Here is a 228680-nt window from a genome sequence, read left to right on the forward strand (position 1 = left end):
CTGGTGACACTGAAAAGCCCGAGCCCAGGGTTTGCAGCAGTTTTACACACTTTTTGGGGAAGGCAGGGATCCCACATACATCATAGCATCTCTTAGCAAATCATCACATACCTCGGAAAAATCATAAAACAACTCTAAAACATGATTAGCACATTCACTAGCGGGAACAAGTTGGTTAAGGGTGATTGGTTAGTACAAGAGGGGGATTCGTTTGAACTGATTGGCTTAAGCCACAAGGGGTGTACATGCTAAACTACATGGTTTCCCAACATGTTATCAACCACCATAAACTACTGGGTAATCAGGTATCCCAGGCACTTTCCTTGTCTCATGCTGATTGGTAGTTGCTAGGAGGTTGCTATGGGTCCTCACCTAGCCTGACCGAGTCAGGGACACCTGGCGCCTCAGACCTCTCCTGTTATTTGTAGATAAACAACTCAGCAGGGTGAGTATGTGCCTAGGAGTGCTCTGTGGGTTTTTCCAAGGACAAGGGTCATGCCCCCTTCCTTGGACAGGCTTTGCTCTGAGGTAGAGGCTGGTTTCTCAGAAATGGAGTCACATGAGTTTCTCAATACATGGCTTCAAAAAATCTCTATGAGTGGGCATATAGTTATAAACTAAATTTTAATAACATCGTGAATATAAGTAGGCCTCTATTAGTGTGAAATTACATTAGTCATTTAAAATTAGCATATATCTTAGAGATTACTAAGAAGAAAGTTTGTTTTTCAAAATATTTTTACTTCTTGTCATTGTTCAATATGGTTTCTAGAGACTGTATTCTAATTTTGGCAACTCTCATGAGCTCGGAGTATCTACTTTAAAGTGCCCACTTTGAAATATGGTAATAAAGCATTTGCTTAAAAAAAAATCTCACAGGATACCATTAAGTTTAGTATTAGAATGTATTGAATCATTACTATTAGATGGTATTTATTACTCATTTTTAGGATCATCCTCCAAATACAATTTGTTCATTAAAAATAATACATTCTGAAGCTGGGCAACAGGGCACATGCCTGTGATCCCAGTGGCTGAGGCAGGACGATTGCCAATTCAAAGCCAGCCTCAGCAAAATCAAGGTGCTAAGCAACTTAGTGAGACCCTGTCGCTAAATAAAATACAAAATTGGGCTGGGAATGTGGCTCAGTGGTTGAGTGGCCCTGGATTAAGCCCCCGATTACCACCCCCCCCCCAAATAATAATACATTGTGAGCCAGGCAAAGTGGTGCACACCTGTAATACCAGCAATTCAGGAGGCTGAGGCAGGAGTGTCACAAGTTCAAGGCCAATCTGGGGAACTTGGTGAGGCCCTGTCTCAAAATTTTAAAAAAGGCTGGGGATGTAGCTCAGTGGTATTGCATACCTAGGTTCAATTCTCAATACAATAAAAAGTTTGAAAAAAGGAAAAAAAATGATACATTGTGGATTATTTAAAATATTTGTAAATTAAATTTACCTGACGCTCACAGCTCTGAATTTAAAAGGAAAAACAGTTAACTTAAATAAAGCATTCTTCTATACGAAGCAATCCCAACTTTTGATGTAAGAACTTGGATCAAAATATTGCTTGGTTTGACTTCAACCATGACATTGGCAACTTTCTTGGCTTTGCTTCCTTGAGTTGAAAAAGTCTGTTTTTGAAGGAATCTATTTGTTTTTCAAGTTTTAAAGAGACAAAACTAATGATTTTAGTGGTTGGAGCGCACAGAAGGGGACCACACAAATAACTATTTCATATGTAGATTTTATTTATTTTCCTGGATGGAGACAAAAACAATATAATATTTTCATGTTCACATGAAAAGTTACTTTTTTAAAACTTACATTAAGTAGTCTGAATTATAAAATGTTTATAAATGATTTAATGGATTGAATCAATGTCATCCATGATTATTTCTGAAAATGAATTGCAATTAAACTCCGAAATCTTGTACAATTTATTGTCTTAACTCTATTTTGATTTCGAAAATACGTAATTAAAATTTTCATGTTTCTCAAAAATCTTACAAATTCACTGCATTTGATACTGTAAAATAATTTCAAAGATAGTAAAAGTTACAATTATAACCAGACTGAAAATTGATGACTCATTTAATAAATAACCCATATTTTTAATAATGTCAAGATCTGAAAACTAGTTTTACCTGTTATTAAAAGAATTACAAATGATTGAAATTCCATATTCACTAACCTTCAACACAAATTTTACGAAAGTTCATCTTTAAAAGATACAAATTAGACAAAATGCCCACTAACTGGGAAATAGGTAGTGACATTCACACAACAGATTATTATTTAAAATCAAAAATCAATGAACCATGGCTTGATTCATCTTATCGAATGAAAATTTCTGAGTAAAAATAAAGGTTCCATAATCATGCATACAGTATGATTCCATTTAGATAAAATTCAGAGTCAAAACTAAAACAAAATAAAACTACTTTTTAAAAAATGAATGATTCAATTTAGATAGTGGTTAACTCTGGAGGAGGAAAGTGAATGTAATCAAAGAGAAACCACAGCAGGAACCAAATGTCTGAGTGATGTTCTATTCTTCATTGCTCAGGAGGTGGTGAGTACTTAGGTATTTATTATTCATCTTTAAACTGTTCACATTTTATGCACTGTGGAAGAAATAAGAAGAAAATGGAAACCCTGTATGTAGACAACTCTTTGAAGAGCTTAATTTTAGTTGAGGCATAAAGAAAAATAGAAGGAAGAAATGTGGGTGTTGAGAAGTTTTGCTCTTAATGCAGAGAGCATCTAAAAGCCACAGGAAGGTTCCACTTGATGGGAGAAGTTGAAGAGAAGATAACTGCTGAAGCAAATAATCTGAGTTGAAGGGAACAAGTTACAAGGCACATCTGAGAGACTGCTCTTTAAAAGGAGGAGGATTGCTACCAAATTCATTGAAGGGAAGGAGGAAAGGATGCTAATGAGTACAGCAGATTTATACACTTGATGTGGGGAGGCTAAGAGATGTTATGCACGATAACTTTTTCCTCTGAAATGAAGAAAGGTTATTGGCTGAAAGTGGAAGGACAGAGTTTCAAGAAAAAGTGGAGACATGAAATGACCATTTTGAAGAGTGAAAACGCAAACTAACCACAAATAAATGCTGGTGGGCTTTACCATTTTACCTTCCCTGCTAACATGGCCTTCGTCTAGAATGTTTCCCTCTTTCTTCACCTAGAAAATCTTCCCATTTCAAGCCTCATCTCAGAATGTCCTCCATGAAACCTTTTCTGATTATTCCTTAACAATCCTTTCCTTTAAATTTTTTTAACAATCGACAGTATTACTCAATTTTCACTTATTCAGATATCATCTTGCAGTAAGTCTAGTGTCGCACACGACTCCATGTTTGTGGTCTCTTGTTAACTACAGTTCTTCACAGCAAAAATCATGCTTTTCTTTTTTCACTGTTATTCCCACTTCCAGAAAAATAGAGCATTCCCACACACACAGTGAACATTCAAATTCATATTCTAAACATATCATCTACTGAAACAAATATCCTTAAATTATAAAGTAATGAATACACATAGGAGTGGTGGTGCAAATCCCAGCTACTGAGAAGTTTGAAGTAGAAGGATCACAAATGTAAGGTCGGTCTTGGCAACTTGGTGAGAGCTTGTCTAAAAAAGCTGGGGATAGAGCTCTGTGGTAGAGTGCTTACCTAGTGTGTGCCAGGTTCTGGGTTTCAATTCTCAGTACCACCAGAAAAACAACAACAAAAAAGGAGTGGTGGTGGGGGAAACACTAACATGAATATGTGCAGAACTTTGAAACTTCCATTATTTTGCTGGTTTTCTATTTTTAGCTTTATAACTTCCATTTTAGAAGTAAAGTCAGAGATCTGATGTTAACATAATTTAACACTTTCTAAAAACTGCTCCTGGTGAACTTCTTCATCATTACAACTTTTAAATATCATTTCTTCATGGAGGTGGTTCTCCCAGAAAATGAGGCAGAAATGTTATCGCAAAGACAAATTATGTTAGGCATGCCATCTTGTGGTTGAGAGTAGCCCATACACAAATGGATCCTTTCAGTGACAATATTTATTTCAGAAATAAAATATCCAGTAAATTTGCAAATATAAATCTTAGTTAAAATCTATTGTCACTACATAGTAATGCAAATTAAATGTGTGTTAGTGTTTTGTGTAGCTGCAACAAAACAAGAAAAACACAGAAAACAAAACACTTTATTGAAGGGTTAATAGATCAATTATATAGAAATGGATTCCAATAATATGGGAAAGCTGCTGTCTATAACAATACCTATACCTTTATTAACAATTTTGGAGAACTGACCTCTTGAAATAGGTAATTTTATTTCTATATCCACTTCTAAGTACTTCTGTTGACTGTTACATCCTGGATTTAAATACTATCTTGCTTTCAAATTTCATCCTCCTTCTGCCCTTCACTCCCCTTTGACTGTTTATAGTTAAACAGTCAAAGGGGAGTGAAGGGCAGAGCACTTATCTAATATAATTAGATAATTGTAGGAAACACACAATTAATTGTAGTTCAAAATTGAGTTTGAAAATGATTTAAAATACTGGCCTTAACCTTTATAGATGAATTTACTAATTCCTCCAAACAAGTTAGCTATTTTGAGCAATAAAAACTTTCTAGCCAAAAGAGAAATAGTAAATTGTTACAAGCAGTGTACTTAACAATTGTGCTTAAATATTTTTAATTGCAAAACTGAATATATTTTGGTCCATTTAAAAAGTGGAGATGAGGGAACAGAAACTGACATAGCCCTCAAGAGCACAAAGCAAAGCATACGATAGCAGAAGGTTCCATGTACTTTGCCACCATTTGTCACTTCTAGATTAAGGATTGAAGGAGGTATATGTAGGTATAATGATCTGTCCTAGAAATTAGGCTACTGAAGTTCCAAAAATTAACAGATAAATATATACACATATATACATATACATTTACATAGAAACAAATGCTGTTGTACTCCAAATCAACTTTTGAGATTTATTATTGCATACTTATCAGCAGGAAACAATATTCTATTCAGAAAACCTTCCTATGAGTTGATTTTGGATTAGTTTTTCCACATGACTCTTCAGGGCATTTATATCAGCTGAACAAACCTGATACTCCATCTTCTCTTGCTGTTTTGTTCTCTCTAGTAAAGCTTCATGTAGTGGAGGTAATGCATTGTATGAACCCAATAAATAAAGCTGACTTGATGAAGTTTGGTTGATTTCTTTTATCTTTAAAGCCTGCATAATAGCAGGTGCAAACTTTGAGTAATGAGCTGTAGATGAGACAATCACTGGGCAAGTTTTGTCTTGCATTCTGTCTGCAACCACTTTTGCAACAGCAGTGTGTGGATCCAAAATATATCCTGAAGCATTATAGGTAGAATTAATAGCTGCTAGGCACTCTCCTTCAGAGCACCAGTCAGCTACAAAATCCTGCTGAAGTTTCTCAACTAGAATCTTTTCAATTTGGAAGTGATGGTGATTTTCTAACTGATTAAATAATTTTGTCATTAACTGCCCATCTTTATTAGCCATCAAGTGTAAATGTCGCTCCAGGTTTGAGGATTTGAGAATATCTATTGATGGTGAAAAAGTTTGAGCTAATTTTCTTTCCCTTAGATCATAATGTCCTGTTTTTATAAAATCGGTCAAAACATGGTTCTGATTGGAGGCACAGATAAATTTTCGAATAGGGATTCCCATCATCTTGGCATACACTGCTGCTAATATGTTTCCAAAGTTTCCTGTGGGAATACAGACATCTACTGGGCTTCCAAAAGAAATAAATCCTTGGCTAACGAGATCAAGATAGGCAGAAGCATGGTAAACTACCTGAGGAAGCAGTCGGCCCCAGTTTATGGAATTAGCTGAACTTAATATTGTTCCATATTCCACAGTAAGAAAGCCAGTGAAATCAGAATCTTTAAAAATTCTTTTTATAGCTGTCTGGCAAAAATCAAAATCTGACTTGACACCCACTGCCCATGCATTTTCTCTCTGACTGCCAACTATTTGTGCTTTCTGAAAATCACTTACTCCATTCTCAGGAAAAAATGTGATCACAGCTATTCTTTGCTTCTCATTCTTACTAAGACGACTAAAACCATTTAAGACTGCACTCCCTGTGTCTCCTGAAGTAGCTACAAGTATCATATAATTGCAACTTGGTGGAATGCAGTGTGCAAAAATATGAGGCATAAGCTGTAAAGATAAATCCTTAAATGATCCTGTTGGCCCATGAAACAACTCCAGGATGAACTGGTTGCCTGAAAGGTGCCTGACAGGAGCAATTTTTGAGCAGGAAAAGTTTTCCCCATAAGCAGTTTCAATCATTTCTCCCAATCTGGCAGCAGGTATGTCTGCAGGATGTATACACCTTTCCAACAGTATCTGTGCTCTTTCTACATAAGTTGCTCCTACTAGGTTTTTCCACTCCCCACAGCTTAATTTTGGGAACTCCTTCTCAGGAACAAACAGTCCACCATCAGAAGCTAAGCCCTCAATCACAGCTTCGCTAAAGAATTTTGTTGAAAGCTTCTGTTCACAGTCTTTAGGATAAACATGCCTTGTTGAAATGAATGTTTCTGAGTCCACATCTTGGTACCTTTTAACTTCATTCAGCACTTTGTCAGCTATCACCTCTGGGGAAGCCCCACTTTCACAAAGAACTCGAGCATCATACCACTTCTTATAATACTGTTTCCTAAACTTAAGTAACTCTTTCATAGACGTTCCAGAATTCTGACCTACAATTCTATTTATCTTCATTAATTTTAGACGACTAATTATATCCATTAGGGGTACATCCAGGTATACAATTATGCCATTTTTCTTTAGATGCCACATGCTAGCATCATGCATGGGATTGGACCCAGTGAGGGAAATCACACTTCCAGATGCAGAGAAGTTTAACACAGCTTTTCCTTCCTCTTCTAAAAATTGCTCATTGCCAACATCCTGTAATTTTTCAGACACACTCATATTCCAAGTTTTTTCAAGAATATCATCATCCACATCTATGACACAACGACCTAGTTTCTGCCCTATAATTTTGCCTACTGTTGTTTTTCCAGCACCAGGAGGTCCCATTAGGATAATATTTTTGTCTCCCAAAAGAGAGTGGGTTGAACACCATGACTTCCTTAATTCTGTGAGTGCAAAGGTTCTTGAAAGAAATAGTGGTGTACATTTATCTGTTTTAACATATATACTAGAAACACATTTTTGTGTTATCTGTTTCAGATGCTGATATCGGTTAAAACGGAGCATTCTCTTCGATTTTCTGTCTGAGCCAATTTAATAATTGAGTTTAGCCCTTTTAAAGACATAAAAATAAAGAGACAATTGGTTACAAGATCAACAAACTATTAAAATACTGATAGGTTTGAATATAATCATGCCCACTATACATAAACTGTTTAAAAGTCTTCCAAGTGTATGGGACACTTAAAAAAATAGCCCATATATTACATATTACTCTTTTTAACAGTATCTTTTCCAATCTCAAAACGCTTGGGAAAAAAACTCAAAAAATAAGTATGATTCCCAGAACCACAAAAAGTAACTATAAACAGAAAACTCAGTCAGAAATGTCACATCAGATGTTTAAAAAATATATACTAAATAAAATCAGTGTGTACTTTTATGAAATACTGTAATAAAAACTGCTTTATGGTTTATTGATTTATATATTTTATAACAGATGCAAAGAGAATTTGGGGTTGGAGTAGTAATAACTTTTCATCACAAAGATGAACAATATTCTTTATATTCAATTTCTCTAGTTATATGAACAGGTTGATGGATTATCATGTTACTTATCAAGTTCTTATAGAATTCACAGCAGAAAACTAGAATAAAAGAACATATTTGCTTATAAAATGCTTAATTTTCTAAACTACAGACAAATGTATGACATTTTCTTTCCTGTGTGCTTTTTACATGCATATTAAGAATAATACCTACATATTATTCATATGAAGGCCTTAAAAAGCCAATGTGAAAGGTATAATATGCAAATAGCTAAGAAAAAGTAATAATCATCATAAAGTCAAAGGTTATGTCTATAACCTTATCTATATGGGCCCATTGTTTTTATTTCTATTCCTATAACATCATTAGTGGCAAGACTTAACTCAAATTCCAGACTCCAGAGAAGACAGCCAAGAAATTCAGGGAGGTTTCCAATGATGAAAGGAAAAAATTATTCTGGCCTCTAAAGATCCTCTACAATTCTCCATACTGATCAAGTTCCTGTCTTTGGAAATATACTCAGTGGTGAGTAGGCTAGATAAGTCAATTTTTTTTGTCATGCAAAATGCAATTTAATAATTATTGCAATAGTCACTCAAATTGAAGTAACTTTATAGTAAGGCTTTTCACATGTTCTCTAATTATAACTAATATGTGACTAAGTCATGCCAAATATTAAAGGGTAGGTTTAAATATGTTCTGAAAACTTTTAATCATGTACTACTGATTAAGCTAAATTAGTAATTTAATGTTTAAACAATTTAAGCTAATTTTGAATTTAACTTACAAGTAAAAACTGTCAAAAGAAAGAATTCATTCCCTTATTTGATTTTTCAGCTTGTGTGTTTAGGGCTTGACTCCACTGACTTATAAACATGGGATACACAGGAACCAATCTTAGACGACGAGTTTGTTGATTCTGGAGCAAAGGTGATTTCTGCAAAAAAATGAAATCTATAAGAGAAAAAATTTCAAGTTAAACATAACTGCATTCGGTATCATAAAATTCTACAACTATTTTGCTATGCGGAGTCTTATCCTTTCCCTTGAATAATCCAACGACCAGAGAGAACTGTACACTTTAGTACTACATGCTATAAGGGCACTGTGTTAAACAGCCTGATTAACCTCCCATTCAAGAAGTTTCTGCCTAAAACATTACAGAGTGTCTGCCTTTGTGTTTGCAATTCATAACTTTCTTTTTGATCTCTGTATCAGGAATTATTGTGCATTACCTGAGTAACTTGAATCTTTTATCTTTCACTTTATGCTGGTTGCTACAATGCTTAACATCAACTTCATTATGAGAAGATTATAAGGCAAACATTACATGTGTTAACTTTACCTTTTGCAATCTGCCTTTTTCTTACTTCCCCTACACCCTCTCATTTTTTATTTTATCTCATTTCCCTTTTTCAAAAGAGTCTGGGGGAGCAAAATGGATATGAATTAAAGAGAGAAAATGATTACAGTTCAATTTATAAATTCTGTATCAATATTCTTTTACTACAAATCTTCCTTAGATTAGCTGAAGGCAGTTAAGTGCTACAACATAGGACGAACATTACCATTTCTAAAGAAAAATAAAGATGAATTGTATTTTAAGTTATACACCAAATTTGATTTTGTAACATCTAGCCATAAATTAATTTTAGAACCTTTATACTCAAGTCTATTTTAAGCTAACCAAGACAAAAGAATATGGAATAATGCCCCCACATATAACATTCTGTAAACTGGATTTTTACTTAAGAGGTAATACTATTGATTCTCATTATCCATGGTAATTATGTCCAATAAAGTCTTTACTGTTGTTGACTACTGAACCATTATTCCCAGAGGAAATACAGGGTTAGGTTCCTGTGAGACTCTGGGTACAAGATTCTTGCTAACCCATTAACATGTAACCTTTATGTGTGTTTCCACTTAAAGACATTTATACTGTTCATCTCTTACTGTGAATTCAGTCAATAGCACGGTAACTCAAGCCTGAATGAAGCTAATCACACAAAACTGTTTTCTCTGTAAGGCACATCACAACAGCCTTCTTGCACCTAGGAACACTACACAGCACTTCAGCTTAGGGACCATTTAATCAGCAAAGTCACTCACTAACACACAAAAACGTGGAAATGTGGCACTAAATAGAATGTGAAAAAGATATTTGTTTATAACACAAGAACTAAAACAAGAAGGCAGCATCACCTTGTTTGACCTCAGCTAGGAACACGCATGTGACACTACTCAAAATTTTCACTGCTTTGCATTTGTCCAGGAATGTCTATAAAAGTGGTACTCAAGTGTCGATGTGGCAGTTACAAATATATTTCAGCTAGCAGATCAAAAATATAGAATTTGTGAATAGTGAGGATCAACAGTAGATCATTTTTCTTTTATTCAAAATGATTTTATTAAACCTTTTCACTTATTAATATTTTAATATGTTCTTCATTATAGTGATCATGAATAAGCAATTTTTCTTCAAAGGGAAAAACTACCTGAACTGAAATGGAGGGCAATCATATAAGAGTCAAAATCAAAAACTAGTGAAAAGCAAATATCTTAGCTATTCAGAAGACTGAAGCAGGAGTATCACAAACTCAAGGCCAGCCTGGGAACTAAGTAAGACCCTAAGTTTATTTTAATAAAATCAAAAGGACTGGGGATGTAGCTAAGTGGTAGTGTTTGGCTAGCATGTATTGAGACCATGGGTTCAAACCTCAGTATTGCAAAATACAAAACAAAACAAATACTTTGGACATCAATAATCGGGTTTCACTGTATTGCTAATTCTGAATATTTTTTGGTCAAGCAAGTGCTCCACAAAAATACTTTACATTCCTTATTCCACAGATTTCCACACAACTCCATTACATATTAGTTTTTTTTTTCTTTTCTTTTTTTAGTGCCAGGGATCCAACCCAGGGCCTCATAGATGGTAGGCAAGATATCTACCACTGAGCTACAAACCTAGCTCCTCAAGTTAGCAATTTTTAAATGAGTTTCTCTATTAACCACATTTATAGCGGAACTTTTTTGAACCACTAATTCCAGTGGATCCTTCATAAATATAAAAGACATTTTATATTCAAATAGGTAAACAAAAAGGGTGTGTCAGCATGATAGCTTTAAGAAATAAATCCAGGATGTCCACCTGTACATATGAATTCAAGTACTGTATGACCTCAGGCACAAGATATAACAATTTTACTGTCAAAAGCTGACCAAAATTAAAGATTTCAAAAGGAAAAATTATAGAAAACACTAAAATTTTTCCTATGAATGCTAATATGCTTACGTATTTAAACAAGTACATACTAGTTTTCAGCAACCTTTTAACAGTATCTTAACAGTATCTTTTAACAGTATCTTACCATTATATGTTAATCAACTAAAATTATATTCTAACGTATCAATTTGTACTTCCAAATCATAAAATTTTTTTAATTTACTATAGAATTATCTAGTTTTCAAATCTGTGGACTCTTAAAACCCTATTTAACCAAAACTATGTATTATTTGCTATAAATTTAAAAGATTTGCTTGCTATTATATGCCTTTCCAAAACACAAGACAGACCACTTCAAAAATTATTTCATGAGAACTGGCTGTAATCCAAGGATCTTCTAAAAGAAAGTCTATGCCATGAGTATGCTCATCATTCTAAATTAATATTAATACAATTTCTTTTTAAAATTTCTCAGAAAAGTGACTCTCTAGCTCATTATCTTATAAAGAAGAGTGTTCTGATGTTTTCAAAAATTCTTTAAATTTACTGCACTTTTATGGCAACTGTAAGATGGAAATGTTCTAGGGATATACCAGCCAAGGGGAAGAAAAGGTCTGCTGTTTCTGACTACAGACCCCAAAACCTAAGAGGCCTTCAGTTAGTCCCCTACCTCCCAGGAAACAGACAAGGAGAGCTGGTGGAAGGAGCACATAGTGTAAGGCCACAGTGTAATCACAAAGATCTTACAGCCATTTTACAAGTTCATCACTTATCTTTGTTTTTAAATTGCTATCAAATCCGAATAAGCTTTTCCTGTTGTTAGATTGTTAGTCCTGTTGTTAATGGTTCATACCAAATAGCCTCAAGTATTTGATTGAAAAGATTTTCAAGTATTCTTTCAACACTATAAAAATGTTACTTTTATGAAGGGCTTATTTTCCTTTCAAACTGTCTTATTTATATCACTATCGATAGCCATTTTTATTTAAATATATTAAAATAATCATTAGCAAAAAACGCCTAATTTGCTAATGTACAGTATAGTACAATTTACACTAGATATCTGCACAAACACTTAATCTAGCCCATCACTGTTTTTGTAAACTGCTTCACTGAAATACAACTTTGCTCGCTGGTCCAGGCGACGCTGCTCACGCACAGGTCTGCAGAAAGCAACAGGAGAGGGAAGGTCCCCCCCCCCCAGAGGGTAACGGGGACGGAGAGCTCACCAGGTAGCTCAGGAAAGAGCAGAGGGCCAAGGGGGAGGGTAAGGGCGCCACAGGTGGAAGGAGCAGGTAGGTGGACGCGGGAGGGCGGGCGTGCACTTGCACAGGTGGTGGGCAGGGTTCCGCAGGGAGGGAGGGGTCTGAGAAGCCTCAGACGGAAACGGCAGGTAGAATAGCGCAGAAATTACAATTGAGCAGCGGAAAGAAGGAACGATGGGAGAAACGCATGCGATGGAAACAGATTGGTCTCTACTTTTCCTTTCTTTCTCCTCCAGTAACTCACCAAGAAAATCACACTGAGAAGACGGGGAAAAGGAAAGGAAATAGAAAGAGTCCATAAACCGCCAGTACCGCCTCAGTAGACAGCCCCGTAACCCCGGCTCTCAGCAGGCCCGCCCCGCCCCGCGCTGCGGCCTCAGCGCCTGCGCCGACCTACGCGGCCACGCCCCACGCCCGAGCTCCGAGCACTGGGCACGTGACTCTCTCCCGCGCTCCGCCCTCCAAGCTCCAGGGCTCCTCCCCGCCCTCAGGTCCCGCTCGCCACGTGGGCCTGTGCGTCAGCTCGGCGGTAGAAGCTTTCCTAGCCCCAGCCAGGATTGGGGCCTGCGCACTAGAGCTTTAATGTTTGACGCTTGCGCACCGCTGGGTTTCGGCTGTAGTAGAATTTTTTTCTCCAAACGTAAAAAGTGAGAAAAAAACAAAATGTTCTAGAGGACACTGTTTTCATCCCTTTTTTCCCAAAGGCACAGGGGCTTCCATATGAATTTGTCAGACAGGAAAAAAGCCTTGCAGAAAGACAAGAGGAAACCTGGTTTGCAATGCGGCCTTCCATCTCCCCGTCGCCTAGTAACTGTTTCCACAGCAACCGCAAGGCCAACAACGCTAAGCATTCCTGGGAGGAATAGACAGGGTATTTTCTTTTCTTCTCCAGAGAGAACTGCTAAGAAGGGGTCAAAGGGGGGATTATGTGAAAGAGAAACCTGAGTTCCTTGAGAAAGCAAGGAAGCAAGAAAAAGAAAGGGGAAGCTGTGAAGAAAGAGACTGAGATACGGGTATAGTGAGAAAAAAGTTGAGAACACTAGTGAAGAAGTCATTTGGTGATGATGGATTCATCGTGCTTTACTGAGAGCATTTATAACCTCATACCCAGTGACTTGAAGGAGCCGCCTCAGCCTCCTAGGTATGTGGGTAAGCAAAGGTTGTAAACAAGAATAAGAAATAATGATTCCATGTCCAGATTAACTAAGTATACATAATACAGGACTTTCTTTTTTTTTAATACCAATATGATTTTATCGGAATATTTATGGACTCTTAAAAATAAAATATATTTTTGTCTCAATGAAGTAACCTTGGATGACGACTTCTTAGAGGTTGAAAAATCTAGGTGTTTAGCTTTTCACATTTCAGATGACAGCCCCATGCTATAAGATGGTAATTTTATTATGTTACACTTAGCCTCCTATTAATACATTGTGTCATTTTTGTAACTTATCTAATTATATGTGATGTGTTATACAAAATAGCATAATATGTCATGATGTTATTCAAAAGAAAAAAATCAGTTTTATTATTCTGTATAAGGACATTTGATGTTTGATTTCAGGAGCCAAGTGTTGTATTTCTAACTGCACTACTACTCCCTCTCTAAAGGCAGAATATTTTCCCCAAAGATTATTGTAAAATAAAAATTCCCATTTGTTTCTGAGCCTCGGTCTTTTGATTGGCTAAACAAAGTAGATAGAATATATTTTAAGGTCTTTTTTCAGGTTTAATGGAATAGTGGAGTGAATAATAGTTGGCTAGCGACCCAGAAATATGTAATTTAGTTAAAATTTTAACAAAATTGTTAGTACCCACTAATTTCACCCAAATCTCACAAAGGGAACCACAAATAAACAGTCCAGTTACTTGCCTGTGTAAGTACTTCTTAGAACTTAATTAAATCTGTGGGGAAAAAAGTTAACTGGGAGAGAAAATCTTTTTCCTCATAGGTTTTGAAATATATTCTTTCATTTATCTTTATCCTGTTCCTATATATGTCAATATTACCTTTAAAAGAGCACTGGGCTAAAAAAAATAGACTCTAAAACTAAATTTTTATTTGTTTTTCAATCTGGAAAACAAGTGGATTAGATAGTCTCAAAGGTCTCTTTTGAGTATGACATCAATAATTTTTACTTATCATTTACTTGGGGTGTGTAGCAAAACAAATGGGCAAGTCATTCAGTTTTAAACCTGAGCATCTGGTTTTAATTGGAGCAATACCTGTATTGTATTTCCATTAGTTTCTTAAAATCTAGTAGAAATTGAAAAGAGGAGTGTAAACTAAACTAGGATACAGTTTTCAGAGTTTATAAAAGAAAGTTCAAATCATGTATTGCTGACCCAACTTTTGGTCCAAAATTCCTGTATACTATACAAGATAAAGTTCCTCCTCTCTGTAACACCTTGGTAGGTTGTACTTTCTATAGAATACTAAATTTGAATGTTAAGATATTTTCTTAGATAGGTATTATGTTCATTAGTGAATTTAAAAGCTTTACTGTATCTAGACTTTTTTTTCCAAAAAAAAAATAATTTGATCACTTAAAAGAATAATCACTATTCATTTGGAATGCATTAATTGAGCTCCTATTAAGTGTATAACAGTGCTAGTATATCAGTTCTTGGAGATGTTGGAGTGGCAGCAAAAACTCCTTGCCTTGCTTTTATTCTGAAGAAATACATAGAAAAAGGACTAAGTGAGAGGAAATGAAAAGCATCCAAAAGTGGTGCCAAAAGAACATTCTGTTATGGTGAATTCAGTTTTCACCATCAGTAACAATCTGTACTATTATACCTATAAATTCTGAAGTCTTTCTAACATTTACTTTCTTAAAGTCTCATTGACTTTGCTGAACAATCTGTTTCTTGACTATTATGAATTCTTAGATGACATAGTCATTTTTTTAGAGAGAGAAGAGAGAATTTTTTAATATTTATTTTTCAGTTTTCGGTGGACCCAACATCTTTATTTTATTTTTACGTGGTGCTGAGGATCGAACCCAGCGCACATAGTCATTTTTATCCTGAGGATCTTTCCTATTTAGTTTGCTGAATTTAATTGCAAGAATTTAATTGAGGAAAGCAGCAAACTTTTTATGAACTTATATTCAAAGAAAGAAAATTCCAAAATCTTTTGTTTTCGGCATAATGAAATTTTATACTAAAATTACCATTGCTGCAATCTATGGTCTCAGTCTTATGATAATTTCAGAATCTACTATTCATATTTCTCCTCTAGCTAGGCAATCCCTGAAGATTTCCACAATAATAAAACACTATCTTATCTCTTATATTACTTTTATCCAAATGCTCTTTTCATGTTTATACAACACACACACACACACACACACACACACACACACACACACAGTTAGACCTTACTTTTTATCTAAAAGGTTCAAATCATCAGGAAAAACAGTTAAACAAATGAAGATATGGTACAATTAATAGAATCACTTAAGTAATGTAGAAGAATTTAAAAATCTGGGAAACTATGTAATGGAAGGGATAATTCAAAAAAGACTATTTTCCCCTTTAAACATACAAATGAGGGGAAGGACAAATCGGATTTTTGTTAGCAAGGGAAATCACAGCTACCATATGCAGTTATTGGCTTGCTATTTATTCATTTTGAGTTGTTACCTCTCACTTAGATTTCTACAGATAAAATAACACATAGTAAGAGGTCTTTATATATACCTTAAGATGTTGAGAGATAAAATATGCCAACACCATTCTTTAGAATTTGTTGCCAGGGAAATTTGTAGGTAAGTGAACTTTTTTAAAGAAGATTATTCAATTAAAAAGTAAGGATTAATATCTTAAGCAGTATATATAATATATTGTGGTATAAGAAGTTGTTTCTAGCCAGGTGCGGGGGTGTACACCTGTATTTCCAGTGGGGAGGCACAAGTTCAAAGCAAGCCGCAGCAACAGAGAGGCGCTAAGCAACTCAGTGAGACCCTGTCTCTAAATAAAATACAAAATAGGGCTGGGGATATGGCTCAGTGGTTGAGTGCCTCTGAGTTCAATCCCTGGTAACTACCCCACAAAAGAGGTTGTTTTTAGAAGAAAAGTGTGTTAGTCTGTGTGTATCTGTTTATTATCTTAACCAGACACCGTGACTCAAATTCTTAAGAATAAGAGTGTCCTCAAGGACACAGGTAAGATAAAGGGGTATGTAGTTTTAGTTTTTAAAAATTTAATCATGATGGATATCCAATAATAAAAAAAATAATGCTATTTCTATTAATGTGTTCGGTGTATTAGTACTATCATCATTTCCCATTTTCTTTGATATCTTTGCCCCAATACATTAGAACAAAGAAGTATTATAAATAACAAAACTATATACTACATAGTAAATCATTAGAAGACTAAAATATGCACACTATTGAAGCAAAAAGTGCTTATTAGTTTCGTTTCATTTATTCAGGCAGTGTGCAGACTGATTAAAGATCTGGGCCTTAATATCAAATTTGTGTCTCAGTCTCAGCTCCTGTTCTTCCTCTCCACGTCAACTTTACAGGCCTGTTTTTTCTTCCATAAAACTAAAATAATATTACTTATCTCTTAGGGTTGTTTTGAGAATTAAATTATTATTGTGAAAATCATAGAATAGTGACAAATATTAAGCAGCAATAAAGTAATAATTATACTCAATGGCATACAGTGTTGTAACCAATTAAGTGTAGAGCCTACCTTAGACAAACAACTAGGCTAGAGATAGAATTGGTGTCTGTTTTTGAAAAATTAATTACTAGATATAGTCATGAGACTGAATTAAAGACTCTCACTTCAATGCCGATAGGTGAACTTACGGAGTATTGATTTACCTGTAAAAATTCTCCACAAGAAATAATGTGAAGAACTTTCTAATAGAGTCTAATCTCCAGAGTTTGTTGTTCCACAAAGGAGTGTAACATTGCAATAATATTGGCCTAAAATTTAAAGATAGACACACACACACACATACACACACACACACAGTTGTTACTCAGTTGCCCATCTTCATTCATTAGGGGGGAAATATCCCTATTAAGTTTTTTCAAACTATCCCAACTTTTGAGCACTATCATTTTTTGTGTGCCTCATGCTAATGATCTGACTTATTATGTGGTGATGGTTGACAATATGATGTAGTTGTGTCACATTTATTGAAGATGACAATAATGAATTATTCTAGCCTGTCAAATAATAAGTAAAAAATAGAGCCAGTTATAACATTATAGATAAGTAGGCTCACAAAAAAAATTTGAATCACAAAATTGCAATTTAAAAAGAGGTAGGAGTAGATGTACATTGTTTCATTGTTATTGATTATGACACCATTTCTTCCAATCCCAACTTCCATGGGAATTTTAAGACAAGAATATTATTATTTTAAGACATGAATATTATTATTATTATTTTAATACCTGAATATTATTTCCTGAAGATGTCTAATGAACTCATTTAATTTAGACCATAATGGGTTCCCAACCACTGAGTTCAATATTGAGGAAAGACCCCAAAATCAAAAAATCAATCAATCAATCAGTGATTTTCCAAATAAATTATCTGCACAAGGGAGAAGAGACTACAAATTGTTCAAAGTAGTATAGATAACCTTCTTCCAATTAGGGATGGAATTCTCACCTTAAGCAACGGGAACAACCAAAAAAAGATATGAAATAATGAATTTCAAACACTAGACAACAGGCAGCACAAAGCATCTTCCCTAAAAGAAAGAAATGAATGAGGCAAATCCTATAATTGCCCTAATGTTCTCCATACAGAGAATTTCAACAGTGCCTAGGAATTTCCCAGAGTTAAGAAGACAGAATACAGAGTTTGGGAAGGCAAAAGTCACTGGAATTCAGTGTAGTGTACCAGAGAGGAGAGTAGGAGAGTGTGTGTGTGTGTGTGTGTGTGTGTGTGTGTAATGAAACTACCAAAACAAGAAAATCACTGCCAAAAAGCTGCAGTGCCAGGTAAAATTCACATCCTCACCAGTCAGTAGAGACACCTCTTACTACACAAGACATTGGAGCTCTCAGAGCATATTACCTCAGTTGAGGGTTCAAATCTAAAGTAGTCCTACTGTAAAACTTAAAAGCAAGCTTTAAAATGGTCACATTGTTTCCAACTATCATAACTGTATCCCAGCATAAAGCTTAAGAACAATTTTCAAAAATGCCAAAAGAAGGAAAGAGAAAAATTGAGCAATCAATATTGTAAAATTCAGTGTTTGGCATCCAATCAAAAATTACTAGGCATACAAAAAAATATGAAAATACAAAGCATAACATGTAAAATCAGTCAATGTGAAACAGACATACAAATGACATCAATGAGAGAATTAATAGACAAGGACATTAAAACAGTCATTTTACATATTCATGATGTGTTCAGAAAGATAGAGGAAAGCAGAGTCAAGGTACCGAGAGAAATGGAAGAGAAACCAACAATAACCCAAAGATCCAAATCTAACTTCTAGAAATAAAGAATACTATGTCCAAAATGAAAATAGTATACCAGAATGGATTAACAGCAGCTAAGACACTAAAGAAGAAAATATACGTGAATTTGAAGACAATGGAACAATACAAAATTAAACACAGAGAAAAAAGTCTGAAAAAGAGAACAGAGTATTGGTGAGCAAGGGACAATATCAAGCAGCTTAATATAGGTCTAAATGTAATCACAGAAAAGGAGGGAAAAGCTAGATAAATAGGAAATATTTGCATAAAAGTAAAAAAATTGTCAAGTTTGGTGAAATCTCTAAATCCATAGATTCAAGAATTACAATGAACACCAAGCAGAGAAAAAAAGAAGAAGAGGAGAAGGAGAAGAAGAAAACCAGACCAAGGGACATTATAATCAAATGTATTAAAACTCTTAATAAAGAGAAAAATCTTAAAATGCAGTCAGAGAAGAAAAAAGAAACATTGCATAGAGGGGAGAAAAAGGACAGCAAATTTCTTGTGCTGAAGGAATGGTAGCATTTGGCAACTTAGATTTACACAACAGAATGAAGACTACTGGAAATGATAAATATATGAGTAAATATGAACTTTTTTTCAAATCTCTTTAAGACATATTTGGCTATATTTAAAAAAAACTATCTCAATGAATTATGAGGTTTTTTGACAGAGAAGTAAAATATGTGACAATACTAGGACATAAGTAAGAGTGGAGTGAATGCAATATTGTTTTGTAAGTTTTTGTTGTTGTTTGGGTTGTTTTGTTTTGTTTTGGAAGTGCAGGGCCTCCTGCTTGCTAGAGCAACATCCCTGCCCCAAATCTTACAGCATATATGAAGTGGCATAATATTATTTGAAGGTAGGCTATGAAATATTAAACATGTGTACTGTAAAGCACCAAAATAAAACAAATCCAAGGCAGAATAGAGACAGAAGCAATAATCAATGGGATATGTTGCTGGAAAATCCAGCAACATGGAAGATTTAACAACAAACATACTTGTAAATTATATTAAACGTGAATGGTCTAAATATGCCAAATATAAGTGATTGTTGGTTGGATAAAAATATACTATATACTTTTTAACTTTTTTCTAGTTATACATGAGAGTAGAATGAACTTTAACATATTATACACAAATGGAACACAACTTCTCATTCCTATGGCTGTACATGGTGCAGTCACTCCAGTAGTGTAATCATACATGTATATAGGATAATAATGTCTATCTCATTCTACTGTCCTTCCCATCCCCACAGCCCCACCCCTCCCATCATTGCCCTCTACAAAAATCAAAGTTCCTTCATTCTTCCCTACTCCCCACCCCACTATGGATCAGCATCCCCTTATGGCTTTTGTTTTTTGGGGATTGGCTTATTTCGCTTATCATGATCTTCTCTAGTTCCATTTCCCTGCAAATGCCACAATTTCATTCTTCTTTAAGGCTGAGTAATATTCCATTGTGTATATGTACCACATTTTCTTTATCCATTCATTTGTTGAAGGGCATCTAGGTTGGTTACATAGTTTAGCTATTGTGAATTAAGCTGCTATAAACATTGATGTGGCTGCATAACTGTAATATGCTGATTTTAAGTCCTTTGGGTATGATCCCCCCACACACAGGAGTGGTACAGCTAGGTCAAATGGTGGAACAATTCCAAGTTTTCTAAGGCTTTGCTTTCCAGAATGGTTGCACCAATTTGTAGTCCCACCAGCAATGTATCAGTGTGCCTTTTCCCCTACATCCTCGCCGACACTTATTATTGCTTGTATTTTTGATAATTGCCATTCTGACTGGAATGAGATGAAATCTTAAAGTAGTTTTGGTTTTAATTTCTCTAATTGCTAGAGATGATGAACATTTTTTCATATGCTTGTTGATCAATTGTATTTCTTATTCTGTGAAGTGTCTGTTCAGTTCCTTAGCCCATTTATTGATTGGTTTATTTATTTATTTTAATTTTTTTGGTGTTAAGTCTTTTGAGTTCTTTATATATCCTGAAGATTAGTGCTCTGAGGTGTGTGTGGTAAAGATTTTTTCCCATTCTTCAGGCACTCTCATCATATTATTGATTATTTCCTTTGCTGAGAAGAAGCTTCTTAGTTTGAATCCATCCCATTTATTGGTTCTTGATTTTACTTCTTACACTTTAGGGGTCTTGTAAAGGAAGTCAGGTCCTAAGACAACACAATGAAGAATTGGGCCTACCTTTTTTCCTACTAGGCACTGGGTCTCTGTTCTAGTGCATAAGTCTTTCATTCACTTTGAGTTGATTTTTTGTACAGGATAAGAGAGATTTAATTTCATTTTGCTACATATGGGTTTCCAGTTTTCCAATACCATTTGTTGAATAGGCTACTTTTCTCCACCTTTATCTAGTATGAGGTAACCATATTTATGTGGGTTTGTGTCTGTGTCTTCTATTTTGTATCATTGGTCTACATGTTGACTTTGGTACTAATACCATGACATTTTGGTTACTATTGCTGTGAAGTATAGTTTAACATCTGGTATTGTGATGCCTCCTGCTTCACTCTTTTTGCTTTGGCTTGCTTTGGCTATTCTGGGTTTCTTATTTTTCCAAATGAATTTCATAATTGCTTTTTATAGTTCTATGAAGAATGTCTTTGGGATTTTAGTAAGAATTGCATTAAATCTGTAAAACAGTTTTGGTAGTATGGCCATTTTGACTATATTAATTTTGCCTATCCAAGAGCATGGGAGATATTTTCATCTTCTAAGATCTTCTTCAATTTATTTCTTTAGAGTTTTGTAGTTTTCATTGTAGAGGTTTTTCACCTCTTGTTAGATTTATTCCTGACTATTTTGGGTTTTTTGAGGCTATTATGAATGGGGTACTTTTCCTAATTTCTCTTGCAGTGGATTCATTGGTTATGTATAGAAATTCACTTAATTTATGGGTATTGATTTTATATCCTGCTACTTTGCTGAATTCATTTATTAGTTCTAGAAGTTTTCTGGTGGAATTTTTCAGATCTTCTAAATATAGAATCATGTCATCAGCAAATAGTGATAGCTTTGAGTTATTATTTTCCTGTGTGTATCTCTTTACTTTTTTTCATCCGTCTGATTGCTCTAGCTAGAGTTTCAAGGACTGTGTTGAATAGAAGTGGTGAAAGAGGGCATCTCTGTCTTTTTCCAGTTTTTAGAGGGAGCGCTTTTAATTTTTCTCCATTTAGAATGATGTTGAAAATTCTATATTTTTAGGAAATATCTCTTAAAAATTAAGACACTGACAAGTAAAAACTCTATTGATGGAAAAATATATACTATATCATAAAGGAATGCTGGAATGTCTATAATAGTATCAGACAGTAGATTTTAGAGTACAGAATTTTAAAGGAATGAAGAGTGTATTTTATAATGATGAAATGGTGGTCAGTTTTTAAAGATGATAAAGCAACACTAACAGTGCCTCAAAATATATGAAGCAAAAGCTGTTTGAGTTAAAAGAGTTAACCAACTCCATAATTATAGTCAGAGATGTCAGCATCTATCTTTCAGGAAATAGAAAAGGTACAAAATCAGTAAGTACAAGAAAACAGGAAGTTCACCTGAAAACATCCTCAACCAGTTTGATCTAATTGTCATTTAAAAAACACTTTATCCATGATTAGTATAATATGCTTTTTTTTTCAAGTATATACAGAACACTTGCCAGACTGGACCATATTTTGTGTCATCAAGTGAGTATCACAAATTTTGAAAGGATTGAAGTTATATAAAGTATATTCTCCAGATATCAAGGAAATAAATTAGAAATCATTTAGAGAGGTTCCCGGAAAGCCCAAATATATGAAACTGAACAAACATATCTAAACAAACTTCTCAAAGATATAAAAATGTAATTTTAAAGGTATTTTGGGTTACATGAAATTAGGCATAATGAATCAAAATGTATGGATGTTGCTAAAGAAGTGCTGAGGGAATTTTATAGCTTTAAAAACTTATATTAGATAAAGCATAAAGGTTTAAAATCTAATACTTAAACTTGTACCTTAAGAAACTACAGAAAAAAGAAAGAAAATTAAACCTAAAGAAAAGAAATAATAATGATCAGTGCAGTAATCATTAAAATGGAGAACATATCTCCATCAGTGAAAATCAATAAAATTCTGGTTCTTTGAGATCAATAAAATTAATAAATTCCTGCAAGATTAATAAGGATTGGGGAAAAAGAAAGGGAGGGAAGAAGGGAGGAGACACAAATTACTAATATTAGGAATAACAGAGGGGTCATCACAGCCTACCGTACTGATGTTCAGAAGACAATAAGAAAATGCAATACCTTTGTCCTGGCACCTATTTCTTAGGCCAGTGCTTCCATCTAGATTTCACAAGGCTCATTCTCAGGGCTCATATCAAGTTGCTTTATTGCTATTGTTCTCCATTTGAATATAGTTGTATGTAAATTAGAAATGTGTGCCTATTTTTAAACTTGAAATATTATTGCTAGAAAAACAAACACTATGACTTTATGACTTTGTAAATTCAATTTCAGGTACAAATCAATTTTTAAGACAACTATAAAAAATGACATGAAAAAAATTAAAACTGCAATGAAAACTATGGGACCAGCTAAAGTTGAAGTACCTACTCCAAAGGATTTCCTAAAGAAACATTCGAAGGAAAAAACTCTACCACCCAGTAGGTTTTATCACTCTTTCTTTTTAATATTGAAAATATTAGCTAATTTAGGGCTGGGGTCATAGCTCAGTGAGTAGAGTGCTTGCTTTGCATGGGTAAGGCAGTAGGTTTGATCCTCAGCACCACATAAAAATAAATTAAATAAAGGTATTGTGTCCATCTACAACTAAAAAAAATTAACAAAATATTAGCTAATTTAGCTAAAAATTATTTTATTGTCAATAAATATTGAATATGAATAGCAACTTTGCCTGATATTACACAGAACTTGGGTGACTAGAAGAAAGTAGAAGTAGAGAATATAGTAGAAAAAGAGTGGGAAGGGATAAGTTTCCCCCAAAATGGACTGCTGATGGGGCAAGCATCTTGAACTCCATCTTGGTTTGTCCAGTAAAGCCCCACTCCTAGCATTAAGTGCCTCCTCATTTCAATTCCTACTTATGTGGCTTCAATTAAAAACAACAATTATTTTCAGAAGCCCAAACCCCAGATAGTTTCTGATTAATGAGCAAGATCTCTCAAGCATTTAAACTTTGTTGAATTTATTTTTCTTGGTGCGGAAATCCAACCCAGGTCTTTGCATATACTAGGCAAGTGCTCTACCTCCAAGCTACACCCCAAGCTCTTTCTCTGATCTTTTTGCTAAGAGATGGAAATTGCAGTTACTACTAGTTGTTAAAGCAATACCAGGCTCATTTTTGAGTATAGGCTTTCACTTTCTCAGAATCTATGACCACAAAGCACACCCATGAAGTGTGGAAGAGGCTTCATGAATGAGTGCCAGCTTCATGAATGTGCTACCCATGCAGTTGCATAGCACCTGCATTTAGAAGGGTCCCACATTTGATTTAATGCTCTGCTCTAGCAATATTGAAACTCTTAATAGTTTTTGATTGTGTAGCCCTATGTTTTTGTTTTATAGTGGACCTCAAAAATTATGTAGTTGAGTCAATTCATAGAGTATATTGATATCAGGAAAGAAGGCTATTAGGAACATGAGAGTGTAGGGAAGTAGATGTGTGTCAAAGTCTCCATGAAATCACACTCTTCCTATCCTAGGTATGTCTTGCTTGTTGTCTTAGGGCAGGAAAGAAAAGAGCCAAATGAGTATTTCTCTTTAAAATGTTGTACTTTTTATGTCTGCTGGCATCAAGGAAATAGTGTAACAACTCAAGCCCAACTTGGGGTGTACATTTTGGCACAAGTGAAAGTACATCACATTGTGGCAGTGTTTTATGTCTTATAATCCTCTTAAATAAACCATACCCTATGACAAAGGGTAAGGTAATTATCAGGAAATATGGAAAAAGCAAGTTGAAAATAAAAAATTCATGCTTAATTCATGACTTCCAAAGTCTCTTTTCTATTTTCTTCTAGTGGAATCTTGGTATTTTGTGACCAACAATACCTTTTGAGAATACTGGAAAATCTTAAAATAGAACTCAATATTTTCAATGCCTTGAGACCAGCAATATCCCTTGGGTCCTCATGTATCTGCCCTAAGGCTAAGCATATTATATAATACAACTACCAAACTACATGAATCCTATGTATCAAATAAATGAAAAAATAAGTCTTCTTATAGATAAAATAAAGCTTCTTCCTGAAATCCATCTCTTCTCTCATAAATATTGTAAGGCAAAAGCAAATGCGAATTTTAACTAGCCTAAAGAATAACTAAGAAATTCAGGATTAAAGCTGAAGATGTAACTCAGTAATAGTGTCCATATTCAGCATGTGTGAGGCCCTGGGTTCATTCCCAAGTGCCACGCATACACACTCATAATCAGGGTGTTGCAGGAGCTTTAAAACTGTCCAAAACTGTCCAGTGAGAGACAGCAGTTCTGGAAGTAAGAAAAGTCCATCATTGGGATGTCAAACAGGATTGGTTTCTTCTAAGGCATTTCTCCTTGGCTTATAGATAGATGGTTTTCTTTTCTGTGTCTTCACATGGTCTTCCCTCTTTGTATGTCTGTCCAAATTTCTTTTTATGAGGACACCACTCAGATTAAGGACTACTGTAGTCCTTCATTTTAACTTAACTCTTTTAGGACCTTAATCCTAAAGACACACACTTTGAGGTGCTGGGGATTAAGAATTCAATTTGATGATTTTACAGTAATTTTCCTCTGAAGAAACAATTATTGGTAATATTGATAGTCCCCATAAGTTTTTAGTGTTCCTTATATAAGCATTTTAAACAGAGCTGACCATTTTTTATTGTAGTCTTTATAAAATATATCTCATAGTAGATAGTAAAAGTGTATTAGTGAGCTAGCATATAATTTAGGATGCTTATCCTTCTCCCTAAGATTTTTATACTCTTTTTCAACATATTATTGGATTATGTTGTACTTAATATTTTTGTATTTTGATTTCTTATATTCTTAGCTATTTTATTGAGGTATGGTTGACATATAAAAAGCCCTACATAATTAATGTACCCAACTCAATAAGTTTGGGGATAGTAAGAACTTTTTACTATAGGTATTTGAATTTATTATTAATAGAATCCCAATATCTGGATATTATAAATAGTATTGAGTAGCAATGTTGATACTTAATATTAACAAGGAAATGTTATATTTAACAGAAAAAAAATTTGATTGGAATCAGCCCAGGAAGCCTACTGTGCCACTGAGGACTGATCATCCAGTCATGGGAATACAGAGTGGAAAAAATTTTATAAATACAAATGCAGCTGATGTCATCATGGGAGTGGCTAAAAAGCCTAAGCCAGTTTATGTTGACAAAAGAACTGGAGACAAGCATGATCTTGAAACTTCAGGACTAATTCCAAAGTACATCAATAAAAAGGTAGCCTTGTCATGTTTAAAGTGAGAACTGAGATTTAAATAACTCAAATGTGGTATTCCTAACAACTGTCTATGTTATCATTAATAGTGCTTTATCTGAACAAATTATCTAGATTGCCAGTTCTCATTCCCTAGCAATTTGTGTTTGGTCCAAATCTAATGTGATGATAACAGAGAAATTGTAATGAACAATCCACAGAGTTCAGTAGGTGAAATTTACAATTACGTTCCTTAATTTCAGTTATTAATATATTTCATAATTAAAACAATTTTTTTCTGAAATATTTTAATTTGGGGTAAGGTGAAAATGTCACTAAAAGCACATTTACTATATATTTATCTATTTCTAGTTTGATGCAAAGCCTTGAAAGCACTGTCAAATAATCTAGTTCTTTCGGGTCCTTCATTTCTATCTGAAAACATGTTTATAAGCTAGGCATATAATTTCATTGGTGGATTTTAGAGAAGCTTGGGTTTACTGGTGTAGATATAGAAGATCTTTAAAATTAAAAAGCCTACAAAGAAAAGCATACAAATCCTGTTGTATTTTGTATACTTAATATACTTATAGAGGATAAGAGTGCTTGAAACACATGTTAAATGAGTACAAAACCCTAAAGAAAAATAATAGTAAGTTGTGGAAAGAAATGGGAGAAGAAAGGAAGGGACCAAAGAAGTGAAGGGAAGGGAAGAAAACAGGAGGGAAGGAGGAAGGAAGGAAAAAGGAAAATTTCCAGTGGCGATTGTAGTGCAGTGAGCTGCCCTGGTAAATCCAGTGCCTGTGGCAAATCAGAACAGAAACCTCAGGCTATTCTCAGAGAGCACAACTTATTTTCCGTGCAACTATTCTTACTCAATATTCCAAGATCACTTCTGGAAGAGTTGTAGCAGGAATCTAGAAGTCAGTTACACATGCTGACAAAGTTTCTTAAGGCTCTTTGTGATACTTCCTCCTTCTTGGCCTCAAGAAGGTGCTCATAGTCCTTGTCTCATGGTTAGGAAAAAGTGAAAATTTTCTCTCCTGGCTTATTTATTTATTTATATTGTTGTTGTTGTCAATGAACCTTTATTTCATTTATGTATGTGCTGAGAATCCAATCCAGGGCCTCACACATGCTAGGCAAGCGCTTGACCACTGAGCCACAAACCCAGCCCCTATCCAGGCTTCTTAAAGTCATTCTAATCCATAATTTCTGCCCTATCACATAGAAACTCTTCTTCTTTGATTGTTATGCCACCAACTGCCATACACTTTGCCCTTCATCTTGGATGCTCTCTGCCTCAGTTTCCCACTTCAAAGTATATTCTATATTGAACAAAAAATTTGGAGAATCCATCATGGAAACAGAAAACACCAGGTTAATCTATCTGTGTTTGTTTACCAAACCATGACAAGACTGGCACCTACTGTCCTCTTGGTGTCACTGATTAAACAATGATGAAAAATTTATTCCACTAAATTTCTGATGAAAGATTTATTCCACTTAATTTATCAGGGTTAAATTTTAAAAATATATTATTAATAAATTAGAAAATAAATGTTTTTAAAGACAAAGCATTTTTTTTAACTGAGTAATCCTCATGTTTTAGATTTCAGTAAATTAGGTGTCATTTGTATTTTGAGAAACAATTTGTGAAAACAAATTGAAGGTGGATGATTACATGAGGTCTATAGCAATAGTAGTGAGACATCATTTCAAATCCTAGCTCTGCCACTTTCTGCTCCTGTGATCTCTAATAAGTCATTGGGTTGTTCTGAGGATTAAATGTTATAAAGAACTTAACACAATGCTTAGGCACCTCTAAAAGTACAAGGAAGAATGAATATTATATGCAGTTTAATATTAATAGTATACACTTACCTTCAGTGATTCAGCACCTAGAAATATTTCAGATCCCTAAAGCTTTTGCCCATTTATGAGATTATTTTTTCCTAAAATGTATCTCGCTATTCCTTTTCTTCAACGGAGTCTGCTGACTATAATTTAGTCTTGTGTGTAAAGCTACAGAATTATCATCATTATGAATATCCAGTTGTGCTGAGTTATAATGAACTGTTGCCCTCTGTATTTCCTGAAGTGCATTAATCTGTTTATCACTGCACTAACTGACCAAAACACTGTGCCTTTAGAGTTTATCTGTATAGGGCAGTGTACTTTCCAGAACACACTTATATCTAAGATTTCTATCCCTTTTTTAGTCGGGATGGGTTAGGTTACACTGAAGTGACAACCCCAAAATTCCAGTAAATCAAAGCAACAAAGTTTTATTATTTGTTAATAAATAAAGTTTTATTATTTTGCTCACAGAGGATTATTAGAGGCTCTGCTTCTTGTCCTTTTTGGACCCAGAAAACTCAAAACATTGCTTGTCACTAGGCCCAACAGAAGAAGAATGAGATTATCCACTGATACCTCTACACACACTGGACAAGTCAGGTTACCTAGCTAAATTTTACTTCAAGGGGAGCAGGACAGTGTTGTTCTACCAAATACCTAGGAAGAGAAGACCCAGAACACTGTGAATAACTTCAGTGACTACCATACTTCTCAGTTGCTGCTCCCGAAGAGGGTCTCCCCTGACAACCTTATTTATCTATAGTAGCCTCTGTTATTTTCTTTACCCTTTTTAGCCTTTATTTTACTTTATTTTATTTCATACAGTCTTTTCTCTGGATATCCACCAGAGACCCCATGGATACCAAGATCTGCAGGTTCTCAAGCTGCTTACATAAACAGTGTAGTGTTTGCATACAAACTATGTACATCCTTCTGTGCTTTAAATCATCTCTCAATTACTTTTAAATCCAAAACAGATGTAAATGCTATTTAAATAGTTGTTTCACTGTATTGTTTGGGGAATGACATGAAAAGAGTCTGTACATGCTTTTTCAAAAATATTTTCCATCCATGGTTGAATCTATGGATGCAGAACCTTCAGATATGGAGGACTAACTGCAGTCAGCTTTTGGTGAATCTCTCTCACCACAGAGTGCAAATGCCATGAGAGCAGAAACTTTGCCTTTCTTATTCACTATTATACCTTTCACCAAGTACATTTCTCAAATACTTTTTGAAGAATGAATGTGGAATAGTTCTGTTTCTGTAGACAATGAAATCAATGCATGCATTAATCTGAAAGAATCACAGCTGATGTCTTCGCTATCAATCCTTCTAAATAGCCCAGGAGCCTAAAAATGTATTTTGCCTTTCTAAAAACAACTTGAGGGTTCCCAAGTCAATTTTCTCTTTGAGAGGCTTCATATGATGCAAGGACTTTGCTTTTCTAATGACTTGGGCACATTGATCTTCTTTTATTTAACAAGATCATGAAAAAGAGACCTCAAAGGTACTCAAGAGATTTCAAGGTAAAAGGTTTTTCAGTAGATTAGGTGTTATTTATATTTTGAGAAACCTATACAAATAGAAGCACATAACATATAGAAAAGAAAAGCCAGCTCTTAGGGGTAAAGGATGGAGTCATGAGAACAGGCACTGGGAACATTCAGAAGAGGGAAAACAAATAAAACTCAGTTTTAGAAGACTAGAATCAACTAGTTCTCTATGGGAAGTCACTGAATTTTGTCATGTGGAGCAAAGTCTTTAAGTCTGTAAAATTTCTTTTTTTTTTCTCTAGTCCTGGTTGCTTTATAAACATATGTAAGATTGCATTCAGAATTTTAGTAATTTTTTTTCTTGAAAAATCCTTACAGGATTATGGGATCACACCTGAATACATATGTAAACGAAATGAGGAAGTAAAGAAAGCCCAAGAAGAATATGACAATTATATCCAGGAAAACCTTAAGAAAGCAGCTATGAAAAGGCTCTCTGATGAAGAGAGGGAAGCCGTTCTCCAGGTCAGTGTTCTTTGATTTATACTGGTGTGTCACTCTTTGGGACATCTCTGAAAGGCCTTCCAGTCTGCCCTCTACTTGGTTATTGAAGCCAGCACTTTGACTTTCATGTCAGAACAATCTCTTTTGGTTATAGTGACAAACTCCATGCAGCAAAGCTGACTCTCTGGCAGAGCAAAAAGTTTTAATGTAGGAACCCATGGAATAATGTTTTGTTACCAACTTGGTGAGTTTGCATTGTAAGGAAGCCTACCTTCTAATACAATAAACATGTATAAATAAGGTAAAAAAGTATTTTTATTTTCATTCTTATGTCCCTGAATTTATATTTAAAAATGCCCATAAATCAGATATTTTTCACTAGATGGAGCTCTAGAATAATTGAAACTATACCTAAACCAATTATTTTATCTTTCCTATTAACTCATGGATGCAGAACCCTCATTATTGTGGGCTGACTGCATTTGGTGTCTTTGTCTCACCACAGATGACAAATTCCATGAGAGGTATAGGAGGTACCCAAGGGTAGCTTTATCATTCAGGGCTCCAGCAGGAAATAGAAAGCATGTTCAGCTGGAGTTCTAAGAGAATTTAAGAAGAAACTTCTTACAGAAGTGAAGAAGGATTAAAGAAGCCAACAAGGGACACTGAGGGTGCTCATGACTAAGAACAAAGGGCGTCTACCACCACCTGTGCTTGAAGGGCAGGGACAGGTAATAGGGTTATCAGGGCCTAGTGAAATCTGGAGCCTGAAGAGGGGCCGCCTGTCACAGACAGTCACAGTGCAGCTAGAACTAACATCCAGGCAGTGCTGAGGGAGAGGGGTAAGAATACCCAGCCTCTCTCCCTTTCCACCAGTGCTTGCTTTGGCTGAACTCAGTCAAAAGCCAAAGGGCACAAGAACCAGGAGACAACCCATAGGAATCAACTCCTGCCCTCCACCCCTAGTCAGTGAGCAGGCAAGAAGATGGAGAATATTTGAGGGTATGGTAGATACAAAAGGAATGTGAAACAGTAGGTACTCCTTATGATATGACCAATTGTCCTATTTTTTTTCAAAATTAACAATGTTATTTTAGCTTTAAAATAGAAAAGGGAAAAATTAAGAAGTAAAAATAATGGAAAAGGCTGGGACTGTGGCTCAGTGGTAGAGTGCTTGCTCAGCATGCAGTGGACCCTGGGTTTGATCCCCAAGGGGAGTAGAGGGGGCACTATTGTTGCAATGGATAAAAGACTTTTTTTTTAAGATAAAATAACAACAACAAAAAAAGTGGAGGCATCTTAAAATCAGCAAGGAGGCTACTGCAACATAATATGACATGTTAGTTCTATTTAGTTTTCATCTCTATATGTTGACTTTGATCCAAACACTGTTGTATACATTAGAAGATAAAAGCAAGCTGTCCTCTAAAAGAAAATCCAGAGAAAAAGTATAGCTGCTGTGACCACAAGTAATATGGAAATATCACCAACTGGCTATGAAAAACCTTTGATATTTGAAAGTGCATACATATATAGATTTCTCTCTGCAATAGGTACTCCTGTGGAGCACTGTGGGAACATATTTCACATTTCATAATGAAAGACCATGAAGACATAGAGTTCTTTTGAAGACTTCTTTTTGGAATATGTCTTATGCCCTATTGAGAACTATGACAACCTATTTCCCTCTTTTTAGAATTTAACCTAGGTATTTTCTTCTCTCTTTCCTTTGCCCAGGTCTATAATATAATCTTACTTAAGGGCAAAAGACTGGTATTGTGCTTTTCCCCAACAAATCTATTCCATACAGTGTACCCTATTGTGTTACCATTTTTACCTAAGCAGGGGACTATATCTCTGAACTTTTATCATCCCCAAAAACTTTCCATAAGTTTGAATTTGTACTATGAAGGCTTATTATGAAGCTTTATTATATGATACCTCTAATCCTCTTTTAAACCTAAGATATGGCCATTTTTTTCAAGGATCATGTTTTCCAGGCAATATTTTAAATAACATTGTCTGTTTTAGAGTTTTTCTCTCATGTCAATAAAACGATCTGTGCCCATAATGAATGATGAAGAGTTAATTCATTGAATTAAACTCAGAAGTTTAAGAGCATTTTGTCAGTGGAGCCCCCTAGTGCACTGTGATAAAAAATGATAACCAGGCAAAGATGGAAAAAATCTTTATCACTCCTAAGAGACCCCTAATTTTGAATCTGTTGATTTTTGAGACGATAAAACATTAACTACATTATTGAATTAGCATATGGGATACATTTAATGACATTCCAATCATTTCTAGAATACATTAATGGGAAGTATAGATCCCTTGGCTATGGGGAGGACAATTTGTTCTTTCTAATATATTGAAAGGATATATAAATTATCATCTTTTGCAAAATTGATTTTTGGCATTTTTACAATCCCATTTTGTCAAATATAAGAAAATATAGCTAGCTGTGCAAGTCAGACTCAAGACTTTGGGTATGATTTTTCTGTTGAAGAGAAATAAAAAGAGGATTAAAAAGGAAAAAATATGAAGAAAAAAGTAAAAATTTCATAAGAAATAATTTCCTGTTCAAAAATGTCCTTTACTTGGCAGTATCAATTCTCAGTTGTTGGTTTTTACCAAAACGTTTGCTGTTAGCTTGGTACCATAGTACTCATAACCCTGCATATGCATATTTGATGTTAAAAATGAGTACAGTAACATTAAAAACAGCACAAATAAATACTCCCAATGGGGATTGAGCAGACAATCAAGGACAGAATTCGGCCTCTGTACAGGATTTTTCATTACTGTGGCCAAGTCCCTGGTAAATATGTATCATTTTAAAAGTTATTTTCATCAGTATCTTTTACCTGTTTACAATTTTGTTATCAGTACAGTTTCTTTACCATTTACTTACTTTTGCAATTTGCTTCAGTCTTCAGTTCTGTGTATCATTTTCAGGGGCTGAAAAAGAACTGGGAAGAGGTGCACAAAGAGTTCCAGTCCCTCTCAGTCTTCATAGACTCCATACCGAAGAAGATTCGCAAACAGAAGCTGGAAAAAGAAATGAAACAGCTAGAACATGACATTGGTGTAATCGAAAAGCACAAAACTATTTATATTGCTAATAAGTAATAATGGATTTTTAAAGCATATAGAAAAAACATGGAAGATATAAAAATGAAACCATAAGTTTTTCAAAGAGGAAAATACTATGAAGGAAATAATAGTCAATTAAAATGCTTAAGCAATGTTTAAAGAACAATTGAATTACTCATTAAATAAAAGAAAATGTTGTTTTTATTAGTTTCACATTTTTCACATATCAACAAACCATTAAAGTTTGAGGTTATGTTCCAGTTCTATAATGTAGTTCATTATTATGATGTTCTTGTTTCACATAAACATTAATTTTCAGACCCTGAAAAATAGCCAACATTCATAACTTCAATATTTTTTCTGCACTGCACAATACAAAAAGCCTAACTTTGAAAATTATATTTTGAATTGAAAATATAAGCATATGCTTTTTTTCGTACATTAGTGTGTTTCTATATATTGTTTCTGAGCTCCACAATTTAAAAGATAGATTCTAAGGTAATCTTTGTCATTTGTATTTATTCCCAACTGCAAATATTTTCAGTATTCAGAACAGTATATATGATGAAAGACTTATATTTGGAGGAAGAAATTTAAGAATATGACTTACAAAATCAAGAAGATAACCTATAAAAGGCATCATGAGGGATGATTGAAGAGAATAGTCTTTTACACTTATTTGTGAAACATTGATATTCTGCTTTATTCCCTAATTCACTATGCATATTTCACTAAATTGTGTTATATTTTTCATTTGGGTCCTTTCTGTTAACTATTTTGTGAATTCTAAAATTACTTTTTATAAGATTATATAATCTGTTTAGCAATAAGTTTATGTAAATGGAACTGTCATCACTGAAAATAAGAATCTATACATACCTAAGAAGGAAACGATTTTATGAAATGTTAAATTAGGAAAAGTTAGTAAAACAGGAAACTATAACATATCAGTGAAATATGACAATTTCTATCACTTACACTGATTTTTATCCTATAGACAATCCTTCAAGCTTTTTTATAAACAGAATTTGAAAGCATTGGTGAAAACTTTGTTAATTAAATGTTTATATATAAATATTTTGAAAATTCATTTTAAATTTTTTTACATCCCTTGTGAGATTTAAAATACATCTTTTTCATTCCTTTGTTAATCCTAGGACAGACATAAAATAAAAGATAATGTTTAATAAATATAAAAGACAGTATATGATAGATTTTCACTAGCCAGATGCTTTTGAAGGTAGGCTAACAGTTTCACAGTGAACCCAAAATGTATTGTTACATAACTGTAACAGAAACTCAATTCTTGCTTATGTAATAGCACTATGCTGTAAACAAGTCAATAAGACCCCTTTTTCCACACTGTTGCATAGAAACCCAGACTTTCAGACTGGGTAGATTCTATCCTGTGCAGAGCTGGGGAGTGCCATGTTGAGGCCTGAGTAAGCAATCACAGTTGCTTTAGCAAAGTAACTCCAGCTCTTAGCAATCTTATAAGGTTAAATTTCCCATTTCCAGCACTGTCCATGTGAACTAGAGTGGGGTGTCCCGTGTTTCATGGTCACTCAGAGACTCAATCTCCTTGGTCTAGTGGCTCCCCTGATACAGTTGGCCTTCCCTGCCAGAGTTAAGAATAAGATTTCGAGTATTTTATTTGTAAAATTATTGCTATACATACTTTTTTTAAAAGTAATTCAAAATCATTAACAATGCAAAATTATTCTGATTATTTCAGCCTTATAAATGTTATGCTTTGGAGTCATGAGTGGGAGCTGCCTTAAATGTTAAAATAATAACTGTGACTTTAATAACAGATTTTTTTCTTGCTTTCTGTAAATGCTCACTAAGAAGTCCAGCTGTTTTTCCATGACCCACAGTGTTGTGCTAGATGGACTTCATCCCTTTTGTCTCTCACAGCCTTCCTAGGGAAACCTGCATGTCCATTGTTCCTGGGAGAACATTTGATACCATGGGACCCCAGCCTTGGAGAAATCCAGTGCAGTCTCTTTCCATTCTCTCTCTCTCTCTCTCTCTCTCTCTCTCTCTCTCTCTCTCTCTCTCTCTCTCTCTCTCTCTCTCTCTCTCTCTCTCTCTCTCTCTCTCTCTCTCTCTCTCTCTCTCTCTCTCTCTCTCTCTCTCTGCCTTGTTTTCCTGGGTCATCCTATCAATCAGAAGAGGCATAGGCACCTGACTCAGAGGGTCAGCCAGTCACTGATCAGATTCTCTTAAGATCATGAAAGACAGACTGCAGTCTTATGGTAGTAGACACCTGAGCCTAAAAGGTCAAATGTCATTACTGTAGCTAGTTTGACTTGGTTTCTGTTCCTGCTCCAAAGAACTCTTGAGTAGAATAAAGATTGGATGTAACCTGATCCTTTGCTATAATCTCTTCTGCTTGAGTTCTTGAAATGCAGCCTTTTTCCTACCCTTTGTAACCAATGTACTCAAAACACTGAGGTTCTAGAGGCTTCCCAGACCTACACACATGATTTCCTCTGCCCAGAAAACCAGCCTTTTCTACTTCTCTTCCTATGAGTCTACTTAGTAAATCCCTGGCCCTCAAGGGTCAGTTCATATCATATTTCTATAGCACCCCTCTTTGATTCCTTAGAACCCAGCTTTATGTTACAGCATTAATCATGTTGTATTATATGTGTCTGGATATTTTTCTGTTTCCCGTGAGATTGAAAGTTTCCTGAGGGAAAAGGTTATGTATCCTTTATCTGCATTCCTTAGATACTATAAAATAGCTGGTGGAGAGAATATAATAAAGAAATCTTTTATTGAATAAATTCATCAACAATATCCAAACATGAATTTTAATGACCCAGTAGTATTTTTTCTCATGACATAAATCAAAGGATAGGAATTTTTGTTTCCAAATAAACCAGTTGATATCATACCAAATAGTTGGTACCTGATCAAGTCAGGAAGAGGCAATTTCATGTAGTGGTGAAGCGTTGGGAGAAGGAGTGAAGCAGACTCAGGTTCATGTCACAGTTCAGACACTGACGGTGCTAAATCTTTCTCCACTATGCTTTCCTTTTCTGTAAGATAACTCGTAACTGTGCTTTGTAGCATTATGATGTGAATGACGGAAACAATATTTTTGTAACAGCACAGTCAGAAAGATGACATGTGGAAAGACTATAAGTTTTTTGCTAACACTTTGTAGTAAGAATTCTTTCAGTTCTGTAGTAGTTTTATCCAGTTGGTACTAGGCCCATTATCATACTGTCAATAGAATTTGCCAAACTAATAAAATCTGGTGCAGGAAAGGACCTGATTGAAAGGCTTACAAATCTAACCTAAGGTTAGCGTAGCCTGGTTAAACTCCTGAGTGGCACACACAGATGATAACAACTCTATATTCAGTAACTTCTATCATTAGTAACTGGCCAAATTTTGGCAATACTTTCTAAGTACCTCAGAACAGACATTCCAAAATGAAAGATAAACTTTAAGTAATTGTTCCAGAGTCACTGAGGGGAAATATCTGCAAGACTGTTTCCAATAAAGCCTCATGGGTAATATTTACTAGTGAATTAATGGAGCTCAGGACCTGATCTCAAGTCTGGGAGTACAGTTCATTATTCTCAGGACCTTAGAGAGAAACTGCATATGAAATAAAATGCACTTGAACTTGAGCAACATCTTAAAGAAACATCTCTCATCTACATGAAATAAGTCCAATCAGTGCATTCATCCCCAGTGATCAAGATATAAGGAAGTCAAGCCATAATCAAAAGGCTAGAATAGAGTAGAAAGAAAAAGAAATATAGATTATTCTATAATAATCTCTTCAGCTAACATAGCTCATTCATTGTCATTCAACAAATATTGGTTGTGTCTATTACATGCTAGAAACTTCTAGTAGCTGGGCACATAGGAGTGAACAAAATAGTTATGCTAGGAAGATATAAAGCATCACACAAATGTGTTTATAATTATAAATTTGGTGTTTTGGGAAAAATAGTATATTATACAAGAGACTATCAAGGGAGTCCTAAATCAGATTATGTAGGAGCTTACATCTAAAATTAGTCTAGGGAATTTTAGTAGAAATTTGGAGACGTGGGAAAGAGAAGAGCTGCAGAAGGGAAAGAATTCAAAGCAGAAAAACGTGCAAAGGATCTGAGGTACCCATAGGAGGGAGGCAGCCATTGGGAGGAAGGTACTAACTAAAGATGAAAAAGAAGCTGAGCCATTCATGTGTTTTAGGCAGAGAGGTGCCACCATGCAAACTACACTTATTATTTATTTATGGAAATACTGGGAATCCAACTCAGGATCTTGCACATGCTAGACAAGCTTTCCACCTCTGAGCAAAATGCCCAACCCTGTAATCTATTTTTAAGTAGTCCCTTACTACATGGATTGAAGATGGTATAGCCCAAGGTTACATAAGGAAGTTGAAGCTCAGTTATTGACCTCAAGACATATTTAGGCGGTAAAAATATTTAGGACAGAAAGAGGAAAGTTTCAAGGCAACCAGTTGAGCAACCAGGAAGTTGGGGTGCCACTTTCTGAGTTGAGGAAATCTAGGGGAGAATATAAAGAAGAAATCAAGAATACAATTTTAGATATGCTTACAACAATTTTGTGACATTCAGTTGGAAATTTAGATTGAGCAAGAGAGACTGAGACGGGGAGAGATTCGAATCAGAAAATGGATCTGGGGTAGGATGATAAATCTGGGAACTCATCAGAGTGAATAAGATTGTCACCTGGGACAAAGCAATGTCTAATGAATATGCACTCTACCATTTGGAAACCTGATGGGAGACTTGGAATAAGTAGATAAAACATCAGAGAAGTCAGAATAGGTTCTTAACACCTTTCCAAGACTTCTTCTTCCCTACCCATATCTACACTGTTGTTCCTGCCTCTGTTTTGTTTTTGTTGTCCAAAGTCTCCCATCAAAATCCTTTTCTCTCTCTAGATAGGGTAATGTCACTGGCCAATGCTATAGCATGTGCATATGACTCCATGGGCCTATTAATACAGATTGTAACTTCAATATCTCAAGAATGCTTTAAAGCAGTGAAGGAGGCTACTCCTTGCTAATATCCCAACTCTCGTGAGGACCATCTAATTCTCCCATTTCCAAGTTTTTAGCAAATCAGGCAAGGTGATTTGTTCATGTTTTAATCATTTTTTTTTCTGCTGCTGTGCCCAAAAGACCTGACAAGAACAATTTTACAGGAGGAAAAGTTTATTCTGAGGCTCACAGTTTCAGAGGTCTCAGTCCATAGATGGCTACCTCCACTGCTCTGGGCCCTAAGTGAGGCAGAACATCATGACAGAAGAGTGTGGTGGAGGAAAAGTGGCTCAGGACATGAAACCAGGAAGCAGAGAGAGACACTCCAAATGACCCACCTCCTCCAGTCACACCCTACCTGCCTGTAGTTACCACCCAGTTAATCTATATTAGAGGATTAATGCAACAACTAGGTTAATGCTCTCATAACCCAATCTTTTCACATCTAAGCTTTCTTGCATTGTCTCACACAATGAGCTTTTGGGGTACACCTCATAACTAAACCATAACAGTTTATAAACACCGATTAAGAAACAAACATGGATAAGGGACAAAAAGAGCAAGATGATTTTTTGGAGGGTTACTTTCTTATGAGAGATGTCATATATATATTTAAATCAACAAGTTTTATTCTAATAGAAAGTTGTATGGCTTGGAGAATCACTGTTTCCTCATTTGTAAAAGAAATTAAACTTGATTTTATCCAACCCTCCTTTGAGTTCTGTCTATAACTATAAAGCTAAACTATACAATACTATTTTCAACTTAGCTCCAACAAAAGTTTGTCTTCAAACTGATCAGAGTGCTAGAAAACACTCAGGGATCCAGAGCCCATGAGTTGCCTCAACACTTACCAACCCTAAACCATCAACTGCCACACTAGAAAGAATGTTAAGCAAAGTGAAAATGTCACTAATTTTTAGATCTTTAGAGGATGAAAACTCCTTTAATAATTCAAGATTGTCAACCACAGGGTGTTGCTCACTCTAAAGATTTTAAAATACAAAATCCAAGAAACTAATGCTAAAAGGAAGTATATAGGAACAACAAGAGAACAGAGGAGGGGAGAAGGATGGGAGGAGAAAAGTAAAATAAAGAAATGAGATATGCCCTTTTGTCTAGAAAGAGTGATCCCACTCTCGATGATCATGCCATATTCTCCATATTCTGAGGATGATATTAGCCTACCCAGGACAGGGTCTCATATCTTCATAGTAAAAAAAAAAAAGTGTTGAGTGAGGTCAGAGGTGGTAGCATGTTTCCCCCACACACACATTATATACCTGATGAAATGGAAGTAAAACTAGCACCTGAGTAAGTGAATGCCAATTATACCTGCAAACTGAAAAATATTGTTCCACCAGATTGGTGTAAAAGGGTCATGCACATATTATTTTTAAAAACTTCACATGGAGATATGGCCTTTAGATGCAAAATGCTTATTCTAAAGAGTGCTGCTTGTATAGATAATAAGACTGGATAGGTGATATATATGTACATTTGTTAAAAAGTGTCATAACTTAGGCACTTGAGTGTGATCTATGAAGCAAGAAAACATTTATTTAATTGAAATTGCTAATGAAGAAAATATGTGTGGAATTCTTTTGGAATAAAAAGTATTCATCCCACCCCTAAACCTCTGCCACCAGGTTCTCCTTCCCTGATACAACCAATGTTACAATTTTAATTACTTTTCAGAAATACTTTATAAAAGCAAGGGCACATACACACACAAATATACATATATAGTTATATGACAGGCATATCTAGATCGCTTTCACTTTTGTTTTAATTCAAAGGAAAGCATGCAATAATATTTGCCTTTTTCAGTGAGTAATATTGTAGAACTCTTTTGTCAATACAGAATGTTCTATATTTCTTCTAATGAGTGTATAGTCTTGAATTGCATAGATAAATATACTTCACCAGTGCCCTGTTGATAGGTATTTAAGTTGTTTCATTCTTTTAATATTTGCTTTTAAAAGAAATGAACCTGAAAATACATCATGTTGTATATTTTGGATATATTTGTAGGATATTATTCCCAGGAATTAAAAAACTGAGTTAAAAGTTACAAGGTGCACTTGTAATATTATAAGGAACTAATTTTATTTTGCTCCCCCCACCCCAAAGGTATGATTAGGTGGTATATACACATGTTCCAAAATTTTAACCTAATCAGAGATAAATAAGGAGAATAAGTAAGTTATACCTCATGTCCTTTTCCTACAGTCACTTTATTCTTCTCAGAAGCAACCATAAGGACCAATTTTTTGTGTATCTTTCCAAATAATAGTCCATAAATATGTATGTGCATAATATAAAAATACCCATGTATTTATATAGAGGAGAGTTACACCTATTTGACAGATACTTGGTTGTCTTTTTTTCAGTCTCTAGGGAATCAGAAGACTCCTGCCAAAAAAGACATCCTGTATCAATATGAGCATTCATGTTAGAAATAGATTTTTTGTTGTCTCATTCTTTATCAGCCACACAGTATCAATAGTGTGGATCTCATTAAGGAAGGAATGGTTTTATTGGCTTTCAAAGTGCCCATGTTTTCATTCTGGATAGAAGAGAGGCAATGGATATGAGATCCTGCCCTGCTCTGGGCCACACTGTGTTGAATTTGCCTGTCTAGATTTCGTGGAACCATCTGAGATCTGCTTTCAACCCCCTGGTGGTGAGGTCTTCATTGGGTCTACTTCTTCCAGTATTTATGTTTTTCTGTTTCTTGATTTCCCTTTTCAACACTGGGCAGCTATTCACTTATTTAGATTGCAAGCTACATACAGAGAAACCTCGGCTGGCACACAATAGAATCTCCTCTATTCACTTTCATCTCTCCATGCGAACAGCACACTTGGTTCTTCTCTTTCACACTATCTTGCTAAAGCAGTCAACTTGCCACAGTATTCGAACTTTTTCCCACTAGTTTCCTGGAAGAGGTAGATAGGCATGTGGCTTTTCTTCCATGACAGTCCAAGTGACAATTTACCAAATGGTTTGCCAAGGAATAACAAGGGTCAACAGCTTTCCTATCACCTACATACCACCTTATTCAATGACTATTATGAGGACTTGAACTTTTCTAAGATCCAGAAATCAAAGTCTTACCTTTTTTTTTTTTTTACTTTTTTAACTTTTTTTATTGTTGGTCGTTCAAAACATTACATAGTTCTTGATATATCATATATCACAGTTTGATTCAAGTGGGTTGTGAACTCCCATTTTCACCCCGTATACAGATTGCAGTATCACATCATTACACTTCCATTGATTTACATATTGCCATTCTAGTGTCTGATGTATTCTGCTGTCTATCCTATCCTCTACTATCCCCTTCCCCTCCCCTCCCCTCCCTTCTTCTCTCTCTACCCCCTCTACTGTAAATCATTTCTTCCACTTGTATTATTCTACCCTTACACCTCACTTCCTCTTGTATGTAATTTTGTATAACCCTGAGGATCACCTTCCATTTCCATGCAATTTCCCTTCTCTCTCCCTTTCCCTCCCACCTCTCATCCCTGTTTAATGTTAATCTTCTTCTCATGCTCTTCGTCCTTACTCTGTCCTTAGTTACTCCCCTTATATCAAAGAAGTCATTTGGCATTTGTTTTTTAAGGATTGGCTAGCTTCACTTAGCATAATCTGCTCTAATGCCATCCATTTCCCTCCAAATTCTATGATTTTGTCATTTTTTAATGCAGAGTAATACTCCATTGTGTATAAATGCCACATTTTTTTATCCATTCATCTATTGAAGGGCATCTAGGTTGGTTCCACAATCTTGCTATCGTGAATTGTGCTGTTATGAACATCGATGTAGCAGTGTCCCTGTAGCATGCTCTTTTTAGGTCTTTAGGGAATAGACCGAGAAGGGGAATAGCTGGGTCAAATGGTGGTTCCATTCCCAGGTTTCCAAGAAATCTCCATACTGCTTTCCAAATTGGCTGCACCAATTTGCAGTCCCACCAACAATGAACAAGTGTACCCTTTTCCCCACATCCTCGCCAGCACTTGTTGTTGTTTGACTTCATAATGGCTGCCAATCTTACTGGAGTGAGATGGTATCTTAGGGTGGTTTTGATTTGCATTTCTCTGACTGCTAGCGATGGTGAGCATTTTTTCATGTACTTGTTGATTGATTGTATGTCCTCCTCTGAGAAGTGTCTGTTCAGGTCCTTGGCCCATTTGTTGATTGGGTTAGTTGTTATCTTGTTGTCTAATTTTTTAAGTTCTTTGTATACTCTGGATATTAGGGCTCTATCTGAAGTGTGAGGAGTAAAGATTTGTTCCCAGGATGTAGGCTCCCTGTTTACCTCTCTTATTGTTTCTTTTGCTGAAAAAAAAACTTTTTAGTTTGAGTAAGTCCCATTTGTTGATTCTAGTTGTTAACTCTTGCGCTATGGGTGTCCTATTGAGGAATTTGGAGCCTGACCCCACAGTATGTAGATCATAGCCAACTTTTTCTTCTATCAGACGAAAGTCTTACTTTTTATAGGACTCTATTCCAATGATATGATAATGACTGTAGTATCACCTAAGGGGATATAACTGGTTCAGAGTTTGCTATTACATGCTCATAGCCCCTTAGTCACGAAAAGAGTTAAGGTGAAGTTAAGTGTCCAATTAAAGTTTCTTGTAAGCAAGGAAAACAAAAAACAAAGGGACTGAGCAGCTGTCGACATTTTTTTTTTTTTTTTAATTTCCTATTCCCTGGTTTTTCTGGGCCAACACAGAGGACAAATCTTAATCTTGTGCAATTCCCACCCATGAGCTGTGCTGTTTTGGACTAAAGCAAATTTCTTTTATCTTTATTGGCTTTGAGGAGACAGTCCATTTTTTTTTTTTTTTCCTGGATAAGCTTGGTGGTTGTACATAGCCAGCAGGCTTCGGCTTTAGGCCCAGAGCACCCTGGAGGCCACATGTGGTTTAATCTGGACAAACGCTTTGAAACAAATTCCCTGGCTTTCCTTGAGCACTATTGAGATGACAGGCAGCTGCCACCCACATGGTTAGATGATGTCCAGCACTGGCTAACATGAGTGTCCTATGTGAATAGATGGTATAAACAGTGAGATGGGTGAGTTGGGCCTGAAATTATAACAGAATTTGGACTATCACCTTACTGTACCATGAAATTGTTTTGCTCTTTTGTAAATGTGCCTAAAGCTTTTTGAAAAATTGCTTTGACACACCCTTTGGGGAATTAAAATATAGTAGTAAATCCTAAAGACTCTGTTTTCTCTAGGTACATTTTATAACATAATAATATAAAATGAAAAATGTGCCAAAATTCTAAGACCTCAAAGTTTCTACTTATTTTCAGTATTAGCCAAGCAAGTTAATGGTAATTGACCATTATACCTTTTTAAAAGTTAAGAAAGGAAAAGTTCTCCAAAGTAAAAATGTAAGCCAAATGCCTTAACTTAATCAGAATAATCCCCTTCACAAAAGATATATTTTTCTATTGTTATTCAGTTTTATGTTCCTATTATTATCTCATGAGATATAAATATACTTTAAGTATTATCTAGCATTGATTTATTATATGGTGTTTTTAATAACTAAATTACTTGTCATGTAAATAGAATTAAATTATAGTGAATCTTTAGATATTTTATTACTACAGTCCTCTTAATACACACATCAAGGCCGAATTTCTCAAAATAGATTATTAAACTATTATTAAATTATTAGATTCTTTTAAACTTTGCATTAGAACTCAAATACTCTAGATAGCTTATTCAATTTTTAATATAAAAGGAATTCCAAAAGTAATTTGCTAATATTTTATAGGGATCTTATGGAGTTTGATTTGTACCCCATCCCTATTCTACATATTAAACTTCTACTTTTCTATTATAAGAGATAATACTTTACTTATTCACCTTTTTGCATACCTGTATATTATTAAATCTAAAATTTCCTTATAATAAGATTTATCATTTTCTTATATGCCACTGAGGGAAAAAAGTCTCTAACAAACACATTTTCTTATCTCTTGAGATTTTTATTTTATACGAATTGAGACAGCTTTTTTTTAAATTAAGACAATTTTTCTTCATGTACTCTTTAAAAAAAATTAATAGAGTTTATTTGAGAGGGGGAAAAAAATTCACAACTTGGGCGATGTCTAGAATCAGAGCAGGTTCTGAGAATTCTACCCAACAGAGGATCAGATACCTTTTTAGAAAAATCAAAGTGAAGCATAGAAACCAGTGAAGTAGATTAAAGCCTAAATAGCTTATGGGCTACAGGGCCTCCCGTGATCAACCAGATTTCAGTTACTGTGATTAAACTCTACTGGTTTGGTCTGTTGATCCTAGTCTAGTATAAAAGCCCAGTCCAAATTAATGGCCTCTTACAGTTTTACTTAACAGTATACAACTTAGAAAAATGAGCTGGTAATGTGTTTTTTTCAAACATCATCTTCATGTTCTCTAATATAATATAAAAAGATGAAGGTTAAGGCAATCTTTAAAAATCTTCACATTACTCAGTTGTATCACTTTTTCACTCAAAAGTGTCCGGGTCCATATTTTGCTACATTTTCTGTGCCATGGGGGAGAGAGGTGATACAACTTGTCATATAAAAGGGCTCTACAGTTGTCTCTGGGATTTTATTCCAAACTGCTGACTCTTCTTCTGTTCTTTGATGACACTGGTCATTCCCCCCATGACAACCACTTCCTTCCATTAGTATCAAACTTTGTCACTCAGCTGTTTCCCCATCTAGCTGTATACACAAGAACTTTCCATTTCATGAATGAATAGTAGTGTAATATTTTGGGGGTTTTTTGGTTCTAATTAGTAATACAAGTAGTGTAATATTTTGTAAGATAGTTTAAATGTCAGTTATGTATATGGAGTCAATCATAGACGGAAGTGACAATTGTGACCAAGTTGGCTCATGTGTATCTAATGCCACTTACATCATAGCTGCCATCTGGTTGAGAGTGACTATGAGACACCATCAATTCTGAAATAGCATGAATTCAAAGATATACAAATATGAAAAGTATAGTGCATCTCAGGAGAAAAGGAGTATAACACTGGCTCTACTACCTAAACATGCCGCTCTTCCTAGAGACCACCCCATCTTTTAAGACCTAGCACAGAGCCAGCTTGTTCTAAAAGGCTTCCGTAATTATAACCCTGTTTGATACTCAGTTTTGCTCACAGAACCCTCAAATCCATTCATGAGGTCATATGTCAGATTTGCTCTCTTCTTCAGAACAAATCATTGGGATCCAGGATGAGAATTCTGTGACATTGCTTAGCAGTCCTCTCAGCTGAGACCTGGCAAGATGCCCTCCTGGGAAGTTGAGGCTGAGTGCAAAAGCAGTGGGCATCAAAGTGCTCGCTTTGATGGGTTGTTTAGTAAACTCATAGTTTGATTATTGGATATTGTCAATGTTGTGAAAGAAACAGTTTCTCTTACCTCTTCCTCATCTAACACCTTTCAAATATTCAATCCGTTGGCTTCAAATATGCAAAGAGTTGGGCTTGAATCCCAAATGGTGTTTAATTTGTGTAACTTAGACATTTGAGTGGAAATTTTCCACAGCAATTATCCTTCCATTTAATGGGGGGAAAGTTTTGTTCCTATGGTAACCATTAGAATAGTGCATACTTACTATACTTCTAAAATATGCAGTCCATCCTTATGGGAGTACACATCATCTTAAAAGGATTTTTCCCCTTTCAATAAACATTGATTTTTTTCCCTTCTTTTCACCTGATTTCAGAATAAAATAAAACTCTGTTTGGAAGAATTGCTAAGGAAGAGCTTCAGGAAATGAGAACCATGAATGGGCTGGGCCCCTTACAGCTGTCATGGGAGAGCAGCTCCACAGTCCTCAAGTGGTTTCTGGGAACACATGCCCAGTCCCTCCATAGCTGTATTTCTCCCAGACTCTTTGTATTTTCCATGCATCATCATGTTTGCTGTGTTTGGGATGTTGCTATGCAAAATGATATAAAAGAGTAAGGTTTTTTTGTTTTTTTTTTTTCCTAAGGCAATCAAGCTGAGCAGATGCAAGTTTAGGATGATGCAAAAGTTTCTTAGAACAGTTTTAGAATTCCTTGGGGAATGGTTAAGAATGTTCATGATAAGAAAGGATAAAGGCCTAAGACATAATTCTACTTGACAAACTTCATTGGTTCCAGGGGTTTTGTAACTATTGACAGCACTTAAGTAGCAGTTTTGAAAGTGTTTTTATTTGTACTTTTGCAAACAAGAGGCCCTCTCCAGCTTTTTTCTTCAAATTCACTGGTCTCTGTATTTTTCTTTTAAAAAGTATATGCTACAAAAAATATATGCTACAATATGAATTAAAGCAAAGAAAAAATATAGCAAAACCCCAATTTGTACTTGTGTTAGAAAAGTTAGCATGGTGGCCTCCTTTTCCATTTTCTTTATTTTTTGTATGAATTTTTTTTTACAAGTTCACTTATAGGAAGAGATTTGTGGATTCTGTAGTTCTGTGACAGACATGTGGAAGAGGAGTGATGAAACATGTTCCGCATGCCTTAAGTATGTAACCCTCATCCTCATCAACCATGACTTATTGAGTAATGAGTTCTGAGCCTTCTGAGCTAAAGGAGTAACCTGGAGCCAGATGTGGTGACACACGCCAGTAATCCCAGCTACTTGGGAGATGGAGGCAGGAGAATTGCAAGTTTGAGACCAGCCTGGACAACTTAATGAAACCCTGTCAATAAATGAATAAATAAATAGGCTGTGGATGTAGCTCAGTGGTACAGCTGCACTAGATTCAATCCCTGCACACACACACACACACACACACTCTCTCTCTCTCTCTCTCTCTCTCTCTCTTTCTCACATACACACACACACACACACACAAATAAAAAACATTTAAGAACTGAAACCATTTGTCTTGCTACTTACAAAAAAAGCCAAATACAAGGGTTGAGAAAGTAGACAGAGTGAGTCACCATATATGCTATAACTTCTGTGCCTCCAAAGATATACGAATATGGGATAAGTAGGTGACACGGGTTTTCAAACATCCTACCTGCCTTCATCACCTTGGTACAGTGTCTGAAATTTCACCACCAAGTCTTATCAAGGACTATTGAATTAGCTTCCAGCGGGTAGAGGGGCCCCAGCAGAAGGAGCCAGAGCCAAATAGAGCAGGTAGAAGACTGATAAGTTATATGTGCCTAAAAGTGGGCAAGGCAGGTCTAGGTATAACACTACCAGATTATACTAGACAATATATACCAGGTTATATTAGACAACTTAATATGGAAGATGCTGGCTACTTGATGAGCAGGGCTGTGGGCATGCATGAGAAGGAGATTGGCTGAGAGCATGGAAAGCTCTTCCTACTTTCTAAGTCTACTACGGCGTTGGCTCCATAAGACATCCCATTTGTGCCTTCTCAGACCTCACAGGCAGGAGCACCACAGAATGGTTAGGTTTATGATCTTCTTCCTTTGTACATCAGCCCTGGAAAAGGATTATTAATGTAAAAGACAAAGCAAAAGGGACACAGAGGAGGTCCTCCCTCTTGGGCTTGGGAAAACCTGTTCCTGATAACAAAATCAGGGAGAGCCCAAGAACTTATTTATAGATAGTTTTTTTTTTTTTTTGGTACTAGAGATTGAACTCAGGGGAACACAATCACTGAGCCACACTCCCAGCCCTATTTTGTATTATATTTAGAGACAGGATCTCACTGAGTTGCTTAGCGCCTCGTTTTTTGCTGAGGCTGGCTTTGAACTTTCCATCCTCCTGTCTCAGCCTCCCAAGCCACTGGGATAACATGTGAGCACCATCACACCCAGCATAGATAGGCTTTTAAAAGTCTAGCTGTTGACAATTTCCATAAATACTTTCTACTATTTGCAGTGTCCCAGTGATGATCAGCACTACCAGAAGTTTCATCTATGGGAATATGTTTAGATCCTTTTAGAAAAAGATACTGATTTATGATATTTCCTTATGTCTTTAGGCTATAGCTAATCTCTTTCCGTCTTGGATGTCAGGTCATAATTATTTGAACAATATATATCTTACACATACAGGGATTACTACTATCCAAATAAAAGCATAAAGGAGAGGAAGGATTGTGATGAGACTGCTGAAAAGTCTATTACAAAATTTGTTCAAGGCCCTGAATGTAGAATTAAAAAGCAATGAACAATATTAGAGCTTAATGAATGAAAGAAAAGAAATAAAATTCATGATCTTTCATGCTCTACCTTCACGGAGAGTATTCAGCTCATTTGAAGGGGTATTCTCATTTGTAAGAACCAAAGCCTTTCATCATTTCTGGGCATGGTGTCCATTAAAGGCAGACCGGGTGGTATCAGCTGCACATGATAAAAGAAATCACACAGCTTCATTATGTAGAGTAATGACAGAAGAATGGCCAGTCCAGACCAGCTGCATCCACCTCTGCCCCTCTCTCTCTCTCTCTCTCTCTCTCTCTCTCTCTCTCTCTCTCTCTCTCTCTCTCTCTCTCTCACACACACACACACACACACACACATACAAACACACATGCACACACACCAGGATAGAAGACTTAGAAGCTCTGATTTTGCAGAGAGGGAAATTGAACTTGGAACCCACGGAATCTGGAATCTTTCCGGACTATTATGATGAAAAAAGCAATGGATCTTGCTCATAATAGGGAGCAAATTTGTTTATTATGTTAGGTTAAAAATAACTCAGTTATTATAAATTTTCAAAGCCATGAATAGCCAATAAAATGAAAAAGAGACATGGTCACATTTTCATCCATAGTAATAATAGCAAACAGATGGCATTTATAAGGATCTGTGTTGTTTTAAATGATTAACCTAAATTAATATAGTCCTCATAATAATTCTATGATTTAAATAAGATGATCTTCATCCTATTTTACTGACAGGGAAACTGAAGCACGGGTTAGGGAATGATCTAAGATCTTATCACTAATCATTGGCTATAGAAATACTGATTGGGGAGAGTATGGAAGTTCACAAATAAAGGCATATATATACTCAGGCTCCTGAAGGGCACCTCAAGGGCACCTGAAGTACACCTTACTAGGGTTTTCCTTAGTCTCTAGTATCCTTCTTTTCCATATTCCATCCAGTTTGATCCCTGTATTCTATCTGAGCAAGATTGTACAAAGGAGTAGTGGAAAGGTTGTCAGGGAACTGGGCTGGTAGCAAAGGCTGCTCAGTTGATATTGGAAAGTGTCTCAGATGAAAGGTATTTCTGATGTCCAGAAGAAGGCCCACAGCACTGGGGGAAAGACTACAGAAGGCTGGAGGGTGTTGCAGTTCAAGAGAAAGTTGATAGTGCTTTGGAAGTTAATGAGAAAATTGCACATAGCACACAATGGGGTCTCTCCTTTGTTGGCCACTTTATTCTAAAGCACTTTGCACAGATTTCATTTTTATCAACTAAATATATATATATATATATATATATATATATATATATATATATATGTCAAAAGAACAAATTGCATAAGTTACAGGTTCAAGTTTCATTTTTCTGGATATATCCAGAAGTTTCCATTTATATTATCTTTGAGGTGTGCTTAACATTTATTCTTCTGAAAGAAGGTGATGAATCTGGCCATATTCTTCTCAGGGTATTCTTATAGGCATCCTCTATTAAGTGAGTGTGTTAGTCAGTTTTTTGTTGCTATGACAAAATGCCTGAGAAATAGCCATTCAAAGGAGGAAAGATTTTAGCTCATGATTTCAGAGGTTTTAGTCCATGGTCAGCTGACTCCATTGCTTGTAGGTCTATGGCAAGGCAGAAACATCATGGCTGAAGGACATGATAGAGGAAAGCTGTCATGGTAGTTAGGAAGCAGGATGTGCAGATGGGTCCAGGGACAAAATTTAACCTCCTGTGAATTACCTCTTCCAACTAGGCCCCACCTCCTAAAATGTTCACCACCTCCTAAGTGTACCATCAGTTGGGGACCAAGTCTTCAATACGTAAGCATTTCAGAGACATTTCAAATCCAAATTATACAGTGTCCAAATATTATTGGAAGCTGTGTTAGTTGACTTTTTATCACTGTGACAAAATACCTGAGATAAATAACCTTAAAAGATGAAAGTCTTATTTTGGTTTATGGTTTCAGAAGTTTCAGTCTATGGTACCTTGAACCTGTTGCTTTGGGCCTATGGCAAAGCAGTAAGCCATGGGAGGAGCATGTGGCAGAAGAGGCCCATCTATCCAAGGCATTGAGAAATGAAGAGAGAAAGGGCTGGGGTCCCAATATCCTCTTTAAGGGCATACTCCAATAATTCCTCCCACTGAGCCCCAACTATTAGATGTTCAACTACCCCCAAGTAGCACCACAGGCTGGTGACCCAAAGTTTATCCCATAGGCCTTATAGGGACATTTCAGATCTGGCACAGGCCAAAGCAAATATAATGTATTTTCTCAGCCAATGTTTTATTCCGAAGCTTTAATATTCATACTCATGATATTCTTTAATGGAAAGATTAGATCACTGGGAATCCTGTACCCTTCCAAGTTACACAACCCCCCCCCCCAATGGTAAAAAAAAATGAGAAAAGTTTTCAGGTGGTTAAGTAGCTATGGATTAGTTTCATTATTTTGTATTTGACCGCTCTGATACAAAATTCTTTTTGTTTTATTTTATAGTTTGAGAGTGCTAGGGATTGAACATAGGGTTTTATGCATGTTAGGGAAGCACTTTACTACTGAGCTACATAACCAACCCTGTGACATTTTTAGATGCAGTAACTCTATAGACTTGCTGAAGGCCCTATAGCTCTTTAAGGAACAAGGAAGAAGGTAAAACCAGTGCTTTTCCAAGAAAAAAAAAAAAGGTACAAGAAGGGCAGGATGAGAACCTGTAATTGAAACAGATCAAAAATGAAATAGAGTGCCCTGCAAAAGACCGAGTAGTCATCAGTAAAAGTAACCCTTGCTGAACAGGATGATCTCTAATATTCCTCCCACCCCTACTCCATCTCTGATCATTTTTGCAGAGAACTAAATTTTTCATATTGGTAGACAACTAAGCTCTTGGAAATTTAAAATCATTTTTGGATACTAAGAAATTGCCAATCATAGCTTTTAGCTAATTGCACCATGCTGTGAACTTAATTTCCAAAAAAACTCTCTCTAGTGCTGGATTCAGAATGAGAGTTGAACAAGCACATGAGGACTGTGATCCAGAGGCCCTGGGTGTATGCAAGGAACACACAAGTGGAGAAGGAGGAAGGCAAAGGAGGAAAAGTGGAATAAAATGGATGACAGTGACAATGGTACTAATGTAATCACCACAATGACTGCGTCAATTATAGCTGTTCTCATTTTCCACAGGGAGGAACTGAACCTCAGGATTGAGTCTCCAGGTGGCACAATAAATGGCAATGGCAGGTCACCATGTTGGCAGTCCTCATTCCAGGTTTCCCACCACAGCAGCCTGCTCACCTGGACAACGGCTTGCTCACCTTAACGTAAACACCTCTATATTAAAGGCAGGTCTCAGGAGAAAAGTTCATTTTGGAAGACTGCTTTAAGCCTTGTGAATTTAAAACAGCATTCTGTATGCAATTTTAACTGTGTTGCTCAGCTTCCTGAGACTCCCATTTCTTTATATGAAATGAAATAATATTAATGAACCTCAGAGGTCTATTAATATTATAAGCTCCAAATTCCTATTTTGAGGGATTAGAAGAAAACAGAAAATGACTGAGCCTTTATAAAAGAAGGGGTCATTGCTAAATTTTGGTTTTTCTTTTTGACTTGAACTTTTATTTGTGTTTATATTTGAAACAAAATCTATTTTTTTATGTTCAGGTTTCTGTATTCCAGGAAGCATTAAAGAATGAAAACTCTCCCACAAACTCATCTCCCAGAGAACTTTAAACCTGTTGTCTATGGGTCTATTAGCTATATGCCTAATGTTTTCCTTAACCTCCTAAAATTAGGTAAATAAAAAAACCAAGGCCAGCATAGAAGCTACTTATCTAGGAAGAGAGGTTCTTAACTAGAGATGTTTTTGCTCCCTCTGTCCCAGGAACATTTGGCTCTTCCTGAACACACTTTTGATTGTCACAACTGGCTTCCAATGGCCCAAAGCCAGTGTTGTCGTTAAATACATAGGAATATATTATAATTTATATATTTTAATTTGTATATGTATACATGAAAATATAATGAATAAGAAACCTTCATGACAAAGAATTACAGCACTTCAAATGTCCATATATAATATGGAGAAACTCTGGTATAAAACCAGGTAAAATGGCAGGGTACTGTGGCACATGCCTGTAATCCCAGCAGCTCAGGAGGCTTAGGCAGGAGGATCATGAGTTCAAAGCAAGTCTCAGGAAAAGCAAGGCACTAAGCAACTCAGTGAGACCCTGTCTCTGAATAAAATACAAAATAAGGCTGGGGATGTGGCTCAGTGGTCGAGTGGCCCTGAGTTCAATCCCCAGTTCTTCCTCCCCCTGCCACACACACACACAAAAAAAAAAACTGGTAAAATATATGGAAGTTTACATATCTGGGTACTCCCTTGACAAAAATCTTCTAAACTCCCAAAACTAGAGAACTGCTTCATGGCACAGCTGCTCTTCACAGGAGATTGGGAAGATTCCCTCATGCTCCATTCATCTTTACAGACATTCACAGAATGCCGTGTGTGGAATGGGGCAGTATTCTTTGATCATTATTTTCACCCTGTTCTTTATTTTCCTCTATAAAAAATCATGGGGGAGGGGGCTGGGGCTGGGGCTCAGAGGTAGCACAGTTGCCTGGCATGTGTGAAGCACTGGGTTTGATTCTCAGAACACACATATAAATAAATAAAATAAAAGCCTATCAATAACTAAAAAAATATTTTTAAAAAAGCATACTGGACTTTTAAGAATTTTGGGTTGCCCATCATTTTACATTTTTCATGATTTGCTTTTAACGTCAGAGTTTTCCTATTAATTTTTCTTTGACAAGAAGAAGATACAGAAAGACATTTGGAAAAATCTTCTCAAAATGGCTAATGTCTCTAAGAATAAGAAAAATCATTGGGAAGCTGTTTCAGCTTTTCCAACTAACACAAAAAAAGGTTTCTACCATTCACAATGTTTAACATTTTTAAGTCTCTTCAGTGCTAGGGAGTGAACCCAAGGGCCTCTTGCATGCTAAGCACATATTTTACTACTGAGCTATACCTGTAGCCCCTAAGTTTGCTATTTTGAAAAATTCAGTCAATTGTCTAATTAACTGGGTTGATCACAAGAAGTATACCTAAGGCAAGAACTCAGAAATACAAACTAGTTTTAAGGTTTAGGAAAAGAAAAAAAAGTTGGAAAAGAATGCAGAAAGTTCACAACACCACACACACACACACACACACACACACACACACGTACACAAAGTATAATAAAGGAGATAAGATGGAAGATGGAGGTGTAGCTCAGTGTTGGAGTGCTTGAGTGCTTGATTAGCATGGCAAAGCCCTGGGTTCAACCCCAACACCAGGCAGGGGGGAAAAGGTAATATGACTTAACTACCAAGGTGAAAAGGTAATGGGCACAAAGTTCAGGTATGACTTTTATAATTTTTAAGTCAGTCTGTCTATATCACTTAAGCTCTGGCAAAATCCCAAGACCCACAGAGAAGCCTGAGTCAGCCATCTCTCATTCCTTTATTTTCTGTAAAAGGTGACTTGGGTATCAGTTCTGTGGCTAATTGTGCTGAACCTGCTGAGAAATCTGAGAATTGAAAAGCCAATGACATCAATCTTGGATGTTGAAAGAAATTATTTCTTGGTTTAGCTATTGGCTTTACCATGCAAACTAGAGTCTTTGGGCGGGGTAGGGAGGGGAGAGGTACGGAGGATTGAACTCAGGGGTGCTTAACCATTGAGCCAAATCCCCAGCCCTTTAAATCCATTCATTCATTCATTCATTCATTTATTTAGAGACAGAGTCTTACTAAGTTGCTTAGGGCCTCACTAAATTGCTAAGGCTGGCCTTGAACTTGCAATCTTCATGTCTCAGCCTCCTGGGCTGCTGGGATTACAGGTGTGAACAATCAGGCATAGCAGAAAACTAGATTCTCCTGAGTCTCCTATTCCTTGGAATCAGCTTGATTTAAAGTGGGTTGGAGGGGCTGGTTCTGTGGCTCAGTGGTACAGCACATGCGAGACCTGGGTTCAATCCTCCGCGCTACATAAAAATAAATAGAAGTGAAATAAAGATATTAAATTTTTGTTTTTAAATAAAGTGGGTTGGAAGGTTCTTACATGTGTGACATTTAGGGGTGTTTGTTACTTGTAAGTTTGGTATGAATCAAAGAGAATCTGATTGATGGTTCTTCCTTAAGCTGAGAGACAGTCAGATAACGACCACATTGGCCTGAAGTTCAGGTTCAAAAGGATCATGATAGTTTTGCTTAGTTGAAAAACAGTGGGAAAAATATAAGGTAAGGTAAGCGCGCGGTGGTGGTGGGGGGAACCATGGACCACAACAACCAATAGCATCTGAAATGGCCTATGGAAGCTGAAAGCTGCTTCATTCCAAATGCCGAGTTCATGGCCCACTTCTGCCAACTGGGAGAATTTTTCCGTATGTATAACATCTTCCCGATTCTTAGAAATTTAGAAAAAAAATTTCCATTTGATTTTTTAATTTAGAATTTTTAATTTGAACCAGGTGTGGTGGTGCATGCTATAATCCTAATGGCTGAGGCAGGAGAAGCACAAGTTCAAAGCCAGCCTCAGCAATTTGACAAGACCTTGTCTCAAAAAACAACAACAAAACAAAACAAAACCCCCAAACCAAAACACAAAACAACAACAAAAAATGGGCTGGAAATGTGGTTCTGTGGTTAAGTGCCCCTGGGTTTAATCCCTGGTACCACCCCCTAAATTTTAATTTGATCTATTTACACTTGATTCTTAGGAATAAACTATAAATATTGAGATTAATGATGTATTTATATTTGAAATAGATCTTCTTTGAAGTATATAGTAATTGATTTTGAAGTTAGCTTTTATTATCCTTTATATTACAAACATTAAGAGCATTATATCAAGCTTTTTTAAAATTTCTAATATAAAATAAAAACTAATAAAGGGATGATTTTAAAAATAGACTGGAGCTGGGTACAGTGGTACATACCCATAATCCCAGCTATTCAGGAAATCACAAGTTTGAGATCAGACTGGGCAATTTAAGGAAACCTTATCTCAAAAATAAAAGGGTTAAGGATGTATTTAAGTGTAGAGTATCCGGTAATGTAATGCCAAATAAATAAATAGGCCTGAATTTAGAAAATACATCACTATTAATTCTAGCAGGCAAACAAGAGCTTTTCTTACTTTCTTTTTTTGTTGTTTGTTTGCAGTACTGGGGTTCAAACCCAGGGTCTCACACTTGTTGTTAGGCAAGCACTCTTCTGCAGAGCAACATCTCACCACAACAGAAGCTTTCCTTACTGAAGATTTTTGTTTCATGCTTACATGTGTGCGCTCACACACAGTCAAACACACTCAGAATCATATGTTATAATTTGTACAGAGCAGGTTGATATCACCACAAATAAAAGAACTTCAAGGGAAAATGTTAGCTCATATACATAAAGAAGATTTTATAGATTGTAATTTGTAAAAAACAGTTCAACTGGGCTAGGGTGGTGGCTCAGTAGTAAGTGCTTGCCTAGCATGTGTAAAGCACTGGTTTGATCATCAGCACTGTATATAAAAAATAAAGGTCCATCAATAACAACAACAAGAAAATTTAAAAAAAAAAAACCAATTCAACAGATCTGTTTATTAATGCAGAAATCCTAACTCACTAGGAATTCCATTTAAAATTATCTAGTTTTAATAGTGGATAAGTACCCTTTGCATACTTGGAACTCTGAATATATTACTTTATATAAGCCTCATGGTAATATTAAGAAACAAAAAAACTGACATTACCTTCATTGAACAGATGGGGAAAATAAAGCAAAGAAATAAAGAAATTTGTCCGAGGTCAGGTGGTAGGTAGTAGAGTCTGGTTTTGAAGCTGAGTCTGTCTGACTTTGAGCCCAAAGCCTGAAAAGGAACATGTAAACTTTTCATTAGTCTAAGTATTACTTTATGGACTACAATGTTAAAACCACATTGTTTAAAAGTAGTCTACACTGAAGAATTAATCACAAATTCAAACTGATTTTCTTTATTAGTTCCAATTACTAAGTTTCTAACATATGTTAGCTAATATTCTTTTCCTTCAAACCTCAAAGTATTTTAGCAATAAAATTTTATTCATTTTTAGTTAAAAAATCCCATAAGATTTACTGTAGTTTTTCATTGAAGAAATACATTAATATTGTAAGCTAAATTTAGCAATACATATTAAGAGCCTTGAAATATTTATACCCTCTCACTTAGAAATTCCATTTCTAGAGAATTTATCCTCCAGAAATAGAATGCATATAAATGTTTTATTATAAACACACATATTTATATGTATTTATAAAATCAAAATTTGTAAGTAATATAAATATATTGGGGAATGGTTAAATAAATGATGGCATTGCTATTTCAAATAATGTTCATTATACCATGGAAAAACACTTGTGTTAAATGTTTATTTTACTTGGAGTGCAAAGCAGAAAACAAGGATACAGAACTCAAGAGCAAGCTTTTGGTTACAACTATATAAGAGAAATTTTTCAGAAATTTAAAATATAAATGCATCATTTTTTTTATTTAGAAGACTCACAAAATTTAGAAGACTAACAAAACAGACTCACAAAAATTAGAAGATACCAACATCTTTATATTTTACTTCTATTTTTTCCCTATTGAACCAATTTTTATATACTGATTTAAAACAGAAAAAAAATGCCTTCTAATTTTCTTTTTCTAAAGTCATAAACAGAATGGCTAAAACTGAGCAAACGGGACCCTCTGCGAGCCAGGTTCAACTTGCTGTGAATTATACAGGTACTGCTGAAGGTGTGAGTGTAGTTAAGAGATCCCTCGTTAGAAAACACAAAGAACTCTATTTTCCACATGTAAACCACAGGATTATAAATGTGAGTGCTGCAATAGGCTCTCCTTGTTCTGGACGTGTACACCACGAGTCTAGCAGGCCCACACCCTTGTGTGAGCTGTGATAGCAGCCCAGCTTTGCTTCCTGGTTCACCAGGTTATTCTACACACTGGCCATGTATAAAAACAATTGCCTTTGCTAGCCACTGCATTTTCACTGAGAGAGGCAAAAAAGGGGATTGCCACAAGAAGATGGATTTCATCTCTCTTGCTACTCAGAAGACTGATTTTGTTCATACCTAAAGGGACAAAAGAAGGTAGTGGTGAGTGGGGAAGAATACAGGTGGAAATAAGTTCCTTTTTTTCTAGGACAAATACAAAGATTCACATCAACTTGAAGGATATCCCAAACTGCAAATAAAGCCAAAAAAGTCTTTCAGAGTTTGAAAAAGGCCTAAACCAAGTCGTTTTAGCTCCATGTCGTCATCATCATCATCATCATCATCATCATTTTTTGCAGTACTGAGGATTGAACACAGGGCTATACGCATGCTAGGCAAGCACACTGCCACTGAGCTTCATTCCCAGCACCCCCTTTTTAAATTTTTTTTTTATTTTGAGGCAAAGATTTGCTATATTGCCCAAGCTGGCCTTGAATTTGCAATCTTCTTGCCTTAGCCTTCTGTGTATTGGGATTATAGGCATGTGCCAAAATATCCAGCCCTATTGCACGTTTTTAAAAAGAAATAATAGCAATGCATAGGTTGAAAAAATTCTTAGATTTTAGTGTATCTATAAGACCCTATAAACCTCTTATTTAGTGATAACAATAAAGCCATAAATTTAAATATTTCATAATAATGCAATTTAAAAAATATATTTTTTAGTTGTAGGTGGACACAATAATACCTTTTTATCTTTTATTTTTATATGGCGCTGAGGATCAAACCCAGGGCCTCATGCATGCTAGGCAAGTGTTCTACCACTGAGCCACAACCCCAGACCAATAACGCAATTTTTATAGACTTTTCCCACCCTCTAAAAGGGTTTCCATTGTCAAAAGAAGTTTCAGAAACAATCCATTTAGCAAAAGTCTTGTTGAACATTGGCAGTGTATATTGGCAATATCAAAGGCTTCTGGAGATCCTACAACATAGAGGTCTGTTTTAACTTTGCTTATCTTATGGCTCCTCAGACCCAATGAATCACAGCATTGTCTTCCCCAAACATTAAAAAAAAAAAAAAAAGTGGGGGGTATCAAAACACACTTTGGGAAGTGTTATCAATGTTCAATCTCTTTTTCAGTTTCTTCTACCCTCAAGCCATGTCTCCCCAAAGGGCATCCCAAGCTTCTCCTCCTTTACTCTAAAATGCAACCCAGAACCTGGCAATGACTATAACCGGTGGGTATCATACATCAGCTCTGAAGACGCGGGCCTATAGCTAAAAGAATAAACTTCTCCTTTCAAGTTGGTCCTTGGTCTCCCCATCATGTCAGCCTAAGTTATTGTCGATTAAGGAGGCCCTTTGTTTTCTGTGCAGTTTTTGGTTTTCTTTCCAAACTCAGCACTGCCTGAAGCACCACCTAATTTTGCACGAGCTATCACAGCACCATTAGGTACTAATCTGTTCATTTGTAGCCACAGAGTGCTGTGCTAGGGTCATGTATATAACTTCTGCCTCCAGCCCTGTGGATTTATTTAGTGCTTAGTCCCTTGTTCCTGCAGCTGTGTCCTTTCAGTGACTGCTTTATAGTGGCCAAGAGAGTTGAGGTTGGCTGCCAGGACTGTGGGATCTGGAGGAACACATGGACACATTATTCTTTTTCTCTGAAGCTATCCAATTCCTGTTCCGGTCAGATGGGAAGATAGTGGGAGGATATCTCTGAAGCAGCCCAACACTTACTGCTGATGATATTGCTCATGTCATATTATTGCAAGAGAGCAGGTTTCAATCTACCCTGTGTGTTCTCAATTGGAAGGCTAATTATTAACGAAAGTATAATAATACAAAATGTAATTCTCCTGGCTTTATTTGTATGAAGTACTAGTGAGCCAATTTTTTTTTTTTTAAACACTCTAGGACTGTACACATTGGATCCAGTCTGCTTCAAACAAGAGGCTAGGAAAGAAGGGTTACTATGTTAATCGAATACTAATGAGCCTTTTGCTTAAGTTGGCTTTTGTTATAATTATTTGTAATTACCTTTCTTTTTGCTGTATTTATATAGATTGGAAAAATTACCTTGAAGTTAGCAAGATGCTTACTTAGCCTGAATTTACAGGAAAATATCCTGCCACTTTTTCTTTTGTGCTTCTAACATTTTCAGAGTGTTTTGTTCAGCACTATGGAAAAGCAAAATATCATCATCATTATTACTGGCCTTTGTCCACAGTGGATTTCGTCCAGATTCTAACCAGTAACTCTGTGACTAACAATCTGAGTCATTAAGTTTCAGATGTTTATGTATTTCAACACAATTCCCAGCCTAAAATTTTACTTATTTATTTTTGTTTTAGGACTTAGAATTAAATGCCCTTAGTGACACTGAATTTCCAATCTAGTATCACTAAGCAACTAGCTACGAATACCTAGGTGAATAGATTGAATTGTTCCTTCAAGAATAGATTCATATTGGCAGAAGCCAAAGAACTACCAAAATGTCAAAAGATTTGTATGTACTTACAGGACAAAAGTCTCCAATCTGGTGGAGAATTCAGTTAATTATTAATATTTGTGTTTTCACCATGATAGTGGCACAAGATAATTTCAGAATTTAAAATGCAAAGAAGAGGTAAAGAGAATGCCAGAAAAATGCAAACATACTTAGTAGTTACTAACTTTGCAAAGATGCATGTCTTTATCTTGCAGATCCTTCAAAGAATTATTAGAAAATGTACAGTCTGAGCTAAAACATAATTTTAAATGGAAAATTTCATTATTTTAATAATTTTCTCATTTTTCTGTATTCATCCTCATACCAGATTGTCCCTAGATTAATTTAATTAATTAATTAATTACTTTGATTAGTAACTTACATCAATTTCAAAAGTCAATTCCCTAATTTTTAAAAAAATATTTTTGTTGTTGATGGACCTTTATTTTATTTACTTATTTATATGCAGTGCTGAGAATAGAACCCAGTGCCTCACATGTTTGAGGAAAGCGCTCTGCTGCTGAGCTACAACTCCAGCCCCAATTCCCTAATATTTTCACATGAAATAATTTTATATTTGGGCATGAATTTTTGACAGCATCTCCAATTAATAATATTTTACAGCTTTATAGCATTTTTCAAATTCTCTCATATTTTATCTCACTTTAGTTTCATTATTATATATAGTAGAAAAGAAATGTATTGCTCCCTTTCAGGATGAAAAAATTGAAGTATACTATGTTGATATAACTGACTCAGTTTCATTGGCTGAAGCCATAGGAATTATTACTAGAAACACTGGAATCCTAGTTTAAAGCTATACCACTAAATATATAACAGAAATTTGAGATTTAAAAAGAATTTTTTGCCTCTAAATCCTCATAATGAAGGATTAAGAATAAATCCTGAACAAATGAGTTGTTATTTTTCAATACTGGTCTTTGCAAATACTATTTGATATCAAATATTATATTACATTAATGCTGTCCAATGTATAGAAGTATAATCAGATCATAGAAATATTATTATAACATTCAAAGATGATAAATAAAATGATTTAATTTTTGAAAACTACTTGTTGGGCTGGGGTTGTGGCTCAGCAGTGGAGCACTCGTCTGGCACATGCCAGACCCTAGGTTCAATCCTCAGCACCGCATAAAAGTGGATAAATAAAATGAAGGTATTGTGTCCAACTACAACTAAAAAATAAAAATATTTTTTTAAAAACTACTTGTTTACAATTCTGTGGTCTTTATGAAATGTCCTATAAATTTCTATTATGGGTGTTCTCAAACGTACATTCATAAAACTCCTGTTGTGTTTCAAAAAGTTACTTTTTTTCTCATCATGAACCTACTTATGTTTAAATTAATGGTTTTTGCAAGGAAAAAAAGATTTATCAACCATTTCCCTTACATCTTCTACAATGCCTGGGCTAGGCCACAGTGGTTGCTTTTTAATTTCCATGTTGCAACTACTCCTTTAAATTTTTTATTCTTTTCTTTTCTCTATCGTTCTTTCTTCCTTCTCTCCGTTTCTCCCTCCCTCCCTTCCCTTCATACTGGAGATTGAATCCAGAATCTTACACATGCAAAACACAAGTTCCACCACAGAGCTATATCCTACATCCCGTCCTGTGAAATATTTTAAAGTCTCTTGCCACCTAGTCTGGCCCATGCATTCACACTGAGCCTTGGATGGCTGTTTGATACTGAAGCACTAAGGTTTGTGAACCATCCACAGCACCCCTTTGGGTGTCTGACCAGTTCTGAACACAGGTCCCCCCACAGATCTTCTCCACCATAACCAGTGGGAAGAAGTGTGACCAGCAAAGCTGCATTAACCAGTCCAGTGAACTAAAAAATTTGATCATCATCAGGATAGCTTTGTTCAGTTCCTGAAAATTCCAGCGACATTGGTTATAAATATGATTTCTAGGCCTGGTCTTTGATTTTTGGGAAAAGAGGTACGAGGTGCCAGGCAGACTACAGACATGGTTAAATATAAGGGCCTTGGACAATGACTGAGAGAAAAATGTTCACTTGTGCACTGGGAAACATCTCCCATTTATGCAGCGAGTCATCACTTGTCTGGTGCTTAATCTTGGGGAACCCTTCCACTGCACATAACATCAAAGATACATCAAAGGCCAGAGGTGCTGAGCATGGTGGGACTGCCACATCTGAGTGACTATTTTGCCAATCCAGAGCGACATGAACTGATAACTGCTTTCCCTTCAAACCGGGCAAAATCAGTATTCCTCTCCCTGTCGTGTGCCAGAAACCCAAGACTTAACAAAAGTGTTTTGGAGAAGCTGAGTCAAGAGATCTGTCTTCAATTCAGGGCTTCAATCCGAAGCCAGAGTGTGTGGAACCTTTGAGGAGATGTCAGAGACCAAAGGCATGAATGCAGGGAAAGCAGGGCCCTGGAGGAAAAGACAAAGAACCAGGACATCGGGTTGGGAGGGAACTGATATTAGGGTTTGGATTTAACAACAGATTCATAAAACAAAGATTTCTAACGGGGGGAAGAGGGAGGCTTTTTCAGCTGCAACCTGCAACAACTAAAATCTGACTGTCTGGTGTTATGAGAGTGGTAAAGCAGATACAGTCATTTATAAAATAACAACCTCTTTTGCCCCCTGTCGGGAACCCAGTTTTAAGGAAAGGCCCAACACCCATCGCCAAGGATATGGTCCAAGGTAAAAGCAATCGCGTGGCTCTTTGCAACTCCTGGCCCGGAGGTTGGAGGATTTGAAACCGTCCAGGATACTTTTTGTCAACCACAGAACTCGAGAACCTGCAGAATCGCGGCTCTTTCACGCGTTTACAGGGGACAGACGAGCGCATGAAAATGTAGGGAGGAGTCAAGGAGATTGCTAGCCCGGGGGTTGAGGCGACGGATTTAGGATGGCAGGGGGACAGGGCAACGCTTTCTCTTTCCGTACCCTGCTAGCCGCCGGCTGCCTCCTCGTCGCGAGTCCCTGCGGGGCCCGAGCAGGCGGCGGGGCTCACGAGCTCGCAGACGGACACGCGGCAGGCGGCGGCCGCCAGGGACGCGCCCGGGGCCTGCGCTCAGGTGGAGCGGGCGCTGCTCCGCAGCTGCTCCCCGCGCTGCGCCCCGGGGACCCGCGGGGGTAGGGGGCGCGGCGGCCGAGGCGCTGGCGCCGCGCCAGGCTTGCTTTCCCGCCGGCTGGCCGAGGGCGGGGCGGCCCCGGTCCCATCCCCCAGCCCAGCCCGGGCCTCCCGGATCCTTCCCGCGCCGGTCTTTCCTTCCCGCTTTCCCCGGGAGAAACATGGCCGGGAGCACGGAGGAGGCGCCAGACTGCGGGCGAGGCGTCGTGGTAAATGCAAACTCCCGATTTCGGACCGAGTCGTGCGCTCCCGGCTTGCTCCCCTCCCCTCCTTTCTTGGCACCCTCCTTTTAGATGAAATGCCTGAAATGCCTCCGGGGGAGAGCGGGCCACTGCTTTGTTCTTCCCTTGCGGCGGGATCCTTTCCACCTCCAAACCCAATCCTCCCTTCCCCGCCCCCAAAACTCACGAAACACCTAATACCGACGTGCCTTTACCCTGATCAAAACCGCTACCTTGGCGATAAACCTGCGTCTTGCGGGTCCCCACTCCTATGAGCCTCCAGGAGTCACTTATGCGAGCGGGCGGATCTGGGAAGACCCTCACTTGCCATTCTGGCGACTGTCCTTTTTGTGTTGCACCCCGACTCCTCTACTGTGGGCTTCAAGTTTTGTTTTCAAAAAAGATACTGAGGATTCCTGAGAGCAGCTAGGAAATAAAGTGGCTCCCTTTATTAAAGTAGCTCTCCAGGACAGAATAGGAGCTTTGAAGTCTTTAAACCTGGGGAGGGGCTCTGCACAAGTTCTCATGCAAACTAGTGGCTCTGGAGTGTCCCTTGCCTCGTCTGGAAAGGAAGAAATAGCAAACCAGGCCTGTCCAGAGAATTGGAGATCATGTGTGTGAAATATCTGGTAGTTTGTCCGGATGGAGAGGTGGGGGAGGGACAGACCTCAGCCTCTTAACCTGGGACTTGAGGTGTGATCCAGATCCCATCTCTCAGGATCCTAGGATCAAATCATGGATGGTGGAAGTTTTGACACTGTCAGGTTTAGTGTGAAAAGGTGGTGAGGGAGGTGAGTGGGGCTCACATGCCATTAAGATTCTCTTTCAAGTTCATCTTGTAATCCACAGACCATCTGTGACAATGAATCGACTGAATTATGATGAGAGGGTGGAGAAAGAAACAACTTCACTCAAATAGAACTGTTCAGGGTGAAATGTGGTTTTTAAAAAATTTTGTTTTGTTTTGTTTTTGTGCTGGGAATCAAACTCAGGACCCTTCTCCACTGAGCAGCATCCCAGCCCTTTTTATTTTTGAGACAGGATCCTGTTAAACTGCTGAGATTCTCACTTAATGCTGAGGCTGGCCTGGATTGCCATCCTCCTGCCTCAGCCTCCTCTGACACTGTGATGCCTGAGCCACTGAGCTCCGCATGTTGCTCAGTTCATAACTTAACCGCAAGACCTTTCCTTCTTAGAGGTGGAGGTCGCTTATTCATGCCACACATTTGACTGGCCTGCTGGGTTCCAAGGGGTGTTTTGTTTTAGGCTCTGGCTATTGCATCAAGAGGGCAAGACAAAAAACCCCCGTCTTCCTGGGACTTGCATTTTAGAGGAAGGACACAGGCAATCAGTGTGAAAGTACATAAATAGAGGAGATAATTTCAGGGATGTGTGCAATTGAAAGAGGGTAACAGGTCAGAGAGAAATTGGAGGAGGGATGGGGATCAATGCTTATGCTCTTTTTGTGACATTTGAGCTGAGATCTGAAGGGTAGACAGGAGGTAGCCATGTGAGGATTTCAAGACACAGGGCCACATACCAAATGCAAAGGAATCATGACATCTGATTTGTTTTTACAAAAATCACTCCAGTTGCCATAGAGAGGATGGACAGGACTAGGGGTGAGGTGACTGGGAGAGGGATAAAAATAAGATAATGGAAATCATTAAGTTCCACTCAGTTGAATCTATAGGACTCACAGGTTGGGATGCTTTCTAGACTCTTTGAAATTCACAGTTGAATTCCTGAGAATAATAGGATAAATTTGGAAATCAACAACAAAAGAGTAATATTTAATGTTTAAGAGTGAATGATGACATCCTGTGAAAATCAAAAAAGTATAAACTATTAAGGACAGATGCCTGGAAATCCCCAAATATAAGAGGGGTGGGGAAATAAAGAGACCAAGTAGGAACAGCAGCATGGGAGAGAGTGGAAAGCCAGTAGGGCAGCAGGTAGGTGCCCAAAGAAAAGTTTTATGATAAGAGGTTGGGAAGGGTCATGAGGTCATCAATAGTGTCAGATGCTGCAGGAAGAGCAAGTAGGATAAAGGTGGGAAAGAGGCCTTTGGTTTTAACAATTACAGACCAGTTAGTGGTGAGAATCCTTTAAACAACCATCCCATGGTAGAATGTTACAATGTAGTACTACCACATCATACTAGACACTCTTAAGAAAGAACAAAGTAAATCTAAGTACACTATAATCATATAGGTAGATTACTAAAGCCTGAAAGCAAATGGGGTAACAGTGTAAATAGTCAAATTTATTGTTATCAATAGAAGCCCTCTTGGAAGCAAGATGCAGAGAAGTAGTGAGGGGTACAGGGAAAGGAGACACAGTTTGTACTGGCTCCTGTGGGGCTTAGATCTGATGAGTAATTGCTAAACTGCATGAGGGCCCATCAAAGTTGGAAATAATCAGTATAGGATGGAAGTGGCCCCTGCATATATGTCATTGTCTGCAGCAGAACTTGAATAATTATATTAACCTCAAGTTGGGAATAAGCAGGCAAGTCAAGTTCAGAGAAAATTCAAGATGCTGATGGAAGGAAAGTCATATAAGATAGGGAGGGGAAAGGAAAGCTGGAGAGAGTAAAATAGAGAGCCCTTAAAGGTAGGGTGCAAAAAAAAATCAAAAGGAAGTTTTGGTACCAGTAGAGGAAAAGGGGATTAGGTAACAATAGCAAGCATTTATTGAGCACTCCCTAGTGCTTTTTTAAAAATATTTTTTAGTTATACCTGGGCACAATATCTTTATTTTGTTTATTTTTTATTATGTGGTGCTGAGGGTTGAACCCAGTGCTTCACATGTGTATGAGAGGCAAACGGTCTGTCTCTGAGCCATAAACCTAGCCCTCCCTGTGCACTTTTACTGTTTGTTATTCATTGAATCTTCACAAATCTGTGAGGTAGGTCCATTTTATGGAAGAAGAAATTGAGGTACTGAGAGAACATGGAAATATCAAGGTCATATAAGTAGTAAGTGGCAGAAGCAGAATTTGAACCAGCTTCAAATGCTATGCTGCATAGGAACCTATGATTCCAGGGGGGGATTTTAGAGTTGGGGATGCTCCTCAGTTCTGTGGGGCTATGTGAATGTGTTGCTAACATGGAATTAAGATGAAGTATCTTGATGTAGGGCAAGTGAGGAGCCACAAGCTGAGATAGTTGGAAAAATCATCAAAGTAAGTACTGGAGTAAATCATTGAAAGAGGTGTCCAGAAATGAGGTGGAAAAGAAAATTCTGAGTTGACATTCTGAGTTGAAATTTGGCAATGAATAGAACCAGATGATTTAAGCATGACAGAGTAATGTGTGCAAGAGAAGAGCATATTAAAGATTTAAGATAGCTCTTACCTATAAGTGGCTTTTTGTTAAGTTGGGCAGGTAGGAAATTAGTAGATTATTGATAACAAATAATATTATATACTAATTATTGAATAAGAGATATGTGTAAACCCTGAGCTGAGAAATTTTACTGGTCATCACTTGATCTGGAGTTAGTGAGGTCACTGAACTCCTGGTTGGTACATCTTTGTTACTTCTCAGAGAGAGAAAAGATCTTTTCTGCCCCACATTGCTTTGGGGGGTCAGGTTCTTAGATATTTTTGTTTTGGTTTGGTTTGATTTTTTTTTACCAAAGCATTATCAAAAGAGCCAGAGTTAGTACCTACACAGGTGCGCATGGTAGGAATACAAGTCTAAAATTTCTGTTTCTCCTACGGTTGCCTTTTCTTCTTTCCTCTCCTTCTCCATGGGGACAGAGTGGCAAAACAAGGGGTAGGTACAGCTTTACTTGGTTGTGATAATTTACCTTTAAAGGCTGAACCCACTACAGAAGAGGAAGGCCTGTGGAATACAAGGTATTATATGATCTATCAAAACTCTCTCATTCCTCTTGTGGCAGAACATAGCGTCCTTCATTTAGCACTGCTCCTACCCTTTGTTCTAGAAGTGTGGTTTTCAGGTGGGCTGTCCCTCATACTACACTACCCTTCCTGGCACCGAGCCTGGCCAACTGATGTTCCTGTCTGGGATTCTTTGAATCAGGGCTAAGGGATGAGACTTCTTTCTTCTTTGCTGGTGAGCCTGAAAACCAGTGTCAGTGGCCTGCAGGGGAGAGTAGGGTCAAGTGTGTGAGCTCAGAAGTGAACAGAGGCAGAGACTAGCTGCTTAGAGATGTTTCCAAACTATTTTCTCCCTGGGGAAAAATTAAACCTGCAAGAAATAATCTCAGGAGGAAAAAAAAAAAACAACAACACACTTTTAATGACTGGAAGAAAAGGGTTTCAGTGTACTTTCAAATGAGAACAAGAGAATCAGAATTAGTTCTGGGATTTGAATGCTGTATAAAATGACTCATTTAATGTGTTTGTCACTTCCCCAGCTTGGTGATATTTTGCCTCTTTGAACAGAGAAAGCATTGTGCTGAATAAACTTAGAGCATGTTATCTCTGGTACTGAAACTATTCAAGATTTCTTCTTGTGATTTTTAAAAAAGCAAATGAATTACATAATTATTAAGGTGCAGAGCAGCCTCCATTCCTCCACAATTCAACTTATTTGCAACACAATTAGCATGCACCTTAAATGTAACAAAGCATATACCAGTAATTCCTTCATCTCTCTTTGTCTTTAATCTCAACAATGAAAGCACCATTTCAGATTAATTGGGAATAATGGCCAATTGGGATTCTAGAATAGTTTTAGAGAAATCAATTTCTTCTACTTTAAGTTTACAGCTTCACTAGGGTAATAAGACTTTGGCAAAGAGCTTTGAGTCACTTCATTATTTTTAATTATTTTTGGCACCTGACATATTGACTAATTTTTAAAATATTTACCAACTTTTAAAAGTGCTTTATTCATGCATCTTAATTATACATAATAATAGGATTCATTGTGACGTATTTCATACATGCACATGATTTGATCAATTTCATTTCCCAGGAATTTCCCCTTTCCCCTCTGCCTTCCTTCCTCTCCATCTCCTTCCTTTCCATACCCTTCCTGTATTCTACTAGTCTCCCTTCTATTCTCCTGAGACTCCTTTTTTTCTTTCTTTGTCTCAGCTTCCACAGATGGAACAAAACATTCAACTCTTGATTTTCTGAGTCACGCTTATTTTACTTAACATGACATTCTCTTGTCCCATCCATTTACCAGCAAATGACATAATGTATTTCTTCTCTATGGCTGAGTAAAACTCCATTTTCTTTATGCATTCATCTGTTGATGGACAGACACCTAAGCTGGCTCCATAACTTGGCTGTTGTGAATTGCACTGCTATAAACACTGGTGAGCATGTATCAGTATAGTATGATGATTTTAGTTCCTTTGGATAAATACCAAGGAGTGGGGTTGCTGAATTATACTGTGATTCCATTCCCAATGTTCATAGGAATTTCCATACTGATTTTCATAGTGGTTGTACTAATTTGCAGTCTCACCAGCAATGTATAAGCGTCCCCACCCTCCTTGCCAGCATTTATTATTATTTGTATTCTTGATGATTTGAGGTACTACTATCAATAAACTAAACCATATAATTTGTAACTAAATAATTGATGTTTCTGTACATCTAAATGGTTAACATTTATTGCATAAGTACTATAAACCAAATACTGATATGTCTTATAACCATTATCTCTCTCATTTAATCCTCACAGTAGTCATATGATCAAGCATTGACTTCATCTTATAAATGAATGCATTGAAACTTAGAGATGTTAATATGCCCAAGGTCTTATGGCTAACAATTTTGACCCAGATATGTAGATTTTAAGTCTATGTTCTTGCCCTTTGTATTGTCTCTATGTTGTGGATTGCCATTATACTTTTTATGCATGGGTTTTATTTTGTCATTTTTTTAATCATCTTTTCCCTTTTCTTGGCATTCTTATCTTTTCTGGCATCATTTGTTAAGCACTTGTCATATGTTAATTAATGTACTAGGTACTGTAAGTACTGTATTCTGTCTCTCTTCATTTTTGCCACCTCCCTGTCTACAGGTTTTATTGTGTCTTACTTAAAGGAGAGGGAATTTGGGTCTCAGATAGAGTAAGTAATTTCCCTAACATCACAGTAGTAAGAGACATGAAATGATAAACTCTTAAAATTTGAGCGCAAGTCTGCTAGGATAATGACATATGTTTTAAACAGAGCACTCCAGCTGCCACGTGGAGGGCCTGTAAGAGGAGCAGGAGTAGAGTTTTCCCTGAGATTCCTTCGGAGCAGAGGGCAGCAAAGGATTTGCACGGTAAAAATAATGAACTCAGAAGACCCCTTGTTAATATTCTCACTAATGGCAGGGCTAACGGAAGTGGAGTAGGTAATGTGTGTGTTCTAGAAGGGCAGCTAGAAATGTTTATATGTTCTCCAATGGGCATGGTGCTCCTCAGGGTCCTTGGATGGTCTTTACTGTGGCCTGACAGAGGCTCTTCTGGAGGCTGGAGGTCTCTCAAGTGCAGCTGTTAGGCCACACTCTGACTAGTGGTAAGGTGTCACAGGTTATAGAAGCCCAAGGAACCCTCAGGGTGAAAGCCAATTTGTTGGCAGAAGAAGAGCAAATGCGATGCTTTTCAAGTATGCAGAGGACACCCACACTTTGGCCATGGTTCTGCCAATGGATATGATAGATATGACTCTCCAGAGCCTTGAACAGTGGTGCTGTTCATTGCAAGGAGACAAACCGAGAGCTGGGGCTGAAGTTCAGATAGATGGGTAGCAGAGATGATCATTCATTCACTCATTGAGCATTTTTGAGCACTTACCATATTCCAGGTCAGTGTTCTGGGCACTAGGGATTGAGCAAAGAATAAGATGAAGGCTCTGCCAGAAGGAGCTCACATTCCAGTAAGAAGGGTCAAAGCAGAACACACACACACACACACACACACACGTCACATCCATTGGTAATAAATGCTATGAAGGAAAGTAAAACTGGATAAGAAGAACACAGAGATGGGTGGAGAGGGAGGGGTGTCATTTTATATACACGGTCAGGGAAGGCTTCTCTGTTGAGGTGGCACTGAATGAAGACTTGGAAGAAGTAAAGGGCAGCCATGTGGACAGTTAGTGGAAGTGTATTGTAGACAACAGAAATAGCAGATGCAAAGTTCTTGAGGCAGGAACGTGCTTGGCAGATTGAAAGATCAGCAAGGAGAACAATGGTTGAAGTAGGATGAAGGAGGAAGAAAGGGTAGGGGGACACATCAGAAAGAGAGACTCATATGGACCACGGCAAGGACTTTGGATTTTACTCCAAGTGAAATGATAAACTCTTAAAATTTGAGCACAAGTCTGTTAGGATAATGATGTATATTTTAAACAGCACTCCAGCTGCCACGTGGAGGGCCTGCAAGGGGAGCAGGAAGACTAGTTTAGCAGCTACTGCAGTCGTCTGGGAAGAAATGACAGTGGCATGGACCAGGATGGGTGTGGAGGGATTGCAGCAGAGGTGCTCAGGACTGGTCCTGCTTAAATTCTGAAGGAATTGAAGATAAACTCTGCTAATGGGTTACGCTAGGGGGATGGAAGAAAAGAATTGGGGACAATTTCAAGGTTTTGGTCTGAGCAAGAGGAAGAATGAGCTAGTCTTTACTGAAACAGGGGAGGGATAAGTAGCCAGAGTTTGGTTTGCCTGGCAATTCAGAAACCAGAACCGGAAGGGGAGTGTGTGGGGGCTGGACCTTGAGTCCCCTTCCAGAACCTCAGCAAAGGAGAACTGGATTTGAGTCCTGCATGAGAAGAAGGTAGAAATCAGGCAGTGTCCTAAAGAGGGAATGAATGGACTCTAAACCAACAGCAGATTGGATGGAGTGAGGGCCAGGATGGAAGGGGCAAGAATGTTCTCCATGGATCTTTGTTGGAGCTTTTGTTAGAGCAGAGGGCTGCAAGGGGTACCAGGAATTTGAGAAAGAAGATCAAAGGATGGGAACAGTCAGCAAGGCCGCCAGGAAGAAGTGGGAGCTGACCTGAAGTTCTCAGGAAGGAGATGAGTTTGCAATATAGAGGTAGAAAGGATACAGAGTGCAGGACTGACTGAGCTGGGAAGAATCACGACTGAACACCTGTCTGAGGATGGAATGGGTGCAGGGAGTTGGGTGGAAAGCTGGGTTGCGTCTGCATTATGAAGGGCTTTGAAAGCCGATAGCTGGACAGAGGAATCTGGTGAAAGCATACAGGAGAAAGAACAAGAAGCCAGATACAGCGTATTTGAGTATTTAATGGTTTGAGTATATAATGCATTCATTATTGCATCCTTTCTAAATGATCTGAAGGTTAAAGTAACTCTACTTGTACCTTCATTTTCTCCTCCATCTCTATCATTCTGACCATGAAACTTGCACATTGAGTCCTAAGCAAGGTAAAGACTTGTTATCAGTCTTTCTACAGATAGGCCAGTTCCCATCACATTCCCAGTAGGGACTGACTTAGGTTCCGTTCCTACCCTAGTACATCTTTTTAAATCTTTACTATATTGACTGGACCAGTCAAAATTTGGATCCACTCTTAATGTCAGGAGAAATATACTATTTATAGGTGACCTTTCGCACCTTTCCTTATAAAAATATAAGGCATTGACAATGAGTAGAAATGCAGTGAGATATATCTTTATATAAGAATGTATCATAATAATACTGTGTGTGTATATGTACACACACACACACATACACACACGTATATAGCAAGTTGGAGACTAAAACAGGAGGATCAGAGGTTTTAGGCCAGCCCTAACAACTTAGTAAGGCCCTGTCTCAAAAATTAAAAATGGTTGGGGATATAGTTCAGTGGAAAAGTATATCTGTTTTCAATCCCCAATATTAAAAATTGTTATATTTTTATAAGTTGAGTGTGTGTGTGTGTGTGTGTGTATATATATATGTTTCATTCTTTTTTTTTTTTTTTTTACAGTGCTAGGGATCAAACCCAGAGCCTCATACATGCTAGGCAAGCACTATATCACTGAGCTACACTCATAGTACTTACACATACCTACTTTTTTCTGAATAATGCTATCAGGCTAGCTATAAGACATCAAGTTTATGTTTTTATTGTATGATGCGAATATTTGGGAATGGAGCACTCTTTTCATTTTAGCAGTAAACAAATGACCCTTCCCCACTCACTTTTTCAGAATTTGAAAGAACATAATTTCATGCAACATTGAGATCTGTAGATCTATCTTTTGTGTTCAGTACGATTTTGATGTTAAATGAAAAATTTATTGCTCTTGCTATTTATTTATGTTTTTTAATCTAATGAAAAATACCATAACCAAAATAATTTAATTACAGATTACAGACAGCTGGCCAGGGTACGACTTAGATTTGTTCACATACCCACAGCACTATTACGGAGATTTGGAATATGTACTCATACCCCATGGCATCATTGTGGACAGGTGAGTGGTATATTTTTGTGTCAACCTTGGTCTTGTGCTTGGCTGGCTCGGTCTTATGTGAATCCTACAATGTACACAGTGCCCTAGTCCAAGCCCCTTTTTAGAGTAGTAGAGACAATTTTATAGGACAGCAAATTTGGAATGCAATGAATTGGTGCTTTAACTGAATGCTATCCTTGGACATTTGTCCAGAGGGGATGCTAGGAAGGCTACACATATAGAAGCTGTTGTAAGTACCAGCCTTACATGGACAATGTCCTGTACAAAGAGATGGAAATGGATACTGGGAAAGCACTGATTTCATCCCCAAACCTTTGTCTCATGCCTTTCTCAGATCCTTGAGTTAACCAGAAAGAGTAAAGAAGTGACATTGCCTTCACAGGACACGCCCTTAAAGCCCTTACTTTCATTTCTCTTGGAACAAGTAAAGTATCACAGGTCAGCCAGTCTTTGTACTAAAAAATTGTGTTTTCTGGCCAGTGGTAACGTTTATTTAAAACTATCTGCAGAAAACTATTTCTAGTATACAATTTCTAGTTCTTTCCTACATTGACATCCTTTGGGTTTTTGGAGCTTGTTGGCTTTTCCAAAAGCATTTCTCCTAAAGCCCTGTAAGCCATGCCCACTTACTCTTGGTTTTAAGGGTCTACATCTAATTCAGCCCAACACAAGCATTAGGATTTATAGGTCATACCCTTTAACAAAACTGTCTTGATATCAAGATTGTTCTTGTACCTCTATGTTTTTGGACAGAGGTTGAAATACTTAAGCCCTCACATTTATATGGAAAGTGAGAGTCCTGGTGTTTGTAAAGCACTCTCTGGAATCCTAGAGATTATTTAGAGGCCCAGATTTCAAATGGGAAGGCAGTGGGGGAGTAGGAGCAAATTGAGACTTTGGGATCCCACACGTACCCTTTCCTCAAGTCGTATAGTGTCGTTCCTCTGCCTCTAGTTCTTTAATCTGTTATGAGTTAAAATTTAACTTTATGAACTAAGTACTCAGAACAAAACAAAGTTTGAAAAACACCAAATGGTCACCTTACCAGGATATTATCTTTCCACCAATCCTGTCAGTAAGCAAACAAAAGTCTCATTCCTTAGTCCAAATTCTAAGATTGTGTGTTACATAAGATTTGTATTTTGCTTCTTCTCCCAACTTATAATATATTATTAAAATAAGTTCTAGTTTCGGGTTTCTCATGGCCTCAGATGACTTTTTCATAGACTATAAGCCTGATTCTCCTAGGGGAGAAAAGTTCCATGATCATATAAGCTTGGGAAATTTTGCATTTCCCAGCTTGGTAAATCTCCCAGTTGGCACTTGAAAACAAACATTAGCTTATTAAAATACAGAAAATGGCAGGGAGGGACCTGCTTAACTTAAGAAATTAAATCAATTTTATTTATGTAGAGGGAGACTTTATATTGTTCACCTCTTTGTAACTTCTGAGAAAAGATTTCTCTTAACAGCATTTTGGGAGGCCCCTAGTTTAAACAAATTCTTGCTTTTCTTACTTGAATTTTATGAATTTTGTTAATTGCATCCAGATCTAAAACATGATTTAATACAGGATAAAGTGACCCTGGGCCTTCTCCTTGTATAGAATTATTCAGTGAACATGTTTTTATGTCTAGAAACCCTGAATCAATAGTCTGGGTTGGGGACCAGGAATGTCCATTCTTAATTTTAAAATAAACATTAAGGTAATATTTACATACTACAAAATTCAGGTTGATGAATGATTTGATGATTTTAGGAAACTTTTTTTTGAGGGGGGTGGGTACAGGGGATTGAACTCAGGGGCAGTCAACCACTAAGCCACATCATCAACCTTATTTTGTATTTTATTTAGAGACAGGGTCTCACTGAGTTGCTTAGTGCCTCACTACATTGCTGAGGCTGGCTTTGAACTTGCGATCCTCCTGCCTCAGCCTCCTGAGCTGCTGGAATTACATGCATGTGCCACGGTGTCTGGCACTTGGTTTTATTTTTAAGGCCAGCTTACCAGGTTTACCCCTGTGTTTAAATAGGACAGTGTTCAGTCTGCAAGTGGTTAGAAGACTTAGAGACAGGAAGGCTCCTCTCTGTTGTTAGATGTATCTGTGGCTGGCCAATATGTTCAAGTTTCCAATCAACCTTTTTCAAGTCTTCCCTGGTTTTTACTCCCGCCCTTCATGCCCACCCCTAGCTGTCTTCCATCTCCTCCTCACATACATGCAAGCCTCCATCATTCAAGGATGTATATATGCAGCCTCTGGTCAACTTGACATATATGAAGAAATAATGGTGTACCCCTTCCCTGTGACTCCAGTCATCAGATCCCAACTACTTGGCCAGTTTGTTACATAATTGTGACTGCAACTTCAGGGTAATGGAGCCATGCTCTTGAAGTGGCCAGGTAAGCTTACAGGGTTCCCAGTCAGGTGAATTCCCTGTGGCAGAATCCTATGCTGGTTGAACAACATGGGTAAACAGCTGGGGTGGGAGTTGTGGCGTGATGGGCATCCCCAGGTAAGAATGCCACTGACTTCTCTCCAGAATTCAGTGTTTTCATGATTAAGTGTCTACTTTGTTATATGCCTTTGGTTGATTTCCAGAGTGCTAAAATGGCTGTTTTTGAATTTTGTCCAGCTTTGTTTGTTTGTAGACAAGATGTTGACCCTCTTATTCCACCATGCAGGAAAAAATGTCCCTTTATAAGGAACATGTCAGATATTCTGATATGAATTCTTTGATGATCATATTTTGAGAAACATTGCCTGAAACTATGGTTACCATACTCTCTCTATATATATACATACACACATACCATATAAAATAGATTATGATATATATATATTAAGTGTATATTGAATACATGTAATACAGTATTTTATATGTGTGTGTGTGTGTGTGTGTGTGTGTGTGTGTGTGTGTGTATATATATATATAAAATCTAGTTATCTATTTAATCTAATTCTATTTGTTTGGAGTGCCAAAGGGAATATTTTTTAAAGTATGTATCTTAGATCCTGTCTTCATTTAGATTTTGATGTTATATGGCCCATGGGCAATACACTTATAGACAACTAGAAACAAACACAAGAACAGTTCCAACCAGCTCTAAGTAGCAGACCAAGGCTGCGGCTATTGCACAACTCCAGGGGGCATCCTTAGCATTGTGCTCCCTGGAAACACTGCCTGTGGTGTTGCATTCTGGAGCACCTTTCACATAGGCCATGTGCTACCTCTGTTGAATTACGAGACACTTTACAATGGGCTTGACTTTTCCTCCAGTCTCCTGTAATCTAAGGCGAGTGAGTCACTCTCTGTTTCCTTTTCCTCTGCTATAAAGTGAGCACCTCATCAGATACCATCATACATTGTTAACAACTAGGCACTGGAGTGAGAAAATATTAGCATACATGTCCTTTGACATTGTACTTTACACCTTAATAATTTTTGTGACATGAGGAATCAAGAATGTGCCATTAATGATGCAGCTATCAGAAGTATGTCTCGAACAGTCTGTGTCCATCTTTAACAAAGCCTTTCTGTCTGTAGGTTTGTGTTCCCCAAATTTTTCCTCACAGTCCCCTGAATAACCTAATATAAATAATACATCATGCATTTTTATTAAAGGAACAAAAATACTCAGAAATGGTTGCACTTTAATATGTCTTTTATCCCTTACTGCTTTCAGAATTGAGCGGCTGGCAAAGGATATAATGAAAGACATTGGATACTGCGACATTATGGTCCTGTGTGTACTTAAAGGTGGTTACAAATTCTGTGCTGATCTTGTAGAACACCTTAAGAACATCAGCCGAAATTCAGATCGGTTTGTCTCTATGAAGGTTGATTTCATCAGACTAAAAAGTTACAAGGTAAGTTACTAGAGGTTCCATTTTTATCACATGATATTTAAAACTAATAATGTCAGCATAAAAGTACTAATAAAGTCATGAAAATGTGTACTTTTTTAAAAATTGAAGTGAAAATGAAGAGTGGATTTTTTTTTTTTTTAATTTGCAAGAGTACCACAATCTATTATGAGGATTCAAATTATACTATTTGGGCGAAGAAAAATAAAACTTCCTGTTTTCACATATGCAGATAGACTCTTGAGGAATGATTCATGCATTTTTTTATGGTGATGAAGCTCAAGTAGTTATTTCCTGGTGCCCAGCCTCAGAACTGTGTATGGCTAGTGTTAAGAAAGTCCAGTGAATGCTGATGTCCTTCTACCCTGGATGTGCTCTTGGTCCTGGAGACCTATGGGAGGGTGTCCAGCCCAGAGGGAGACATAGTACTTGAGTTTCTGCAGTCATCAAGTGGTGACCTTTATAGAAGGGAAGCCTGTAGGGACAGCACATTATCAAGTGTGAGGAGACCAAGCCAAGGAACCTCGAGTGGAAGACTGCTCCACCAATTTATGATGGGCTTTCTGGTGCCACCACTAGACAGAACTTACATGAATTATTCTCCAAGACATGGTCTCCTTAGTCTTCTCTTTATGATGTTAACTTTTGTGATGCTTTTTGATTCAATGCATAGTAAATCATTCAAACTAACTTACTACTGATTGAAGGTCTCTTGGGGTCAAAATCATGAAAATATTCTCATTGACTAACAACATTTTAATTCATTAAATGACTTTCTGAGTTGGCTTTCTATTTATATAACAAAATCACCATGAACTTAACCCACACAAGTTTATTGTCTTGCAGTTTCTCTGGGCCAGAGGTCTGGGTTCTCTGCCCAGTCTTACTGGGTGGGAGTCAGAGTGTTAGCTCAGGTTTTGATCATCTGAGGATTGTGGTCATTTTTCCAAAAGCACTGTTGTTAGAATTTAGTGCCCATTTAGAATTTAGCACCTCTCAGTGCTTCTAGAAGCTGCCATCAGGTCTTTGCTTCATGGATTCCTCCAAAGGCAGTTCACAACACAGTTAAGGTAACTTTTGCTTCTTCAAGCTGGATGGGGAAAATCTCCATTCAGGAAGGGCGCAGCCTTTTTTTTTAAAGCTTGCCCGATTAGGTCATGTTCACCTAGCATAATCCAAATTTTCTTTAACTTTTTTTATAACTTTATCTTATTTATTTATTTTTATGTGGTGCTGAGGATCTAACCCAGTGCCTCACCCATACTAGGCACGCGTTCTACCAATGATCTACAGCCCCAACCCCATAATCTACTTTCTGAGAAATTCAAAGTTAATTAACTAGTCATCTGATCTTGGGAGTGATTTCTTGCCATATTTATAAGTTTGACTTACACTTAGGTAACAAGGATTATTCAGAATATGCACACCAAGGCTCAGCAGTGCTAAAGACCATCTTTAGCTTACCTCACTCTTCTTATGACTCAGTTGCCTCAGGTCTAAAACAGCTGCAAATTCTCCTCATTTTTCAGGATATACACTCTACTTCCTGATGACCTCTCTGGCCAGGGTGAAGCTCATTTGTTGCAAATATTGGTTCCATCCTGCCTTGAAAAGTTTTTCTCTCTTTAGTTTCCCTACATCTTGGATTAAGTAGGTGTGCTCCCTTCTTATGAGATTTTTTTTAATCTCATTCATTTGCCTGATCCTCATTGCACATGTTCCTGATAAACAGCTCTTTTAAAATGTATTGATTTGTCTTACAGTAGAATGCATTTTGACATATTGTACACAAGTGGAGCACAACTTCTTATTCCTCTGGCTGTACATGGTGCAGAGTCACTCCAGTAGTATAACCATACATGTATACAGGGTAATAATATCTGTCTCTTTCTACTGTTCTTCCCATCCTCACAGCCCCACCCCTCCCCTCACTCCCCTCTGCACAAACCAAAGTTCCTTCATTCTTCCCTCCCCCTTCCCCACTATGGATCAGCATCTACTTATCAGAGAAAACATTGGCTTTTTTGGGGGGCGGGGGGATTGGCATATTTTATTTAGCATAATATTCTCTAGTTTCATCCATTTATTTGCAAATGCCATAATTTCATTCTTCTTTAAGGCTGGGTAATATTCCATTGTGTATATTACCACATTTTCTTTAACCATTCATCTGTTGAAGGGCATCTCAGTTGGTTCCAAAGTTTAGCTATTGTGAATTGAGCTACTATAAACATGATGTGGCTGTGGCATTGTAGTATGTTGATTTTAAGTCCTATGGGTATAAACTGAGGAGTGGAATATCGAAGTCAAATGGTGGTTCCATTCCAAGTTTTCTAAGGAATTTCCATACTGCTTTCCAGAGTGGTTGCACCAATTTGCAGTTCTACAGGCAATGTATGTGTATACCTTTTTCCCCACATTCCGCCAACATTTATTGTTGCCTGTTTTCTTGATGATTGCCATTCTGACAGAAGTAAGATGAAATCTTAGAGTCGTTTTGGCTTGCATTTCTCTAATTGCTATAGATGATAATCATTTTTTCATATGTTTGTTGATCTATTGTATTTCTTTTCTGTGAAGTGTCTGATCAGTTCCTTAGCCTATTTACTGAGTGGGTTATTTATTTTTTTGGTGTTAAGTTTTTTGAGTTCTTTATATATCCAGGAGATTAGTGCTGATAAACAGCTCTTTAAAAACCTGGTAAAATATTTTTTTAAATGAAAAATCAAGTTTATTGAGGTTTGATTTACATATAGTGACATTCATACCTTTTAGTTTACAGTTCTGTGAGTTTCAAGAAAATGTAGTCATGTTAATCTTGATAACCAAGGTGTGGGACTGTTCCTTACCACAAGAAATGCCCTGGCCTTTGTAGCCAGCCTCTCCCATAACTCCCCGACCCTGGCAACCACTGAAGTGTTTTCTGTCCTAGAGTTTTCTTTCTATAATGTCATGTGCATTATACCTCATAGTCTAGTAATTCTGTTAATCTTAATATAATGCTTTTGAGATTCATCCACATTGCGTGTATCAGCAGTTCATTTGTTTTTATTGTTAAGTAAGTTTCCATTGCATGGATATAGTGGGTTTTTTTTAATCCATTCATTTACCAGAAGGATACATGGGGTGATTATGAACAAAGCTGTTGTAAGTGTTCACTTGAAGGTTTTTTGTGTATATTTATGTCTTCTTTTTCCTTGAATAAATATTGAGTGGCAAAACAGGTAAGTCATATGAAATTTCCAAACATTTTTCCAAAGTGAGTGAATACTTTTGCATTCCCTTCAGCAACCTGTAAGTTCCAATTGCTCCACATTATGACAGCATTTAGTATTATTACTTTTTCTTTCTTTTATTTTACCTATTTGAATAGGTGCTAGCATCTCATATGGTTTTAATTTACATTAAAATGAATAATGATGAATGAATAATGATGAATATATTTTCATGAGATTATTTTCTATTCATATAGCTTTTTATGAAATGTTTGTCCAAATATCTTGTCCATTTTAAAAAATGAGTTGTTTTTCATTATCAAGGTTTGAAAGTTCTTTATGTACTTTGTGAATCCTGTATTAGATATGTGTTTTGAATGTATTTTCCACTCAGTGAGATTTTTTTTTTGTACCAATAAAACCATTTGATGTGGAGTTTTCTTTGTCAGATGTTTTTTAAACTAGGAATTCAATTTTTTAAAATTGATATAGGAGTATTCAATTTATTTTTCTTCTCCAGTGAACTTTAATAGTTTGTTTCTTCCAAGGTATTTGTCCATTTTATCTAAGTTTTCACATTTAAGGGCATGGAGTTGCTTATAATATTTCTGTATTACCTTTTGATGTCTTTAAGGTCTGTAGTGATATCTTTCATTCCTGATATTATTAAATCATACCTTCTGTCTTTTGCTTTTTCTTCACTAATATGCCTAGAGGTTTGACAATTTTTATCAACTTATGGCTTTTACCTTATTTTTTTTCCAGTTCATTCAATTTATGTTTTTTTTAACCACTTTAGCATTTATCCTATTATTTCCCTCCTTCTGTTTGCTTTGGGATTAATTTGCCTTTATGCTCCTAGATGTTAGCTTAGTTCAGAGATTTGAGACCTTTCTTATTTTCTAACATAAATATGTAATGCTATAGATTTTCCTTAAGTCCATTTTATCTATCTCCCACTTATTTTGACATATTATTTTTTTCATTCCACTCAAATATTTTCTATTTCCTTTGTGATTTTCTCTTTCACTCATGGGTTATTTCATGTTGTTTAATTTTTCAAACATGATTTTTCAGAATTTCTCTATTTTTCTAGCTTAATTCTGTCACATAAATTTATACTATACTTTATTAGATTTCAATCCTTTTGAATTTGTTAAGGCTTATTCTATGGCCTTGAATATAGTTGATCCTGCTGAAACTAGTAGCACCATACTCCATGTCAAATTAAACTATATTGCTTTTTCTAATTTTTTCATGCCTTTTCATTGTCTGCTTCTTTAAACAACCTCTCTTTATTTTACCTTCACCTACAGGCACACATTCTAATGCTTATGTACCCTGTTAACTCAGGTGTATGTGATACTAGTTCAGAATAAACTTTTGTATTTCTAAAACTCCAGGGACATTGTGATCATCATTGCTATGTCTAGACAGATATTTTCAAATCACCATTTTTTTTTCCTGGAGCTAGGGATGTCGGGGTTCCTACTCAGGGTTCTGGGGGGAAGAGGATGGCAATAGTTGTCATCAAATCTTTGCTGCCTTCATCCAGTCTCACTCACTGTAGACCTTAGCCTTTGTCCCACACCTTTAGTCTTTTAGGACCCAAGGATGATTGTGACATCTCTTCCCTTCTTATCAAATATTTCTCCTCTTGTGTGTCACCAGAGTGACTCAGATCATATTCTGAATGATTATCTTATGTAAAACACTGCCTGGCTGCTCACTCAGATGAGCCTTCCCCCTAATTAAATATGTTCAGAAATGAATGGGAAGCTCAGATTCATCATCTGGACTATGACATGAACAGCTCTCCACCCATGACGTGTAAGCTGTCCCCATCCAGAGATGAATCAGCTGTTGTGTCAGGTTAGGCTTGAGCTGACCATGCCTTGAGCGCTTTTAACATACCCAAGGGCAGAGACCTATAAAAACACAAAACTAATATGTACTATCAAGTAAGGTATCAGGACTAGTTCACTTTCCTCTGAGGACATTGAGTGCATCTGCATACCTCCAAGCCTATTCATAGGCAGAGACATCTCAAAACCATCTGGGAAGGTACAGTGGTCACTCAAGTATCTTGCTGATTACTTTAGAAGTTCTGGGAAAGGTCAGGACTCTATGCACTCTTTTAAGTACTGGTCAAATCATGGTGTAGTTTGGTTTCTTCTTACTCTGTTGCTTGATGATTCTATTTATTTTTATTTTTTTAAATAATGTTGATTATTTTATCTGTATATGTACTTTTTTTTTTTTTTAATTCATTGTGGTGCTGGGGATTGAACCCAGGTCCTCACATATGCCAGGAAAACACTCTACCACAGAGCCACATCTCCAGCCCTCATTTTTTTTTAATAAGGATAGAAAGATGAAAGTTTATTTTACTCAAATATGCTTCTCCTCGTCCCTGCCACCAGCATGTATAAGTCACTTTGGAAGTCCTTTTCCCAGAGCGGTCTCAGTTGCCTAATGCCCTCCACAGTTTACTAAGGGACTATCCTGAGAGACAGCTGCCTGCAAACATCTGAGGGCTCTGGGTTATTTGATTTGTCTTTGTTGTTATATTAAACTTTCCATGACACATGAAATGAATTTGAATGAATGGTACCAATCTAGAAAGGATTACTTAGAAACTGGCATGCTGATAATTTATTAAAGGCAAATGTGATTGAATAACTATCTAAAAACGTGGTCTTTCTGTTACATACGTGGCACAGACAACTCAGGAGCTTAGGACACGTAAGGTCTTGTGTCGTACGTTTCATGTCTGATGCCACCAGAAATGTGTTATGAATTCTGTATTTAACATACTTCAAGTGGTATGAGCCCTCAGGACTGTACCAAAGAGCAAACACAGCCTTTGTATGATGGCAGATTTTTGTCTTGTTCGTCGGTAGTTGCAAACAAAGTTGATGTTTTTATCTAAATCATAAAATCCATCTTATTGTTGATTATATAATCACCTGCTATATATTGTGACCTGTGCAGTAAAACAGAATTGTGCAAATATACTTACCTTTGGATACGTGGAATTCCCAAGCTCAATTATAAAAATAACACAAAGTATAAGGCTGTGCTAACCCTTAAGGGAATAATGACCCACAGACAGGATATGTGAGTGAGAGGCTTGCTTGGGGTAAGCCAATCATGTTGAACTAACACCAGCCAAGTGCGGGTGGTAGTGTGGTGGGAGAGGTATGTGGCCAAAAATGAAGGCAAGGCAGGAGATTGTGCTAGAACAAAGGGTAAGCACCCAGACTTGATTTCCTTTATATTAAAATCTTTATTTTTTATGTATAAATAAATGTGTATCAAAGACTTCAATAGACATCTCTCTAAATTTGAGGATTTGTGTTTTTTTTATTAAAAAAACCATTTTTTGTCTTTTTGTTGTTCTTTTTAGATATACATGATAGTGGCGTGTATTTTGAAATATTATATATACATGGAGTGTAACTTATTCTAATTAGGATCCCATTCTTGTGGTTGTACATGATGTGAAGTTTCACTGGTTGTATTCATATATGAGCATAGGAAAGTTATGTCCAATTCATTCTGTCTTTCCAATTCCCTCCCCTCTCCCTTCCCTTCAAGGGTTTTTAGTTTTTAATGCTGTCTTTTTGCTTAATGAATATTTGCTTGCCTAAATATCTCCCAAACTGTGTGGGGGGATCTGTTTCCTCTTTTAAAGTTTCATTATTAAAAATGGTTAAGCACGCAAAACTTTTTGCTTTCTGTTTTGAGTTATGTGACTAGATGAGTTAAATTGAAATCTGTTAAATGTTTCAAAGTTAACATATTTGTTTTGGTAATTGCAATAAAGTTTGTTTTTTAAGCCCATCCTAAAAAAAAGAAAGAAAAGAAGGAAGGAAAAGAGAAATTAGCATTAGATTAACTTATGGGAGGGTGTGACTGACATATTCCTGTTCTTCAGTGAAATGAGGAGCATTGGTAACCTAAATTCCTTAACATTTCAAGTTCACCTTCCTCCTTCCCTCCCTTTTCTTTTTCTTTCTAGCCTTCCTTCTCTCTCTCTCTCTGTGAAATGTTCTATCAGCACTTGCTAGAAGAATTCATTATCTCATTTAATCCTGACTGAAATCCTGCAAGGTGTCATATTTTTCTTTTACCCACAGGCAAACAGAAGCTCAGAGAGGTTAACCTCATGACATACAGCTAATGAATGTTAGAAATTGTGTCAGAGCCCAGACCCATCAGTCTCTCAAGCCTGTACCTTGGTAGCACATAAACATTTCTGACATGAATTTTTTAGGGTTTTCCACAAAACTTTGCTGTTCCACGAGATATTAATATATGTGCTAACATTGATAAAGGAGTTGGTTATATTTTTCTCCTAAACTATATATAGGAGAAATAGGAATTACATACATATAATTAATATTATCATCTTGTAATAATTTGCTTTTAAGAAATCTTCCTTGAGAAAACCCAGAGGTTGCATAAGAGAATTGTTACATTATATGAATGACATCCCACATGCATGCAAGTGGCTCTACTTGTCTTATCAACAATATGTGTAAAGGCATCCAGTGTTAAATTTTTAGAGTATCTGTTATCTCTCAGAAGTGTTTACTCACCCATGAGACTTCATTTTTTCAGCTGTTCTAAAGGTACACTAGATCTCATGAGCACCTATTTATGTTCTACCACTGTACCACACATTTAAAAAATATTTTCTTTTTCTCAAACACATATGTGCACATGCCTTAGCAGAAACAGAGAGAATTTGGTTGGCGATTTTATGGAATGCTATGGGTAACCTTAAAATCCACTACAAACACATAAAAATATTAGGCAAAATATAATTTGTAAAGCCTTTTAAATACCTACTCAAGCTCACCAGAAGAGAAGGGATATAGAGCATGTGCATCAGAAGGTAGTGTGTACTCGCAGAAGCAGGCGCAGAGAGGAAGCATGTCAGTAACCTGGTTTAACACTCATGCAGAGACAGATGATCAATCTTTGGACTCGGGTAAAATGGGAAGCTGAAAGATACTCTCACACAAAGTCAGTGTCCACAGTGACCACCCGCTTATTGAAAAATCCACCCTTCCGTAATAGGAGACCCGAAGAACCTAGCTTGACTATCTCTCTTTTTTTTTAATAATTTTTTTATTTGTAGTTAGATACAATACTTTTATTTTATTTATTTATTTTTATGTGGTGCTGAGGATAGAACCCAGCGCCTACACGTGTTGCTAGGCGAGCATTCTACTGCTGAGCCACAACCCAAGCTTGTCTATCTTGACCTGGGCTGGGGTCGGAAAGTAAAATATTTCCTGGGTAGTTTGGGGGTGGGGTGTGCCAGGGATTGAACCCAAGGGTGCTTAGCCCCTGAGCTGCATCCCCAGTCCTTTTTAGATTTTATTTTGAGACAGGGTCTCGTAAGTTGCTTAGGGCCTCACTAAATTGCTGAGGCTGGCTTTGAATTTACAATCCTCCTGCCTCAGCCTCCTGAGCTGCTGAGATTACAGGCATTTGCCACCATGCCTAGCTCCTGGGTAACTTTTAAACATAAGTCTGTACCACATGTGAGCTTGAAGTTTTTAAATTTACCCACTACCTGTATCATCTGAGATTCTGCAGCTTTAATATTGAGACTTTAATATTGAAATTGGTGTTGCGCTTTGGTGTACCCAGAGACCCTGGTAGAAGCAAGTCTAAAACCTCTCTGCAGACAACATCTCCATCTGGGCAGGATTCCTACAGATAACTCCTCACTTACCCTGAGTTTATAAACCAAAATTATAAGTGATGCTTAGAAATAATCCACCATAGGCAAAATCTCCTGGCAAAAAGAAATTGTAGAGATAGGTAAATAAATGATGTGAAAGAGAATAGAAAATAATAGTGCATATCATGACTAAATACTAAAGGAATATTAGATAAAAGATAATACAATATGAAAAAAATGAGAACTTTTAGAAATGAAATAATAGAATGTTCACCAGGGAAGAAAAGATAATAATTTAATGGATAATTTAGGATAAACAGTGGATTCAATGTTGTTGTAGGTATAAATTTTGAACTGGAACACCGACCTAGAAAAAAAAAAAAAGATCCTAAGCTAGCATAGAAAGAGACAAAATATAAGAAAGGGAAGATACATGAAAGATAGACTGGAAAAACCCAAAATCTGTCACTTAGGAATTCCATCAGGAAAGGCTACAGAGAATGGGGGGAAATAATTTTTAAAAAGATAAGGTCTAATCCTACCCTAGAGTCAATGAAAGACATGAGTATTCAGTGTCAGGAGACACCGTGAGACCCTGCCTAGATGTGTTATAGTGAAACTGAAAACAACACCAGAGTCAAAAAGAAGATTGTACAGACACCTGGAGAGAAAAGAAACCCTGCTCTCAAGGAATTCCCACTATCCACAGATTTCTCAAAGACAACAATAGAAATCAAAAGACACGGAGCAGTATTGTCAACATCGCAAGAGAAAATGACTGTTCACCTAGATTTTTATTCTCATCCTGATAAAAATAGTGATCATAGTCTAAAAAGAGTTCCTCCAAAACTTCAGTGGCTGAAAGCACTCTCCAAAGAATGTATTTTACTAAGAAGGAAATCAAATCCAAAAGAATGTGATAAGGAGATGGACAAGCATGTAGGTAAATCAAAAAAAGGTTTTGATTGGTTAAAGTAATAATGAAGTAACAATATTGATTATGACAAATTTTGGTGCTAAAGCACATAAGCTGGAATTATAATATCAGTTCTATACTTGGTTATAAATGGGACACAATGATCAGAGTAAAATCATCTCATATCCTCTCTATTATTTAAGTGAGCATAAAGATGTCCATGACTTATAAACTTCATTAAGTACGCCTATTAAAAATTCAAGGACAACATCTAAAAGAATAGGAATGCTATTTATGATTTCTAAGCCAGTAGAGAAGATGAAAAGGAATAGTTTTAAAAAAAAAGGAATAAAGAAAACTCAATTTTTACCCCAAATACAGATTGCAGAATCACATAGGTTACATACTCACTTGAAACTATTGTTCGAAGTATGATATGTCAAGAGCTTTGTAATGTTGTGAACAACCAATAAAAAAAAAAAAAAAGAAAAAGAAAACTCAAAACTCGGTTGATTAATAGTAAACCCAAAATGAGAAGCAATTAGGTAACCTTATTACACTCATTTTTCAGATAAGGAAACTGATTCCTGATGTGTTAAATAACATGCACAAGGTCAGTTAGCCAGTGGTGGATCTAATAATCAAACCCAAGTTTGACTCCAGCACTCAAGATTGTGACCATGAAAACATACTGTCTCCTTAGAGATGGATTGAGATGAATTAGATGAAAAGGAGATGGGTTGGGGATGTGGCTCAAGTGGTAGTGCGCCTGCCTAGCATGCATGAGGCACTGGGTTCGATTCTTAGCACCATGTACAAATAAAATAAAGATATTGTGTCCACCTAAAACTAAAAAATAAATATTAAAAAAAAAAAAGAAAAGAAAAGGAGAGAAATTTCACCTGGTGAATCAGCGTCATGTTCTCCTGAGCTTTGTTTTGACATTTACCTAAAATTGCTAGAAGAATGGCAGTCTGTAAATAGATGATCAACTGCTTACTTTTTCCCCAAAATGTTGTACATTACATGTTAATAAGCTATGAAGAAGTCCCTTCTAAGAAAAGGAATAATAAATATCGACACAAGGTTTTCCTGCAGATCATAGGAAATCCATGATTTTCTTTCCATCTTTTCTACCCTGTGTCCTGAACATATTCGCAACACCAGCTTGCTCTCTCTGGATTCAGTGGAAGCTTGCTGCACTTTGGAAAGCCACTTCCAGCAGGATTGCAAAGGAGCCTTAGGCTCCAAGCTCCCTACCAACTCGTGAGCATGTAGAGAATTGAATCAAAGAGAAACTGGCATAATTTAGCTGCCCCTTGAGCTCCCCGATTGAGTGTATTTTGAGAAAGCCCAAACAGGGTAGGGGTGGGAGGCCTTTTAAAAATATCTATTCTAAGGGATTTAGAGTGGAGAAACAGAATTTGAGAGACGCTGGACTATTGTTAGATGCCAGCAAGTGACTTTTCAGCCGGCTTTTTTTTGTGTGTGGGTGTATTATTGGCCAAGCTTTTTTCCTGCTTTTTTCCCCCCTCTTAAATGTTGCCCTGATTTAAGGTTCATTAATTGATATACTACTCAATGTAAGGATAGTCAGGGTGCAACACTCTGATTTTTTTGTTTTCCTCCAATTTGTCTAGCTAACTGGCAAGTAAAGTAAAATCTTCTTCAAACTTCAGGATTTTAAGAGGAGGAGGAATTCTATTTAAAGTAGGCTGGAGTTGCCCTAGATCCATCCCCTGGTTGTTTGAATGAGCACTGCTTTGTATGAATTAGTAATTCTGGTGTGGGGGCAACGTCCAGAGAAAGTTTTTTTGAAGCTAAAATCCAACTAAAATCCAAGCACAACCACTGTAGGACTAGAGATTTGCCACACAGGGACCTGAGCTCCTGGGGAAGCTGGCATCTGTATTAAACAGGCATATTAGAGCTAAGGGTTGGCTATAAACCTACTCCCATCAGGGAAGAAAAATGTGAGAATTCATTTTTTTCTCTCTCTCGTTCCCATAGTTAAAAACAAAGGATTTAAGTCAGTCCTGATCATCCATGCTAATGAGGAATGGGAACAGGATCAATGAACCAAAGCCAGGGTATTTCATGTTAGTGATTCTCATTTCATTGTACACCAGGCCTTTCCATGTAGGAAGGGTGCCTTGAGTTGAAAAGATGTGTCCTTTTCTTTTGGGGATAGGCAATCTGTACTTAGCAGAGTCTCATCTTGGGCTCAGAATGAGAAAACAAGATTGCAATTCTCTTGAGATTCCACTTATCTAGAAAAGAGTTCCCCAGTTCTTCAGGGGTGCTGAATTGGTCCAAAGCAGTTGTGTACACATATTAGAAAAGAGTGAAAGTAAAGGAAGACTAGGAAAGTAGAAGATAAAAGAGTAGAAAAGGGAAGAATGAAAGACAAAAGAAATTCCTAAAATTATCATATTTCATTGAATCTAAGACTGTAAAGTACACTGTTACATTTTGTATCACTAAGAAAGAAAAGATGCTATCAAGTGAAGCCATAACATGACATGAATTGTTAAGATACATCCTGATTTTTGAGATATTAAAATGTGAAAAAGAATGTGCAACTTGGAATTAATAAAAATTAAGTCTCTTTTTTCTCCAAAAAAAAAAAAATAACAGTTTCTGCCCTACCCCCCACTTTTAAGCTATATCGTTGGCAAGTGTTTGAATAGCTGAACTATGACAGAAAATGCTCTTTGCTCTTTGGTCATTCTTCAGTCTTGGGTCCTATAGCGTCACTCCAATGCTTGTTGGTGAATGGGGGTATTCCTTCAAGGCTACATATTTTTTCACCTTAGTATCTAAAATATTTTTACATCCTCAAAACCGTTTTGAAGTCGTCAGAGGAAGAGTTTTTTACTAAATAATAACTCAAGGATAGGTCTGAGTAGTTTGAACACATCCACATTAAGCCTTAAAAAGTATAAAAACCAAAGTGTAGTTTCTGTGTCACGTCTAGACAGACTGAAACATCTGCCACATTCATGACATTACCTATTTCCTCTTTGACTTTTGGTTCTTGAGATATATTTACTACTGACTTTCTGCATGCAGGGATGAAGAAACTTGGCATGAAGTAAATATCTAGCGTGGATGACAGAAAGGTCATCTAGCATTGCTTTAGGCAAGTTTACGTGAGATTTCCAATTCTATCAAGTAAAAGTTTTTATTGTTGTTGTTTACTTATTTATTTATTTTGGTACTGGAGATTGAAGTTAGGGGTGCTTTATCACTCGAGCCACATCCCCAACCCTTTTTATTTATTTTTTATTTTATTTTATTTTATTTTGAGGCAGGGTCTTGCAGAGTTGCTTAGCTAAGGTCTCACTAAGTTGCCGAGACTGGCTTTGAACTTGAACTCTATTATTATTAATGACTTAGGTAATTCTAACACATAATAAAGTGCTTGGGATCCATGACATTCAAGGATAAGGGTTATTTAATTTTCTCCTTATTGATTTGATATTCATATGGAGGCAAGTTTTGAAACTATTTTTTTTGTTGTTGTTGTTGTTTTTCTGCCTAGTGTTTTTTTTTTCCTTGACAACAGACATGGAACTCAAACAGACACTGACAAATTAGAGACTAATGCCCTAAAAACAGGATGACTAGTCAGTGAGGGAAAGGGACCAACAATAAGTCAAGGGCCCTGCAGCTCAGGCCACAGATAGCATTGACAGGCTGGGCTGCTTCAGGAAGAGTCTGGTAGATCTGCAGCTGTTGATGAGTCAGCGATGCTTTTGCTAAAAATGCTCATCTAACACAGTTGTGGGAAGTGTTGGTCGGCACATGACATACAGAAGCCCGGAATTACTCCTTCCTCTCTGCAGCTCTCCTGAGTCCTTGCTGAAGGACTGGAATGGGCTTTGGTGCCTTACAAAGCTGTGTATGGAGAGCCTCTTTTAATCAGGACAAGCAGCTGGAAGGCAGACTCTAAGCTGCACCAACCAGTAAGGACCTGGGTTTGATCCTAGCACTATAACGCACATGCGCAGGCACACAAAGCTAAGGCCTGTAAAAAAAGAAAATGTGTAACGTTGTTCTTCCTCAAAGATAATTTCTTAGGGTGAAAATCGCTTCTTAACAATCACTTATTCCATCAATTTCAGAACCATACCATACAGGGAAATCACTTGTAGTCTTTATTGCCTTTTTTTTCCTACATGCTTTTATTTATTTCTTTAAATCACTTATACCTGTTGTGTTGTAGGCAAGGCAAGACTTAACTGTGAAAGAAAAATATCCTAGTTTTATTCCTATATTTAAATAAAAACCCACTCACTTTTAGTGCAGATCAATTTGGACCTGCAAAACTATATTTAACATTTTAGATGCTTTTAGGTGGCACTCTTGAAGGTATCCATAATTTTATAAGTTTAAAGAATACATTTATTGTGGAAACGATTATGTAACTCAATGTTTATTTCTTTTATTGAAAATATTTTAAAATATATCAAATGGATGAATGAATGTAGATTTTTTCCAAGGATAGTCATTTTTCTTTGCAAACCAACTGTATTGTTTGACTGTTTTACAAGCAGAACAAACCGACTAGAATAAATTATCTCCTGTATGTCTTTTTTATAAACATTTATATTTTGGTTTTAGGTGGACACAATATCTTTATTTTACATTATGTGGTTCTGAGGATCTAGCCACTCTACCACTGAACCACAACCCCAGCTCCTCCTATATTTCTTAAATGAAGCTCTTTCTAGTACAATAGTACTATTTATAGATTTGTTAAAGTTTAGTTACATATACAAACTAATAACAAGAATATGGGTTAACTCTATGAAAGTACTATTTTAAGTGTTTTATAAATATTAATTCATTAGTGAACACTGTAAATTAATGAGTTTGAAAGTTGTTATTATTCTTGTTTTACATGGGAGGAAAGCAAGTCACAGAAAGTTTAAGAAACCATCCCAAGATCACAGCATGCATTGAGAATGAGACTGACTTGCAAAATTGGGCAGCCTGGCTTGAGGGTACAAAAATAGCAGCCTCTCCTGCCACCCAGAGAAAGACCCCATGACCATGGTTCGCTGTGGCAAGGAACTCATTTTTCTGGGCTTTCTTTTCTTTTATAAAACGTTGAGGTTGACTTTCAAGATCTGTAGGTTTCCTGACAGATTTGAGTTTATGTCCTTTTTAAAGTCTTAGAATGTCTGTATAAAAATGACAGATTGCCCACATACATTTGATTTGCATTCTCACTTAAAATGACAGGAATATATATGTAACCTTAAATGATAAACTCAACAAGAGGGGAGACAACAGGGCCAGAAACAGTGGGCCTAATGGCACGGACCCAGAGGCCTCCAGAGAATGACACCAAAGAAGAGCAAGGCAAGCAAGGCCTTGAGAGACTTAGCACCCTGCAGACTCAGGCACAGCAGAGAGTGAGCTGATGTCATGGTAGACTGTGTGGATTCCCGGTCCCTAATCCCACTTCCATTGGTAACTGTTCTCTCCCATTCAACCTGTCCCCGACTGTTGCAGGAAGCTGAAGACTAATTTTTTAGAAAAAAATAAATCAAAAAATTTCCAAAAGTATACACACCAAGTAAAGCAGAGGCCTGGGGAGATTCAGCTACAACCCCTTTATTAGCTTCTGGAACTATCAGCTCCCTTCCTTAGCAGCATGCATATCACAACCTCAGCCCCCATTGGGAGGCACTGAGGTTTGATAGTGAGTGTTCTTTGAAGAAACTAAACAAATCTAAGGAAAAAAACCTGCATATATTGCATTTGGGTAAATCCATTTGTCACCAATCTCTGCCCCTGGTAGACATATGAAATTTTCCAGGAGGTTGTTCTGGTGTTTTGTATTTAAATATGAAAAGACAAACAAGGAGAAGAGTCTCTAATATGGAAGAACAATCAAACAAAGCAAAATCAGGAAGAAAATGAGCTTGTGAAAGGAAGCCCAAGAAGTTAGAGATAAATCAGGGAACAGAAGAAAACTTCCAAATATTATATTTAATATTCCCATGGAGACAGAATAAGATATTGATATCCTTGAAGCAAGAATAGACTATAAAATAATAAGAAAAGATGAATAAAAGGATTAAAAAAATTCTTGGAAGTCAAAAATGTATGCATTGTGGCTCTGTGCAGTGGCACATGCCTGTAATCCCAGCAGCTAGGGAGGCTGAGGCAGGAGGATTATGAGTTCAAAGCCAGCCTCAACAACTTAGCAAGGCCCTAAGCAACTCAGTGAGACTTTATCTCTAAATAAAATATAAAAAAGGGTTGGATATGGCTCAGTGGTTAAGCACCCCTACGTTCAATCCCCGGTGCCAAAAAATATATATACATATATGTATACACACACACAAACACACACACACACACACATTCTCTCTCTCTCTCTCTCTCTCTCTCTCTCTCTCACACACACACACACACACACACACACACACACACACACACACACAGCAACAGCAGCACAAATGCTCTTGCTTCCTACCCAGTAACCACTGCTACTCCCCACATTTCTCAGCCTCCACTGCAGAAGCTACTAATGCCATCACCTTGATTTCCTGAACAAATGAGCATTTGACATAGTAAAGGAAAACCTGGTGAGAATCTTCCCAGAAGGAATGAAAAATAAACGATGGGAGGAAATTTCTCTCTTTTTGTGTTTAAGTGACTCCTGGAATTGTAGCAATCTTTGTGGAACATTGAAAAGATGAGTATAAGGACTCAGCTAATTACTGAGATGGCAGAGAGAAAAGGAGGATAGAATCTGGGTCTGCAATGGCACCACAACCAAGGAACCATAGGGAATGGGAACACATAACTATATATTGTGGGGCATACAGCATGCCGGCTGCCAGGGAAGGTCTGAAGTTTAGTTAGAAGAGACAGCCTTGTCCGGAAAGAGGAGAGGATGCTATTGGAGGTTCTACTGAGTACAAATCTCCATAATCCATTCCCTTTCATTGGTAGTTAACACTAGTCAGGCCCTGTTCTAGGTGCCAAGAATACAGGACTGAGCAAAGCAAATTCTTTGCCAATCTGGACCTTCTCTTCTAGATTAAGCAGACAGGAAATTGAAAATAAAACAGGAAAATATGAAAAATGCCAAATAGTAAAACAATAATAGGGAGAAAAATAAAGCTGGGTCAGAGAAATAGGGTGGGCTGGAAGGGGTCAGGGAAAGTAGTCTCTAATTATGGACCATTTAAAGAAGAGACTGGACGGAAATGAGGGAGTAAACCAGGTAGATAGGGAAAGTCAGTTACAGGAAGAGGAAATGACAAGTGAAATGGTCCTCAGGTAGGAATATGCTTGGCACCGTTGAAGAAAAGCAAAGGCAGCCCAAGAAGAATAAGTCAGAAATTAATAGATGATCCAGAGAAGTAATGGGGGCCTTTTGCTCTGAATAAGTGGGAAGACTAGAGTTCTGAGCAGAATAGCACAATCTGCCTTGTGCTTTAAAGAATTAGTCTGTCCATTGTGTTGAGAATAGAGCAAAGCCAACGAAAGTAGAAGCAGGGAGACATTTGGAAGGTTAGTGCAGCAATGGTATAATAGACAGTTTGAACCAGCATAGTTATAGAAGAACTGGTGAGAAATTCTGGCTTCTGTATCTGTCTTAGAGGTAAAGACAAGCCACTATCCAGATTTACTGATAAATTTGGACTGGTAGATATTAACATGACTCCAAGACTTTTGACCTGAGCAAGAGTATCAACTAAATTGTCATTAACTAAAATGGGGATGAGTATAGAAAGAGGAGAGTTGGAAGAGAAAACCAGGAGCTGGGTTTTAGACATCCAAAGTGAATACACCTTGGATACACCAGTCTGGAGTTCAGGGAAGAGGTTGAAGGTGAAATTATTAGTTTAATAATGAGAAGTGTACAGAAGGGGTTTAAAGTCATGATAAAGAATGGTTCACCCCAAGTGTGAAGGTAGTTGAGTACTCAGGGAAGAGCAACCAAAGATTTAGGAACTGAGAGGAAAGTAATGAAACCAAGTAAAGGACTCTGAGAAGGAAGTGGCCAAGGATTCATGTCTTGGAAGGCAAGTGGAGGAGAAGCCAGTCCCCCAACAGATGCAGTTGATAGATCTGACAAAAAGACTGAAAACAGACCACCATATTTAGCAAAGTGGAACTTGGTGACATTGGTAAGAGCTCAGTAAACCACGATGTGTTCTCAGTGCACCTAATCTAGACAACCGGTCATAGGAAGTGGAGTCAAACATTAAAAACAACCCCTTGCCTAGAAGGCATATGCAATTCTTTGTGTGAGTATTTGTGGTATTGGGAATGGAACCCAGGGCCTTGTGCATGTGTGGCAAGCACTCTACCAACTGAGCTATGTTCCCAGCCCAGGCATATGTAATTCTAACCTTATTTTCAGGCTGATAGAAGCCCACTGTGGAAAGGGTTATTAAAAAGAAAATAAGAAGCTGTGTTCTTACCATTTACACTGAGCTGACATGCTCTTTGAATCTTTTATTTATTGAGAAGCATGATAACAGAGCTAGATAAGCCATTTCCCTAATCAAATGTTGTCAGAAGTCTTGGAAAGGCAAGCATAATAAAAAAGCAACACAAAAGCCATAACTACAGTCTTCATAATAAAGATGCATTTGGTACAAATTCCAGTATCATATAAATTTTGGATACCAAGTTACTGAGCCTTTTTGAATTTAGTGTTCTTATCTGTGAAATAAGGCTAATCGTGTGTTATCTCATGAAAAGGCTTCTTATTGAGCAATAAATTGGGTAGCATATAGGGAGCCTTAGTATTGTCTCTTCCAAACACGAGATCAATAAATAACAGCTATTTATCGTTGTTATTATTATTATATCTTATTTAGGCCTAAAGTAGAGGCTACTTGCTTTGATGCAGCCAAGAGGAAGCATCTGTTGACATGAACTCAATTGGAGAAGGGATTGGCTAGAGCTGCAGTTTTAATAGAATTCTTTGGAAGGCATTATTATGGCCTGGACCTTGTAAGAAGCAGAGCAGCTCTCAAGGTCATATTTTCTTGATATATTCCAAAATAAATTGCACTGACTTCTCTTAAACTTTGCTCTTTAATCCAGATTGAAGCATGTGTGAGGTTAAGATAATACTACACCCCTGGGATGTTGGGAGTGAACACCTTGCTACCTAAGAATGTTGGCAGGCCAAGAGGTATGTGTTTGTGAGGCACTGAAAGGCCGTAAGCTCACCTTTGATCTGTGTTCATATACTCTCACTTTAGAGCCTGTGTCTACATGGGTGTTGGTTTTACTCTCAGTGATTCACAAAGTAGAAATCAGATAGCAAATACCTAAGAAATGATTTGTTTTGAAAATGCATTATGACATTCTATATTCACAGTGACTCAAACCAAACTGGAATATTTCTAGTGGAAATAAAATATTTCTACTCTTGAATAAAATATTTGGAAATTTAGCAAATGGGTTCTGTGTCCTAGAACAATGTTTACTTGTTTTAATTATGGCTTTCTTTCCTTATTTAAATGCATGACTTTGAGTTCTGATTCTACAGTTTATTTTTTTCCTATCTGATTTGAAAATTTATAATCTTGGAGCAAGAGATTCATAGGGCAGTGAGGTGTTTGGATTTCAGTTTTTTTACATTATAGGGCATGCTCATTCAATTTATCAACTTTAAAAAATTCAGACAAAATGGACATTTCCCAGAAGTTAAGTAATTTCTCCAGAGACAACATACAATTTCATTAGTCATTGGATTTAAAAATCTAACCTGATTAAAAAAAATACATGGTTCTATTTCTCCACATGGCACCCAAAGAAATATTTGTTTGTGCATCTTGAATCCACAGATGCCTTGTGCTTCCTCTCTTCATGTGAGTTCTAGTTCCTACATTGCAGATAGATTCCAAAACCTGCCTTAAGAAGCATTGTGCTAAATGGCATTATCTTTATTAGCATTTGACTATATGAACTGAATATAAAATATCTTCTAATAGAGCCTTTGTAAATCTTAGACTGACCAGAAAGGGTCTTTTCTGGCAGAAATGACAACCCCTGAACACACAGATAAGAGAGATTATGCCCGACTTGATTCTAACCCCTCTGATGATGACATGATCATAGTAGAATTTTACTTAACCAATTATCTGGGCATAAAGAATTATTGTACTTGGATCTAAAATAGGGTAAAGTGTTTGGAATCACAGTAACAAGCATATCAGTGATTACATTCAACAGATAACTTTATTGCAATTGAAAACTGAAAAATTAATCATCTCATAAACCTAAAATTACACACACTGTCACATAAAGGATCAAGCTAAGAGGAACAATAAGAACCCCAAGATTGCTCAACGTTATTCCCTGACAGTATTACACGTTCCTCTTAAACTAACTTTGAACCCACAAGAGGAAGCTAACTCCTGGCTTATCTCTGTTTCAGCATAGAGTTCCTTTACTATGATTCTGCTTTGAAAATGGGGAAGCCCTAGGAAAGTCAGTGTTTTCTCCATAAAATGGCTGACATTTCAAGGGTAAATGGGATTAGACCTTTTTGATGCCGTATTTGACATCCTTCATCTTTTATTTAATGAAAAGAATGCCTTATACTCTGGTCAAGTCTGATTTCAAAACATTATCAATGGAATTTTCACTATTTGTATAATCACCTGTAATTTTCCCACATAGTAAAGTTTTCCAGAGGAAGAGGGACATGATCTGATTTACAGTTTGAAAGGATCACTGGGGATGGTAAGTGAAGACTAGGATAGAGGGTCAAGGGCAGAACCAGGAGGACCAGAGGAGAGGTTGCTGCAGACTCTGGAGACATTTTATAGTAGAGCCGGGAGGATGGGAGGGGAGGTAAAAGAGAATGACAGGCATCCAGGATGATGTCCAAGTTTGAAGCTTAGGTACCAATTGGGAGGAAATATTTGCAAAACATGTATCTGATAAAGGTCACTTTTCTAGATATGCAGCATTCTTACAACTCATTAAATAGAAGACAAAGAATCTATTTTTTAAACATTGGCAAATGGTTTGAACAGGCACTTTACCCAAAGGGATTCTTTATGAATGGCTAATGAGAACATGGGAAAATTCTCAATAATCATTAGTCATCAAGGAAACATAAAATCACGAGATACCACTTCACATTCACTAGGATGCCAATGACCAAGAAGTCATCCAATTAAAACTAAAGAGGTCAAGTAGTAACCATCATTGGGGAGGAAGTGGAGAAGTTGGAACCCTCATACACTGTTGGTGGGAATGTACAACAGTTCAGCCACCTTGAAAAACTCTTAGACAGTTTCTTATAAAGTAAATCTATACTTTCCATATAACTCACAACCCTACTCCTAGGTATTTTTATCCAAATGAAAACTTTTTTTTTTATAGAAAGGCTGGTGTGTGAACAAATCTTCATAGCAATTTTACTCATAAGAAATCAAAATAGAAGCATTGCAGATGTCCACAAACTGTTGAAGGGATAAACAAACCATGGGGTGTCCATGAATATACAGTCAACAATAAAAAAGAATGAGCTACATGCAAAATGTGATACCTGCAGCAGTATGGGTGAATCTCCAATGCTCTATGCTGACTAAAAGATCCAGACTTGAAAGGCTACATACTGTATGACTCTGATTAAATTAAACTTAAAAAAAAAGAAAAAAAAAACAAACAAAGAAAAGTCATAGCAGAACGTACAACACTGTTTGCCAGAGGTGACAAGTGGAGAGGAAGGAAACACAGGTACAAAAGAACTCTTTGTGGTGGCGGGAGTATGCTGTTAGGATTTTGGTGACAGATACATGATTGCATGTATTTGTCAGAGTTCATTAAATTATATACCAAAGTTGGTATCTGAAAATTATACTTCAAAAGAATTGATTTTTTTCCAAGTAAAAATTATAAATATTATTGTATCTTTTTTGAGGTCAGCATATTTTAATTAAGATTTTTGATAAATGTATAGATGGACAGTTTTTAAGCAATGTTGAAAAATATTCTCTAACTCTCTAGGCATCTAGCTTCTCAATGGAAGATGGAAATCACAGTTCCTGTTCAGGAAGAGATTTTTTTTTTTTTGAAAATCTGAAAAATTGGGCTGGGGATGTGGCTCAGCGGTAGCGCGCTCATCTGGCATGCTAGCGGCCCGGGTTCGATCCTCAGCACCACATACCAACAAAGATGTTGTGTCAGCCGAGAACTAAAAAATAAATATTAAAAAAAATTCTCTCTCCCTCCTCTCTCACTCTCTCTTAAAAAAAATTAAAAAAAATAAAATCTGAAAAATCAAGTATAATAACTATGTTTGTAAATTATGCTGAATTTTAATTGCCTCTGGTTCAGCTGTTATTTAATGGAATCCAAAGGTGGTTTAATTTGTAAAGAATCCTTTTGTAGACAAAGTGGGCTTACATGATTTTGTAGACTTGCATTTTTATATATTATATTAGGTTTTATGAAAATTGGATGGATTTATAAGTACCCATTCCTAAAGGGAGAAAAATGTTCTTTCTCGTATTTGGAGGTTTTTAATTGATTCACGTTCAACAAATATTGATGATGGTTTTTACGGAGATCATACACTGTGTTTTCATGTACATTGTCTTAATGTTCTAGCAACTTTAAGATAGGGATAATTACTTTCATTATACGCCCATTGAATTAAAAAATCTATGAGTTATGTGCTAATTTGCTTATGGTCACTCAACTTGTAAAATGAAAGGTAAGCTTTAGGTTTCCTGGATTTAAATACATTCTTCTTTCCTCAATCAAAGCCAACTTCTTCCCCTGGTCCTTAAAATACATGTGAGTTTTCAGGAATGATTTTTATTCATCTGCTTCATGAATTCTAGCTTCTACCATTGCTCAGCATATTGGACAAGATTATGTGTTTCATTGGACTATATCTGCATATGAGTCCAGAGTTAGGTCTGGCTCTGGGCACTAAGAAAGGCCCTTGTACTGCTAAATTAGACGCCCACCTAATTTCATTGAGGTACTAAGGGCTTCATGGACTTAGACTAGAAAATGAGGTATTATATCAACAAACAGATATTTTTCAATATATAGGATAAAATATATAATAAAAACATTTTAAAATCTAAATTTATTTCCAAGTGTAGCATATTCATCTTTCACTATTAAAAGAAAGGCTGTTTTTGGCATTTACAAAGCTATAAATATTAAGAAGAAATATGTGCAATATTTTAAAACTCATCCATTTAACTAACATTTGATGGAAGTCTCGGCATCTGTTTCTGCTAGAACTTATGAATTTGGGGGCGGGGGGAAATAAGTCATACTCCATCAGATAGACTCAGCCTTGTATCAGAGAAGCTAAAGTACAAACACATGAATCTTGAACCCAGAGATGATGGGTAATGGATATTTTATAATCTAAAAGGCAGCTGTGTCCCAGGTATCTATTAAAAGTCCTCCAATGTCTCTTTCTAATCTTTGAGGTTGATTTTTTTTTTCCTGGTGCCAGTTGAATCTCAGGTCTTGCTCATGGTAGTCAGGTAGATGTTCTTCTCCCCACTTAACATATGAGGTAACTGAGGCTCAGAAAGGTTGAATGCCTTGTTCAGGGTTGATCATCCCAGGGTGAGAATTTGTTTGAAGTGGCCGCCCTCTTTCCTGCATACACACTGCTGCCAGAGATATTCTGTTTTTCTCAAGGTAGTTGGAATTAAAGGGGCCATTTGGAAGACGGGTATTTTCTAATGTTTGTCTTCTGCTTCCACGTCCAATCTCAGTTACCAGGGACAGAGTGTAAATAGGTCTTAGGTCCAATGAGATGCACAGTAACACATGGAAGATTTTAGTGCTCAATCCCTCGAACTCTGGATATGCCAAAAGTCCTTCAGGGAAGAGGGAGACTAGACACTTAGCTACTTGATAATATAATTCTTTTTGCCTGAGATTATGAAAAACATCAAAATATGTAAAGAAACATTGTTTGCAGTAAACTATTGCCTTAGAATACAATATGGTAGTCCACCAGTTCTTAAAACAAAAACAAAACAGAGCATATTCAATCAAATGCAATTCAACAAAATGAATTGAGGGTCTCTATGTGGCATGGTATGGCATGGTAGGGTACAAGAGCATGATGTAGCTCTAGGCCTCAGGGGACTTCACTGTGGATGTTGCAACACTCAGTGAAACTTTATTATAAAAGGCCCTATTCAACATTCATTTTAAATATCTTGGACCACATCCTAGAAAGCAGTGTTGCCCTCAAGTAAAATTTTCCCACATTTAATGTTCCAAACACTTGATTGCTAGAAAACTCTATAAAGAAATTTTTCTGAAAATCAAACTCTTAGGACAAAGGTCATGACATTTTGTTGTCTGGCTCCAGAATGAAATAGTCTTTTATTCTGTGTTCTCTATTTATGCTGGTTAGCATACTTCACTTTGAAATGACTTTGGTTGTGGCTTTTAAATTAAAAAGGGATAGAAAAAGAAAGAAAACAACCACTCCAAATATTTTTTTATTATTATTATTACATATTGCATTTGAAAGAATATGACTTCTTCAGTAGTACTGGTGAAACTACCTGGGATATTCTGAACTCAAGTGAAGGGTCATCACTTCAAAATGATCATGCTGCTATTTTAACAGAAATTATTTCCTTTGAGGAACTGACCTTAAAGCGACTTAAGATGGAGACTCATATCCTGCAGAAATGCTAACTCATTCAAGCTCATGATCTCTCAGTCCCCATTTCTTAAGTAGCTTTCCATTTTTATACTAATCTACATTGCCCCATTTTTCTGCAGTGTGTTCATGTGACTTTTATATTCAGAGAAGTAAAACATAAGCTGCTTTAAATCCTAAGTGGATATAACCTATATCCTAAATGGATAGAGACTCTATTCTGGACATACATGGAGAAATGAACTAGCGACAAAACTGAGAAGAGGGCCAAGACCTTCTGACATTTTGTCCCTTCCTTGGCTTCTGTGGCAGATTCTATCCTGCCTTTTAGAATCGGAGCCTCAATGCCCAGATGGGAGCGAGCAGCTTATAGGTCTCAAACCAGCTCTCATTTGAGGAAAACCTCTGGCACATGGCCTTTGTGGCCAGAGTTGCTCAGTGAAATGAGTGCTTATAACAACCTCCTTTTATTTATTTTTTTGATAAATAAAGACATTTATTATGTTCCAATTAACTGGCCCCTTAGTATGCTATGGATATACAGCAAATAATTAGAGTCTTTTGTGTTCCTTCTGTGGGTTCTATATTCTGTCCATGTATCGAGAGAGGTATTCTCTATGTTCCATGTGGTAAGACATTTATTTATTTCCTCAAGTCATTTGTTCCAGGTGCCAGCATTCTCCATCTATGTTTGAGAGTGTGTGTTATGTAAAAATTCAAAGTACACCATGCTTCTGTAATTCTTAAGATTTCTTAACATTCAGCATGTCAGGATCTTCATAAGATGGGTGGATCTGGCCTCATTTGACTTCAGAGAATACTTGTTAGTAACAATGTAATCAGAACTGTTAATGAAATCTATAAGCAAAGCATCGGGGGAGCAGATGGGGTCCGGAAAGCTCTCTCAGCTGAGTTATTGAAGAAGTCAGTTGGTAGGGGTCTCTGTGCCACCAAGAGGAGATAAGAAATTAGAGCTGAGAAAGCAACATCCACAGCCACACACAGCATCATAGGGACATGAAGAAGCCTAAATGTGGAATGAATGGAGCGCTCTATGCATGGGATATACCAGGAAGCCAGTCTACAAAGATGAGCCTGGTGTGCTTCTGAGGAGTTGACCTTGACCCTCTGAGTCCAGAGCATTGGAAAACATGGAAGGATTTTCAGCAAGTAATTGATACAGCCTGTTTGTGTTGTAGGTCATTCTGAGGGTATGTGGGCCTTTGGAGGCAGAAGAGTTCAGGGAGGGAAAGGCCAGTGACGAGTCTATTGGAATGGTCCAGGCAAGATGTGAAGAGGGTCTGAACTAAGGCAAAGATGGAAGGACAGCAGACATAAACAACAGGCTTAGCTTGAGACTTTGGAAATATTTTGAGGCCAGTTGGACAAATAACAATCTTTATGAACCATAAGTTTCTTGCCTATAAAATGGGTATAATAATACTTTTAAAAAGTTATAAACAGGATGAAATCAGATCCAGGCATTCTTATATCCTTCAGATCTCTTGTTAAAGGTCACCATATCAGAGAGTATCTAAAATAGTATCCTCTATCCATTGTCCCTCTTATCTCGTGTTATTTTCTTGATATAATTTATTACTGAAAGATATGTTGTTTATTTATATACATTGCCTGTCTCTCTTATCTCAAATATAAGGTACTTGAAAATAGTATATCACTTTGTTCACTCAAGTATTCCCAGAACCTAAGAGTATCTAGCCATAGGAGCACACTATAAATATTTTTGAATGAATAAATAATTAACCTAAAGTGCCAGACATGAGTTCTGTCATTGTTTCTGTGTATCTATGTATCCATCCATCTATGTGTGTGTTTCTATCTACTTATTTGTCCATCCATCTGATCAAAGCACTTAGTAGGACTAATTTGTTAACTATTATTTGGGCACCAATAAGTGATCTATGTGGACTTTCTAATTTTTCTCAGACTATTATGAAATAGGTTATCAATAATTACTAACACCTTTATATGGCTAAGTTAATAGATGACTGATTTGATATGGTAGATAAAAGGGAATTTTATGACTCAGGGTTTCTGGCTAAGTCATCTGACAGCTAATGAGCCATTGCTGAGATAAGGAATACAGGAGAGAGAAACCTCCAGCAAGAAAGCAGTCACCCTTACACATTCGCATGTGCATATGGAGATTCCCAGTGGGCCATTAAGAAGCCAAACGGACCTGTCTTGGCAACAAATGAAAATAAAACAAGGAGTCACAAGCATAGAGATAGAAAGTGGTAATATGCCGGAGATAGACTAAACAATGGGAAACTGGGTTTAGGTAGAAGATAGGACTTGGGGTAATGTCCATGGTGGCAGGTTGAGGATGAGGAGACCACATCAGAAAGAATCTGTTGTGTAGGTAAAGAACCAAGAAAGGGTGGTCTCTGTGAATCATGGTTTAGTCTTTTCTGGGTACTTCTGGGATGGCTAGAGGTCCCTAGAATTTCAGATGTATTCTGGAATGTTCCTAGAAGAAAGACTCCAGACTGTTAAGTCAGAGAAGCAGAATCCAAGAGGTGGCATAGAAGGTGACTAATGCCATAAGCCTGAAGTGTCCCTAGCCTTCTGTGTAGCTGCCTGGCATGTTCTCATGTCACAGTTGGTTATATAAACATCTATGGGGAGAGACATCTCAATGAAGGTATATGATAGTGTGACTATTCCCAGAAGTGGATTCTTCCCAGGGCTGGGGTATTACTTAGTGGTAGAACATTTGCTCAGCATGCAGGAAGCCCTGGGTTCCATCCCTAACACAGCAAACAACAACAACAAAAGTGGGTACTTCCCCATGCTAGCTTTTGTTGACTTTGAAAATGCTAAGGAAACTTTTAGACCTGCAGATTTCTAACCAAAGAGAATCTTGATCACGTAAATTTGAAGCCCACTCAGGGTACGGAGGCAACCTCCTTTATTCCTATCAGATAAGCTTTATCAAATCAAGGCACTTTTGTTAAATCACAGAACTTTATAGTTTATTTAATCCACAGACTAAAGGTTTCAGTTTGCAATACAGAAAGATTAGTACAGGGTCAGTGAAAAATAAATGTTACATTTTTCTCAGCAACCTTCGTCAGAGGTGGCCCCATGCAGAGCATCACACTGCTGACATGAGGAAGCACAGAATGGAAAGAATATCAAACCAGGAAAATCAGTTCCTATTCTTGCTTCTGCCAAAACCAACCCTGTGAATTTTCTAGGCTTTATGTTCTTTCAGGAGTTCCTTTTTACTAAACATTATAGGATGATTGCATTAAAATTAAAACTCCTCAAGAACTAAGATTATGCCTGTTACTTCCTATTGTTTAAATAACCTTTGTATTGACATGTGACATGTATATCAAAAAGTAACCAAATCAAAGAAATGTACAGCTCAATAAATTTTTCACCAAGTGAACTCACTTCCTCTGGAGCACCTAGGAAAATTTAACAAATGGTATGCAACCAACTATTTGCTTTATTAGTCTTCGACTTATAAAACATGCTTAATTAGTTAGTTATAAGTATGGGAGAATGATCCAATTCTCTTTTTCCACAACAATCTCTATATCTGTTATTCTGTTTATAGGAGAAAATTTGTGCCAAATAATCTACTCCACCTTTTATAAAGCCTTCTTAAAATCAACAGATATTTATTGAAAGAGTAAATGAATGAATATCTTAGCCAACAATTATGTCAGTACCAAGAGAGTGAGGGAGAAAGAACTCAGCTACTCTTGTTAGTATGCATTGTTTGCTTTTGCTCATAAGAATTGATTCTTTGTCCCTTGTCACTTGTTGTGAGAGAAGAAAGATTTCTGTGCATCAATGTCTTTCTCTTTGGTCTAAGCGTGAAGGAAAACGTAAAAGTCAAGTTCCTCTGGAACACCTAGGAAAAAATCTCCTTTCCTAAAATAGACAATGTGCACTGGATTGGAATTGATAAGGTGTAGATCCTAGACTTAGACAGAAGTTCATTGGGCCTCTTATCTATGAAAGGACAGAACTGGACAATTGCTAGAATTCATTCCTGATCTAAGATTGCAACAGACATGCACTTTTTTTTTCAGGTTGACCTACTGGAGTTAAGGGTGCAGTCTGTGGCCATGGAGTAGATAAAAATAAACTGGGGCGCCACAATAGTGAGCTGTTGGCATCGGTCCACAGCTCTATGAGCTGACAGCTCTATGAGTTGGCCAATCAAGCCAGGCAGGCATTAATGCCCAACTAGAATGTGAATTGTTGCTTTCCAAAAGAGCAATTTAAAGATTAAGGAAAAAAAAAATTCCTGGGCAATCTCTGTCCTTCTCCCATGCAGCTAAACTGGCAGCTTTGATGAGTAATCCATCTATTGCTCTAAGCCACCAAGCCTTGTTCTTTCACCCCTTCACTGCAGCAGTTTTCACTGCCAATAGCAATGCCAGCTGTGCAGGGAGGGGATCTAACCAGAACACGGCCCTCTCCACTGCTCCCAGCCACCTCCTAACAACTACCCAATTCATATACAGATGTTGCGGGCATTGTAGTGAGATTGTGATGAAATTCTGGGGCTTTGGCCTTTGTGGGTAAGTACCTGTAACAAGTCACCCTGTCTTTAGTCCATCTGTTGGGGAGTTGGATATTCAAATGTGTCCGAGTTGAGAAATTCACTGCAAATGCAGAGTGATGAAACATTAACATTAATTCGATGCGTGACCAGTACAACATGTGAAAAATTAAAAATGAAGTTGTGCTGTTTGGGCTTTAAAAAAATATATATTCGTGGGCTGGGGATGTGGCTCAAGCGGTAGTGTGCTCGCCTGGCATGCACGGGTTGCTGGGTTCGATCCTCAGCATCACATAAATAAATAAAGATGTTATGTCCACCGAAAACTAAAAAAATAAATAAATAAATATTAAAAAATTCTCTCTCTCCCCCCCCTCCATGATGACAACATGTTTGTGTTTCCATGCCTACTCAATTTCTTTTACTCTTCTAATTGCTGACATTATGCCAACCAAGAAACACCCATTGAGTTTCTTTCTTACATAGTTGCAGCTTCCCTCTTTCTGACTGATTTGATCTTACCCTGCATGGCCATTCAAGAAACAAGAAGCAAGAGCCTGGCATGGCCACTTGAGCAATAGACACATTTTATTTTTAATTTTTTTTTTTGTAGTTATAGATTAACAGAATGCCTTTATTTTATTTGTTTATTTTTATGTGGTGCTGAGGATAGAACTCAGTGCCTCATGCATGCTAGCAAAGCCCTCTGCCACTGAGCCACAGCCCCAGCCCTTAAATTCAGTCTTTATGCCAAGATTTTATATTTTTATAAAATATTCATCCTGAGTCATTGTAAACAGCTCTTAATCTAGATATTTGTTGTTTCTAATTCTAAAAATAACAATGTATAAAATATGGGAACTAAAATTCACATGAACTGGCTTCCAAATAATACTATATTGATTTGTTGACTTGGTTTGTATGATTTTTTATTTAATGAATGAATTTGATGAGAACATATAAAAGAATAAAGAACTACTTATGCCAGAGTTCTTTTATTTTGTTTTTGTTTTAAATATCATCTTTTTTGTTGTTGTTTATTTTTTATGTGGTGATGGGAATTGAACTCAGGGCCTCATGAATGCTAGGCAGATGCTTTACCACTGAGCTCTCTCCCCAGCCCTTGTTTTTTATCAAGTTATTTTCACAAAATTAGTTGGCATATTCCTTCTATTTCTGTCTCCACTCAAAATTCTAGAAGGGTCTGAGGTGTTCCCTTTCCATTAAATTGCATGAGTACAAAGGGCAACTTTTGGGGCTGCAAAAGTTGATGGGAAAAATTCAGATGCAAGAATTCCAAGTTGCCTAGGTTATATAATCAACAGCCACAGAGCCACAGGCTTTGTGTGGCCTTTTTATTTCCTCTCAGCTCTGTAAACCACACATCCCCAGGAGAGTGGCTCCGAGTACCCACACTAGTGAATGTTCTGTTTCTCACCATCCCTGTGTTCGTTTAGGTGTTCACCAGAATTTGTTTTTGGAAGAAAATTTCTAAAGATATAAATACTTTTCTTCACTGAACAATATGGGAAATGATATCCAATAAAGGAGGTGGTTTCATAAGAGAGAGTTAGGTTGCATTAATAAATTAGGTGACGTGTGGAAGTCTACCTATGGATCGGCAGGATAGAGTGACTAAAAGTGATTCTAATTGATTTTTAACCAGTTTCTAACTAGCAGTCCCTTCGTATCTATCACTTTCTTCCTAAATGAAATCTGAGTTCATATCCAATCCACTTACTACCAACCCCCTAAATCCCCAGTACCAATAGAGTCTACAGATGCCCATGTCGATAATAAAGAAAATCTACAAAAAAAAAGAGCATTATTGTGCAATTCAAAAGACTTCCTGCAACATTGTCAGCTATTCTGTAACTGAATTAGGGCATTGTATTATTGTGGTAATATGTTTAAAATGACCATCATTTGTCATAGTCATCTGTCTCTATTGTCTTGAAAATGTGGATTTTAGAGAGTTATATTGTATTTTCTCTTCTAAAACACATGGTTCAAATAGGGTGTCTCTAATGATAGCACAATATAGTCCACTTTCTGGTTAGTTGGAATTCAGTATATAATTCAAAATGTTCTGTTAGATTTTAATCTGATAGATAAGTGTTTCCTATAGCCAGTTCTTACCACCTAGGTTCTGTGGAGGATATTATCTTTTGTCAGGAGTAACAGCTCATTCTTCCTGGCCCCACACAAACAGCATGGCTGCCAACAGTCATGTACAGCTCCAATAGTATAATCCCAACCCATTTTATCCTAGATCACTTCCTAACCACATGGTCATAAAGAAATTCCTTTGCTTGCTCTAAAGGAAAACAGAGTTGTTCTTTAACCTCACAAGAAGACTGAGTCAAACTTAAGTTGACAACTACTATTGTCAACTGAAGTTGTGACAGACACAGATTGACTTCTTGGGTCCCAGCAATTTCCATAATAGACCTGACCATGTGACCCCCTAGAACACAGCAGCTGATAAAAGGGTAATTGGTATTTTGTTCTAAGTACTGTGTTATAGCAGCCTAATATTTGTTCAGACTGCTATAACAAAATACCATAGACTGGGTGGTTTATGAACAACAGAAATTTATTTCTCACTGTTCTGTAGGCCAGGTACCGGGCGTGGTTGGATTCTGGTGAGAGCTTTTTATGAATTGTAGATGCCTTAATTACCTTCCAGCAACCCTATCTCCTTATTGTGTCACATTGGGGATTAGAATTTCAGCATATGAATTTTAGGAGAAAAAATATTCAGTCTGCAACCATATCCAATACAAGATTGGCTAATCATTATAGCTCACAGATACCATATAATACAAGTTAGACCAATTAAGTTTTGGAATTTTTCACACTGAAGTTTAGAATGAGAAAGCCTTTCCTCCTGGTTGGAATGTGAGTTTGGAAATGGAGTAGAAGCAGAGAAAAAAAGAAGAGTTGTCTGCATCCCTGTTTCTAGAGTGTCCCTGTCACTCAAACTGTCTGGCATCCTGCCTTCCTAAGCTTGGTTGTTCAACTCTTCCTTTTAATCAATCATCTTTCCATTTAAAGTAGTTTAAATGAGAATCCTATCACAAGTACCTGAGAAAATCCTGATTAGACACATATCAAAAAGAGTATTTTACAATATCATTTTCAATGACTAGTAAGCATTCCCTTTTGCATATATTTACAGATTTTTTCAGTATTTATTCTCATACATTTAGACTGCTTAAAATCTTCTTGCATCATAAGTAATGCTGTGATAAAAATCCTTATTCATAATGTTGGGCACATTCATTAAACTTGCTCCTAAAACCAAAAATGTAATGCAAGTTTTTGATACATTATCACCACATTTCCCTGCAAAACATTCGTATTTAATGTGTATTTCCAACAGTCGGTTTGGAAAAGTGTTTGTTTTTCATTTTGTCACCACCTCCAGATATTATCACTCTATTTCTTTAATTTGTTTCTCAATTTTATTGGCAGAAAGTGCCAACTCACTGGGATTTTTTGTTATTTTTTAGTTTGCACTTCTTGGGAAAAACAGGTCATTCTTACAGAGAAGCCCTGGATTTCCATCAAGTTCTAGAGTATCATGTTATCATTTCACTGAATGCCTCGATTGCTGACTGACTCACTCTATCAAAATGCTAACAGGGTTTCCTGCCATCAAGGAGTTTTCTCAAAACATCACATTGCCTAATTTTGATCCAAAGTACTAACAGCCTTCTTCATTCTGATGGGAGGGGAGTGAAATGCTATCAAGAAAACATCTTAAGAAATAAGAGCAGGTAACAGGAGTATTTTTGCTTTATTTTGCTTGGCTCTTGGGGGATTGAAAAGCCCTTTAAACTTCTCCAAGGAGGAGACTTTCTTTTAACTTGCAGGGTTCTCACTTTTATTTATTTATCTTAATGCCTACAGTAGTTTGTCCTTTTGTTGTGTGTTTACAATGACTTGGATTCCACAGGACACATTTTGAAACTCTTTCCCTTTCTTTGCTGGTCTTCTGTGCTGGACGGCCTAGTGCGTCTCATGAAGGTGTGAATGACCCTATCTTTCCTCTGTGGTGGTTTCAAATAGGCACATTTGCTTTTTCTCCCTTTCCACTGGGAACAGGCTAAAACTAGCATGACAGAAGATGGTCTTTGTGAACTCTGGGATTCTCAGGAGGAGGCTTTGAGCAAAGAAAGGCCACTTTTCGTAATTAAAGACTTCAGAGCACCTGCTATTGAGTTCCAGACCCCTGTTTTCCAGGACCTGCCGTGTATTTATGTGATATGAGCACAATGTGACAATGTAACAAAGGTCAGGGTCAGCGGAGGCTGGATAATTTTCACTGTGTCATTGCAGGGAAAGAAAGAAAGGGGAAGAACTACTTTTATTTTTAGATTAAATATGTGTTGCATAACTTGAAGTGGCCTGAAAACTATGTGAGGAATTTTTTTATATAACAGGTTCATACTAAATTATTATTGTGATGAGTTTAAAAATTGCATTATAATATTGATTTTCATCTTTTAATCAGTTCCCTCCCCCACCCCACCTTCTGCCCTCTCTTTCTCTCCTCCTCCCAGGATTTTAGGTTTCCTTTCACTTTTATTCCAGAACTGGATTATTTCCTTAAGCTTACACCAGGCCTCCTGTGCATACCTCCCACATACTCTGACTCAAACATAAGAAACTACTTTATTTATTTGGATAAGAAAGTTTGAAAATTTCCAGAAGAAAGAAAAAAACCCTACAGAGATATAGAAGTATATCTCTGTATATGGCTTATAGGATACAGGTTTCCAGTTTAAATTTGATACAAGGCATAACTTCCCTAGACCTTAGTTTTCACACTTATGTAAGAGAAGGACAAACTTTTTCCTAGGGCACATGCAGTTTTATGATTTTAGAAGACTTACCTTGTATAACAAGTAAGCCCCCTCTGTTTACTTCAAACCTAGAGGAAGCTGGACCCCAAGTCCTGTTCAGCTCATGAACCACAAGCATTTTGCCTTCTCTTTTCAAAATTTAACCTGATCCCCCTCCAGCTCATCACTATCATTTTCTGATGCCCATCCAGGGCCAGGCTGTATTGGAGGCTCAGAAGAGTTCATGTGCCCAAGGCATGCAGTATATAAGTAGCACAACCTGGTTGAACCCAAGTTGTCAAGTTCCAAAGCCACAGTCTTTGCACTACATGGTGTCTCCTACGAGGCTGATGGTGTTTAAACTTCTTTCAGCACTGAAACCTTTTAAGTGACATTTTCCATAAAACCTCAAAATGAGGCATCTCTGGATACAGCCAAGTAGGAACCCAAGTGTTGGCCACTTTGCCTCATCCACAAGCCTGGATTGATCCCAAGGTGCTTTCATAGAACCCTGAACAGCATGAAGTAGAAAACATACACACTGCATATGACCGTGACAGAGCAAACCCACCTTGCCTCCTATGGAGAGTCTCTGGGTAAAGGTTAAGTGGTCAGTGTCCACGGAGGCAGAGTTCCAAGAGCATGACTCACAGCGTAAGCTTCCAACAGCCAAAGACCAGCAGAGCTGCCCTATTTTAATCCTTCCTCTGAGGGCCACAGAAATGTTATCAGGAGGCAGGCAGCTTTGTTTTTCCTCTGTCTTGCCCTATGGTATTTCCAATAGACATGATAAGTTAGGAGCCTGTGGGGGTCCGTTGTTGACCACGGACTGCTGCCAAGTTGATTAGAATTTATTGAATCACTTGCCTGAAGTTGAACATAATAGTCAGTCATGAGGACTTTGCTATGTGGGAGGCCTAGGTTCACATTCCGGTTCTATCATTTATTTAACCAATTAAATAAAATCCATCACCATGAAGGTTAGGTTAGTTATTATTCGTAGTAGCATTATTATAGTTAATGAAACTTATATTCTGTTTAAAACTGTTTTCAAATTATAAATTTGTTTTAAAAAAGAGATTTATGAGAAGAATCATTTATATGTAATTATCATTTCCGATGCTCTTCATTCCTTCAAGCATATCCATAATTTCCTTCTGCTATTGTTTTTCTTCTGCCTGAGATTTTTTTTTCCTATAACATTTTTTGTAGTGCCTATTTATTGGTGATGAATTACTTCAGCTTTTGTCTGAAATGTTCTTTATTTCACCTTCAGTTGCAAACAGTATCTTTGCTGTGTAAATACTTCTGGGTTGGCGATCCTTTTCAGTACTTTAAATGTGTAGGTCCACTACCTTATCACTTGTATTGTTTTTAACCAAAAATCTACTGTTGTGGATTTTATGGATTGACATAGTTTTCTTCACATGACTTGTCCTTGGGCTCCGTTGAGCTTCTTGGATCTGTAGATTTATACTTGTCATCAAATTTGGAAATTTTATAGCCATTCTTTCTTCTGATAGTTTTCTTCACCCCTTTCCTTTCCCAGGAATTCTCATTATACATTAGGCCACATCTTGAAGTTATCCCACAGCTCACTGAAGATCTTTTTTTTATTTTTTAACATTCTTTTTCTCCATGTGTTCCATTTTGCTGGTTCTATTTCTCTTCTCTGGCTCACGAAATCATTTTGTTTGTTTGTACCAGGGATTGAACTCAGTGGCACTTAACCACTGAACCACATCCCCAGTCTTTTTTGTATTTTTATGTAAAGACAGAGTCTCACTGAGTTGCTTAAGGCCTCACTAATTTACAGAGGCTGGCTTTGAACTTGCCATCCTCCTGCCTCAGCCTCCCGAACTGCTGGAATTAAAGGTGTGGGCCACCATGCCCAGCTATCTTGTGGTTTTGATTTGCACTTCTTTAATGATCAGTGTCTAGTCTGCAATGAATCCTCTCCAGTGGTATTCGTTTGCTTTTCCTGCATGACCAATCTCCACAAACTGAATGTATTAAGACAACAAACTTGTATTATGTCACAGTTTTCATTGGCCATAAATCTGGCATAGTGTAGCCGGGGCCTCTGCTCGGGATCTCCCAAGGCTGAACTCAAGGTTGTCAGCTGGCTACATCCAAACAACTTCAATTAGGGAACATATCTGCTATAAAAGTCCTTCCGGTTGTTGGCTGAATTCATTTTCCTGAGGTCATGTGACTGAGGTCCCTGTTTATTTTTGACTGTCAGCCTCGGGCCTGCCCACCATTCCTATCCCATTCCTGTCAGATGGCAGTTCCCACTGTGGTTGTTTGAACACTCAGAATACAGTTCTAATAACTGTTTTAGTGTCCTTGTCTTCTAATTCCAACATCTGGGTCAGTTCTGGGTCAGTTACGATGGATGGATTGATTCCTTTCCTCATTTTCTTGCCTCTGTGTGCCCGGTAATCGTTCACTGGACATCAAACATTGTGAATTATATTTTGGTGTAGAGTGAATTTTTAAAACCATGTCTAATTGTGCTTAAAAAATATGCAACATAAAATTTAACATTGTAACTGTTTTTGACTACATAGTTTAATCATGTTGAGGGCATTCAGGTGGTTGTGCAACAGATTAGAATTTTTTCACCTTGCAATACTGAAACTCTATCCACTGAATAGCAATTCTCCATTTCTCTCTATTCTGAATTCTAAGAAAATACATTCTACTTTTTGTTTCTCTGAGTTTACCTACTTCAGATAACGTATATAAGTCTCTTTTTGTGATTGGCTTATTTCACTGAGCATAATGTCCTTAGAGTTCATTCTTGTGTCATGGGACAAGATTTCCTTCTTTGTTAAGGTTGAATAATATTCTGTTATATGTATTTGCCCCATTTTGTTTATCTGTTCATCCATTGATGGATATTTGAGTTCCCCCTTTGGCTATTATGAATAATGGATGGGTGGGCAAATACCTCTTTGACATCCTGCTTTCAAATTTTTTTGAAATATATCCAGAAATAGGATTTCTGGATAATATGATAAAGTATTTTTATTTTTAAGGGACCTCCCTTCTGTTTGCCATAAAGGCTGCAGCATTTTTCATGACCTCCAATAATGCACAGGCTTTCTATTTCTCTGCATCCATTATCAACACTTGTTATTTTTCTGTTTGTTTTTTTTTTCCACTTTTTAAAAAAAGTAGCCATCTTAATGGGCATGAGATGATATCTTGTGGGTTTTTTGTCTGTCTGTTTGTTTGTGTGTTTGTACCAGGGATTGAACTCAGTGGCACTTAACCACTGAACCACATCCTCAGTCTGTTTTGTATTTTTATTTAAAGACAGGGTCTCACTGAGTTGCTTAAGGCCTCACTAATTTACAGAGGCTGGCTTTGAACTTGCCATCCTCCTGCCTCAGCCTCCCGAACTGCTGGAATTAAAGGTGTGGGCCACCATGCCCAGCTATCTTGTGGTTTTGATTTGCACTTCTTCAATGATCAGTAAGGATGAGCATATTTTCATATGCATTTTGACAGATACATGTTGTCTTATTCCTATAAATATTTTTGAACCTTGTTTAGGTTGCAGTTAAGTTACTTGGAAGCAAATGATGCTTTTAGATTTTGCTTCTTTGATTTGTTGGGTGGGTCCTGAGCATATCCTCCCTCTAGGGCTTATTCTTCTTCCTTACTGGGGCAAGATCTTCCAGAGTACTATACTCATGGGAAGAAGCATTATTCTGGGACCTGTTTGTATCAAGTCCTGTTTCTTCCAATCCTTTGGGGGTGGGGGTGTTCTTTCCTAGGCTTCATTTCCTCATATGCATCAGCCAGTCTGCTGAGCACTTTGCTGAATTCTCTTTCTGGTCAACTCTCTCCTCTCTAGTACTGCGTCCGAATTCCAGCCACCTTGGTCCTCCTGGACTCTCAGCTCTGTCACCTCCACACAATCTGTGGGAACTGCCTGGGTTCTCCTTCCCTATATTGTGGCCTGAAAGTTCTATGAAGACAATAAGCTAGAGTATTCAAGAGGCCACTCATTTCCGTCTCTCAAAAATTACTGTCAATTGTTGCCTGTCTCATAGATTCTATTTTTCTTGTTTTTAGAGGAAAGAGGGTAAATCTGTTTTTTGTTATTCTATCTTGGCAAGTAGCAGAAGTCACAGGGACTTATCCAAAGTATAATAAAGTGCTCAAACTACAACCAAAGTAAATTTTTTTTCTTCAAATGTTTTGAAATGAGAAAATATGAGCTGAAGATATAGCTCAGAGGTAGAGCACCTGCCTCACATACATGAAGCCTTGGGTTCATCACCCAGCACTGCAAAATAAATTAATTGATGATTTAATTTAAAGACAAGCTTCCAATCAGGAAGTAGTTTCACAAATCCCATTATGTTAAGGATATCATTGAATTTTAGAGGAAATGAATTTTACATAATCAAAGGAAGATCATATAAGAGTAAACACCTGAAATTCTAAAATTCAATGTCATCTTTCATGTAGCATTAACCTCTGGCCTTTGTTATCAGTCAGTAAATACAGAATTGGATCCATTTATGGGCATGCCCAAAGTACACTGATTTTGGTTGAACTTTTCCCACCTTCCCAATCAAACAGTGATTCTCCCATTATTTCTCAGGGTCCTCAAATGGGTCCTCACGTGTGTGAGGTGCAGTTACCACCAAGCACCTGCCACCTTCTCTACCAGCCCCCACTGCAGCTCCTGCTTTCTATCTTTCTGCCTGAGGAGCCTCATCTGGATCATTTGTGAAACCTTTGCTTGACAGTACCTATTATTAGTGACCTCATCTACGACAAGAATCCTTGCAAAGCTGCCAGTCCTCTGACATGAGGGCAGAGCTGGGTTTCCCACAGAGGCAAGAGGCCCCAAACAGTCCTGAACATACCGAATATACCTTATTTCTGGCTTCAATCTTTCAATTTTTTTTTGGGGGGGGGAACTATGGAGTGAACCCAGGGGCACTTAACCACAGAACTACATCCCCAGTACCCCCCCCCTTTTTTTAATTTTGAAACAGGGTCTCACTAAGTTGCTTAGGACCTCACTAAGTTACTTACGTGGGCCTCAAACTTGGAATCCTCCTGCCTCAGCCCCCTGAGTCCCTGGGATGACAGGTGTAGATCCCAGATGTGTTGCACCTGGCAACCTCTCTCAAAATCTTCCATTCTCTCATGAAAGTAGCTCAATCAGTTTCTTGTAAAAGGAGCCAGCACAAAAGGAGTCCATAGGTCCCTTTATCCTCCTCTTCTCTCTTCCCAGCCACTCCTGACTCAATTAAACTTCTCCTTCCCTCCATATAAAACAAAGGACCTTGTGCTCATCAGCCGATGACAACACATATTTGATAGGGGCTGGAGAAGGGAGTAGGCATTTTATGTACTAACAATACCTGGATGCACAAACAATCCAGCCCAGGTGCCCTTATTAAGCTATATCCTGTGGTCGTGCTTGACCTTCACAGCACAAAGGGTATCTGGTCAGTAGCCTCCACTGAATGTCTATTTGAGGGGCTGTTCTTAAATTATTACCCAAAGCCAAGAGCAGAGTCTGCCTCTCAAGGGGACTTTGCATTTCTCACTGGCATGCTACACTAAGCACCATACAGGAGCCACTTACCAGGAACCACCTTTCCCGTTTTATAGAAGGCCCAGCCCTTCTAAGTCAGACACAGCTGTGGTCTCCTTCCTTCTCCCACTCCTCTTCCAGGCTTCCGCCAACACATTGGTACAACAGTCCCATTTCCTTTGGTGTCCTGAAGCTTCCTTTTCGCTGTGATTACAAAAACATTTATTAGAGAATAATTTATTCTTCAGGCACATTAATGGAGTCCAGATTTTGCTTGGATAATATGGACAGACAGATGTGCAGTGTTTGGTGCTACTTTTAGATGAGCAAGGCTGTTTACACAGAATTTTTCCCGAGACCACCCAACTCATTTCACATGTAGCCTTCAGCTTTCCAAGCCCTGGCCTCCAGAGGAAAAGAAAAAATTTAATAACTCAGCGCCCCACCCAGTTTTGAAGACATGACTTAATACTGAAGGAATTTGCAAGCCTGCACTGCCAATCAACATGCCTACATCAAATAAACCATCTTTTCTTATTCTGAAAAATGAAAGGTAGTTCTAGAAGCATTCTACTCTCTGACCTTCTTGCATATTGTTCATGTCTCATTAGAAACCCGGAGAAGCTCGACCAAAGACCATAAATCTAAAAATAATAACAGGAGATGAAACACTTGTTATTTGGCCTTCCTCCAGTTTCCTATTTTGAGTATATTTCTCATAAATTGCCTTTTCCCTTTAGCTCTGTATTTTGTATAAAGATATCATTAACAATTCTTTTTCACTCGGAAAGTTTGTTACATTTTTCATAGCATTTACGCATATTGGTAATTTGCTCCTTACTTTAACTTGAGAAGTATGTAAGGAACTGTCTTAGTCTGTTCAGATTGCTATAAAAAATACCATAGATGGAGTGGCTTATAAACAACAGAAGTTTATATCTCACAGTTCTGGAAGCCTGGAAGTCCCAGATCGAAGCACCTGCAGATTGATTTCTGTTTCCTAGACGGTACCTTTTCACTGCTACCTTGCCCCTTCCAGTTATCTCTTTTTATATGGGTACTCCTCTTATTCATGAGGGCTCTGCCTTCATGATCTCATCACCTCAAAAGGCCCACTTTTTAGTGTCATCCCATTTGAGATAAGGTTTTAACACATAAATGTGGGGAAGGATACAAACATTCAGATCATATCAGGCCCGTATGAGAAGTTAAGTGAGTTTACTAAAGTATTCCAGTGATTAATTGGTTAGGTCAGTCATTACCACGATCGTAATAATAATTCCTTTTTTTTTCTGTAATTGCATTTAACCTAAAAATCATCGACTAGTTTTAAGTTTGGTTGTTTTGAGTTTCATAGACATACCACAGCATTCTAGATGTATATTAAATGTATTATATTACTTTATAGTTTACCAAGATATAAGAATGAATACATTGTCGCCTAGTATATAGAAAAGAATATGGTGTAGTAATGGAGAGAGGCTCAGATCTTGCCCTGCCCTTTACATACACTCCCTGATGCTCGACCCCTCTTCTATAGAATGGGGACCGTGACACCCACCCTTTTGAATTGTTGTGAGGTTTAACTGAAATGCCATATAGAAAGTGTTTTGTTCACTAAGACCTGATATTTATTGAATTGGCTTTCCTCTTTTGTTTTTCATTTAAAAAAGTGGGGTGAGCACAGGAGTGAATGAAAGTCAAAGCCAGGCTGCTGAGTGTTGAGGAACCTATAGGGAAGGCAGATATAAAGTCCCTCGCCTCAAGGTGCAGCAGGAGTGATGCATGTTTGAAGAACAGGAAGTAACTAATGCAAGCAGGGAGTAACGCATACTGCATAATTGGTGCTAAATGGGAAGGAAGCAGGTTGGCGGAGGAATCAATTTTGACTGACAGTAGGGGTGGGCAAAGTTCAGGTGATGGTTTGTAATGAAGTAGACCTTAATTTGGCTGTCTCAGTTTGATTATGTTTTTGACAGACAGAGATGTGGCAGAGAGACATTCTGGGTGGAGGGGGGAACACCAGCAGAGTATAAACATGATAAGATGCAGGGTGTACCCTGAATTTAGCCAGCAAGTTGGCATGAGTGGAATCAACTATGGCCACTCCGAGGGTGGCCTGTGGACCTGCAGCATCCCAATTGCCTATTGAGTTGCAGACTCTTGGGCCCCACCCCAAACTTACATAGTCACAGTCTACTCAGGTGACATGCACATTAGGAAGCTCAGGAAGAGAGGGAATATAGTGTCCAGTCACATGGAAAGGCAAACTGTGATCAGAACCAAGAGAGAAGCTGTGGAATGTGCTGGTCAGGAGGCTTTGGAACCAGTTGACAAGGGCAGGTGGGGTGGGGGTGGGGGTGTTCCTCAATCTCATCTCTGGCTCCAGTAACATCCCATTCTAGCTGTGGGACCTTGGGCAAAGTTACTTAATATTTAAGGTGATAATAGTACCTCGTAAGATTTTTTAAAGAAACAGACTATGTTTTAGAATATCCCCCATTCCTTCCTATACACAGCCTCCCCCTTGTCAACATCCTGCACTACAGTGGTATGCTCCTTATAAACAGTGAGCCTACATTGACAGGTCATTAATCTAGAGACCATAGTTTACATTAGGGTTTATTTTTTATGTTGTAGGTTCTATGGGTATGGACAATTGTATGACATGTATCCATTATATTGTATCATAGAACATTGTTTTAATATCCTAAAAATCCTCTGGGACCTACTTATTCCCTCATTCCTCTTCCCACCAGCTCCTGGTAACCACTGATTTTATTTTTACTGTCTCCATAGTTTTGCCTTTTCCAGAATGTCACATATTTGGATTCATACAGTATGTAGCCTTTTCAGATTGGCTTCTTTTACTTTGTATTATGCATTTATATTTCCTTTGTTTATTTTCATGGCTCAATAGCTTATTTCTTATTAGTGCTGAATAATAGTCCATGGTCGGGATGTGTCACAGTTTATTTTTTCATCCACATACTGAAGGATATCTTGCTTCTACATTTTAGCAATTTATGAATAGAGCTGCTCCAAACATCTATGAGCATTTTTTTTAATGCAGATAAGTTTTCAACTCATCTGGATAAATACCAGCGACTACAATTGCTGGATCACACTTCACAGGCTTGTTTTAGGATTCAGGATATTGATGTGCCTGGTACTTAGTAAGTGCTCAGCTCTTGATTCTAACAGTCAGGCTTGGCCCTAACATTGATGTGCCAAGGCAAACTTATCTGCCCTGGGCATATCAATGTTACCCCAAATGTTAAGTAACTTTGTCCAGTGTCCTGGGCTTATTTTTCTGCCCAGATCCCCTGACCTAGAAACTAACTGAAGATGTAGGATTCATCCCCACAGGTTTCAAGAATGAAGGGAGCCATGTATCTGCTGGGAAGAATGGGACATAAGCTGGAGACCAGGGCTCATGGGTGGGGACTAGACCCACCAAATCCAGGATGCGATTTAGAATCAATGAGCCTATTGACAGGTTTTTATCATCCAAAGCCCGCCACTCCTCAAGGGTTTGGGGCAACTAGGTTCTTCTCCTCTATACTTGGATTCCAAGACTATGCCCAGTGAGCCAAGGCAGGAGGGAACTCCATTATCTGGGGAACCTGGCCTGTTAGGACGTCTGCCCTGGATGATTTAGGATGGCCAATTGGAAAATATTGTTCCCTCTGTCTGGCTTACCTCAGGTAGGTGGTTCTTTTCTCCCCCACCACCCCATCAGCCACAAACTTGGCTCTTCAAGAAGGGGAGAGGCCCATTTCAACACACGTGTTCCTCCGTCCAGCTCCCATTAGCTCAATCTGTTACAGAATTTCAATGTAAAAAGACGCCTTTATGTTTTGGAATTTGTGATATGGAGGGTCCCTCTGATCTGGTTTTGGTGGTGATTGCCCATCGCTATGACAAAATTGGACTTTCATTTTGCTGGCATGGTCATCTTTAGATATAGTTTAAGCTGAGAAATGACAAGTAGAGCTGAACTTTTTTGGACCCAGACTAAAGTTGGGTGGGAATGAGGATAGATCTAGTCTGGTGCCAAAAAGTGGTGTGTGTCCTAGATGTTTCCCAGCACAGGCTCTGCCTCTAGTTCCCTCCTTTGACCCTTCCTGGTCACCATTCCATTCCCTTGCATTCTTAAAAACAAGTTCCTGAAAGCTGGTTTAAGATTTCATTGCTGTTGAACAACAATGTTCATCTGGTTATTTTTGAAAGTTAGAATTCTTCCCTGGGTTATCAAGGGGGGAAATTGGGCACAGAAAGTGGCCTTTCAAGAAAGAGTCACCACTGGCACATGGCCATCTACATTTGAAAACATAGACTTGACTGAAGTCTTCGGGGTCATTCTGATGTGTCAAGAGGTTCGGCTTGTTTGTCTTGCTCTGTGATTTAAAAACATAATTTAAATCAAAACAAGAAGTCCATACCAAGGTTCAAAACAGAAGGATATCCTGCTTCAAGGTTTCAAAAAAAAAAAAGTGCATGTGAAGCAAAGTCTCCAAATCTGTTTTTAAACTGAGTTTCCTTTTTCCTGGGGTCTTTTATAACAAAATCGGAGTAAAGCCCATTCTGCTCCCCTCCTCCACTTTTTTTTTCCTCTTTCATGGTGACCCTTCATTCTTCCTATCAGCCTATATCCTCTTCATATCATTGTGATCCCTTCTTGATCCAACATCCCTTTATTTCTCATAAAGAAAAGAGCCTTTCTTTGTTGGGTGGGGATTACTCTCAGCTAACCAGTACTCTCTTGGAGACCGGGTAGAGCAGAATACCAATCACAATACACTAATAAATCATTGTCACTAAGCAGAAAGCCATTTTGTCGTTGCAGAAATTCACAGCGCTTTTGCAAAAAGTTAGGCACACCAAAGTCAGGGAATGCAAATTGGATACGTACTTTCCATTGAACTTAATCGTACGCACTAACATACGTATAGTTTTTCTGGTTAAAAATGCTAGTCTGTCTTTAAAACTGCATTCTTTATGAATCAGCCAATGTAATTACTGAGATTAAAATATCAATAATTCATACTTTCATATTTTAATGTTTAAAATTCACAGAGTTTTTTGCATTTAAGTTTCAAAAAACATTGAGGAGATTGGGAATGAAGGTAATGAAATAATGATAATGAGAATAATGATATATAAGTAAATGGAAATCACTCAGGTATAACAGAGGAAGATCTGTGTTATTCATCTTCCCATCTTCCAAGAGGCTCAAGTCAGCTTTGTTTCTGTTCCTCAATTTTTTGGGGAGTGGGTACCCGGGATTGAACTTAGGGTCACTTGACCACTAAGCCACATCCCCAGCCCTATTTTGTATTTTATTTAGAGACAGGGTCTCACTGAATTGCTTAGCACCTCACTTTTGCTGACCAGCTTTGAACCCACAATCCTCCTGCCCCAGCCTTCTGAGCTGCTGGGATTACAGGCATGTACCATCATGCCCGGCCATCCTCAATTCTTTAAAGATATTATCTCCTATGTGTTTTTTTTTTTTTTTTAATTTTGAGGTTTTTTTTCCCTCTGTCTCCCTTGGAGCAATAAGCTTCCTTCAGAGGTCTGGGTAAGAACTTAAAACAAGAAAAATCAAGGGCTGCTTGCAAACACTTCACATTTAAAGTGGGTAGGGGCAGAAGGATTAAAAATGTACTGAACATGTATGCTCAGGTGCTTCAGGAAGGCTCAGCACACACTGAATGAGAGACAAAGTGCCAGCCACTGGGGAGACAGTTACGATGGAAATAGGCAGTGGTGCTGGAACTTTTCCTTCCTCTGGCAATTGCTACATTCACAGAAATTTTCAGTCATGGTTTGTTAACATCGAGATATGCATAGAGTGTTATTGGGACACAGACGCAGATGAAGTCCAGGGGATTCCAGGAAAACTTCCTAGAAGAGAAGATGCCAAAACTAAGTCTTAAAGAAAAAGTAAGAATTGCCCATGTGGAAAAAAATGGCAGGATATGGTATGAGCAAGAACATGGAGGCAGAAGACTGTGTTGGGTGCTGGCACTCCTGGGGCCTCCCGTAGCCCATGGTGGTCCCAAGGAATGGGTAACTCCGTAATTATCAGAATCTGTGCATATTTATGACAGACAAGTAGCATAAATCTATTTTAAATTCTCTTAAGTGATAGATTTTTAGGGAAGAATTTTATGATCCCCCAAATTGAAAATGTAGCCAGAACTGGAAAATATCAGGAACTAGGCCACCCATGCTCATTTTTAATCTAATATCTTCCACTGCCATCTTTTCTTTTTTATTCTGCGGTGCTGGAAACTGAACCCCAGGCCTTGCACATGTTCTGTAAGGGCTAGACCACTGAGCTACACCCCCAGTCTCCCTTTTTAATGCAGTGCGGGGGGATCAGGCCCAAGGCTTTGTGCATGCTCAGCACACACTCTGACCCTGAGATACAGCCTCAGCCCATCTACCATCATCTTGTAGAACAGTTTCCAGTCAACTCCATGTTCTACTGACTACCTGTGGCTCCCTAGAATGACCAACATGAATCTGATGCATGCTGCTAAGTACAAAACTGAGTGGCTTCTGTCTATTGATGAAAACAGCCAAGTGAAATGATGGCAGTTATACCCACCAAATGGCCCACTTGAAAAGCATCAGACATTGCAGTGTGGGAACTAGGCAGTCACTGAGAAGCCTCAAGGAAACACAGAGATGGGCTTTTCCCAACAAGGAATAGCCATGATACAGAGTGGCACTGGAAATACATCAGTTTTTCTTAACCACAGGCCTCCTATGTTGCCATCAGACACAAGCACGAGGCTTATATGTATTCGAAATGTGCTGTGTGAATGAACAAAGAGCAAGTCACAAAGCCAAGGTTAAGAAACAAAGCAGATGTGCCTATTTCTAAGACCAAAGGTAGATGGCAAGAAGTCAAGGCATACTTTGTGTACTGTTCCCAAAATACAAGAGTGCCAGGCCTTTCCTGGGTGCTTAATGCATATTAATTCATTTAATCCTCCCAATAATCCTCTGAGGTAGAGACTATGAATATATTCTTTTCTACATAGAAACTAAAGCCCTGAGAGGTTAAATCACTTCCTCAAGGTCATATACCTAATAAAAGGAGGAGTTGTGCCAGGAACCCAAACATTCAGGTCCCAGGGTATGTAGACACCAGCTCACTCTTTTCTTTATCTCCATATTGTCCTTTTTCATGATTCACTCTGCAGAGATAGTAAGAATTAGTTTCAAAACAAAAGTGATGTCAGCGAAAAAAGATTTAAATGAACAGAAAATAGAAAAGAAGGTAAGTCACTTTTAGGGTGGAGAGGAGAAACTTTAGCATGATAGTTTTCAAACTTATTTAGTTAGTCATTTTGATAGCAGAACATTCCTGCCCAGTGTCTTCCTCTGAATCCAATAAACACAACAGAGACAAGTGGAGCTGCTAAAGCAAGGACTCAGTACAAATATGGTAGCCCCTCTATACATTGCCCTTTGCTCTGTACATTGTCACCCCAGGCAGCTTAAAGGACTAAGGGACCCAGCCAAGAGTCATGTCCTAAACTAACCACTACTTGGACAGCTGGGGAAACTGAAACCAATTCACCTGTCCTGATTATCTTGCTTGGTATCCAATGTTCTAAGTTTTTTTTGTTGTTGTTTTTGTTTTGTTTTTTTAAAATCAATTTGAGCCTTTGCAATATTTTAATTAGAAGCTCTCCAGTTTGATCATTAAAGCTTCTTCTTTTGGGGGAGTGGGTAACTGGGGATTGAACTCAAAGCTCTTAACCACTGAGCCACATCCCCAGCCCTTTTTATATTTTATTTTGAGACAGAGTCTCACTGAGTTGCTAAGTGCCTCACTAAATTGCTGAGACTGGATTTGAACTTGCGGTCCTCCTGCCTGAGCCTCCCAAGCCACTGGGATTACAGGTGTGCCCACTGTACCCATCCCATTAAAGCTTCTACAGTGAAATGTTTGGGTTTCTATGTTGCACCTCTGTCCATTTGATAGAGAGTACCAGTGACTTCACTAGGCACAGGAGGAAGGTTTAGGATGAATAGCGGGGAGTAAGGGGCAGGAGAAGCAAAGTTAAGGTGTCTCTGGAGGTGGAGAATACTGAAAATGCTTTTTTGAGCATGTCGATTTTGAAGCAAGTAGCTCTGACTCCAGAAAAAAGTAGAATGGTTCTTTTGTTTGTTTATTTTGTTTGGTTTTTCTCTTCTTGGAAAGGAAAAGGACATGATATTCACAATAGTTATTCTTCCTCATTTTTTTTTTTCCTAAGCATTATCTAAACTATCCAAATTCTCTATATGAGGAACTGTCTTACCTGCTGGGCTGTTTGGGCATGTTCTATGCAGTATCTAAAGATCAGGTCTCCAAAACTAGTAATTTCCAAAATATTTCTTCCAAGGATGTCCAAACTAAATGGCAAGAATTTTCTTGAGTGTGTAAATAAACCCATGTACCCTCAAGGACCAGAATTTTCTCTCAAGATGTTGATTTCTCCTAGCCATTGCAGTCGTTGTGCCTTATTTCACTATTACAGCCAGGCCCACTCCATCTCCACACTACTCTCAGAGACACACTCACGTGGTGCTCCTTTTTTCTAGAAATATTGGGGTGGGAGAAGATAAGGTTACAACTGAATAATGTAAGCCAGGCAAATCTGGGGTGGATTGGGTTCCTTCACTGACTATCAGCACCTTTGGAAGGCTTCCTAAACCCTTGTTGTCTCAATTTCCTCCTTTGTAAACTGGAGATGAACAGAACCTTAGTGAAAAAGTAAATCCACTTGTTAAAAACTCTTCCAGAGCAAGAAAAAAGACAAAAACCTCCCAATCCATTCCATGAGGCTCTAAAACTTGGCTCAAAAAATCCACAAAGAGAGCAAAAGAAAATTGCAGCCCAGTCTTACTTATGAAAATAGATGAATAGGCACATGCCTGTAATCCCAGCGGCTCAGGAGGCTGAGATAGGAGGATCGAGAGTTCAAAGCCAGCCTCAGCAAAAAGCGAGGCACTAAACAACTCAGTGTAGACCCTGTCTCTAAATAAAATACAAAAAAAAAAAGAAAAAGAAAAAGAAAACGATAGGGCTGGGGAAGTGGTTTAATGATGGAGTACCCCTGAGTTCAATACCCAGTACTGCCCCCGAAAAAAAAAATAGATGAATAATCCCAAATAAAATATTATCAAATCAAACCAATGATATTGGGCTGGGCATGTGGCTCAGTGGTAGAGTGCTTGCCTAGCATGCGCAAGGCCCCAGTTCAATCCCCAGGATCATTTAAAAAAAAAAAAAAAAGTTTAAACAAACATCAATCCTAGGAATGTAGGATAGTTTTGAACCATTACAAAGAGATCATGGTTAGACACAGTGGATTGTGGATTGGATACATACAACTGACTTCATTCCCTCCTGAAACCCCTGCAAAACTAAGTTAAAAAAAAAAAAGTAAGGACAAAAAAAGGAGAGGGAGAAAACCTCCTTGTTCATGGACAAAATGTCAACATTACTTAAAAGGTAAAACTGATGAATGAAGAGCACTGACTCAGCAGAATAGAGCAAATGATCCTCTAAATGTCTTTGGAGAGAATGTCAATGACCAGTAGAGGAGTGGCTCCCCAGAATTCCTGAAAGGCTCAGAGGTAGAGTCTCCAGGTTCTTAGATGCGGGCCTAATGGAATGAGAGCAATGAAGTTTGTTGAAAGCTGTGAATGGAGAGGCTGGACCTCTAAGTCCCCTTTCACATCCCAGCAGGAGACAACAGGCTTATTTTTATGGAGTCATTGAACCAAGGGAGCTCCAGACTCAGGTGTACCTGTGGAGGACTAAGGAGTTACCCGTTTCCCTGGGTGGGAAGGGAGAATAGAAAGAAGTTAGTCATATTTACTGACTTTATTAGCTTTCAGTTATGATCATGAATACCTGAGACAGTCAACTTATAAAGACAAGAGGTTTATTTTGCCTCACAGTTTTAGAGGTTTCAGTTCACGATCATTTGGCCCTATTGCTTTGGGGCCTGTAGCAAGGCAGCACATCATGGTGGGAGCATGTGGCAGAGCAAGCCTGCTCATCTTATGAACAGGAAGAGAAAGAAAGAAAGAGGAAGGAATAGGGTCCCACTGGCTCCTTAAAAGGCATGCCTCACTGATGACCTGAAGACCTCCCACTAGGCCCCACCTCTTAAAGGTTCCACCACCTCCTAATAATACCACACTGGGGACCAAACCTTTAACACACAGGGACACTTAAGACCTAAACTATAAAACTGAGTGTCTGGTGTGCTCAGCACAGACCATGTGTCCTGCTCAGTTCTAAGGGTTCCATATGGATTAATCCATTTTGTCTTCAAAACAACCCACCAGGCAGGAAGAAAAAAAACTAAAGTAACCAAGACAGTTTTTTAGAACAACAAAATAATGAGATTTACCCTACCACATATTAAGACATATTATAAAACTATGATAATTTTAAAAATATAGTCTGAATGTTGGAATAGACAGGTTAGATTATTATTTTCTATTTATAATAAAATAAAAATTTACATTGATTCATTGGACAGATTAATTAATGTTAGAATAGGCATGTTTGATCGGAAGAATATAGAAACTCACTCTTACATAGAGTATGATATGATAAAAATGACATTTCAAACCAGTAGGGAAAATAGTAAGCAATTCAGTAAATGATATTGAGATAGTTGACTATATACACCCTCGGAAGATGTAAGTTTCAAATGGGTTAATAACAACAAATCTAATACTTAAAACATATTTAGAAAGAGACTACGGAAGGCCTTTGTAAATAAGACTTTCTTGACGACAGACGAACTATATAACTTTAAACACATTATTTAGCTTTCCAATATCTAGTTTTTGTTTTTAACAAACTAAAAATGAAAAATAAAACCAATTGATTGGCGATACATAGTCAATAGAATGGAGATGAAAACAGTAGAATTATTGTGAAATTTACTCTGATCTGGCAGACTAAGTCTCATTGGTTACATTAAACTTTGTGGTTTAGTACTTGTATCCAGTTCTGTATACCCCAGTCCCCTGGAGGTATTGAAATTTTATTTTTTCCTGCTGCTAGTAACAACATAGTTGGGTTTAATATGCAGATATTCCTCCCACACACGTTAAGTCCTGTATCTCAGCTTCTCTAGAATTAATAAAGCAATGTGTTTCTTTGACATTTTTGACAAGCTCTTAACCACTGTTTGACTGCTTGCTTATGGATGTAAGATCATATGCACCTGTTCAAAAACAGCCAAGGATCAGTGAATCTGGTATATTCTGTGCCTTTTCTCCCTTTCAGATCAGTTCCCATAAGAAGATTATTGGTTTTAATCTAATTTAGTGGGCCCCCTCCGGGATGCGCTACTAGGTGATGTAGGATAAGCCTCTGTCTTTACCTTTATGCATTCGCTCCAGTCCTCTGCAGTAAAGGAGAAATGCTTTACTGTGTAGAAGTAAAAAACAAAAAACTTTAAGGTCTTTTTTCAGAAAGGTAAAAAGATAAAAGTTGTTTCATTGCCAAAACTGTCATTTTAGTGATTTGGCTACATCTTCTCTTCCCAGATGACAAATAACCTGACAAAGTAACTGTACCTCTAGATTCTATGATTCTCAGTTGCAAGGGACAGAATCTAATTTGAACCAATCCAGGAAAATTCCTAAGGGAAGTGGCTGGAAAGGAAGAGTTTTTGAGTATAGCCTGGGGCATAGCTGGTTGGCCTGCATAGGTGGCCCTAACAGAACTGTGTGGAATGGACCCCTCCAGAAAGAGGGAAGGCCTCCTTACCAGGACTAGGGAGGATAGGGCTGAACTGGCAAAAGGAACAACTGTTTACACCAATAACCAAAGACGTTTCCTGGATCAGCGCGATGCACATATGGTGCCTATATTGTCTTTGCCCAGAGGCAATTGTTGAGATGGAGGAATTGCAACATCACCACATTCTTGCTTGGTCATGAAGCAGACTGCCTGAGTCTATCTGCTTCAGTTCCTTTCACGTGTGTCTATAACGAGGCAGAAGACAAGTTACCACTTCTGTTTCCTGTTTTGTCCCTGTTCTATTGTGATCCTCACTATATAATAATCCATTTTTGTTTGTTTTAAGAGGGTTTATTAGGGAAGGATAATGTACTATACATAAACATTGTGAAAGCAAATAATCATAAATCCTAAGAGGATTTGAATTAAAAAGTCTTCTAAGTATGGTTCTGGGTTTTATGTTCCCGGAACTGCAGAAATTTCCTGAGGCTTAGTCATTTATGTCAGAAGGTCTAAGTGCAATACTTCTTGGCTCCACAGCTTATTAGAATTGCCCTTGACATCAAATCAGGGGCTGGATCTCCAAGGGCAAAGAGTAGAGGAGGCCTCAGTCTCTCAGGGAACCAGAATCTGATTGGTTTCTAGGGCTTATTAACCAATGCTTTACCACTCCGAGGGCTTCCCCAGCCCCTTCCACCTCAGTAAAGTCCAAGAGTCTGACTGTTTTCTCCAATTCTGTCTGCCTCAGGACAGGTTCCAGCACCTTTCATTACGTTTTACTTCAAAATTAGGTTTATTTTTCCCCTCTGTGCTCTCCATCCCCCTCCACGCTCAGTCTCTGGCTGCCAGTCATTAGAGGCTTTGTCTCAAGCACAGTGCAGGAGAGTGGCTCTTGGTAACCATAGGCAACCATGAGTCTGTGCTAGCTATTTGTGCTGTATTTGTAAGAAGCAATCTAGTCACTGGGTACATGGGAAATATGCTTTAAAGGGGTTGTTTTTTTTTTGGCAATAAAATATTATCATCATCTTTTTTTTTTTTTCTGTAGAATGATCAATCCATGGGCGAGATGCAGATAATTGGAGGCGAGGATCTTTCAACGCTGGCTGGAAAGGTTTGTTAATGTAACTCTGCTCAGTACACATTGATGTCTGGGGATATCAGTGACCTTCATTTCAGGTTAGCACTTGCAATACATTTCAGATACTCTCCCGGGTTTCCTAATTCATGCAAATAGATGTGTGAATCCTTTTAATGACTTCTTCCTTCTAAAACATGCTTTTTAGAAGGTTTCCAGGACACAAGGCAGACCTAATCCTTCTCCAAGCTTCCAATTCCAATCTTATTTCAGACAACAAAAATTCTGGCCCTCCTTCTCTGTTCTTGCCTGTCCTTTCAGGCACCTTCTTTCTGAAAAGGAAGGTTTCTCAACTTTTGTCTGATTTTTATCTCTACTCTACGCCTCAACACCTAGGCACTACATAGTAAGACATTTAAACAAGTTTGTTGAAGTGTGCAAAATTGAGGGAGGAAAGCAAAAAGAACTTGAGAACACAAATTTTAGGTCTTTGCCTTTTTTTTCCTCATAATAATATGAAGTAATCTATTAGATTATGGGGGGGAAAAGTTTTCCAATTTTAACTTGGAGTTCCAAAGCTGCTAATACCTAATTATGAAGTGAAAAGACTATTTGGATTCTGACATAAATACTTAAATTAGAAAGAAGAGTTGTTTCATAAAGCAGATGATCTTTGTGAAATGTGATTTGAAATGCAAATTTACTGTGAATGAAAGCCACTACCAAAGCAGAATTTGTTTTTGTTCACCTGTACTGACCTATCTTGTATTCATTATCCCTGAACACATTCAGCTTTCTAAGTCAAACGAATCAGTCTATTACACAAGCTTAATCCCTCATACTTGTGGTTGTTATTGTTACACAATCTCCAGATGGGAAACAAAGAGTAGCAACCACATTTAATAAAAATATGTATCATAATGGGAATGCTACAGAACCACAAAGACTCTGACTGCAAAACAGCCTGCTTCCCCTTACTCAGGAGACAACATTGGCAGTTCCAAGAACTAAACTGTCATCTAATAGTAAATTTTGTTCCATAGCAATTGGAGTTAACTTGATAATGTTAATGTATTGCCAGACCATCATTTGATGTTACTACATCAGTGCATAAAATGATATCCTAGAAAGCTAAAATACTCCAAACAATTTCCAGAAATTCATAACCTTATACAATCTTGGAGTGTGGTCTTTAAATGGTAAGTCACATTAGTACTTTGTTGTGTGATATTACCTTACAGGTTTATTACACAAGGGAAATATCTTGCCTTGTGCTTTTGCTATGAGGTCTGTCCCCAATAAATGCTAAGAAAAAATACTGCACACAGAATTGTGCCCCCTCCTCCCTTTTTTAAGTGATTTTCCTCCTGAGCACTGAATATTCCCTTTAAGAAATGGGGTTGGGGAATGGATGGAGAAAAGGGTAGCTTCTTCCTAGGGATGGAGTGAGCAGAAGGGGTGACAGCTCTGTGCTTTGTCATTTCCTCCTGTGAATACTGCAAAGACCCCTGTGGGAAAGCAGAGATTGTGAATGTTCAGGGAGAAGAGTTGGAAAACCAGGCACATACAAGCAGGAATCTACTTTAATTTTCTGCTGACATGACAAATTCTTTCTTCCAGGTTCCTGGGTACCATTTAGCTTTACCTTTACACTCTCTGTGTATGGATAGGTGCACATCTATATATGTTTAAATATGTGCCAAATAGAACTCCTTGGGCTTAGAATGCACCAGGTAAATATTTCTAAGATGAATCAACACTGATTAGCCAGGTTCTCGACTGTCCCAGCAACTGGAGTTTAGTGACTGTGTAGTTCCCGGTGTCCAGCTCCCATCAGAGGGGAATGCTAGATGAGCCATGCAGGCCACACCATATGCTTTCAAATATATCAAATCTGTCTACTCATCTCCCTGGCTGTCACCCAAGTCTTGACCCATGCTACTCAAAGTTCAGGTTAGGGATCAGCAAATTTTTTTCTATAAAGGACCAGATAGTAAATATTTTCACCATTTTCTCTTAAAATTGCTCAGCTCTGCTGTTATAGGCCATCTAGACACTATGGAAACAAATGGTTGTGTCTGTGTTCCAATAAAACTTTAATTACAAAAATAGGCAGCAAGGCCAAATCAGGCTATAGTTTGCTGACCTTTGGTCTGAGAACCAGCAAGTTAGAGCCATGTCAGAACTTATTAGAAATGCAGAATCTCAGATCCCACTCCAGATCTGCTGAATTAAAGTTTTCATTTGAACCAGATCCCCAGATGATTCCTGTCTATATCAAGGTTTGAGATATAGATCTTCCAGGGTGAGGCCGTCTCTCTCCTTCTCAGATGCTCTACTGCCTAACTAGGGTCTCTGAACTTCTACCTTCACTTAACTTTCACTACCCTCTCTCCTTCTCAGATGCTCTACTGCCTAACTAGGGTCTCTGAACTTCTACCTTCACTTAACTTTCACTACCCCCCAGACTATTCTCCCAGAAGCATCCAAAAGGATCTTTTCAAAATGCAAATTGATTCCATCACTTGCCAACTGAAAACCATTCAATGGCCTCTTAATTAGGGTTGTCAGACTCAGCGAAAACAAAACAAAAGATGCCTAGTTAAATTTGAATTTTAAATAATGAACAAAGGTTCAGTAAAAGATACCCCATGCATATTTAGCTTAAGTATGTCCCATGCAATATCTGGTACATACTTATACTAAAAAATTTTGTTGTTATTGTTTACCTAAAATTCAGAGGTAGCTGGGTATTCTCTGTTTCACTCGGCAACCCTACTCCCAGTGCTTCTGAAAATATGATCCAAATTCCTTACCGTAGCCTGTGTGATCTGGCCCTGACTCTCCACAGCACATCTTTGTACATCACTGAACCCCTCCTCGAAGCACTGACTAAACTCCTTCCTGCCAAGACGTTGGACAATCTGTGGCTTCTTCTCTCTGGTCTCTGTTTTCTTCCTGCCCTTCAGATCTCAGCCTAAATATCTCCTTCAATACTGGAGGCCTTCCCTAATTTGTTGTTTAAAATAAGTCCAGAATCTCCCCCTCTATATTCTTCCCAGCCCTGGTTAATCTCTCTAGGTGGACACTGTTTTCATACAACCATTTCTGTTGTAGGGGAGATCCCCAGAACCAAGGTGACCACAGGGATCCACAGTAACCTTTTCTTGTGATCCCACAGGAAAGACTTCAATTGAGTCACTCAGAGTAAAATAGGAAAGAGGTTTTTTTTAGTAAGAATGAGGATAAGGATGTTCAGTAGAGGCACTGAGCGGACCATCTTCGAAGAGAACAGTATAGCTCTCACAGAATCTGGGCTTTCTACAGGATTTGGGTTCCTTTGTTCTTGCCTTAACCATATGAAGGCTTGTTACCCTTGGTATAGCCCTTAGCAAATTTTCTTTGTGAGGGTCACGATGACCTGGTCAGGAACAGTTGTGACATGGTTTGAAACAGTAATTCCATTAAGGGCTCATAATTAACTATGGCTAAAAGAGGTTTGACATACCAATTCTCAGTTTTCCTGATGCTTGTCCTGTGACTTATGGACTCTCTTTGATGTACGTTTGATGTCCTCCCTGTAAATTATCTGTCTTCATTATCCTCTCCTCCCACCCACTTATGACTTTCTACCTTATATTTCCACAATCTGTAGTATTTGCTTGGGGCTTTTATTTTCCTATCTCCCCACTGGAAAGTCACCATGAAGTGGGCAGGCACCTTGTCTATCGTAGTCACCATCCTCTCTCCAACATCTGTCAGGGCCAAGTCCAGAACAGTTTGGAATAAATATTTGGTGAATAATGAGTGAATGATCCTCTCACACAAAAATTGAAAAAGAAGTTTTCAATTAATTTCAGGAAAAAGAACGTGGCAGGAGCAAATTATAAATTTTAGCCAAATTGGCAAGTTTACATTTGGTAAGTGATGGAATCCAGTTTGTATTTTAAAAAGATCTCTGTGGCTGCTTCCTGGAGAATGGTTTGGAGGATAGTGAAAGTTAAGCCAAGGTAGAGGTCAGGCCTTTTGCTTAAACAGATAAAGGCATTCATGTGACCCGCCCGTTCAGTCATTCTTCATTTAGCTCCTGAAAAGTTGTCCATTTAGAGTTGGAGAAAAATTTTAAAAAGAACTTGAGGAGGCCTTCTAGAATAAAAGAATAGAATCTTCCTACCATGAAGAATACGTATTTGCTAGAAAAAAAATATTTAAAGAAAAAGGTGCTCAACAGTTATTAGGTCTTTGTTTTAATGGCTGTAAAGGAAAGTCTGAAACTTCCATAAATATCTGCATAGAATGGAAAGGTTGTTATAGGCCATCTCCTCCCCTCCCCCTTCTCATGTGGTCCTCATATGATTTTTCAGTCAATGAACTTACATTGAAGTTCCATTTATGATTGTTATTACACTGCCAGCAACTTATACACATCTTCTCTCATTTAATTTTCAGCACCCAGAGAAAAGCTCCAATATTCTTTCCTTGGTTTTAAAGAAATCCAGAAAAGGAAGAATTCCTTAGGATTGCAAAAATCTTAGAGGAGAGTGTATTTTTTTACTTGGGACCAGAAGGTCTGGAAAGAACGCAGAAGTGGGAGGAAAAGTGGAGTGGAATGGGGAAAGATGGAGAGCCAGATAGGAGGGGACTGGCGTGACTGCAGGAAATTAGAAACAAGGAAATGATAAGAAAATGATTGAAAATGTATGTTGGGTTTGGTGTGTAGAATACATTGAGTTTACTTAGAAAAGCAAAGAGACGTCACAAAGCACTTGAGCTGAGGTGACATCTTAGAGCTGTGTTTGAGAAGCCAGCGACAGAAGGGAAGAATGAAGGTCCAGAAGGGAGAGGAAGCTGTCCCCTGGTGGTGCTGGTGCTGGTGGCCTGAGCAGGTGCATTAGATGAGGACTGGGGTGAAAGAGGAGGAGGAAGAGCACCGAAAACAAAGTGAGATAGAAAGGATTTTTTTACATGAAATTTGTTTCTGAAAGAACTTTGTAGAATGTGGGGAAACAGCTCACCTGCATCACTTTGCCATGCTCACAGTTAGCTGAATCACCAGCCCCATAACTCTACTATGTCATTTCTGGAACTCTCTAAAGATATAGGAGTTAAAATATTTAGATAAAGGAGTCTCTAGACAGCCCGCCCCCCAAGTACTTTTCTCTCTCTCCCTCTTCTTTTTTTCTCCTTTTGCTTTCAAGAGAAGCTGGCTGAGTCATGGTTCTAAATAGGTCATTGCTGTTGAATAGAGGGAGCCTTAACAATTCAGTTAAATGGCCTCTTCAGCTCACAATGTTAAAAGCATTTTACTTGGTGTGTTTTGAGCTGTCTGCACCGCCGTGCTCTCTGGCTGATTTTTTTTCAAAGTTGATTTAATCCTGGCACTTCATAAAATGTGTGTATCCATTAAAGCAAGATTTTATTCATGTTCAAGAGAAATCTCTGAAAGGGTGGAATAAAACCAAACGCATGGAAACAGACCCCCATCTGGCAACGAGGAGACATAGATGTGCAGGTTGAGTGCAAGATTTCAGGAGACATGCTCCCTCCACACACACACACACACACCACCCCCAAAGAAGTTTCTCATCAAATGCCAGAATGAAGCATTGGATCTTGCCAAAATCTCCCCCTTGGCTGCCTGAACTGTTTAAATCATTCCTTTTTATTGGATCTGACTAGGCTGAGAACAATAATGGAAATGCCCACTGACTGATGGTTCTGGCGATTTTGTGAATTATCACATAAAATGAAATGCTGGACTACATTCCTATCTCCGTGGGGTTTAGAGTCACTCTCCTACTCATGCTCGGCATCGCCTGTACAGCTCACCTTCAAGACTCCATGGCCTTCTGAATAGAATGACCACATCCGCAAAACTGCATTGCTGTAGATTAGACAGTATGGTTTGCTAATCATTTTGTTTTAAAAGATTAAAAATAGGAATAACCTGTTTAAGAAAATCATTTCGATTTTTCTAATTCTCTCCTCTTGCTTTCTTCTTCTCTAGGGAACTCAATGTGACTAGCCTTGATCAGACTCATGCAATAGCAAAGAAAGAACACACTCTAGAGAGTCCCCACAGGATTCTTGCCTACAGCCCCAAGGCTGAAGATTTTACTGGCTTTCTGGGAGGAAATGAGCTAGGTGTGATGAGATGACTAAGACAGTAACTGGCAAACATCTCAGATTCAGTGATCAGAGTTATCAGATTGGAAGTGTTTCTAAAGCACAGTGTGTTCAGAAAAAAATTCCCGAGGTTGCCCACTCAAAAAATGGGTATTTTAGAAAACTGCTTAGTCCAAAATTAAAAGCTGTAGACATTAATTATAGCTTGATTAAGGCGGAATTTGAGATCATTAAGGAAATATAGAGGCAATTTGACAAAAGTAGAATGAACTAGACAAAGTAAAAGAAATGTGGACAAAATTGTTAATTGATTTCACAGTTTTTGAGCAACTACCATATGCCAGTCTCCATGTATTGGTCCCTAGGCTCTTGGATCTCTTCTTGGTACATTAAAATGTAAAGACATTAGTTCCTTTAGATACTGGTGAAAATTTTTTGTTAAGTTAGAATAGTTGCATCTTCTCTGCTCTTGGACCTTCATGTGACATCATCCCATGGTAGAAAGCAGAAGGGCAAGAGTGAAAAAGAAAAAGGGGCTTTAGAAAGTGATATAATATATAAAATATATGTATAATTATAAAAAAACAATTTAAAATTTCTAGATACCATAAATAAAATGCATAAATTTTGAAAACTTGCTTTCATAATAACCCAGTCTCAGAACACTTACCCCCTCCTGCAAAAATAACAAAAATCCATTCTTGAGGGCAGAGCATGCTTGACCTAATCACCTTTTATTAGGCCCTAACTTCCAAGATCCTTGCATTGGAGATTAAGTTTCCTGCATAAGCACTGAGGGGACATATTGAAACCATAGCAAGATTTGATGCATGGTCTTAGATTGAACAAATTAGTCACAAAGGCCATTTTAAGGACAACTAGAGAAGTTTGAATATGTAGTTGGCTTTATATGATATCAAAGAATTATTTTGGTTAGATTGATAATACTGTAGCTATAGATACACATAATAGAAAATGTCATAACTTTAATTAATTTTAAGATAATACCTAAACATTTTAAAATACCTAAACATTTTGTCATTCATTAAACAGTTAAATATACATCAAAAATTTAGAAAATCTTAGAGCTGGGGAATAGCTCAGTGGTACAGTACAGTGCTCAATGGTACATGCATGAGACCCTGAGTTCTAGTTCCAACAATACATACATAAAAATTAGAAAACCTTTATATTTTCTGTTTTCAAAATTTATGCAACTTTATTTATGTATTCTAGAATGTATAAATCTTTTTTTATAAGTATACATATATTTTATATATTATATCAGTTCATATAATTTAAAAATGAATATTTATTTATACTTAAACCCTTTTTTAAGAACAGCAACCTAAGAATTTTAAAAATTATACATTTATACACACACACACAAAAAAAAAAAACCTTTTGTGGGATGAGTACTAGGGATTGAAGCTGGGGCATTCTATCACTGAGCTACATCCCCAGCCTTGTTTATTTTTTATTTCGAGACAGAGTTTTGCCAAGTTGCTGAGGCTAGCCTCAAACTTGTGATCTCCCTGTCTCAGCCTCCCAAGTAGCTGGGATTACAGGCATGTGCCACTGTGCCCAAACAAAACATATTTTTAAATATATTGGGCTGAGGGCATAGCTCAGAGTGGTAGAAAGCTTGCTTGCCTAGAATGCTTGAGGCCCTGGGTTCAATCCACAATACTGAAAATATATATTTTATATTATATACTTATATATTTATAATGTGTGGGGTGTGTGTGTTAGAAACGCTAAAGTAGCAACCAGAAAAACAGCTAAAAGAGCTAAAAGTAACTGCCTATTGGAAATAAAATTGGGTGTGAGGAGAGGTGATATGGGAGGGGGTGTTTTTCTTTAAAACCTTTCAATCCCTCACCCTCAGAACCCAGGGGACAAGGCCTTGCCTGTGCTAGGCCAGAGCTCTGTCTCTAAGCTACATCCCCAGACCTTTTTTAAATTTTATTTTAAGGCCATGTCTCACTACGTTGCTCAGGCTGGACTTGTACTAGGCATATTTCTGCATCAGCCTTCCGAGTAACTGAGAGGCATGCTTCACCACACCCTGCAAAACCTTTAATTTCTCAAAATGTGTTTGAGTAATTTTGACAAAATATCTCAGGATTGGTACACATCCAAGTCCCACTTCCAACCACTGCTATTTCCTAAAAATTGTGGCTACTCTTTTCAAAGATGACTCTTCTGTTTTACAATATTCTGCACTGTAAGAAAAAAAAATCAGATCCAATTATTTTCAATACATTCTACTTAATTAGACAAGAATGCACGCTAACATATTTTAGAAAGATTTTTCTTCATAAAATCAAAAGAAAAAGATTATGAACCAGGAAATTAGCCACTTATTCTTCCTGGTTGGTCAGTAGACTTGGTTAATAAGCCTCAGATGAAAAATACTCATTCCAACTAACTACTGTGGAGTAATGGTTAAGTTCATAGCAAATCATGTTCAAAATGCCAAGGGACTCCTCTATCCATATGACTCTTGGAGTAGGGAATATGATGGCTTGAACCGCTTCAAAGTAGACAATATAATCTTGCATCTTAATGATAATTTAAATGTTAATGGATTTAATTAATGCAAATATCATGATTGACAGAAAAACACTTTCAGAAGGATATTTCTATGGAAGAATATGTTTGACGCGTGGTACAGATTTAGCAGAGTTGTTGGGGGGGTGGTTAACATTTTTATTAATTAAATCTTTTGCAATAGAAAGAACAAAGGTATCTACTGTGTAAAATTTGATCCAGTTTCTAAAATACTACATAAATCAGATAAATGAAAGGTAACCTAAAGAAAGAAAAAAAATCCTATTACTTTGAGAGAATATTCTCAACACAGTTAATTGGAATGGCATATTAAAGTCATATTTTAATTTGTTGGGAAGACATTGATATGTTACTACTAATTCAATTAATTGGTTGATTTTTAACTCATTAATAAGCTGTAATCAGTTATTATTATTTCATTCAACAATGAAATGATGATTGAATATCTGTATGCAGGCATTATGGCAAAGTCTGGTAATACAATCATACCCAAGACAAACATGAGCCCTACCACGTGGAGTTTAGAGTCTAGTGGGGAAGACAGACATCAAACAAGAAATTAAAAAGAAACATAATCAGTATTCTCTGGGGGAGAAGTAGAGGACTTTCCTTGCAAGCGTGTAGCAAAGGCTCTAATCATCTCACTAAGAATCTGTACCAGACCCCTAACAGCTTCCTCTAGCCACCCCTTTCATCAGGGTTGAAAATCCCAGGGTAAATACTAAGTCCGTGGTATTTGGGTGGCATCACAAAACAGGGTTGTCACAGCTAATATGGGATCCATCTACCAGCCACTGTTTCTATCAGTGATTCAGTTTATGTTGACTTATTTTCCAGAGAACCTTCAGTAAGCTTTGCATACCAAAGAAATGCTGAGTGGAGACATCTAGCAGAGTTATTGAAGTGGGATCACTTTATAGATGGCTCTTCAGACAGACATTAGGGTCTAAGATGATCCTGCTCCTAATCTGAGTATACATACAAAAATTGAAACCCCAAGTAATTCAAGAGGGACTGTTCTGAAATACCTACCTTTCCTCCAATCATTTGGATTCATACCTACCTTACCTCCAATCATTTGGATTCGATAGATGGGGGAGAACCAGCTAAGCAAGCTGAGATTCTCGCTAAACCAAGCTTGTGTTTATCTCATGAGCCAGATTGTCATAATATTCTAAAATATGGATTTTGTTTATTTCAGAATGTCCTCATTGTTGAGGTAAGCTGCCTTTTCCTTTTCCATGTTTGGGAGTTGCATGGATCTAAGGGTGAGTTTTAAAATGTACGACTTGTTATCAAATTGGCCAAGGATTTATGGAGTCCTCACTGTGTGCATGGTTCTCCAAATTTATCAAATCGGAGCCAACTGTAATCACTAGCTTCAAATAATTTCTAGAATCAAAGCTCTGCAATAATAGCTGTACGGTACTTTATCCTGTTTTATATCCAGTTTCATGCATGACTAAATTGGTTCTTATACCTATTTGTGAATGAGACAGTTGTAGAGAAGAGTAAATTAGCCCCCAGAATCAAATTTATTTAACAGTAAAATTAGGGTTAGAACTCTCTTTACCCTTAATTCAGGATTCTGGCTTATCTCCTCTAATGATTTACATCAATTTTCAAGTACTTGGAGCCTCAAAATCATAAATAAAACCAATTAAAAATGGTAATCGAAGGGAAAACTATGACCTTTTAAATTTGTCTTTTTCTGTTAAAAATAAAAGGGGGAAAAAAAAGCGAGTCTCTGGTAGCAGTGGACTAATACAGCAAATGGCCATGTTTCCTTCAGGAGCACGCCTGCCTTATCAGTTGGCAAAAATTCAGGGGAGCTGTTCTTGGGCTTTTGTTCCACAATTGCCTGCATGTGCCTTCTGGATCCGCAGTTCTGGCTCCACACAACCCATGGAGTGGACCCTCCAGCCAAACGCATTGCCCACCCCTGGCTAAATTCAGACCTGTTGTATAGATAATCAGCTCCTGACAGCTGATTTCTGTCCCAAGGACAATAAATTGCTGCAGCCCATTCTACTCTAATTGTGCAGCAGCAGCTCATCAGCAGAGATGAGCCTGGGCTCACTGCAGCCTCGGACCCTCAGAACTCACAGGCTGTCACCAGCTGCTACCCAGACACATCTCACTTCCCAGCCAGAGAATCCCCTAGTGAGTCGGGAAGACAAGGAGGGGGTGGCTTATCCATTCAGTGTATTCAGATGTACATCCCATGTCCATGAAAATTCATGTGTCATGTATTGTGTTACATAACCTCAGGGCCAAATTTAGTCCTTGAATGTGCATGCATGAGTCCCAGTGTACTCAATGAGGAGAAGCTGCACATGGTCTCAAAAGGCCAAATTTAGCCCTTCAACACAGTTCAAAGATGCAAGGAAGTATTCACCAGTATGCTCCCCGAAATTCAGCTTCCAGAAAGAAGTAACTAAGAAAACAGAACTAACTCTACTTCCTTGATTCCAGTCAGATAGTATTTGTCCTTATGATTCACTGTTAACAAGGAAAATCTCTCCAGGTGAGAAAGCTATTATGCTGCTCAAATGCACTTTACTGAACTTGTCTGTCCTTTTGCTAAGGATGTCGTTGGAACTGGGAGGACCATGAAAGCCCTGCTCACCAGCATAAAGAAATACAAGCCCAACATGATTAAGGTAGCCAGGTGAGTAAGACATTCACAGCATGCTGATTTCTGTTCTTCCAAACAAGCCCAGGAGGGATGCTAATACAGGATGGCTATTCCCCAAAAGTGTTTCTAGTCTTAATCACTGGCCCTTCATCCCAGAGCATAATGATTTGATCATACTGAAAAAATAGCCCATTTGATTGCTACCCTGAGAGAGGAAAGGGGAAATGATGTGCTTTGCTGTGTTTCTGAGCCCCTCTTATGCATCCATAAGCTGTTTCCAGGAGCGGCTGGATGAGCCCCTGTGCAATTGCTGGGCTCTCTTCCTTTTATCCTGTACCATTGATGTAGTGCCATAGCAGCAAGGGCAGGAATAAAAAAAGGGTTGTAATGATGCTTCACAGGCTCAAGGGAAAAAATACGTACTTCAACGATGTTTAATTCTATCTGCAATTTAATTCTATCTGCAATTCACTGTTGAAATCACTGAAGCAATTTTTGTTTTTGTTTTTGTTTTAATGACAGTTTGTTGGTAAAGAGAACACCTAGAAGCGATGGCTTTAGACCTGACTGTAAGTGTTTTTTGGTTTGGGTTTTTTTTTGGGGGGGGGTATTTTTTGTTTTGTTTTGTGCTTAAGAGTTATTGATTTCCCATTTTCTGGCAATCTAAAGTGGAAGGTATTGTAGGACTGATAATCCCACAATTTTCTTGTTTTCTCTATCTTACAGAGGTTAGGACCCTTTCAAAGGGAAGGTCTTTAAATTTCATTTGCATCTTTCACAGGAACTTCAGTGCATTTGGATATTGTTGTTTTGGTTTTATGCAGCGCCTTAACTTCAAAGAACTCAGCTGATGAGTTTCAGGGGAGAGGAACAGTTATGGGGCTGGACTGTTTCAGACACTGGCTGCTCTACCTATCAGTCACAGAGGCACTGAAAGAATTTAGAAGGATCCTTCTACCACCTTCAGAAACTATTAACAGACAATGCACAATGGTGACCTTCAGCCAGTCTGAATTTTAGCTCACAGAAGGGGGAATGTAAGACCTCTCCCCACCAACAAAGAGAAAAAGCAGAGCAGATACCTCTTAGTAACATCTTCACACTTTCAGACGTGTATACTAGAGGGCTTTCCTCATCTAGGCCACTTTCCCCTCCCCACATGTTAGGACTAGTTTTGATGCCAGAAACCATAAACAAGCAGCTAGATTATTTATTATTCTAACACTAAAGGAGACTTTTTTTTTTCACTTGCATAAGGAAGAATTCAGCTTGATTTTTATAACTTATATTTGTTCTGAAGTCCCTGGATAATTTGGCTACAATTCTCATCAGCAAGCTGAACAAACATTAGAGACAGGCACCGTATGGATGGGTCATGTAACAGTGACTCTTTATTCTAAAAACAAGTCTCATTCCTCTGCTAGATGTACTGACTCTAGACCTTGTCAGTTCTGCACAGACAGATTCAGTCACATGTGCCTATTGGTTCCTGGCTTCAGAAATCTAAATCTTTATGCCCTAAGTTTCCAAACAGAAATTTTTCATATAATATTTAGGTAAGATTTGAAATGAAGTTGAAAAACATTCATTTCAGACATATCCAATTAATTCCAAATTTATTGTGTGTGTCACTTATAACAACAACATAAATAAAGTAATGACACCTAACACTGGAAAAAGGTGGTAGTGTGCCAGATACTGTTTGGGGAGCTACACAGATAATTTGTGTCATTCTTACAACAGCCCTCTAAAGGCAGCTGCTATTGTTATACCCATTTAACAGGTGAAGAAATGGAACACAGTGATGTTAAATAGCTTGACAAGGCCGTAGCCACACTGTAGGGCCAAGATTGAACCCAGGCAATCTGTTTTCAGTAATGGCAATTGCAGATTTAAGTGTAGGAGCTGCACTCCTTTGCCATTGAGTGATGGGGCACTTTGATTCCTGACTGTCCTACTATCCATCCTCTTCCTTTTGTTCCATGACATGTTAGGGTTCAGCCATCTAAACTGGCTTTGTGCTCTGATTTTCCCAGTCTGAGCGGCCACGCCTATTGTAGGAGCTGCATTGCTCCCTGTGAAGTCATTGTTATTGTTACCCACAGGGTTTCCTGGGATCTACTCACATTTTTTCAGTCAGCTCAGAATCTCTGTTTCTTCTTTCTCTCTGGATTGCTGAGGCTTTGCACTTTTTGTTCCTTTCTCGTGGACTCTTTCTTACGTGCGCAATGTAACCTCTGACATCTTTTCTTCTGCTCTTTATTTTTCTCCTCTTTATTCTTCTTAAGAAACTCTGCAGTTTGGAGGAATCAGACAGGGTCCCTGACCAGTGGTCTCACAATTCAGTCCCCTAGAAAAGCCACTTCTGACACATTCTGTAAGTAGGAGCCAGTTGGGATCTCCACATGAGAGTGCCTTTGGTCACAGAGATGGAAATGGTAGGGCATAATCACAGGAAGATAACTGTGCTGTAAGCCCATCAGCACTATCAAAGGACAGTTTCGTAAAAGTAAGCAAACACATCTCTCCTCCGTTACACTGTAATAATCAAACTTACAAGATTTTAAAACACTGAAAAAGTGTGAAAAATCATTAGACCTAGGTACATTTATTCTGTCTCAGGAGTGGAACTCTGAAGAAGGAGAGCTCTTGTCTGTTTCTTAAGGGACCCCTTCAATTAAAAAAATATGACTTTCAGTAAAGTCTTCTTTTACTCACCCTACATACCTTGTGCTGCATTTAAATCCATTTCCTCTTATTCCACCCTCATTAGAGATAAAGAGCTAATTAGTAATCTCTGCATTGTGGACTCAAAGACCAGCATTAAAGTCAACCTGAGCATTCTCTTCCTCAAGCTGAACGATCCCATTTCTTTTCATCTTGTCCCCAGGTTTTACTCCCCAGCCCAGGACACTGATTCTGAAGGAGTATTGCTTCTCAGTGGCTGTCATCTGCACACCTGTTCATGTTTGCAGTGCTATGATACTTTCTGTTTGAACTGCCCTTAATGCTTCTCAGAGAATTTCCTTTGACATTATATCATTACAGACTGCCTGCACGGGAACAATAGGGCCTCATGACTAACTCACACACACTCTTTATCTTCTGAACCTCTTGAGCCCTTCCTCAACTCTGTGCACTGGGAGTCCAGTCCTGTATGTTTGCTTATTTGCCTTGTTTCTGCAAGTAGTCATTCCGGTCAAGGTCCCTATTGGGCTTGTCGTGTGCATTGCTCACCATGAGTCTTTCTTATTTCCATCCAAATGCAAAGTCTTCACTGTTTAAGTGCCAAAAACAGCATATGGTGATATTAGACTTAACATACTCTGAATTATGCTTTTTTTTCTCTCTTTTTCTCTCTCTTTCTTTCTGCTAAGATGCTGGATTTGAGATTCCAAACTTATTTGTGGTGGGATATGCCTTAGATTACAATGAGTACTTCAGAGATCTGAATGTAAGTCTTGCATGCTAACCCTAATCCCCTTTTCATAAGAATTTAACAGTAACATCAATTTAACAAATCTTTTAAATAGTAATACTAATAACCATTATTCAGTGGGTTTCTTCTGTATCTGGATATATTGGGCAATTTTCATCTGTACTCCCATTTAATTCCTACCACCACCCTGCAAGATTGGGATTAGGCTGATGGAAGCAAATGATGATTATCTCTATTTTCTACTAAAGAAATAGGAAGCAAAAAGCACAATTATGGCTCCACATTGATTTTTCTCTATAGTTATTGACCATGTCCAATCAATCATAATAATAGCTAATATTCTCTAAAGTGGTTCATGTCAGTACTTGAAGTCTAACAGGTTCCAATTACAGTGGCATCCAGCTTATTACTATTCCCCCTTTCAGGATTCAACACACAGACACCAACTCTCAGTGTGGGCCGAGCTGTGTGACCCTGATCAATCCTGAATGATGTTGAAGTAGACTTTTTACCCAAAGTGGAGCAATCAGCATCTCACTCCTGGAAATTAGAAACTTAAATCAAAAGTCACAGAGACCTAGGGTCTTTGGACGTAAGCCACTATAATATCAGCCCCAGAGAGCACCCACAAGCAGCATGGGCCAGTCTCCGACACCCTAGTTCCTGTCTTTCACCTGTTTTATTGCTCAGCTCTTCCTTTGATTATATTGGCATCCTACCAATAACCGTCCCCCCATTTTTTGCCTACATTAGCCCTACTCCATTTCTGTTATTTGCAATAAAAACATTCTTTACACATGTCTTGCTACCCCAAAATGGTTGATTAGAAATCCATGCTATGGGGCTGGGGATATAGCTCAGTTGGTAGAATGCTTGCCTCACATGCATAAGGCTCTGGGTTCAATCCCCAGCACCAAAAAAGAAAAAAAAAAAAACAATCCATGGTTTATTTCCACCGTTATTTCTTTGTTTACCCAAGCAGCTATAATTTTACTAGTTGAAGATTTCTGTTTCCACCAGGGATAAATATACTGGACTCTAAGTGTTTCTGGTTTTGGGGACCTGGGAAGCCAAATTCAAAATAGGGTTACGAACTAAAACAACAAAGAAGTCGGACAGAGCAGCACAAACCTGTAATCCCAGCAACTCAGGAGACTGAGGCAGGAGGAGGATCAGGTTTGAAACCAACTTCACAACTTAGCAAGAGCCTGTCTCTGGTGGCTGGAGTTGAGGCTCAGTAGTAGAGCACTTGCCTTGCACATGTGAGGCACTGGGTTTGATCCTCAGCACCACATAAAATTAAATAAGTAAAATAAAGGTATTATGTCCATCTACAATCAAAAAAAAAAAAAAAAAGAACCTGTCTCTGTATAAAACATAAAATGAACTGGGTTGTGGCTCAGTGGTAAAGTATCTCAGATTCAACCTCCAATACCAAATAATAATAATAATAATAATTTTTTAAAAAAACTTTTACCAAGCATTTGAATGGGTATCTTTTGATTTTTTGCACATCCAAATATGCACATACGTGTTTTAAATGAGCAAACACCAATACAAGGTAGCATTCTATTATTGCTTCATCATATTTTCTGTGCCTCGTATTTTGTTAAGAAACTGATTTATGTAAATCCCTTATTGTTTCAGCACATCTGCGTGATCAATGAACACGGTAAAGAAAAATATCGAGTCTGAAGAAGCAAATTCTTACCATCAACTTCCCAGATAACATCGTTCTTACTACTATACTACACTCAGGAAGCCAGCCCATAAAATCTGTCTCTCCGGGCGCGACTTCACGCAACAGGATGTAAAAGAAAAAAAAAAAAACGTTTTAAGTGAAAGCTTTCTTTTCTGAGATATAAAGAGTACTAAAGGTTCTTAAGGAAAAGAAAGCAGTGCTTTTATTTGACTTGTTCCAAATTCAACACTCCACCTTATGACTCATAAGTTCTCTCCACCTTCACACTCCTGAGTTACACCTTCTTTTGTTTTGATAATCATTATGCTTGACTACCATTCCCAGGAATACCCCCACTTAGTTACTCAAATATTTTTCACCTAACTTTTTTTTAACACCTTAATTTTGTAATATTTTATACTATTAAGAACTGAGAAACTTTTTAAAGTAAGTCCTGAAGAACTGACATACTAGGAATGCAGCTAGATTCCCATGCTAAAAAAGGGAGGGAAAGAATAACTTAGTATAAATTCCTGTTTGCACCTCTCTGACAGGACATCATTATCTGCTGTGACAAGGCCTTTCAGAAAGGCAGGGTAGGATGAATCTTAATGATGTTATGAAATGAGCCTTTGCTTAGTGCTCTTGATCAGAGCTTCCGGTATGTGATGACAGTGTGTCGTGTATGCATGGATGTACTCAACTGTGTTTAATACTCTGAATTTTAATTAGAAAAGACACAATGGCAGAAAGGTCCTGGTTCCTACCCTGTACCCTTTCATTCACGTGGGACCTGAGCAAATGGTGGAATTCAGTAGGGAGTGTTTTAAATGCATGAAACTAAGCAAGTATAAATTTTTCCTCTTATTTGCATCAAAGGGCAAGACACTATTAAGTATTGTCTGAAACATGAACGCCGAGATTGAATTATTTCCTTAAGTGTCCTTATAAGACCAATGGCACAATCCGATGTGTTATGGGAGACAAGCTTACCTAAAAAAGATTTTTTTTAACCAAATAAACACTTTATTATTATTATTATCACTGTTGTCTGAGACATTTTCTAATTTATGGGAATTTTTTAATTGAAAATAAATTTGAATGCCAATAGAGCTATTTTTCCTCACTTCCTAAAAGAAGTAAATGCAAAAAAATAAATAAGCAGCCTTTGTTTGGTTCTGAACCAAATGTGATGTATTGTTATTAGGTTCCAGCTTGCTTTAAACTGATAAAACAAATAAGAAAACTTGTTATGTTTCATAACTGCTAACTTTTTCCTTCCACCTTTATATTTTCTATGTACTTTTAGCTATTAAAATGTATATGAGCCAGTAGCTTCAATACACCACTGCAGATACTATCCTGTGGCTATTTTTGTTCACCAGGTTTAAATCCAATGTATGCACTACTAATATAAGCAAATGATTGAGCCAGGCTAGATTTGATGGGTCTTTCCTTGCCCTGGGCTCATTTGTAAGAACAAGGAATTTTAGTTGTAAAGGATTTTTCTGCATATTGCGTTTCAGTCCAAGAAGAAAAGAAATCACACCCAGATATCTCAAGAGAGGGAATCAGCAAAGGGAATTCCTCTAGCTTTGCTCCATAGAATAATTGGTACCCAAGTTACAGATTAATAATTGTGTATAGCTGGCCAATTTCTTGAAATATCAGGATTAATATTCTAAACATAATTTTCTACCATGCCACATTTTATTGGAAGACCTTGAAAAATCCAGGCACACATATGATCTTAAATACAAATTATCTGGGCTGGGGATGTGGCTCAAGCGGTAGCGGGCTCGCCTAGCGTGCGTTCGGCCCGGGTTCGATCCTCAACACCACATACAAACGAGGATGTTGTGTCCGCCGAGAACTAAGAAAAAATGAATGAATGTTAAAATTCTCTCTCTCTCACTCTCTCTTTAAAGTAAATAAATAAACACAAATCATCTATACATTATAGAGTACAAAAACATTTTCTTAAAAATCTTGAATTTTACCAGATACAATGGCACACACCTGTAATTCCAGTGACTTGAGAAGGCTGAGACAGGAGGGATCACAGGTTCAAGGCCAGCCTTGGCAAAATTTAGGTAGTCCCTTTCTCAAAAATAAAAAGGGATGGGGATGTAGCTTAGTGATAGAGTACCCCTAGGTTCAATCTGCAGTACCAAAAAAAAAAAGAAAATTTAAAAAATATATATTCACACACAAACACACACATTGCATTCAATGTATATGAATACGATAAATCCACTTATTAATTTAGTGTTCCAAATGCATTCTCTGAACACAAGGGAATAAAATTACAAATCAATAACAAAATCTATCTCTGGAAGTTGCAAAATATTTAGAAACTAAGTAACAGAGTAAAATTATGGGACAAATAAGAAATCAAAAGAAGAATAAATTATTTTGAATTAAATGAAACTGAAAGCACAACATATCACAATTTGTCAGATGCAGCTAAAGCAATAGTTAGGGAAATTTAATAGCACTAAACACCTACATTAGAAAAGAAAGCTTTTAAAGCAGTAACTTCAGCTTTCACCTCAAATGCTAGAAGAAGGAACAAAATCACAAAGGATATAAGAGACAGGAAATAGTAAATATCCAAAAGAAAATCAATAATAAGCAACATCAAGAAATAAAGAAATTCATGAATGCACAAATGGACTCACTGAGAAGATTAATACGACTGACAAAATCTTGGCACAATGATCAGGGCAAAAAAAGAAAGAAAAATAAATATTACAGGAGGCCATTGTTTTGGACTAAACTCCTTCACTAGGCCCCAAGAAAACAGACAAAAAAATCAAAATGGAGTCACTCATGCTTAAGTTCCATGTCATCAAAACCAAAACCAATATGATCTTTTGAGAAATGGGGAAAGAGAAAGATTTTCTAAACAGTCCAGTTTCAATATGCAGAACAGTGAAGTTCCTTAGTTTCAGTCCTTAACCCCCCCCCAAATAAATAATAAGTTGATGATACTAAATCAGTTAATTTTCTATTGTTCTGTCTCCCTGTTCCTATCTTATAAAGAATTTAGCTTTGAAATAACCAATTAGCCCTTTTTTTTTTTTATTTCTGCTTTCTTTAGCCTTTTTCTGTCCATAAAACCAATTTCCTCTGCTTGCCTCATAGGATATTTATTCAGTTTTATGGAATGAAATATTGCCTGATTTTAGAATCACAAAGCCAATTAAGATCTTTAAACTAAAATTGGTTGTAATTTTTGTCTTTTTACAAGACACGAATTACTAAAATTAGGAATGAGAGAGGTGGCATTACTACAGGTTATACAGATACTAAATGGATAATAAGAATATGATTAACAATTTTTATGCCTATAAAATTGATAACTTAGATGAAATAGACTTACTTGAAACTCCCAAAAGCACAATAAACTCCCAAAGCACAATCAAAAAGAAACATAAAACCCCAAACAGCTCAGTAAAGAAATAAAGAAATTTTAACTTAATTCTCAGAGAAAACCTTTATGTCTAGAAAATTTTTCTGATAAATTCTACCAAGTATTTAAAGAGAAAAGAATATCAATTATACACAAACTCTTCTGGAAAAATTATCAAGGAAAGAATATTCTTCATTCTATGAGGCCAATATTATCAACAAAGTAAAAAGCAGACAAAATATAAGAAAAGAAAATTATAGATGAAAATTCCTCATAAACATAGATGCAAAAATTTCTCAACAAAGCATCAGTAAGTTAAATCAATAATGTATAAAAAGAATAGCATTATGACTAAGTGGTATTTATCCTAAGATTATGAGATTAACATTCAAAAATCAATATAATCCATCATTAATAAGCTGAAAAAGGAAAACCTTATGATCATTTAAACAGATAGAAAAAATAACTTTGCCAAAATCTAACATCAATACCTGATTAAATCTTTCTGTAAATCAGGAAAAGACTTTCATCAACCTGATAAATGGTATCTCTAAATGTTTGTTGATTGAATCAAATGGAGCTAATAAAGTTATTTTGTTCTGTTGACCTAATTTGACTTTCTAGAATACCAGCACTAGTTCCAGGAATACCTAAATTTTAAAATGCAGAGGATAACAGAGAAAAGAAAACTGCAAAGAAGAAAGTAAAATTTGGGCCTTAAAAAAAAAAAACAGGAACTTAACATGAGCTCTAAGGCTAAGGTAGAGATTTAGGCATATTGGGGTTCAGTTGAAATGCTAGGAGGAAAAGGGCCGCTCCTCCATTCTTTTTTTTAATATTTATTTTTTAGTTGTAGTTGGACTCAATATCTTTATATTGTTTGTTTATTTTTACGTGGTGCTGAGGATTGAACCTGGTGCCTCACTCGTGTTAGGCAATCACTCTGTCACTGAGCTACAACCCCAGTCCCTGCACCTCCATTCTTGAGAATCAATTCCAAGGTTTCTGATCTCCCCTGGAAAGGGGAAGCCAAACTTGGATTTACTTCACTATAAAAAGGATATTTTTCTCAATTCTCTGGTCAGACACTAAAGCAAGAGGATCACAAGTTCAAAGCCAGCCTCAGCAACTTAGTGAGACCCTGAGCAACTTAGTGAGACCCTGAGCAACTTAGTGAGACTCTGTTTCAAAATTTAAAAAAAAATACAAAGGGCTGGGGATGAGGCTCTGATTAAGCACCCTTGGATTCAATCCCTGGTATTATTATTATATTACTATTATATATCATTATATTATACTAAAAATAATAATAATAATAATAATAATATGGAGCTGAGGTATAGCTCAGTATTAGAGCACTTGTCTGGCATGTGCAAGGCCCTGCCTGGGTTTCATCCTCAGCATTGAAAAAAAAAAAATTCCTTTAAAATATGCCTTGGGGTTCAGAGATGGAGCGCAGGGACATAGAAGTCATGGTTTCACTTTCATGTCCTTTCAAGCTATGTTAAGCTAGTAAGACTTTCGTGAGCAAGGGTCAAAGGCAATTTTTCCTGGTATTTAAAATATATACGCTGATGAACTTCTCTTTGTACATATATATTGATAAAGTTATCCTTTGGATTATCAAAAACAAAATGTCTCTTAAGAACATTTTAGATTTATTGTCCTTAACGTAGTAAGTGAATATTCACTTACATAACATCTAGTTTCAATATCATTCAAGTCTATGGCTTAAATAGCATTCTGAATACTTGTATTCTGTTGTTTGCAAAAATCTACATTTCCCCATTTTATAACATTGTTTATCACACATACCACAACGTGCTTTAATTAACAGAGCTGCTAAACTTTGCTCAACTGTAGTTGCACCCTATGACTCATAAGCTTTTTCTTTTTTTCTTTTAAAAATTTGGTTCAACAACATCTGGAAGCTTATATAAGGAGAGATGATATTCTTTACAATCAGTGATTTTTTTCTGGGCAACATGTTTCTGCAATTGGCAAGCTTTCATTTTTCTCTGAGTTGTTGCTCTTTTCATGTAGTCTAACATTGGCAACTTAAATTTTTCCTAAAGATTAACACATGCAAGGACTTGGTCAAAGACTGCTCCACAAACTTTTGTAATGATTGATTCCTAAATCTCTTCTATTAATTTATTCTGAGTTGGTCCGACCTTGAAAAATGAAAACTAGAAATAATTGGGAATGAGAAGAAACAAAAATATCAGTGTTACATACTTTACGTGCAGGATATTTCTTTTAGAGGAACTTACATCATGAAATTTTTGTGGTCTCTTTGATAATCGCTACAAAGAAGATAACAATCGGATTTTGCAAAATGTATCTTTAGATTTTATCAACTGTTTTTTTTTCCTACCTAGATGTTTTTTCACATCCTTTCTGACTCAGAGTCTTTCAAACAGAGAATTAAATTGCACACGATATGTGCACTACTATATGGTCTCAAAACGTGTCCCTGGAAATTTTAATGTTCTTGCTTTTGTGTCTTACTATGCTTTGACTTGGAAGTTGGGAAATAGGCCTGCTGTCCTCAAAGAGATCTTTTAAAAATATCCCACTGTTGTTTCTTGAGGTAGAAAAGTAGCTCAAGTATTCTCCATGTGTCTGCATTTCCCTTTTGCTGAGGAAAAAAAAATACTTTAGGAAATAACAAATACACTTGTGATCTCTAACAAAGAGATAAATAATTGGTCCTTGATACTTAAAATGATGAAAATGCATTTAACAAAAAAGTGTTCACATCCAATACAGGATGATCATCAATCATTAATACTGATTATAAATAAAGTATTCAACAAAAGATGTTTTATGCTTATCTCTACCTGGGAGGGAGTATTTTAGCCTCCTACAAAGTGTATGGGTCACTTATTGTTTTAATAAATGTAATATTTCTACATCCTCATTCAATCTTTTTTTCCATCATGTTTCATTAAAGACTAAATTGTTTTGACAAGTCCAAAAGGAAAGCAGTTTGGGTTTAAAATAATTTGTCTTGTTTTGAAGGGAAACTAGCCCATACACTTGAGATGCTTCTAGCAAAAATTCTTTGAGGTCTCGGCATAGTTTCAAACACTAGTAATTTTTCAAAGGGTTACCAGTATCTGTCCTCCCTCATATTCATCCCTCAGTGAGACATTAAATACCTGGGTCTTCTCTGGGCAACACAGTATCCCAGTTTAAGAAATTACTATTTTGGGCTAACAATTATATTAAAAAATATTCAACATCATTAGTAATTAGGAAAATGCAAATCAAAACTACTCTGAGATTTCATCTCACACCAGTTAGAATGGCAGTTATCAAGAATACAAATAAAAATAAGTGCTGGAGAGGATGTGGAGAAAAAGGAACATTTTTACACTGTTGGTGGGATGGTATATTTGTCAAACCACTACAGAAATCAGTATGTAGGTTCTTCAACAGACTGGTCATGGAACAACCATATGACCCAGGTATACCATTCCTCAGTATTTCTCCTAAATTCTCCTAAAGAATTAAAATCATCATACTCCAGTAATACATGCATACACATGTTTATAGCAGCACCATTCACAACAGCCAACCTATAGTACCAGCCTAGGTGTCCATCAGTAGATGCATGGATAAAGAAAATGTGGCACATGTGCACAATGGAGTTTTATTCAACCAAAAGAAAAATGAAAATATGTCATTGGCCGGAAAAGGAATGGAACTAGAAACCAACATATTAAGCTCAATAAGTCAAACTCAGAAGGTCAAGTGTGTGTTTTCTCTCATATGTGGAAGCTAGAGAGGAAAGAGGAAAATAAAGTTGGGTGCAGATCTCATGCAAGTCAAAGTGAGATCAATAGGGGAAAGGGAACCAGGTGTAAGAGGCAGGGAGGGAGAGAAGTGCTGAGAAGTGATATTGGCCAAATTATATTGTTATATTGTGTGCATGCACAGATGTGTGACAACAGATCCCATAATTGTGTACAATTCTAATACACCAATTAAAAAAAAGTGGGAAAAAAACTACTATTTGTACGAAATTACTATTCTCTTGTATTTCTTTGTTAAGAAGAGCAACTATTCACAGTAGCCGAGAGAGGGAAATGACTCAATTGTCCATTGAGGGATAAATGAATAAACAAAATGTGGCATACAGAATACAAAATATTATTCAGCCTTTAAAAAGGAAAGAATAAGTGAACAGGAATAACCCTGAAGACACCATGCTAAGTGAAATAAGCCCGTCACAAATGGACAACTATTAAATGATTCCTCTTATAGGAGGTATCTAGAGTAGGTAAACTCAGAAAAACAGAAAGTAGAATGATGTTTGCCATGAGCTGGAGGGGAGCAGGGAATGGGGAGATGTTATAATGGGTTTGGAACTTCAGTTTTGCCAGATGAAAATGTTCTAGAGATCTGTCTCTCAACAATGTGAATACCTAACACACATGAACTGCAGGTACACTTAAAAATGGTTAAAATGGTGAATTTTGTTACATGTTCATTACCATAATTCTAAGTAAATAAATATTTCCCCAGAAAAGTTTTTTTCTATTTCCAAAGTTTATTTTACTTTAACATTTCCCATTATGAACTGAGGACAGTAGCATATGCCTGTAATCCCAGTGGCTTGGGAGGCTGAGGCAGAGTTCTAAGCCAGCCTCAGCAACTTAACAAGGCCCTAAGCAACTTAGTGAAACTTTGTTCCTAAATAAAAATATATAAAAAGGTTGGGAATGTGGCTCAGTGGTTGAGTGGCCCTAGGTTCAATCCCTAGTACCAAAAAATAAAATAAATAATTAATAAATAAATAGTAAAATTTCCCTTTTATGTTGAAGAAGGAATGAAAACCTGACGTTGTCTCAGAATGTCCTAAAAATAAACCATGGCTTTTTTTTCTATTGCTTTGCTAAGCACCAGAGATGTTAAATCATTCACCCTGTCTAGATCTGATTGGATTTTAGAAATTTCCAGATTTCAGACAGAAGGGTTTTTAGAAATGAAATTTGAAAGCAATTAAGCACTGTATTTTAAAAAAAAAATCTACTGAAAATTGCATTTGGTTCATATGCACACTCACCTACAGAAGTGTTTCTTATCAAATGGGATGGAAGATTCATTTTTAGGTAAAGAGAAGAGGACTTTGGAAAGAAGTAAGGGACTGGGAATGTGGTATCTTCAAATGGTCTGCTCTTGTCTCTTGCACTGAGGTCCATATCTGTTGTGTAGGTGTTTAGGACAGAGTCCAAATGACTGAAAATCCCGTTTGGGATGCTCCCACACACAACATTTGAGAATCTGGCATTTCACTCATTTCCTAACCTCCTGCTGGTACACATAGGGTTTGGGCAGCTGAATAGACCCTTCTCTGCGCTGGAGTCTGGGAGAAGACAAGAGCAAGGGACTGAGAGTTCCCTTCATCAAAGAGTTCCTACCCTCACTCCAAATCTTTTTCCTAAAACTAATTTTCTTTCCTTCTTTCTTTCTTCCTTCCTTCCTTCCTTCCTTCCTTCCTTCCTTCCTTCCTTCCTTCCTTCCTTCCTTTCCTTTCCTTTCCTTTCCTTCTTCCTGGGAGGGGAGGTGGGTAGCAGGGGACAGGGATGGGCTCACCCATGTGCTCTGCACCCAGCACCTAAGCTGCATTTTTGTAAGGATGGGGATGGATGGTTTCTTCACTTCCCGAATAGCATAGATTAAGTATTTCACTACTAGTTCCTAATTCCTTTGGGTTCATGTAGGCCTCCCAAAGTCCAAATAAAGGAGTTTTATGGAATTACTAGACTTCTAAAAGGTATAGATCCTCTCACTGTGTCATTTCAGATTCATTCATTCATTTGACAACTATGTATTCTTTAATAGATACCAGGCATTGGCCCTTTACAAACATGTCTCATTAATATGGCCCTTTAATATTCTAAACATTGACCCTTTAAAAATTAGTGAAGCATCCCAAGAATGACTATATTTAAGTTAACACTGATCTGACCACCAACTCAATACTAGATGTATAAAAAAGGCATATTTTTTTTAAATAACAGATTTTTGCTTCATTTATAATATTTCCTAAACTACATAGGGACATACTATATAAGCTTGCTCACAAGGAATGTACTGCCCTGGCCTGTGACCAATTTTGGTCCAGAACTCTCAGATACAGGCCCCAAGACAAGCTATGACAGAGCAACATGCTAGGCTGCCTGATTGGCTTGCTGGGTGCTGGTGCTTCAGGAGCTAAAGGAAGTCCCAACTGCTCAGCTGATCATGGTGCACTGGGCTTTGGTCCATGAAGATTTTTGTCTGCTCTCTGGACATTTGGACCTGAGCTCACTCCATTGCTACAGGCTCCATCCACAGCTTCTTAGCATCCCCAGCCTGCTCCTGGCTTTCTGCCCTGTCTTCACCATCCATTGCTACTCCAGCCAAAGCTTGACAGTAGTGCCTAATAGGGAGGAGATCATCCCTTCAGTTCCAAAGTAACAGCCAGGCTAACTTGCTCAGGTCTGTCCTGCTTAACCAAAGTCATGTTCTTCCCAGCCTTAGCAACCTCAGAGAAACTTTAATCCCACATTTACTTCTTCAAGTATAAAAGCTAACAGAGAAAAAGTCTCCTTGCTTTTCACAACAGCTTTTAAATAATTACTAAATATTTCTATGGCCATGTACCATATAGTTTGGATCTGAAATGTCCCTCTAAGTCCCACATGTTAAAAGTTTGGTTCCCAGTTTAGTGCTGATGGAAAGTTGTAGAAACCTTTAAGAGGTGAGCCCTAGTGATAAGTTTTAGGTCATGACAGCTACGAAGTAGGAGACAAAGTAAAGGGACAAGAGAACAGAGTCCCACGATTCCTTTCAGGTCATTCCTACTGTCTCTCTTTCTTCACTCTCCAGCTGTCATGAGGTAAGCAACTTACCCTACCAAGTGCTGCCCACCATGACACAGGTCTAAAAAACAATGGGGCCAACTGATCATGGACTGAAACCTTCAAAGTTGTGAACCTAAGTAAAACTTTTCTCTTTATAAGTTGACTATTTTCAGGTATTTTATTATAGGAATGGAAAGCTTACTGACATACCAGGTAATATTTGTCTGAGTCATGATTTTGTTATAAGGGTATAAAATCTTAGTTTTTTAAGTTACCTTTATCCAAACTATAGTTAAAATAGTTGTGGAGCTGTTTAATTTGAACAGATGTAGGGCTTTTGTAGTTGTGTTTTAAAGTATAAATTGGGCAACCATCTTTGAACTGATCACAATCGTAAAACTTTTTTTTAAGAAGTTCCAGTTTTTAATCAAAAAGCCAGAATGTCTTGGTAAATCACTTCCACACCAGGAAAGAATCCATTGAAGAGTTCCTATGCCCCTGCTAGTTCAGTCACAAGTTCAAAAACACTCTTTTTATAGCAACCTTTAAGTTAGATGGAAATAAGAAAGTTTGCCAATGTATAGGGGAACAAAGAGAATTCTAATCTCACTGTAACTCCATGCTACAACGCCAACAATTAAGACCCAACAAGCCCTACCCTTCTTTTCCAGTTAGAGGCAAAGAAGTGAAATCGTAATATTAGAATTCAAGCCATTCTGACTTCTGCAATGCTGAGCTTCTAATTCTGAGCTCTAATTCTGATCTTTTCTAGCCCTTGCTCTACTCATCTGGAAACCCAGGAGAGACAAATGGGCCTCCTCACCTTGTAGCTATGATGCATAATTAAGTAGTAAGTGCTAGGTAAGCTATTGGTGAGAGCAAATCTCAAGATGGTCATAATTAACTCAAGACAAAGCAGAGCCCAAGAGATAGCTTGAGATGTTTACCTTCATTGTAAACTACCCTTTTCTCTGAGGCAAGACTATTAGCCTGCTAGAAATTGGAAAGACCCATTGAGAAATCAAATGCCTTTGGAATTTATATAAGGTCCAGGACAGAGTTGTTCGTTGTGAGACACACCAGGCAAGATCACATGGTGAACAGAAGCTCTGGAAGGAGATGCATGTGTAGCATACCGTTCATTGATTCCTTCTGTGGTCAGCAGAATAATGACCCCAAGGATGGCCACACCCTGCTTCCTCAAATTGGTGCATATGTCGCCATCCCAGGAAGAAGGGACTTTGCAGGTATAATTAAGTTAAGGATATTGGGATGGGGATTATCCTGGATTATCCAGATGGGTTCAATGTAATGTAATCCCAAGGGTCATTATAAATAGGAGGTAGGAGAGTAAGAATCAGAGGAGAAGGGATAAGACGGATCGGAATCCTGGAGAAATTTGGAAATCTTGCATTCCTGGCTTTGAAGCTGGAGGAGGAGGACATGAACCAAGAAATGCAAAAAGTCTTTAGAATCCAGAAAATGAAAGGAAACATTCTCCCTGGGAGCCTCTAAAGAAAAACACAGCTTTCCTGGCACCTTGACTTCAATGTAATGAAAGTTATTTTGGACTTCTGATCTCCATAACCATAAAACAATAAATCTGAGTTGTTTTAGTCACTAAATGTGTGGTAATATGTTATAGCAAACAGGAAGCTAATATACTTGGAGTATAAGAACATTTCCTCCTTTGGGCATTTGTTCAACAAATATTTATTGGGTTGCTCCAAGTCATATGAGATCGAATACTTATTAACTGCCCTCTGTGTGGCACACCGTATGGTGTTTTAAATGTATTTATCTAATCTTCATATATTTTCTATTACCATTCATTGCTGATATCTACTGAATGCCATGTCTAAACACTATCTTAGACACTAAACATGTGCTATTTAATTCTTATAACTCTTCAAGGTAGATAATAATCACCCTGCCTCATTTTACACAAGAGGAAATAAACTTTGAAAGATTGAAAGCCATTTCTCCAGGTCAAACTGCTAGAAAGTGAGGAAAATTTTCACTTGTCTGCCTCCAGAGCCTACTCTGTATTTCCTCCATTTTTCAGGTGAGTAAACTGAGGCTTAGGAAAGTTAAATAACTCGCCAAAGTCAAAATTGAGTCTTCACTTCCTGACTAGCACACAATTTCCCCTAACTTTCCCTGCATGCTCTCTCCATTTTCCAGAGACTTCTGATTCTGGTCTTCAGCCTGTTCAGAAATGCTCATATAACATAGAGACTGGATCTCTCTAGACTGATGCTTGAGTTGAACAGTTCTTGGTACAGAAATTTATAAGTAAGGTATCCCAGGCTGGATGGCCTATGTCCTCCTTGGTCTTCAGCTCTCTTAAACTGGGATTAATTCAATCGCCCTCACAATACTTTCTTCCTTTGGAGGATAAGCCACTATTCCAAAAAGTTCTTGTTTTTTCCCTCCTTCTTCCATTCTTGCCATGATCCTTTCAGGACCCAAAACTGTGCATACCAAATTCTACAGGACTGTGAGCTCCCCAATTAACACAGCCCAAATTGTAAACCTGCAAAACTGTCACCAGGATTGAGCAGAGGAGGAAAGAGGCAGATGAGACTGTTTAGCAGCTCCACTGCCTCCAATAGTCTCCTGCTGACAGAAGGTTGAATCTTCCCTGGGTTGTATTCTTGTGGCTGACCACGTGGCAAGCCACCTATTATATCCCCAGTCCAAGCCATTCCTTGGCTTCCCATAAGATAGCCAAGCTGACATTGGAAGAAAACAAGGTTAATGAAAAACTAAGGGACAGCAATAAAGAAAAAAAAAAGCACTAAAAAAAAAAAAATCAGTTTCAAAATATGTAAAATATATCAATTTCTAAACTTCAGGTATCCAATATAGCAAATGCATTTTGGAAAAAGAAAAATATTAAGGTTCTCCAAAGATGTTATAAATGTTTTCAACACATGCTAAGTACCCAACACATGTTTATTTAACTGGATTGGTTTATTCTGAATCAACTGATATGACAGTCTGGCCTACTTTAATGCAAACACACTCTTTTCCCAGAATCCCCAGTTCCCTCTCAGCAGGAGGCAGCCCTGCTCATTCTGTCCTTCAACAAGACCAGATATCTTTCTTATTAAAATGCAAAGCTTTTCTTTGTTCAAATCCTTTTTCAGGTACCTTAGATCCTTCTTGTCTGTTCTAGTTTAAAGGAAACCCTGCCTGCAGACTGATCAAAGGAGAATGGGTAAATAAAAAAAGAACAACTGGGGCTTTCCTCAGAGGGGTTCTCAAGTCCCTCTGCTTCTAGAGCCTTTGGCTGTGACTTCTGCTTCCAGCTGAGATTTGCCCCCTAATGTGCTCTACAAAGTGGTAGCCAGAGCGTCCACCATGAGAACATTTCTGTAATCATACAATATCATTGCCTCTCTGCAGGGAGAGAACTTATGGTTTGGATCTTAATATCTCCAAAGGCCCAGATGCTAAAGGCTTGGTTGTCAGCCTGTGGTGCTCTAACTATTTGGAGATGGTGGGATCTTTAAGAGGCGGGGCTTAGTGGGAGGAAGTTAGATCATTGGGGCTGTGCCCTTTGGATACAGGTCTCCTCCTTCCTTCCCCTCTCTCTCCCCCTCCACCATTTGCTTCTTGGCTACTATGAGGTGAGCAGCCTCCACCACCACACTATGATGTACTGTAGCTGCTGCCACAGTCTCAAAATCAATAAGACTCAGCAACCATAGGCTGAAACCTCTGAAACTATGAGCCAAAATAAACTTTGCCTCCTTGTAAGCTGATTTCCTTGGGTATTTTATCATTGAGACAGAAAGCTGATTAAAACAACATCTAATTAAGGGCAAGACAGACAAAAAGCTGAATGGCCTCCTAGCCAGCAGAGCAGGAAGAGTAGTAATAAACAGATGCCTGTTTCTCTATTAGAGTCAGTGTCAGGGAGAATAAACCCTGTACATATTCACTCTTTTGAGGAGAGAGGGGTAATCAAGGATTAAACCCTGGTGCACTTAATCGTTGAGCCACATCCCCAGACCTTTTTTTTTATTTTTTATTTTGAAACAGGATCTCACTAAGTTGCTTAGGGCCTCTCTAAGTTGCTGAGGCTGGCTTTGAACTTTTGATCCTCCTACCTCAGCCTCCTTAGGATTACAAGTGCTCAGTTATATTAATTCTTTTAAACATCCATGAAGTATCTATGGATTATTTACAGCCTCCAAGAATTGCTGGGCCTCCTTAATTTTCAATAACATTAAAAAGGGATGATTTTCTATTGGAATTGTTATGACAAAATAAACCTGTTTAAAAAAAAAACAACAAAAAAAAACATGCCCAGGGTGTGTCCATCATATCCCTGGAGCCAGCATCACACCTGGACTTTGAGAACTCCATCACCATTCTGCAATGATTTATGTAGCTCAGGTAACAGCATTACAATTACTGATAGTTGCTAATGTGGCCTGCTGGGAAACTGTGCAGGTAATTTCTTTCTTCTGGTTTAGTTCCTTAGCTATCAAACCAGGGCAGATTCTTTCGGGTCTCAAATGTCAGACAGCTAGCTGCCTCAAGTTATGACAGGAATGTTTTAAAATCTGGTTTCTCTTCATGAGGTCATTTCTCATGACTTGTTGATACACGGTCACTGGACCAGCCAAACAAACCTGTTCACTGCCTCTGAGCAAGGCTCTCACCCATTTCTGCTTTATCCTTTGGCACAAATGGTCTTTCCACATTGAATGCTTTTTACTTTCTCTCTTCCAATTCACATCTCTTTTACCTGTCTCCTTCCGGGTTACCACCATCCTGACCAGATTATCATAGAAGTTCTTCTGTTCTGACACATATACCAGAGTCATGAGGTAAGGATCTACTTATATCCACCAACAGTTACATTTATGTAGGGTGTGTGTCCCCAAGAGAAGCCACAAACCTTAGAATGGGAGGAATTGTATTTTCTGTTTCTTTTCTGTCACATCCCTGCCAAGATATTAATGGGGACAGCCTTCAGTTTTCAGTTAAGTACGTAATCCATGTACTAACTGCGTTTATTCTTTCACACAGGTGCAGGGAGCAGACCTCAATTTTAATCCTGGCCCTGTATCCAGCCACCTGAGTGGTATTAGCTAGGGCGCTTGGCCTCTTGCCCCTCAGCCTCTAAATTACAAAATGAGGAAATGGCTGAATGACTTCTAAAGGTTCTTTCAGTTCCAAAGTACAATGCATAGACAGTGTTTCTGTTTCTCTGCTGATCCCTCCAGCCCGCCCTCTCCCTTCCCAGTGCCACTGTTGAACCCCCCTGAGACTCTCCCAACATCTGGAACATTCTTGAGGCACATTAAGTATTAGGAGATGACCTGGCTGGCACCAGAGACAGCACCTGGATGGCTTTCTGAGCAGACACGGGAGAAAGATCCCCTGCTATGTTTTATAGCTATCCCTGAAGGTGAGCAGCCTTGTTATTGGGATATCAACTCCAGATGTGTTCCTTTCTCAGACATAAAAGAACACCAGGTTCCCTTTTTCCCCCCAAACCCTTGCTCCCCTGGGAGCCTTCTCAATGGCCTGTCTCAAGGGAGAGCTGTTTGTGTTCATTTTGTCACAGACAACGGGTGAGGCAGCCACCTGGTCTGGTGGAATGCCCCTCAGCAAAGAGCCTTCATGGGGGGCCCTCCGTACCAATTTGACAAGGCTCACTAGGTGTGAACTTGGGTAAATTGCTTAAGCTCCTTTCTCACCTGGAGTTGTTAATGGAACACACATCAAAGGGCTCTTGTGAAAACTCCAGCAATTAGAACTGGGCTGTGATTGGGTTTGTGGCTCAGTGAGAGGGCATTTACCTAGCGTGGACACAGCCTTGGGTTCCATCCCCAGCACAAAAAAGAAAAAGAAAAAGAAAAAAAAACCCTGGGCCAGTTACATAAAAAGAGCTCAGTAGGTGTTACCTCTTCTCATTAGCATTATTATTAGGGAGATTCTTAAATCAATTCCCAGTGGGGCTCCTTCCCCTGTGAGGACGGAAGCTCAGGCAGGGCAGAGAGGTGAGCTCACATAACAGCCAGCGGCTGCTGAGAAGCAGAGGAGCCCGTTGTGCCTCGTGCCAATATTTTTAGCAGGAATGGTGAATCATGAGCATTTAGTGTCAGAAGGACTTAAAATTGAAACAGCTTCTAACATTTCTCCAGTATTTTTACCACACTGTTTTTTATCTGGGCATAAAAATATATAGTTTTAATTATATCTTGCTCTGCAGAAAAAAAAAATTAAAAGAACCAGTTGCTTGGTGTCTCCCTTCTTTCAATGCATCTTTCATTCTTAATGAACAGTGAGCTTCTAAAATGATGACATCCAGTTGTGGGCAGGGTAGACGGGGCAGGGAGGTCTCTTGGTCAGGTAGAACTGGCCGGCTGGGCCTCCTGTAGCCCAATGTTATTACAGGAAATGAATGCATTGTATTGAAGGTTCTTTGTGATCCCATTGTTTCCCATGCTTGGTCCTGTGTGGGACTGTTTGTACTCTAGCACACACAGCAGCCATTGTGTCCCCTGCAACATCCTACATGCAGCTGTGAACAGTTGCGCCCGAGCCAGTTTATCAGCCTCAGAATTCACTCAGAAAGGAATTGGGAACAACATACCAACAAGGGCCCTGCCGTTCTCTGGGAATGTCCTTCGCTCTCCAACATTCCTCCTCCCACTTGGCCAAGAAAAACAAGCAAATAGAGGCCCCCTTTGATGCACATACCTCTGGGCTATTCAGAGGTGAGGCTTTGGGGGTAACAATTTCCAATCTCTACAAGAAATCTTCATTCACAACTTTCTGACCCCTGAGCAGAGGGAACAGTCATGCCCACATTGCCAGATGTGGCTTTGCCCTAAGGCAGCAGAATCTAAAAGACAAAGGCTCTCCATGCCACTTGAGGGGGTGTCTACCCTGGTCATTTAACAGCATGATAGCTATGAACCTAACCTGCAAAGTGACTCTCAGAACACTGTGTGGTCCTTTCAGGTTTAATTTGGCCCACCTACCAGAGGACATATATTTTAAAACCATCAGAACAGGTCCCAGGCCATTTCTAGCCTGCTCCCAAACTAGAAATGGTGGTCCAGGAAGACAGGCAGTGACCTCATACACATCAATTTGGGGACTCAGCAACTGCAGCTACCACCTCTGGGTGTTTAGGTGTGACTATTGGGGCTCAGTAAGGGTTGTCCTGGAAACACTGATTGTTTCCTCTTCAGCACAGGGCCTACAATTTTGGTTGGTAAGTGATAGTGTTTGAAGGTTTAGTTGTATGAAGAAAGCAAACCAACCATTTGGTGCTTCACCTAGGACTATAGTGTTCATTGACAGAATATTTTGCATGAGAAGTCATAAGCTAAATATTTGTCATCCAACATATCAGTGTACCTATATGTATATGTACATATAAAATGGTGTGTATATACTTACCAGGATATCTCTAACAAACAACTTATCAAAATTTGCCAATAAATTTGGAGTAGGTAAAGTTTCGAATATTTATTTAAGTAGTATACAAATACATACATGTTAAGTTTTCCTGATTGGCTAAATTTCCAGTTTTCGCTGTTAAATGTGACCCTGTGTTCATTGCCAGGGTAAAGGAGAAAAGGGACTAAATTCAATCTCAAGCTTTCTCTTCAGTCTGAAGCCTTGTGGAGTTTATGTTCAACTTCCATGCAACAGCCCTGGCACTAAAAGGCCCTTTACCCAGTTGTCCCTGCTGCTGCAGAAATTGACCTCCGCTGGGTGTGACTGCCCTAGCAAAAGAATGTTATCCTTAACCATGGTTACTAAAGACCTCAATTCTCTGCAACTCCTTTGCTGAAGGAAGTCCCTGTTCTCTCTCCACCTCCAGCCTCAGCAAACTGTTTCTCTTGCAACTAACAAATAATAGAACAAATCTAGTCTTGGAAGGAGTGTCCCTGTGAACCACTTTTTCCTGGGATAGTTATTTCCAACAGGAAAGGGTTCTCCTGATAACTAAGTTTCCAGTTTTATTCTCAATTCTTTCCCCTCAACTGATATTTGAAGCTCGGAGTGACAATAAAAATAAGTCCACATAGAAGGCTAATTATGTTCCCTTCCTACCCATCCTCCTTCATTTTTCTGTTTTACTTCTTCTCCGTCTTCTTTTTTTTTTTTTTTTTTTGAACACTGAAAAACTGAACAGAAGAAGGAGGAGGAAGGAGGCAACAGAGAATGAGAACAGATCAGGCTTTAAAATAGAAGTGTGGATGTGGTTCCCTGCAGGATGTGCTCCTTGATCTAGTAACTGGTAATCTACAGTCTACTTGTGGTCACCAGTATTTAGATTTAGTATTTAAACAAATTTATTTATTTATTTTTTAATATTTATTTTTTAGTTGTAGTTGGACACAATACCTGTATTTTATGTATTTATTTTTATATGGTGCTGAGGATTGAACCCAGGGCCTGCATGGGCCAGGCGAGCACTCAACCGCTGAGCCACAACCCCAGCCTCTTAAACAAATTTATAAAATAAAAATATTCATATGAACAAATAGCACAGGATACAAATTCATAGAAATTAGTCTTCGGAGTACATTTGCAAAACACTCTAAATTGAAAGTCCTTAAACATTTTCTTCACAGCTCCCCCAATTCACCCAAAAAATAATCTTGAAAAACTACGCCCTTGTTCACCTGTTTTAAGGATAACATTAAAATTTTTTCAACATAAGTTTAATTAGTTGCCAAAGATGTAATTTCCACTGGACTGTAAATGTTAATATTTGAAAATGAAACTGCATATCACTTGTACATTTGTCTGATGGAAACTAACTATCCAGATGATTGCATGCCCATTCTCATCCACTAAAAATCTATGTGAAAAACTGTTGTTTAATATTTGGAAATGATACATCCTTTTTTTCCTTTTTCTCCTTGAATTTATATCCATGTCACTCTCCACATAATTTTATCCTAATGAAATTTATTTGTATCTTTGAGAGTCCTTTATTAATCCTACTGTTGGACTTCTTTTTAACAAAAATAGGTTTACAAACTGTGCTTATGGCTGGAGATTAGATGGAGGATTGATGGTTTGAGGGACTATAGCTCCCCTGAGAAATTACTCAACAGTTTGGCTCAACATCATGTTCAATGTGATAAGCACAAATGGCATGGGGTGTGGGACATAGCCGTTTCTACTGGTTCATCTTCAGTAAACAAGCATCAGAATCTCACTGGGGGAAGAGAAGAAGGCAAGCAAAACTGTGATATTTTGGGAGCATAAAGCAACACTACTTTGACCCTAAAGATTTTTTTTTCTTTAAATACCTTTATTTATTTATTTTTATGTGGTGCTCAGGATCCAACCCAGTGCCTCACACATGCTAGGCAAGCACTCTACCTCTGAGCTACAACCTCAGCCCTGACCCTAAAGTTAACAGCAAGGTTTGTCCTTACTTCTGTTAGACCATTTCTGCATAGGGTATCATGGACATCACAAAACTATCACCCCAGGAAGCAGCATGTAGAATCAGCATTTGCAGACACCAAACTAGCACCCACTCTGGTGGTGGCTGCCCTATTAGGAGTGGTAGAATGCACCCCAGAACTAGCAGTAGAGGCAATGTCGTGGGAAGTAGCTCCAATGACAGACCCATCAGAATGCCACTATTTGTTTTAGTATGGTATTGGCAAGCACACCCCAACATCAGGCACAGCAGCCCTGAGGCAGCAATGTCTTCAGTGGTTGCTGGTGGCTTCTGTCAATACCTTTGCTCAGATAGAGGGGGCTTTGCTGCAACTTCCAACATGACATCTCTGAAGGGAACCAAAGTGGAAGAGAAAACAAAGCCAACCCTGGAAAGCCTTATTTGCAAACACCAACTAGGCACCAAAAAAAAAATGAAAAGAAAAAATTGGTGTGGACTTTCAACAATCCTAGAGATACTGTAATTGAAGAGGGAAATCAGAACCAAAAAATTAATTGCTTTCCTACAGAGATCTGCCTCTATTTATCCATAAAACATAAACTAGGAAACTTCCAGTATGGGATATGGTCCAATCAAATTAAGGAAAAATAGTATACTGTGAGTCAAATCAGGACAAGAGTAGAAGTAATAAAGGAAAGTGGAATTCAGCATGGTGAAGCCTATTTTCTGATTCTTGCACAAGTAGAAATGGGAAAAAAAAAAGGCATTTGCTGATAATCAATCACTAGTTCCAACCATAACCTCAACTGGATGCACTAAGTAGCTGATTTTAGTTGCATTTTCAGGCAGTTTAAAGTTAGATGAGTGAGAAGTAATATACATGTGTCAAATATTTTACTGATGCCTGAAACAGAAGTCTCTCCTCCTCTCTGAGCAAAACTGGGTGGGGGAGGAGGCAGAAAGAGAATCTGTGGTCTAGAGAAGACATCATGCTATAAAAATTGAGGCCCTACGTCTAGCGAATTGGCAAAATTAAAAATCAGTAGGCAGTTGAGCCTGGCACAAAATATGTTCTGAAAAGAACTTGCTGTATCCTCTAACATGTTCCCTTTGAATTTTTTTTTTTTCCCTCAAGATGAGAACACAACCCTGTACTGAAACAACACTGAGCTAGGAAAGCATTCTGACTCCGGAAGACAAACCAGCATGTGCACATATTCCCAGAAGGCCCTAGACCCCATCCTACGCTGGCAGGTGGCCCCCAACCCTCAGGTAGCTCTGGAAGAGGTGAAGACAGCTCCACTGAACTCTAGGCTCTACTGCACAGGTGGATGATTGAGGCCACCAAAGCTCAGTCTCTCTTCCTCTGAACTATGACACATCTCTAGACTTTTATCCACAGTCCACTACTTGATTTAGTTCCATATTACTTGTCTACTTTTTCTGGTTTATTTCACAAAATTATAAGCTCTTTTCTTCTTTCTTTATGTCCTCTGTACTACCCAGGATACTGGCCAGGGCTTTCAAAATACTGTTAAATTGATTAGATGCACATGATTGAATTGCTGAGCATAACAAGCCATTGTCAGAGATAATTGAGGATAACCCTGAAAAACTTAACCCCTGCAGATCCTTCAAAAGTGAATATCTTGTAGGCTAGGGACATAGCTCAGTTGGTAGAGTACTTTCCTTGCATGCCCAAGGCATTGGGTTCAATCCCCAGAGACACCAAAAAAAAAAAAAAAAAGTGAATGCCTTTTGGTACAATCTCAGCAGAACTCTGTGCATTCTGGTGTTGCCTGTACGAGATCCCATCTTGCTGTGGGAAGATGGAAGATGTATTTATGAACTGGTAAATATATTTAGTGGAGCAAAGGAAAAAAATTAAATTGCCAAGCAGTTTTATCATATGTTAACTCACTCATTTCTACACTACAACACTGAGAGATACTTGCTTTACAGGTGAAGAAAGCAAAGTTTATAAAGCTGCAAGAAATTGAATTAGGAATCAAACTGGAGCACAGATCCAACAGATGCTGCATCCTGGCTCTTTCTAGAACACTATGGTCCTTCTTTGGGAGGGAAATCGAGGTTAGGACAACTAGGTCTGCTAGTGCTTGCTGACCTCTGGCTCCTGTGTTGCAGGTCCTCCTCCAACCTCTGTGAACTCCTTACCTTTCCACAGTGTTGGGCAAAGTTTCAATACTGCACAGCTTCTCAGCCAAATCTAAAGCTAGTTATGTCCTTCCAAGCATATTGCATCTATTAATAGGAAAGGAACCAGATAAGAAAGGGGACTTCCTGAAGAGAAGGAAAGAGGAAATGCAGGGATGTTGCATGTGCAAGTGAAGCATCTCCTGAACCCATTCAATTCATAGATAGAGTATAGTGTGCGGCTTTATTAGCCATACTCTAAGTTTTGCCTTGGAAATATTGAAAACTCATATAGCAAATAGATATGGTGGGTCTTCAAAAAGGACTCCTTTATATGTCCTCTGAGACTTGACTGCTAAGAAATTAGCTCCACATCTTACATTTGATTCACACCTGTGACTCCAGACTATTCTGTTTTGTTTTTCCTCTAATAGGCTTTTTGAAAACCAAAAGTAACACTCCTGACATCCTGTCATTTGAAATAACACAGTAATAATCATAGCAAGCACTTATACATTACTTAAAATGAGTGATATATCATTTTTAATTTTATACTCACTATGTACCCTAGGAGCTGATTTATATTGCATCCCCATTCACAGATTAGGAAGCTAAGGCATAGAGATTATCTTGCACAAAGTCACAAGATTAAGAAGTTATATCTGAAAAGAACTAATAATAATAAAAACAACAACAATAATAATAAAGATTAACATGTGGTGGAACCAGAATTCAAAATTAAGTGACTTTACTCCATCCTGTGTTCTTATCAACTCTAGGAGAGTTGAAGGGTGCTACAGAAAGAATGATAAGTGAATCATCTTAGATGCAACTAAACTATGGTGGCAAGCATTTTATTTTATTCTTGCCTTTGCTGAAGTTGTCAAGAAAGATAAAAAGGAGAAATTCAGAGTCTGGTGTCCTGAAGATGAAGTAACATGGTTATAAACTCATGTCAGAGCTGCAAATGCTAGAACTCAAAACAATTCCTACCTCCATAGTATCTGGTTAGCCCATGTATCTGTGGCAATGGATATTTTAATCATTAACATCCAAGGAGGGCATTATGGCTTGGACATGCAGTGTTTCCCCAAAGACTTTCTGAAGATTTGTTCCTAAGTGCAGCCATATTCAAAGTAGGGCTTTGGGAAAGTGGTTGGATCATGACCTCACTATTGGGTTAATTACTGGGAACTGTGGGAGGTGGGATCTGGTTGGAGGAAGTAGGTAAATGGGAGTGTGCCCTTGGGGTCTATTTCTTGGCCCCTACCCCTTCTTCTCCTCTTTCACTCTCTCTATATACTTTTTTTTTTTTTTTTTTTTTTTTGTACTAGAACTCAGGGGCACTAGATCACTGAGCCACATCCCCAGCCCTATTTTCTTTAGAGACAGAATTGCTTAACACCTTACAGATGCTGAGGCTGGCTTTGAACTGGTGATCCTCCTGTCTCAGCCTCCGGAGCCGCTGGGATTATAGGTGTGGGCCATCAAGCTGATGGTCTCTCTCTACTTGTTGGCTCCCAGGCGCTGAGCAGCTTTCTTCTGCCACACCTTTCCACCATGATGTTTCTGCCTAGAAGCGAACTGACCATAGACTGAAACCTCTGAGATCATGAGTCACAATAAATCTTTCCTCCTCTGAGTTGTTTTTCTCAGGTATTTAAAAAGCTGACTAACACAGAGGGATGGGGAAGTCAGCAACAGATAGGACCTCAGGCAAATGGGAAAAGCTAGAGTCAATGACTTTTGTCTGTATCATTCACGGCCAGGGGCCAATGAGTTAAGTTTACTAAAGAAAAAAGAAAACATATATCCCTACTCTTTGTCCTGTTGTAAAATGTGTCCCCCATAATTCCTCAGATAGAAAAACTGTGGCCATTTCAAGTTTCAAAGACTCCCACTGAAAGCTCTTTAGACTTTTGATTAAATATAGTGGGTTTAACATAAGCTGAATAAATCTAATAAAATATCAGGTTTAAAACAGTGAAAAGGCCGGTGCAGTGGTGCATATCTGTAATCCCAGGTTCAGGAGGCTGAGGCAGGAGGATCAGGAGTTCAAAGCCAGTATCAGCAAAAGTAAAGTGCTAAGCAACTCAGTGAGACCCTGTCTCTAAATAAAATACAAAATAGGGCTGGGGATGTGGCTCAGTAGGCAAGTGTCCCTAAGTTCAAAACCCGCCCCCCCCCAAAAAAAACAGTAAAAGTTTGGAAAAAAAAACCAAATGAATAATATATTAACATTTATTTAAAAGACAGAAAAAAGGAGGGGATAGCAAACCAGAATGGAGACCCCAATCACCTCAAGTGCCTGCAAGAGGAACAACAAAGAAAAGAGAGACTGTTTGCCCTCCCAGATCCTGAGAAAGCCTAAGGTTTTATAATCACCAAGTCATATTGAAAGTTGTATGAGGCAAAACTAAAAATATAGATGGAATAGTCTCCTCCTATCCATGGTTTCTCTTTCTGTGACTTCAGTTACCTGTAGCCAACTGTAGTCTAAAAATGTTAAATGGAAAACTCTGGACATCATTCATAAATATAGAATAACTTGTAGTATAGTACAATCTTATAAGTGTTCTATTTTATTAATAGTTGTTGTTAATCTCTAGCAGTGACTAACTTGTAACTTCAACTTCACTACAGGTACATACGAATAGGAAAAACACAATAAATACAGACTTTGGCACTCTCTTGCTTTCAGGCAGCTGTGAAACATCTTGGAACATATACCCCAGGGATAAGGAGAGCTACTGTGTTGGATGGAAGTCTGTATATACAGAGCAGCTTCTCTGCTTTTCCTCATAGAGTCACACAAACTACCTGTCCCACTTCACTCTCCAACCCTCACATACAGGAAATAAGAAATTATCCTCAATCTGAGACTCTGGAGATAAAAGGGCATGTCGAATGTCTACTGCAAAGGACCCAAACCACTGGGAACTTTCACAACCTAAAAAATAAAGAGGAAATTTTCTAGAGAGGAAAAAAAGAAAGAAAAAAAAAGTTACAAAAAAAATTGTCAAAAATCAAAATGGCACTAAGATTTTTCATAACAATAGAAAAAATGACAGATCAATGTATTATTATCTTTTAATATTTAGAAAAATCAGAGGAAACTTTTTTTAAATTTAGACTTCTATATCCAGTCAAGTTAACCAAGGATAATGACAGAATATGGAATGATATTAGAATACTGAATGACATTCTTTGGGAAAATCAGGGCAAAAACCAAGAAACAGAAATTATAGGAAGCACAGGACCCAACACAGATGACAGTTGTAAAGAAGGTGTGAAACCAGTCCAACTCTAGGCAGAAGATCTCCCAGATTTAAAACAAAAATAAAAACTGATATACTTGATGGAGTGGAATATAGAATCAAGGGCTAGGGATATGGCTCAAGTGGTAACACACTTGCCTGGCATGCATGGGGTGCTGGGTTCGATCCTCAGCACCACATAAAAATTTAAAAAAAAAATAAAGATGTCGTGTCCACCAAAAACTGAAAAAATTAAAAAAATTTTAAAAAGGAATATATAATCAAGGGGCATACTTCCAAGCTATTAGAGTAGTTAAAATTAATGATTGCATAAATTAAGAAAAAATTAAAAAGAGTCAATAACTCCAGGAACAATTTTAAATTTGAATAGGAAAAGGAACATAATCATGCTATTCCTCTTAACTTCGCCAAAAAATAATTTACATGGTCATAATAATACAAACTCTGAATATTGATTTCCCCAAGAATTATTATATAAATCAGAAAGAATGAGAAGTAGGGAGAGCAATGGTATCATCTCATCTAATAGATGATTTAATTCCATAATTGACTAAGTCCAAAAGTTAGTGGCATAAACATAATTATGAAGGAAAAGGCCACAGGAAGCTGTGTTGAAGCAGATACCTTTAGAGAAAAGGACTGGGTTGGGGAAGCATCTTCTGATTGATTGACTGAGTGATTGATTGGAAATGGGGTTCTTGCTATGTTGCCCAAACCCCCAGGTTCAAGTAATCCTCTGCTTCAGCTACCAAGTATCTGGTACTCCAGGTCCTGGCACACACCATGGTGCCAGGTTTCTGCTTTTTTAAAAAAAAATCTTGGCATTACTATTAGATTTATAAAACTGCATTCACGAGTTACTTTAATAAAAATTAAAAGTAATTCATTTAAAAAAGAAGTGTGAACGTGTTATTCCAGTCACCCAGGGTGCCCTGTTTTTGTGTGGGCTGCACCTTGAATACACATAGGAAAGGAAACAAAGGTTTTGTAAACAAACCTCTTGTGTTAAATTGTGAAAGAGGATCAAAGGAAAATGAGAAAAATCAAAAGGATTCAGAGAATAAAAAAATTTAACTAGCAGTTTATGCTTGCCTTGATAATTGAAATAATCACATAACCGTTTAAGAGGGAATTCAACTATAGTTAAGATTATTCATAGAGTTTATTCTTATCCCATATAGCTATGCATATAACAGTAGCATATATATCAATAGATAGCAAGTTTTATATTTGTGTATGTTATATATATATATATGTGTGTATACATATGTATAAATGGAACTTATGGGTTTACATGTATGTTTCATGTATATTCCAAAACATTCACAGTGATTAGTAATATGGTGATTGATGTTGATATTGTTTGTAAATGATCTTGGGTTTTGTCTCTGTGCTGTTATTGTTATAATCAGAAAAAACAGATTTAAAGTGAGCTCTTTTGTATGCATTTTCTGTTTACTTTGCCTTTTGCATTCATAAAATTATAACATTTAGAATTGGAAGGGACATGAGATTGGATTAAGATGGTTAATGGAGCACAGATGCCTGAAAATGACAAAAGAGATTACATAATATAACTGGAGAACAGGAAGGGATATTCTTTATGGACCAGAAAGAAAAAGGAATTCCTAAATAAGAAAAGGCAGGCAGGACTGGATCAATAGAGGAAGTTGTTTTTTCAAAAAGCAAAAGGCTAGCATTGAAGGAAGAAATCATTCTAGAATGCTCTAAGCCCCCAACCTGAGGCTGGGAGGAGGCAGATACAGGGAGAAAGAGGGGAGTTGAGAGACAAACTTAGCGTTGACTGGTTTCAAAAGTTCATTAGGAGCATCAGATGGGCCAACTTCTGATTTCTCCTTTCTAAATAGATGTGTCTGACCTCAGGGAGGAGCAATAATATGAGCTTTGGAAGAATGCTTTGGAAACACCCAGAAATAATGGGGACTCCCACATCCAGAAGACTAACTACTGGCATCCTCTCATCTGTCTGTAGGTAGATTCCGCCCCTGCTTGAGAATGCTACGAAGCAAATGAAGCAGAGAGGGTGTCAGGAGACTCCAGCAAGAATATGAGTTCACAGGTAAGAAAGGCCAATCATTTGAGAAAAAACAGTATCCTGATACTCAATAATTAGTTCTTTTTTTTTCCTGAGGACACAGGGATAATATCCTCAGACATACACACACACACACACACACACACACAGAGAGAGAGAGAGAGAGAGAGAGAGAGAGAGAGAGAGAGAGAGAGAGAGAGAGGATATTGCATCCTTGAAACTAAACAGGACATTTTCTTTCTAGGAAAAGGGTATAGGCTTAGAAGAAAAATTATGATGATCAAAACAAGAATCTATGGGATCTAGTCTGTATTTTCCCTTTTTTGCATTTCTGACCATCTGTATTGACAAGGAACTCACTACCTTATCAAAAGTCTACTCTGATGTTGAAGAGCTCAACTTTAAAAGGTTAACAGTTCTCTCTTATTATTGAACTTTGCCTGTCTCCTAGCTCTTAAACCCATTGGTCTTGAACCTACCTCTGGAACACAACTAAATCTGCTTACTCTTCTACCAAAAAAAGCAATTTAAGTCTTTGCAAACATGAATCTTATAATGCCTCTGCCAGAATGTCTGCTTGTCTGCAAGCTAAATGGCCAATTCACTCAACTGCTTGTCATCTGCCAGCTTCCAGAGTCTTCATTTTTCTGATAACCTTTCCCTCAGTTCTTTCTAGATTTTCTCCCATATCTAGGATAGAGACTACCTATAGCAGGCCTAGAATTGCTTATATTTCAGGCATTTTTACTCCTTTTCTCCACAATGCTATCATTACTTCCTCTGGTTACTCAATTTCTATTAATAACATCTAAGTTGACATGAGTGTGATGCTTTCTTTGAAAAACTCCAGGAAATGAGTAAGCAGATCTGTTTGTCTAATGTTAAGTATTAGTTCCATCTGTTTAGTAAATATTTATTGACCGCAAGCATGCTCCTGAGACTCTAGTAGGTGCTATTGGAGTTCTAAGATGTATGAAGCAGAGTTATGGCCCCGAGTAAGTTTACAGTTCAATAGGAAACTTAAGATACATGTATAAATAACCTCCAATGTAGAAAGTGGTACAGACGATAAAACAGAACGGATATGGAGCTATGGGGTCAACAGGGGATATTTAATATGAAAGCAGAAATGCTTCCTGAGAAACAATATTTCAGAAGTCCAAAGATAGACTCCTTACTTCTCAGATTCCTTTCTCCAACACTTGTTTGCCCCATTTTCTTTTCCCAATTTCTCCTTCAGTTTTAGGGCTGCTTGTGTCCATTTGTCCTCGTGGTTCCCTTGTGGCTTGAGGATGGGCTGAGAGGATTGGCCTTAAGAAACAACTCAACCAGCAACCCCACTTCTTGGCATTGCCCACCTCTCCTTTTAAAAAATTAAAAGCAAGGATTTGAACATACATTTACGTCCATGTTCATCGTAGCACTATTCACAATAGCTCAGAGGTGAAAGCAATCCAAGCATCCAGTGATGAATGGGGAGATAAACAGAACGTGGTTATACACATACAATGGAATATTGTCCTGTCTTAGAAAGGATGGAAATTCTGACATGAGCTACAACAAGGATCAACATGGAAGACAATATGCTGAGTGAAGTAAGCCAGTCTCCAAAAGACAAGTATTATATGATTCCACCTACCTGAGTTACCCAGGTTAGTCAAATCCTTAGAGACACGGTAGAACAAGTGATTGCCTGGGGATGTGGGACTGAGGGGATGGGGAATTAATGTTTGATGGGCACAGAGTTCAGTTGAGGAAGATGAAAAAGTTCATGTGTGTGTAAGGGGGTGGGGGTGCTGGGGGTGCTGGGCATTGAACCCAGGACCTTATGCATGCAAGGCAAGCACTGTACCAACTAAGCTACATTCCCAACACAAAGATGAAGAAGTTCTGTGGATAATTGCACAACAACACGAATTCCCTTAATGCCACAGACCTAAACTCTTAAAAATGGTTAAATGGTAATTTTATATTATGCATATTTTACCATAATAAAAAAAAAGAATCATCCCATCCTTGACACTTAGATATTACAGAAGTGCATTCCTCTTCTCCTGGCTCTGACTCAGACTTTGCCCATTCTGCTAACTATTGTGTTGATTTAGAGGTATTCCTAATATTGGTCTCATGGCTACTGTGACTATGACAAAATATTAGCCGAGGGGAAAATTGTTCCCAGAACAAGGCCTTGTCTTTAAGGGCAACAGCCAAAAAATTACGCCAGAGTCCTCTGGGGTGAGACTAGAACTTCACTAGGGTCTCACATCCCCATAAATTTGTATAGAGTAGGCTCAGTAACTAACCAGGAGGCTTGCTGTAGTCTGGACCGGACTTGAAACAAAAAAATTCCTGTCCCCATTCCTGTCCCCATCCCTGCGAATCTGCCATTTTTCACAGAAGCTCAGTTTGAAGGAGACACTTTCCAGTATTTCTCCCTCCATCCCTAGGAAAGAATCTTGAACACATAGTGGGCAGCCTTGGGTCTTAGTGTTGAAGTTTTCAGGTTGGTGAATGAGCCAACAGATTTGAGGAAACTGAAGTAAGTCTGTCATAAAGAGCAGTCTATTAATTTATTTTGACAAGGGCTGCTTAATTTGAATTATTTATGATGCTTGATAGTCCACTGGAGACTGTCCACAACTCATTCAATAGGAGGCAATCCACAGAGTAACCTGAGAGTTTGGCCTCCCTCTCAACTGTCAAATTCTTCTTACAAGGAAGGATGAGTCTTCATAAGATAAGAGTTATTCATTCATTCAGTAAATATTTGTTGATATTGATATGACAATTATATGGGTATATGATAACAATAGGTATAATATTAAATAGGTGTGTAATTCCTGAGATGAAAATTGACTAGTTATAGGTCCATAAATATTCTGCTTTTATAAGAAGACTAGTCTACCACAATCTTATAGACCCCAGGCAATTATATCTCTTGGGTATTCAGGAAATCCCCTAGTGCTAAGACTCCAATGTAATGTACTAAATTGTGTCCCCCAACCCCAAATTCTTATGTTGAAGTACTAACCCCTAATATTCAGAATGTGACTCTTGTTTGGAAATAGGGTTATTAAAGAGGTAATTAGGTGTTAGAGTCCTTTGGGGCTGTGATACAAAATACCATTGACGGGATGGCTTATAATCAACAGAATTTAGTTCTCATCCTTCTAGTGGCTGGGAAGTCCCAGGTGAAGGTGCTGGCAGATTCAGGACCTGATGATAACTCCCTTCCTAATTTATACTCGACATCTTCTTGCTGTGCCTTCACATGGCAAAAGGAGGGCTGTCTCGGGTCTCTTTCACAAAGGCACTAATATTTATGAGTTCTTTATCTTCGTGGCCTAATCACCTCCTATAGTAGTACAGTTTTTATTACAATAATGAAATGCCTGAGGTTGAGTAACTTTATTTTAAAAGAGGAGGTTCAAGCTGGGCATAATGGCACACACTCATAATCCCAGCAGTTTGGGAGGCCAAGATAGGAAGATTGCAAGTTCAAAGCCAGCCTCAACAACTTAGTAAGGCCTTAAGCAACTTAGTGAGATCCTGTCTCAAAATAAAAAAAAATAAAAAAGATTTGGGAATATGGCTCAGTAATTAAGCACCCCAGTGTTCAATCCCATGGTACCAAAAAAATAAAATAAAAAATAAGAGTTTCATTTGGCTTAGAGTTCTGGAGATTTGAGGGCAGTGTGCCAGAGCTGGCTGAGCTCTGAGAAGAACCTGATGGCAGATGGAATCATACTGGTGGGAGCACATGTAAGAGAGAGAAATCACATCACAAAATAGGAAGACAAGAGAGAGGGAGATGGGTTTGCTCTTTTGTAACAACTCTCTCATGAGAACTAATTCAAGGCCCCACAAGAACTGCATCCTAATGGCAGCACCCCCAGTGATCTAAGGGCCTGCAGCTTAGCTCCATCCCTTCCTAGTATTCCCATACTGAAGACCGAGTTTCTACCATGTGGTCCCTTGGGAAGCTTCACCTCCTAATATCATCCCACTGAGGGTTAGGATGAGCCCCAGTGAACGAATATACTCTGCCATTGCCCAGCCCACTTCTTGTTCAATTAATAATCCTATTCCCTTTGGTGACATTTTGAGACAGAAATCTCATCCAAGACATTAGGACTGAACTGTTTGGATTCATGAGGAAACCGAAGAAACACATAGCTAACAAATTTTCTTAGCAACACAGTGTGCTTTGGGAAAGAAAAGAAATATGGTGGAGAGGGGGTGGATGCACCATGTTGCAGCTCAGCAAGCTGTTGAACTACTCAGAAAGCATATTTGTTATTCCTCACATTTCCTTCCAGTGTAGGAAGGCTCCCTGGAGCTGGCATTGCTACATTAATGTGCAACACCCAGGAAACTATTTACCACAGTTGCCAGCAGCTGACTCAAATTATTCCATCTTTAAACTAAGAACCTCACCTAGATTATAACTTTCATGGACATGAAAATTCCTTAACTCTAATCCCCAGAGAAGGGCGATACCCTCAGCAGTCAGAGAAGGTAGGTGGTTAGCTCTTTACCTTTGCACTCCTACAGGTTTACCTTGGACTTCTGTCTTCACCACTAACCCCAACACACCTCACCAGAGCCATGAGTCACATCTCCTCCCCAACTTGGCAATGCCAAGCAAGGTTCACTTTTGCTTCTTCAAGGACATTGCGGGGCTGGGGATGTGGCTCAAGTGGTAGCGCGCACACCTGGCATGCGTGCGGCTCGGGTTCAATCCTCAGCACCACATACAAACAAAGATGTTGTGTCTGCCGAGAACTAAAAGAAAAATAAATATTAAAAAAAAAATTCTCAAAAAAAAAAAAAAGGACATTGCAGATTCGCAACCAAATAAACTCATTGGCTCAAGCATGTTTCTGGTCCTATAGTTTCTATTGATTCATAAATTTCTTGCCAGGATTTTAAACTATTTTCTCAATGTTCCCCTGGAATTTCATTTATTTATTTATTTTTTATTTTGGGTACTGAGGATTGAATCCAGGGGAACTTACCACTGAGCTACATCCCCAGCCCATGCTAAATTGCTGAGGCTGGCTTTGAACTTATGATTCTCCTGCCTCAGCCTCCCAAACTGCTGGGATTACAGGTGTATGCCACCATGCCCATGCCCAGATTCATCTGGAATGTCTTGATCCCTGTTGCCAGTGCGCTTTTTTTAATTGTCAATGCACCTTCACTTTATTTATATGTGGCGCTGAGAATCAAACCCAGGGCCTCACACATGCTAGGCAAGCACTCTACCACTGAGCCACAACCCCAGCCCCCCTGCAATGTGCTTCTTAATTCTTTACCACACCTCTATTTCCAGTTTGTCCAGGACAGTGCCTGGCTTAGGTTTCTGCAATTCATCTGGGTAACTTCATCCTGTTCTCACCTACTCACCTGAACTTGCCTTTTAAGTTGTCCTAGCTGAAGATTCTGCACCTGTCCCTGATCTCCTAGCCTAATACTGATGCTAACTTTTCAGATCTAGTAAGAAGTCCCCAGATTAAGCAAACTATTTGCACAAGTCACCTTTCTACTGTCCAAAGTCTGGCCAATATTTAAATACTTCTGCTTTCTTCTCATCTTATAGAAGTAATATTTATGTTCACTTCAACATTAAAAAACTATTCCAATACTTATTGAAAATTGGGCAAAACAATTGCCCTATGTTTTCTTCCATCAATATTATTGCTAGCAAATCCACCTGGCAAACCTAAGAACCCTATCTGCTCTCACATTGGAATATATGTTAGCTGCATTATCATTTGCAAAATATGAAGTCAGACTTAAAATGCAGTTTCCATCCATTGTAAGTTATCATTACAATCACTCCTTTCTGTTTTATGACTTTTGTTTTTTGAGACAGATTCCAGGGTGACCTGAAATTCCTCAAATATCCTCCTGCCCCAGCCTCCCAAGAAGCTGGGACTACAGGTGCACAAAATCATGCTCCCAGAATCCTTTTCTCTTCTAAGGATTCATTACCTAAGCCAACTCAACCACCTTATTTTGCACGTACCCAAACCAGTCAGTGGTTCTGAGGCCAGATAACAAGTTTATAGGGGTCACCTTGCACCCTGTTGTCTCCCTCCTCGGCAAATTAGCCACATTCATGCTGCATCTCCTAGAATTCTGGGATGCCTTTCTTACTCTCCCATTTCTCTCTGTACTTTTCTTATCATACTGCTTCTGCCCACTCAAAATCACAGCATTGTGTGTGCAGAGCTGTTTACGCCTAAGGCTGTGCAGTGTTTGCTGGGAGTAGAGTGGACTCCTCTGCACATAGTACTGCCCTAAGGAATACTAATTGCCTTGCTGATAAATTGAAGGGGAGTGGAAGGAGCCCCAGAGACAATACCAGACCCATTTTAGAACAAAACGCTGGAAGCACATCTGCAGAAATGTCAGTAAGAAAACACATCCTTTTCTTTTTTCGAAATTTTTCTTCCTTTGGTTTCATCCTTTCTCTTCTCTTAGGCCATTCCAGAATCATCCCTTTCAAGATCTGAACAGAAAGACCCAGCCAAAACAACAAAAAACAGGGCTTAGAATCAGGGTCTCTGCTATTTTGTCAAGTTCAGGATTAGCTGAAAAAGCCCTGCCTTTCTGGTCTTGCCTCCCCCCATCACGAAGCACCATTTTCCCAAGTCATTCTTCTAATACGTCACCATTCACCAATCAGAAAGCTCAGTGGAGTGAGATTTAATTCATGTCTGTCAATCACGACACAAAGAAAAGGCCTTCAGCTGGCCACCGAGAGAATCCTCTGCTGACCGAACAAAGAATCCGCGGGGATCTCTGGTCCCAGCCACGTTCCCAGGAGTAGGCTACCAGGCCCTTGCATGGTTTCAAAATAACTGTGGCTTTGGGAGCCACAAGGCAGATGAAAGAGATTAAATCAGCAGAGCATCTCTTCGACGTAGGAGAGAATAAGATTGTGACTCTTGTGTTTGAGCTCCTCAGTCGCAGATCAGTATGTCCTTGGCATTAGATTTCTGTGTCACATCCAAATATTTTAATTTTCGAGTCAACTGCTGCAGCCTCCCGACTAGTGGTTGTATTAGCTTCATGATTTTTAAACGGACATATCAGTAAAACCAAGTCGTTTGATAAGATCTAGAGTATAAAAATTTTAAAAGCTTCACTTCCATGACCAGCATTGATCTTTGGAGGTTGGAGGGATATGAATAATAAATAAATGAAATGAAACACTTCCGTGGCAATTGTCGGTAACACAAACACAGGATTCAAAAGCAGCAGCTGGGTAACAAAGGAACAGTTCCTCACGTTCAAGGATTTTTTTTTTTTTTAAATCAGTCACTGGGAAGTACAGCATGTTTTCTCTGCTCCCAGCTCCTCCTGTATATGTAATGGAATCAAAATGCTTCTGATTGTTGAGACTGTGTATGGGGACCTAGAGCTGATGCTTCTCCATGGTGCAAAACCTATCTCCACATTTCTTTCTACCCCAGAAATTCTTTCCATTTATTTTACACTTTTTCTTACAAAATATTTTCATGTTTACTCATTCCGTTTTCTAGCCTTTTTCTAGACCCTTTTTACAAATGGAAAAACTAAGGGTGGATGGTACAGAAATTAATGAGGGGGCAGGGGGTCTGGGAGTGGAAGGAACTAAAACCAAAGTAGTTGGGTTGAGGATAGGAAAGACCTGGTTTTGCACTCCAGCCCTTCCAGTTTCCAGCTGTCTGACAAGAGCTTAACCATTTTGATCTTTAGTTTTCTTTCCCATAAAGTGGAAATAATGTCTACCACACAGTATTCTTGCTTCAATTAGATTACACAGGTGAGGGTTCCTGGCACTTAGTGGGCTTTTTTCTTTTTTCAGTCAGGAGAAGGTTTATAGCAGAGCTGGAATATCTGTCCCTGTCCCACAAGGGACAGGTTACTACTGTCACAGGTCTTGTGGCATTATCCCTAGGCTACAGGGCCTTTGGGTTCCCTTCTTGCCCCACTATCAATAGCAACCCTTCCAGAAGTTTCTCTTTTTATTTGCTTTTCCTCTATGGAAAAATACGGCAAGAAAATTTTCAGGAAGAGGTTAAAATTAACCCTTTAGACTTGGGGACTTTATTGCCCTAAATGTTCCTGTCACCTTAAGTTATTTAAATTTCAAGTAGCCATAGTTTTAGCTATTTGGCAAGCTGATGCAGGAGGATCACTTTAACCCAGAAGTTTAAGGCCAACCTGGGCATCATAGCAACTTGTCTCAAAAAAAAAGGAACAAGCAAGCAATATTTGGGCTGGGGGTATAGCTCAGTAGTAAAGCACCTTAGCATGCACAAGGGTCTGGATTCAATTTCCAGCAGCCCCCTCCAAAAAGGTAGTGCCTGCCTTATAAAGGAGGAAGAGATAATGATAAAATTTAACAATGCAAGTTAGGCTAGGCTATAGCTCAGTGGTAAAGTGCTTTCTTACTATGCACAAGGACCTGTATAGCAAAATAAAATTAAAAAATAAATAAATAAAGCACATTTATTTAGCCTTTTCTCTAGGCTTGGTCTTTGAACTTGAAGATTCATTTGGATTTTTTAAAACCTTTTTAACCTCAGTTGTAAAAAAAAAAGGTGTTTGAATGAGAGTTTTAATTCTTTTTTATTCATTTTTATTCTCCATGTAGCCTCCACTTTTAATTACCATAGTACAGGAATAATAATACCTCATATACAAGTTTTTATAAGGCCTAAATACCATTACATTTATATATGTATAATAAATTATATATATTTATTATATGTATAAATATGTAATATATGTATATACACATACACGTATATTAGGTATAAATCTTAATCCAGAAATTCAGGTATAGAAAATGTCATATATACATAATTTCTTTAAAAAAATCACATATTCTCTGACCCATAATCCAGGTTCCAGGAAATCTAACTTGGGGCTTCTATACCCATATCCCAGGACAAAATTCCAGAGCTTTATAGAGTAAGCCATCCCTTGGACTAAGAGGAATCCAGGACCTCCTGTGCATGCCCAAATTCACAGATGCTTGATCTCTTATACAAAATCACATAGAATTTGCATAAAACCTCATACATCCTCCCACATACTTCAAATCATCTCTAAGATAACTTATGATACCTAATAAAATATCACTGCTGTGTAAATAATTGTAATGCTATGTTGTTTGGGGTATGATGACAAGAAAAATCTGTGCATGGTAGAATACACAGTTGAAAAATCCAAAGATACAGAGAGCCAAATATACTAGAGTAAAGCTGTGGATGGAGGGAGAGGGATTCTTGTCTTTTTTGAGATGTCTATCACTCTGGTTTGCATGAACCTTTCAGTCAGTCCTGCCATGCTTGGGATAATGAGGCTGGAAAGCCCATTGTCTCTGGTCTCCTCCTTTCCTGAAGTCTTGCCCCTAGTCAGCCTTGATTTCTCCAGGGGGTCTCTTGTATCCTCCAAGATCACCATGCTAAGGAGCTGTATGTATCTCACTGAGTCGGCCATGATCTCTCACACTTGATGGTTTGCTTTTTCTGTCCTCTACCTGGAATATCTTCCCATGCCTTCCTTCCAAACAAATCCACTTGTTATTCATTCTTGAGCTTAGATTAACTTGTCACCTCATTCAACCAACCTTCTTTTATGCTGCCTCCTGACCGGGTTAACTCCTCCTTCTCCTAGCCACCTACATAGCTTATAAGTACAGTGCAACTGATGTCATCTTATTGTAATGGCCAGGGTGTGACTCTTTCCACTACTCATCTGAAAGCAATCTGAGTTTCATCCTATGACCCCAGCCGCTGCCTGACATATGACAAGAGCCCAGTGGAGGCTTCTTATATAAATTCTTCTTCTTCTTCTTCTTTTTAGTTGTAGATGGACATAAGGCCTCTTATTTATTTATTTGTTTATTTATTTGTTTATTTTGTATGTGGTGCTAAGGATCAAACCCAGTGCCTCACATGTGCTAGGTAATTGCTCTACCACTGAGCTACAGCCCCGTTATGGAAATTCTTAACAGCATCCTCGCCCCTTAAGCCTTCTCTCCTGATGACTCTCGCCCTCTACACTTGAATTCATGGCAGTGATGTACATGTTTAAGCTATTTGGGTATTCATGTGACCCCCCAGGTTGCCACAGATTTGCATGAATTATATGTTCCCTCTTCTAACCTCCTACTTTCAGATCCAGGAAGGGATCTTAGTGGTTAGTCAGTCCAACTTCCCAGGTAACATAGAACTCACCTTATAGATGGTCACTGAGTCTCCATTTAAAGTCTTCCTAAGGCTTTTATGTTAGGTGAATCGCGTGGCAGTGTCATGGAAAACATTAGCATGTGGGTAAACATTTCCAAGAACACACTGTGGCATGCAGGACTTACTTGCTTCACTCTGTTGAAAAGGACACACAGTCTGGAACAGATAGATGCCGAGAGAAAAGGGACATTCTGGTTTTGGTGGAGCTTATTTTTCCTTCAGATTAAAGTCCAGGCAAAAAGGAGACTTGACTGGCCTAATCTTGTGGGCTGTGTCCTCTGAATTGGTTCTGGCTGAAATTCTACAGGTGCCATGACTGGAGCCCTCTGCTCAGTCTTCCAGGAGCTTTTGTGATCTCCACATCGAGTTTTGGACTCTAATAGTTTTTGGAGAAGGGGAAAAAAAAAAGAAAAGAGTGAAGGACAGTGGTTCTTTGTGTCTCTCAAAGGAAGCACTGTTTTCCCAAACTGGCACAACCCACAGACAACGTGCTGCCCTTCATGTGAGATTGTTTTACTGACCCAACACACGGACTGCACCGTGCCAGCCTTTACACAGGAGGGAAATGCTGGTGTCTCTTGCAATATGAGGACAAGTTACAGAGCAGCAAATGGAGATAACCCTCTGACGGTGACTGTCAACAATTCACAGCCTCCTCTTCCATCTCTGTGATAAGGGGAGTGCTTCCTGTCATGGGATTGTTTATGATCCCTCTGGCCTTAGGCTTAGAAGAAGTGAAATTTCTGAGGACATCTCTCACATTCCCCTATTTACTCATTATCCAAAGTTGAAAGTCAATGACATTTTTTATTAATCAGTTAAACATGACAGCAGAATACTCTTCAATTCATTGTACACAAATGGAGCACGATTTTTCACTTCTCTGGTTGTACACAAAGTAGAGTCATACCATTTGTATCTTCATATGTGTACCCAAGATAATAATGTCCATCTCATTCCATCGTCATTATTACCCCCATACCCCCTCCCCTCATCTCTCTCCCCTTTGACTAATCCAAAGTTCCTCCACTCATCCCATGCCCCCCAACACCATCATGGGTTAGCATAAACTTATCAGAGAAAACATTTGGCCTTTGTTTTTTGGGGATTGGCTTGAAAGTCGATGACATTTTAATCTTTGGAGACAACTATTTGCTGGGGCTATCTGAACTACCAGAGTGATTATGTATCATCTATTCATTGATATTAGCAAACACTTGTTGAGGACCAACTATATGCCATCCACTGTTTCTGATGCTAAGGATAAGTGAACAGACAGTCACCATGCACTGGGATGAGTGACAAAAGTGGCACTGGGTGCTCTGGAGCTAGAGGAAGGGCTCATGCAACATAACCAGGTGGAGTCAGGGAAGGTTTCATGTTATGGGTGGTCACTGAATTATTATGGTGGATCAATAGGAAAGAACATTCAGAGAACTGAAATTAATTTTGAACAGCTAGAGTGTGGGATGCATAGTAGAAGGTGATATTGATGAAAATATAGAAAGGTTTGCAAATGAGCCTTTGGGTGCCTTTTGGATTTTATTCTAAATGTAATTGGAAGCTTTTGAAAGATTGGTGCTGAATGGTGATACGAGCACACAGGCCATAAGTCAGGATAGTAAAACAATTCTACAAGCAAGGAAACAGTGCTGCCACAAAATACAACCTACAGAAGCCTGGAACTTGTCCTGTGTCCCTTGGGATAGGGAGAGTGGATGTTCTACACTGTATTTCTAAAACCCTGCTTAATAGATACATGGTAGGTACTCGAAACGTTTGTTGAATGAATCAATGAATGGTTCTGCCCTCTGGAGAAGACGGCACAAATATAATACCTATTTTACAGGATCTCATATTAGAGAAAAGTATTAGCCTCATTCTTGAACACCACTATTATTTTATACTTATGTTTTCAGGCTCTGCATCCTTGAAGCCTTCAACTATTCTTCATAGAATATGGTTCTTTCCCCATTACCTTATTGAATTGACTTTCATTTGCTTTCTCCCCTCTTATTAAAATACAGTCCTCAGAAATAAACCTAAAGCTTCAAATCAGTTCAGGTCAGAAAAACTTCTCAGGACTCTTCATATGGTTGCTTTTTTTTTCACCTCTGTTTAACCCAATTATTTTGGCAAACACTCAACACTGATGACTCATATTATGCTATTAGTAAATTAATGTCCTGAAATACTTCTATATATTCTACTTTTGACCCATATCTCCTTCCACAAAAATAAAATACATCTAAAATATTTCCTCTATTTGGCATATAGGGTTTATATGCCAAATATAAACTCTGCCACTGAGCCACATCCCCAGCCCTATTTTGTATTTTTAAATTTAGGGACAGAGTCTCACTGAGTTGCTTAGTGCCTCACCATTGCTGAGGCTGGCTTTGAACTCATGATCCTCCTGTCTCAGACTCCCAAGCTGCTGAGATTACAGGCGTGCACCAATGCACACAGCTGTATTTATATCTTTTAGACACAAGGATACGGTTATATATTTAAGCTCTTTTAAGCTCTAACTTGTTTTCTTTGGCTCACTATCACAGCCTAGTAAGGCCATATTAGCTTCCACCCTGTCATCTGCTGACAGGGTCAGTTGTTTAATCAAGGTCCCAGTTCAGCCCCCGATAGGAATATTTAACAGGTTCTATCCCTGTGTTCTACCAACTAAAAACTTCCTTAAGGACAGTGATTTTCAAACTACAGTGGGATCCTTTAATGGATCATGAAACAATTTTATGGATTGAAATTGGCATTAAAAAAAAAAAGCAGAATAGGGTACAGCAGAGTTGACTGCAAGTAGCAAATGCAAATTGTATTTTGTGAAACTTTTTAGTCATAGCACCCATTACCAAGACCTACATAGCACAATCACAGAAAGATATAAATAATATCATCACATGAATTACATAATTAATTTGGAGAAGGAACACTTCACTACTTCTTTAAAACATATCAAACAGATTAATATAGAAATGAATTGAGAGCCCCCATCATCACACTTGTAATTCTTGACTTTTTAAAACCCAAACTCTCATTGTTCAACCACCAGACAACTCTTTTCCATTAAGAAGTAGTTTCAAAACTTTGATCTAGGATACTGTAATGTCTAGGGACCACAGAGGGGTCTCTGGGCTTCTAATCCCAGTCCTAGAGTTCAGTTTTACACACTCCATTTTCATATGCTATGATGCTGCAAACGATTTTATTTGGGAGTCCATTGGATGAGAGAGATTTTTCTCTGGCTTAAATGCAAAACAAAAGAATAAAAAAACACAAGAGACTGAAATCTACTAACAAAGATCACGCTTTCTAATAAAACTGATTCAAAATTGTCTGTGACTTGCTAATACCATATTATGTTAAGATTATTTCTCATGATCATTTGTGTTTCCTTCTGTTCGACCTAAGCAATACTTTTTTTTATTCACTAATATTAACATATTGATTAGCAACAAATTTTAAAAGTTCCTTTTACAGTCCCCCAAAACCTTCCAGTTGTTGTTATTAATGATTTCTGTGGATTTCTTTATACATAATGGTCCTTGGTTTATAACTAGTTTTTCTTTTATCAAATGTGATACGGTGGTCATTAAAGCTTGTTCACAGATATTCCAATCTACCTTTCTCCAGGAATGTGGCAGAATTGACTTTGTTTTTCTGAAGATGGTCATAGCCATGTGACTTGCTTTGACCAATGAATTAGAACTCAAGGTGACATGTGACTCTTCTGCAAGAAGGCATTTCATTGCCAGTGCTAAAGACTGCAGTGTTCTGTTCCACCTCCTATGTTGATTCGAGAAAGGCCAGTGACAATGACAGACATCCTCCTTGCAGGACCATGCTGAACATGAAGCATAGCAAAAAAATGAGCCTTCTTGTCTTAAGCACCTGAGATTTGGAATGTATTTGTAGCAAAAACATAAACTAGTCCATCTTAATATGTGGCTTATCATACATTTATTCTTTTTTATACTTTAAGTCATAGTTACTTTTTGTTTTAATTTGTATCCTTGTTTCTATAGCAATAAATCTTGATTGTTCTTCCTATGGCTTCATACTATTCAGTGAGCTGTAATAATCCTCTCTTCTGACTTTCCAATAGGGTTTTTATTTTTTTATTTTTCCTGTGAAATAGTCACATTACAAGAATCTCTCTTGAATGACTATCAATAATGGGGTAGTTGGAAGTCATGCTTTTTTCATTATATTTGGCAAAGAAAAAATATACTTCTTCTCAGAGGCTCTCCACCCTTCAGCTGTAACTCATTACTGTCTACCTAAATGTGCTAGACTGGCCAGAAAGCAAATGTTTCCCATTACAAATGACATTTATCAGCTAGTCTCAGGAATAGGTTTCTTTCAAAATTGATCTAATTTGGAAGTAACAGTTATGACTCACTACTGGATCTCTCAGTGCTTTCAAAGTGAAGAAGTATAATGGATGATATGATTAACCTTGAACCACTGCATCTTTTGTATGTATATATCAAATGTAACATTTATTTCTCCAATAAGATACTACTTTTGGCTACCAGTATCAGAGTACTTTCCTGAGTATGTCTGACAGTTCTTTCTTATTTGCAATAATACTTTGCATTTGAGGTTTTTCATAGAACATACCATTTATATTCTTTCTAAAAAAATTTTTAATATTTATTTTTTATTTTTTTTTTTTAGTTTTCCGTGGACACAACATCTTTATTTTATTTTTATGTGGTGCTGAGGATCGAACCCAGTGCCTCGCGCATGCCAGGCAAGCGCTACTGCTAGAGCCACTTCCCCAGCCCCCATTTATATTCTTCAAGGTTGTGATTTTATTTTGCACTGTTGTCCATAAATTCAATTACACTGTTAAAAATTTGGGTGTAAACACTCATGCACTCTTTAAAGTTGACTAAAATAGAGAAAGCCCACAACTTCCACATAGGTTTTGTTCTAAAAATTTATGTTCTGCTTTTTAGAGCTTGGGTGACATATCCTGAAAATAATTCTGAAATTCAGCATTGATTCCCATTCTAGCCACTAAAAGTCATATTATGCCCGAAAGCAGTTTTAATGCACATTTTTGGTGAGTTACGTTAAAAGTCATAACTCACCAAAAAACAATATTTTAAAACATTTAAAACAATATATTTTTTTAAAACAAATCCTTTAGTATTTAAGAAAAAAAAGGCACACATTGATTTGGAGAAAATGTTAACTACCAAACTATTTAATGAAAAGAGAAGAAACGAGGCAGCCTTACAAAGATGTTCTCTTTCATACAGCCATGGAAACAACAGACTGCTGATAAGTGGTTTTTAAAGAGTGTGGACATACTCTTCAGTGAATTGAGTCTCTTAAAACATCTGGTATAGCTTCGAATGGATCATAAGACAAAAAGTTCTTGTAGGACAGATACTTTTAATTTTAAACTTACTTTCATGCAGTAGCTTAAAAGATACTTGAAATAGATTCATGTTGAAGCAACCTAAAGTGAAATTAACTCAAATGGGATCTAGCCTTCTTCCAATTTTCCAGTTGTAAAGTACCAATTAAGATCTAATAGGAATAGCTGTCTAATAATCATTTGGGTGGGGCAGGGGGGAGGGGATACTGGGGATTGAACTCAGAAGCACTCAACCACTGGGCCACATCCCCAGCCCAATTTTGTTTTTATTTAAAGACAGAGTCTCACTGAGTTGCTTAGGGCCTTGATTTTGCTGAGACTGGCTTTGAACAGGTGATCCTTCTGCCTCAGCCTCCTGAGCCTCCAGTATTATAGGTGTGCGCCACCGTGCCCAGCCAATAATCATTTTTAATGAGATGACCTAGTGACAAAACCCACACTCCAGCAAGTCTATCCCTCCAGTGTCATGTGAAAAAGGAATGGGATGACTTTGAATCTTCTGCATGCATATATATGGAATAAAAAGCATCTATTTACTTAGTGATAAACTGTATATTTGTGGTGTCCTGCCTTCCTGAACCAAAGCTAAACTACCTCAGTATTAAATAAGCAGGGATTAAGATTTAAGGCATTATTTCCTCCACTTTGAAAGCCATAATATGGTGGCACATGGACAAGCGAGGCAAGTGAAGAGAAAGATCTGTGACCCAATGAGTAATTTATACAATGATTCTGCCTTTGGCCACAATTATTCAGTACTATAAACTCAAGAAAAGGGGGTTTTCCCCTGTTAGGAAATACTTTCCAAAGGAAATAGAGAATGGAATCAAAACAAATATCTCAGTTTTGGACATCTATGATTCAGATGTTCAATTAATACTGATGGCAGAAGTTTTCCCATCATTTGAAGAATGAATCTAGAGTCAACTGTGAGGTTAAGTGGTCTTGAGGAGATTATCTTGTTATTGTAAAACTACCTAGAAGACAAATGTAATTTTCTATAAATTGCCAGTATTGACCTGTTTGTTAAATCGAGGGAATGTCAGGCAGTTTGAAAACTCTGGGAAAAGGTAAGACAAAATAAAGAGCACTGTAGGAGAGTAGACAGGACCTGAATTTTGAACCAGGAGGTCTTGTTTCTATTTTGTCTCCTATACTAATTTCCTGATCATTTTGATGATTAAGATTTAATTTCTCTCTACATTGATATTATATTGGATTACTAGCTCTGTAATTCTATCCTCACTTTAACATGTCCATATCTCAGTAACCTATCACAGGTCTACTCAGTCATATATAGAAATTCCTACATACCAGGAGGTGGACAGCATTTGCTCATTGATATTGTTAAGTAATAATAATCGCAGTGGATTCAACTACCAGTCATTGAGAGTTTATTCTAGGAAAGATTCTATGTTGAGTTTTTTTACATGTATTCTCTCACTTAGTCTTCAAATTATCAGTAGAGATTTTATGTAATTTATCCAAATCCTCCCAGCTATAAAATGCCTACAGTAGAAAGAAGTAGCAGATATTGATCTTTTATCATCTGCTCAGAAATTAACTGCCATAGTAGCTTTGAATGAAAACATAAATCTAATACATCCATTCTTACTGGAAGTCAGATGTCTGTGTGTGTTGGCAACAGTTTAGGTAACATATGGATCCATTCATGGATATAATGTGCTCTAAATACATTCATAAAATCATACGATATTAAACCTATTAGGGATCTTAAAGACTGCCTAGTGATGCACTCACTGTTCAATACAGTAATCATAACCCATATGTGGCTATTTAAATCTTAATTAATTAAATTAAGTTTTACTGGGTCTATCACTAGCCACATCCAATGCTTAGTGGTTACATGTGGCTACTTCCATACTGGACAGTATATATACATAAAATTTCCTTCACTATAGAAATTTCTATTAGACAGTATGGCTGTAGTGATTACATTCTAATTCAACCCCTTTGTAGCAATTAAGATGCCTTTGGTCACAAGTGGAAGAAAATCTGACTGAAATGGATTTAATTTAAGAATAAAAGGAGCCAGGCACAGTGGCACATGCTTTATTCCCAGCAGCTCGGAAGGCTGAGGCAGGAGGATTGCAAGTTCAAAGCCAGCCTTAGCAACAGAGAGGCACTTTTGCAATTCAGTGAGACCCTGTCTCTAAATAAAATACAAAATGGGGCTGAGGATGTGGCTCAGTGGTGGAGTGCCCCTGAATTCAATCCCCAGTACCAAAAAAAAAAATAAATAAAATAAAAGGGTAGAAAATTTATTGGCTTTCATAATTGAATGGTCCAGATCTTGACCCAGAAGTTATTCAGGCCATATGAGTTCTTAATTCTGTTACCTGCTTATCTCTCATCTCTGCCCTTCTGCTTCACTCCCAAAGCCCCAGCTTTGTCTTAAGCCCAGATCTACTCATGGTGGCAATCATGGCTGTAAGACGTCCTAGACCTTCTTACCCTATCAAGATGAGGAATTTCCTTTTGAGGTACTTAGAAAGCTTTCTTCTCAGAGTCTTCACCATGTATATCATTATGTCTTATTGACCCAAATTTGATGGTTTCCAATGCTATGGTCAGAGAGATAGGATGTTCTGATAGGTTTAAGCCAATCAAGTCCATGCCATCATCAATATTACCCTAATTACTGATTTTATAGCTGCCATACAATGAATAAGTAGAGACTTCCCCCAAGATCCTAACATACTTTAAGCAGAAGGAAAGATAGGTTTGGGATAATATCTTAAGAATATGCATCATATCCTTTATTTACACTGTTTTTGCAAAACAAGGTCTAGGAATATATTAAAATGCCATGCTGAATGTCAAGGGACTCAAGCAACAGCAGAGCCTGAATTAAATTTCTGTATCCCACGCAGCACACTTTCCACAATATCACAATGGCTCCCCCAAACTATTTGATTTCAATGTGGTCAAAGTCCATAAAATATTTTGAATGCAGATTATATTAAAAGATACACATCTTCGGTAAGTAAATTAGGAAGTTTAAAATTATTAGATTCATTACAGTCATGGGAATTCAAGTTCAAGAGCCTTTCCTAAACCCAAGGAGGAGAAATACAGTGGACAGCTATGCCTCTGCATAATCCCGTGTAATTTGGTTAACCTCTGCTAGGTAGGGTTTTATAGCACGTGTCGCCTTTTGATACCTATAATGCAAATCAAGACAGTATCCACCACATTATGGCATACTTGAAGCTTCTGGGTCTACATTAACGTTTTGTAAAGCTCTTTGACACTCCAGGGTAGAGGGTGCTACTGTGTGTGAAGAACATTTTTATCCAGTCTCACTAAAATGGGAAGGAAATGGTGTCAGCAGCCAATAAACACATGTCTTTTGAGTCTTTGGTCCCAGTTTTAATAAATACGAAATCTGGGTCTTATATTAAATTTCTAAAGGTTATGTAAATTTATGCCCAGGAGGAATACCCCCAACATGGTTCTGCCTCAAATATAAATATACAAAAGAAAAATCCACACAAGTCTGTTTACAATTTAGAAAAAAAAAATGAAAAAGTCATGGTGATGAGTCCTGAATGTCCGAGCCAGTTTTAAGTCAGCTGGCCTTTGAGTTGCTAAGTGTGTTTATTTTTTCCGTTCTCTTCTGAAACCACCATTGCTACAAAATCCCAGAACCCGAACTGCAGTGAATCTACAGAACGACTCTATTCCATCAAACCCTAGTCACCAAACTGTGATTAAATGGGTGTGAAGAGTAAAGCAGCTCAAGATTCCTAAAATGTCACATATTTGCAATTTGACCAAAATGGAACTGAGCCTGTAGGCTTGTCTCATTACTTTTTGGCAAGAATAAAGGGAATGGCCATGAAAATGCTCCTAAAAATTGTCCTTGTTTTAATCTGGAGGGGAAAAAAAAGGTATCAATTTATAAAATAAATTTTAATCCTAGTTAAAGGTGTTAATAGATCCATAGAACAGAGATTCTCAAAGAAGAACCAACCCACCCAAAACTTTGGTGTTAGTGCTACGCCTGGAGAGGTAGACAGCTGAGCATACATTTCAGAACACATCTGTCACCTTTATTAGCTGCATTATGAAGAGCTTTCTCTCCTTCAAAATGGCTGCCCTCTTTCCTAGGTCTAAATGCTGGGTTTTCCAGGACAATAATCATATCTGTTCTCTGAACTCATCTAATCAGCCCCTTTTAAACTGATAAACACATTTTAATGACCTCTGATTATGATGAGGTCATTTCTTTCTGTGTAGAGAAGTCCATTAGAGAACTCAATAGACCCAATATTCTAGTCATAGTTTCCAACAAAAGATTCTACAGTGATAGCTTTGTCTATTTATTTGTTCTAGAAGTTTCTGAAGATGACAATAGCATATATGGTCCCATCTTAGCTCCTCAATTAAGACAGCAACCTTGTCTATCAGCTTAACTATCTCAAAAATCAACCAGCCTTCTTTCCTCCCTTCCTCCCTCCCTTCCTTCCTTCCTTCTTTCCTTCCTTCCTTCTTTCCTTCCTTCTTTCCTTTCTCTCTCTCTCTGTCTGCTTACTGGGGATTGAACCCAAGTGTGCTCTACCACCCAGCTCCTTTTTCTGATGTTGTTTATTTTGTTTTATTTTCTGAGATAAGATCTTGCTATGTTGCCCATGCTAACTTTGAACTTGCAATCCTCCTGTCCCAGCCTCCTGAATCACTGGAATTATGGGCATGCACCATCACCCCTGGCTGTCTTCCCTCTTTCTTAAGGAAAAAATAATGTAAATTAATGAAAATAGAATCTTCTGAGCCTTTTCCACACCCCTCACTGCAAACCTGTGCCTTTCAGGATGAGTATTTGACTTCCTGGGGACAATAGACAAGCTATTCAGGGTCTGATAGCATTATAGCATAGTCATAAAATGTTACTGATCTTAAAAATATTCTTGCATGACTTTCAGATATTAACCATAAGTCATTAATTAGACAAAATAAGAGAATATATATATGAGTGTTTCACTGAGGTTCGACCTAAAGAAATGTAAAACATGTTTAGTTTATGTAAAGAACCAGTTAGGAAAACAAATGTATCTTTAAAATATCCACTGCTACTCAGTGTTGTACTGGAGTTTATAATCTGTGCAAGAGGGGACATGATAGATTGGACAGGAACGAGTACAACTGGACTTATTCACAGATGACTTTGTAGTAAATGTAGAAAATCCTGTGGAATTTAAAAAACACAACAGACAGTCCAGGAATAGATCCAAACATATATGATAAATTAATTTTCCCAAAGGTCGGATATAAATAAATGGAGAAAAGAAAATTCTTCTCAACAAAAGACTCTGGAATGTCTGGATAAGCATCTGGGAAAAGAAATGAACTCTGCTATGTCGAGCAGCATACAAAAAAAGCAATCAGACTTGGATGGTGGAGCTAAATACAAAGCTAGAACTAAAAGCTTACAGAAGAAAACAGAATAATGAGATTTCAAAAAAATTAAGAACTACATTTACCAAGAAACAGCATTTAGAAAATGTAAAGGGAAGTCACAGACTAAGACAAATACATAAAATAAACATACATAATAATCTATAAACACATATACAAGTTTATATACATATATATGTTATATACATAACCAATGTATATAATATATATACACAAACCAACGTATAGAAAACAAATGACTTTTATCTAGAAAAATATATATGAAGAAAAATTACACATAAATATTAAGGATAAACAACTCATTTCAAAAAATGAGCAACAGCCTTGAACATACACGTCACAGGGAAAACCTGGGAATGGCAGATAAACACACAGATGCTCAATATTATTAGTTATCAAGGAAATACAAATTAAAACTACAATGAAATACTATTTTAAAATGTTAAAAACTCACAACATCAAATGTTGGTGAGGGTATAGGCCTACTCAGACTCTCATAGGAATGTAAAATGACATGCCATTTTGGAAAAGTGTAAGTTTTTCAATAAAACTAAACATATAAACATACTTTATGATTCAATAATTCTTCTACTTGGCATTTACCCAAAAGAAAAGAAAAGAAAAAAACACAACATCTAGTACACAACGTCTAGTGTACACATTCTTGTGAATAGCCCCAAAGTGAAAACAAGCCAAATGTCTTATCAACCATTGAATGTATAAACAAATCATAGTACAATCATGCAATGAAATACTACTCAGCAAGAAAAAACAACAGCTAATGTACAATAACATTATTAATCTCAAAAAAGTATATTAAGTGAAAGAAGATAGTCACCAAAGTATAGAATTTTATCACATGAAATAATAGGCAAAACTACCCTATGGTGATAGGAATCAAAACAGTGGTTGCCCATGGGTGTTGAGGATCAACTATAAGAAGGAATGAAGAGTCGGGTGCAGTGGTGTATACCTGCAATCCCAGGAACTTGGGAGGCTGAGGCAGGAGATTGGCAAGTTCAAGACCAACTCCAGCATCTTAACAAGCCCCTATGCAACTTATTGAGATCCTGTCTTAAAATTAAAAAATAAAATAAAATAGGATGGGGTGATACCTCAGTGGTAAAGTGCCTCTGGGTTCAGTCCCTAGTACCAAAAAAATAAAAAAAAAGAAAAGAAAAAAATAAGGGAACGAGAAAACTTTCTGAAGTGATGGAAATGTTTTTCTAGATTGGGACAGTGGTTTCATGAATTAATATATTTATCAAAATTTATCAAACCGTATTCTTTCTATTTCTGCATTGTATTCTACATAACTCTTACTTACAACTCAGGTAAATATTAACCTTGTCAGATGACAGATGATAATTGATAGTTTGCATTTCTTGTTTATAAGCTATTAGCAAATATTTTGCAAATGAGTATTTGTTTAATTTTTTAAAGTAATTTTCACATTTCTATTCCATAAAACATCTATTTGGACTTCAAAATGCCAGTGTTTATAAAAATTATGTATATTTCCAACCCTTGATCCAAGAGTTAACAGTTTTAAGAAATACAAACATTGCTGAGACGTGCAAAAATGGAGAAAATATATATATATTAAAAAAATGCTACTGAAAGTTTGGGTGAGATCGAATGGATTCAAGACTGAAATCAAATTCCACAATCACAAAGATAGAGAATGATGATGAAAGTGAAGAACAAATAAAAATTACAAGAATAGTTCCATGCCCCAGGACTAATCCAGGAGAAATAGTGGATGTGAATAACCAACAAACAAGGATCGTGTGGAGGAGCATAGCTCACGAAATATGTGTTACAACTGTGAGCCCCGCCATGACCTTGGGTCCTGTTCTCATACCACACATACCTCTCATTCCATGGGACACAAATATGCCTTTCATATTAGAAAGAAGACTATTTCCTATATGCTCAGTCTTTTCAGTGGCCACCAGCAAAGCACAGGACAGGCAGTTGGACAGAAGCTGCTTATGTTCTCCAAACCCTTTATTTCCTCCTGAACAGCTATCTATTATTCTCCGAAAGTGTGTCCACTGGACGCATGGAGAGTTATCTTTGAGGACAACATTTTAACATATGTTTTTAATAAAACATGTCACTTGAGAAATAAGAGGTTATTATCATTAATAACTATTAAGATCTGTTGGAATGGAGGGAGTCAGGAGGCTATGGCTATTTATTTACGGTTTGCTTTATTTAGAGTTGCTGGCTTGCTCTACTTGTTCTGCTTCACTATAAGCACGAACCTCCAAAGGGCATGGAGTGTGTTTCACCTCTCGGTGTATTTCCTGGGAAGCTTTGAACATGTCTGGATTTTAACAATTGTTTACATTATTAAAATCAATAGAATCGCCTTTCACTTTTCCATGGGCATTTCCAGGCCCTGGCAAAAGTTCCTCTACTCTGACTCTTTTTTGACTCTTGGTGTGTTTTGAAGCAGGATATTTTTAATTCATTTATACACCGCTTTAACTGAGTTCTTTCTTCTTTCCTGAGGACTTCAATCGCTAAACAGATAAACCATTTCCGTTTGTGGTAGGAGTCCTCTGTTCTCTATGATTTCCTCCAAAAGAAAGAGCAATAAATAAAACAGAGCAAATATGAGTTGTGTCAACACAGCAAAACACCTGCAGGACAACAACTCCAACTTGACAAAGACTTATGCAACTATTTAACGGTTTGTCCTGGATCCCACAGCAAGATTTTCCTGACACTAACTCTCTCCCTGACAGTGAGGTCATGACCCTTGAATCTGGTAGAGAAATGGAGTATAATACGGTATTGTTGCTTCTGGGAATCACAAAATAAAATATGTGATTGGAGTTGGTAATAGAAGATTTATGTAGATTAGCACACAGGCAAAAAAAAAAAAAAAAATGATGGGAGCAACCCAAACATCTAAAGTATATCTAAAAGGATATACTGCTTGGAAGGTAACTGTGCATACATTACATCAGTCCTCCCTTGGGCCAGGCGCATGATACAACAAATCTAGGAGCATCTATAATTTTCATCATAGTACAGATGAGGAAATCATCTCTGAGTGGAGGTGTTTATTCAGGGTCACAAAATCATATTCCTCTTAGATATTTCTGACTTCTATGTATTAACATCTAATTCAGTTTAAGAAATGTGTAGTATTATTAGCTACTATCAGAATCATTCCTCAATATTGTTTCAAACTCATTAATATGACTCTGGTTTACAAATACAGGAAGTTTTTCCCAAGTGCCCACCAAAATAACAATGAAATTATGGAAGAAAAGAAGAAAAAGTCTCACAACGAAAATTAAGATATGCATATCAGAATTTTGGATGATTCTTTACTAACCAAATATTATATTTGGCAAATACTCATGATATATTTGAGCATTTATTCCGTACAGGCACTATGCTTGCTACTAAGAATATACCATGAACCAATAAGATCACCTTTCTGATCTTACAGAGCTTATGTTAAGGGGGACTAAAAAAATCTGCCCAATATGGCTTCATAATGTACCTACATCACATGAAAGAGGTGATTTTTACCATCCCTATTATGCCTGAATTTAAAGGTCCTGTATCTGAATCAACTAAAATATTAGGTAGAAGATATTTTACAATAGATCCCGCCCTATCTGGCAGCCACAGCCTGAATCCCTTCTTCTTTTTTTTTTCTTTTTTGTGGAGGGGGAGGGGTGTATCAGGGATTAAACTCAAGGACACTCAGCCACTGACACATACCCAGATCTTTTTGTATTATATTTAGAGACAGGGTCTCACTGAGTTGTTCTTAACACATCACTTTTGTGGAGGCTGGCTTTGAACTCACAATCCTCTTGACTCAGCCTCACAAGCAGCTAGGATTACAGGCATGCACCACCTCTCTGGGTGAATTATTTCTTCTTGTTCTTGCTCTTCACCTCCATCTCCCATTTTCTCAACACCTTTCCATATTTTTACATTGGTGGGACAGCATGTGTACAATCCTTAGCAAAGTCCTCAAGTTAGAATAAGGTCCCATCAATGATGGCCACTTTCATTATCACTTTTACTCTTCATAAAGCAGGGGTAGCAATCCAGACACTGACTGGGCAGAATGGAGGTCTCAGGAAAACTGGAGGTAGTACACTGCAGGTGTAGACTCCATGTGTGACCTTCCAAAGGCAGAGGGTGAGGACTGGAGCAATCCCAGGTCGGTTCTGCAGGGAAACAGAACCAGTGGGATGTGATCTACCTCTAGATGGATTTATCCTCAGGTAGTGGCACATGTAATTATGGAAACTAACTTTCCAGGTCTCTAGTCAGCAGACTAAAGAAACAAGAGATCCAAGGGTGTAGATCCATGCCCAAGGCCAGAAGGCTTGAGACCCCAGAAAAGCTATTGTTCCAGTTCCAGTCTGAAGGCAGGACAAAACTGGTGCCCCAGCTCAAATACAGCCAGGCAGGAGAGCTCCCTCTGACCCCGCCTCTCTGTTTCATTCAAGCTTTCAGGGATTGGACCCACCCACACTGGGGAGGGCAGTCTGCTTCCCCCACTCTACCCAGTCAGAAGTTCATCTCATCCAGGAACACCCTCACAGACACCCACAAGAACCTCTGACCATGTCTGTGTCCCTCCTGGGCCAGTCAAATGCCTACTGAAAATCAACCATCACAGGTACCTGGTGACTAGAGTAATTTTTCCTGCACTTCATAGTTTCAAAGTCCAAGGAGTGATATGAGAACCTCAGTAACTGAAAACACCCCCAAACTGCCCACTAGACATTTTAATCTGTTCTCTAACAAACAGATCCAGGAAGGGAACTCAATCTTCCCCTGAGTATGCAGAGTAGAGCCCTGGCAGCCCACTCTAGCTGTTGACAAAAAGCATGCCTAAATCTCAGTTTACTCAGCAATGAGCAAGAGGGACTGGGGATATGGTCAGTGGTAGAGCATTTGCCTAGCAAACATGGGGCCCTGGGTTCAATTCTTAGCAACACACACACACACACACACACACACACACACACACACACACACAGAGTCTAGAGGGAAAGAATGATCTCCCCACAGTTCTCAAGAATTTCAGGAATCCTCAACAGAATGCAGGAAGATGGTATCTCAATGAATCAGAGCAGAAAGACAAAGATAAAGATAAAAAGAGCACAAAGTGAGATTATTTTTTAACAAAAGGATGATTTGAAAAATCAAAATGGTTAAGACACAAACACAAAACTATAAAACTGAGTCAGGTGTGGTGACATACACCTGTAATCCCAGTGACTCGGAAGGCTAAGGCAGGAGGATCAAAAGTTCAAAGCAAGCCTCAGCAATTTAGTGAGGCCCTAAGCAACTTAGTGAGACTCTGTCTCTAAATTAAAAAATAAAAGTGGGGGGCTGGGGATGTGGCTCATTGGTTAAGTGCCCCTGGATTCAATCCCCAGTACCAAAAAAAGAAAAGAAAAGAAAAAGAAAAAGAAAACAAGGAATCAAGGAACAAGAAAATATAATGTCCAGGTTCTCTGCCCTAAGTCATTATTGTTATTCAGAATTGCTCAGGCTTCCTAGTCATGAAATAAGACAAGAAAAGAAATAGACACTAATATCAGAAAGGAGAAACAAGCAAAGCAACACAAGCTAATAAGAGGTTCAATAAGTTCTATATTGAGTACATAGCTAATACTGATCACTTCCCTGTGTGTCAGGAAACAGTTTGGCTATGTATAGGCAAAATTTCCAATCTCAAATCACTGTATGTTATAAAACACCAAAGAATAAACTCAATGAGAAACAGGTAGGCATAACGTGAGATCATCATTAAGGGTTAGTACACCTGTTCACCTGATAAAAGAAGACAGATAGCTGAAGAGAAAATCTTTTGCCACCTCCTGATGGCAACAATTATGACACCACATTGCAAAGGACAGAGCAGAAGGAAGAGAGAAGAGCTGGGACCCTTTTGGTAACCAGTAGTCACCAGTTCATGCCTTTTCATCCTATCCAGCAGGGAAGGCAGGGAGGGAACCCAGGAGAGAGTCAGTTTCTTGATCAGTCAGTCTGGTTGATCCTGCTGTATGATCTGCAAGGATTTCCCTTCTTCAGTGGTCTCAGTGGGCACACCAAGAGCTTTGTTATAGAGTCTTTACTTTCTAAGCACCAAGACTCAAACACAATATGGATTTTCACATTGCATTAAATATTTCAATGTCTTATCATATCAATTCCGTAACTTCATAATTTTATAAAATTAGTTCACTTAAAGACAAATGTTTTCATGACCTCTCAATTTGAAGAATTTCAAGCATATTCTACCTTTTCTCCACTAAAGAATGTTAAAGTGGTTAATCTGAGCGTGTCTAGTACAACAAAGATATTGACTTTGGTACACTCCAACTATACAACACTCCATTGCTTCTAAAAAATCCCACAAGTTATACTTTCATTTTTAGCCAATCTGACTTTTTTTCCTTCTCCTCAACCTCTCTTAACTCTTGGCAACCATTAATTTGTTCTCCATTATTATACCTTTGTCATTTCCAGGATGTTATATAAATGGAATCATATAATGTGTAACTTTTGGGGATTGTCTTCTTTCACTCCAGGAGATTTCACCCTGCAGATTCATCTAGATTGTTGCATGTGTCAATAATTTGTTCCTTTTTATTGCTGAGTAATAGTCCATGGATGAATCCGTTTGTTTACCCATTCAGCCTTTGAAAGATGTCTGCTTTGTTTCCAATTTTTAGCTGTTATGAATAAAACTGCTATAAAGCTACTCGAAAACAGGTTTTCTTGCATATATTTTCATTTCTCTGGGATAAATATCCAGGAGTGCAATTGCTGGGTCATATGGTAGGAACAGGTTTTTCAAGAAAGTGCCAAAGTGTTTTCTAGAATGTCTGTGACATTTTGTATTTCCTCTAGCAATGTACAAGTGATCCAGTTTCTCTGCATCCTTACCAGCATTTGGCACTACCATTATTTTTTAAGATAGTGATATCTTATTGTGATTTTAATTTGATTTTCCCTAATGGCTATTGATAGAGAACATGTGATTTTTCTTATGCTTGTTTTATATATAATGTCCATATTTAAAATTCTATTTAGAAGCAATAGAAGGAGAAAGTACCACATTATCTTTTATGATGGGTCAAATTAAAGAAGTGTTTTAAGAGATCAAGTTCTGCTCTTACATGGCCAACATCCTTGTGAGACTGGCAATCATGTGTGACTTTGCAAACATAGACTACCTTTCCTCCTCGGTTTTCCAGTCTTTCCAGTCTTTAAAATGGGGATAACACCTATCTTGTTTTGAAGGCTTAATGAGTTAATCTGTGCAAAGCACTTCAATGAATACCTTTGATAATTTTTAGTTATCAAACAGAATTCATGGGCATTTCATAAAATTGATAGCATAATTTTACCAAAATTTAAAATTTGCTTCTTTTCCTTCTGATATTTAATGTTAGAGAAAATAATACTGATATCAACGTGGTTTTGCCTTTTTAATTTGGGAGTGTCTATATGGTTTATGGGGCTTTTCCTTGCCCTCACGCTTCCTGTCTGTCGTTAGCCTATGTTCAGGCGAGTGTCTCTTCATGCTTGATAAATACTTGATAAATTCTTTCAATCTGAAAATGCAAGTGCTTCTACAACTCACAGGATCATGAACAGATCTGATTGAGATTCTCTGAATTTCTGAGAATGTGCAGGACTTACTGTCTGCCTAATTTTAAGCTCCTTTAATTATTTCAGGAAATGCAAAGAGATGAGTAGACAGAGAGGATTTTGAAACCAGATTATTCTACTCAAAACCAAAGATATAAGCAAGGCTTACTTATATAAGATATATTTAATCTTCTAAGGTTCATAGTAAATTAATATTGGATGTAAAAGGGTTGGGGATGTGGCTCAAGTGGCAACGCGCCCGCCTGGCATGCTTGGGGTGCTGAGTTCGATCTTCAGCACCACATAAAAATAAAATAAAGATGTTGTGTCCACCGAAGACTAAAAAAAATTTTTTTAAATTGTATGTAAAGATTTACATATTTTTAAAAGTGTAAAATATATCCTTCAAGAATAAATATGAAAGAAGTTATTTTATCAGTGACAAGAAAATGATAATAAAATCATTAGTAACAATGATCATTTTATAGCGCATCCCAGTCATTGTATAAGCCTTAAATGGTATCTACAATTTATGGGAGAAGTATATATTTTTTCATATTCATTTTACAACAAATACAATGCAGAATTCTTTTATATATATATATTTAGTTGTTGATGGACCTTTATTTTATTTATTTGTATGCAGTGCTGAGAATAGAACCCAGTGCCTCACACATGCTACACAAGGGCACTACACTGAGCCACAACCCCGGCCCCTACAATGCAGAATCCTAAAATGAGTTTCATTAAAGTGTTCAAAGCTATTTCCGTAAGAAATGCATATTTGTTTAGATGGCTATACTATAGAATTAGTAAATAAATTAAATATATATATATATATATATCCAAAATAAAATATTATGTGTTTGTTCAAATGAATTGGAGAGATATTTGTGCACTGATATATAAAGTAATAGTAGAAATAGAATACATGATGAAAGTAGATATACATGTGTATATATAATTCATATACTCTTATGAAAAGGCATTTTTGCAGGAAAATCTAAATAAGAATGGGACTGGATGATAGGTGGTAGGGTCAAGATTTATTTTATGTTCTTCTACATTGTTTGGAAAACTTTTAACATTATACATCACAAAAACAATTTTGAAATGTAGGGGCTGGGGATGTGGCTCAAGTGGTAGCGCGCTTGCCTGGCATGCGTGTGGCCCGGGTTCAATCCTCAGCACAACATACCAACAAAGATGTTGTGTCCGCCGAGAACTAAAAAATAAATATTAAAAAAAAAAAGAAATGTAATGCTATCTTAATACAAGAGACATGGATGTTTGTGGAGAAAATTTTTCTATTCCTGTTAAATAAAACAAAAAATATTCAGATCTGGGTGTTAGGATCTATCTGAATCTAAAAATAAGTGATGGTGCCAAATGTTGTGTTTACTTAGGATACTATGTTTTCTTTTTATCTCTTAATAACAAGCTATTATACCAAGTGAATAATAAGGAAAACAAAGAAAAATCTTGGCTGTTGTTGCAATAGAATACTAAACCCACACTATATTTAATACAGTTACATAGTCATGCTTGGAGTACCTAATTCATGCTGATTTTAAAAGAATTGTAGACTTCTTTAATGAGAAGGAGGAAGAGCTTAAGAGTAAATTAATGAAATGGGAAAGAGCCAACAACAGAAAAGCAGCGACAGGAAACCTTCAGTGTTGTAAAACTGGAGAGAGAAGATTCCTGGTTATTTCTCAAAGGCAGGAAGCCATTATATAAAGCATGACCAAAAGCTATCAGGGCAGTGGGTAGGGTCTTTCTGATGTCATCATGCATTTTATACCTTTCGTTCCCATGTCCTTGATTGTTTATATTTTCATGTCCTGGCAGGTGGATCCAATAGGTATCAGTTAATTTTCATTTAATATTTAACCCAAAATGTTATGTAATAGCACAGCTTAGGGCACAAGCACAGTTATATATCAAATGAATAGAACACATAGTGATTATATAAGTTATACTCATTGGGAAAGGAATTATTGTGATCTTAATTTTTGGCAAGCATGCTGACGTTTGTTTTTATAAGCTATTTAGAATAGTGAGTGACATTCAGATGGCATAGAACATAATCCTTTAGTCATTTCAGATGTCCCTTTATCATAAGAATGACTTGTAAGCATAAACTGAAAGGTTAAATGGAAGCATAGCATTATTTTTATGAATATAAAGCCCTTTTAAAGTTATAATTCATTAAGGCTGACATTCAGCAATGAACACATTCTAGCCTTTGGGACAAAAAGGATTTAAAAATAGAAGTATATTAATACAAATACAAGCACACTGCATAAAACTAATCTAAATACAGAAGCAGATTAATATAGCTTATTCTAAAGCCACTGCTGGAACTCTAAATTCCTTCTCTGCTACATAAACAAATTTGTTTGAAAAAAATGAACAGATAAAAAAATTGGGGGCAGGGGTTACTGAGGATTGAATTCAGGGGTATTCAACCACTGAGCCACATCCTCAGACTTATTTTGTATTTTATTTAGAGACGGAGTCTCAATGAGTTGCTTAGCACCTTGCTTTTGCTGAGACTGGCTTTGAACTGGAGATCCTACTGCCTCAGCCTCCTGAGCTGCTGGGATTATAGGCAAGCACACCTCATCCGACCCAGAGAAAATTTTTAAAAATATGATCCCTTAACTTCTCCAAAAGATATCAATGGAGCATCCTGAGAGTTAATATAGGAATCTATTCCATAGAATATAATTTATACCATCTACAAGAAGTATAAATTATATTCTATGGAATATATGCAAAATTATAAAGTTATGGAATTGATATATTAAGACATTGAATTATTTAATGCAATGTGAAAATCCATATTGTGTTTGAGTCTTGGTGCTTAGAAAGTAAAGACTCTATAACAAAGCTCTTGGTGTGCCCACTGAGACCACTGAAGAAGGGAAATCCTTGCAGATCATACAGCAGGATCAACCAGACTGACTGATCAAGAAACTGACTCTCTCCTGGGTTCCCTCCCTGCCTTCCCTGCTGGATAGGATGAAAAGGCATGAACTGGTGACTACTGGTTACCAAAAGGGTCCCAGCTCTTCTCTCTTCCTTCTGCTCTGTCCTTTGCAATGTGGTGTCATAATTGTTGCCATCAGGAGGTGGCAAAAGATTTTCTCTTCAGCTATCTGTCTTCTTTTATCAGGTGAACAGGTGTACTAACCCTTAATGATGATCTCACGTTATGCCTACCTGTTTCTCATTGAGTTTATTCTTTGGTGTTTTATAACATACAGTGATTTGAGATTGGAAATTTTGCCTATACATAGCCAAACTGTTTCCTGACACACAGGGAAGTGATCAGTATTAGCTATGTACTCAATATAGAACTTATTGAACCTCTTATTAGCTTGTGTTGCTTTGCTTGTTTCTCCTTTCTGATATTAGTGTCTATTTCTTTTCTTGTCTTATTTCATGACTAGGAAGCCTGAGCAATTCTGAATAACAATAATGACTTAGGGCAGAGAACCTGGACATTATATTTTCTTGTTCCTTGATTCCTTGTTTTCTTTTTCTTTTTCTTTTCTTTTCTTTTTTTGGTACTGGGGATTGAATCCAGGGGCACTTAACCAATGAGCCACATCCCCAGCCCCCCACTTTTATTTTTTAATTTAGAGACAGAGTCTCACTAAGTTGCTTAGGGCCTCACTAAATTGCTGAGGCTTGCTTTGAACTTTTGATCCTCCTGCCTTAGCCTTCCGAGTCACTGGGATTACAGGTGTATGTCACCACACCTGACTCAGTTTTATAGTTTTGTGTTTGTGTCTTAACCATTTTGATTTTTCAAATCATCCTTTTGTTAAAAAATAATCTCACTTTGTGCTCTTTTTATCTTTATCTTTGTCTTTCTGCTCTGATTCATTGAGATACCATCTTCCTGCATTCTGTTGAGGATTCCTGAAATTCTTGAGAACTGTGGGGAGATCATTCTTTCCCTCTAGACTCTGTGTGTGTGTGTGTGTGTGTGTGTGTGTGTGTTGCTAAGAATTGAACCCAGGGCCCCATGTTTGCTAGGCAAATGCTCTACCACTGACCATATCCCCAGTCCCTCTTGCTCATTGCTGAGTAAACTGAGATTTAGGCATGCTTTTTGTCAACAGCTAGAGTGGGCTGCCAGGGCTCTACTCTGCATACTCAGGGGAAGATTGAGTTCCCTTCCTGGATCTGTGTGTTAGAGAACAGATTAAAATGTCTAGTGGGCAGTTTGGGGGTGTTTTCAGTTACTGAGGTTCTCATATCACTCCTTGGACTTTGAAACTATGAAGTGCAGGAAAAATTACTCTAGTCACCAGGTACCTGTGATGGTTGATTTTCAGTAGGCATTTGACTGGCCCAGGAGGGACACAGACATGGTCAGAGGTTCTTGTGGGTGTCTGTGAGGGTGTTCCTGGATGAGATGAACTTCTGACTGGGTAGAGTGGGGGAAGCAGACTGCCCTCCCCAGTGTGGGTGGGTCCAATCCCTGAAAGCTTGAATGAAACAGAGAGGCGGGGTCAGAGGGAGCTCTCCTGCCTGGCTGTATTTGAGCTGAGGCACCAGTTTTGTCCTGCCTTCAGACTGGAACTGGAACATCAGCTTTTCTGGGGTCTCAAGCCTTCTGGCCTTGGGCGTGGATCTACACCCTTGGATCTCCTGGTTCTTTACTTTGCTGACTAGAGACCTGGAAACTTAGTTTCCATAATTACATGTGCCACTACCTGAGGATAAATCCATCTAGAGGTAGATCACATCCCACTGGTTCTGTTTCCCTGCAGAACCGACCTGGGATTGCTCCAGTCCTCACCCTCTGCCTTTGGAAGGTCACACATGGGGTCTACACCTGTAGTGTACTACCTCCAGTTTTCCTGAGACCTCCATTCTGCCCAGTCAGTGTCTGGATTGCTACCCCTGCTTTATGAAGAGTAAAAGTGATAATGAAAGTGGCCATCATTGATGGGACCTTATTCTAACTTGAGGACTTTGCTAAGGATTGTACACATGCTGTCCCACCAATGTAAAAATATGGAAAGGTGTTGAGAAAATGGGAGATGGAGGTGAAGAGCAAGAACAAGAAGAAATAATTCACCCAGAGAGTGGTGCATGCCTGTAATCCCAGCTGCTTGGAAGGTGAGGCAGGAGTATGATGATTTCAAAGCCAGCCTCTGCAAAAGTGATGTGTTAAGAACAACTCAGTGAGACCCTGTCTCTAAATAAAATACCAAAAAGTGCTGGGGAAGAGGCTCAGTGATTGAGTGTCCTTGCGTTCAATCCCTGATACCCCCCCCAAAAAAAGAAAAAAAATAAATAACTCTTAAAATCTAGCCATAGGATATAAATAGGCATTTCTCAAAAAAATACATAAAAATGGCCATCAGGTAAAGGAAAAATTGTTCAATATCACTAAATCATGGGGGCTGGGGTTGTGGCTCAGTGGTAGAGTGCTTGCCTCACCTGTGTGAGGCACTGAGTTCAATCCTTAGCACCACATAAAAATAAATATATAAAATAAAGGTATTGTGTCCATCTACAACTAATTTTTTAAGTCACTAATCATCAGGAAATGCTAATTACGAACACAATGAGATATTATCTCATACCTGTTAGAATGGCTATCATCAAAAAGATGAAGCCCAAGTGTTCAGCAAGGATGAGGATAGTGTGATCCAACAATCCCACTATTGGGAACATATTCAAAGGGAAAAATACAATTATGTCAAAGAGATATCTGCCTTCTCTTGTTCATTACAGTCTTGTTCACAATATCAAAGATATGAAATCAACCTATATGTCCACCAATAAATGAACTGACAAAGAAAATGTAATATACATACAAAATGGAACAGCATTCTGCCACAAAAAGGATAAAATTCTGTAATTGATAGCAACATGGTTGGAACCGGAGACTATAACGTCAAGTGAAATAAGCCAGGCACAGAAAGACAGATACCACTTGAATTAACTTATATATGGAATCTTAAAAACAATTAAAAAAAATTAACAACAACAGCAATCAAACTCATAGAAGTGGAGAGTAGAATTGGTGGTTACCAGGACCTGATGGAGTGGCAGAGGAATTGGGTAGATGTTAGTCAAAGGATATAAAATTTCAGTTAGAGGTAAGTTCAACACAGCAATTATACAGCATGGTGACTGTAATTGATAACAATGTTCTGTATACTCAGAGGTGGCTAGGAGAAAGGATTTGGGGAGTTCTTATTATGGGGAAATGAACGGATGGTGAGGAAGTGGATCAACTTGATCTGAACATCCTACAGTCATTCTGTGGTGTACCATAAACATACATTATTCTTTATTTGTCATTTATAATGTTTTTTAAAAAGATTTTTTTAATTGTAGATGGACATAATACCTTTATTTACTTATGTATGTGGTGCTAGGGATTGAACCCAGTGCCTCACACATGCAAGGCAAGTGCTCTACCACTGAGCCACGACCCTAGCCCCAGTTATAATCTTTTAATTAATAGCATAAAATAAGATGAAAAAATGTAATTAAATAGTTCAGTAATTACACTAAGTCTTTAGGGATTTAAGAACTCCAGTTAAAAGAGACTCTCATATTGGGTTAAGTAGAAAATCTAGCTGTTTGTTACGCACAACAAACGTTGCTAAAGTAAAGTAAGACAAAAAATTAAAAATAAAGGAATGGAAGCAACTAATACGAATAAATACAAAAAACTAACATGAATAAACAAAAACAAAAGGGAGCAGAAAAATAAAATAAATATCATGCAAATTAAAACAACTATATAGAATAATTAATATTAATGAAGTTACTATCCAAGTTTAAGACATAAGATTATAAAGCTTTATAGCACAATATAAAGCAAAAAAGACCTTACCAATAACGCTTAAGGCAAAATTGTATACATTTTCAGTCTCGTCATATCTACCAGATAAAAAAATTAAAAATACATAAAAAATAGAAAAAAGTTATAACACCCAATGAACTTACTTTAACAGATATAGGAAAATTTATATGCTGATGATTCTATATTCATCTCAAATGCATGAACTTTCCAAACTATGAAGTGTATTTTAGGCTACAAAATAATTTTCAAGAAATTAAAAAAAAATAACAGTAATATTTGACCACGAGATTTATTTTAAAAGAATCTTTTAAATATTACTTATCAATTAAAAAAAAACTTTTTCCAAATAATTCTGAAGCAAAAGAGAAGAAACTTTTCTTATAATTATAAATTATTCATAAAATTATCAACAATGAATATTTTACCCCTTGAATTTATGGAATGAGAACTAAACTATTCTTACATCAGTAGATATAGCCTTAAATTGTTTTTAAATAATGATTTAAAAAAAGTAAATGATTTAAACATTGAATTCTAGATGCAATAAAATACCCCTAAAACTGCAGGGAGGTATGAAGAGGTTACTAATTAATATAAAATTCTAAATAAGGAGAGAATAAAACAATGACATTGGTACACAATTTTGAGAGTTGATTCTTTTCAAAATCTAGTTAACTACACAAATTCAACACCATTTCTAATTAACAACAAAATAGAATCAATTAAAAAGAATAAAAGCAAAAGTCTAGTAAATTAAGACTAGAAGTATAGTTTCAAGATGAAAGAATCTGAAGCCAAAAGTGTACATTTATCAGAGAAATGCTTCCGTATGAATTTTGTTTAAAATTGGTGGCACAAGCCTGTAATTTCAACTATACAGTAGGCCAAAGTAAGAGAATTACAAATTGGAGGCCAACTTGAGCAACTTAGCAAGACCCTGTCTCAAAATAAGACAAAAAGAGGGCTAGGGGAGTAGCTAAAAGTAGAACACTTGCCTAGCACAGTGTTTGGCAATTCCTGACTCTACCACCACCACCACAACAACAAATTTTAAAGATGGAAGCAAGGGAAAGTCATCCCCTACCACTGGAATTATGAATCAAGTAAAAAGAGAAGAAGAAAACCAAAATATATAACATTGTGATTAGGGGAAAAAAAACAATAGAAATAGTCTACTCAATAAAATTTGTTTAATGTAGCTAAATATTTGGAGAGAATAAAATTAGAATTCATAAAAATTAATTTCAGACAAATGAAAGATTAAAATATAAGAACCTATAAAAACACAAGGAGAAAATGCAAATTATGATGTATATAATCTTTGATGTAGGAAAATGACTTCTATGAATGGCACCAAAGATAAAAACCTATAGTGCTGGTCATTGATAGTTTTGTTCACATATATTCAACATTTTTATACATTCAATCTATTACCAAAAAATAAATAAATAAATAAAAGAACAAACGATATGAGAAAAAGTTTGAGGAAAAAATAATAAAAATTGCTATTATTTGTATGCAAAGAGTTCTTGCAAATCAACAAAATAGGATCAAATCAAGCAGTTCATAGAGAAAAGCATCACTAATAGTTCCACATCAGTCACTCTGGATCCTCAAATGTCAAGACACCATAGGTGCTGGCCAAATCACATTTATTAGGGGGAATAGGATATTTTAGTTTGATAAAAGCAGACAAGAGAAGACAGAGCCCTATGGAAACTGCAAGTTGTCATGTTAAGCCAAGTTGTCTTTCTTAAACACTACTGGTATGAGATTAAATCTTAAGAGAAATGATTTCTGTAAGTAACAATAATTGTTGGAATTTAATAAAAAAAAAGGGAATCGACTTGGACCTAATAAAGTAATTTTCTTTTAAAGCTATAATTTGTAATTTTTTATTTCGGTAAAATACATATACCACTGTTTTTACCATTTTAGGTATATGATTCAGTGGCATTATGTATATTCACATTGTCATGCAACAATTATCACCATCCATCTCCATAACTTTTCACCTTGCAAAACTGAAACTTGGTACCCATGAAACAATGACTTGCCACTTCTACCCACAACCCTCCATTCCCTGGCCATAACCATTCTACTTTTTGTCTCTATGAATTGTATTACTCTGGTAACCTTGTAAGTGAAATCATAATAGCATTTGTCCTTTTGTGACCGGCTTATTTCACTTAATGTAATGTTTTCAAAGTTCGCCTATATTCTAGCATGTCAGAATTCCCTCTCCTTTTAAGATTAATATTCCTCTCACTCCAGTAAGATTGGCAGCCATTATGAAGTCAAGTAGCAATAAGTGCTGGCGAGGATGTGGGGAAAAGGGTACACTTGTACATTGCTGTGGGACTGCAAATTGGTGCAGCCAATATGGAAAGCAGTATGGAGATTCCTAGGAAAGCTGGGAATGGAACCACCATTTGACCCAGCTATCGCCCTTCTCGGTCTATTCCCTGAGGACCTTAAAAGAGCATACTATAGGGATACTGCCACATCAATGATCATAGCAGCACAATTCACAATAGCTAGACTTTGGAATCAACCAAGATGCCCTTCAATAGATGAATGGATTAAAAAACTGTGGCATTTATACACAATGGAGTATTACGCAGCACTATAAAACGACAAAATCATGGATTTTGCAGGGAAATGGATGGCATTAGAGCAGATAATGCTAAGCGAAGCTAGCCAATCCTTAAAAAACAAATGCCAAATGTCTTCTTTGATATAAAGAGAGCAGCTAAGATCAGAACAGGGAAGAAGAGCATGAGGAAAAGATTAATGTTAAACAGAGACGAGTGGGGTGGGAGAAAGGGAGAGAGAGGGAACCTGTATGGAAATGGAAGGAGACCCTCAATGTCACACAAAATTACATATAAGAGTTTGTGAGGGCAAAGGGGGAAAAAAAACAAGGGAGAGAATTAAACAACAGCAGATGGGGTAGAGAGGGAAGATGAGAGGGAAGGGGAGGGGGGATAGTAGGGGATAGGAAAGGTAGCAGAATATAAGAGTCATTAATATGGTATTATGTAAAAATGTGGATATGTAACCAATGTGATTCTGCAACTTGTATTTGAGGTAAAAAATGGGAGTTCATAACCCACTTGAATCAAATGTATGGAAGATGATATGTCATGAGCTTTGTAATGTTTTGAACAACCAATAAAAAAAATAAAATAAAATTTCACATAAAAAAGATTAATATTCCTGAGTGTGTATATGTGTATCTCAATTTTTTTTTGTAGCTATTAACCCATTGATAGATAACTTCACCTCTTGGCTACTGCAAATAATGCTTCTCTGAACACGGGTGTTCAAATGTCTGTTCAAGTCCTTGCTTTCAATTCTTTTGGGTATCTATCCAGGATTGGTATTGCTAGATAAAATGGTAATTCTATTTTAATTTTTTGAGGGACCACTCTACTGTTTTTCCTGGTAGCTGCACCAATTTACATTTCTACCAATAGAGCACAAGTGTTCCAATTTCTCCACATCCTTGCCAATGCTTGTTATCTTCTCTCCTCCTCCTCCTCCTTCTCCTTTTCCTCTTCTTCTTTCTCCTTCCTCCTCTTCTTTGCTAGGAGGCATCCTAATGTGGGTGAGGATAAGTTTCGATTATAACCATTTTAATCCATTGTTATAATCAAGAATTCTATTTATACTTAAAAAGAATGCTTGCAAAATAATCTGAGATTTATTAACTACATCTGGACATGCTACGCTGTGTAGGCTACCATAGCACGTTGTTTAGGCAGGGTTGTTTGTCTCCTGGCAGCTGACAAAATTGCAGATACAGATTTTTAGGGAGAATCAGGTTCTGTAGGGTTACTTCAAAACACCACTTCAAGTTCATGACAGTAACAGCATATTATGGAGGCTATTTTCCCCCTCAGCCCACCTAACTAATGGTCTACAACAGCCAAGTTGGTCCTGCAACAGCCAAGTCCTACATACATATTTAAGTTGTTTCAGTTTTTATAGTGCTTCAATATTGACTTCAAATATCCACTGATTGAATTTATGATTCTTCTCCACGAAAATAAATTAAGCATTATGTTTTTATTAAGGTTTTTATGTAAATACACACCCATGAAACAATATAAAAGTTGCAATTCAATTCTTCACTTTAGAGATATTTTCTATGGAAATAAGAAGGAAAGAAATCCCTTTGGAGAGGATGAATTCCCTCCTGTATCACTCAAGAAAAATAAAGCTATTTGGATGGGTTTTTATCACGGACTCATGCCCCCCCCCATTTGTTTAATTTTATACAAAACCAGAGTACCTTCCTGCTGCACTGCCAGATGGCTAAGGTCATCTCATGGTGACATCGCCCACACGTGCCTTAATGAAGTCCTAACAGAACAGCTCACATTTCTGGACTAAATAAGAACTCCTAAAATGCCTTCTGTTCAAGAATAGAAGCATGCAAGTACAATCTTTCACACTTTCAGAAGTGTCAAGTTCCCCTGGTGTCTCTGATATAACTGTCCCTTTTCCACAACTTACCTCTGCAGCAAATGGTTTTTAGCCCCGACAGAAGGATGGGATCACCTGAAGAGATTTTTTTACATTTTGATGCCTGAACTCTCCCCACCCCTCTGAGACTGGTAACCTGAGCATCAGGAGCCTTTTAAAATCCCAGAAGTTTGGAATGTGCTGCCTTAGTTGAGAAGCACAAAGTTCTATACGTGTGATCAAATTTAGGTGTTACTTAATTTATCATTTCTATCAATTCAATTCCTAGCCCAATGAGTTGACCTTTTCAAAAATGTAATTTGAATTGTAAATCAGACTTTACACCAGGGTTCTAAGATCCTCTTTGGGTGATTAAATAGCCTTATTTTATTTTGAGATGGGGGTCTCTGGGTTGCACAGACTGGTTCTGAATTCCTGGGCTCAAGTTATCCTCCTGCCTCAGCCTCCTGAGTAGCTGGAACTACAGGCCTGTGACATCACACCCAGAAGAGAACTCAATCTGAAATTCGTAAATTAGATTTCACTGTGTGAACTCCCCTGAACAAACAGGAGGTCTCTGACATGTAGCAAGTCGTGATTTGGGTGAAGCACAAATCCACCCTAGATGTGCTGCAAAGTTAGTGAGCAGGAACATGCTCATCTGGTTTCAGTGTTGCTGAGCTCAGTAGGCCACGGATGGGCTCCTTGCACAATGCCTGTCTTCTGGTTAAAGAAAATGCTGGTGAAAATGAAAAGAGCAGTTACCTCGTGCTAGGAACATATACATCATAAACCTCCCATCAAAAAGTATATCCATGTTGATGTAACTTATGATTTTGCCCTCTTCCCCAAGAATATTCATATCCACCACCCTCTTCAAGATTTAGACTCCTTCCTATAAATAGTACATACTGAGAAAAAGAGAAACATGTTAGCAGGTCATGATGGCGCTTGCCTGTAATCCCAGCAATTTAGGAGGCTGAGGCAGGAGGCTTGTGAGTTCAAAGCCAGCCTCAGCAAAAACGATGTGCTAAAAAATTCAGTGAGACCTTGTCTCTAAATAAAATACATAATAGAGCTGGGGATGTGGCTCACTGGTCTAGTGCCCCAAGTTCAATCCCCAGTACCAAAAGAAAAGAAAAGAAAAGAAAAGAAAAGGAAAGGAAAGGAAAGGAAAGGAAAGGAAAGGAAAGGAAAGAAAAGAAAAGAAACAACATGTTAGAGGGGCTGGGGATTAGCTCAGGGGTAGAGCACTTGCTTTGCACCCAGGTGCTGGGTTCAAGTCCAGGCAACACACACAAAAACTCAAGTTCATGCTTGTTCTCAAATTGTGCAACCATATGTTTCTTCTATCTTTTGTTTTTCTCCATGACTTCTAGCTTTTGTACTCAGTTCCTCTTCAATTTGCAGCTGATTGCTTCTGAAAATCTTGAAACTATTAACCATCCTTGATACTATGTTGTATGGCCATGCTGGGTGCTACATTCTGCAACCACATTTTATTTAATCAATCCTCTACTGATATAAATTTAAACTGTCCGTTTTTGATAGTCTGAAATAATGATATCTTTGAATATTTATTTTATGACTGGCTTCCTATCTGAACTCCTTGATTACTAATAGTTTGCCAGTTGTTTCCATTAGCTATTCTAGTTACATAATTTATCTGTTATAATATTGGATTTCTTCTCCAACTTTTTCAATATTTCTAACTTTTGCTTTATTTTCTTGTCTTGCACATGTTTGTAATTGCTCACCAAATCATTTTTCTTTTTATGATGGCTGCTCTAAAGTCTTTGTCAGATAATTCTAACATCTCTGTCATCTTGTCCTTGCCACCTATCCATATTATCTTTCATGGATTAGTTTGAGTGCTTCCTGGTTTTTGTTAGGATGAGTGGTTTTCAGTTGAAATCTGGATCTTACTTACACCTTCTGCATTAGCTGGCTTTATTTGATATCATCCTGTAGAGGAAGCAATGTTGCCAATGCCTTACTGCCATAGATGTGGGTGTAGAAGTCTAGGTTTCTCCTTCAGCCTCTGTTGATCTCCAGGACCCATTATTGATGGGGTTAGGGAGGTTCTGTGTCTACACTGGGCCTCCACTTCTATGCCTCTGGCTGGTAAGTGTGCCTTGCTGTTTCTCCCAATGTGATTGCCACTGTGTTGGGGTGGCCTTGTTACCAGTGGGCAGTAGTCAAAGTCCTGACTCTATATTAGGCTCCTCATACATCACCTGGGGTTGGGGGGAGATGGGAGCAACTTATTACTGCAAAGTAGGAGTTGAGTTCCAAGCTTCTTTCAAACAGTTCCCACTGATACTGTTAGAGGCAGAGGATGAGGGCCACTAATACAGTTTGATGAGCATGGAGTTTTGGTTGCAGGTGGCATGGCCACAGTGTTTTCTCTGGTGTCTCACTGGAGTATTTATTATTTAAAGAATTTCCTTGTTGCTTGACTGTATCTCCCCCATCCATTGGCTAGAAAGAGTAGGTTTCTGATAGGGCTTTCTGTGTCTGCGCCCACTCCGGGTGCCAGTTTCTTCAGCTCCTAGTGTGAGATAGATGAGGCAAAAAGAAACCCCAGGGGACATGCCACTTTGTGACTCCTAGCTAAGTTTCCTCCTTTTCTACTTCTTTCTGATACTTCTTATGTTTGCTCTATATGTAATGTCTAGATTTCTTATTGTACTTAGTGAGAGGAATAAGAGAAGAAAAGTATAAAGAATTTTATTGGAGTGAGTACTGAATGATTTAACTATTATCTATTTGGATATGTTAAAATCAGGAGAGATTTATTATTGTACAAAATTGCATCTGAAAATGCATAATCCCCTGTCATGGTACATTTAATATATTATTTGTATTTAATACTAGTGTTTTATTTAAGATTTAAACTCAGGCTGTTTCTCCTTCTGGAGATGGGCTGTATTCTCCCTTGCACATTTACTCATTTCTTTCCCCCAAAAGCTTTTCCACTCTCAAAATGGTCCCATTCTCTTTTGTTTATGTATCTACTTTTCCCAGTGCATCTGTCATCTGTGTCTCTAAAAAGAAAAAAAAAAATTTAAATCAATATTCACGTGTGAAATTGTCTCCCAATTTTCTTTTTTTAATCATATATTTATCATCCAGGTTTTTTTTTTTTAAAGTGTTTTGGAAGCTTTTCTTTAACTAGGCCCCAGGACCATTTTTAAGTTGCATAAAAATTAAAGATCTGGTGGGAAAAAATTTCTTTCTCCCAGCAAGTCTCTTGGTATGATACTCTCTGAAAGGTAATTCTTCAAGAAATTCCCTAGTTTTCCTCCACTGTGGTTGGTTTCTTTAAGCATGCTTTGTTCTGAGTCGACTTTTGAGAGTTATGTCTTCCTGATTTTCAGATATATAAACATCTATAGTTATCCCTTGTTATCGGCAGAGGGATTAGTTCCAGGACAGCTCCCCTCCCACACCCCAACTTCTGTAGACACCAAAATCCATGGAAGCTCAAATCTCATATAAATAGTGTCTGATTTGTACATTGCCTACATACAGTTTCCAGTATATGTTAAATCATCCCCAGGTTACTTATAATACCTTAATGGTAAACTGTTATACTGTGTTGTTTAGGGGCTAATGACAAGAAAAGAAAGTCTGTACCTGTTTTATTCAGATGTAGCCGTCGTAGGCCTCACTACATACTACACATCCATAATGATGAGATTTTTTTCAACCCAGTCAGTTGAATCTAGGGATGTAAAATGCACAGACATGGGAGGCCTAACATATCAAGTACTGATTTGCTTTGACTTCTTTTATTTTTCCTTTGTATCTGTGGTTTTCATTTTTATTTCTCATTCTTATTTTCACATATTGGTGTTGTATTCCATTTTTTCTTATTTAATATTTCAACGATCTGTTATTGCTTTTTTTATAAAATACTTATTTATATTTTTCTGCCTTTTGCTTTCCAATTATTTGCTTTGGCATTTTTAGTTCTTTTAATTCCTTCTTTCTGCTTTCAGTAGGTTTGACTTTTTAATTCTAATTTCTTGATTGTTAAAAAATAATTTGTTTATTTTTCTTTCTTGATAATGAAAAGGTATGAGGTTCTGAGTTTTCTTATGTGTATGGCTTTGATCACTATCATCAAGCTTTGTTAACTACCATTCTCAACTTCCTTTTGTTAATTTTTATGGTAACAGGGATTGAGCCCAGGGGTGCTTAACTACTAAGTCACATCCCTAGTCCCTCTTTAATTTTTTTTTTTTTTTTAATTTTGAGATATGGTCTTGCTAAGTTGCTTAGAGGCTTGCTTAGTTGCTCAGGCTGGCTTTGAACTTGTGATCCTTCTTCCTCAGCCTCCCAAGCCACTGGGATTACAGGTGTGTGCCACCATATCTGGCCTTTTGTTAATATTTTGACATTTTGGTTTCAATCAAAATAATAATGTGAGAGTTGTTTAGGAGTTGGAGCTTTGCATTTACTTTTATCTACTGGTTGTATATGGCAAAAAATGTTATGTAACTTTTACATTTTAGAATTTATTAAAGTCTTCATATGGCTTGATATATTGTTTATTCTTACAATGGTTTCATGGAGGCCTAGAAAGAAACTAGTTCTTTATTTTGTACAGGAGAGTCTAGTAGGTTATTAATTTAAACTTGTTGACTATGTCCTTTATGTCTTCAGTATTTTTATTTTTCTGCCTACTTGATCTGACAAAACAAGGACTGAAGAAAACCATTTTAAACTTGTCCTTATAAAATAGAAACAATGCTTTCTCATAAACAGATAAACAAAAATTCCAAATGCTAATCACGGTACCTCTTCCCTTCTCTTTTCTATTCCCAGTTCCATGCCCTAAAGACAAATGCTATTACCAGTTTCTGGTTTTAGTTTGTGTTGTGGAATAGAGAGACTGTAGTATATAATCATATGTTATGGGTAAAACATATCATATGCAAGTTGTTAAATATGTACATGTCCTCAGAACTTTTAATTTAAAAAAACAAAACAAAACCTAAAGTGTTAGAGCTCTAGTCTCACCTTCGCATTCTCTTTACTTTGCTTCCTTCCTCCCTTCTGAAGGTAATGTGAATCATTCTGTAATTTTTTTTTTAATATATGTATTTTTTAGTTGTTGATGGACCGTTATTTTATCCATTTATTTTTATGAGGTGCTGAGAATTGAGCCCAGTGCTGCACACATGTCAGGCAAGTGCTCCATCTCTGAGCTATAACCTCAGCCCCCATCCCATTCTGTGATTTTTGTACTTTTAAAAATGTATATATATATATATATATATATATATATACATGTGAGATATATATATATATATATATATATATATATATATATATATATATCTCACATGTATGGACACATATACATTATCAAGTTGCTCTCACTTTGTTTTTTTACTCAGGATCATTCTTTTTATATATTCCTGTAGAGCACAAGCCTAGCAAGTGTGAAGCCCTGGGTTCAATCCCCAGCACTGGAAACAAAAAAAAAAACAAAAAAACAACAAAGCATAACATATATACATCTCATAGCGCCGAGCACCTCTCAGGCTTAATCTACATTTACCCATTCCCCCCATGCCTACTCCGAACCATGAGTGTTGGAAATATTTATTTATTGCTCTGCCTTCTGGATAACTGCAAATTCTTACCAGTCATTGTACAAGCAAAAATGATAAGTTAATGACAACATACTTGAAAGCTGGGACTCATAGCACACACAAAATATTCATAGAAGTAATTATATATATGACATGGAGGTAGATATATTTTTAGACAGTTTGTTTATTTCTGGACTGTTGATTTTGTAATTGTTTATTTGGGTAAACATAATGAAGATTCCATTTTGGATAGCACTAAATACACCAGTATAGTTTTCCCCCTGAGTTTTGCATCCTGAATAACCAAAGTCAGTTTCACCATCTGCAAATGCACTGAAATGTACTGAATAATAAACTTCTCCTTCAATATAAAAAATTGATATATTCATTCATTTTAACTGTTAAATAAATTCATACTGCCTAAAAAAGCATATTTTATCCATTTACTTATAGAAGAACAGGTTATTTCTTCTTTTTTAGAAGGGGCTACTTTATACACATGTAGTTGTATATATAGACAGGACAATTTTTCTGGATGGAGAGTCAGAAGTAGAATTTTTTTATAGTAGGATATGGGAATCCTCAACTTTTCTAGCTACTGTATTTTAACATCTGGGCCTATGGGGGACATTTAAGGTCCAAACTTACATGTGCTTTCCAAAGTGATTTTTCATTCACTTTTCAACATATGATTTATTGGGTATGTAGTATATGTCAGGATCTATTCTAAGAACTGGGGGTATAACAATAAATAAGAGACTTATTTCCTGTTCTTCTGAGGATTACATCTAGATTGGGAAGATGAACAATAAAAATAAATGTAAACACCAAGTAGCAATACTGTTTTGAAAAATTAAAGCATAAAGGGTGGTTTTATGGTTTGGATCTTAAATGTACCCCATGGGCCCATGTGCTAAAGCCTTGGTTTCCAGCCTGTGGTGCTGGTGGAAGGCAGTGAAACCTTTTAGAGATAGGATTTCGTGGAAGGAAGTTAGATCACCAGGGTGTGCTTTTGAGGAGGATATTGGGATCCCAACCCCTTCCTCCCTTTTCCACTTCCCTGCTGTCATGAGGTGAGCAGCCTCCACAGACACACTCCTGCCATGTGGTACTATATGTCAGCACAGGCCAGAAGCAAAAGGAGGAGGCAACTCAAACCTCTGAAAGCCCAAGCCCAAATAAACCATTTCCTCCCTTTAAGTTGATTACCTCAGGTATTTGTTTCAGCAATGGAAAGTTAATTCAGGTAGAGAGAGAGAAAGAGAGAGCTGTTGGGTTGGAGGGGGTAAAGATAGAAGCACTGCTATTTTAAGTAGGGTGATCAGGGGAGATTTGTTTAACAAAGTGAGCTTTAAGCAAAAGCTTGAATGAAGGAGGCCCAGGTGGATACTTGGGGGATGCTTATTCTAGCCAGGAGGAAAAGCAGCTGCAAACAGTAGGTGTGGTAGGACTAGGTGTGGTGGGAGTTAGCCCAGCTGTTAGAGGAACACCAGCAAGCTGACAGGAGTAGCCTGGAGGTGGAACACATAGGCCAATGTAAACTATTGTAAGATTTTGGCTTTTTGTCTGAGTGAAATGGGAAGCCATTTAGAGGATTGTAAGCAAAGTGACATGATCTGATTAAGGTTCTAAAAGGGTTTCCCTGGCTATTCTGCTGAGAGTAGACACTAGTAAAGAGAAGGACAGAAGCCAGAAGACTAATTATTAAAGGCTGTCATCTTAATCCAGGTGATAGATGACTTGGCTGGGACTTAAGTGACAGCTGTGGAGGTGAAGGATTATGGATCTAATTTGATGTTAGAGATGACAGCTGTCTGATGAAGAAGAGAGGTCAAGGCTGCCTCAAAATTTTAGATTTTCAGCAACCAGATGAACAAATTGCCATTCAATGTGGGAAGAGTAGATTAGGACATTTTAAGTTTTAGATCCCTACTGCATATTTTGATGGGGATAATATTCATTTCAGATGTTGCACAGAATTCAGAATTTGGTGCTTGAACAACTATAAGTGCCATATGCTGATTTTATAAATTTATATTTCCTACTTGGAGTGTGTAGAGCTTCTGTTTGTATAAACACTTCAACATTCGATCTTATGACTTATTTTTGCCAGTCTAACGGGTTCAAAATGATCTTATTATCATTTTAATTTGTATTATCCTAATTCCAGTGATACTGAACATCTTTCATTACATCTAGTGGTCCTGTGTATTTTCTCTTTTGTATTTAGCTTTTCTATTTTATTCATGTGGTTTACAGGACCTCTTAAGAAAGTCTGGATATAAATCTTGATAGATTATATCATTTGTACATAATCTATCAAGATTTATGTCCAGATTTGTATCTTCTGAGAGTCTGTGCCTTGTCTTTTTAATTTGATTTCTAATTATTTCATCACTCAACCATTACTTAAGACAGCTTGAACAGTTTAAGAACATTTTCCCAAAATCCCCTATAGCCAATGAATAAATTAGAGAAATTAACATTTTCCTACCTTTACTTCACTCCCACCACTCAATTTATGTTCCTACTTTTATCTTAGTACTTTTCTACTTTTCATTGTGTTTTTCTCTCAAGATTTTATATCATTCATATTCTGTGGCATCACAATAATAATTACAGTTGTTTTAATTTCACTATCAGTCCTTCAGAATCATCTTTTAGTAGATCATACCATCATTTGGAGAACAGTGATGTATTTCCTGAACCTTTACATATTTGAAAATGTCTCTCAGCTACTTTTAAATATGAATGACCACAAGGTTTTGATTTTTTAAGCCACATTTTTTTTTTCCTTCCAAACTTTTCGTATCAATTAATGTTGAGAAGAATTCTGAGGTCAGTACTGTTTTTCTTTCGGGTCAGGGGTTGGCAAACTTCTTTTGTAAAGGGCCAGATAGAAAATACAGGCCATGTGGTTTTCAGTAGCAAGTACTCAACTCTGCTACTGTGGTACTAATGCAGCAGTAAACAACACATAAAAGAGCGAGTGTGGCTGGCTCCCCATACAACTTTATTTACAAAAACAAATGGCAGACCAGATTTGGTCTGTGTGCCATAGTTTGCCAACCCCTGTTTTAGGTGACTGATTTGCTTGTAGGAATCCTTTTCTTACACTTCATTTAATAATTTCCCTCAAATACTATTTTTTTTTTGTAGGGGGAGGGCAGTCTGAAGATTGAACTCAGAGTCACTTGACCACTGAGCCACATCCCCAGCCCTATTTTGTATTTTATTTAGAGACAGGGCCTCATTGAGTTGCTCAGCACCTCGGTTTTCTGAGTCTGGCTTTGAGCTTGCAATCCTCCTGTCTCAGCCTCCTGAGCCACTGGGATTACAGGAATGCACTCCTGTGTCTGGCCCTTTTAGTAATTCTTGAATCATGAATTATTAAATAATCCACTTAACCTTGAAATTGCAAGAAAGTCTTCACGTTCAATTAGGACAAAGGCTAAGCTCCTGTACCAAAGAGACTTTAAAAATACTATCGTACTTATGTAAAAATCTGGCTATGTAGAAAGTTACATCCTTTTCAAGGAACAATCAGAAGTGGACAGGTCAGGTCTGTTGTGATAGTTCTATTTTCTTTGACAGAGAGCTTTCATTTCCGGTCAAAAGCAGATGTTCCAGTTCTCGCTATTGGTAGTAGGATTCCCAGATGAAATATGGGATATCCAGTTCAATTTGAATGTTAGGTAAACAACAAATAAATTCAGTATGTCTAAATTATTGCACAAGACTTACACTAAAAATTTATTTGTTGAAAGACATACACTTACAGATTTGTTATTTATCTAAAATTTAAGTCTAAGTGGGCCTCTTTATTTTTATTTGTTAAACCTGGCAACCTTATCACCAGCCACTGTGAAGTGGGGGAAAGGTCTGTGGAAGCACAGATATAATCCTTCTAAGGGAAGAACTCTAGAGTGACCCACAATCATTCCTGCCCACATTTCATTGCCTAGAACTTAGTCAAAAGGCCACACCTAATTAGAAGGAAGGCTGAGAATAAAGCCTAGCTTGTTAACCAAGTGCCCAATAAAATGTTATTATTGTGAAAGGACAGAACAGATATTGTGGGACATATAGCAATTGCCATATTTTGATTTTTTTTTTTTGAGTTTTACTAGTTCTAAACTCTTCGTCAGAGACCTAGGTTTCTCTAAATCAGATTTTCACCCATACCAGTTGTCTAATACCTGTCTAATCTACCCATCTTTTCATCTCCTGTCTAATCTCCTTTACCTTTATATTTGGTGTGGTTTTTTAAAAACTTGTCATCCATTCCCCTGTTTTCTGCTACCTATTTCTTATCATTTCTTATTTCTAATCCATTTATTATTACTGCAGTGGTATGCTTTTTCCCTCTTAATATCTTCTCTTAGTACTTCCTCCTCCTCTTCCTCCTCTTCCTCCTCCTCCTCCTCTTCTTATTTTGTACTGGGGATTGAACCCAGGGGTGCTTGACCACTGAGTCACACCCCCAGCCCTTTTTGTTTTTTATTTTGAGACAGGGTCTTACTAAGTTGCTTAGGGCCTCACTGAGGAACTAGTGATCCTCTTACCTCAGCCTCCTGAGCCACTGGGATTAAAGGTATGGACCATTCTCTTAGCTCTTCTAATTCCCATTATAGTCCCTTGGGATTTCACTTTTGATGTATTTTATTTCTCAGGGTGTGAAACATTTGTGTTCTATTTTTTTTTTCTGTTTACTGTTTACTACGGTTAATCTTCCTCCATAATACATTCTTTCTTGCCTTTTAGAATAATATGCTACTTTACTTCATCTTTCTTCCCTACAATTTAAAATGTTTCCATGAGCCCTTTATTTCCTCTACATTCATATTTTTGAAAATCAGGATTTGCTAACTAGATTTTCTATTTAAAAAAATTATTTATTTATTTTTTAGTTGTAGATGGACACAATGCCTCCATTTTATTTATTTATTCTTATGTGGTGCTGAGGATTGACCCCAGGGCCTTACACATGCCAAGTGAGCACTCTACCGCTGATCCACAACCCCAGCCCTAGATTGTCTATTTATACATAAAACAGAGTTTTTTTTAGATGAATTATCTTTCAGTGTCTCAGGCCTCCTGTTGGCTGTTGGATTCAACCAATGAGGAGCTATATAGGGCAACTGGAAGAAGACAAGAGATGAATTCATAAAATGTGGTATAAGATTGGGCTCTGTGCAGTTTGCATGTTTATTTTTTTATGTTGCAATTAAAAAAAAATTAAAATATAATTGAAAAAATCTTTTAGGGGAAAAATTTTGCAAGCCTGCATGTATCCTTCCTAAGCCCAGATGTGAATTGCCACATATTATCATGCAATCTTTTCCTATCTGAAGGAAGAACCTTTGGTGAGTTGACTTTTGGATTAGTTGAGGAATGCAGGCAATTATAAGAATAGAGGAACACAATGTACCATGCTAGAGAATATTGAAAGATTCCCAGAGTATCATTGCCTCAAGGAATGGAGAAGTCTTGAGATGTCTTTCCTACTTCTGTCCCATGAAGATGAAAGGAAAGGCTAGGCCTTGACTTTTTCTTTTTCAAAATTATGCTGAGAAAAATCTGGTTACTCTAGATTAGGTCTATAACACTAAAAATCAAATGCTACCACAGTTTCCTAATTAGAATGGTTAGAATTTAGCATTCTTGTCCAAGATGATAAAAACATATTTGTAATATGGGTTTCTACCAAGATTACACAGAATTTTCACAGGATGTTCCTGCTCCTATTTAGGTGGGTGGGTGGAAACATTTAAAGAACTGGCCTCATGTTTTTAAGAAAAATTAAAGTAATGATAAATGAAAATCATGATTCTTTGGGTAAAATAAAAAGTTACACTTTTTTTTCAGTCTTGGTTTTTTCCTTAAAATATAGAAATCAACTCTTAATAATGCTGTTTTCTATGACCATCTTACCACTAAATTTTATGTATGGGGATTTGGGTGACCATTATTGAAACCAGAAGAAAATACTGAATACAGTATTAATTTCAACTATAGGTTGAAATTTTGTAATTACTACCCAAATGCAAGTGATATTAAATGACAGTGTTGTGACCAAAAAACAGCTCAGTCACCAGAGGTGAAGATAGGTCAAAAGATACAAGATGACATTTCTGTCCAAAGTACCACAAATAATAAAATACCACTGCTAAGAATATTTAAAAAAATACTACTGCTAATAATTACAACAGTGACACAATTATCATTTGTTTTGTGAATAATTTTGTAGTGATTTCTATGGTAAAAGTTGGGGTAGATATTATGGTTATCTGAAATCAAGTCAAAGCCTCAGAAATCTTCCCTTGAGATTTATAATCTTAATAGAAAAGGAGATAATATTCTATTAAGTAATGGTACAAGATTGGGTATGACCAGGTAACTAATTAATGCCAACAAACAAAAATAAATATTAGTACTCTAGTCCAGAGGTGGAAAAGATCATAATAAGCTGAAGGCAAAGAAATTATTCAAAAATACTTACTGTGTGTCACATTTTGCTAGGCACTATATGTACTGAATTAAATAGTGTCATTATATTTATTGAGAACTTATTAATTCAGAAATTTATAAAAAATAGTAATTATGTGAACAGAATAAGTTTATTTAGCAAATGCAGAATATTAAACTAGTAGAGGCGATACGGGAAGAACCTTAGAATTTGTTTATTGTAAAGAATTACTATCATCTCTTAAATTTTTTTTAATTAAAAAAAATTAAGATAGGATCTCACTATTTGCCCTGGCTGGCCTGAAACTTGCAATTCTCTTGCTTCAACCTCTCTGGGAGCTGGAATTATGGGTGTGCACCACCACCAATCCTGCCTGGCTGCTCCTACCTCTTGGTTATAATTATTAAATGCCTTGTAAATAAGGTGGGATTTCTGTGGCTACTCAGTTCCATGTGAAAGTGTTTTTCAAAGAAATTTGAGTAGATAATATGTCTTCTTGGATATGAATCAGAAATAAAGTCCATAGTGTTTTCCTAAAACCCAAAAAATGCTTGCTCCTCTGAGGGTCAGTGATCTTAAATACTTCAGACACATAGTTTTGCAAATGCTTCATCCTGAATTATGAATTTCACTTGTGGAATTCACTGGCAAACACTTGTGCTTCTCAGAATTGCCAGCTTCTATATTCAGAGTAGAAATCATCCATAGATTATAATGGAATGAACTCAGACCAGAGGCTGGGACACTGTGGTTCTATTTCTGGCTTTGACATTTTTTCTTGATAGTGGTTCACCAAAATAATATTATTATATCATTAACAAAGTCCAAATACGTTTTGAGGCTATAGTTTCCACCTTTAAAAAATCTTGCCTGTGTTGCAAGAATTACAGTGTACGAGTTGGTCTTGTAGTTATTAATATAGGGTCAGTAATTTCTAAGACTAATTCAAGGGATATACTAAGAAGTTAGATGGTAGGAAATCACAAATTAGCCAAATGTTGAGGAAAATATCAGCCAATTAAGGTAAACAAAGGCAGAATTACCGTTAGTCCTTGCTTATCTATGATATTTGGGATAAAGAAAAATGTCAAGATATTGACCATGAAACCCAAAGTTGGTTGTATCCTTTCAGTTACAGTGACCCTCCAACTTTGTTTCACCAAATCTCTCCTTGGAGCTGTTAACACGTAGCCACAGGATTTAAGTTTGGCTCCTTTTCCTTTCCCTTGCCCTCCCTCTGGTGGAGGTGTTAATGAGTGAAATGCCCAAGATGGGCAGCTGAGTAGAATTCCAAAGGTTTGCATTTTCCACCAACTACACCATCAGCCTTTGGAATGGAGAATTATTGGTTGTTGATTGCCACTTCCAGATGATCTGAGGGTGCCACATCACGTGGGTCTACTCAGAATGAATCTAAAAGAGAGTTCATATATTTATTAAGATAATATTATTGCTTATGCCTTCAGAAAAGAACAGACCTAATTTTTAAATGGGTTAATATGTTCCTAAAAAATATCAATAAAATGTTATAAAGTGTAGGGTTCCTATTGGGAACATGGGACAAACGCTTGCTTCATAATAATTTAATAATTGACATTTAATGATGGCTTAGTTCTTTTATAACCAGAATAATATTGTTACATTTTTAAAGCTCTTTTGCATCTATTATCTCATTGGTGATCTCAGCCCAGCAAGATGTAGAATGTGCTATCACACTCAGAGGCCCCAGTAGAGGACCAGGACCCAGTCTCCCAAATCTTAGTTCTGTGCTTTTGTGCTTCTCCATCCAAATAGCCTAATATACATAAAATTAATATATTACAATGGTTCTTAAAAACATTTCTAAATTTTGCAACATCTTAAGCATCTATCCCAGGGATTCGATTAAATTGGTATTTAATAGACTATGAAAATTAGTAATTACTTAGTTGAGTGTTAGCTAAAATTAAGTTGCTATTGTTATTAAAAACCATGTCTGGGGCAGTATATTGTTTTGGATAAAAGAATGGATTCTAGAGCCAGACTTGAATCTTGGCTGTGCCCCACTCATTAAGTTATATGAAAAGCTTAGTGGAATACCTAGCAGGAGGCAGTATTATCTACATGGCAATCACTGTTATTATTCCACAGTTCTAGTACTTACACAGGTAAGTAATAATTTGCCATAAGTTACATGGTAAATGATGCAGCTGGGTTATAATCTTGATTTTTATATTTTACTGCCTCTTATAGAAACGTTGCCTCTTTCTGTTATTTTCCTATAATTCCTAAAATGTGTTTTATTTCCTTTTCAAACATCTCCTTTCCTGGCCAATATTTTATTTTCTAGTACCATATTGAAAATCTTTTTCAAAGTCAACATTTAAAACAATTTCTATTACAAAAACTTTAGTTCAAATCTCCTCAGTTGTTAGGCTCTCATTTTATGCACACATGCACATTTGCATTTGTAAAGGAGCTGTTTTGTGCTTTAATCTATTTTTCCTTTCTGGACATATTCTCTATGCCTGCTAGTGTAAACTACTTGAATCCTACATTTCTATTCACTTTTTGTTAATTTACCCAACAGTATCCAGCACTAGATGTGCTATGGATCAGTGAGCTGTTTAGTAAATTACCACCTGACCAGCAGGCCCTCCCTATACTTTTATTCCTTTTTTTTTTTTTTAATTCTTGGTTATTGGCTGACTAGTATGCTCAGCGGCTCTCTGGAACACGCAAATTTCAAGGCCATAAAAATGATTTAGTCAATTTAGAGCTAAAAAACAAAAACAAAAACAAGAGCTCGTCAATTTTTAATTTTAATTTTTTTTTTGAGTGTGAGGATTTAGTTGTTAATTGGTGCTTTCCACTCTAAGTAAGACCAAAAAACGGAGACCTAGGTATTCCTACCCCAGAGAGTGTTTTTTGTCCCCCTGCCTATCAAGAAACAGAACCAGAGGCAGTGGTTGAGGAGCAGGGGAGGAGAGGTGTCTGAGTCTTTAGAAGATAAGTGTATAAGAAAGAAGGAAAAGATAGAGACACTTCTTGGTTTTGTTCTTCTTTCTCCCTGAGGATGGTGGTGGCAGCTGATCAGACACAATAGCTAGCAGTCCCCCGCTGAAGTGAGGATAGAAATGACCCTCAACAGCACCAGCAGGAGGACTGGGGAAGGGAGGAGGGCTGTATTTAGGAGGGGGAGAGGAAGAGGGTGACAAGGTGAAAAACGCCGCCTCCACGTCAAGCTACTACTCCACTTCGGGGAGGCAAGGACCCAAGCCGGTGAGCCACCTCCCGGGACCCCTAGGCGAGATCGGAAGGGGAGACTGAGGCGGGGCTGGGGGGGGAGCAGGGGGCGGCGGCTTTACTCTTGGGGGCGGGGCAAAGGGTGGAGGGAGACCTGAGTCAGCAGCCTCTGATTGGTTCCTGGTCTCTTGTCGCGTCTCCCGATTGGACAATTTGCAGCGGGAGATGTTGTGAGGCGCGGCGGGGTGGAGCAAACCGCCCGGGGTCTAAGACCAGGCCCTGGAGTCGAGTGGGGAGGGACCGCTCGCGGCTGTGCGCTGGGTGTGGAGCCGCAGTGACCTGTAGTGTAGAGAAACACAGCCACCTTTCCTCAGTTCTGCTAGTCGCTCCGAAGCAGCTCAGCGGCTCTGCAGATTTTTTTTTTTTAAAGGAAAGAATTGAATGAACAACGCTCCGCTGCTACCTGCTCCCTTTTTTCCCACCACGGGAAAATATTTTGCTGTCTGATGTGAGAGGACACTCCCTTATCTGGAAGTCCCACATCTCCCAGCTTCGTGCTCCTCCCGCTTCAAAAAAGGGGCCAATAATTCACCAAGACATGTCCTTCGCAGTCTGGGACCTTTGATCCCTCGGTTCCTTAGATCTCGCTATGACTGTCTCCCACTAAGCAACCCGGACACCAGCCACCAAATCTCTTTCCCAGGATAAAGCCCCGCTCCTGGACGCTCGGTTCAGCGCTCGGGAGGTCGGAGAGGGCGGGAGGTTTTGTGAACCTGGTTTTGGGGTGCTGCTGGGCGTGAGGGTTTGTGGGTCCCCAGCCGCGTTGGAAGGGGGTTGGCGAGCACCCCTCCCGC

General features: G+C 37.6%; 3 protein-coding genes across 16 annotated transcripts; 2 read left to right on the plus strand and 1 right to left on the minus strand.

The window, feature by feature from the left end:
• Positions 1 to 4195: 4195 nt before the first annotated feature.
• Positions 4196 to 142441, minus strand: Thnsl1 (threonine synthase like 1). 13 transcript variants are annotated; one of them, XM_078023291.1, is made up of 6 exons: positions 142298 to 142441; positions 116025 to 116177; positions 56164 to 56280; positions 32980 to 33116; positions 8559 to 8725; positions 4196 to 7334 (listed from the first exon to the last, which is right to left on the minus strand). In XM_078023291.1, exon 6 carries the CDS (start codon positions 7286 to 7288, stop codon positions 5042 to 5044), a length of 2247 nt encoding a protein of 748 aa, XP_077879417.1. In that variant the 5' UTR covers positions 7289 to 7334; positions 8559 to 8725; positions 32980 to 33116; positions 56164 to 56280; positions 116025 to 116177; positions 142298 to 142441; the 3' UTR covers positions 4196 to 5041. The 13 variants fall into 13 exon arrangements, with proteins under 13 accessions (XP_077879417.1, XP_077879419.1, XP_077879425.1 ...); XM_078023293.1 differs by lacking the exons at positions 116025 to 116177; positions 142298 to 142441 and adding exons at positions 48445 to 48555; positions 110973 to 111316; XM_078023299.1 differs by lacking the exons at positions 116025 to 116177; positions 142298 to 142441 and adding exons at positions 48445 to 48555; positions 63470 to 63626.
• Positions 12842 to 35978, plus strand: Enkur (enkurin, TRPC channel interacting protein). Its single transcript, XM_005320243.4, has 5 exons — positions 12842 to 13406; positions 23266 to 23411; positions 26005 to 26228; positions 29940 to 30086; positions 33024 to 35978. Exons 1-5 carry the CDS (start codon positions 13327 to 13329, stop codon positions 33195 to 33197), a joined length of 771 nt encoding a protein of 256 aa, XP_005320300.1. The 5' UTR covers positions 12842 to 13326; the 3' UTR covers positions 33198 to 35978.
• Positions 63012 to 146332, plus strand: Prtfdc1 (phosphoribosyl transferase domain containing 1). Of its 2 annotated transcripts, XM_005320242.5 has the most exons (9): positions 63012 to 63224; positions 72539 to 72645; positions 76331 to 76514; positions 128804 to 128869; positions 138735 to 138752; positions 140122 to 140204; positions 140694 to 140740; positions 143549 to 143625; positions 145258 to 146332. In XM_005320242.5, the coding sequence occupies exons 1-9, from the start codon at positions 63177 to 63179 to the stop codon at positions 145303 to 145305; spliced, it is 678 nt and encodes a 225-aa protein (XP_005320299.1). In that variant the 5' UTR covers positions 63012 to 63176; the 3' UTR covers positions 145306 to 146332. The 2 variants fall into 2 exon arrangements, with proteins under 2 accessions (XP_005320299.1, XP_077879426.1); XM_078023300.1 differs by lacking the exon at positions 143549 to 143625 and having other exon boundaries at positions 63066 to 63224.
• The last annotated feature ends 82348 nt before the right edge of the window (positions 146333 to 228680 follow it).

Source organism: Ictidomys tridecemlineatus, chromosome 10 (genome assembly GCF_052094955.1).
Source record: "Ictidomys tridecemlineatus isolate mIctTri1 chromosome 10, mIctTri1.hap1, whole genome shotgun sequence".
Classification (NCBI taxonomy): domain Eukaryota; kingdom Metazoa; phylum Chordata; class Mammalia; order Rodentia; family Sciuridae; genus Ictidomys; species Ictidomys tridecemlineatus.

Bases quoted from the DNA above. Each gene is read 5' to 3' on its own strand.
- Thnsl1 (XM_078023291.1), bottom strand. From the start codon at position 7,288: ATGCTCCGTTTTAACCGATATCAGCATCTGAAACAGATAACACAAAAA.
- Enkur (XM_005320243.4), top strand. From the start codon at position 13,327: ATGATGGATTCATCGTGCTTTACTGAGAGCATTTATAACCTCATACCC. The intron at 23,412-26,004 runs GTAGGTTTTATC...TATATTTAACAG, and splicing joins GGAAAAAACTCTACCACCCA to AAAAAAAATTTGATTGGAAT. The intron at 26,229-29,939 runs GTAGCCTTGTCA...AAATCCTTACAG, and splicing joins CAAAGTACATCAATAAAAAG to GATTATGGGATCACACCTGA.
- Prtfdc1 (XM_005320242.5), top strand. From the start codon at position 63,177: ATGGCCGGGAGCACGGAGGAGGCGCCAGACTGCGGGCGAGGCGTCGTG. The intron at 140,205-140,693 runs GTGAGTAAGACA...TTTTAATGACAG, and splicing joins AACATGATTAAGGTAGCCAG to TTTGTTGGTAAAGAGAACAC. The intron at 143,626-145,257 runs GTAAGTCTTGCA...TTATTGTTTCAG, and splicing joins AGTACTTCAGAGATCTGAAT to CACATCTGCGTGATCAATGA.